The 245,477-nt window shown below is 42.7% G+C and overlaps 6 protein-coding genes across 9 annotated transcripts; 3 read left to right on the forward strand and 3 right to left on the reverse strand.

The window, feature by feature from the left end:
• Positions 1 to 4,718: 4,718 nt before the first annotated feature.
• LOC105016701 (leucine-rich repeat-containing protein 3) lies at positions 4,719 to 16,563 on the forward strand. Its single transcript, XM_034287489.1, has 3 exons — positions 4,719 to 4,973; positions 13,689 to 14,129; positions 15,371 to 16,563. Exons 2-3 carry the CDS (start codon positions 13,750 to 13,752, stop codon positions 15,939 to 15,941), a joined length of 951 nt encoding a protein of 316 aa, XP_034143380.1. The 5' UTR covers positions 4,719 to 4,973; positions 13,689 to 13,749; the 3' UTR covers positions 15,942 to 16,563.
• A 2,588-nt stretch (positions 16,564 to 19,151) lies between these two features.
• On the reverse strand, positions 19,152 to 75,921 carry LOC105016702 (collagen alpha-1(II) chain). 2 transcript variants are annotated; one of them, XM_029114061.2, is made up of 51 exons: positions 75,584 to 75,921; positions 71,409 to 71,624; positions 69,651 to 69,667; positions 69,117 to 69,149; positions 67,707 to 67,739; positions 67,394 to 67,447; positions 62,093 to 62,194; positions 60,661 to 60,738; positions 56,283 to 56,327; positions 54,618 to 54,671; positions 53,439 to 53,492; positions 52,335 to 52,388; positions 51,714 to 51,767; positions 51,442 to 51,495; positions 51,212 to 51,256; positions 49,916 to 49,969; positions 49,567 to 49,611; positions 49,221 to 49,274; positions 45,823 to 45,921; positions 44,680 to 44,724; positions 43,420 to 43,518; positions 43,119 to 43,172; positions 42,157 to 42,264; positions 40,591 to 40,644; positions 39,348 to 39,446; positions 38,602 to 38,655; positions 37,999 to 38,097; positions 37,673 to 37,726; positions 37,291 to 37,344; positions 36,396 to 36,449; positions 35,242 to 35,340; positions 35,049 to 35,147; positions 32,634 to 32,741; positions 31,947 to 32,000; positions 31,667 to 31,720; positions 31,382 to 31,435; positions 31,009 to 31,062; positions 29,377 to 29,484; positions 29,111 to 29,164; positions 28,910 to 28,963; positions 27,814 to 27,975; positions 26,002 to 26,109; positions 25,023 to 25,130; positions 24,732 to 24,893; positions 24,111 to 24,272; positions 23,602 to 23,655; positions 22,593 to 22,700; positions 22,199 to 22,487; positions 21,808 to 21,995; positions 21,294 to 21,536; positions 19,152 to 20,783 (listed from the first exon to the last, which is right to left on the reverse strand). In XM_029114061.2, the coding sequence occupies exons 1-51, from the start codon at positions 75,672 to 75,674 to the stop codon at positions 20,637 to 20,639; spliced, it is 4,479 nt and encodes a 1,492-aa protein (XP_028969894.1). In that variant the 5' UTR covers positions 75,675 to 75,921; the 3' UTR covers positions 19,152 to 20,636. The 2 variants fall into 2 exon arrangements, with proteins under 2 accessions (XP_028969894.1, XP_028969895.1); XM_029114062.2 differs by lacking the exon at positions 71,409 to 71,624.
• Positions 75,922 to 99,613: 23,692 nt separating this feature from the next.
• On the reverse strand, positions 99,614 to 127,866 carry LOC109616768 (vasodilator-stimulated phosphoprotein-like). Its single transcript, XM_020055295.3, has 3 exons — positions 127,817 to 127,866; positions 100,799 to 100,961; positions 99,614 to 99,783 (listed from the first exon to the last, which is right to left on the reverse strand). The coding sequence occupies exons 1-3, from the start codon at positions 127,820 to 127,822 to the stop codon at positions 99,629 to 99,631; spliced, it is 324 nt and encodes a 107-aa protein (XP_019910854.2). The 5' UTR covers positions 127,823 to 127,866; the 3' UTR covers positions 99,614 to 99,628.
• Positions 127,867 to 134,056: 6,190 nt separating this feature from the next.
• nckap1l (NCK associated protein 1 like) lies at positions 134,057 to 167,805 on the forward strand. 2 transcript variants are annotated; one of them, XM_034287293.1, is made up of 31 exons: positions 134,057 to 134,256; positions 134,877 to 134,987; positions 135,441 to 135,536; positions 136,089 to 136,145; positions 137,168 to 137,310; positions 139,413 to 139,503; positions 140,403 to 140,540; positions 141,703 to 141,751; positions 141,849 to 142,005; positions 142,372 to 142,428; positions 142,780 to 142,876; positions 143,508 to 143,617; positions 143,961 to 144,093; positions 144,290 to 144,371; positions 144,707 to 144,765; positions 146,175 to 146,320; positions 146,852 to 146,984; positions 147,263 to 147,382; positions 149,612 to 149,748; positions 152,304 to 152,435; positions 154,308 to 154,526; positions 155,082 to 155,212; positions 159,451 to 159,548; positions 159,956 to 160,049; positions 160,633 to 160,715; positions 161,170 to 161,250; positions 162,519 to 162,612; positions 163,006 to 163,122; positions 165,598 to 165,707; positions 166,028 to 166,120; positions 167,175 to 167,805. In XM_034287293.1, exons 1-31 carry the CDS (start codon positions 134,161 to 134,163, stop codon positions 167,289 to 167,291), a joined length of 3,381 nt encoding a protein of 1,126 aa, XP_034143184.1. In that variant the 5' UTR covers positions 134,057 to 134,160; the 3' UTR covers positions 167,292 to 167,805. The 2 variants fall into 2 exon arrangements, with proteins under 2 accessions (XP_034143184.1, XP_028969815.1); XM_029113982.2 differs by having other exon boundaries at positions 135,444 to 135,536.
• A 4,925-nt stretch (positions 167,806 to 172,730) lies between these two features.
• Positions 172,731 to 201,194, forward strand: LOC105016691 (calcium/calmodulin-dependent 3',5'-cyclic nucleotide phosphodiesterase 1B). The gene is made up of 14 exons (XM_013138067.4): positions 172,731 to 173,116; positions 181,708 to 181,821; positions 184,338 to 184,520; positions 187,268 to 187,334; positions 187,805 to 187,921; positions 188,185 to 188,325; positions 188,871 to 188,971; positions 192,141 to 192,266; positions 193,709 to 193,810; positions 194,872 to 194,992; positions 195,141 to 195,222; positions 196,865 to 196,982; positions 197,218 to 197,354; positions 201,068 to 201,194. The coding sequence occupies exons 1-14, from the start codon at positions 173,064 to 173,066 to the stop codon at positions 201,142 to 201,144; spliced, it is 1,539 nt and encodes a 512-aa protein (XP_012993521.1). The 5' UTR covers positions 172,731 to 173,063; the 3' UTR covers positions 201,145 to 201,194.
• Positions 201,195 to 206,254: 5,060 nt separating this feature from the next.
• LOC105016692 (protein phosphatase 1 regulatory subunit 1A) lies at positions 206,255 to 243,568 on the reverse strand. 2 transcript variants are annotated; one of them, XM_020055374.2, is made up of 8 exons: positions 243,082 to 243,568; positions 221,760 to 221,820; positions 214,195 to 214,232; positions 213,785 to 213,848; positions 209,542 to 209,592; positions 208,581 to 208,742; positions 207,748 to 207,834; positions 206,255 to 207,322 (listed from the first exon to the last, which is right to left on the reverse strand). In XM_020055374.2, the coding sequence occupies exons 1-8, from the start codon at positions 243,160 to 243,162 to the stop codon at positions 207,258 to 207,260; spliced, it is 609 nt and encodes a 202-aa protein (XP_019910933.2). In that variant the 5' UTR covers positions 243,163 to 243,568; the 3' UTR covers positions 206,255 to 207,257. The 2 variants fall into 2 exon arrangements, with proteins under 2 accessions (XP_019910933.2, XP_010879006.2); XM_010880704.4 differs by having other exon boundaries at positions 207,748 to 207,837.
• Between the last annotated feature and the right edge of the window lie 1,909 nt (positions 243,569 to 245,477).

Genomic DNA, 245,477 nt, shown 5'->3' on the forward strand with positions numbered 1-245,477 from the left:
TTTATTATGCTACAACATGAAATCAAAATGGATTAGTTTAGCTTTTACCACAGATTAAAAAAAAAAAAAGTCCATAATGTCTAAGTGAGAAAATACATATATAAATTGTTCTGAACTATATTACAAATAGAATACAAAGAACTACTTATTGTCAAACTGACAGGTATTCTGCCCCATTAGTCAATATTTGGTAGATGCCCCTGTAGCTGGAATTAAAGGCATGTCTGTTTGGAAAAGCTCCACCAGCTTTGCACATCCAGACACAGCAGTTTTGGTTCATTCTACTTTACAAAATTGCTCAAGCTCTGTCAAGTTGGATGGAGACCTTAGGATAACTATTTTCCTGACCTGGGAAACAAACCGTTATTGTGTTAATTAAGTAAATTAACATTATCATTAACGATCTAACATTTAAGTTAACTGTGAAAATAATTATTGGACTAATTAACTTTGGTTATATTTAACTTCTGTTAACTCAAGTCTGCTAACCCAAAATTTTAATAAATTAACTTTTCAAACCCACTAGAGTCTTAGTAAATGTTTTGCTTCAGTCTGGATTGGGGAATGAGAAGAAATACAATGCTAGCTTTGCTGAATATTTATAGTAGATTTTATTTTCAAAGTAATTTTTTTCCCTCTGCAGCAAGATTGCACTGATTGGCTTCAGTGAAAAGAACACTTGGAAACCCTCATATTTCTTGCAAGCAGCTAGTTGTGTGTTGCAAACATCATCTGTGATTGGCCAACAAAGAATGACTCTCCAGTATCTGTGAAATGGATTGGCTTTTCATTGTTATGCTGTGGCGAGACTTTCCAAAAATTAAGTACCTTCAACAATACTTTACGTTGCCTGAAAAAGTTTACCTGCCTGAACGACTACAGTCCTGTAACACTGACCTCCATCATCATGATGTGAATGACTACCACCCTGTAACACTGACCTCCACCATCATGTAGTGAATGACTACCACCCTGTAACACTGACCTCCACCATCATGAAGTGAATGACTACCACCCTGTAACACTGACCTCCACCATCATGAAGTGAATGACTACCACCCTGTAACACTGACCTCCATCATCATGTAGTGAATGACTACCACCCTGTAACACTGACCTCCACCATCATGTAGTGAATGACTACCACCCTGTAACACTGACCTCCACCATCATGAAGTGAATGACTACCACCCTGTAACACTGACCTCCACCATCATGAAGTGAATGACTACCACCCTGTAACACTGACCTCCACCATCATGAAGTGAATGACTACCACCCTGTAACACTGACCTCCACCATCATGTAGTGAATGACTACCACCCTGTAACACTGACCTCCACCATCATGAAGTGAATGACTACCACCCTGTAACACTGACCTCCACCATCATGAAGTGAATGACTACCACCCTGTAACACTGACCTCCACCATCATGAAGTGAATGACTACCACCCTGTAACACTGACCTCCACCATCATGAAGTGAATGACTACCACCCTGTAACACTGACCTCCACCATCATGAAGTGAATGACTACCACCCTGTAACACTGACCTCCATCATCATGAAGTGAATGACTACCACCCTGTAACACTGACCTCCACCATCATGATGTGAATGACTACCACCCTGTAACACTGACCTCCACCATCATGAAGTGAATGACTACCACCCTATAACACTGACCTCCACCATCATGATGTGAATGACTACCACCCTGTAACACTGACCTCCACCATCATGAAGTGAATGACTACAGTCCTGTAGCACTGACCTCCACCATCATGTAGTGAATGACTACCACCCTGTAACACTGACCTCCACCATCATGAATGACCACCACCCTGTAACACTGACCTCCACCATCATGAAGTGAATGACTACCACCCTGTAACACTGACCTCCATCATCATGAAGTGAATGACTACCACCCTGTAACACTGACCTCCACCATCATGAAGTGAATGACTACCACCCTGTAACACTGACCTCCACCATCATGAAGTGAATGACTACCACCCTGTAACACTGACCTCCACCATCATGAAGTGAATGACTACCACCCTGTAACACTGACCTCCACCATCATGAAGTGAATGACTACAGTCCTGTAACACTGACCTCCACCATCATGAAGTGAATGACTACCACCCTGTAACACTGACCACCACCATCATGAAGTGAATGACTACCACCCTGTAACACTGACCTCCACCATCATGATGTGAATGACTACCACCCTGTAACACTGACCTCCACCATCATGAAGTGAATGACTACCACCCTGTAACACTGACCTCCACCATCATGAAGTGAATGACTACCACCCTGTAACACTGACCTCCATCATCATGAAGTGAATGACTACCACCCTGTAACACTGACCTCCACCATCATGAAGTGAATGACTACCACCCTGTAACACTGACCTCCACCATCATGTAATGAATGACTACCACCCTGTAGCACTGACCTCCACCATCATGAAGTGAATGACTACCACCCTGTAACACTGACCTCCACCATCATGAAGTGAATGACTACCTCCCTGTAGCACTGACCTCCACCATCATGAAGTGCTTTGAGCGGCTGGTCAGAACTCACATCTGCTCCACCCTTCCTGACACCTTGGACCCCTTTCAATTTGCATAACGCCCCAATAGATCTACGGACGATGCCATCGTCCTGACGACACACACCGCCCTCTCCCACATGGAAAAAGACAACACATGCTTAAGGATGCCATGTGGACTACAGCTCTGCATTCAACACTATTGTGCCCGTCAAGCCTGTTCCTAAGATAAGATTAGATTAAAAAAGAAAGGCCAATGTCCTGGAGTGGCCAAGTCTAAGCTCGGGCCTGAATTCAATTGAAAAAAATTTAAAAATAGTCTAGTTGTTAATCAACAGTTAATCAAAACGTGAACTTTGTTAACCGTTAATCCATTAACCAAAAAGTTAGCTTTGATAACTGTTGATCTGTTAAATCCTTAAAAATATAATGGATGTTATCGATAAAAGTTAACGTTAAAATGTAATAATGAAAAAAATTATGTTTGCTCTAAAATGTGTACATAACACTGTACACTAGCAGTAGTTTTACAAGAAATCAGGCAAGCCTAGTTCAGCTGGCCTGCAATAGAAAGAGTTGCCATATCGAGATTCGAACCCGGGTCGCCCACGTGAAAGTCTGTGTTGTTAAACACTACATCAATGAACTGTACATTTGCTGGATGTCAGTATCGCCTCATGTCTCTATCCTGAACAAATCCTCTTTTGCCACTGGCCGTTTTAAAAGTAAATTGGCCATTCGTGAATGACATTGATACAGTTAAAATAAGTTTCTTACTAAGTTTACTTCCACCACATATAGCATCCATGTATGGCGTTTGTCACTGACCGTTTTAACAGTGTATTAGCCAGTAATAATTAGCCAGTAATAAGCTTTACCGGTATTTACTAACTTACTGGGATAGTCATAAGAATTGAGCAATTGCTAGCGAGTCTGACAAAGTTATTTCATTTCACTGAGTAAGAACTTATTTTTTTCTTTCATGGCAAAACAACAAACTTTTTTTCTTTCATTCGTGAATGACATGCGCTCTTCTTGGCCAGCTCCAGCAAAAACGTATTAATGGCCTAATTCCATTTCAAACCCCAAACATGCCCTAATTCCTTTCCAAACATCCGTAACGTAGCACTTATAAAGCACTTTATAAAGAGCCAAGTACGTGAGGGTTTGGGAAACAGACGTTAGTAACAAAGTACACCTTAAGGCTACGTGCCTCGTTAAACCGTCGTCGGGAAACCAGGGCCCTGGGCCATTGTTCCAAAACGTGGTGTTTCCTACCTGTTGTTCCTCGGAAGTTGCCATAGGGTTCTTAGTGGCCTTTCTGACTAGTACACTACTCGCCTGCATAGTACATTTTTAGGGCACTAGTAAAATCAGTGAAATTAAAAACAGCAATTATAATGGCTGTACTTAGGATAAGGACTTCAATGGACAAAAGTCGAAGTTGTTTTAGATGTATTTGGGATTGTCATCAACTAAAAAGTACCTGTAAAATATTTTAGGCAAGCTAATTTGTTTTTATTATATTTTATTTACTTTTATTTGTACTAGGAAAATATTAAACCTTTTTAAATTGCATAGGTGAAGAAATAATCTGCCATTGTACTTTTAAGATGGTCCCTTAGCCTCAACCACTAATATTCCCCCATTGAAAATAACGTAAAATCGATTTTAGAAAACGAAATGGACCATGCAAATGGTCTCCTGCTCTCTCCCTTAATCTGATTCTATATACATTACTGTGAGTCTTTATAAGACGTTTGGTGACAGTGATATTTACAAGCAAACTTCGAATATCGAACGTAAAACTAAATTTACTATAACGTTATTTTAATTTTTTGATTTATAATATTAGAGTTTCCACGTTTCTTTGAATAATAATGGTTAGTCAGGCATTAAAGCAAAATCAAATTAGAACTCAAAACTATTTACTAAGTTGGGTTTGTTGTGTTCAACAATTATTGTAATCTTTATTACTTTGTAAGAAACATAATGGGTGCGGTTGAACATTCATTTTTATAAAAGAAAATGTAATACTGTACGCAGTCAACTGGATGAGACAATGACGCAACTTGCCCTTTAAGACCGAGAAAGTGTGTTTGTGTGTGTGTGTGTGCGTGTCAGATAGGAGAGAGAAAAAATTGGTGCGCGAAAGAGATAGTTGAGATTTTCATTTTATTTTGAAGTAGCTTCGTAGTCACTTTAACAACAGTGATCAATTTGGCACTATGAGGAGTGGACACGGCTTTACTATCTCGAAAAAAATCTCTCTTCTGTCTACTATAATTACAACTGGACTCTCTGACATGTTGTCATACGAATAACCACGCTATAAAACAAATCTCTATCCGTGGCATCTTTGCGAACCCGCAGCGTCGAATCAATTTAAATGTTACGGGTAGGTAATTACGTAATAATTTTTGTTTTCATTATTGTTATTATTATTTTATCAATACATCCACTGTGGGATAAAGTTATTTAGGTTTTATATGACAAAACATATTTTCATATCGTATATTTTTTCGAGATGTTTAGACTTATTCCTGAGTTATTATATTCGTAGATTACTATGCCTTTATATCAGTTAGTCCTAAATTATTTTAAACTACTCAAAACATTAAATTATTTCGTTTGCTACTTAATTGGAATACTATAGCCTGTATTTCTACTATACGCGCACTTAATATAGCTTTCACCCTCTCGGCTTTTCTGGCTATCACCTGCCCTGAGGAAATGGGATTTGATAACACCATCGGGCTGTCATCACATTCTCCTCTATCTCTCTTCCTTCCCCTTTCTCTATATCTTCTCGGTCTCACTCTCTGGCTTTAACTATTATTCTTGTGGAGTGAAAGACACCAGTTTATTGTTTTCAAGTGTGTTAATTGGTGCGGTCAGTTTCCCGGAATATCTGCTCTATTTAGTGGGTTGATGGGTTTGTGAAAATGCTCTCTGTGTCCGCCAGAGAGACGGACACCACAAGCATTCTGTGGACGTTGTTGTTGCGAAAAGCGTGGCTGGAGCATCGTTTGACAAATAAACAATAAAACAAAAATAGATAGCATGAAATCAATAAAAAACAAGTAATAACAAAAGTATACAGTAATGTCGATAGGTTATTCACCTATCATGTGGACATTTCAAACTTCAGAAGCCCCTTTCACAACAGGTTTTTGGGTTTCTGGTGTGGGTTAAACTACCAGGTGGACATTCTAATGCCTGGCAGTCTCCTGCGCTTCGAGGACACAGCAGCTGTCACACCAAGGGAGAACTGGTGTCAGTCAGCTACATGTGACTGAGATATAGGTCACAGTCATCTGAAAACAATGAAAGCACTCCCTTATCTTTTGGTAGTCCATCTGAATGTGTGGAGAAGTGACATTAAATTACACACATAGGATGCTATTACTTGTGTATTTGTATGAACAGTAGACAGGGCACAGTTAAATGACACGCCACTGAAATTGCAGCCGAGATTCTACCAAAAGCCAAAAGAGAAGAACAATTATGACTTAGTCAATGGAAAACCGTTTGGATTAGTCCTGGGCTACTTTTTCTGACCAAGGTAAACATTCCTTCTTCGGTTCTTTCCTTCATTTAACAGACAGATGAAACAGATGGAAGCGTCATATTCTGACTGAAGTTTGCCTCTCCTTGTTAAGCCAGCATGTGCAAATATCCCAGGCTGGTTCAAATCATGAGATTAAGGGCTTCATTCAACCCGCAGTGCCGTAGATCCATGCTGATGTGTTGCATGGTTTAAATTCAATTTAATTTAAAATACAATCTATAAAAAACAACACCTATCTACACATTATACAAAGGCACTGTAATCGTGTCCTTCATAAATAATGCAGCCAGTGTCATTTTGTAAATGCCAGATTTTTATATCGAGTCGATCAAATAGATTTTTTTAAAGCCCTTTTTACATCACCAACTGTCACAGAGTGCATATGCCGATGCCAGGCTTGACACCCAAAAGAGCAGCAACAGCAAGAAGCCCAGTCCTCTTTTGGCCATGCCTGGGTGAAGATTACAAGAGTTCATCACCTTTCTGCACAACAACAACATTTTGCATTGTTCCGCTGACCAGCGGATCAATAAATATAGATGGACTGTGTCCAGAGGCACGTAAAAAAAAAGCTTGTAAACTGGTTAACCAAAACCTAAAGGCAAACTTCTGTGAGTGGTTTAACCTGCGCCAGTGGTTGCTGTAATTCAGTTCCACGAGTCAGACAGGGTGAGGGGTGTGACCATGCCCAGTTTATAGTTTTAATCGCTTGTTAGTGCCCCTATTAGCGTAATGTCATCAGTGACCCACAATTTGAAAATTTGGCCGGTGGCCACATTCGTCCGAGATTGGGGGGATTTATAATAGAGTATTATTGTGGTGGCTTGAATGCCTTGAAGTTTAATTGAGGTGACAGGCTGGAGAGTGTGTTTCCTCTGGCGTGTACGGTTTCAAAACTACAGGTGCTGGACATATAATTTGAATATCATCAAAAAGTTGATTTATTTCAGTAATTCCATTCAAAAAGGGAAACGTGTATAATGTATACATTCATTCCACTCAGACTGATATATTTCGAGTGTTTATTTTTTTAAATGTTGATGATTATAACTGACAACTAATGAAAACCCCAAATTCAGTATCTCAGAAAATTAGAATATTGTGAATTGGTTCAATATTGAAGACACCTGGTGCCACACTCTAATCAGCTAATTAACTCAAAACACCTGCAAAGGCCTTTAAATGGTCTCTCAGTCTAGTTTTGTAGGCAACACAATCATGGGGAAGACTACTGACTTGACAGCTGTCCAAAAGACGACCATTGACACCTTGCACAAGGAGGGCAAGACACAAAAGGTCATAGCTAAAGAGGCTGGCTGTTCACAGAGCTCTGTGTCCAAACACATTAATAGAGAGGCGAAGGGAAGGAAAAGATGTGGTAGAAAAAAGTGTATAAGCAATAGGGATTACCACAAAGAGTGGACTGCAGCTGGAGTCAGTTCTTCAAGAACCACCACGCACAGACGTATGCAAGACATGGGTTTCAGCTGTTGCATTCCTCGTGTCAAGCCACTCTTGAAGACACAGCGTCAGAAGCGTCTCGCCTGGGCTAAAGACAAAAAGGACTGGACTGCTGCTGAGTGATCCAAAGTTATGTTCTCTGATGAAAGTATATTTTGCATTTCCTTTGGAAATCAAGGTCCCAGAGTCTGGAGGAAGAGAGGAGAGGCACAGAATCCATGTTGCTTGAAGTCCAGTGTAAAGTTTCCACAGTCAGTGATGGTTTGGGGTGCCATGTCAATTGCTGGTGTTGGTCCACTGTGTTTTCTGAGGTCCAAGGTCAACGCAGCCGTCAAACAGGAAGTTTTAGAGCACTTCATGCTTCCTGCTGCTGACCAACTTTATGGAGATGCAGATTTCATTTTCCAACAGGACTTGGCACCTGCACACAGTGCCTAAGCTACCAGTACCTGGTTTAAGGACCGTGGTATCCCTGTTCTTAATTGGTCAGCAAACTCGCCTGACCTTAAGCCTATAGAAAATCTATGGGGTATTGTGAAGAGGAAGATGCGATACGCCAGACCCAACAATGCAGAAGAGCTGAAGGCCACTATCAGAGCAACCTGGGCTCTCATAACACCTGAGCAGTGCCACAGACTGATCGACTCCATGCCACGCCGCATCGCTGCAGTAATTCAGGCAAAAGGAGCCCCAACTAAGTATTGAGTGCTGTACATGCTCATACTTTTCATGTTCATTTTTCATACTTTGGCCAACATTTCTAAAAATCTTTTTTTTTGTATTGGTCTTAAGTAATATTCAAATTTTTGGAGATACTGAATTTGGGATTTTCATTAGTTGTCAGTTATAATCATCCCAATTTAAAGAAATAAACATTTGAAATATATCAGTCTGTGTGTAATGAATGAATGAATGTAATATACAAGTTTCACTTTTTGAATGGAATTACTGACATAAATCAACTTTCTGAGGATATTCTAATTATATGACCAGCACCTGTATATAGCATCTAAAGTAGAAAACATGTGAATTCCTCTTTTCTCCAGACTAAAGATTCCGAATGTTATATTGACGTCCGGAGTAAATGTGCATGTTTATTTACCTCTACTATTGCAGACGTTCTATAATTAACTTCCCTAAAATATATTTGACCAGTGAAACCAGTTTTGACTGCTCAAAATAATAGATCAAGTAAATATCTCTAAAACTCCAGAACATGGAATTATACCTGTCTACCAGGGGTTTCAAACCTTTTCCACCACTATTTTACGTTAGATACATTTCAACTGAAAGCTACAGTGAGTATAATGAGTGTTTACTTTAATGAGCTAACTTCCACATCTTGGGACTAAGTTAAGCATGTCTCCTTGAAGTTTACATTGTAAGGGAGGTTTTATGCAATTACTTATGACACTTTCTTTGAAATAGGTAAACCAGAATGTATATATATACCTTTTTCTACACCTCAATTCAGGTAACGCCCAGAGACTTAGGGAATTTGTGTACATATTGGTTTCACCATTTTGAAATGACAACACTTCAGTGCCTTCAGTGTCTGTTTTAAAGCATGCGTGGAATGTTGATTAGCAGAGATAGATACAACAAACCCTATGAGATGATTGTTCCAGCAATGAACACTGGGGGATATGCCCGACCCAGCCCAGTAGGGGTAGATTGGTCGAAGACCCATAGGGATGGATCGATCAATGCCCAGAAGGGATAGATCCAACAAAGCACAGTAGAGATTTTGAACAGGGCCCGGAAAACGTTTTCACTGGAAGGCTCCATTGGGATTTAAAAAATCCAGACGAGAAATTTGAGGGACAGAAAAAGAGCAGTTCTTTTAAAACTTCCATTATAGTCAGGACCTACTTTCTACCTATCTACATGTATGTAACCTCTTCCTAAGCAATGATTTATTTCTCATCCTTTAATACAATGTTGTAAGCACTTAGGTTTTCCAGGCTTGGCTGGCTGATAAACTCAAACCCTGCCAGAGTGTCTTTAATGTAATAACAGGCTTTATGCTTCGGCCCAGACTCCAACGTGACTGTGTTCCAAATCTAATTAACTATGAAGTGCACTACTTTGGACACGGACCCTACTTTAGACCGAGGGGGGGGCAACTGCAGTACAAATACCACATAATGTAGACATTCTGACCAGCTGCCCAACAGAGTCCTAGTGGACTCTGCCTAGTTAACAATAGTTAACACTCAGACAGGCCCGCTTCGTCAAGTCCGCTGTGACAGGTTTGCTTCGACAGGTCCCATTGGACCGTTCCATGCCAGCCGATGCAGTGTCACTGTCTCGTCCTGCCATGGGCTGGTCTAACTGTCATGCTGGACTGACCCCCCTGCCCCTGGTAGAGCAATAGTGGTTCTCAGCCATCGAATCCGCCGGGGCTGATGTGGTGGGTGGACTCAATTAACCCTGGTCCCTTCTTAGTGCACTGGAGTAGGATGCTGGTCCCTTCTTAGTGCACTGGAGTAGGATGCTGGTCCCTTCTTAGTGCACTGGAGTAGGATGCTGGTCCCTTCTTAGTGCACTGGAGTAGGATGCTGGTCCCTTCTTAGTGCACTGGAGTAGGATGCTGTTCCCTTCTTAGTGCACTGGAGTAGGATGCTGGTCCCTTCTTAGTGCACTGGAGTAGGATGCTGGTCCCTTCTTAGTGCACTGGAGTAGGATGCTGGTCCCTTCTTAGTGCACTGGAGTAGGATGCCGGTCCCTTCTTAGTGCACTGGAGTTGGATGCTATTCCCTTCTTAGTGCCCTGGAGTAGGATGCTGTTCCCTTCTTAGTGCACTGGAGTAGGATGCTGTTCCCTTCTTAGTGCACTGGAGTAGGATGCTGGTCCCTTCTTAGTGCACTGGAGTAGGATGCTGTTCCCTTCTTAGTGCACTGGAGTAGGATGCTGGTCCCTTCTTTGTGCACTGGAGTAGGATGCTGTTCCCTTCTTAGTGCCCTGGAGTAGGATGCTGGTCCCTTCTTAGTGCACTGGAGTAGGATGCCGGTCCCTTCTTAGTGCACTGGAGTAGGATGCTGGTCCCTTCTTAGTGCACTGGAGTAGGATGCTGTTCCCTTCTTAGTGCACTGGAGTAGGATGCTGGTCCCTTCTTTGTGCACTGGAGTAGGATGCTGGTCCCTTCTTAGTGCACTGGAGTAGGATGCTGGTCCCTTCTTAGTGCACTGGAGTAGGATGCTGTTCCCTTCTTAGTGCACTGGAGTAGGATGCTGGTCCCTTCTTAGTGCACTGGAGTAGGATGCTGGTCCCTTCTTAGTGCACTGGAGTAGGATGCTGTTCCCTTCATAGTGCACTGGAGTAGGATGCTGGTCCCTTCTTAGTGCACTGGAGTAGGATGCTGTTCCCTTCTTAGTGCACTGGAGTAGGATGCTGTTCCCTTCTTAGTGCACTGGAGTAGGATGCTGGTCCCTTCTTAGTGCACTGGAGTAGGATGCTGTTCCCTTCTTAGTGCACTGGAGTAGGATGCTGTTCCCTTCTTAGTGCACTGGAGTAGGATGCTGGTCCCTTCTTAGTGCACTGGAGTAGGATGCTGTTCCCTTCTTAGTGCACTGGAAAAGGAGACTGTTGAGGGGGCAGAGTCCTAATGTGCCCATAAACCTACAGATCGATCCTTAGTGGAACATGATTAAGGGGACATAAATACAATAGTAAACGAATGAGTGTAAATAATGTCCTGCTTGTCAGATGTGTGGGAGGGAGGTTGTGTGCGTGTGTGTGCGTGTGCGTGTGTGTGCGTGTGTGCGTGTGTGTGTGTGTGCGTGTGATTGAGGGTGTAGGAATAACATACTGGCAATATCAGTTACCACGACGAAGAGGCTTTTTCTAGGGATGCCGCATCCTGGGGCAATATACCACAAACCCTGGAGATGTCTTGTTGGTGCTGTTACTAACTGATAACCAATGCAATTACAGTGGTGGAAAGGGATGTCATGTCATAACCATGGCTTACAGTGTGTACAGAATGTCACCGCCCACTTTTTATCTACTCACAAGTTAAAGTGAAAAGATTTTTTTTAAATGTACGAAAAAACTATATTGTGGCCTGTGTGTAACTAAAGGTGGAAAAAGTCTGATTTAACATTTCAGGCTGTAAGGCAACAAAACATTTTGAAAGCGGCGGTGACTTTCTGTACCCACTGTACATTACCTTTAAAAGTGTAAAACAGGATGTGATGTCACACCCACAGGCATGCAGACCCGGCACATTAATCAGCCCACATCTCTGTTCTGGGTTGTGTGGATGTGCCACCTAGCAATCTTAACATGAATGCACTCTAAGTGTTTGTGGGTAGAATTAAAGAGTAAATATATTAAAAAGTTAAAAAGATCAAATTAAAGATGATGCAAGATTTATGTGTGATGGCCGTATACTACACCTTCTCATGAAGTATTGCTTACATTTTTTTCAAGCTTTAATCTCAACAATGAGGCACAACCAGTGATTTTTCACTCTCTCGATGTGGCAGGTCGTCAAGCGTGATGTCAAGAGTTTTCAGATGAATGGCTTTAATCTGCTTTACGTTTTCATTCCCTCCGTTATGCAGTGACCTTTATGTTTCTCAACCATAGCTTCCTGTCTGTCATCCTGTACTTCTCTATCTCTTTCCCTCTTATTTACTTTCTGTTTCTCCACTCTGGTTTTTCCTCTCTCTTTAGCTCCCTTGCTCTCTCACTTGTGCTCTCACTAGCCCCTCCCTCTCAACTCTCTCGTGCATCTCTGGTTATCGCTTCTGTCTCTTCAATTTCTCTCCCATTCTCCCCTCCCTCTCTCTTTCTTGCATCTCTCTCTCGCTCTCCTGCTGTCTGTTCCCTCGCTCTCTCCCTCTCTCCATCTTTCATTCTTTATCACTGACTGTGTCTTTAACCAGGAAGAGACGCAGACAAACCTACACCCCACATCGTTGTGTACCTAGTCTCTAGTGTGATTTTGATGAGGATATTTTAACCTTCCGGTCGTTATCTTCTAAGTCTTTTGGGTTAAATCATTGCCATTACAGAACAAGCTGTTATTTCCCAGGTGAACAATTATAGAACATTGATATTGGGCTCTGGGCTCAAAGCCACTGAAAGTTTGTTTTCTGTGTTCTTCAGTAAATTACCCACAATGCTTACTCTCCTTCACCCTGTGAGGTTCCTTCTGTCTTTCTCTGCAACACCATGGGATGTTCCTTCTGTCTTTCTCTACAACACCATGGGATGTTCCTTCTGTCTTTCTCTGCAACACCATGGGATGTTCCTTCTGTCTTTCTCTACAACACTTTGGGATGTTCCTTCTGTCTTTCACTACAACACCATGGGATGTTCCTTCTGTCTTTCACTACAACACCATGGGATGTTCCTTCTGTCTTTCTCTGCAACACCATGGGATGTTCCTTCTGTCTTTCTCTACAACACCATGGGATGTTCCTTCTGTCTTTCTCTGCAACACTTTGGGATGTTCCTTCTGTCTTTCACTACAACACTTTGGGATGTTCCTTCTGTCTTTCACTACAACACCATGGGATGTTCCTTCTGTCTTTCTCTGCAACACCATGGGATGTTCCTTCTGTCTTTCTCTACAACACCATGGGATGTTCCTTCTGTCTTTCTCTGCAACACCATGGGATGTTCCTTCTGTCTTTCTCTACAACACTTTGGGATGTTCCTTCTGTCTTTCACTACAACACCATGGGATGTTCCTTCTGTCTTTCTCTACAACACTTTGGGATGTTCCTTCTGTCTTTCTCTACAACACCATGGGATGTTCCTTCTGTCTTTCTCCACAACACCATGGGATGTTCCTCCTGTCTTTCTCTACAACACCATGGGATGTTCCTTCTGTCTTTCTCTACAACACTTTGGGATGTTCCTTCTGTCTTTGTCTACAACACTTTGGGATGTTCCTTCTGTCTTTCTCTACAACACTTTGGGATGTTCCTTCTGTCTTTCTCTGCAACACCAGCGGATGTTCCTTCTGTCTTTTACAACACCATTAAATATGGGTGTTCTGTGTGAACTTCTGTACATTGTGGAGGTTCTGTGTTCATGTTCACCCTGTTTTCTCTGGTGTTTCCCCAGGCTCAGCTGGCCCTGGCGTGTCCCTCTAAACCTGGGCTGTGTCTGGGGTTATGGTGAAGCCATGTGTCCCAGTGGGTGGACTAGATGTCACAAAGGAGATGAAAAGGAGCCAGGGAGAGGACTGGGGAGAGGGTTGGGGAAATTGAGAGGGAAGGAGAGAGGACTGGAGCACTGGATGGGGACTGGGACCCAGAAGGACCTGGGTGTCGGGACGAGCCTGGCTGGAGGCCTGGCAGGCTGGCTCGTCGCCCTGCTCCTCCTCCCCTTCCTCCCTCTAGTGGCCTCCCAGTGCCCGGACAGCTGCCACTGTGTGTGGGAGAGCAGCCTGGTGCAGTGTGCAGACGCTGGGCTCCGGGAGTTCCCCCAGGGCATCCCTCCGGACACAGTCACCCTCCACCTGGAGAGAAACTACATCCACTCGCTCCCCGAGGGCGCCTTCAGGCAAGGAAGAGTTTTTACAGTGTCATAATTGGATTGTTATTCACCCTGCTCCTTTTATGTAATTAGATATTTTTTCCTTTGTTCATATATGCATGACAATACCATAAAAATATAGTTCCCGATTTGACTTTCGTTCCCGATTTAAATGTTTTTATTTCACAACAAATTTTATTTTATAGAAATAATTAAGCAGTACAGAAAAGCAGTACCCATAGGGGAGAACAAAACAAACAAACAACCTAAACTTGCATTCCAACTGACTTTATTTCAAACAACAATAAAACAGAAAGAATCTTACATTTTATTATGTATGTATGCAAGAGCCTTGAACCAGCTAGATATGCTCTCAAATGCAGCTCCATTTATTCTGGCAGTTGATCACTCTGATGTACAGATACCATTGAGCATTACTTTGAAGAATTGATTTCTCACGCGCCGTTGAAGCTGCCAACATTATTCAGGTTTCTTTGTAATACTTGTTAATAATTGGGGTTGTCACCAACATTATTCATGAGCATAATAGAAAGAACATACTGACACTTTTTCCTAATACAACTAAATATGCTCGCCGTCGCCAGTGCTGGAGTCAGGGCAGGCATCACGGTCCAGAAAGCTTTAGTAGTTGCTCAATACCCAAAAATATGCATGAAAAATGAGGAGCATTCATTACGTTGATCAATATCTAAAAGCTTTAATTAAAATCTTCCCATATGAGTAAAATACTTTTCATCAGAATTAATTAATTTATTAAGTTCATGTTCGAGTTCATACAATACAAAGTTCATACAATAAAGCAATTATTTCATATCATGGCCTGATCCTATGCTATACCAACGCTCTCCAGATTATTATTTCATATCATGGCCTGATCCTATGCTATACCAACGCTCTCCAGATTATTATTTCATATCATGGCCTGATCCTATGCTATACCAACGCTCTCCAGATTATTATTTCATATCATGGCCTGATCCTATGCTATACCAACGCTCTCCAGATTATTATTTCATATCATGGCCTGATCCTATGCTATACCAACGCTCTCCAGATTATTATTTCATATCATGGCCTGATCCTATGCTATACCAACGCTCTCCAGATTTGCCTCGCCTTTGTCATAGGGATTACATTAACATTATGTGAGGTTGGGCAAGGATATGATAGCAAATTAGAAAACCCAAAATGGCCACGAGGCAGATTACGTAGTTATCGTTCTTCCTCTTATCGTCCTCTTCCTCCAGGGAACTCACCCAGCTGCGAGACCTCTACCTCTCCCACAACCGCATCGACTCGCTGTCCTCCGGCGCCCTGCGGCACTTGACCCCGGAGCTCCGCCTCCTCGACCTCAGCCACAATCAGCTACGCATGGTGAGCCGGCACGACTTCGGCTACACGCGGGCAGTGACTCGCCTCTACCACAACCCATGGCACTGCGACTGTGCCCTCCAGGAGCTGATGAGGACGTTGCATCTCGAGCCGGAGACGATCAACGGGATCTTGTGCGAGAGCTCGACGAGGGGCCCCGGGGAGGGGAGTCGCTGGGAGGACCCGGGAGGGACCTCGGAGCACTCTGGTCAACCCTTGGTTAAGCTGCTCGACTCCGGGGTGAACTTCTGTAGCCTCCACAGGAAAACCACGGACGTGGCCATGCTAGTGACCATGTTTGTCTGGTTCTTCATGGTGATTGTCTATGTGGTCTATTACGTTCGGCAGAACCAGGCTGAGACCAGAAGACATTTGGAGTACCTGAAGAGTTTGCCCAGTCCGAAGAAAACACAGACAGAACCAGACACCTTAAGCACTGGTTTTTGATTGGTTTGTTTATTGCCTTTCTTTTGTTTTTACCCGCTTTTTCTTCCTTTGCCATTTTTGCCATATCCACTTGTATCTACCGCTGGGTCTCAAATGGATTCAGAAAAGGTGAAGATTGTGGCATCTGCGCTTTGTTCCGCACTGCTCCTCCCAACCCAGAACTTATCTGGTTGAGTAGTGTGAGGTCAAAGACAATTAGCTTTGCAAACTGGAGCGCAATGAGACCAGACACCTCCACTCGCCAGGATGATGACGTGCGTTGCCCACAGGGTCAGCAACTCGCCAGCAAGCAGCGCTATCAAGCTTCAAAACTTGACCGCGGTGACCAGCTTGGTGCTAAGGAAGTTGGAGCCTTGCTGGAGCTATGTACGAATATTGCAGTTTTTTTTTTTTTATGGTAAGTTACAAAACATGTCTCCTCATATAAAACATCTCCTCATATCTCCTCATACAAAACATGTCTCCTCAACGGCCCACAATAAGGACTTGAACCAAAGGACTCCCAGAAGTAATTCCGCTGAAACCAATAAACATTTCTATTTAATTTAACTTTTTTAGGCTAATTGATTCTGCTCCTCTGTAATATCTCTGGCTTGAAATGTTTACAATATTTTCTTTTTGCTACAACTTAATGGTCTTTTTCTTAATAATAATTACTTTTTATCTTTAATAGTTTCACATTTTTTAAATATATTTGTATTTGTTGTATTTTACTAATGTATTTTGTATTGATTGGAGCATATGACTTTAATAGTGTACAAAAATAATAACTGAAATGACAATTTTTACTCAGAGCCAAATTATGTGATTGCTGGCAAGTCTGTTGCAAGAGTCTCAAAGACATTTAACCTAACTTCCGTCTTACCACCATCAAAACTGTTGGCTATTATCTTCATCATGGCTGGTTCTCAGTGACCTTGGCTTCTTTTGTTAGAACAGAAAAGACATTGGAAGCCTGATCAGTGTGTCTGTACTGAACCAACAAGGTTCATATGGGATGTAGCATGTTGCACAGTCTGGTCCAGCCCTTGAACCTCTGACCCTACAATGTCACTGAGTCAGAAATATCCAATCATCATCGGAGAATCCTCGATCCTCACAATATACATTCCTTCCTGCTATTCAGAATGTAGCCCGACTCTGAGACTGGATCAGTATTTCAGGCACACAATGGCCCCGCAGTTACTGCAAGCAATCATCACTAAAAGTGGCAGAATATAGAAGAAACCAGAGCATGACGGCGCGGTAATCAGTTGTCTCGACAGCAGACAGATTTAATTAAGAAAATGATTAATTATTAACATTATCTTTGTTAATGATGATCAGATGAATGAAAGGTTTCTTCATGAACGGCTTGTTTCCATGAATCCTAATTCATCCTTTGAAGGTGTCTTTTTTTAAGCCAGGCGTTCTCACCTTCCATCTGTGTGGTTAATGCATTAAAAATTATATTGTCCTCCTAGGCTTTCCAGATGTTACGTGAGTTTAAAAGGCAGATATTTTCATTAACGCCCTGAACTAAAGAATTGTGAGCCTGTGACATGAAATTGATTACATGTCCAGCCTCCCCACAGTTGGACATGCCTATTCGGTGTCGTCGTTAAACCAAGACAATCGCATGTTAAGTAGCTGTAATATGTTTCTGTCAGTAATGGTGTCAAAAGTCAAGATGTTTCCGTGTGAAATCTGTCTCAAACATTCATTAACAACACGTGTGTTGTGAAACCCTAGGTCAGTAATTCAATATGATGTGTATTGTCAGAGAACCGTTCCAGTAGGATGTTGTATTGTACAGGGTCAAAGCGAATGTGGCTAGAAGAACTAAGAATATGTTGATTTTTATATTTTCATAAACAAATTTAGACCCTTTAGATAAAAGCACTGCTTGTTTGAAGGTAGACTCAGTGAAATGACATTGCCAAGATGAGCACCGTGGAGATTCAGATGAGCGATACGCAACACTTGTGCACAGGTCCTCTTCACATTACAGAGGCCTGGTTCTGCATGTCAGCTCTACACTTTCTCCATCTACGTCTTTTGTCAGAGTGTACCTTTAATTGACCAGCCTGGTCTTTTAATTGTTAGAACAGTCCCTTTAAATGATATCCTTTAATTGACACTTCTAGTGATTTAATTGATAGAACAGTCCCTTTAAATGATATCTTTTAATTGACACTTCTAGTGATTTAATTGATAGCAGTGTCCCTTTAAATTATATCCTTTCACCTTTAGTTGACAGGTCTGTGCTGTCAGTGATTATTGCATAGCCGTTTTGTGTCATAGATTTCAGTTAATCTGTACTTCAATTTGAGAGACAGAAAAACTATTCTGTGGAAATACCAATGAGCCAAACGCAAAAAGAACCAAGCAGGCCTCCTTTTGTGTAATTTTTCATAACTTTTTTTATTTGTGATGTATTTTGTCTTGTTGAGTTGTATTCTCTCCTTGTGTCAATAGTTATTCTGACAAAGATTACATCAAAGATTTGGAAACTAATACATTAAATATTAAATGAACTTTAAAACCAAGTTTAGGAAAAAACAAAATATATAAAAAAAATTAAACAAACGTGGCTCTGTTTTGTTTAGAGAAATGCTTCTACCTTTTATTGCTGTGGTGAAAGGTGAAAAGTCAGGAAAGAAAATGGAAGAAAAAGCACAGGATGACAATGAATTCATACAGTCACTAATGATTGCGATTGGCAATATTTCCCATTTCTACTCTATCTACCATGCTTAGAAACTATATGAAAATATTGAAAGACTATCTTACATATACAAAGTAGAACATCACATGAACCTTCCACATCCTCACTTAAAATGTTTGCAACTCTCTCCCAAAAAAAAGACAAAAAGAAAATGGTGGTCCACCATGATACAACCTGTCTTTCATTGTGTGTTGGGAGAAGGCATCCTGCCCCTAGATACGCATTTAGCCCCAACACACACACACACACAGGTCGCATTCAAGGTACACGTTTCTATGGGAACTCGATACCAACATGAAGAAAAAAGGGAAATCACACTTTCGGGGTACAGAAGAAAACAGCTCCCCAGTTATTTCATACACACTTGTCGGAAGCACCAATGGAAACAAACAACCAAAAAAATAAAATAAAATAAAATGAAAAGGGACTACAATCTGTTACTTGTTTTTTCTTTTATTTCCAATTTACATTAATCAAAACTGTAACAAAAACAAAATCATGGTCATCATATTTAATAATAATGCCATTATTATTAACAATAATAATAATATTATTATTAATAATAAAAAAAATATACACACCCTCACAAATGAACGCACGCCCTGCCCCTGTCATATAGTCAGGACCCCCCTGTGTTCAAGGAGTGATGGATGGTCTAATAGTGACATCACTCTCTCGGGTCTGCCTGTGAGAAGGAATTCAACCAAGTCTAACAGCCCCGCTCCATTCCTCCTGAGGGACATGTCCTGTTCATAGGGCACACAACCTGAGCAGGGGTACTTCCTGCCAGGGCAGAGGGCACTTCCTGTGTGAGGGGACAGTTGGGCTTATGGGAGGAAGTGGAGTGGGATAGGTAAGGGTCAAAGGGCACCTTGGGGGGGGTTACAGGTCATTACTTGCTGTTTCTTTTTTTTGTTGCTTGAGGTAGCTTAAAATATTATAATAAAAACAAAAGAAAACAAAAACAAACCAAAAAAACTTTAAAGCTGGGATTGATTCCAAATTGAACATGTCTCTTAAAAACAATGAACATGCTTTTCTGTTTCCTTGGACATCGAAGAAGGACGTTTGGATTTGGGGAGATACGGGGCAGCGACATTTACCACTCTGAAATATAATTTCAGTGTGAAATGCCATCTCTGACAACTGTATATAAATATATATATATATGTATACACACACATACATATACATTATATACATCACCAACATAGCATTTTCTGGTCATTAAAAAACACAGACTTGTTTTACAACAATAGCACCATTTGACTTTATTATAATACACAGAAACCTTCTGAAACACGCTGGTTTGGTGGCAGAAGTAGGAACACCTGGACTTATTAAACAGCTAGACATTTGGTTTCGATTTCATACAACGTTTGGGATGGGCTTGGGGTGACAGTAGGTATGGAATGGAGGAAACAGGGGAGGGGGGAACTGATATAATGTATGTTGTTGTGCGTGGGGCCTTTTAGCAAGGTAACACACACAGTCCTTACACACCTGGGACCCACACCGTAACAATAAATAAATAACACCAACTCCGCCATCTTTCTTTCATGCTCTGGCCTGCCACCTCCTCCTCTCCTCCCTCCTCCTCTCCTTCCTCCTCCTCTTCCCTCGTGTCTTCTTGTTAGCGGGGAGGTTCTCTCAGGGTGGGGGTGGAAGAAACAGGGGGGGGTGGGGGGGGTGGAGGGAGGGAGGGAGGGCTCCGTGTCAGGAGGGTCTGATGGAGGGAGACTGGAAGGCGATGAGATCACAGATGAGATCACAGATGATTGTTGCCGGTGTCATTCAGTGCAGACATCCTAGGAGTACGACTTAGTTGGAAAAATCACTTTTTACTTAGAAAAAAGTCCAGTTATTTTTTTTTTTTTTAAAAAGTGTCTTGATCTTTCTCTCTTTCATTTTTTTTGATAGAAGTGTGTGTTTCTCTCATCTATATTTTTATTTTTACTCCGCTTTCCTTCTTTTTCATCCCCCTTTGTTTACAAGAAGCAGACTGGGCCAACATCGACTCCAAACTCCTGGTCTGCTCCTCCAATATCCATGGGGGCAATGTCTACAACGGGCAGGCGGCTGGTCTTCTGTGACCGGTACTCGATCACCGTCTTGCCCCAGTCTCCTGTGTGTTTCTGTGAAAGGGGGACAAACGCACATTACCAACATTGTTCTGAAAAACATCTGAGTTATTTACCCAGAGCTACCTACTGAAGCAATTGGGGTGAAGTGCTCAACGGCCCACTAAATGTTTCATCTCGTCTGCTTAGCAACTCAAACTGGACCCTATATGGTTACTGGCCCAACACTGTAGCCACCATGATCTGATGACAGAGAAAATACAGACCGGCCAAGTCACAGCATTCGCTGACAGAAAGACTTAGATGTCATTCAATCCTCTTCATAGCGAGATTGACAACTACATGCAATGTTCAAGCGGTCATGGAGACAGGCTTTTTATTTTGCTGATGCCCTCATCCAGAGCGACTTAGAGTAGCGAGTGCATACATTTCCGATTAGGTCCCCTATGGGGAATCGAACCCACAACCTCTGGCATTGCAGGCACCACACTCTACCAACAGAGCTACCTTTAAAAGTAAAGTTTGCGTGTGTGTGTGTGTGTGCTCGTTGTGTATTCCTCTCACCGTGCAGCCGTCCTCAACGACGCTGTAGGTGAAGCGGCTGTTGCCCTCGGCTCTGATCTCCACGTCGTTGGAGCCCTGGAGGAGCAGGGCCTTCTTCAGGTTGCCGGTGGCAGCGTCCATGTAGGCCACGCTGTTCTTGCAGTGGTAGGTGAGGCTCTGGCTGGCCTCGGTGGACAGGAGGCGCAGGAAGGTCATCTGGATGCTGGCCGTGTTGGCAGCCAGGCTGTCATCTCCGTAGCTGAACTACACGGCAGAGAGACCGGAGGACCAGGAGGTTAGAGCGGGTGTGTGGGGGGAAACACCTTCTGGGTTTGGTTTCAACGGCATCGAGCGAAAAGACAACGGAAGATGCCGTGTGAACTACGATCTCTGCTTTAAAAAAAACACTGCCGGCTAAAATTTTAGGATGGGATTCGAAAGAGAGCTACTGCATGGAACCTGTGACAGGGTCTGAGTGAATACAGTGCCCAGTCTGTGGTTATAGGGGGATTCATAGTCAGGAATCAGGACTCACGTGGAAGCCTCCGCTCATGGTCTCTCCGAACCAGACGTGTTTGGCGGCCTTGCTCTTGCTGGACCACCAGCTCTTCTTGGGGATGCTGGCGGGCTTGGGATGGACACAGGACTCGCCGGTCTCCATGTTGCAGTACACCTTGATGGCATCAATGCTGCATCCCTGGTTAGGGTCGATCCAGTACTCTCCTGGAGAAGGACCAAGACCAGGGTCAGCTCCAGAAACTCTTCCTATTCACTACAACTACACATGGTCATATCACTTTCTGCTCAGAACACAGAACATTCCAGCCCCCCCCCCCCCCCCCCTTGAGGTCCCTGAGTTTCCCGGGTCAAGCCATGCTGGCCGGGTTCAACTCAGAACTGGACTCCATTGCTACCCAGTCCCTCACCGCTCTTCCAGTCGGGGTGGCACAGCTTCAGGTCCCTGCAGGTACGCGCAGGGTTCTTCTTGGAACCCTCGGGGGAGCGGATGTTCTCGATCTGGCTGTTGAGGGACTTGAGGGTGGCGTCCACCTCCGCATCATGTGTCCTGAGGTTTCCAGAGGCCTGGTCGGCCCTCATGTACCTCAGGGGATCGGGGGACTTCTCGATCTGGGTCATGCCAGAGAACGCAGACATGTCGATCCCAGGGCCAGGAGGACCAGGGGGGCCGGGGGGTCCAGAGTTTCCAGGGGGACCCTAAAACACATACCCGGAATATATCACTCATGGAAGAATGTGGAAACCTTTGTGTTCTTTAAAAGAAATATTAGTTGAGAGACTGAAGGGGACAGTTATACTGACAGCGGGACCAGTCTCTCCAGAGCGTCCTCGAGGTCCGGGGGGTCCAATGGGGCCGGGCATACCGTTAGAACCGTCTTTTCCGGATGGACCGACGGGTCCGGGTGGTCCCTACACAGAACAAACACAAGATTCAGACGGAAACCACCTTCATAGCGCTGTGTCCCCTTCAATGAGGTATGAGTGTCATTGAGGGAGATGTAGTGGGTCTGGTTGGTGAGGTATGAGTGTCACTGAAGGAGATGTAGTGGGTCTGGTTGGTGAGGTATGAGTGTCATTGAGGGAGATGTAGTGGATCTGGTTGGTGAGGTATGAGTGTCATTGAGGGAGATGTAGTGGGTCTGGTTGGTGAGGTATGAGTGTCATTGAGGGAGATGTAGTGGGACTGGTTGGTGAGGTATAAATGTAATTGAGGGAGATGTAGTGGGTACAGTTGGTGGGGTATGAGTGTCATTGAGGATTACTGTTGTAGAGACCAGTAGAGGGGTTCAGGGTGTTATACTGTAGTAGAGACCAGTAGAGGGGTTCAGGGTATTATACTGTTGTAGAGACCAGTAGAGGGGTTCAGGGTGTTATACTGTAGTAGAGACCAGTAGAGGGGTTCAGGGTGTTATACTGTTGTAGAGACCAGTAGAGGGGTTCAGGGTGTTATACTGTTGTAGAGACCAGTAGAGGGGTTCAGGGTGTTATACTGTTGTAGAGACCAGTAGAGGGGTTCAGGGTGTTATACTGTTGTAGAGACCAGTAGAGGGGTTCAGGGTGTTATACTGTAGTAGAGACCAGTAGAGGGGTTCAGGGTGTTATACTGTTGTAGAGACCAGTAGAGGGGTTCAGGGTGTTATACTGTTGTAGAGACCAGTAGAGGGGTTCAGGGTGTTATACTGTAGTAGAGACCAGTAGAGGGGTTCAGGGTGTTATACTGTTGTAGAGACCAGTAGAGGGGTTCAGGGTGTTATACTGTAGTAGAGACCAGTAGAGGGGTTCAGGGTGTTACACATTTGACTAAACTCACTCTTGATCCACTTGGTCCAGCAGGTCCAGATGCACCCTGGTCCCCAGCTTGACCCTGTAGGGAGAGACAACGTGAGACAAGGTGAGACAATGTGAGACAGTGTTTATCTAATGGCAATGTCTGCCTTTTAAAAAATGTTGAGGCACAGGGAGATTTGGCCAAACAGAGAGCTTTGGAAGTACAGGGAGATTTGTAGGGACAGGGCGATTTGGAGGGACAGGGTGATTTAGAGGGACAGGGAGATTTGTAGGGACAGGGCGATTTGGAGGGACAGGGCGATTTGGAAGGACATGGCGATTTGTAGGGACAGGGCGATTTGGAGGGACAGGACGATTTGGAGGGACAGGACGATTTGGAGGGACAGGGTGATTTGGAGGGACAGGGCGATTTGGAGGGACAGGGCGATATGGAGGGACAGGGTGATTTGGAGGGACAGGGTGATTTGGAGGGACAGGGCGATTTGGAGGGACAGGGCGATTTGGAGGGACAGGGTGATTTGTGGTACTTACAGGAGGTCCAGGCAGACCCTGCAGACCAGTGAATCCTCTGTGTCCTTTCTGTCCTCTCTCTCCGGCCTCCCCGGTCTCACCCTTGTCTCCACGGGGTCCCTGGGGTCCAGCCATTCCTCTGGCTCCAGCAGGCCCGGCAGGCCCCGCAGGTCCTTGGGCACCCTAGAGTACCCAGGAAGACACAAACAAGGTGACAAAGGGCAACTACAACACAATAGAATATAACTAGTTTTGGGTCAGATTAAGATGGTAAAAACATGAACTGGAGTGACTGATAAGAATGCATTCAAAGTCTAAGTACAAGATAAACATGAGTGTACAAAATCAATAAGCACTGTACTATATAAGACAACCATGAATCACAAATCAATTTCAATTTAAAAGCCTCACTGATGCCGTTACAAGACATCTAATGGCCCTCCTGGTTCTGAGACAGACAACAAGACAACAGTATCTCAGTGAGCTTGTGTCCATCTGGGGGAAATATGAAATCGACAGACAGTAGCAAGACAACGAGGCCAAGATAGCGTGCACCCATGGTGTCACAGAGACGTTTTGGGGGGGGGGGGGGGGGGGGGGTCCAGGTGTTTTGGGGGTCTCAGGGGGGGGTGGCGTACTCACAGACTCTCCCCTGTCTCCCTGCTTGCCGGTGGGGCCGACGGGACCTGGCGCGCCTGTAGTACCGGGGGCGCCGGGAGCTCCGACAGGACCGGTGTTACCGCGGTCGCCCTTGACTCCGGTTGCTCCATCTCTACCCGGAGGTCCATCGGAACCGGCGTTGCCCTGGGAGGACACCAACAAATTGTTTTATGTCAGAAGCAACACCTGGGTAGTTTGTCATCCGCCTGATCGCGACGTTCCCTGAACGGTAGAGGTTCAAACGGAGCGCTGTGTGGCGTAGCAGACACTGACCTCTCTACCAGGCTCCCCAGCAGGTCCTGTCAGGCCTGGAGGTCCGACGGGGCCGGGAGGTCCACGGTCTCCGCTCCCACCTGGGGCTCCTTGCTTTCCGGGCTCACCCTGGTGGAGACAGACTGGTTAACTGGATGCCCGCCGGTAGGAGGAGGTGTTGATGCACTCTGTGAGTACAAGCCTACAAGGCTGCAATGCTATTCAGTCACATGCTAATTCGCTAGCTAATCACATTTTATATTAATTAATTAAAGATGCCCTTTTGGATCTTAAGCACAACAAATGTTTAAATTATAGTATGATTCCTTAAATATATCTAAATTCAGGCTGATGTACTGCCCAAAAACATGGGACCTGTCTTGGCTTGTGAGCATCACTTTCAAAACTACAGGCTGAAATGATGTGTTATAATTTTGGCAGACACTCCTATCAAGAGAGACTTACAGGAGCAATTATGGTGAAGTGCCTTGCTCAAGGAGACAACAATGTTTCGTTTCCCACTGTTTTAGATTTCAACCAGCAACCTTTCAGTTACTGGCCTGATGCAATATCCACTGGGTGATCTGCTTCCCCTACACTTTAGATCCACTGGGTGATCTGCTTCCCCTACACTTTAGATCCACTGGGTGATCTGCTTCCCCTACACTTTAGATCCACTGGGTGATCTGCTTCCCATACACTTTAGATCCACTGGGTGATTTGCTTCCCCTACACTTTAGATCCACTGGGTGATCTGCTTCCCCTACACTTTAGATCCACTGGGTGATCTGTTTCCCCTACACTTTAGATCCACTGGGTGATCTGCTTCCCCTACACTTTAGATCCACTGGGTGATCTGATTTCCCTACACTTTAGATCCACTGGGTGATCTGCTTCCCTTGCACTTTAGATCCACTGGGTGATCTGCTTTCCCTACACTTTAGATCTAGTGGATCATTAACAGTCTATAAAGGAATGGGTGGTAATGTATGTGACTTACAGAGGGTCCAGGCAGGCCAGGGAAACCTCTTTCTCCACGCTGCCCAGGGAGACCCACAATGCCACGCTGCCCAGCCAAACCTGAAGGACCAGGGGGGCCGCCAGGACCCTGGGACACAGAAGAGAGGAAGAGATACAGGGATAGAAGAAAAGGAGAGGAGGAGGAGAGAGGGACACAAAGAGAAGGAGAGAAAGGAGGAGAGAGGGACACAAAGAGAAGGAGAGAAAGGAGGAGAGAGTACTTTGCGTTATAACAAATGATCACAGAACAGTGACTGCCACCATTTCAACCTGCAGTCAGTTCATTGATTTGTGGGGGGCGGGGGGGGGGAGGGGGTGTCTTGCCCAAAGTGTTAAAATGAGTGGACAGTAAAATGAGTGGACAGTAAAATGGGTGGACAGTAAAATGGGTGGACAGTAAAATGGGTGGACAGTAAAATGAGTGGACAGTAAAATGGGTGGACAGTAAAATGAGTGGACAGTAAAATGGGTGGACAGTAAAATGGGTGGACAGTAAAATGGGTCGCCAGTAAAATATTCTGGGGAATACAAGTGCAATATAAAAGCACAGGCCTTTTGAGCATCCCGGCATCTTTCCAAGACTTGTGTGCAGATGCTTCATGGTCTGGTAGACAGCAATGTATTGGGTCTGATTATTGGGAATAGTGATGGGGAGTGAGGGGTCGTGTTTCTGTCCATTACGGACAACAGTTTCCTTGCTTCCTTCGCCAGCCTTGACTAATGACTAATGGCGGGTAAAACGTAAACCCAAGAGAGACTCTTTGGAAATAAAGCCAGTAGCTTTATTTATATCTGCCAAAACCCTGACGCATTTCAGCGTTAACTAAGTGGCGGGCTTGTGTGGGAGAGTTGTCTGCTGTGCCAGAACATCAGAGCACTTTTCAATGTTGAATGAAGCATGAAGCCGGTTGAACCTGTTTCCCTAACGTTGTTGTTATAGAAGGTGGACATGGTGACAGCTAATCCAGCATTTTACATGTTATTTTGCTTATTGGAGTGCAGGGCTAAATGGTTCTCTAGCCCAAACAGCGTAAAAGGCAGCTTTGATGTTGGTAATGTATGGTTCTCTGAGGGTGGTAACACATGGTTCTCCGGGGGCGGTAATGCATGGTTCCCTGAGGGTGGTAATGTATGGTTCTCTAAGGGTGGTAATGCATGGTTCTTCGGGGGTGGTAATGCATGGTTCCCTTAGGGTGGTAATGTATGGTTCTCTAAGGGTGGTAATGCATGGTTCTTCGGGGGTGGTAATGCATGGTTCTTCGGGGGTGGTAAAGCATGGTTCTCTGAGGGTGTTAATGCTTGTTTCTTCAGGGGTGGTAATGCATGGTTCTCTGAGGGTGGTAATGCTTGTTTCTTTGGGGGTGGTAATGCATGGTTCTCTGAGGGTGTTAATGCATGTTTCTTCAGGGGTGGTAATGCATGGTTCTCTGAGGGTGGTAATGCTTTTTTCTTTGGGGGTGGTAATGCATGGTTCTCTGAGGGTGGTAATGCTTTTTTCTTTGGGGGTGGTAATGCATGGTTCTCTGAGGGTGGTAATGTATTGTTATCTAAGGGTGGTAATGCATGGTTCTCTGAGGGTGGTAATGTATTGTTATCTAAGGGTGGTAATGCATGGGTAATTTATGGTTTTCTTAGGGTGGTAGCGAATGGTTCTCTGAAGGTGATAATGAATGGTCGTGTGAGGACAATAATATATGCTTCTCTCTCTGAGGGTGATAATGCACATTTCTATGAGGGCGATAATGTATGTTTCTCTGAGGGCAATAATGTACACTTAAACAGATGAACTTACAGGGGGACCATCCTCTCCAGCATCTCCCTTCTCGCCAGGTGCTCCCGCGGATCCACGAAGCCCAGCGTCTCCCTGTCTGCCTGGAGGTCCACCGTCTCCACGGACTCCCTTAGGACCGTCTTTCCCAGCAGGCCCGGCGGGTCCAGCAGCACCAGGGTTACCCTGAGAGACAATCAATACATCTATCAATCAGCCAATCAGTCCTCATTAAATCAACTACTCAGTCGATCAATTGATTGATCGCCAACGGTTTTACTACAAATGGTTGGAAACTACACAGAGCCAGACAGACAGACAGACAGACAGACTGACAGATAGACATACAGACAGACTGACAGACAGACAGGTAGAAGGAGGTCAATACATTGGAATACAAGAGCGTCTGAGCCAACCCTCATACACTAAATAATACAGAGCAAAATAATGAAAACAGTAAATATTTCAAAAGTTGACGTCATACACATCCAATGTTATTCACTACAGGTTTAAGCCAGAAAGTACTCTAGTGGTAGACAGGAAATACTGCACTGGATCCTGAACAGAAGGTCCTGCTGCTGTGAAAAATGGAATCCATTTTTGTTGAAGTGTCTAAGCTAGACAACATCTTGAATTTTAACAAAGTGACGATTAGCGTGACTCAAAAAACATGCATCACCTAAAAATATAAACTTGGAATTACATAAAGAGCTTATTCATTTTGGAAAATTATTATCAACACTGTTACACCCACACAAAACAAAGCCTTTTCCATTCCAGACATATTCAACTCAACACTTGAGATTAAAATGGACTATTCTACTTTGTTAACATAATAAATCAATGTCTACTAGCCATGGCAGCCCAATTCTGACTTTCCCCACCACTAACTGGTCATTTATCCAATCATACCAGGACATTTCAGTTAAGATTACCGCAAAGCTGTTTTATATTGTTTATAATCTGATTTGAACAAAATACCCAAAAAGTGATAGAAACCTGGTTCAGACTAAATCCTGTGTAAATTCAGTCTTAGGCTTGAATAGGTTGACAAGATGTTTTCTGAGGCGGTGTTTCAGAGTGTTTCTGAGGCGGATGTTTATGACAGGTAACTACTTACATTGGGACCTGGGGGCCCCACTCTACCAGCAGCACCAGGGAAACCAGTAGCACCCTGTCGAAGAGAGATCATGAGACACATCAAAAGCTGAAGCAAAACACTGATTTAAGGTACACTCATGCTTGGTTCAAGTCAAGCCTGAATGTGAGTACCTTTGTCCAGACAGGATAAATACACAAAATGCTATTTTTCTATACTCACAGGGGGTCCCTGAGCACCGCGAGCACCTTTAGGTCCGGAAACACCCGTCGGTCCCTAAAATGAAGGCAATCATGATGAGTTCTGTGAAAAACCTGAAGTGGTATCTTCAGTGTCTCTCATGTCTTCACTGGAGTAAAGTGTGATAAAAGCCATCTGCCATGTTTCCCACAGCAAACACAGACTATACATTCACGTAAGGTCTATTCGCCTGCTCAAAATAGACACTGTGGCGTCAAAATCACAAAAGACAAGTTGAGGCAACGTACAGAAGGTCCAGGGGCTCCAGAGGGTCCCTGGGGTCCGGGGGCACCGGCGTCTCCTTTCTGTCCTCCTTCTCCTTGCTCTCCCTTGGCTCCAGGCTGACCATCAGCACCCTGAGGAGGGACAGTGGGGAAAACACACCTCAGCCATCAGCTCGATTCCACATGAACACACAACCAGCCTTCTCATTTACATCTGTTGTTTAGCCAAGACTGGTGTCCAGGGTGACTCCGGTGTGGTGTTTTGTTCCGGGGCCAAGGCTGAGGGCAGATGCTGCTGGGTTTGGCCTGTTTAGCGATTCACAGACTAACAGAGCCATTGTCACAGGGTGTAGGGAGAACAGCTGTTTCTTTATTAGTGATGAGAGCTGCCTTTTCCACCTTTGCCATTACAGCAGATGAAGACTCAGCTCTAATGGGAAGACGGGTGAAGTCCATGGTAAATAAATAGTGGGGGTACCCTGCTGTAAATCAGCGGCGCCTCAAAACAGGTCAAACTAATTAAACTAAATAAACATCTTCATCTTTAATGTAAGATTCTGCAAGAATAAAACAGGTGTCTATTGCAGTGACTGTTGTGCATGTTACAGGGTCTTACTGTTGATGGTACAGGGGCTTATTTTCGATATTACAGGGGCTTATTGTTGATGTTACAGGGGCTTACTGTTGATGGTTACAGGGGCTTATTGTTGATGTTACAGGGGCTTACTTTTGATGGTTACAGGGGCTTATTGTCGATGTTACAGGGGCTTACTGTTGATGGTACAGGGGCTAATTGTCAATGTTACAGGGGCTTACTGTTGATGTTACAGGGGCTTATTGTCGATGTTATAGGGGCTTATTGTTGATGGTAACAGGAGTTTATTGTTGATGGTAACAGGGGTATATTGTTGATGGTTACAGGGGCTTATTGTCAATGTTACAGGGGCTTATTGTCGATGTTACAGGGGCTTACTGTTGATGGTTACAGGGGCTAATTGTCAATGTTACAGGGGCTTACTGTTGATGTTACAGGGGCTTATTGTCGATGTTATAGGGGCTTATTGTTGATGGTAACAGGAGTTTATTGTTGATGGTAACAGGGGTATATTGTTGATGGTTACAGGGGCTTATTGTCAATGTTACAGGGGCTTACTGTTGATGGTACAGGGGCTTATTGTTGATGGTAACAGGGGTTTATTGTTGATGATAACTGGAGTTTATTGTTGATGGTAACAGGAGTTTATTGTTGATGGTAACAGGGATTATTGTTGATGGTAACAGGAGTTTTTTGTTGATGGTAACAGGGGTTTATTGTTGACGGTACAGGGACTTATTGTTGATTGTCTGTTGAGGTAGAACTAGTGTAGTGTCAGACGTGCTGGTTAAACAGGGTTGAGGTAGAGAAGACAGTGTCAGACTTGTTGGTCAATCAGTGATGAGGTAGAACTAGTGTAGTGTCAGACTTGCAGGTCAAACAGTATTGAGGTAGAACTAGTGTAGTGTCAGACTTACTGGTCAATCAATGTTGAGATAGAACTACTGTAGTGTCAGAGATGCTAGTCAATCAGAGTAGAGGTGGAGACAGTATAGGATCAGACATGCTGGTCAATCAGTGTTGAGGTAGAACTAGTGTGGTGTTGTGGTCTTCATACTTACTGGAGGCCCAGCGAAGCCAGCAGGTCCAGGAGGTCCAGTCTCACCCCTGTCACCCTATTAGGAGAAAAGAGGACAAAGAGGTCAGAGTGTTCAAGTTAAGCAGCATTTACATCTTTTGACATGTCCTTGGTCCAATGAGCAACCGGCAGCATCTCCTGTAGCATGTTATGTTTCCATTTCCTTGCTGACTGAGAGGTAAAGAGATCAATGGGAACCTGGAGTCTGGGTGAAAGTTATTCTCGACTCAATACGATCAATACGGTACCCTAGGCAGTTGATTGCTAAGGAAGAGAAAAACATAGCCTTAACTTACTGTAGGTTTTATCATATCCAGGTGTGTGTGTGTGTGTGTGTGTGTGTGTAAGGTACTTACAGGAGCACCACGGGCACCGGCAGCACCAGAAGGTCCAGAGGGACCAGATTCACCCTATTGGAGGATGCACAGAGTTCAGAGGTCAATCACAGGTCAAACATAGGAAAAGCTACTGTGCTGTATATCATACTAAACACGTAACTCTCTTTATCGTAGCTAGGAGATACAACAACCTCATGCGATAACGGGTGATATTGTTTTGATTGATCTAATCCAATCACAACATGAACCGATTGACCAATGACTGTGATTAGCTCCTTAACCAGTTTAAAGAGAAAATCTCACCTTCTCTCCATTGGGACCAGCTGGGCCAGGAGGACCAATTGGACCAGTCAAACCCTAAGAGACCAAGAGAGAGTGAGAGAGAGAGATAGAGAGGAAATGGAAGAGAAAAGACTAGAAACCTTAGCGTAGCTCTTTCGGCTGTTAATGTCCATTAACTAGGAAGCAATTCAACAAAGCTAAGAGGACGGATGTAAGGTGCATTCCAATATCTTGAATATTAAATGAGAATTAATGGATTCATCAGATTCTACACAGCTGGAGGGTGTTGATGGGGACTCACTCTCGATCCGTCTTTGCCAGAAGCCCCCTCGGGTCCTTTCTCACCGTTGTCACCCTGCGGCACACAAGATGCATTATCAGAACATCAGTCCAGCAACATGCAGTACTTCAACACGCGTTGAAAATGTGATACATTATCTGTTGCAACTCCACATCATCACTGGCCATGACTATGACAAGCTCTACATTATCGCAAGCTCTGTTGACGATAACAAAGTAAACAGTCATTACCACAGATCTTCTCTGCCAGTCTAACATGCAGCGAAGGTGTTTTCCAGCATATTACTCTAGTCATTCCAGTCATTCAGACGCCACAGCCTCATTCCAGTCATTCAGACGACACATCCTCATTCCAGTCATCAGACGCCACAGCCTCATTCCAGTCATTCAGACGCTACAGCCTCATTCCAGTCATTCAGACGCCACAGCCTCATTCCAGTCATTCAGCGAATACAGCCTCATTCCAGTCATTCAGACGCTACAGCCTCATTCCAGTCATTCAGACGGTACAGCCTCATTCCAGTCATTCAGACGACACAGTCTCATTCCAATCATTCAGACGCCACAGCCTCATTCCAGTCATTCAGACGCACAACCTCATTCCAGTCATTCTGATGCCACAGCCTCATTCCAGTCATTCAGACGCACAACCTCATTCCAGTCATTCTGACGCCACAGCCTCACTCACTCTGTCTCCCTTAGGTCCAGGGATCCCTGAGGCTCCTCTCTCTCCGGGCATACCCTGCAGACCAGGGGGTCCCTGGGCACCTGTAGCACCACCAGGTCCGATCGCTCCCTGGAAAACAAAACAGATCAGACACAGGAAATTTACACAGCTACATGTGGGAGGGGTAACAGGGTGGTCAGAGGGGTAACAGGATGGTTAAAGGGTTAACAGGATGGTCAGAGAGGTAAGAGGATGGTCAGAGGGGTAACGGTGTGGTCAGAGGGGTAACAGGATGGTCAGAGGGGTAACAGGGTGGTCAGAGAGGTAAGAGGATGGTCAGAGGGGTAACTGTGTGGTCAGAGGGGTAACAGGATGGTTAAAGGGGTAACAGGAAGGCTAAAGGATAAACAGGATGATCAGAGGAGTAACAAATAGTTAAAGGGGTAATACGATGGTCAAAGGGGTAACAGGATGGTCAGAGGGGTAACAGCATTGCTAAAGGGGTAACAGTATGGTTAAAGGGGCATAACACAATGGTCAGAGGGGTAACATGATGGTCAAAGGGGTTACAGTATGGTTAAAGGGGTATTACACAATGGTCAGAGGGGTAACATGATGGTCAGAGGGGTTACAGTATGGTTAAAGGGGTATAACACAATGGTCAGAGGGGTGACATAATGGTCAAAGGGGTTACAGTATGGTTCAAGGGGTATAACACAATGGTCAGAGGGGTAACATGATGGTCAAAGGGGTTACAGTATGGTTAAAGGGGTATAACACAATGGTCAGAGGGGTGACATAATGGTCAAAGGGGTTACAGTATGGTTAAAGGGGTATAACACAATGGTCAGAGGGGTAACATGATGGTCAAAGGGGTTACAGTATGGTTAAAGGGGTATAACACAATGGTCAGAGGGGTGACATAATGGTCAAAGGGGTTACAGTATGGTTAAAGGGGTATAACACAATGGTCAGAGGGGTAACATGATGGTCAAAGGGGTTACAGTATGGTTAAAGGGGTATAACACAATGGTCAGAGGGGTGACATAATGGTCAAAGGGGTTACAGTATGGTTAAAGGGGTATAACACAATGGTCAGAGGGGTGACATAATGGTCAAAGGGGTTACAGTATGGTTAAAGGGGTATAACACAATGGTCAGAGGGGTAACATGATGGTCAAAGGGGAGATAGATTGTTGGAAGGGTAACAAGACGATCAGAGTCATAACAGATTGTCGAACTGGTAATAGAATGCAAAATGTTATTTTGTTGTGTACTTCTTCTGTCTTTTGTCTTATTATATGACCAATTACAATTGGAGATGAACATGGCTGATTGCATTGAATTGAATTGATGGAATATAAAATAACAATTATTCTTCCCACTAGAGTTGGTGTGATTACAAATACAGTTATAGTTCCAACAATTCCTCTTTCTAAAAATGTGCCCAAAACATAAAAAAAAAATACTCTGGTCTGGAAGTATTGTAAAATCATGTAATCATTTAGAAATAATAATAACCCCCATTAAGTTTTTTAAAGTTATTGAGTTAGGCTACAACTTAATGTGGGTTGTGGCCAATTCCAATCTTTGATTTAATTCATGCATCTTAAATTGACCCCAACTCTGCCTACCACATGGAAATAGCTGGAACAGTAACAAAATACGAAGAGAATTAAACTATCCAATAAGCTACATTGGTAAAAAAATATAATGACCTTATTTCAACTTGTTAGGCCCTGCGTTACCTCCTCGGTATTGGATATTTGTTACACATGAATATTCATTCTATATTGTTCTTGTCATTTATTTTCTTCACAGTGACTTTGCTTTACTCTCCTTCCGCCTGTTCTTTCAGTCTAGTCATGTACTGTATTCCCAGTTTTTTCCCACCTAAACCTTCGCCATGCTTGTTATCTGCCAATTTTGCTAAACATTCCCTGCTGTGTTTGTTCACCCCTGCTGGCATCGCCACCTCTTTGAACAACCCACTGCACAGATCTGACTGTTCATCCTTCCTCCCCCGTCCTTCTCTGCCCTATCTGCTCTGTCTTCCTGGGCCACCTGAAGGGAACTGACCTACAAGCTAGACAAGCAGACAGGCCTGACAAACAGACAGGCTCCCCAAAAAAAGATAACAAACCTCCCCCAAGCCTCTGCCATTAATTACCAGAATTCACTCGGAAAGTTTACCTGGATATGCGGGTTGTCAAGGAAAACCTCAGCAGGACTATGCAGGATAAAGACAGGAATAACAGTTGTCCAACTCACACATCACTAAGGTTCCTCTGTAATTTAACAGTAGCAGTACAAGCCAGTACGTGTTTCAGCCAGGCTGGCCGTCTGAGCTAACACTCAGCATCATGCTAGCCACGCGTCCGGCATCCGCGCGGGCGAGACGCACGCAGACTAACTTCCCTTCAGCGTTGATCTTACCTTGGGTCCGTCTGTTCCGGGGGTCCCGGGCAGTCCACGGGGTCCCTGCAGACCCTGAGGCCCAGCGCCTCCTCTCTCCCCGGGGAAGCCGCGCTCGCCCTGCACAGACACACAGACACGGCAGCGCTCGGTAAGTTTTGCCCAACTTGGCTTGGCGTTGGAGAGGATCGTCCGAGGCGATCGTTAAACTCACTCTTGGCCCAGTGGCGCCAGCGGCTCCACCCTCTCCGGGAACTCCCATGTCACCAGGCTTTCCCCCCTCGCCAGGGGGGCCGGGAGGTCCTGGCAGACCCTTCACGCCGGGAGAAAAGTAGAGGGACAGTGTTTAAACACCGCAGTATAATAGGTATCAACGCATTGATAGTAAGACTCTATAGGCGTAGGGCTGGCAGGGTTCGGACATTTTAGTTGATGATTAATTGTCACACAGATAACTGTGATTAACGATTTGATTGTGTATTTTGTAAATGTTATGCCACTATTACAGTGTAAGGCTGATCATATTGTTATAATACACCTGGTGACTCTGAGATGGGTCTCGGGCACCTTTCTGGAAAAAATCTGACAAATCGGATACTCCAATTATTGGCTTTGTTTGGCTTAAAACCAAAATGCACCCAGAGCGGTGCAGTTGTATTCGGCTTGGGAACTACCAGTAAATCCATGTTGTTAACGCTTGCTCTACCCAAAATGCACCAACTGCAAAGCAATTACAGTTTCACCTATTGCTCTGCTGTACATATTATTATAGGCTAGTTATTTGAAATAGCTCATTCTAAAACTGTTATGTAGGCCTTCCCAACGTAGCAAAACATGTTCGAACGCTCAGTTGATTAATTCTGTTACACATGTACAAGGAGGATTTGCCCTAAATATGCAATGGGGCAAAATACATTTCTAAATATGCATTTTAATGTGTATTATCCAGTAATAAAAATATGGATGGAAATCGCAAAATTCGACCAGATTGTTAAACATATTTTACACACGCTGGTGTATGGTTTTCTTTTGTCGATGTGAGTTGATACGACAAATAGGCGACTGAAACGCATTTGCCTCAAATCTTTTGCAGAGCTGTCAAACATTCTGCTGCACCCCTGGGCTAGACGTCCTACCGGATTGAGACGGACATAATTCGCATCGGAATTCATTGAGACGTTTCTAACATCGGCGTAAAAGATTGGGAACATACGATTTTGGAATCTTAATATTGTGCAAAAAGATCGCTGCTGATAACAGGTAATGTGTCACGAAGCGGAGGTGTTAAGCTGCGCTGAAGTGATCAGCACAGAGAGGTGTTCTGCTGTGCATCATGGGTAAAGGTGTTCGGGTTGTTCAGATACTGACCTGGAAGCCAGAGGGTCCAGGTTGTCCCTGCTCACCTCTCTCTCCAGCTGGGCCCTGTGACGAAGAAAGGGCGTGTGAGCAACCACGCTTCATTCTTGTTGCAGACCGTAATATTCAAATCCCTTTTGGTTTTCTAATACGCTCTCAGAAACACTGACGCAAACAGCAAACAACACCAGACAAGTGACAACGTTTTGTTTTTAACTTGAGTCCCTGATTACGATGTGATGGCGGTTGTACTATCTCCCGCTACGATCGCCAAGCTGTGACAGAAACATTGCCTGACATATATGTGCCCAAGAAACTTTGAATATTTGAGTCTTATAAGATGATCGGAGCACACTGACTAATGAGTAAACAATTAAAAAGCTAATTACTGTAGCTCTCATTTGGTCAAACTGTCAACCGAACATAGTAGTATGAAATCCACAATATACGAGAAATAACTGTGGAAATAAAAACACTCAAGGGCCAATAAATCTGATTTGACACATGGTTTTGATGTATATGTTTTAGTTAACCTGACTTGACCAATTTCTACAATATTTGTTTTTCTGTCTAACACACAAATCGTTGGGATTTGAGAAGCCTGTTGGCTTTCTTATCCATGAAAAAAAATCCATAAAGATAAGTATCCATGAAATGAAAATCTATGTCAAATTCGTTCTGGATGGACGACGGAAATCATCTCACAACCTGAGTGCAACCAGTTCAGTAAGACATGAAATTACCACGATAACCAACAACTGAATCGATCCTTCAGCTGCGAAAGGCAGAGGCCACGGGAGAGTTTCAGGGGCCATTTTAGTAAATTGAGAAAGGAGGATAAGATCAGTGAGACGGGCATGACAGCAGCAGAATGGGATTGTGGGTCAGGGGAGATAGAAATACTCACAGCAGGGCCGGGAGGACCAGCTGCTCCAGTCTCACCATCCTTTCCTGGAAGACCCTATAGAGAGATGGACAGGATAGAGAAGACAGCGGTAAGGCAGAGAGACACAGAGAGTTAGAGGCTGTATGCAACAGAAGCCAGTTGAATACTGATAATAGTAATTGGCCAGGATAAACTACTGATAAAAAACAGAAGAAGGGAGGAGGCAGTTTATTATGTGTGGCTGTATAATATATGGTTTAATCTTAATCGATTTGCCTCCAAGCATTTAGCATTTCTAATCCTTTCTAGGAGGGCATTTGGCAATATTTACCCTGGCACATGGCTCTAGCGATAAGGCTGTCTGTCTCGCTATAAATATGAAAATGAATAAATAATGACTTACTCTCAGACCTGGGGCACCAAGGAGTCCCTTCTCTCCTCCTTTCCCAGGCTCACCCTGGTCAGAAAGATACACATTAGTCAGTCTCAGAAGATTAGAAAATCAACAAATCACACAGTAAGTAAATAATAACAAAAATCTATAAAAACCCTCTGAACAACCAGTGAATGACTCTATAAATCAATTGTTCATTTGCGATTTGTTAATTAATTCATGAATTAATTTATTCAGCGGCGTGTCCAGCTAGATTACGAATCAACGACGCTGCTACTTATCCAATCAGTTAAACGTACAACAAATCAATTGTTCTGTTAAGTAGCGACACTCACATTGGCTCCCTTGGGCCCCGGGAATCCCATGACACCGGGCTGACCACGGGCTCCCATTGGCCCAGGGGGTCCGGGACGACCGTCCTCACCAGCAGCACCCTGCAGAGAAACAGAGCAGGGTCAGTCAACCAATCACAGCAGGATCAACCAACCAATCACAGCAAGGTCAACCGACCAACCACAGCAGGGTCAACCAACCAATCACAGCAAGGTCAACCGACCAACCACAGCAGGGTCAACCAACAAATAACAGCAAGGTCAACCAACCAATCACAGCAAGGTCAACCGACCAACCACAGCAGGGTCAACCAACCAATCACAGCAAGGTCAACCCACCAACCAACAAATCATACAGAAACATGTATTCAGTGAAGCTTTTGTTGAACAGAAGTTCAAAAATCAATGTCTGCTTGAGGTTTGCATTGATATTTGACTAAACTTCATGCAAATTAAATGAGAAAGAGCGGGGGGGGGGGGGTCTACATAGACAGAGTCCTGTGAACATGCTGATCAATCCAGTGACATTCAACTTGGTTTTGTTTTATGATGAAAATTATAACTGTTTTGCAATAATTTAAATAAAAAGACACCAAGTGTACTTACACCAGGTCCAACTTTGCCTTGAGGACCTGCATCCCCTGGGCGACCAGTGAGACCCTGCAGAGAGAGGACACATGAGAAATCAAACCTCCTAAAGCCTGAACCACCTCTGTGGAGAGTGACGGGCCTTTTGTGGCGCTACAGGTTCTGTCCCGGTACGGCTGGTGTAAGAGACAGTCAGAAAATCAGTCAGAGTTGATCAGAGACAGTCGGGCAGAGTCATTCAGAGTCAGTCAGTCAGAGTCAGTCACTAAGGGTCAGTCAGTCAGAGTCAAACAGAGTCAGCCAGTCAGTCAGAGTCAGTCATTAAGGGTCAGTTAGTCAGAGTCAATCAGAGTCAGCCAGTCAGTCAGAGTCAGTCATTAAGAGTCAGTCATTAAGAGTCAATTAAGTCAGAGTCTTTAAGAGTCAGTAAGTCAGACATTTTAAATACATAAATACAAGTAATATAGATAGTGAGGTTTAGGATGCCTTTTATAAAAACAAATAAATATTAAGACAGAGAAATCAATCACCTTGGAATATTCTGTACTTAACAAGAACTTAAACAATGTTCACAGCTTGCTTCTGTAACAACCACCACGAGAACATTTCAACCAGGGTTCTTATTAGGCTGTGTACCACGTTTGACATCACAGAAAGACGCCATATGATGTCACTACTGAAAAACACACCACAACTTGGAGAATCTCACCAGTGTTTTGATACATGCTGCTCTTACAGACGGTAGAAAGACCAGTGGGACTTACTCTGGCTCCAGGAAGACCGGGCTCGCCAGGCCGCCCAGGATCTCCGCCAGCTCCCTTAGGGCCAGACACACCTCCAACCCCACGCTCGCCAGGGGCTCCCTGGATTAGAAGGAAAAACATATTTTGTAGAACAGTAATCAACCCAGCAACCACTCTCTCAGTCATTCATAATCCCTGGACTATAAGGACAAATAATTATTTATGTCAGCATAGACCAGTGTTTCCCAGTCCTGGTCCTCGGGACCCAAAGGAGTGCATGTTTTCGTTTTTGCCCAGACACTCACACACCTGATTGAAATTAAAGACATGATGATTGGTTGATTATGTCAATGAAGTGTGTAACTGGTAGGGCAACATTTGAATCAGGTGTGTGAGTGCTAGGGCTAAAACAAAAACATGCACGGTTTTTGGTCCCCAGGACCGGGTTTGGGAAACACTTGTGTAGATGATGAATTAATAAATACACAAACAAATAACAAGATGTAATATATCTGTCCAATATATCTATCTCCACAGTCACTTCGTCTGAACCTTTAGACAGGCAGCTTAATTCAATGATTTATTTCTCCCTAATCTGTCTTTTGGACAATCAGATTAGCACTGAAAAAGATCTGATTGGAAAAGATCTGATGTGACTCGTCGAAAGACAAATTACAGAAAAACTGAAAACACAGCCATTTGAATTTAAATGGAGCTAATAACTCCCACTACACGGAGCAGATAACGTATGAAGACTTCAGGAATCACCTGAGGGGGTGAAATGAAAACCTAATTCACATACCGTACTGTGGTACAGTATGTACGGCTGGTAGGTGAGGATATGGTAAATGGCTGAAATAGTGGGACTCGAGTGGTGGAATTGTGGAATTACAGATGAAGCCCCCATAGACAATAGGATCTGTCAGTGTTTCTCATCATTTCCATTGGGATATTTGTCTCTTTTGATTTCTATGTACGCTCACCTAACTGGATATTCTGTCGGATTAGACAGAAATGACTTCAGTACTACGCCGGCACAGAACGTTACATCACCACAGGCCTTTTCTGGGAACCCAGAACCAATCTGGCATCACACAAGAGACTACTGCTTACACAGTTGTTACATAAAGCATCCTATCTTCCTGGTCTTACTGTAATATATTATTCAGCTGATTGGATTCCGTTCATTTCCTGTTTCACAAAGGTTCCACTCCCATGGTGATAGGCCCCTCCCCTGGGACCACACTGTCATGGTGACACTCACCTTGGGACCGGCCAGACCATCCTGACCTGGAAAACCACGGTTGCCAGGGGCGCCCTACAGAAAAACAATAACAAGGTGAAGAGTTTGAGCAGGGAGCAATACGCTGTATCTAATAAAAACAGTAATGACATATACAGCTCTATGTGGGTCTAATTAATTAAGTTATGTCATAGACCGCTCTATATGTGCTGAATAAATACAGTAATGAAATAGACAGCTCTATGTGGGTCTAATAAATACAGTAATGACATAGACAGCTCTATGTGGGTCTAATAAATACAGTAATTACATAGAGAGCTCTATGTGGGTCTAATAAATACAGTAATGACATAGACAGCTCTATGTGGGTCTAATAAATACAGTAATGACATAGACAGCTCTATGTGGGTCTAATAAATACAATAATGACATAGACAGCTCTATGTGGGTCTAATAAATACAGTAATGACATAGGCAGCTCTATGTGGGTCTAATAAATACAGTAATGACATAGACAGCTCTATGTGGGTCTAATAAATACAATAATGGCATAGACAGCTCTATGTGGGTCTAATAAATACAGTAATGACATAGACATCTCTATGTGGGCCTAATAAATACAGTAATGACATAGACAGCTCTATGTGGGTCTAAAAAACACAGTAATGACATAGAGAGCTCTATGTGGGTCTAATAAATACAGCAATGACATAGACAGCTCTATGTGGGTCTAATAAATACAGTAATGACATAAACATCTCTATGTGGGTCTAATAAATACAGTAATGACATAGACAGCTCTATGTGGGTCTAATAAATACAGTAATGTCATAGACAGCTCTATGTGGGTCTAATAAATACAGTAATGACATGGACATCTCTATGTGGGTCGAATACATACAATAATGACATAGACATCTCTATGTGGGTCTAATAAATACAGTAATGACATAGACAGCTCTATGTTGGTCTAATAAATACAGTAATGACATAGACAGCTCTATGTGGGTCTAATAAATACAGTAATGTCATAGACAGCTCTATGTGGGTCTAATAAATACAGTAATGACATGGACATCTCTATGTGGGTCTAATAAATACAGTAATGACATAGACATCTCTATGTGGGTCTAATAAATACAGTAATGACATATACATCTCTATGTGGGTCTAATAAATACAGTAATGACATAGACAGCTCTATGTGGGTCTAATAAATACAGTAATGACATATACATCTCTATGTGGGTCTAATAAATACAGTAATGACATAGACAGCTCTATGTGGGTCTAATAAATACAGTAATGACATAGACATCTCTATGTGGGTCTAATAAATACAGTAATGACATAGACAGCTCTATGTGGGTCTAATAAATACAGTAATGACATAGACATCTCTATGTGGGTCTAATAAATACAGTAATGTCATAGACATCTCTATGTGGGTCTAATAAATACAGTAATGACATAGACAGCTCTATGTGGGTCTAATAAATACAGTAATGACATAGACAGCTCTATGTGGGTCTAATAAATACAGTAATGACATAGACAGCTCTATGTGGGTCTAATAAATAAACTCACTCTCTCTCCGGGTGGTCCAAGAGGTCCAGCAGCACCGGGCTCTCCTCTAGGTCCCCTCTTTCCCTCCTCTCCTGCAGGGCCAAGAGCTCCCTGGGGCCCAGCAGGCCCCTAAACAGACACATCCACATGTCAGTCATCCAATCTCACATCCATCACCTCTAAAAACAACACGTCTAATGGTCGGAAGATGTGCTATAGGCGCTCTATAGCAAAGCTACAGTTTCTTTATTATAAATTACATTGTTGTTAATATTTCTATCAATATGCTAACTGTTCCTTTTAGTAGAAGTTTGTTGGGAACTCGGAGACGGCTGTGATGTTATCATTAAGTAACATGTCTGTGGCTTGGTTTATGGAAGCAAGGTTGGCTCTTATTTTGTTATGATGAACTCTGCTTAAATGCAATCATAACATGCTTTTCTGTTGCTTACATGGTCCTTAGGAGGCATAATGCAGGATTGCTGATAGCGAACTAACAAACAGTGCCCTCTTGTGGACAGTTGCTATCCCTATTATGTTTTTTTGTTACTGGCATCGTCCTATGTAGGATGGATGCCTCTAGTGGTCAAAAGGCTGTATTAGCAGGGACATCATTACTGTAATGGAGTCAACATGTGGGGATTTTAAAAATTCCATCCCACTGGTCATCTATATTAACATGTTGGACTCTGGGTCTCACTGATTCACACACTGAATGCGTCCTTCATTGTTCACTATGGTGTGGTCCTCAAAAGGCCTAGTGATGAATGGCTAAGAGGTGATAAATAGTGCACCAAAGGGGTGAGTTTCACGAGGTATTATATAAACTCTGACATCCTCCAGTATTTTGACATGGGACAAATGGTGAGGAGGGAGACCTGTAGACAGCCAGAAATCCCGGCGAGATAGACAGACATAAGGTAAGAGGTCAAGTGAAAGCATAGTGGTAGAAGCAGCAGCTTCACATTACTAATAATACTTACAATCTCTCCCTTGGGTCCAGCCTCACCCTTGAACCCTGGGATACCAGGGTCACCCTGTTGAAAAACACAAAAGACAGGGTCATTATTCCACATCTGCAGATTATAAACTTATAAAATGCCTCTGTCAATGAAGTAACTCATGTAATCTTTGATACATTCAGTAACAAAAAGCACGTAGAATTACTTTACCGAAGCAATGGAGAGCTAGCTTTACCCGCCCACCCACCCACCCAGTCAAATACATTCAAATTGAACGACAGAAGACTGCCGCCATTGACAGGAAAAGCGGATGCATACGTACAGATGTTCCCTTGGGTCCTAGAGGTCCAGTGGCTCCCTGAGGTCCGGGAGGGCCACGGGGTCCGGGGAAACCAGGGGCGCCAGCAATACCAGGGGCACCCTGGGGTAGGGCAAACGAGAAGACAACTGTCAACATCAACCATGTGTCGACCAGTGATTTCGAGGACAGGCCCATTAATGGCTCAACTCCTGGAGATGTAAAGATGCCTCATGTATGTAGTCTGGTTCCTCTCTAGGTTTCTTTTAAAGTTCCAACCTACTAGGGAGTTTTTCCTAGCCACTGTGCATCAACTCAGTTGTTGCTTGCTCATTGGGGTTTCAGGCTGGGTATATGTAAAAGCACTTTGCGTCAACTGCAGATGTAAAAAGGGCTTTATAAAATAAATTTGAACCATAGATGTGTTCGGGCCAATAGTGTCTGTTTAACCGTGGGCTATGCCATGCTGACCTGGTTGGAGTTGTGATCACATGACTAATCGAGGTCAGTGACCCACCCGTTCATCAGGAGGAATAAGCCAATTAATACTGGAGATGTGAGAAATGGGCATTAACGGACTGTGTCGACCCTAGGTTGCGGATCCTCAAGGAAGAAATCAATACTTGTGGAGGCATTTGGACTGGGCTCAGTGGGTGGAAAAGTGGGGGAGGCCAGGAAGTTAAAGATTAGCCAAAATACCGCAGATTGCTCTTCTTCACCCAAAGGCCACGGACCAGATGCAATCTAGGATTGTATATGTGTGTGAATGTGTCTACTAAGCAAAAAAGTTATATAAAAATATATTTTGGAAAGATTATGAAAAACCCAGAACGTTTAGGGCAGGTGAAAGGGGGAACACCAGGTCCGACTAATGACTCCACCCAAAATGTGTCCTCTGGTTGGACCAGAAGACTTGACTAGCCTTCACATTTAGTTTGGAGAGGATTTACATAGCGCTTTTAGCCTGCAAATATTACGCTTTTATTATAGTGTCAGTTCAGATTATAAAGTCAGTTTATATACTACCCAAAATCACTAGGCAAGTGGAAAGCCTGAAGACGTTCTGGTACTTAAAATACATTAATCCTCCATACTAACAAAAGAAAAGCTGATGTATGAAGGAATGGCTTCATTTATTACGCCAAGACTCTGCCCTAACTAAAAAGGTCTTTAGTCATGTTGATTTGATCAGAGACAAAATGGAGCGGAGATATGGAGGGAGGGGGTGTGGTGGGGGGGTCCGATGTGAGGGGATGAAGGAGAGGGTTCATCCAGTACACTCACAGCTGATCCTTTAGCTCCACCAATGCCATCAGTACCAGGATTACCCTGTAAAGAAGCACAGATTGCTTAATATGATATCACAGTACAATGCACAGAGTCTGTATTTCAACATGTGTTGGCAACTCATAGTTTTTGTACAAACATTAGGTTTCTTTGAATACCCAAAATGAGTGATTTATTTAGAGACTGAGACAAGCAACCAGCTCATGTCCCATTATCAGGAACAACTCTGTGAACACTGTTTTACAGAGACTATTTAATAGGGACACTGTTTTACAGAGACTATTTAGTAGGGACACTGTTTTACAGAGACTATTTAGTAGGGACACTGTTTTACAGAGACTATTTAGTAGGGACACTGTTTTACAGAGACTATTTAATAGGGACACTGTTTTACAGAGACTATTTAGTAGGGACACTGTATTACAGTGACACTGTTTCATAACAACACTGTTTTACAGTGACACTGTTTTACAGTGACACTGTTTCATAACAACACTGTTTTACAGTGACACAGTTTCATAACAACACTGTTTTACAGTGACACTGTTTCGTAACAACACTGTTTTACAGGGACATTGTTTCATAAGGAAGTGGTTTAACAGGGACATTGTTTCATAACAACACTGTTTAACAGGGACACTGTTTCATAAGGACGTAGTTTATCAGTGACACTGTTTCATAACAACACTGTTTTACAGGGACATTGTTTCATAAGGACGTAATTTATCAGGGACACTGTTTTATAACAACACTGTTTTACAGGGACATTGTTTCATAAGGACGTAGTTTATCAGGGACACTGTTTCATAACAACACTGTTTAACAGGGACATTGTTTCGTAAGGACATAGTTTATCAGGGACATTGTTTCATAACAACACTGTTTTACAGGGACATTGTTTCATAAGGACGTAGTTTATCAGGGACACTGTTTCATAACAACACTGTTTAACAGGGACATTGTTTCATAAGGACGTAGTTTATCAGGGACATTGTTTCATAACAACACTGTTTTACAGGGACATTGTTTCATAAGGACGTAGTTTATCAGGGACACTGTTTCATAACAACACTGTTTTTCAGGGACACTGTTTCATAACAACACTGTTTTACAGGGACACTGTTTCTGGAGAACACTTACAGATGCGCCAGCAGGTCCAGGAGATCCGGGGGTTCCTGACTCTCCGCGGGGTCCTTGTGCGCCCTCAGGTCCGCGAGCACCAGTAGGGCCAGCTTCTCCCTGGAGAGATAATCAATAAATATAAATCTACCAGTCAATCAATCCACAAATCCATCAACCAATCAATCTGTTAGTATGCCTAGGTATGCTTGTGAACCAAGGATTACTCTTTCTAACTATCCTGGTGTCCTGTTTGACCTTAGGAGGACATGAGCCCTTGTACCACACCTCAGCACTACAAGGACCAAATGGAGCTGCCCCTGTCAGAAGTCCTCCTGGATGTGTTGCCACTGTCCACAGATCACCTGATTATCCCTTTACTTATCTACCTGGTTATGCAGTGGACTTGGATTCTGGTTTAGGACTCTGCTCACAGCCCAATAGCATTTATTTCCCTGCTTGTCTTCTGATCATGACCCAAATTCTCATGTGCTCTTATACTCTTCACACAGCACAACTAGAAGGGGACTGGTCACCACTCAGAGTCTAGTTCCTCTCTAGGTTTCTTTAAAATTTTGGAACATACCAGGGAGTTTTTCTTAGCCACTGTGCATAACTCTTGTTGCTTGCTCTTTGGGGTTTAAGGCTGGGTATCTGTAAAAGCACTTTGTGACAACTGCTGATGTAAATGGGGCTTTATAAAATACATTTGATAGATAGATTGATTAATCAATCTATCATAAGTCAATCAACCAACCAATCATTCAAACAAACTATCCATCAATCAATTTGCCAATCAATATATAAATTAACAAATCAATTTTTCCAATCATTCAATTTATTCAATAAATCTGTCAATCAATCAATTAATCAATCAATTAATTACAAAAACAATAATTCAAAACATTCTATCATACCATTAACCAATAAATCAATGAATAAATGAGACAATCAATTAATCAAACCAACATATGAAAAATCTATATAAACCCAAAGAACCAATCAAAACGTCTTCAAGTGTTATTATTTTAAAGAGCCCCAAAAAAACAAAAGAAACGTGCATAAAGATCATTTTAATGGTAAAACATTTGTTATAAAATAAACGCCTCCACAGGAGTTAGTGTTCAAATCAAGTCACAAGTGTATTCTTAATTGAATTTACTAAAAGGCCTAAAAGGCAAATGGCATATAAAGAATTTTCACACTAGAAGTGTTTTTATTGGCAGTCACACTACACTAACTGCAAAATGTGTACAAAAGAATTGGCTGCATTTGAAAAAAAGTCCACACTTTTGGCACACTTAAGTTGAGATAAAAGGGGTTTTATTAGAATCTGTGTGAAATGTGGAGTAGCCATATTCAAGTTTGTACCGGTTCCCAGGCCTGCTTGTCTAGTAAAAATGAGGCGATTTATCCTGACTGTTCCGGCCCGTTTTACACAATCAGCCAATCATTCCACTGCACACATCGAGGCTTCGGGAAAGTGAATGAATTAAACAAATGACATTTGTAACGTTTTTTGACAATGGCGTACGCATGATATATGCTGCATTTGTTTTTAAGACTTTGGGGAGGGAAGTTCCTGGCATGGGTATATTGTCAGAACGTCACATTCTCTTTCTGCAAGCCCAGTTTACATGGGCTATATTTGGAGGCACGGGGAAAGTTAAGTAGGTCTTTCCTTAAAATTATACTTCTACTTCACCTCCATCTGTGTAATTAAAAGCAATAATATGATTTAAAACAAATTGCTGGAGCTCCAGTGAAGTTTGGAAACAAACATGGGTTCAAATGTTATTTGACATTTTAATTTAAGCGTTTGCTTGTGTGTCCCCAGAGCACCTGGCCATGGCAGATGCTTAACAAGATGACTTGTTAATGACACAGCTTAGGGCCAGGTCTCATAGCAACAAAACAGGCAGGTGTAACTTCTGAACATCACTGTCAGGAATACCTGAAAATTACTATCAGGAATAAGCAGGTCAAACAACTGAACATCGCTGTCAGGAATAACCAGGCAACACAACAGAACATCACTGTCAGGAATCACCAGGTTGAACAACAAAACATCATTATCAGGAATACCGGAACATCACTATCAGGAATAACCAGGTAGAACAAATTAATCTCACTGTCAGGAATAACCGGGTAGAACACCTGAACATCACTGTCAAGAAGAACCAGGTAGAACACCTAAAAATCACCTACAGGAATAGCCAGGTAGAACACTTGAACATCACTGTTGGGAATAACCAGGTAGAACACTTGAACATCATTGTCAACAATAACCAGGTAGAACAACTGAACATCACTGTCAGGAATACCTGAACATCACTATCAGGAATAACCAAGTAGAAGAACTGAACATCACTGTGAGGAGTAACCATGTAGAACACTCGAACATCATTGTCAATAATAACCAGGTAGAAACAACTGAAAATCACTGTTAGGAATAACCAGGTAAAACACCTGAATGTCACTTTTAGGAATAACCAGGTGGAACACCAGAACATCACTGTCAGGAATAACTAGGTAGAACAACTGAACATCACTGTAAGGAATAACCAGGTAGAAGACATGAACCTAGCCGTGTCTGGGAAATGAAATGGTCGAGCACAAATGAAGACCAGGGTCAAGTTACACGTGGGCTTCACTGTTTCATTGGCTGATTTTAATCACACACATACAGACACACACAGACACACACGCACACACACAGTAGGCACAGACACACAGAAAGGATGATTTGGCGTCAACCTCATGAAGCAAATAGTAGGTGCTCTCAAAGGGGCTGGCTTTAGTAACTATGGCCAGGAAGAGAATAGCAGTGGAATAGCTAAATTGTTCCCTGTCCTGGCAGACTGAGAGGGATGACAGAGGAAGATGAAACCAGCAGTGGAGCATGGGGCCTTCAGGCTTCAGACACACAAACACACACACACACACTCACCCTGGTCTCTGTTCACCGTTCAAAAGGAATAAATCAGTACCCAGAGGAGAGAGAGAAAAAACTACCCACCTCCCAAACTCTGAACCCCCTTCCTCTTATTTTCCACCAAGGTCACGGAAAAAAGGTTTTCGTTTTAAAAGCACTTTCAGAGGTGCCTTCTCCGATTTCACCCCTCTATTCAGCTCTACTCAGTTCAAAACGCTCTTCTTCTGAGCATTAATAATTTAAGAGTTTATCCTGCTCTTTGTGCTCCACTAATAAAATTGTTGATTTTGCTGAGGATTTGTCTCTCGACATACTCTTGGATTTCAAGAGAACAACAGAGAGAGAAAGAGTAAGTGAGAGGTATAGAAGGATAGAGAGAAAGAGTGAGGGAGAAAGAGAGGTACAGAAGGATAGAGAGAAAGAGCGAGGGAGAAAGAGAGAGGTACAGAAGGATAGAGAGAAAGGGAGGAGATCAGTGACATACCTTGGAACCTGGAGAGCCGGGGAAGCCTGGAGCACCAGCAGGGCCAACCGGGCCCTGAGGAGAGAGAGAGAGAGAGGAGAGAGGAGAGAGGGGAGGGGGTCCCAACGCAGGAAGCGAGGGGGAGGGGTAGGAGGAAAGGGGGAGAAAGGAGGGGCAAACGGAGTGAATCAACAGAAACTGCTGCCTCCACGAGGGCGGCCAGATATGTTGCAGACACTGTCCATTTTATGAAGGGGGGGGGGCGTTGTCCCAGACACAGATGAGGGTGTCTTTTAGTACAGGACTCACACATTTAATCTGTGTCTGGGAAACAGACAAAGGTGATTTCAACCACGATGCTACTTACAGGAGGTCCGGCAGGTCCAGGCAAACCATCGTTACCGCGGGCACCCTGGTCGAGAGGAACACAGGACAACCACAGTGAAGCAGAGACACAGGCTGACACACAATGACCATGGTAATACCATTAATCTTTTCTTGACTTGACGCAATCTGATTAGAAAATAGACACGCTGCAACAAAAGGTTAGACACTCCGGGTCACAAGGTCAGACACTCTGGGTCACAAATAAAGATACTCCGGGTCACAAAATATGTCCATAATTATACTCTTCTGACTATAGCTGGATGACACTGAGATAGGGAATTAAAGAAAGGTCCGAGGTGGGGGGTTCTGGACCGGAGGAAGGTACTTACAGCAGCACCAGAGGGCCCAGGACGACCTCTCTCACCGGGCAGGCCACGAGGTCCCTTTATTAAAGAAGAGGGAGAGTGAAGAGGAGAGGCTGCCGTCAGTCAACAGTTTACAGTAAGGCATCTAAAGGTCTATGTGTCACATCTGTCTGGAGTGGTTGTCCGTCTCAAAGTAACAACAGTTTACAGTAAGGCATCTCCTGTCTATCTGTCACATCTGTCTGGAGTGGTTGTCCGTCTCAAAGTAACAACAGTTTACAGTAAGGCATCTCCTGTCTATCTGTCACATCTGTCTGGAGTGGTTGTCCGTCTCAAAGTAACAACAGTTTACAGTAAGGCATCTCCTGTCTATCTGTCACATCTGTTTGGAGTGGCTATCAGTCTCAAAGTAACAACAGTTTACAGTAAGGCATCTCCTGTCTATCTGTCACATCTGTCTGGAGTGGGTGTCCGTCTCAAAGTAACAACAGTTTACAGTAAGGCATCTCCTGTCTATCTGTCACATCTGTCTGAAGTGGCTATCAGTCTCAAAGTAACAACAGTTTACAGTAAGGCATCTCCTGTCTATCTGTCACATCTGTCTGGAGTGGTTGTCCGTCTCAAAGTAACAACAGTTTACAGTAAGGCATCTCCTGTCTATCTGTCACATCTGTTTGGAGTGGCTATCAGTCTCAAAGTAACAACAGTTTACAGCAAGGCATCTCCTGTTTATGTGTCACATCTGTCTGGAGTGGGTGTCCGTCTCAAAGTAACAACAGTTTACAGTAAGGCATCTCCTGTCTATCTGTCACATCTGTCTGGAGTGGTTGTCCGTCTCAAAGTAACAACAGTTTACAGTAAGGCATCTCCTGTCTATGTGTCACATCTGTCTGGAGTGGGTGTCCGTCTCAAAGTAACAACAGTTTACAGTAAGGCATCTCCTGTCTATCTGTCACATCTGTCTGAAGTGGCTATCAGTCTCAAAGTAACAACAGTTTACAGTAAGGCATCTCCTGTCTATCTGTCACATCTGTCTGGAGTGGTTGTCCGTCTCAAAGTAACAACAGTTTACAGTAAGGCATCTCCTGTCTATCTGTCACATCTGTTTGGAGTGGCTATCAGTCTCAAAGTAACAACAGTTTACAGCAAGGCATCTCCTGTTTATGTGTCACATCTGTCTGGAGTGGGTGTCCGTCTCAAAGTAACAACAGTTTACAGTAAGGCATCTCCTGTCTATGTGTCACATCTGTCTGGAGTGGCAGTCAGTGTCAAAGTAACACTTCAGCAGGAAACTGTGAGTCTGTTTCTGTCTGTACTCACCATTGGTCCAGGAGCGCCATTCTCCCCGGGAGCGCCAGACTCTCCCTAGAACCGGGAACATTAAAGAGAACGTTATTAAAACAGAACATAACAGATAGAGAGATAATTTTACAGAGACAGAACACTAAAGAAACACAACAGAAAATGGGATGTTTGTACAGGTCCAGATTGCAACAGTCTTCACAACATGACAAAAGGTCAACCAGGTCAGAATGCCGCTCCGGTCCTACCTTAGCACCAGCTGCCCCGCCCTCCCCCTTGGATCCATCCAGACCTGGATACCCCTGGAAACAGAACATCAACACAACGTCATGAGAACAGTACTGGGGAGGGTTACGGTTCAGAGGCAGAACCATTTTACTGTCCTATTACAGGGCGATGTGCTTGGTGTTGTGCCATAAAAACAACAGGTACATAAGTATAGCAAACAAACAACAACAAGACAGTTAACAGAAAACAGGAATAGTAGATATTATCATATTTTGAAGACTATTGTACTGACTCTGTGTCCCTTGATTCCGGGCAGACCAGGAGTTCCTGGGAATCCACGAGCCCCCTGTGTTCCAGAGAGACAGACAGGAGAGACAGACAGGAACAACAGACAGGAGAGACAAACAGGAGAGACACAGATTGAAATGACTTGTGAATGAGAGACATGTTTTTATACAGTCGTTGTCAAGATCTTTCCTGCTGTGACGTCTAGGGCCAGAAATATGATGGACAAGGCATGACATAGGATGGACAAGGCATGACATAGGATGGACAAGGCATGACATATGATGGACAAGGCATGACATAGGATGGACAAGGCATGACATAGGATGGACAAGGCATGACATAGGATGGACAAGGCACGACATAGGATGGACAGGGCATGACATAAAATGGACAAGGCATGACATAAGATGGACAAGGCAATACGACAATGTGATGAGCTAGGGCCAGATATGCGACAGACAGGCAAAGACACATGATGGTGTAGGGACATAAATCAATGAAAAGTGAAATTTTAAAGTAAATGAACAGATGAATGAATGGAAAATGGTACAGAAAAAACTAAGACATCAACACTATAAAATAAATGAACAGATTATCAAATACATTAATATAAACGACAACACACCTGGGGGCCAGCAGGTCCACGCTCACCAGATTTTCCGGGTTTGCCAGCCTCACCCTAAAGCAAAAAGAAGAAGAAAAATTTAAAATAAAATAAAATTCAAGAAATAATGAAAATAGTATATATTTAATGCTATCTTGTTGACCCCAGTCATGTGTGAATTAGTATTTATGAATAGATTATACATTAGTAAACCACACCTCCTGGTGGACAGACAAATAATTGACTACTGGTTCAGTCTGCTGCCACCCAGTGGCAGAAAAGGGGCATATAAGTTCCAATATATTATTTTCCATTATTGTACAAGCATCGGCCTCACTATTTACAAGAGGTCCAGACTATTCCCCTCTCTAATATCTATGCTTGATCATTACAATCAGTGAAAATACACATAATACAGCCCTTAACAAGCATCCTTGAAGATGGATGCAGAGACCTTTTTCGGGTGATTTCTTTATAAATTTGGTAGAATATGATCCATCCTGCCAAAAGGAGTGTGCAGGTGCTCGGATTGGCTCACACAAAAATTAACAAGAGGAGTGATTGGCTAGATGAAGTGCAGTCAAACTAGTAGGTGCTTTTCACTTCATCTGGATTTACTGGGGTTTGACGGGATTGGCTGAGGTTTGGCTGGGGTTTGACGGGATTGGCTGAGGTTTGGCTGGGGTTTGACGGGATTGGCTGAGGTTTGGCTGGGGTTTGACGGGATTGGCTGAGGTTTGGCTGGGGTTTGACTGATGTTTTCCATTCCAAACTGATGTTTGACTGAGGCCTGACTATGGATTGACTGGTGTTTCACTGGGATTTTACCTGAATTTACCCAGGGTTTGACTGGGATATGACTGGGTTATGCCTGTGGTTCACCTGGGATTTAGTAGGGATTTGACTGGGATTAGATTGGGGTTTTTACTGGGGTTTGACATTAGTTCAACTTAAGTTTAACTGGGGTAGACATTTGTGCACAATGTACTAATATAACAGTATAGACAAGCACTCAACAGCTGGTGGTCTCAGCGGATCAGACAATGCTAACAGTGAGTGGGTCCTTTAAGCGTCAGCTGTGTGGGACCGCAGTGTCCCTGATAGTGATAGTCTGGTGGTACTCACATCATCTCCAGGTTTGCCAGAGGGTCCAGGGGGGCCGCGGGGACCCAGGGGGCCCTGTCAGGACACGGGAGACAGACAGTTACCAAACACCGCCATTAGAGGGCGGCGCTGTACTCTACAGCCACAGGAGAAACACTGTGTGTTTGTGTATTTGTGTTAGCGAGTATGTTAGCGTGGTGGGTGTGCTCATTTGGCAAAGAACAAGCTCCCCTGGCAGAGAATGTTAGAAAGAGAGATGCCAAGTGAGATTAAAACATGACCACAGACAACATCAATTACGACTTGGGAAATAGAGGAGATGTTGTTCTACCAACACATACAGACTTACAGACAAGCATAATGAGGTCCCCCCCCAACGCTCAAGTGAATCAGTGAGTCATTCATCAAGCTGGGAAGGGTCATATTGACTCGAGGTCCAGTTTGGCTCAGATGCTAGAGCACGACACTTGCCAACCCAAGGTTATGTCTTTGATTCCTACTGGAGACTGTTACGGAATGTATTTGCTACCGAAAGTTGCTGCTTTTAAAGGACTTCTCCCAGGTCTGCATTGGTCAGGGGATAAGAGTGATATAACTATTGGATGGTAATGTTTAACCGGCATCCCAGGTAAGTCCGGTCCTCAAGGAACAAATGCTTCAATTCGCAACAGAGTTTACTGGCCAGGATGTAACAGGTCACCGCCTTGGAACAGCGTCTTGTGTGCATGTTTGGGAACGGCCGAGGTGGCTCCGGTTCTGCCAACAAAACAGCCAGAGATTTGATTGTAATTGCAGGTAATGATGTTTTCACCCTGTTGACCGGTGGACCAGGAGGCTGGAGGTTAACTTGGAAGGCCCCTCTAATGCTCCCATCTGCACACATTGAGATCACACTGCGCTGCTGGCTCTCATTAACTCCTAGTAGCAGCCTTGTCGGTCTACAGTGTGTGTGTGTGTCCTTGCAGGACGCTGATCTGCCCACCACAGGAGGCGATTAACAGGGCAGTGTTCACAATGCCACCGCTACCTGGTGTGTTCACTCGTATTATTTCAGCTTTACAGTCTGACCGGTCAACGTCTCAGCCGATGTGGTCATCTAGAGCAGCTTCCCAGCCAGCGCATTGAGACCATCGGCTATACATCCCGGTGATGGCACAATGGTCTGGTATCCCAGCGTGGAAGACATTATGGGATACTTACAGCTGATCCGGGCTCCCCAGCCTCTCCAGGGTTGCCTTGGAAACCTTGTGGACCCTGGGATGGAAGAGAGAGAAGTCTGTCAGGTGAATCGGATGACCTAAGATGACCATGATGGTCTTCTGGGCCTGTTTGATTACTCAGCTCACATGGCTTGAAGGAAACACTACAGGATAAAATAAACATATTAACTTAGACACAAACTGCTCTAAGGTTTAACATTCCTCTATGTGAGCTGAGTAAGTTAGGTAGAAAGGATGACATGCTCAACGATGTCTAAACCATATTTTTCTACATAATACTTTAAACATAATACTTAAGTCACCCCACTTCCAGGTCAGGGTCTATTCCTATTTCTTTTGGGAGTCTCTGTCTCCCAGGAGACAAAGGATTAGAGTGGATAAAAGGACCGTGTGGACAAAAGGACCGCGTGGATAAAAAGACTGTGTGGATTGACTGAAGGACTGTGTGGATAAAAAGACTGTGTGGATAGACATAAGGACCGTGTGGACATAAGGACCGTGTGGACAGAAGGACCGTGTGGACAGAAGAACCGTGTGGACAGAAGGACCATGTGGACAGAAGGACCGTGTGGACAGAAGGACCGTGTGGACAGAAGGACCATGTGGACAGAAGGACCGTGTGGACAGAAGGACTGTGTAGATAGACATGCTGGGTATCCTCAACACCCTGGTTCTTTGTGATTGAAGCCTCATGCTCTGACATGCCTGCTGACTGGCTGGCAGCACCTCATAAACAGTAGTTAGTTGAGAGGGGAAGTAGGGCAGGAACTGAGCGGGGGCATTGGGTGGAAAGGAAGATTCATGGTTTCAAATGGTGTTTATATCTTTTAAATACTTCAGCCGGGCTCAGCAGAGATCACAAAAATGGATTCCACAGAATAGTCTGACGTTTTTGAACACTATTTGGGATTTTGAAAATAGCATTTTGAATACTACTTAAACCCAGGTCTGGGGGGGATTGTCTGTCTGTCTGTTGGTCTATCTTTGTGAGTATGTCTGCAAAGTGAAAGAGCAGTGAGGAAAACACCTGCAGATTGTAACTGGGGACATGCCAATATTCTGTCATCTTCCTTCTCCATGCCAGTTAGCACAAGATGAAGCTGACTATGTAATGTGCATGGGACCATCCATAATGGGTAGTCTTCTGGTTTCCTTCAGAGGGACAGTTTAAACACAAGGTCCATCCTAGACTCAACCCAAACCCTCTAAATTGGAGATACACGGAGCTGCCACAGTGAGCAGCCACGGTAAACTGCCTTGCTCAGGGACAGAACAGTGGAGTTCTCATATTGCTAGCTTGGCGACTCGACCTGGCAAACTTTCGGTTTCTGATCTGATGATCTGACCTCTAGGCAACTTGTTACTTGCCCTTTGTTTTGAGTGCCTCAAAACTTTGATGCAGACCTTTGTTGTCTACAAATGTACAGGGGAAACACACTAGTGATAAATACGTCAACAGATGACCACAACCCGACCTACATCTTTAATACTAACTCTTATTATTACTCCTGTAATATAGCGATAACTAAGGCTTTACGGCTTTAAAGGAGACTAAGAGAAACTACCTATGGTTATAATAACAAGCTGTGGCTTGTTGCCAGGAGTGTGTATGTGTGTGTGTGTGGGTGTGTGTGCAAGTACTTACAGGAGCTCCAGAGGGGCCAGGGGGTCCACGAGGACCCATGGGTCCCTGGGGGCGAAAGAGATTGAAAGACAAAAGTTTAGATCATAATTACATAATCACAACCCTCTTGAAAACATAACTTCAACCAAACCTAACCAACAACTAACCACACATGAAAGACGTTGGTTTCTAATTGTCATGATTAACTTTCACATAATTCAGAATGTGGGTGTCAAAGGTAGAGAAAGCCAGTTGGTTGGATGGTAATGGAATCCTTTCAACTGCAACACGGTGACGTCATGGTTAATGTTTATATATATTTTTGTTGTTAGTTTAGGTGAGAAAATAATCAGCCACTCGTTGACGTGAGCCTTTGTTTTCACACGTTTCTGGCTTTTTTTGCTCCTCAGCGATACAAACTCAGTAGCTTGCCTGTCAAAAGCATAAATCGTTTTGGAATTCCATGGTTCAGAGACTTGTTCCCTCCTTCCCTTTTCTCTGCATCTTTCCCTCCCTTTATCTCTTCACCAGTCTCTCAATCTCTCTTAATCCCTCTCTTCCTCTCTCTCTTCATCTAGCTCTTCCTCAGTCTCTCTTTCCATCCCTCTCTCTGTCTTTTTCACTGTCTCCCTTTCTCTCTATCTCTCTGTCTGTCTCTCTCTCTCCCTCTATATATCTCTCCCTCTCTCACTTTATATTTGTTGCTTTCTCCACTTTTCTCTTTGTTACCTTCTCCCTTTATCTCTCTGGTTTCCTTGTTTGTCAGAACTTCAGAGGTTCAGAGGTCGCCACCAAAAGTGTTAGATTCTGAAGTGGGAGGCTTGAACTCTCCTTGACTTCTGTTCAAATGTTTGTTTGAACTTCAGCATGAATCCACAGAAAAAGCAACAGCTGTGTTGTTACAGAGCGAAATATACAACTAAAACATCAGACAGGAAGAGTAGAAGATCTTCAACATGTCTCTTTGACATATACACTTAAATACAGACCTTTCCATTATATGCTATGGTAACTTCCGAGAATAAACTATGATAAAGGATTTAGTGTAGTTTTTCCATCAAAGTTTTTTTATCACGTTTATTAATACGTTGTTAAAAGCATAAAAGTGGGTGAGAAACTCAACTAAACTGCTCGTTGATCAAAGATTATTAAGGACCGGTTGATTAAAGGGATTCATGTTCCCCACCAACAGACCTGAACCTCATCACTCAGCGCTCCGAGACAGAGAGGAGGTCCACAATACACACAGAGCCAAATCGCTTAAAGACATGAAGTCATTACATAAGAAGATATGATGAACTGAGCTAATGTGGAGTTTAGGAAGAACGTCAAGGCCTGAGTTTGAAATGACACCCTGTGAATCCCAATTCCCTAATTATGAATCCCTATTCCATATAATGAATCCCAATTCCCTAATAATGAATCCCTATTCCATATAATGAATCCCAATTCCATAATAATGAATCCCTATTCCATATAATTAATCCTTTTCCCTATAATAAATCCCTGTTCGCCATAATGAATCCTTATTCCCTAAAAATGAATCCCTATTCCCTAATAACGAATCCCTATGTTCTATAATTAATCTCTAGTTCCTAATAACAGTAAATAGGGTAACAGTAGATAGGGTAACAGTAGATGAGGTAACAGTAGATAGGGTAACAGTAGATGAGGTAACAGTAGATAGGGTAACAGTAGATATTGTAACAGTAAATAGGGTAACAGTAGATGGGGTAACAGTAGATGAGGTAACAGTAGATGGGGTAACAGTAGATAATGTAACAGTAGATGGGGTAACAGTAGATAATGTAACAGTAGATAGGGTAACAGCCAGTGCACTATATAAGAAATAGGGTGGCATTTCTGTTGAGCCTAGCATCCCTCCATTAATTGAGTTGCTTCAATGTCTCCTATCCTTTCCACTCCAAAGGGCTGTTGGACTACAAAGTAACTGTCTGTGTACATGTGTATTTAAAGCCTGTTGTCCTCCAACCATCTGTGTCCATAATGTGTGTGTGTGTATGGGCTGCCGTCATGTTGATAACACAGCTTTCATGGTGTTTAGGCAGATTCAAGTGGAGAGATGCAGGATAGCAGCCAAAATGTCCCTGAGGCAGCACATAGATGTTACTCACTGGAAGGGAATGGGAATGAAAGTAATCTTTTCAGCAGGGTGCTCCGAGGACCAACCCACGCTAGCCACCACCAGTTAAGGGTTTAACAATGGAGCTCTATGTTTGTGCCGTTTGTGTGTGTGTGTGTGTGTGTGTGTGTGTGCATTTGTCTTTTGGGTGGTGTGTGTGTTTGTGTGTGTGTGTATGTGTGGCTGTATGTACGCTATATAGCCAAAAGCATGTGGACACCCGTACTAATTACTGAGTTCAGGTGTCTTAGACACACCCATTGCTCACAGGTGTATAAGATCCAGCACATAGCTGTGAAATCTCCATAGACACACACTGGCAGTACAGTGGGTCAAACAGAAGAACTCAATGACCTCAAACCTGGCACTGTCACAGGAAACCTCCTTTGCCACTAGTCAGTTAGAGATATTTCTGCCCTACCTGATCTGCCCCCCCGGTCAACTGTTAGTGTAAAAATGTTGAAGTGGAATCACCTAGGAACAACAACAGCCCAGCCATGAAGTGGTAGGCCGCACAAACTCACAGAGAGCGGGTGAACCTGTCATCTGTTGCATCACTCCCCACAGGTCCAAGACCTGTGAGCTTCACAAAATAGATTTCCATGGCAGAGCAGCTGTGTGCAAGCCTCACAGAGCTAGCTGGAGTGGGGTAAATCAAGCCGCCACTCGAAACTGGAGCAGTGGAAATGTGTTCTCTGGACTGATGAATCCCGCTCCACTATCTGGCAGTGTGATGGACAAATCTGGGTGTGGCGGACGCCAGGAGAACCCTACCTACTGGAATGCGTAGTGCCCACTGTAAAGTGTGGTGGAGGAGGGATAGTGGTCTGGGGCTGAGTTTCAGGTTTTTAGGCAAGGCCCCTTAGTTCCAGTGAAGGGTCATCTTCATGTAACAGGATGCAAAGACACTTTAGATAATTGGGTGCTTCCAGATCTGTGGCAAGACCCTTTCCTGCTTCAGCATGACTGTGCCCTTGTGCATAAAATGGGTCAGAAAAGACATAGTTTGAAGAGGTTGGTATGGTGGAACTTCAGCGGTCTGCACAGAAGCCTGTCCTCAACCCCACTGAACACCTGTGGGATTAATTGGAATGGCAGTTGCGAGCCAAGCCTTCCCATCCAACATCAGTGCCTGACCTCAAAATGCCCTTTTGACTGAATGGGCACAAATTCCCACAGAGACACTCCAAAGTCTTGTGAAAAGCCTTCCCAGAAGAGTGGTGCTATTGTAGCTGCAAAGGGGGGTCCAACTCCATATAAATGCCCATATTTTTGGAATGGGATGTCCAACAAACTCATGTAGGTGTGATGGTCGGGTGTCCACATACTTGTGGCCATATAGTGTATGTATGTGTTTTGTTTTTAGTTTTGACTGTGTGTTTGGACAGTGTGTTTGTCTGATGTGGTGTGTGCTTTGACAGTGTGTGTGTCTGATGGGGTGTGTGTTTAGACAGTGTGTGTATCTGATGCGGTATATTTTCTGACAGTGTGTGTCTGGTATGTGTTTTGACAGGGTGCGTATCTGATGTGGTGTGTGTTTTGACAGGGTGTGTATCTGATGTGGTGTGTGCTTAGTCTGTGGTCTGCTGCCCCTCTGTGAAGGAACAGGGATACAGACATAATGTGTTGACTCTTGGACCGGGGCATCAGTTTTTGTCCTTTCCTTCGCATTCCTCAAGCCAGGTTCTGTTAAACCCACTGGGCCCAGCTTTGAAGGTATGGAGGATTAATGAGAAAGACAGACAGACTTCTTCTCCTTGAGGTCTGGCTCCAAATCCTCAGCTGGTCTCAGTCATGTGGCGCGCCGCTGCTCCTCTCCATACTCTGCTCCTCTCTAATAGTGTTAAATCCACTGTGGTAACTGCCGGCTGGGTCTCAGACTTCCTCACCAGACAACCAGCATTCCAGTCAGCCAACCAGCCAGCCAAAAGGAAGCAAGCTTTTCTCTTCACTCTGGCTGAGTAATAAAGGCAAGATGCCATGCCAACTGCTAGCTCCTTGGAGTTCTCGGTCAACTCAAAAAAAGTACTAATGAAGCTCCAAACAGCCCCGATAAGCTCCACGGGGGTCAGTCTCTAAATCCTTATGGGAAGTGGCTAGGACATGGTGTGCAGTTCCCACTCCAGACAACAGGGGGCAGTGATCACTCACAGACACGTTCTACCAGGCTACTTAGAGCATACGCTGTGGTCTGGTAAACACACCTACTCCAATGCTGATAGGGTGATCGATGATGTAACTCATGCGCTCTCTCACCATTGGTCCTTGCATCACGCCCATCTGTGCACCGCCAGACTTTTCGTCGAATCCTCCCGCCATCTGAGCAGCAAAGTTCTGTGGGAAGACAAGATGGCCTCCATCAGATCTCTGTAGTATGACACAAATATAGTAAATACAAGCACATGAAGATCAGGCTTCATATCTTTTGTAGCAGTCTACTGTTCAGACAGAACAACACAATCCCTGTGTCTCTGACAGTCTGTATATTCAACTGGCTGTTTGTCTTTCGGTCTGTGTCTATGCTAGTTTGTCCATCTCTGTGTCTGTCTGACTGTTTGTATGTCTGTCTCTGTGTCTGTCTGACTGTTTGTATGTCTGTCTCTGTGTGTGTCTGTCTGTCTGTTTGTTTGACTTTGTCTACCTGTCACTGTCTGTCTGTCTGTCTTTGTCTGTCAGTCTTTGCCTGTTTGTCTGTCTTTGTCGGTCTATCTTTGTATGTCTGTCTGTCTGTTTGCCTGTCTCTCGGCCTGTCTGTATGTCTGTCTGTCATTGTCTGTCTGTCTGTCTCTCTGCCTGTCCGTCAATTTATGTCTGTATGTCTGTCTGTCATTGCCTGGCTGTATGTCTGTCTGTCATTGCCTGTCTGTATGTCTGTCTGTCATTGCCTGTCTGTATGTCTGTCTGTCATTGTCTGTCTGATTGTCTGTGTGTCCAAGGTAACAGCTAATGGCATAGGGATTGGTAACCACAGCAACAACCAGGAAGACAGACTATTTTCATCTCTTTGACAAAGGATCCCCTTGTGTTCAGCTCAAAGCTCTCCTCCCCAAACATCTAGCATGCTCTCTCTGGTATGTGCACCTCTCGAATATTCAGAGCAGTTTACCCAATCAACTGCAGGTTAAGACCCGTGATCAATAACAGATGTTTCAGCTCATCGGCTCGGGGATTCGATTTTGGCGCTTCAAGGAGCAGGCAGACCGTGGCCGATGGGCCAGTTTTAGTGAAAACTATATATTTTAAAATAACTGCTCTTCTCTGTTTGTTTGGCAAACATTTATTTTGCCAAACAAAGCACACAGAACTAAAAATATCTGCTGCTCTCCGTTGAAGAAAATCTGATATGATCCCCGAGTCAAAAGGTTTGCCCATCCCCTGATCTAACCAACAGTCCATACCTCTCCCACATCATTCTCTCCCTCACCAAGAATGAGAGCATTCCACCCCTGTCGCTCTACCATTATATTCTATACCCTAATAAAACGCCTATGCCATACTCTCCCATACCGTCATTTTGCAAAGCATCCCACCCTATAACGCAGTTCCACTACTCTCTTTTGACTTGTTACGCCCCTTTTTCTAACCTTTTATTCCACGTCTGCTTCTTCCATGACACACTGAACTTTGATGACACTATGGCACCATAAAACCCACACATTTCAGATTTTTTTCCGGTGAAGATACTTACTCCTCCAAGGCCGGGGGGCCCATTGGGTCCTGGGGGTCCTGGGGGTCCGGGGTTACCGGGGGTACCGGGCTCGCCATCCCTGCCTCGGGGTCCGGGGCTGCCCTGTGAATGGAAGACAGGACATGGAGTTAGATGAAGGAGGCCTGAAGTTCACATATCAACTACATCGACTAGAAATATTAAGTAATAAAAACACAGTATCTCACTAGAAATCCGTGAAATGTATTTCATTCATATTTGATCCCAAACAATAACATTATCACGCTATCAAACATCAGTGAATCAATATCCTTGGCAGTCACAGTTGAACAAGGTTCATTCACGAGAGGCAGTTAAAATCTAATAAAAATCAAGGTCTAAAGGAAATTTATAAAATGTGGTCTGAGGCTGTAATTCTAATGAAGATGTCAAGTCAGGCTCATGAAACTGCCCATCAGCAGGGTAATGACAGTCCAGATAGCCAGTTCTTTCAGAGAGCTCGGTGCCATTTTGCTTTGGAATGATTAGGCTCCTTTCTAGAGACACTGATGCAGCTTCTTTTGCTTATTTACCGTATCTCCCACTCACTACAAGTAATTATGTAGTGGTTGAAGAGACAACATCAAGGTGCCTTAAAAACATCTGAATGAACACTGATTCAGTGGGTCTGATTCTGATCACTCAGTACACCTTCAGTAGATACTAAGGTGACTGATCTGCAAATCTCACTTGAACCCCTGGATACCAGTTTGTTCACTTATAATTTGTATTAAATGTTTATCTTGGCAGGGGTATTACTGAAACCAATGGTTACTGAAACCGAAAGTAACATTTGTTACAGCAACCTAAAACCAACTGAATCCATAATAAAACATTCGTTACAGCAACCTAATACCAACTGAATCCACTATAAAACATTTGTTACACCAACCTAATACCAACTGAATCCATTATAAAACATTTGTTACACCAACCTAATACCAACTGAATCCGTTATAAAACATTTGTTACACCAACCTAATACCAACTGAATCCACTATAAAACATTTGTTACAGAAACCTAATACCAACTGAATCCATCACAAAAACATTTGTTACAGCAACTTAATACCAAACTGAATCCGTTATAAAACATTTGTTACAGCAACCTAATACCAACTGAATCCGCTATAAACAAATGCTTTTTGTAAAGCAGCCAAATGCCAATTGACTGAGTACTTTCCAAACACTGCCTGATGATGACTGATGATGAAAACCCACCATTAGCTGTTTCCCTCAGCTTTGACAAGTAACTTCACACAGTTCACATCTCCGTGTACACAGAGCACTTGGACAATGTCCAACGTACAGAGCACAATATTAAACTTAATCAGAGAGATCTTGATTAGCAATAACATACATTATCATGGATATGTAGTTCATTCAACAGCCAGACAAAGAAGTATTCAGTGAAAAATACTTAAAGCATGTCTGGGGAGACCTGCATTCCACAATGCATGCTCAGACAAATTATCCAGTAAGGAATGTTCACTGCGCTGCATTCATGCCCACTTCATTTTGGTGTAAACAAATATTAGAAGTTTCTAAACGCACAGTTCAATTTCAATATAAAAATGCCGATCTAGGGAGGAAAATTGTAAAATATATTTTTTTTAAAAACCAGATATGGTTTCCTGAACACCACCAAAGACCAAAACATGCTGTAAAAGACCTACGGACAAAATCTTCCAGTGTTTTAACCAGGGTTGGGATCAATGTGATTCGACACAAATTCCAACATAGATGTTACTAACTGAAAAGTGGAAAAGGAACATAAATGTCACTATCTGCAGAACTGACATACACCAATCTGACAGGAACTAATCAGAAAGGTTGTGCTTGAGAGCTGGTCTGTCAGGTATTCAGTCTTTACAATTAATCCAATAACTCTTGGTCTTACAGAATCAGAATTTTTATCTAAACATAACCCAAAATGCATGGATCCTTTAGCGTATTCTGTTGTTTGTGTTTTATCAATGTTTTTTTGTGTTTCACGAGTACCCTAAATTTGCCTTAGTGTGATGTTTTGATTCACAACCAACAACATTGTCAAAACACATGCAGAAATCCCAGGCACGCGAATGCACGTTCGCAATCGTGAACACCCGCACAAAAATACGTTCTACCCACGTGAACGTAACCTGCGATTATTAGGGCCACCAACGATGGATTTAAAAAATGCAAATTACAGAAATAAACTGTGATTATACACCTGCACTCTTAACTTAAAGTCATTGTCGAAGCAGCAAATGATCGCACATTTCTGAGATCCAGAGCAGGCAGAATCACATTGCCTACCTGATGGAGTTGAGGTGGCTGCATCAAATGCAAATTATTTGTCCTTTGTCTTTCTCCAATATCATGATGAATTGCATATAATGTTTTACCTTGAAGGCAGCGCCGTGTTACAGCTATCTAACAAATAGTTGCCTAATCTTCTAAACAAGTCCTATCTTAAAAGGATAAAACACCAGGTATGTCTATCATTGTTCTGAGAAAGATGAGTCGATAGTAGATTACTCAATCACATTTTATATGGGTCGGCTAAAATTATCGTAGGCATACTCTGTTTTTACCAGCCAAAACCAGAGAAAATGTAACACTTTGGTCACTAACCTGGTTATGTGCCACCACCTTTGTGCACATGATGATCACAGAACACAACAACTGATATTTGGGTTCAAATAACGATTCCCTTAGAATATTCAATCAATATAAAAAATATTTTTGCGGGTAATGTAATGAATTGCAGTTACTGATTTTGTAATCGGTTACATGTAACGGATTACTTGTATTCCATTACTCCCCAACTCTGATTATACCCATGGCCAACTACCTGTCACCTGAGTGCCTCCTAGGCCTTGACCTTTCATAACCTCTGTTGAAGTAAGTATGGTGAGAATCCCTCATAAATGCCTGGGTGTGAAGGATGATGTACCCAGGCCAAACACTCATGAGCAATGTTTCAAATGGACAAGTGCATTGGTTTGCACGAAAAGCCTTTCCTCTGGGACCCTGAGACACTACACCCTTTTGTCATAGCATTGAACTAATATACCTGACTCACTGATCAAGGGATCTATGAAAAGTTAAAAAAAATATATAGCTCTGGAATAATTTCCATACTTGGAATGGCTGCTCGGGGATCTCTGCTCCCCGAGCAGAGGTCAACCAACAAACTAGAGCTCAGTAAAGAACACCATAACAAACAATATATTCGGTAAGAACACCATAACAACCAATGACCTTAAGCTCAGTAAAAAAACATAATTAAAACCAAACACCCAGAGATCATTATGGAAAACCATAACAACCAGTGAGTGACCTAGAGCTCAGTAAAAACCACCACAACAACCAATGACCTAGAACTCAGGTAAGAACACCATGACAACCACTGACCCAGAGCTCGGTAAAGAACACCATAACAACCACTAACCTACAGCTCAGTAGAGAACAACATAACCAAAAATGCCAAACATCTTAAACCACAGACCATACAGGTTAACAAAAGTCTTGTCTGTCGTGATGGACAGTTGGCTTTAGGTAGTAGAGGTATGATATCCCCAACAATCTCAGGCTAACGTGCTACTGGTCTGTTTCATGTCCACCATTGACAAAACTGGGACCAATCTAAGATCTATTCAACACCTTCCAAATAAATAGAAAACAATATTGTATGAAATAATCTATACTATCCAGGATAAACAATGTCCAAGTCTGACAGAGCTGTCTCCAAAATCACCAAAAAGTTATTTCAAGCTTTCTTTACAACAAAGACGAAACAGACCAACTTTCAATCACAAAACATCTCAAAAGCATTTGCATTAATGTGGAACCTGGTAAAACAGCTTCCAAAGGGACAAGATTGGTATTGATGATCTACAATCCTTAGTGATACATTACTGTTTGTATACCTTGATTCATTCTGAAGTAATATCATTATAAATGCCTCCTTAGTTCAACTGTTCATATTAGTTTTGTTGATGTAAATGTAAACAATGAACTTTATTGCAATACATGTATGAACTTTAAATATCGTTGATGGTAACCCACTAATCTGTTTGCTCATTTGAGAGAGTTTATACTTCCTGCAAACCAATGGTCATTGTCGAAATTGAGGATTTATATTGCTGTAAAACTCTCTTCTCATCAAAGGACAAAGCCTGAAGAAACAACCCCTAAGAATCAGTATATTGCCTGCTGTATAATGGCATCCTTCTAGAAAACCTGAGAAAAAATTCACAACCTGTGTACAGCCAAAACCGTATGCTCAAACACTGATGTTCACAGCAGCCAAGCTTAACCCAGGGCAATGTTAATATTCATGGGACCAAGATGTAAACATCTCAGTGTTGTTCACACAGATTAAAACTCTGATTCACAGCCTCGCAGCCCTCTCCGCGCTAACAAGAATGATTTATCACACATATGATCGGCTCAACAGTGTGGCCTATTCACAGCTTCTCACAACACACCCTCACACACGTACACACACACACACACACACACACACACACACCCTCACACACGTACACACACACACACACGCAGATGTGCCTGCAATCGCCAAAGCAGAATTGCAGCCAGGCGCTCCATTGCAGAGAGGCACATACACACGCACAGAACTCTTTTGCTTTTTCTCACACATCTGCTAAATCCTCCAGCCTCTCAATCAACGTCTAAAGCAAACCACACACGGTTGCTTGTGGGGCTGGAGCTAGCCAGGGCCTCGGTGAAACACAGCTGCCTCACAACTTAGAGCAGACCTGAGACATCACTGTAAATAGGAACGCGTTGTTATCACATTCACCTGGTAAAATAATGGTGAAGACAGGAAACACTGATGGGGTTTAGATCCTGACTGATTTTCTTATTTTTTTTTACAGTCTCAGCGAAGTGCGAGAGAGAGAGATATGGAGAGGGGAAGAGTGAGAAGAAGAGCAACAGGAATAGAGGGAGAGATAAGGGAGAGAGAGAGAGTGACGAGGCAGAGAGTGAGGCTAAGAGAGTGAGAAGGGGTAATGCTGTGAGAAGGGGTAATGGAGTGAGAAGGGGTAATGCAGTGAGAAGGGGTAATGCAGTGAGAAGGGGTAATGGAGTGAGAAGGGGTAATGGAGTGAGAAGGGGTAAAGCAGTGAGAAGGGGTAATGCAGTGAGAAGGGGTAATGTAGTGAGAAGGGGTAATGGAGTGAGAAGGGGTAATGGAGTGAGAAGGGGTAATGGAGTGAGAAGGGGTAATGGAGTGAGGGAGAGAGGTAAGGAATGTCATGAAAAGTATCTCACCTTGTCTCCTTTATCTCCTCTGGGCCCGCGTGGTCCCTGCTCTCCTGGGGGGCCCTGAGGAGGGAGGGTACAGAGAGTGAGTATCAGGGTACATCTGAACACCATGCCTGCGTCTAAAATTGCACCCCATTAAGTATTTTAGTATAGCACTGTAAAGATGAGGCCCCTAAATTAAAAGTAACCAAGGCCAGCAAATGCAAAGAATCTGTCTCTATGTATGTAGATGAGATATTCATTCGGATGAGTGATTCAGGTGAGATATTCATTCGGATGAGTGATTCAGATGAGATATTCATTCAGATGAGTGACATACCATGGGGCCTCCTGGTCCTCTTGGTCCAACAACCTTGGTAGGCAGAAAGAGAAAGAGTGTCAACACTGTCATGTTCATTAAAGGTTCACTGCATGTCTCAACATCTACAATCCTACAGGGTCAATAAGTGTTATTATCTCAGGTTCTGGAAAGTCGTCAGATGGTTCTCACACAATTTATCACACACTGTGAATCACGGAGCATGTAATGCTGTCAATGATTCTTTATCAAGCACTTTGGGCTGCTGTGTTGTGTTAAAGAGAGGATAAACAGGCATTTTATTCTGATGAGTGGACTGAACAGCCATAACCACCAGAACCAGAACTACACAGTAATGATACCATACAGGTTAACGATCAGTACTAATACTACACAGTAATGATACCATACAGGTTAACGATCAGTACTAATACTACACAGTAATGATACCATACAGATTAACGATCAGTACTAATACTACACAGTAATGGTAACATACAGGTTAACGATCAGTACTAATACTACACAGTAATGATACCATACAGGTTAACGATCAGTACTAATACTACACAGTATTGGTACCATACCAGGTCAACCATCAGTACTAATACTACACAGTAATGATACCATACAGGTTAACGATCAGTACTAATACTACACAGTAATGGTACCATACAGGTCAACCATCAGTACTAATACTACACAGTAATGATACCATACAGGTTAACGATCAGTACTAATACTACACAGTAATGGTACCATACCAGGTCAACCATCAGTACTAATACTACACAGTAATGATACCATACAGGTTAACGATCAGTACTAATACCACACAGTAATGATACCATACAGGTTAACGATCAGTACTAATACTACACAGTAATGGTACCATACAGGTCAACCATCAGTACTAATACTACACAGTAATGATACCATACAGGTTAACGATCAGTACTAATACTACACAGTAATGGTACCATACAGGTCAACCATCAGTACTAATACTACTCAGTAATGGCTTTTCTCATCATGTTGGTAACCAGTTTCTAATAGCAACATGTTACCTCAGAAGTTTGTGCTATAACGCCACGTATTTCCTGATCTCTAAGAACACCCATTAGCCGTGTCAGATTAGCTATATAACACCACGCCATCTCAGGCCTTGTGTATCTGCAGCACACGGCGTGGCTAATCCTGCCTCTAACAAACGCAAACAAAATGGCTGTGCTGTTTGTTCCAAACGCCATTCATCCAATGTAGGGTTAGCTACAGTAGCACAGGGATTTCTCAAGCCCTGTATAGGTGGAGCAAACTCCTCTGTCCAGAACATGAACCTGAAGAATGGGCTGTGAATCAGCCAGAGGTGGACAGTGTCTGGAAAGTCTGTGGCTCGAGTGCAACGCGGACTGTTTGTGAAAGCTCACTCACATCTGTGATGTCTCCTGGTTCACCTTTCTGACCCTGTCGGGGAACAAAGACAATCAAACAAATCAGTTATTTCTCAGGGAGAATAAAGTAACACCTGGTTTTATTATCTTCGGTCACTTCTGCAATAGTCTAGCCTGTCAGAAGAACTAAACATTGTTCAGAACTACAGGCAAGTTGCTCCGGAGGTAGATGTTGATAACATCTCCAAAGAAGTGCTGGACATGAGTTCAACATTTCACCTAGAAAACAGCTCTGCCAAATGTCACCTCACTACATCGTTTTCGTTGTTGAATGAATCAACAATGAAAAAGAGTTTAAAGAAGAAATGATTAAATATTCAGGATTTTGTTTAGTCACAGGAGATGCACATCTGCGTCTGTGCTAGAGGCCAGAGAGAACCTTTGTTATTGACTGTCTGCTCACATCAAAGTAGCACCCTAATCTGTCAAAACACAGAGATCAGTTCAGGTTCAGAGGTAATTTCAACCTTCTGATAGACGGGACACACAAAGACCAAAACCAGCCACGTCTTACCTTAGCTCCAGGTGACCCTGTAGTTATGATGTCACAGAAGGATGAAAGGAGAAAGAGAGACATGTTAGAACACACGTGGTGGTGAAATAATCCACCCGCCTTCCTCACACCCGTGTCAGCCGGTCCGAGGCGGGCCGACACTCCTTCAAAACACCAGCTTCTACTTTCTGATTCCATATCTCAAATGGCACCCTCCTGCAAATGAACAGTCACCTACAAAGGCCCATGGGCCTCTGGTCACAAGCAGTGCCCTAGAGAATACGGTTCCATTTAGAATGCAGAACCTAAAGCACCAGAACAGAGCAGACCACCACACAAACTGATTTTTTGGTAACCAAGAAGGACCCATGAGGATTTGGACAGAGTGTTGGTTGAGGCACCATCTCAGGGACAGAAGCCAAGCGGGGGGGTTATGTAGAGAAGTGGTTGGGACCCAGAGCACTTCTGGCTTTCATTTTAGACCACCAATCAGAGACTGATTTAGAACTGGGACAACAGATCTATACAGTTAACTCCCAGGTAGAATAGAAAATTAGCGGTACTCTGGGTCCCCAAGCTTGTAGATGAGAACATGGAGACGCTTTAAAAGAAATGTTATAAAGAATGTAAGTAAACAAAGCATACATCATTATATGTCATGTATAAAGCACAGCATAGCATGTATAAATTAGCATTGATTTATTAAGAAAATGGCACTTCTGATTTCAAAGGTGCTCTTCCACAACGTGGGCAATTTAGTGACAAAACGCTGAATGCTCAATTCTGACCTAAAGACCTGAGCTGACAAATAACATATGGCTTTGGAAAACCAGATTTCTGTCTCACCATAGGCCTCTTATTGTTTGCTGTGTAACTCAGGACGTGGCCTTTGCCTGTCTGTAGTCACAGACAAAGCTATCGGTTTCCCAGAGGGTTTTATTCCCGCTCTAAATATTCTCTCCACCTTCCACAGACCCTCTGGCCCCCTCTCTAATTCACTCTTTCTCTGTGTGTGTGTGTGTGTGTGTGTGTGTGTCATTCTGTACCACTTTCACTATGTGACACTGTTCCTCTATTTAGAGTGCTTTTAATAAGTATAACAGTAATAATCCATGTGACTTAAATAGGGGTTTTAAGGGGCACTAAAGTTTTAGAAGTCTTCCTCTATCTTCCCCAGACCTCTTTCCCCTCCCTCTCTCTCTCTCTCTCTCCTTCTCTCTCTCTCTCTCTCTCCCTCTCTCTCTCCCTCTCTCTCTCTCCCTTGTCTCTGAAATCAGATTTCTTCAGATTCCATAGAGAAGGAGAGAGATTGTGCAGTAGCTGTTAGTATGCTGGGCCATGTCTGCTAAAGTGAGGTATTTCCATAATGACTCCCACATGTGTTCATGATAGAAGGCACTGCACGGTGTAAAATCCAAACAAGATGGGGGCCCAAGGTGAACTGAACTGGCTACGGAAAAATAAAGTGGAAGCAGCGTTGCTTTGAAATAGACAACACAGAAGTGTCATTTCACATTTTGTTATGTTATTCTGTTGGCTTCATATGTGTTTTTTGTGGGGGGTGAAACAACAGGCTTTATCAGCATCAAATGAGGACATTGTACAGACGTAATGGGAAGTACAACAGCTGAAGTTACAGTATCGTGGTCGGCGCACAGTAAAAGTCACTCTTTGATGATTTAACTGATTCAAGTGTTTTTTTCCTCCCCAAAAAGAACAATATGAATTCCACAGACAGTAATTTATTTATGTGTGATGAATAAATAAATAAATTACAACCGCTTGAGGGAGCTTCCCCTTCTCGCACGCAGATGGGGCAACACTCTCCGAAAGGGATTTCTGGTTTGGGGCAGTCTTTAAGCTCCTCGCAGATTATTTCGTCGCACAGGACAGTTCCTGTGTCGCACACGCAAATGCGGCACGGCTCTGGTTTCCACACGTCCTTGTCGCTATAGCTCTGTCCGTCCTGAATACAGCTGCCTACATCCTCTGACACTGTGAGTGGGTGAGAGTGAGTGTGTGTGACCAGATGGGTTAGCACAAACCGACCAGAGTGTGTGTGTTGGGGGGAAGAAAGAGAGACATCAATAAATCAGTCATCAATAAATCACTCATCAATTAATCATTTGACTAAGGATACAATGCGCCTCAGTGGTTAGACATTAGACAATACGCAATAGCATATTCAGCAAAAAAATTTAAAAAAAATAAGTTCACAAAAAGATAAATATATTAACACTAAACGGCACAGGACTGAAAAGTAAATATCATTACCCACACCTCTCGTTCTAACTGAAACAGAACCAGAGTTAAAAACTCCAGCTGATTTTGGAGGCACGGAAGCAGCTTGCGACTCCAGCAGCAACTGCCTACAGTTTCACAGTCAACCACTGGGTGGCAGTGCAACCTCACAAAACAGCAGTAGCCCTCTGTGGCCCTGCTGGCTATGAGATCTCCAAAAGGGTCCTGGGATCTCTCCATCACATTGGACCAGTGGCCCATGCATTGTGTCATTCAAGGCAAATATAGATTTCAGCTGCCCACACAAAATAAGGCAGCATTATACAGTCAACATGTATGATATTCTTTCCACCAATTAGTCTTCGTACCGATTAAATCAGTTTTTAAGATTGCTGACCCCCCCCCCCCCCCCCAAAAACAAACACTCAATTGCGCTCCTTGTGGAACAGCAGCCTAAGATGCCCAACATACAGGTTTGCTTGCGCATGGTATTACCCAATTATCCAACTCAATTATCCTGCATAGAAGTTTCCACTGTCTTCAGTGAAACATTGTGCTCCCCTGTACAGACGCAGTGTTTTAAAAACCTGTTCAAGCATTCATCAAAGAACCAATCAGTGTGATCATCAGTCCCTCCCAGGAGGCCAGGTGGTAACACCACCAACTAGAAAGCTGAGTAGAACCATTGACCAAATGTCAGACGCTCTGAAGCTAAAGTGGGCGGGGCGAGGGTGATTCCGGCTGGCCAATCAGGGCCATTCCATTAGGAACGCAACGTGAAATGTGGAAAGAATGCAGGCGGTAAGTAGATATATTTACCTTTAGACGCCCGGGGAATGGTCAAGACCAGGCAACCTAACGGACCGCAGTGGGCCATGAATGAGGCCCTTTCTTAAAGGGACAGAGCGGGTAATTCACAAGCTACTGCCTTGTACAAACACAGGGCACTTTTAACCCCCACCCCCCCGGAAGTCACGGCAGAGTCGTCTCATGCCAGTTCAAACATGTCCAAGAATGGAGAATGAACAGCTTTCATGCACATACTTCTGGGCCCAAAGTGGATTTTAGTTTTGGTCGCTTTTTTACGTGTTTAACTGCTCAGCTCAGCGTACGTGATCTTGGTTTCCAAGGGGTGAATGACTATTCATTTTATATTTACATGTAGCTATCAGAAGGGCCATTGCCGGGACTACATACGATGCCTTGTTTACTCGGATGTAAGGCCTACAGAAATCCAGATTAAAGCAAGGCGATTAATTTTGGTCGAGGAAAAATGTATTGTAATTGACCTGTTCCAATGTCTTCTGCCCCCTGAGTGAACGGAAAATGTGACAGTTAAACAAATGTGATCTTTATTCCAAACAGATAGACCTCATCTGTGCTGCAGTTAGGTTGTTGGCTGCAGCCTAACGTTTTCCTCCGTCCGGGAACGAGGGACAGGGAAGAAGCACATAAAACTGAATGCAGGTGTGAGAGACCAGGGAGTCGGAATGAAAGCAGATTCCAGCAGACTGCCTCTTTAAAATACGCTTCCCAGCTCAATACATTGGAACTTGCTGGGGGGCAGTGAAGAATAACTATGCAGGCCCGGTGTGTTTGGCCCCCTCCAGCACAGAGGGCGCCGATGAGTGTGGGATGGCCCGCACCAGGGAAAATGGAAGGGTATTGAGCGAACGGAAATGATGTGGCTTTGATGCGTTAAGACAGCATCACATTTACTCCGCTCCAGCTGTTACCCCGGGGCCCGTCCACAGTGCCCGGGACGACACGGGCCATCTGGGTTCTCCGGGACCCCGTCAGGGCCAATGAAATGTAGCCTGGTCCAATACCAACGAATCACACATGCCAGTCAAAATTAAAGTAGGGCGCTTTTTCAGACGATGCTATTGAAAACCTGGCTCAGTTCACTCCACAGAGACCAAGAGCGGTCCATGGAGAGGCATAGGTAGAGTTAGAGGTAGAGTTAGAGCTTTGCGGTGACTTGTTGCCGACCAACCAGGGGCTGGAGATCTTGCTCCCCTTTGAGCCTGCTAGCCTTGTTAGGCTTAGCTGCTCTGGCCTCTTTAGGACTAGTTAGCAGGTCTCTGAAATATGTCCTGTAATAGCTCTCTCTCTCTTTCTTAGGAAAAGAACAACCTGCATTATGCCCAGGGCCTTAGCCCTATCCAAGAGGGTAACCTGAGACTGTCTGAAATTCTGTGTGTTTTTTGGGGCCAACACAACTCAAATTTTCTCTTTCCCACAAGTTCTAAAAAGCACCTCCCTGTCTTCTCTGCTACTTCATTTTGGGGTCTTAGTCTCCAAGCTTTTATGCAGAAAAGAATGTGCCTTAGCTGGATTACAATAATACCCCCCCCCCCCTCCTCTCTCTTTCATAACATGTTTCCAGTAGTCCTGATGCCAGACAATATTTCCTTCTCCCTCTCCATTGCCTGTCACTGTCGCTGGGGCTGGCCTAATCTAGGATCCAGATGGAAACACTAAAATCATATGGATGGAACATTATCCCTGGTCTTGCCTCCAACAGGATCTACCTATCATTCTCCACAAAGGCCTCCATACAAAGCCTGTACATTACTGAGGAATGTAATGTTTCAATGCATACATGTTTAATTTATCTCACCCCATGTCGGAATAAAGATAATTCTATTTGTCCACTGGGTCGTAAATATATGGGTAGGGAAAGATCGGTGTGACGTCGAATCGGGAAATTGGGATAACAAGATCATGTGTGGGCTAGGTATCTTTCGTGTTGGGGCAGTACAAGGTATCCCATCTTATATTCCACAACTCCCCTACATCATTGCTGGATTCGCCTCCGCGCCCTCTGACAGCAAAATACATGTTATCGCTTTACAACCAACCACAAGCTGAACCGCAAACCTTTCCTCGTTCGTTTGCTCTGCACTGTCTCAAATCGAACGAAGCTGGTCAAAAGGTTTAAAAAGGAGCTCTGTCAAAGCGCGCCCGGAATGTCTCCAAAGTACCCGCAGGTGTCCGGCCCAGCGGCAGCGCAACTTCTGAGAGGAGAGGGGGTGGGGTCGAGGGCAGCTTTAATAGCTTGCGGAGAGCTGCAAGACCACGCAGCTCCAGAAGCGTCAGAGTATGAGCTACATAGTAGTACTTACATACCAGTTTTCTGCCATAGCTCGCCAAAATAACACGGCGATTCAGAACGTAAAGTCTGCGAGATGTTTCACAATCTCCATCAACCCAGAATCTTCGAACAGTGCATCCTTTAATTTGTATGTCGAATCACCTTGTTGCATTTGGATCGACCGTAGTGAAACTGTAGGCGCTTCGAAGATGAGCGAATCCATCCCTTTACGCACATTATTTACATTCCGTTGATCTCAAGTATGGTACTTTGGTAATAACGTATGATATTCACAGCTTTGTAATAAAAAATGCACTTATAATCAGGGTACCAGGACACCTTTACCGTAATAACCGCTCATATCCAACGCGTAACGGTGAATACACATACTACATTGCCTCAAGCAGAAAAACAATTTACAATTAATACATCAATTATAATGTTCACAATGATATCCCAAATGTCTTGTTATTTATTGCCAGTTATTTACGAAACTTTCCTCAGTACAGTCCTACATGTATTTGCTATTCGACTTCAGTTAATTTAGCACTTTAACTGAACTACTTTCATTCACTATTTTTAACAAAATATTTGAAGAGAAAAAACGGCCACTTACGGTCTTCGTCCTGACATTTAACAACGGCTAATAGAACGCATTGTGTTGCTACAAGTAGCAATACAGTCCTCGAATCCACCAAGCTGAACATGTCTAAATGTTAGACATGCAGGGCTTTTGGGGGAGAAAAAGAAGGGACGAAGAGAACGGACGGCGGCTTCTCTCTTCTTAGTTTATGTGTTCCCAGTTACAGAGTCGAACCATACATTCAACCACCTTCCCAAAGAAATCCAGACCCAGACCCCTGCAGAAACTTAGTACCGGCCTGCGTCGGGTCAGGCACTGCAGTTTTATGTGTCCGTTGCCTTCAATGAATCTTCGTATATTCCCAAATATCAGCCCGGCCCCTTACCCCCTGTCAAGATGAAATCCGAGCCCTGTTTCCCTCCCATTTTGTCTGTCCTGGAGTTCTATTCTCCCACCGGCTCAGACCCCTCCTCCCAAGAGCTACTGAAAAGGGGTACCCAAAAAGTGAAACTTTTTTCGCTCCAACGTGTCTGGCTACCCTCCCCCTCTCACCGTTCGGCTAGACTCGTAGGGTGTAACGACACAGAATACCCACTTTCTCCCGTTGCAATAGAGCACTCAATTATTTTCCAACATTAACTCTGACATCTTCTGAAATACTTTATCTGTGTTATTGCAGCAGAACATCGCGTCGCAGTGCAAAGTTAGTTGAGAGAAATGATTGTTGGACTAGTGTGCAGTGAGCACCATGACTGTCCGAGTCTTTTTTGAAATGAGACGGCTTTAATAATGGAACATAGTTCACTTTGTCCAAGTCAACCTAATGTAATTAGCAGCTCCTTACTCCTGTTGTTAAGCAATTCTTTTCCCCCTACGACTAAACTGTGACGTGACAGTGACAGGTGTAGTTAACTCCGTTGACATCCGCATAATCAGACTTTAAAACGTGACAAATTACGCATTAATTAAGCAGCCCATGCTTGTGGGCTATTTATCAGCCACATTAAATTCCAACCACAACTCCATCTTCCAACATCAGTTAATAGTTTGGATGGTTGAACGTAAAGGCATCCCCTGATTGGCTTACGCAGCCAGGAAGTAATTAGGGGACAGAGCCAGGTTGGCTCACCTGGTTAGTCTAGTGGGCTGTCACTCTGGACACGAGTAGGGCGGTGGAGGGGGGGACAGTCTCTTTAAAATCTGTGAGAATGTGATGTGTGACTCTGGGACCTGAGAGGAGTGGATCACGGCCGGGCACAGGACCCGAGGCCCAGGACCAGTGTAGGAGTGGTGGGAGGAGAGCGGTGCGTTGGGTGGGTTAAGGAGCTCCAGGCCTGGGAACTTGGAAGATGGAAGAGGTGAGGAACCGGAGGCTAAGGGGGGCCTTCACACACACAAAGACTGGAATCTGACACCAGGGTATGGCCCTCGTTCTAGAAGATGAAGGAAGAGGTGGTTACGTTAACGTGACAGTTGGCTCAAACATGGCATTACTTTTGCCCTCAAACCAACATTTTGTCGGCATTTGTATAATTCAAAATGACTGATAGAATCTTATACAGATACAATATATATAATGTATATACAGCTCCGGAAAGAATGAAGAGACCACTGCACCTTTCTCTTCCCTTTCCAAAAAAGTTGAAAAGGAAAGTTTTGAGGGAGGAACAGAAGCGTTCAATTTGCAGTGGTCTCTTAATTTTAACCCTTCTGTTCCTCACTCAAAACTTTCCTTTTTGACTTTTTTGGAAAGGAAAGAAAAAAGTGCAGTGATCTTTAAATTTTTCCGGAGATATATATATACATATATATATATATATATATATATATATATATATATATATATATATATATATATATATATATATATATATATATCAAGATAGAGAGAGTAGAGAGAGATAGAGGAAGCTAAGGATGATCTCAGTTTACACAGATGAAAGAAATTGTCCTAATGATGTCATAGTTGCCTACTGTAAAATTAGCTGGATAAAAAAAAAAAAAAAAACATTATTGAAAAATCATTGGCCATGCTGTGAAACTGAAGGAAAATGAAGACCAAATAACAGTCTACAGAAGTTAGAGATAAAGTAATACAAATGCATACAATAGGAAAAGGGTAAAAAATAATATTCAAGTGTTGAGTTATCCTAGTCAGGACAGTTGGATCATTAATAAGAAGGTGGAAGGCTGTCCCTCAGCATTCAAATCAGAAAGAGTCTTGTGAGAGAATCCACTAAGAATCACTTAAAGGTAGCTACAGAATATAGTGGATAGCAGTGGAGTTATGGTGCACCAGTCAACCATATCAGGAGCTCTGTATGGCAGGAGGAAAGAAGCTGTTACTCAAAAAGCATAGACTGAAAGCATGAGTTTGACCCAGCTGCAATGTGGGGAAAGGATTTGCGGTCAGATGAGAACAAGATATAATTTCTTTGTCCAAAATTCAACACCATCATCCTTTTCGTCGTACGCTGATGGCAGTGCGTTGACGGCAGCATCATGTTGTGGGGATTCAGGCACTGGGAATCTTGCTTACATTAAAGGAAGAATGGGAGAAAAATATATAAAAATAAGAGAACCTGCTTCAGTCTGCTAAAAACCTTAAGCTTGGGAGGAAATTCACATTTCAGCAGGACAATAATCCCAAGCACAAGACCAAAGCAACATTGGAGTGGCTCAGTAATGAAAAGGTAAATGTCCTACAGTGGTTTAACTAAATTCCTTTGAAAATCTATGGAACTATATGAATATTTCAGTCAAGGTCTGGGTAGATGGTAAGTGAACAATCAGTTTTTGTAGTCAATGTGTTGGATGCAGGAGAAATGAGCCGGAGTAAAGACCTGAGCTACTTTGACGAGGGTAACATTTATATTACCCAGCCAGACGACTGTGTCAGAGAATCTCTGAAATGACAAGGCTTGGGGGGGGCTCCCTGTCAGCAGTGGTGAGTAGCTACTGACAGTGGTCAGAGGAGTGACCAACCACAAACCAGTGACAGGGTGTTGGGCGTTCAAGGCTCGTCAATGCGCGAGGGCAACAACAATCATCCTGCCTGGTCCAAACTGACAGAAGGTTACTGTGGCACAAGTCACAGAAAACGTTAATCACGGTTACGGGAGGAATGTGTCACACATCGCACCCTGCTGTGTATGGGACTGCGCAGCCACAGAGTGGTCAGAGTGCCCATAAAGACCCCTGTCAATAGAGCCTACAATGGGCATGTGAGCATCAGGAATTGGACCTTGGAGCAGTGGAAGAAGGTGGCATGTTTAAGTGTGTCTTGGATGGCTGTGTACGTGTGGGCCGTTTACCTGGGGAAGTGATGGCCCCAAGATGCACACTGGGAAGATGACAAGCATTGTGGGAAGATAGTGGTGCTCTGGGCAATTCTCTGTTGGGGAAACCCTGGGTCTGGGAATTCATGTGGATGTCAATTTGCCACCTACTTAACATTGTTGCAGACCAGGTATACCCCCTCGTGGCAATGGTATCCTGTGATAGCAGTGGCCTCTTACAACAGGGTTTTGCGCCTTTGCCAAACTGCACACATTGTTTAAAAATGGTTTGAGGAAAATGATAAAGAGTTCAAGGTGTTGCCCTGGCCTCCAAATTCCCCAGATCCCAATCCAATCTGTGGGATGTGCTGGACGAACAAGTCCGATCCATGGAGGCCCCACCTCGCAACTTACAGGATTGTAAGGATCTGCAGCTAAAGTCTTGGTGCCAGATACCACAGGACACCTTCAAAAGTCTAGTGGAATCCATGCCTCAACGGGTCAGGGCTGTCTTGGCAGCACGTGGAGGACCAATTGCATATTAGGCAGGTGGTCATAATGTTTTGGCTCATCAGCGTATACAGAAAACCTAAATTTCCTCAGTAAAACTCGGTGGCCAAATAGAATCACCTGATGGGCCTGACTTTGGCTGGTGTTCTGCCCACTGAGGACAGATATCCTGCAAGACACAAAAACCGTATCAAATATTTATGTCAGTTCATTCTCAATCACTCACTACACAGACAGAATTATGTACAGCATTACAACTGTGTGGTTTTACTCTTTTTATGAATTATTACACTGTAATTTTGTTTTGCTGGTTGAAAATGTGAGGCAGAAGAGTCGATTGAAGAATGTAGAGAAAAACAGAAATAGTTCATATAAAACATTTTTTTTTATAATTGACATGGACACACACAGACACACACACACACGCACACACTAACCCCAGAATAGAACCAAAAGACACCACAACTACCATAGTGCACAACCTTACAATCCGTGGTAGTCTGATGTGGCTCCAGTCGAACCTAGAAAAGACTGCAGCACACGTAGATCAGCTAGCTAACTGGTTAGCTCTCATAGATGCATGATGCCAATTCGAACCCTTGTTGCATGTTGTGGACCACAAATAGCCACTGAGGGAATATGTTCGGTCATAACCCACTAGTCAGGGCCTTTGACCCTGTGCTCAGGGTCCTGACCCGTGACCTTTAAACCTAACCTTCCACATCTTTATTGGCAACAGGAGCAGCTGCAGCCTGCTCCTGTTGCCAATTGCATTGGATTAGCATGGAGAGGCTATTATTTACTCAGGTTACAACTACTGTACATTTGCCAAATGTAGGATGTTTGCCAAATGTAGGATGTTTTTTGGTAAAATTCTTTATAATAAAATGTTATTTTATTGAAAGCACTCTCCCCCTCCCCAGAAAAGTGAGACAGGACTGTGAAGACTGGAAGGTCATATAATAAGTGGAAGTTTCGAGGGCCAGATTCTAACCTACATTGACTCTGTCTTGTACTGAATGCATCTTAAGTAACTAACTAAAGAACTAGACAACCTTACCCTAGACTAACTAACTACATAAATAAATAAATATACCAACTACAACACTGAATAAATAACTAAATAGACTAAATACTAAGAGTAATTACCTAGATTTTGCTCCACAGCTGTTTCTTATCTGTTTAATGTGTTTGGTTGCATTGATTGTGTGTGCACAAGAGAGATGGGAATGTCTGGTTTTGATTCTACACTTTGCATTTGTTGTATGAAAAGACCAAAGAAGCGTTAATACAAATACAGACCTCAGATAAAGCTGGCCATTGTGAGGCAGATAAATCCAATAATATCGACCAGAGACAGGCAAAGTATTATGGATGACAAAACCATCATCCAGAACAGTCTCCAGGAGTCAGACGTGGGTGTGTTAGCCACTACCATATACAGAGGATGTCACATGACAAACTACAGAGGCTGCATTGCGTGGTGCAGAAACCCAGGGAGGTGTGTGGAAAAGAGGACTGGCCTCCATGAGCTATTATGTATGAAATAGGATGGTGGGTTTGTTGTGTTTTGGACATCATCGTTGCCACCGGAACTGGCTCACTTGTCTTCATTGATGATGTCACTGATGACAGCAGTAGCAGGATAAGTTCTGAAGTGTACAGAAACGGGTAGCCTGCTCAGATACGTCCAAATGCCTCTAAATTCATTTCTGAAATACATTGACCCCAAACACACTGTCAATGTGTTTTCAGGAGCATGACTAGAATGTTCTTGACTGGCCAGGTATATCACCCTGTCTGAATTCAATCTGGCACGGCTTTAACATGCTGAAGACAAGACTGCAGACCCGAGCAGCAGGTAGAGACTTGAGGTCTGTATGTATTTATATGTATTACTCATCTGAAATTTTAAGCCACAATGCAGACATTTATTTCAATACCCAATCATTTTCTGGTTGACAATTTAAATATTTTACTTCTGAGCAAAGAGCAAATTCTCAAGAAAGGATTTAGATAGGACTGGTCTAAGGTCGGTGAGGAAAATGTAGAACTGGTTTAGTGACATACATGTGCTCAATTCACAGAACGTCTGAGGAAGTATATTACATAAATATTATTTCCAGACATTCTTGAAGTTCAGTTTGTAACATTCCTCTCTGACAAATAGTATTATCAATTATGTGTTCATGGAATTTATAAAAACTGTCAGCCAATGAACAAGAGCTTCAACACCTACAAGCAATGCCCATTACTAATCATTAACAATTCCTGATGCTGCAGGTATATATTCCCACTATAATAAAAGTCAAATTGTGATACAGAATCTGTATAATTTGAATGGATCATATCCAATGCAGTGGTGTTGAGTGCCAGCAGTAAAAACAGTAATGTTATACTACATCTTTTCCCAGAAAACTGACCTCAGTTAACTCACAACGACACCATAAAAGATCTAGGAATAACCGTGCAAGTTTGTTTTGGTATTTCACTGCTTTGTGATTTGAATCACGTTGTAATTTGACTTTCTCTTTGCCTGTAAGGAGTAGAGGAACCCATAACTAATTGCCTCTCTGCTTTGACATGTTGTGATGTTCTTAAATCCTATTAAATCCAGGAACCCAACGTCCTGGTCTACAGTATTATAAACTGTACCCATACGGACAGAACAAAACAAATACGTACAAATACTTCAGGGATGTATTTTACATCACTTATAAATATATGTTCCTCATGCATTTTGAAATGTATTTTTAATGCATAACTTATACCTTTGGAACAAATATTTATTTAGAAAGACATTTATTAGTATTATTATTATTATTATTATTAATGCACTGTGTTCCAACGTTGTTTGATGATATGAAATTAAACTGCTGGTTTCTTATTGAGTTGTTCCTGTGGGTGTGTGTCTACATGAGTGTGTGTGTCTATCTGGGTGTCTATGTGAGGGTGCGTGTGTGTGTAGATGTGTGTGTGTCTATGTGAGTGTGTGTGTAGATGTGTGTGTCTATGTGAGGGTGCGTGTGTGTGTAGATGTGTGTGTGTCTATGTGAGTGTGTGTGTAGATGTGTGTGTCTATGTGACTGTGCGTGTGTGTGTAAATGTATGTGTGTCTATGAGAGTGTGAGTGGGTGTGTAGATGTATGTGTGTCTATGAGAGTGTGAGTGTAGATGTATGTGTGTCTGTGGGAGTGTGCGTGTGTGTGTAGATGTATGTGTGTCTGTGGGAGTGTGCGTGTGTGTGTAGATGTGTGTGTGTATGGGAGTGTGCATGTGTGTGTAGATGTATGTGTGTATGGGAGTGTGCATGTAGATGTGTGTGTGTCTATGTGACTGTGTGTATGTGTGTAGATGTATGTGTGTCTGTGGGAGTGTGCGTGTGTGTGTAGATGTGTGTGTGTCTGTGGGAGTGTGCATGTGTGTGTAGATGTGTGTGTATACATATCTAGTTTGTTGGCAGTCCGTGCAGGGAGGGACAGTAGGAAATCTTTAAAAAGACATAAACCTGTCACAGTCCCAGAAATGTGTCAGAAGTCTGTGTGTGTCTGTGTCTGAGTGGGTGTGTGTCTGTGTGTGTCTGTGTTTATGTGTGTGTATGTGTGTGTGTCTGTGTGAGTGTGTGTCTGTGTGTTTGTGTGTCTGGGTGTGTGTGTGTGTGTGTGTGTGTTTGTGTGTCTGGGTGTGTGTGTGTGCATTAGTTGTCTTTCAGTGCTTACAGTCAGTATGGAGAGCATAAATCCTACAAAATACAGGTACAACTGTATTTACAGTTCTAGTATATGCAGTGCAATCTAGATGCAGGCATGTACATGTACAACTGTATTTACAGTGCCAGTATATGCAGTGCAATCTAGATGCAGGCATGTACAGGTACAACTGTATTTACAGTTTTAGTATATGCAGTGCACTCTAGATGCAGGCATGTACAGGTACAACTGTATTTACAGTTTTAGTATATGCAGTGCACTCTAGATGCAGGCATGTACAGGTACAACTGTATTTACAGTTTTAGTATATGCAGTGCACTCTAGATGCAGGCATGTACAGGTACAACTGTATTTACAGTTCTAGTATATGCAGTGCACTCTAGATGCAGGCATGTACAGGTACAACTGTATTTACAGTTCTAGTATATGCAGTGCACTCTAGATGCAGGCATGTACAGGTACAACTGTATTTACAGTTCTAGTATATGCAGTGCACTCTAGATGCAGGCATGTACAGGTACAACTGTATTTACAGTTCTAGTATATGCAGTGCACTCAGTGTTGACTGGGAGGCATTTTGTCTTTTCAGTCAATCAGCTGGTAGTGCCGTGACCTGTGCCGTGACCTGTTCTTGAATTCTTTGATGTCCCGGTTTCCCTCGAAGTGACAGACTTCTGATATCTGAGGTCTGTATGTTTTTAAATCTCTGACCACTCATACCAAAATGTATGAGAGGGGACTGATGTGTGTGTGTGTGTGTGTGTCAGAACCAGCACTTTCTATTCAGGCTATCGGGAAAACAAACATGATTGGCTAGGGACTGACTTCCAGTCCTTACATTACTAGATGCCAGAGAGCCTGGCTCATACTGTACCTGGGAGCAAGATGGAGAGCATCCTCTGATGGAAAATGGATTTGAGTTTATTTGTGTGTGTGTAACATGCAGACATTTTTCCTTCCTTCAGGTTGACTGGTAAAGGGTCAAGGATGAAAGGGTCCCTTACAGTTTCAAACTAGTTGATGACAATAAATCCCCTTATTCCTAGGTGTCAGAAGTGTGTCATTTCAGTAGACCTTGCCCTATGAGTTCTGTCAGACTTATGCAAGTAGAGAATAATAACCTCATTGTTTTGATTTTACTTTGGAGCAGCAAGCAGGTTTATAGGGTTGGTTTGTGCATTTAGTTTAATCAGTAAGGGTCTTTGGAGAGCAAGATTGTGGTCATTCTGGTCATAAGGATTTACTTGTACTTTAAAACATGAACTGAGAGCAAGGAAATCTTTATGTTCATTCTCCATAAGTGTCTCTTAAACACACTTTTCATTTTCAACCTATTTTAGAACAAATTAACCATGAGGAAGATTTGAGGAATTGGACAATGAATCTAGTTTGAGTTGTTCTGGAGTAAAGTTTGTCTGGAGAGGTATTTAGAAATGTTGAGAGTGAAGGAGAGAAGGAAAAGGGAGAGAGGAGTATGTAGAGAGTAGAGGGAGAGAGGAGTATGTAGAGAGTAGAGGGAGAGAGGAGTATGAAGAGAGTAGAGGGAGAGAGGAGTATGTAGAGAGTAGAGGGAGAGAGGAGTATGTAGAGAGTAGAGGGAGAGAGGAGTATGTAGAGAGTAGAGGGAGAGAGGAGTATATAGAGAGTAAAGGGAGAGAGGAGTATGTAGAGAGTAGAGGGAGAGAGGAGTATGTAGAGAGTAGAGGGAGAGAGGAGTATGTAGAGAGTAGAGGGAGAGAGGAGTATGTAGAGAGTAGAGGGAGAGAGGAGTATGAAGAGAGTAGAGGGAGAGAGGAGTATGTAGAGAGTAGAGGGAGAGAGGAGTATGTAGAGAGTAGAGGGAGAGAGGAGTATGAAGAGAGTAGAGGGAGAGAGGAGTATGTAGAGAGTAGAGGGAGAGAGGAGTATGTAGAGAGTAGAGGGAGAGAGGAGTATGTAGAGAGTAGAGGGAGAGAGGTGAGGTGGGAAAATGTCATACGGTGAAGAAGAAGAATGCAAGGGGGAGGGAGGGAGGGCCTAACTGAAAATAAAGGAGAGGTTTGGAACCTTCTAATGTAGGTAAGGGAGAAAGGGAAAGCGAGACAAAGTGAGAGAGTGAAGAGACCGAGAAAAAAGAGAGAGAGACAGCAAGAGACAGTGCAAGAGAGAGTGCAGTGGACACAGGAGAAAAGGCCCAAACTCATGCCATATGGAATTGACAGAGCAATAACAAAAGCCCATGACATCAGCCATTGGGTTAGGCTGGAGAGAGGTGGTGTTGAAAATCTGATGGATGGTTTACCTCTGATCCAAAAAACACTACTTCACAGCTTCAATTTTCCAACAACTGGCCCTGGATTCAGGACTGCTTCAGAACTGTACCTAGAAAAGGAGTAGGATCAGCACTAAGGCAGAACACAATCAATCACGACCAAAGGACACTAAAATGAGATGATGTCTTAGTTGCAATACATTATTTTCTTTGAGCTCGATTTTGAAAATACATATTTGTGGTTGAAAATACATCTTTTTTTTTTTTTTTTTTTTCTCTTCCCTCAGTAAGCTTCAAAGAGGTCTGTCTGGGGGTGATGTGAGGGACTTATCTCCAGTTTGGCAACAAAGAAGCGTCGGTCAAACCGACCAGTGTTGTGCCTGTAATTGAATTAATTGACGTTTGCTCTAATACATAAGGACACTTTCGAAAATGGCCCGCGTGAGTGTAACTCTGTGTGTCTGTTTTTGCGCGCGCGTGTGTTTCTCTCATGGAGCTCATCAGTCAACAGCGAACCTGTATCTTGTTTGCGTTGGCCGATAGCTGTCCGGTACAGTCAGAAGAGGACATTCAGGAGCTATGCTTTTAATGCACGTTTGTTCTGTTCTTTCTATTTAATTCAAGTCACCGACACTTTGAAAAAAAGGATTTCCAAAGGGTTTTCTGGCTAAACAAATTTTGGGTTCCATATAGAACCCTCTAGAGTTCTAACTGGAGGAGCCACCAAAGAACCCTTTTTGAATCCCTTGTTTTATCTGAGAGTCAAATGTTGCTTCAGCTTTGAACTGAAATGAGCGAAGAGTGTTGAGAACTGATTGCAAAGGTGATGAAATGAGGTGATTTTGTCAACTAGAAAGTTTTAGATATTGAGAGGAAAATAGAAGAATGTGATGTGCTCCAAAGTTGCTGGACTCCTCCTTCATGGAAATATCTCACAGAGACGAGGTTGCAGAGCATTATTTCCCCCCTTCCTCTCTTGTTTCTTGTCTCTCTGTGACTCTCTCTCTCTCTTCAAAGATGTCTGGAACAGTTTGGTTTTACTGGTCCAGGCACGTGTCACAGAATCTTTCAGACATCTCAGGGGAGTGAGCGGGAAAGGGAGAGGAAGAGAGGAAGAAATGGAGAGAGTGTGTGAGAAGGAGGGAATGAGGGGAATAATTAATGTACATTGTTGTTTTATTGGTGTTTTAATGCTGACATATAGTTTTAAACTGTCACATTATTAGTGTAAATTATTGTGGCAAAAAACACACCACTCCTCGACATCATAGCACACAAGAATGACCTCAGCAACTGTCCACATCAATGCCACTCGCCAGCCAACTTTAGGGCAGCATAACATTAAAGTCTCTCAGGGAGGACGGTCACCAAGCAAGACTTATGGTTTGAAGACCATTGGTGAGACACTATAACATTCCACCCACTACCTGGTAATGCAGGATGAGACACTATAACATTCCACCCACCACCTGGTAATGCAGGATGAGACACTATAACCTTCCACCCACCACCTGGTAATGCAGGGTGAGACACTATAACCTTTCACCCACCACCTGGTAATGCAGGATGAGACACTATAACCTTCCACCCACCACCTGGTAACGCAGGATGAGACACTATAACCTTCCACCCACCACCTGGTAATGCAGGGTGAGACACTATAACCTTCCACCCACCACCTGGTAACGCAGGATGAGACACTATAACCTTCCACCCACCACCTGGTAATGCAGGGTGAGACACTCTAACCTTTCACCCACCACCTGGTAATGCAGGGTGAGACACTATAACCTTCCACCCACCACCTGGTAACGCAGGGTGAGACATACAGTGGCAGAGTATTCGGATCCCTTCACTTCCTACACATTTTTACTACACACCCTAAATTCACTACTTTGTAGGAAAACTTTGGCTGCAATGCCTCTAGCACAGACCTGGGCAAGATCCGGCCCGTTAAGTCATTTTATCCGGCCCGCGATACATCCAAAACTTTTAAAATAATACAAAATAAAAAATACCTGACGAGGTCCACAGGTTACGTTACTTTATCTACTGTTGCATATTTATTTATTTTTCTAATTAAAAGTCCCGCGGCACTCCCAGTAATAAGTACAGCAGTATCATAATGTCTGTTTAAAATACCTTTAAGTTGAAACAAGGTATTTGCGTTGCTATGATACGTAGGGACCAGCGACACAATCCACGCGCGGAAGTTATCATTTGTACGTACTATACGCAGTTGATGACTAGCGACCTCTGGAAATGAGCTTAACCAAAGTTGGTAACGAAAGCAGGGTATTTAAAAAATATTTATTTGAAGATATCGCAGGTAACTTGCTTAATATGTTAAGTGGTGTGTTTTTTGCCACAACGTCACAGTATTTAAAGAGATCAATTTGCAGAGGCACATCCAGAGCAAGCATTCAGCGAAATACAAAAATTGTCACCCGATACTACAATTCAACAAGTCCAAGCGCAGATGCAGCCTCACTGAAAAACATATTGCAGCAGTACCGCACACTGCTTCAACAGAACCGCACACTGCTTCAACAGAACCGCACACTGCTTCAACATATATGACTCCTGACTTCACCTCACTTGTCAACGCCCATACGAGGCTCTCCTGTTCATATTGAGTGAGTAGCCCTAAAAGTTTATTTCTTGGGTCTTGGCTTCTGGAATCGCTGTCGTTAAAAGCACGTAGTACAAAAAATCTACTGTATGAAGTTAGATGACGGCAATTATACCACCATTAGCTTTGAGTGAAAATCTTCAGAAGTGATTTCAAAGACTTATGTCTGCCCTAATAACTATTATACCTATATAACTGTTATACACTATACCTTATGTAATGTAGCTTACTCTGTTGAGTTGAAAGTTAAGTTTTAAGGCAAATATGTGTTGCACAATTTCTGTTGATTAATAACCATAAAAAGGTATTTTTTTTAATAACCATAATAACAGTTGTTAACAGAAAAAAACAAAAAACATTGTTAAAGTAAATTAAATTCAATTATGGAAATGGCGTTGCAATGAAAATAAATATGCATAAATATAATTTGCAAGTTAACGGAGTTAGCTATGTTGTGTGATTTTTAGGCATGTTGGTTAAAAAATAAATCTGGCCCACGATGCTCTCTGGCATTTTCAGTGTGGCCCCCCAGTGAAAGATATTGCCCACCCCTGCTCTGAGAGCTTAGATTTGGGCATTTCTCTCGTTCTTCCTTCTCCCATTTTTCCCCATCCTCTTTTCACCCATCAAAGCTTTCAGACATGATGGGTGAACTTCATTTTGCTCCATTCATCCTTCCCTTAACCCTGACCAGTCCCCCAGTTAGCATGCTGCTTCCACCAGCGTGGATGACCTTGTTTTCACCAGAGGTAGCGCTTGGCGTTCAGGCCTGTCACAACCTCAGCTCAAAAGCCATGACAAAATGGGCGTCCACATGTTGAATAGGAAGTAATCAAATAATTTATTAACTACACCAAAAAGAATAAGCCAATGAGGTCTGATAGTCAGTATATCAGTAATGTAGTGGGTTGGTGTGTGGAATGACTGGGTGAAATGATGTGTTGTGTGGAGAAGAGCAGATCATAACAAACAAACAAACAAACAAACAAAGGAGTATCAAAAATAAGGTGTGCCAAATGGAGAGGAGGAACAGCCTTCCCAGGAGAATCTCAGCCAAAAGGCTCTCCAGTCTCTCTCTAATGACTGGGAAAGCAGCCCTTTTAAACACCAGAGACCAGAGAATCTTTTTCCCAATGCTCCTAGAGTCCATCACACGGCATCTCATATGATTTACCGAGGAGTGGCTTCTGTCTAGCAACACCACTATAAAGGCTTGATTTGTTGCTGCAGCCATGTTTGTCCTTCTGGCACGTTCTCCCATCTATGGAGAGAAACTCTGAAGCTCTGTTAGAGCTTAGAATGGCCATTGGGTTCTTGGTCACCTCCCTTCTTGCCCAGTTAGTTTGGCTGGACGGCCAGCTCTAGGAAGAGTCTCTGTGGTTCCAAACCTCTTCCATTTCACAATGACTGAGCCAGTTGTGCTCCCGGGAACTTTAAATGCTTTGGCTATTTTTTATAACCTTCCCCAGATATATCCCTTTCTTGTAAGTCCACAGAAAGTTCCTTGGACTTCATGTCTTGACGTTTGCTCTGACAAACACTGTGAAGTGTGGGATCTCATATTGACAAGTGTGTGCCTTTCTAAGTCCTATCCAATCATTTGAATCTGCCACAGTTGGACTATAATCAGGTCCTATAGATGCATATATGCTCAGCTTTTGAGTGTCCTGACAACCGGTCTTAATACTTATGTACATGAGATATCAGTTCTTCATTTTCAGTAAAACTGGCATTTCTAAAATGTCTAAAAATTCATATCATTATGGGATATTATTTGCAGATTGATGACAAAATAGTATGTCAATCAGTGCATCAATCTGCACTGGGTTAAATGGGCCTGGATTGGCCTGGGTTAAATGGGCCTGGATTGGCCTGGGTTAAATGGGCCTGGATTGGCTCACATTAAACTGGCTTACCAGGCCATTAAAGAGAAAGGAATGTGTTTTTTTTTCAGGAGGGTCTGGGTGGGGTCAGGGGTTTGTGGGGTTAGACCAGGGGTGGACTATTGTAACAGCGCTGGCCTTTATTGATACAGCTGGGGTCAGCCAGCTGACATGCCAGAGAGCAGTGCTGAGGACAGGTCAGAGACAGGGGAGAGAATGGGTCCACTTCCATATGATTGACTACCAGCCAAGCTCCCTCTTGTTCAAATAGCTGGTGTACATGGCAGAGTGGGGCATAGATGTGACATTCTCCAAGCCCAGTCACTGTTTCTCAGTGTCATTTGTGTGTTTCTCTGTGTGTGTATCCTGACCTCACTTAGAGCAAACGGAAAAAGGCTATAGACATTTTCTTTGATTGCCATTGGTTGTGTTTCACCTTGTTGTCCTCTAGTCAATGGGCCTTTCAGTTCTTTGTTTTCATCTACTGTGACCTTTGAGGACTCCTCAGGGTTTTATCAGGGCCTGACCCGAAACACACCTCAAACTAAACATGGCTGACCATAAACAGAAATGTTTCGATTTTAGAACATAGGAAGATCATTTTGGAATCTGGAAAGTTGCCAACGTGCTGAGTGGAGAGGATTCTACAAAAGGGTTCTAGAGTGTTGAAGTAGACCAGTCATCTCAGAATGATTCCAGATGGAACTCCAGATGAGTGTTTGATTTCCCTCTCTCCCCACTCCGAGAAGAACTACGGGCCCTTCATCCCAGATTAAATAACTATTGTTTAATGTGTGTGTGTGTGTGTGTGTGTTTGCCAGCATGCACGTGAAAGGACATCACATGACGTACTCAGCCAGAACACCTGCTTCCTGATTCCATGACCAGACTTCTGCTTTGCAAACCCACGTGACTGTCCGTCTCCGAGTGTCTAAACGGTTCGTGCCACGTACCGTGGTAGATGGTAGATGGCTACCATAGCAACAAAAGCCTGAGGAGTGTCACACAGCTCAATGATGAATTATTTGTAATTTATTTTTAACCCTCCATTCCCCCAAAACTATAGTGAATACACACTCTTTCCCTCCCTGGTTCCTCTCTCTCACTCTCTCTCCCTCCTTTCCTGTCTCCCTCCCCCTTTTGGTCAGCTTCTCTTCTGAGCTGCCACCAATCATGTACCAGTTCACCCCATATAGGCAGGCATTGTTGAGCACAGTGCTCAGTTTACCTGGAGTATGTAGAGGTTTTTTAAAGCACACATTGCATTTTGCAGCGTTTGCCTCTGTGTCACTGCATTTCTGAAAGAGACATCCTTCAATCCTCTCCCAGAGTATATTTCTCTGTCCCTCATTTATGGGTGGAACTCATCCTGTACATCTACAACGATGCTTTAAATCCCCATCTTCTCTATCAAATACTCTCCATCTTTACCAAGTTTGAAGTTTCCATTTTTGTTTTTGATCTGAATCAGAATACAAAGTTACTTTCAAGAGAGAGTTTAATCACTCAATTCTCTCTGTCTTTGATTATCCTCAAAAATGTCTAAGAAAACTTTGAGTATAAAATCATCCTCTGCATTTTTGGGGGGTAAAATTGACAAATAATTGAATAATCTCAGTAAGTACATATATTATAAATCAGTTTTCTTCAATTCACCCCAAACTATTTCGTAACACTGTGGCTCTGTGGTTGAGTGAATGAAATTCCAATATGCACGCACACACGCACACAGACACACACACACACAGACACACTGCTTGTGGTTCTGGCTGCTCAGAGGTGAAAATGTTACATACAAGCGGAACATTCCGGAGCATTCCACCAATCAGAAGGAGTAGTACACTGCCTTCCATGGGTGATGTCAGTTCTGTTCATCACACACATTTTTGATTAAATACTCTGCCAACTAGGACAACTGAATGGCTTTCTCTAGATAAACACATATGACACAGCCATATCGGACTTATTTTGTATAAGATATCAAAACCATTTCTACAGGACAGCTAGAGTTCTTCATTTTTGTGTAAATGTCTTTATTGAAGGATGAAGGATCAATGTTAATTAGGTTATAATTTGCAGCAGTTCAATCGCTAAACCTATCCTCTCCATGGATTTGAATGGGACTGTCCTTTATTGCCCCATGACTGAAGGCTTTGGTAGTGATTTAAGAATTACTGATTGTTGTTGTCATTTTCTCTGCTTGGATTGCAGTGACTCAGAGAAGTTGTTTGATTTTTGACTTTGTGATGTATACATGTCATTAAGAGAAGTTTGAACAACAAGCCCAAAATAAGTTTAGCATTAGGCCAGCACAAACCTCCTACTTACAGTAGCTGAATGCTGATTAGTTGAACAGCATGCAGCCACTGGTTGAAGACACACCCCAGTACAGAGTAACTGAATGTCGGTCATCTGTTACACTGGCAGGCTACAAGCCCACCCTTTAAAACAGCTCTGTCCACCATTTAAACAGCTCCACTTGAGGGTCGATGGAGCATCTGGCATTCACTATGTTGACCTTACTACCCAACTGTATACTGGCTTCATTCAGTAAGCTCAAGTGAGCTCGGCCAATGACATTACGTTTTATTCATATTGCCTCAGATTGTGAATACGTGGTGTTGAAGAGCGTTTCATGTGTGGAGTAGTTTAAACTTTAAACATTATGTGGGCTTCACTAAAGGTTCAGTCATTAAAGTATTTGGCCAGCCTTATAATCACTACCAAATGTAGGTGTGGTATCTTAAAGCCGGCAGTGCCCTTTGACGTTTGCCTATCTTTTCATGAGTAAGTATCGGGTACTAAAAGTCTCTCTTTGATTCTAGTTTCCATCAGGCTAATTGGTAGTTACTCTGAGGATGTACTCCTGCCACAGACATGCAACAAAAGAGTGGCACTAATACCACAAGTCAGATCTGGGCAAGAGTGTGATGGTACATTATAAAGTATCTTTCTCCAAGAGAGGGAAAGGAAAAGAGAGAGAGGGACTGAGAATCAAATGGAGTGAGAAAATAGGTAGAAAGACCCAGACAGTGCCAGAGCAAGTGGAAAAGGACAAGGCAATAATATTTCCCTCTTAATACTGTTACCCCCTTCCTCACCAATAGGGGCACTAGACCCAATGCACGCCACGTACAAGCATACAGGAGCTCTTACTTTGTCATCTCTAGAAAGGATGTCAATGTTATGTCCGAAGTAAATTGCTATTTTTTGTGCATTTGAGCTAACCCCTAACCTTTTTCTCAACTTTGACCGAATGCTTCTAATTCTACTGGTTCTCCTAACCACCTACATCCTGCTATGTAGAGGCAGTGAAGGATGGAGGGTGGAGACAGGATGTCCAGGGTAGAGGTCAGAGGTAGGACGGTGGATGTGGTTGGAGCTGGAGGCTGAAGGGTGGGTGTTGGAGGTGGTTGGAGCTGGAGGCTGAAGGGTGGGCGTTGGAGGTGGTTGGAGCTGGAGGCTGAAGGGTGGGCGTTGGAGGTGGTTGGAGCTGGAGGCTGAAGGGTGGGCGTTGGAGGTGGTTGGAGCTGGAGGCTGAAGGGTGGGTGTTGGAGGTGGTTGGAGCTGGAGGCTGAAGGGTGGGCGTTGGAGGTGGTTGGAGCTGGAGGCTGAAGGGTGGGCGTTGGATGTGGTTGGAGCTGGAGGCTGAAGGGTGGGTGTTGGATGTGGTTGGAGCTGGAGGCTGAAGGGTGGGCGTTGGAGGTGGTTGGAGCTGGAGGCTGAAGGGTGGGCGTTGGAGGTGGTTGGAGCTGGAGGCTGAAGGGTGGGTGTTGGATGTGGTTGGAGCTGGAGGCTGAAGGGTGGGTGTTGGATGTGGTTGGAGCTGGAGGCTGAAGGGTGGGCGTTGGAGGTGGTTGGAGCTGGAGGCTGAAGGGTGGGCGTTGGATGTGGTTGGAGCTGGAGGCTGAAGGGTGGGTGTTGGAGGTGGTTGGAGCTGGAGGCTGAAGGGTGGGCGTTGGAGGTGGCTGAAGCTGGAGGGTGGAGATAGGATGTCCAGGGTAGAGGTAGGACGGTGGATGTGGTTGGAGCTGGTGGCTGAAGGGTGGGCGTTGGAGGTGGTTGTAGCTGGAGGCTGAAGGGTGGGCGTTGGAGGTGGCTGAAGCTGGAGGGTGGAGATAGGATGTCCAGGGTAGAGGTAGGACGGTGGATGTGGTTGGAGCTGGTGGCTGAAGGGTGGGCGTTGGAGGTGGCTGAAGCTGGAGGGTGGAGATTGGATTCAGCGGATGTGGTGAAATCCTACCCGCCCAGCACCGTAGGCCCTTCTGAAGGCCCAAAAGGAGAGGACAGGGTAAAGCAAAGTCTCACTGTCGATCTCCGCTGGTCTCTGGATAATACCGCAGCTCTCCCTGCACTGAGAGATCTGTGTCTGGCCAAGTCTTCACCTCATTGTGTGTCTTTGTGTGTGTGTGTGTCCCCTCCAGCTCAACTCCATAAAGCCCCCTATTCATACCTTCATTAGGATCTTCCTACAGTGGGAAATGAACTCAATCCCTCCCGGGCCGCAGAGGCACTGCAAAGTAAAACACAGCTCCTTTCTTACTAATGTCCTGAACCACCATCAATTATCTGTCAGTGTACCTACGAAGCCTCAGGTATAAAGTAGGTCCTGTGGATGTCAGTCGGTAGAGCATGGCAGTTGCAACACCAGAGGTTGTGGGTTCGATTCCCAGGGGAGAACTAGTTTGGAAATGAATGCACTCAGTACCACTGTAAGTCGCTCGGTATAAGGATGTCAGCTGGACAAGGTGAATGTATTATGTCTCCTAACTTGCCCAAGTTTTTCTAGGCACAGCTTCTGATATCCACATGGTGAAACCGTGTGGACATACTGCCAATGAAATAAATGTAGTCATATAAGCACTGTCTGAAGTGTGGACTAATAACACTGCTTTGACTGTTTTAATGGTACGTAGGCATCCAGAAGGAGACCACATTTGATTTCAGTTATTCACTTTCACATTGAAGTGGGGAGTCTAAACACAGGCTAAAAAGGCAATGACAGATTTCTACTTTGACATTAATCTATTATTTTCACTTTCTGATTAAAAACATTCAGTTAAACAAATAATCCCTCCAGTGTGTCTTTAAATCTAATCCAGCCCAAGCAATGGACTGGATTACTAACAGATGACAATTATAGCTATCACAATAAAAACCAGTTGCTCATCATGCTCTGTCCTGCCTCTCATCCCCTCTCTTACTCTGTAGTTCCCTCTTTTACCTCTCAGTTTAACTTGAACTAAATAAGTTCAAAGGGATTTTTTGTCATGGGAAAGTGTTACACAGATAAACAGCCAGGGACAACAAATTAAGACATAGGCTGTTTGTGCTCCACACATCCTGCTGCCGTCTTTGGACATTGTGTAGTTCATTGTGAGATTGTGTAGTTTATCTTCATCCGTGTAAATCGGTGTTTGGTTGGGTCGAATTGCTTTTGCTGTGCCAGGGCTTTGTGCTGGGGCTCTGTGTTTGGGCTCTGTACTGGGACTCTGTGCTGGGGCTCTGTGTTTGGGCTCTGTGCTGGGACACTGTGCTGGGACACTGTCCTGGGGCTCTGTCCTGGGGCTCTGTGCTGGGGCTCTGTGATGGGGTTCTGTGCTGCTGCTCTTTGCTGTGGTTCTGTACTGGGGCTCTGTGCTGTTGCTCTTTCCTGGGGCTCTGTACTGGGACTTTGTGTTGGGGCTCTGTGCTGGGGCTCAGTGCTGCTGCTCTTTGCTGTGGCTTGCTGAGGGCTTGTTATAAAAAAAAATCACTTTCCTTCTGGATATGATAATTTACACCTCTTTTCTTGGTCTGCTTATGAGTGGGTGTAGTATGTTTCAGCTCAACAGGCATTCTTTGGGGGTTTCTGCATTGTACTCTGGGGATACTTTGGCAGAATTCTTCATGCAGAGGCAAAAATTGCTGTCTGACAAATTTGATGAATTCTTGGTTGGTAAGTGGACCCCGGACCTTACTACCAGAGACGATGGGTTCTATAACTGATCACAGGATTTTTAAGCCAGATCCTGATTGAGATGTTTTTTTCTATGGCGTAGAACTGCCTCTCAGTTTACAGTTAACAAGAGGTTGATGTTTAGGCTGTTGAAGTGTTGTCCCTTTGTTTACTCCAGGGCGACGAAATCTAGGTAGACATTATGTTTGTGTTACTGGCATCTGAACCTTACAACACTGTTATTTTTTGTCTTGATTCACTGTCAGGGATAATAATATATGCTGCTGTATGCCTTCCTGTTGGGAACACAAGGCAGTATTAAGTCATTTCCAAGTCTAGTATATGTGATTTCATGCACTGAAGACTTTTCAATTGGCCATGCAAATTCATTGATGCAGAAATTGAAAAGAGAGGGGCTGCATCCTTGTCTCATCCTTGTCTGACCCTGACAGAAGAAATATGTGCTTTTAATAAAGCTTCTCATTAATTTGTTAAACACATCCACAAAGCATGAGAAGACTTTAACTTTGACATCAATGAAGGTGTATATGGGCTGTCCTACTCAATTTCGGTAAGAAACCTGGTGAAATGCTTCTTTCTTTCTCTCCTCCACTTCTCTGTCTCTTCCACTCTTCTTTTGTCTATCCTCTGTGCTTTGATCATATGTTTGTTTGACATCTCTAGATGGGGATTCTGCATTCAACAGTTGTCGGCCATCATTGTCTTGTAAACCTGTGTCCATGTGAGGAAAGCGTGTTTGTGTGTGTGGCTAGAGAACCCAAAGGACTTCAACACAAAAAGCCCTGTGTTGTGAAGGGATATCCATCTGTACACTGAGTTTAACCCCTGGCAGGGAAACCTATTCACGGCTGCTAGCTCCTTGAGGAAAATATGTCACGCTAAGGAAAGTTTCAAATAGAATTGGCTATCTACGCCTGGTCTTTGTTTTAGTGGCATTTGCCACTCACCTGGTTAGAGAGTGGTTACAGAGTGGTTACAGAGTGGTTACAGAGTTGCAGGTTTTAATCCTGGGACCAAACATATTGTATCTATACAGGAAATGTACACTTGACTATTGGTCTGATAAGTAGACTACATCATGATCCAACAAATAAATGTAAAATCGAGATCTGTATGACCAGTTAATTGTCTATTATTTTCCCAGTAGTTTACAGCACAGCTACATACCTCAGAGGCAGACTTGACAATGCTATTGGAGATGCTAAAAAGCCATGAACAGCAGATGTGCCATGTTGGAAGGAACAGGGCAGCGATGAGAGCCAGGACCTTCATGGACAGATTCATAAGAAACTAGTATTTTCTCTCTCACTTCCTGTCTCCTGTATCAGATTCTGTCTCTCCTACTGACATATACACAGACACATACAGTTTCATTTAGTTTACAATGTGAGGTCAGTAATTGGTCATTTAAAATGATTACATTTTACTGTTAACTTACATTTTTCTTTTGGGGGGGGCGGTATTTTCTCCTTTTAAAGTCATACCATCAGGTACACTTGTAAATGAGAACATGTTCTCTATGTGTTTCCCCTGAATAAATGTAAATAATAACAGAAGGAATATTCATCACGGTTTTGTGATCTGGTTAATCAACCAACCTCTTTAGCAAAAACACTACAGCAGAAGTTTAGCGATGAACAAAATGTGTGTCTCTATTTAGTACTGACCTGAAAAGCAAGCCTGTAAATGGTGACCCCAAGGGCTTGGCCACGCACTCTGATAGCGGGGCTTCAGGCCTTTCGACCATAACAAATGTTTCTTCTCTTTTGCGGCTTCCCCGCCTCCTTATTGTCAAAATCACCAGCCCAATCCGTATTGAAACATGTTTCTGTGTCTGTTTTTGAGTTAATGTCCTGAAATAGCACCTCTCATCATACTCAAAGAACCTATGACACTACACCCAAAATACAAGCTAACTCAGGCTCAAATCTCAATACTCCTGGTTCTGTACTGCCAACAGGGTTGTCCTGTCTTCACATTCTTCTTCTTCTTCTTCTTATTATTATTGTAAAATGAAATTGGATACCACTCTTTGTCTTGGTCCACCATAACCCTGCTAAATAGTTCAAGCTGCAAAATAAAAATCACAACAAACCAAAGCAACATGACTTACAATAAGCCATTCCCCAATACCTTGATATGCGTTGTCAAAATGGAACTGGAATTTGAGATGCGCTGGGCCAATTCTCCGGCAACAAAATTTGTCAGAATGCCCTTTTCTAATCAGAACACCGGAATTGTCAAATTCACTCACACAAACTTCATCAAACCTCTCTGGACATATTTTAGCAAAAAGTTAACAGTCTGTTCTTTAAATCCATTGTCGCGGTATCATTTGAAATCCAAGGTGCTGGAGTGCAGAAAAAACAAGTGTGTTGAAATGTGTTTAAAACATAGAGAGGAACCAATTGCTGTATTGAGCAGATTTATAGCGGGGCAAACAGATTTTATGTCAGGATGCTTTGAGCACATTTAATTAGAGCATAAATGTTGATGAGAGAATTATGAAATCAGTGGCAGCGGTCGCCATAGTTCGTGGAGTGATCTGAAATTAAAAGAAGCAGAAGAAAGATCTGGTAATTTGTGAAACACATTCATATCTCCCTCCCCCTCCACACTGTGGCGTTGTCGACTGTGATGGAGCAACTCCGTCTTGTCAAGGTTTAGCTTGAGGTCATTTAGCTTAGTAGAAATAAGAGCGTCCACTAAATGACAACAGCAAAACGTACCTTTGGGAAAATCTGGGTAGGAATAAGTAATCTGTTGCCATATCTGGTGAGGACATGCCACTTTATTGCCTGCACTTTCATTCCTTTCACGCACAGTCTATAAGCTCCCAAGGAATGCCAAACTCTACTTACCTCGAGAGGAGAATGTGAGAGGTTTCAGAAAGAGGAAAAAGAGTGATGAAGACAGCCAGAGAGGGAAAAAAATTAATTAAAAAAAAAAATCCCACCAATACTGGCCACCTTAGCAAAATAGGTTGATTCTAATTAAAACCGTTGTATGCATTGGTGTTTTTTTTAACTAATGAGAGAGCAAAACATATACTGTGTGTGTGTGTGCGTGCATGCGTATTAATTTGCGCGTGTGTGTGTGTGATCATGTGATGCTATTTGTTGTTGATGAAGTATGCAGCATGGCGGAGACCCTCTTGACCTCCAGTGCTGTAGAGTGAGAGCTTTCACACTATAAGTCACGTTAAACCTGCTTAGTGTGCCTGTGTGTCCTACAGGAGCACACCAAGAGAAACAGCAAGTGCTGGGCAGTTTGCAGGCCATTCTCTTCCGAATACTGTCATTTTACTGTTACGGTTTCAGCAATTCCTCCACTTACACACGCAAAGGTGACTCTGTATATATATTCAGTAGCAAGTCACTGAGTGTCAGTATGTTAAAAGTCACAACCTGTTTGAGGATCCCGGGACAGCCTGATAGAGGTAAATCCCAGGTGTGAGAGGAGTTGTGCTAGGCCCGAGCCTTGATCCTGAAACACCCCCTCGCTCTCTCTACTCTCTTTCCCCCTCCCCTACTACCATCAGGCTGTTTTGGCTTCAGTGTGTTATCTGAAGACCACCCGTGTGAGTTTAACCTGTAGATACCTCCAAGGGCATGGCCCTGGAAATATACCCACCTCTTTGTCCACCCCCATCCTCCATCCGCTCCTCCGTCAGCCGATAACCTTGCCCATACCTCTGGTCCTCATCGATGTCCCTCCACAGGAACATGGGGGTGAACGAAGAGGACCATGGCTCGTTGACAGTGGCCGGCCTCCAACAGTGGTGGAAGTGTGAGTGGAGCAGGTGGGGGCGTGGGAGGGGGGGGCCTGCCCTGCCCTGCTTCCATTTGTAGCATCCTAGGGTGACTCCAGCAGAGTTTCCTGGGTTGGTGAATGTGACTGCCTCCACTGTGCGCTGGCCACCTTGCAAGCCCACTCACACAATGGATCTCTGTGCGGCCCGGTGGGGAATGCCGAGACATGGCTCGGCATCGCAGAGGGGAGGGAGGGAACTGCAGAATTGGGATAGGGAACAAGGAACGCTGGTTGATGGGGGGTAAGGTGGGATAAGGACGACAGAGGAGGGGGAAGGGGAGCAGTGGAGGGAGGGAGGGAGGGAGGGGTGAGGTAAGAGGGCAGGTGACCGGGGGACTTGGGTGGGTTGGTGTATTGAGAGACGGGGGGGAGGGGGTATGTAGTGTATGGACACTGGGTGGAAGAACACTGGGGCAAGTTGGGGTGTGTCGCTATGACTACAGGGAAGGGTGGGAGGGAGATGGACGGGGACAGGGAGGGAGGGCTGGGGGGAGGTATAGAGTTAGGGAGGTAGGTAGAAAGGGGGAGAGTGGGGAGGGTGGATGGGGAGGAATGAGGAAGAGGAGGCGGGAGGGGGCGAGAGGCGTTTCACCGACTCCAGTGTGAGAGGTTAGGAGGCTCCCATGGTCTGGAGGGTGACTGGGTCTCTGTGAGGCCGTCCGTCCAAACAGGAGAGACCAGAGGAGAGGGAAGCTTTAGGGAGGGTGGCCATCGCAGGCTGCCAAGGACATGGCAGCACGGAGGCCAAACATGGAGGTGTTGTAAAACATGGAGACGTTACAAAACATGCAGGTGTGGTTTGTAAAAGGGTTGTTGTGGTCTGCTGAAAGACTGAAAGAAAACATGCTGGCCAGGTTGTGGATCTGATCATGCTTAGGTCAGTGGGACTCCTCTCTCCAAGTGTTACCGGCTGGGGTAAAAAGTCTGTATGTGGTCAAAGTCATCGACAGCAGAAAACCACATTTGGATAACTACCATGTATTTATAGTATGGGACAAGTTAGTACTATGTAAATCAGCAGGGCTGGGACAAAAGCCTGCATGCTATGTAGTTACCTTATCTGACTTTTGACCCTTGTTGCTCAGTGTGACTCTCCCTATGCCACACACAGAAGGCTACAGGACTACAACTTCTGGATTGGGGGACTATCAGAAGAATCTGGATCAGGGGGGCTTCCAGACGTACCTGGATCAGGGGGACTTCCAGACGTACCTGGATCAGGGGGACATCCAGATGAATCTGGATCAGGGAGAATTCCAGACGAATCTGGTTCACTGGGACTTCCAGATGAATCTGGATCAGCGGGGCTTCCAGACGTACCTGGATCAGGGGGACTTCCAGACGAATCTGGACCAGGGGGACTTCCTGACAATTTCTAGAACACAAACACAACTGTGTTGGGACAGAACCAGAGCATACCATTCAACGTGGGCTTCGATACTATGGTTGTGTAGAGATGATCCGATTACTTTATTTTGCACAACCTCCCTCATTACGAGGACGCCAGAAAATACTAAGACTGAAGTAAATGTCGCAAATGACAAAGCTGCAGGCGGATTCGGCTTCAGCCGCCAGGAGAGAGCCGATGACGTCGACACTTCCAGTAGTTAAGCTGTTGGCTCCAGGCTGCACAGTAAGACCATCATACTCAGAGCCCCACTGAGATAGGAAGCCAGGTCACTGGGTGAGCAGGGAGTTAGCAGGTAGACACGGACAAAAGAGCAGTGCTCAAAAGGGTCCAGGAGAACTCAAACAGGATCCAATTATTTTCCTGACATACAGAAACTGTGTTTACCTACCAAAAGAAAAAAAAAAGGTTTATTGGTTCTGATCAATATATTGTGAAAGTGCAGAAGGAAAGAAGTGTGTGTGTCTGTGCATACATGCCAGAATGCATTCGCGTGACACGCTCATGAGTGTGTGATTGTGAGATTTGCATCAGATGCCTCTGTGTCTTTATAGCATCGCCTCCTTGTGGAAGGAATGCACAAGTGCACCACAGGCTCTACTCTCCCCAACAAAGCGCCACACAACCCAGTCAGCAAAAACAGCCCAAATCCTCTAAAGCGCCTTAACAATGGACAATTACACCAAATGAAAGAGGAATTAAGGACATTGTGGACATTAAGGACGCACTGTGCTTCTATTATTCTGCAGGACCTTCGGACACAAAGAGAGCGGCTTAAAGTGGGTCTCTCAGCCCTCACAGAATGTGACAGAAACAACATACAAACACCTTCTTACTTCTGAACGGTCTGCTGTGTGCGTTTGTGTGACCAAGTCTTAGAAAGGAAGTGTGAATATGAAACGATTCCTCTGCATAAAGTAAACTTGCCGTGTATATTTCTGAGAGGAAAGTCAAACATATACAGGAGACTACCTTTCAAACTGGCTTTTCAAAGGGTTGTTTGTGGAGTCGCTTACCTTACCAGTAAATACTTGACATCTCTGAGGCATGAGAGGGCGATGGTGGAGTGAGAGGACTACTGTATTACACACTGTGCACTTGTCCAGGGCATACTGTATACACTGCACGCTCCCCAAAACAAATACGACGTCCCATTTCAAGCAGATTTAGGATGCATTTAAGTTTGAGCAGCAGGTAGTGAAACACCTGATAATGAATGCAGCCTTCCAGTTGGATTGTCGGACAGCCAGTCGGTTTGTCTTTCATTTAGCCAATGGGTTTGTCAGTCAGCCAGTCAATGAGAAAGTAACCTGGTCCACTTCTTAGTCTTAGTTAGTTCACTGTTCTCCTGGGAAGTTTCAGTTCTTTAGTAGAATGTGTTTTTTTTATCCTTTACCAGATGTATGCCTTTTCTATATCTTTCCCAGTATATTCAATGTGTCATCGGTGGAATCCAGTCAGGCTGTAGAGACATCAAAGAAGATAAAAGGAAACAGGATGAACCTGAGTTCAGCTTGTGATGTCATGGGCAAATGGTCTGAATGTCTAAAAACATGTCGTCTCTTTGTGTCACTATGGGTGAGTGTGTGCAGATTGATAGCAAAAATTTAATCGGTTACAAATCAATTTAACAAAACAACAAAGTGTGAAGGAAGTGAAACGGTCTGGATACTTTCCCGAAGTCACTGAATAATGAGAAAGACCATTCCAAACTGGCGCACGTGCGTGTCTATGAACTGTCCAGGTAAATATACCAGGGTAAAGAGCCGTGCCAGTCAGAACATGAATGCTAAGCAGCCACACACGGGAACTTGCACCGAAGAGACCCACTGTATTACTCGAGATCTCAATTGTTATCTAGATATTGATCACCACGTAGTGAAAATATGACTGGAAGATAAATAGGACCTCTGGGGCAAGAAAATCCTTGCCTTGAACCAAAATGCCAGATGGTCTGTCCAAACCCACGAGGAACCATACGTTTTTCACGTGACCCAGTAATAACACACCATTCTGAACTATAATTATAAACAACCAACAGTGGGAACAATGGCAGATTTGTCTCCGTCTATGAACAGAGGAAGCCAGGGAAGGTGCTTCTCCATGGCTGAGGTCTAAAAACCCCGGCCAAACATTTGCTGTACTGGATTCAACTGTTGGCGGAGCAAACACGGCATCTATTGCACACAAACCGCCGAGCCTCGTCCCACACAGTCAGCCAGTCACATCCAGGGCACCTGGCCATTTTGGAGAGAAGGAGCTTGTCTTGTCTGACACTTCCGGCCTCCTGAAGACAGAGGACACCTGTGGGAGCAGAGCCCATATATGTACTTGGGCCTCAAGTGGAACTTTGCCTGATACCTTTTGTGCCTTAAAAAATAAGCAATAAAAAGATATTGAATACCCAGCACCAGAAAAAAAGACCAACAAAAGAACCCTATCATTCAGTCATCTCGCTGGTCTGAGATGGAGGAAAGAACAAATTGTGACACACAGATGGAGGAAAGAGAAAATCAGGACACAGATGGAGGAAAGAGAAAATCAGGACACAGATGGAGGAAAGAGAAAATCGTGACACAGATGGAGGAAAGAGAAAATCGTGACACACAGGTGGAGGAAATAGAAAATCGTGACACACAGATGGAGAAAATAGAAAATCGTGACACAGATGGAGGAAAGAGAAAATTGTGACACAGATGGAGGAAAGACAAAATCGTGACACAGATGGAGGAAAGAGAAAATCGTGACACAGATGGAGGAAAGAGAAGATCATGACACACAGATGGAGGAAAGAGAAGATTGTGACACACAGATGGAGGGAAGAGAAGATCGAGACATACAGATGGAGGGAAGAGAAGATCATGACACACAGATGGAGGAAAGAGAAGATCGAGACACACAGATGGAGGAAAGAGAAGATCGAGACACACAGATGGAGGAAAGAGAAGATTGTGACACACAGATGGAGAAAAGAGAAGATTGTGACACACAGATGGAGGAAAGAGAAGATCGAGACACACAGATAGAGAAAAGACAAGATTGTGACACACAGATGGAGGAAAGAGAAAATTGTGACACACAGATGGAGGAAAGAGAAGATCGGCTGATCCGTCTTCCGTGTCGGCCGGGAGGCAGGATGTGGTGCCCAGCCTACTATACCAGCTGTACTGCCTCTGACTCACACACACACACACACACACACACACACACACACACACACACACACACACACACACACACACGTACATGTAGTGCTTCCTGGACTGTCTGAGGTCTGTGTGTTAAATTAGGAGCTCTGGTGAGAAAGACCTGTTTACTTACTGGCTGCTCTGCTCTGTTAGGCAGACACACGCGCACACTCACAGACACACACACACACACACACACACACACACACACACACACACATATTGGCTAAACTATGACTACTGATACAATGTATCACTAAACTTGGTAATTATAACTAATACTAACCTACAAAGCATAATGCTGATTACAAGAAATGAAAACAGTTGTGCAACCATTACCAGGCAAAATCTCTGGATCCTGATTGAATGCCACTGTGAGAGTCCCACCTAGTCTCAGGGAAGGTCCGATCCTACCAAGTCAGTGGGGGGACTCAACAACAGGGGCCCAACAGTTATCAAATACATACTGATCTAGATTTCACAGATCTGATCAAATCCATAGAGCCTGCAGGATCAGCCGTGTTCACGTTCAGGGTCTGTTTGCCATGGAAGCTCTTGGTGATTACGGCATTGCGCTTTGTGAAGTGCGACAAATGTGAAGGGCAGAATGACAGCTTGAGGAGAGAAAAGTAGGTATCAAGAACTATTAGAAATACCGATGCCGTTTCTTAATTTGAGCCAGTTCACACTGTGGGAAAATAATCCTAGAGAAACACAACACTTTCATATGGATAGGAATTCATTAACAGCCTCTGTACAAAATTGAACAGTATAGTTTGTTTAGTTATAGTTAAAAATATTGCAGTAAAGTTTGTTTAGTTATAGTTAAAAATATTGCAGGATAGTTTTAGTTATAGTTAAAAATATTGCAGTATAGTTTATTTAGTTATAGTTTTAAAATACCACAGTATAGTTTATTTAGTTATAGTTTTAAAATACCACAGTATAGTTTGCTTACTGGACTGGAGCAAGGACACAGTGTGAGTAAATATTTCCACAGTCAACAACCTTACAACAAAAAATGATCTAAGTGTAATCTGGTGAAACATCCTTACAGTAGGTTTCAGTACGCTTTTCAAAGTGATTATTTCCTAACACACCATTTGGGTGAATAATTAAGCAGCAAAATCCTAGGTTGGCATCCTATTTTCACACAATTGTGCCGACCCCAACCGAACTATACAAGCTCTGATATTTTTTTTCATGCTGAGCTTTCTAGCATTGTTCCAAAAACAGGCCATCTTATTACAGCGGGTTTGGCTCAGCTCGTTTCGGCATGAGATCCCCTACCGATGCCGTACCTTCATTTGAGCCAATTTGCCCCAGTAAGTAGGCAATAGTATTGCAGCAACTGGAAATAACTGTGATGTAAGCCCCAATATTATAAAGAAATTTTTGTAAGGAAAATTTTCACTGGAAATTAAAAATCCTTCTTCTGCATTTACAGAGCTCAATCCCAGATCCCTGGACTGTAGGAGGGTATCTTCCAGTTCTCATGGATCCAGTTCACAGTCAGTGAGTTCAGACAACTGTCTGTCTGCCTGCTGGTCTGCCTGTTTGTCAACCTGATTGTCTGTCTGCCTGTTTGACAGCCTGATTGTATTGGTGGCCACTACATGTTTTCTACAGTTAGTAGTTTGTTTCAGGTTTGGAATAAAAACACAATGGGAACCAGAGCAATCACTTCTCTTCACTTAGTTACTCTTCACTCTCTCACTTTTTGTCCTCTCACTCTCTCTGTCTCACTCCCTCCCTTTGTCTCTTTCTAATACTGTTACGGTCTATAGCATTGCTTTCATCTTCCTATTTGACTGTGCCCAGTAATCAGAAAGAGTTACACAAGCAAAGAAAAGTAAAAGAAAAGTCCTTCAACTCTCCTTCATAATTAGATGTGAGAGAGATGTGAGATTCTAGAACAAAGAGTGCAGTTGTTTTCAATCTTAGAGGTCACATGACCTGAGAGAAAATAAAGAAAATAAATCATGCTTTTTGTTTGGATCTACTGTATAGCTTTAGTCCTTAGCTTTTTCAAGTCAGCTAACAAAAACTCCTGGGCCTTTCTTTTTATCAAGCATCTCACAACCCAAGCAGTCAGTTAATATTCAAACATACTTACATGATATCATTGGAAACATTTTAATACATTATTTATTCAAATCCTTGTGATTATTACCATGCCATTGAATTTTTCTGATTTCGCTCTGATGTTTTTTTTTACTCATAATAGGTTAGCAAGCAACATGTGCAATTTGTATAGTTAAATAAATAATTTATTTCTGCATGGCTGGTCAGGTTGATCAGAGTAGGTGTGCTGTATCAGTTGAGCCATTTAGACATTCGTAAAGCACAGGTGAGTTCTGGTGAGACAGGTAATACTTAGCCAGGTCTCAGCACTTTGGTGAACAGAGTAATTCATCACAAAGCTAACAACAGTAACAATCCTAACAACAGTAACAACAGTAACAACCCTAACAACAATAACAACAGTAACAACCCTAACAACAGTAACACCCCTAACAACAGTAACAACAGTAACACCCGTAACAACAGTAACAACCCTAACAACAGTAACAACAGTAAGACCCCTAACAACAGTAACAACACCAACAACAGTAACAACACCAACAACAATAACAACCCTAACCACACCAACAACAGTAACAACACCAACAACAGTAACAACCCTAACAACTGTAACTACAGCAACAATCCTAACAGTAACAACACCAACAACAGTAACAACATTAACAACACTAACAACAGTAAGAACACCAACAACAGTAACAATCCTAACAAAACAAACAACAGTAACAACACTAAGAACACCAACAACAGTAACAACACTAAGAACACCAACAACAGTAACAACCCTAACAACACTAACAACAGTAGCAACAACAGTAACAACACTAACAACCCTAACAACAGTAACAACAGCAACTACAGTAACTACCCTAACACTAAGTAACAAAACCAACAACAGTAATTACAGTAACAACAGCATTGACCAACTGGCTCTGCCTGCCTGCCTGCCTTTCTTTCCCTCTCTTTCTGTCTGTCTCCTTTGATCGCCCCCTTTCAGCCTCCACCTTTGTCCCTGGGTGGCAGTTGGACAAGGTCTCATGTCTCCCGACAGCATTGTATCAAATAAGCTGTGAAACCCTTCCCACCATTTACACTGCAGTTACTCACTCTCTTGGTACGGCTCAAATGTCCAAACCTTTCTGACAATCCCAGTAATAATAGATGGTGGAGCTCAATTTGGGGAAAATAATTCTGATCAAATTAGGATACGACATCTGTATATACAGACATGCAAACTATGCAAACTGTATATACAGACATGCAGACAAATGGCAAACCAACCTGCTATAAATCTTGCCAGAAACATTAAGCCAACTGTAGATAAATCTAAAAGAAAATGAAACCTTAGTAAATTGGATACTTCACTAGCTGTGACTGATGCTTGCTGTGGCTGATGCTAGCTGTGGCTGATGCTTGCTGTGGCTGATGCTTGCTGTGGCTGATGCTTGCTGTGGCTGATGCTTGCTGTGGCTGATGCTTGCTGTGGCTGATGCTTGCTGTGGCTGATGCTAGCTGTGGCTGATGCTAGCTGTGGCTGATGCTAGCTGTGGCTGATGCTTGCTTTTGTGGTTGGCTGTTACAAGCGGTGGTAAGGAACAGATTAGAATGTCCACAACGGTAGCACACATTTAGAGGCTTGGGGGCAAGAGCCATAGGAAACTTCCAGACTGTGTCCTCTCAAAACGAGCTGTGCTCCATAAGACTCCAGAAATCAAATACGGATCCTCGGCAGAACCGAAGGCGACAGACTAAACACATACAGGGAAACTGAGAGAGGAAACCAATCCCCCCCCCGTGACTCTACATGATCCCTGTGTTGTTTTTGGATGGCTCCTAAAGGAGTCCAAACGGAAATGCCCAGGGGCGCTAGAAAGTGCTTATAAGAGGGGGTCACAGATCGGACAAGGCCTTGCTCCCACTGAAGTATCAGAGAGGACATACAGGGGGCAAGAGCAACCATGTACATGACCATTACGTCATCTGCTAAATTGGAATATAACTTTTGCCGCTGATGATATATGTTGGCCATCTACTAAAGACACTGATAAAACCCTCTACCCAAAGAAAATGATAAAACCCTCTACCGAAAGAAAATGATAAAACCCTCTACCGAAAGACACTGATAAAACCCTCTACCCAAAGACACTGATAAAACCCTCTACCCAAAGACACTGATAAAACCCTCTACCGAAAGACACTGATAAAACCCTCTACCCAAAGACACTGATAAAACCCTCTACCCAAAGACACTGATAAAACCCTCTACCCAAAGACACTGATTAAACCCTCTACCCAAAGACACTGATATAACCCTCTACCCAAAGACACTGATAAAACCCTCTACCCAAAGACACTGATAAAACCCTCTACCCAAAGACACTGATAAAACCCTCTACCCAAAGACACTGATAAAACCCTCTACCCAAAGACACTGATAAAACCCTCTACCCAAAGACACTGATAAAACCCTCTACCGAAAGACATTGATTAAACCCTCTACCCAAAGACACCGATAAAACCCTCTACCCAAAGACACTGATATAACCCTCTACCCAAAGACACTGATATAACCCTCTACCCAAAGACACTGATATAACCCTCTACCCAAAGACACTGATATAACCCTCTACCCAAAGACACTGATATAACCCTCTACTGAAAGACACTGATATAACCCTCTACTGAAAGACACAGATAAAACCTGAATGAAAAAAAAACTGGCCTTGCTCCCACTGAAGTATCAGAGAGGACATACAGGGGGCAAGAGCAACCATGTACATGACCATTACGTCATCTGCTATATTGGAATATAACTTTTGCCGCTGATGATATATGTTGGCCATCTACCAAAGACACAGATAAAACCCTCTACCCAAAGAAAATGATAAAGCCCTCTACCGAAAGAAAATGATAAAACCCTCTACCCAAAGACACTGATAAAACCCTCTACCCAAAGACACTGATAAAACCCTCTACCGAAAGACACTGATAAAACCCTCTACCCAAAGACACTGATAAAACCCTCTACCCAAAGACAGATAAAACCCTCTACCCAAAGACACTGATAAAACCCTCTACCCAAAGACACTGATAAAACCCTCTACCCAAAGAAAATGATAAAGCCCTCTAACGAAAGAAAATGATAAAACCCTCTACCCAAAGACACTGATAAAACCCTCTACCGAAAGACATTGATTAAACCCTCTACCCAAAGACACTGATAAAACCCTCTACCCAAAGACACTGATTAAACCCTCTACCCAAAGTCACTGATAAAACCCTCTACCGAAAGACATTGATTAAACCCTCTACCCAAAGACACTGATAAAACCCTCTACCCAAAGACACTGATTAAACCCTCTACCCAAAGACACTGATAAAACCCTCTACCCAAAGACACTGATAAAAACCTCTACCCAAAGACACTGATAAAACCCTCTACCGAAAGACACTGATAAAACCCTCTACCCAAAGACACTGATAAAACCCTCTACCCAAAGACACTGATAAAACCCTCTACCCAAAGACACTGATAAAACCCTCTACCCAAAGACACTGATAAAACCCTCTACCGAAAGACATTGATTAAACCCTCTACCCAAAGACACTGATAAAACCCTCTACCCAAAGACACTGATTAAACCCTCTACCCAAAGTCACTGATAAAACCCTCTACCGAAAGACATTGATTAAACCCTCTACCCAAAGACACTGATAAAACCCTCTACCCAAAGACACTGATTAAACCCTCTACCCAAAGACACTGATAAAACCCTCTACCCAAAGACACTGATAAAACCCTCTACCGAAAGACACTGATAAAACCCTCTACCCAAAGACACTGATAAAACCTGAATGAAAAAAAAACTGAATGCAAATACTTTTTCTAATGTTTTCTGTGTTTTATTTATTTCAGCAAATATCCTTTCATTCACTACATGGGAAAGTCTAAAAAGTTACTTGACAAAAAGGCTATTGACGTACGCGAGTAAACCAAGTATTAATTCTCTGGTCTCTGTTGCATAAGCATGGGGGAACAAAAGACAATAATGAAAACACACACAGGGTCTATGGCATAACAAAAGCAAACAACCGTGTTGGTGTTTAGGCACTAGCTGCATTAAGGCCCAGCTGTTTTCTGTTAGAGAAGCCTTGTGAAACTGCTTGCTATCTGTTTCACAGGAATCCCAAACAAACTGAGCTGTTCAGTGTTTGTGTCTCTGTCCTTGAGATGGTTGCAGTTGGTCCCAACATTAGCCACATGGATTCGAGAAACCCCTTCGACCAACAGACAACCCTGGAGACAAAGACCTCCCAGACACCCCATCTACGGGCCAGTTGTGTGTTTGCACACCTAAGCTTATGTGTGTGTTGTGTGCTTCCACAGTTGAGTGTGTAGGGTGCTCTTAACAGGAAAACTGATGCAGAGATCTTTACCGATTGTATGGTCCCCAGGACTCCACTGAAAACATGATGAACTGTTATAGAATGGACCAGCCCGGCTAAAAAAAATTAACATACTCATCCGATGAAAACAGCACCAGATGCCCGTAGCCTATGATGTAGTCACGGAGCTGAGGGAGGATCTCCGTCATCCACACAGATGGTCCCAGTAATGGAGCTCCGTCATCCACACAGAGGGTCCCAGTAATGGAGCTCCGTCATCCACACAGAGGGTCCCAGTAATGGAGCTCCGTCATCCACACAGAGGGTCCCAGTAATGGAGCTCCGTCATCCACACAGAGGGCCCTAGTAATGGAGCTCTGTCATCCACCCAGAGAGTCACAGTAATAGAGATCCGTCATCCACACATAGGGTCCCAGTAATGGAGCTCTGTCATCCACACATAGGGTCCCAGTAATGGAGCTCCGTCATCCACACAGAGGGTCCCAATAATGGAGCTCCGTCATCCACACAGAGGGCCCTAGTAATGGAGCTCTGTCATCCACCCAGAGAGTCACAGTAATAGAGATCCGTCATCCACACAGAGGGTACCAGTAATGAAGCTTCGTCATGCACACAGAGAGTCCCAGTAATGGTTGGACCATGACCTCTGATCCTTATCAGAGTTCCTGACTTCCCCTCGACTTCCCCAGTCCAAACCTTAACCACAAGGCCTGTGAATCATATCTGATCTGCTAGAGGGGGACAGAGAAATTGACCCCCTGTAGGAGTGCAATAAGGGTCTGGCTCTTTGCCTGTGGAGCTTAAAAAAAAAAGGAGCTTAAATAGTGTTAATGGGGGCAATGTTCACTGTTCACCACCCCACAGACTAACCTCCAATGTCCTCCTGGTGTTTCTACTAATCAAATGTAATAAAGACAATTGTGAGAAAAGCTGTACACCATACTCAAACCCTGCCTAGACTCTACGCTGGTTTCTTTGTCTTTGCCAGGCATGGATAGAGTTGTTGCCCCCCAGGAGGGTATTTGAGCAGTCTCTTACTCCCTCTATCCCAGGCAAGTTGATCCAAATATTGGGCTTCACCCCTGTTGATTCAGTGTCGCTCCCACTCCTTGGCTATTTTTTCAGGGCAGTAGGAGCAACAAACTTTTCCATTCCTGGTAGAGGATGAATGGCAGCTTTGTCCCACTTAGATCTAGACTTCCATATTGATTCCAAGACCTTTGAGGGACCCCCCCCACCAAAAAAAAAAAACACCCCCCATCCCTCTCTCACTCTGCCTGCATCAGAGACAGGAAAAGACACATACTGGGCCGACTCTGGGGAGCTTTGATCCAGATGGTTTTGGGGTGGGAGTCTGACCCAGGAGCCTTGGGGGCCAACAATGGATGCTCAGTCTTCCAGACATGACCGGCTATATTTGCTGCAGTGGCAGGAGGAGAGACGAGGGAGGAGGGCGGAGTGAGGAGAAAGGTCCCTCTCTGTTTCTCTTGATACCTGGCTTTCCACACTCCATTTCTGAACATATTTCAGTTTACTTAATTCACAATTGAAATAACTCTGTGGATTTTGAAGTCAGGCCCCCCTTGCTCCTTGACTTTTTCAAATAACTCTATTTAACACGTGTTTTGTTCGATTTCTTTTTTTATAAGCCACATTTTCATTTCCAGTTCAACCACTGATCTATTAGAAGCTCAGATGCATCCTGTTAAACCCTCGTTCATTAGGTGAGGCATGGACCTATCCTGGTGAACCATTACCTATTTGATTAGGCTTGGACGTGTCCTTAACACTGACTTATTAGATTAACCTTGGACCTATCCTGTTAAATCCTTACACACTGGATTAGGCTTGGATTTACGGTTGTGCTCAAAGGTTTGCATACCCTTGTAGAATTGGTAATATATGTACAATTCGTAAAGACAACACGAGTGAGCAGGCAAAACATGTCTTTTCTTTTCTAACTGTAGGTCATAACAGAACGGTACAATCATAAAACAAGATATGGCAACAAAGAAACAAATTAACTGACCCCTGTTCAAAAGACTGCATACTCTTAGTTCTTAATATTGTGTATTGCCCCCCTTAGCATCAATGGCAGTGTGCAGTGTTTTGTAATAGTTGTCTCTGAGGCCCCACATTTTAGCAGGCGGTATAGCTGCCCATTCATCTTGGTAAAATGCCTCCAGGTCATGCAAAGTCTTTGGTTGTCTTTCATGAACTGCACATTTGAGATCTCCCCAGAGTCGCTCGATGATATTAAGGTCAGGAGACTATAATGACCACTCCAGAACCTTCACCTTTTTCTGCTGTAACCACTGGAGGGTCAACTTGGCCTTGTGCTTAGGGTCATTGTCGTGCTGGAAAGTCCAAGAGCGTCCCATGCGCAGCTTTCATGCAGAAGAATGCAAATTGTCTGCCAGTATTTTCTGAAAACATGCTGCATTCATCTTGCCATACATTTTCACAAGATTCCCATGCCTTTAGAGCTCCCACAACCCCATAACATCAGTGAGCTACCACCACGCTTCACAGTGGGAATGGTATTCTGTTCACTGTAGGCCTTGTTGACCCCTCTCCAAACATAACGCTTATGGTTGTGACCATAAAGCTCTATTTTGGCCTCGTCACTCCAAATGACAGTGTGCTAGAAGCTGTGAGGCGTGTCAAGGTGTTGTCGGGCATATTTTAACCAGGCTATTTTGTGGCATTTGCGCTGTAAAGGCTTCTTTCTTGCAACTTGACCATGCAGCACATTTTTGTTCAAGTATTGTCGTATTGTGCTCCTTGAAACAAACACACCGTCTTTTTCCAGAGCAGCCTGTATTTCTACCTGTGGATTTTTCTTTGTATCACGAACAATTCTTCTGGCAGTTTTGGCTGAAATCTTTCTTGGTCTACCTGACCTTGGCTTGGTATCAGAGAGATCCCTGAATTTTTAATAAGTGATTGAACAATACTGAGTGGCATTTGCAAGGCTTTGGATATCTTTTTATATCCTTTTCCTTTTTAAAGTTCCATTACCTTGTTATGCAGGACTTTGGCCAGTTCTGCTCCCCATGGCTCAGTATCTAGCCTGCTCAGTGCATCCACGTGAGAGCTAACAAACTCATTGACTATTTATACATAGACACTAATTGCGGTGTAAAAAATCCACAGGTGTGGGAAATTCACCTTTAATTGCCATTTTCACCCGTGTGTGTCTGTAACAAGGGCAAACATTCAAGGGTATGTAAACTTTTGATCAGGGCCATTTGGGTGATTTCTGTTATCATTATGATTTAAAAAGGAGCCAAACTACTAATAATAAATGGCTTCATATGATCACTATCCTTAAATAAAAGACATAATGAGTCATATTTTCAAAATCAATGTAATAAAACTTCACAATTTCTGCCTTGGTATGTAAACTTATGAGCACAACTGTAGCCTGTTAAACCCTAACTTATTAGATTAGGCTTGTGCATATCATGTTGAACTCTGACGTAGGCTTGGATATTTCTTGTTAATCCCTGATTTATTAGATTAGGTTTGAAATTAGCCTGTTAAATTAGGACCTATTTTGTTAAAGCCTAACCTATCAGATATGGCCAGTTCAGCTGTTCAAGTAGGACTTTCCTGACATTTTCTTAGTTGCATCTCAGAGCAAAAGCCATGGTCCGAGAGCTTCCAAAGCATCAGAGGGATATCACTGTTGAAAGATATGAGTCAGGTGAAGGGTAATAAAGAATTTTGAAAGCATTAGATATACCATAGAACACAGTGAAGACAGTAATCATCAAGTGGAGAAAATATGGCACAACAGAGACATTACCAAGAACTGGACATCCCTCCAAAATCTATGAAAAGAAGAGATGAAAACTGATCAGAGAGGCTTCCAAGAGGCCTACAACAACATTAAAGGAACTGCAGGAATTTCTGGCAAGTACTGGCTGTGTGCTACATGTGACAACAATCTCCCGTATTCTTCATATGAATGGGCTATGGGGTAGGGTGGCAAGACGGAAGCCTTTTCTTACAAAGAAAAACATCCAAGCCTGGCTGAAGTTTGTAAAAACAAACATCAAGTCCCCCAAAAGCACATGGGAAAATGTGTTATGTTCTGATGAAACCAAGGTTGAACTTTCTGGCCATGATTCCAAAAGGTATGTTTGGCGCAAAAACAATACTGCACATCACCCAAAGAACACCATACCCACAGTGAAGCATGGTGGTGGCAGCATCATGCTTTGGGGCTGTTTTTCATCAGCTGGAACCGGGCCTTAGTCAGGATGGAGGGAATTATGAACAGTTCCAAATACCAGGCAATTTTGGCACAAAACCTTCAGGCGTCCGTTAGAAATATGAAGATGAAGTTCACCTTTCAGCACGACAACGACCCAAAGCACACATCCAAATCCACAAAAGCATGGCTTCACCAGAAGTAGATTAACATTTTGGAATGGCCCAGCCAGAGCCCAGACCTGAATCATATTGATAATCTGCGGAGTGATCTGAAGAGGGTTGTGCACAGGAGATGTCATCGCAATCTGACAGATTTGGAGCGCTTTTGCAAAAAAGAGTGGGCATGGCCACGTCATGATATGCCATACTAATAGACTCCTAGCCAAAACGACTGAGTGCTGTAATCAAATCAAAAGGTGCTTCTACAAAGTATTAGTTTAAGGGTGTGCACACTTATGCAACCAGGTTGTTGTGAGTTTTTTATGTTCAATTCTTTCCCCTGAAAATGTCAGTTTGTTTTTCAATTGAATTGTTCACGTTGTAGGTCACATTAAAGGTGGAAAAAGTTCTGACATGATTAATCTTTGTCTCATTCTTTTACATCACAAGAACCTGGCATTTTCACAGGGGTGTGTAGACTTTTTATATGCACTATACATAGAATATAATTATAAAACAATACACACTCAAAAATATAGGTGCGAAACTTTTGAAGAATGTCCCCTGAAAGGTACAGTGTTCATCTTTATGGGTACAGAAGAGCACCCTTTGACAGAAATGGTACAGAGTGAATTAAAACAAAAGAAAGATCAAATGTGTACCATTTCATCCCTGAGGGGAGGGGCAGGATTGGACCCTGCAGCATTGAAAATGTGTGTAGGTCATTCGCTGGTACATTTTGATACAAAAGGTACCAAAATGGACTGGCACTAAAGGTTGCCCAAATGTCTTTCAAAAAGGTACCCCCCCAGCGTACCCTTTAAAGTATACACCGTTACTGCTATTTCTGAGCATGTACTTTATAGTTAAAAGAACACGCTTCAATAGTATGGCAAACACAGTATTTTAATTACTAATTTGAGACCTCCTTCTAAACAAACCATTATGTAATCCTGTGTCTAATCTGTACTTCCCTCTAAACGACTTTCCCTGATAATACAATATGTGACCTAATTAGGCCCTCTGTGCTGTGTACTTTCATCTAGGAGCCAATTTCAACACACACACACACACACCCAATAATAAAACATCAACACAAATAACCAAGGCCTTCAAAGACTTTTAAACTGACAGACACGGACAAGAGGACAGAGAACTGAGAGTACCCTCTGCCTTACTTAGGACACAGGAAGTTCCATCTCCACTGGGCGGTCCTTGTCCAAGACAGCTTAATCTACATAAATAAATTAAATAAGCATTTTCCAATGCACAGAATATGCCCATCAGGAAGCTGGGAGAATGCGTTGGTTTGGCCAACCAAATCTCGGTTACAGCTTTGATGATTCCTCTGTTTTTTCTTTACTCGTTTTCAAAGCAAGCTACTCTGTGGAGGTTATTGGTGCCAGGAGGGTGGGTGGAGGGTGGAGGTTATGGGTGGATGTTATGGGTGGAGGGAGGGGGGAGTTATTACCTCAGGAATTACATGTGGAATAATAGAGCATGGTTCTAGTGAACTGACTGACTGAACTGGCAGACTGGCACGATGATTTACCTGCTGACTAAATGACTGGCTGACTGAATGCTTAAGTGCCTGGCTGACTGCTTTTCTGACATGTGATTTGCGGTTCTGGGTAAAAAAAAAAAAAGACTATGTTTTCAAAACTTTTAAAGACAATCTGAACAGTTACACATTAGACAAGTGAAATAAGTACATAGCAACTAAAGGTGACAGTGGTTATGATTCAAGACCAGATAAAGCATCTGACATGAAATCAAACAGAATTTGATCCTAGCTGTGACTGCTCGACTGAAATACTGACTGGCAGGCTGGCTGACTGGTTGGCTGAAAAACTGGTTGATATCAGCATACAAACCTTCATTTGGTGGTAATAAGAAAGAGCTTTCCGACAAAATTATGCTTCACATCACCCTGATGGACAGAATTTAGGAAGAGGTACATACTCTGTCATATACATTTGGCAAAGTGGCTTAAATATTATTTTGATAAAAACACTTCTGTGCTGTCCCAAACGAGCATTTTCAGATTTTTGTTTTTGAATAAAATACCCAATCTCTATCAGTAAACTTCATCATATGGATAGTAGAATAATGTCATATGGATTGAGATAGAGAAAGACAGAGAAGGAGAGTTTCAGACAGAGACTACGTTTATCTATGATTATATTCAATCAGGATTTCTCTTAATCCTTAAAGTGGTTCTCACTTAATTCCAGTATATTTTAGAAAGGAAAGTCCAGGAAATATTTAGGTCCAGGAAAAACTATTGAAACACCCTCAAGATATTAATATTGTTTTTGTCTTTGTTTCAGTTGTTTTTATTCCCCACGCCAGAAAAGCCCATCAAAATTAGAATTAGAATTCAGAGATAGACAGTTAGAGATGACTTGAGGAAGATAGAGAGGGAGAGGGAGAGAGAGAGAGAAGTGGTGGCATTGTAACTTAACTGATCCAGGGAAAAGGGCTCCAGACTGACCCAAAAATGCAGGGAGAGATGGAGAGAAAGAGAAAGGGAGCGGTGGAGGGAGAGATGCAGGAAGAGGTAGAGGGAGAGACAAAGGGAGAGATGCAGGAAGAATGGAGAGGAGAGATGCCCAGCCAAGGCTCCTCATTTATGGGCTGCTGAGTCAGAACACAGGGTCTCTGTGTGTGGAGGTGACGGCCACTGGGAGATGCTATCTTTACCATTCGATACAAAGGCCTCATAGACGGGGCTGGTCCGACCAGGACCACATCGACATAGAGTACAGCCACAGTCAGGAAGAGTGCGCCACCTGCTGGTAGGCAGATTCATTGACACATTTTCAACCACCAGTGGTAGTGGGAAGGACTGGCATGACCTACGGAAATTAGCCTATAGTCTTCAGGCAACAGTCAGATTGCAGTGGAAGTGTAGTTTTATTTTTTGTTGCTATTACTGCATCCAAAATATTAAACTTGCAGTTACTGCACCTTTACTGCAGTATTAAAACACATTCTCACAAGCACAGGTCAGAGCATAAGCTCACACATGAACAAGCAAGCACGTGCTTGCTAAATTATTTTATCTGTAAGGAGAAGAAAGTCATGAATTGTGATCTGTGGCATTTGTAGCACAGAAATAGAGTCTACCCATCTATCTATATGGTTTCGTGCACAGACATATTTTTTCTCTCCCTCAGTACTCTCATTCTATTTAAATGAATAGCTGCTACAGTGACAGTGTTTCCCTTGGCAAACCCCACGCCCTTTCTCATGATGAGACGTTTGGCAGACCAGATGGAAGGGAAGAGAGGAGAGAACATCTCACCGTACAAACAGCAAGAACAGAAACCAGGATGATGCAGAAACAATGTATAGTATTGTAACTGATCACTGAGTAATATGTGTATACTACTGTACCTGTTCCCCGAGTAATATGTGTATACTACTGTAACTGTTCCCTGAGTAATATTAATATACTACTGTAACTGTTCCCCGAGTAACATGTGTATACTACTGTACCTGTTCCCCGAGTAATATGTGTATACTACTGTACCTGTTCCCCGAGTAATATGTGTATACTACTGTAACTGTTCCCTGGGTAATATTAATATACTACTGTAACTGTTCCCCGAGTGTGTATACATGTGTATACTACTGTACCTGTTCCCCGAGTAATATGTGTATATTACTGTAACTGTTCCCTGAGTAATAAGTGTATACTACTGTAACTGTTCCCTGAGTAATATGTGTATAGTACTGTTACTATTCACTGAGTAATATGTATACAGTATTGTAACTGTTCCTTGAGTAATATGTGTATACTACTGTAACTGTTCACTGAGTAATATGTGTATACTACTGTAACTGTTCCCTGGGTAATATTAATATACTACTCTAACTGTTCCCCGAGTAACATGTGTATACTACTGGACCTGTTCCCCGAGTAATATGTGTATATTACTGTAACTGTTCCCTGAGTAATAAGTGTATACTACTGTAACTGTTCCCTGAGTAATATGTGTATAGTACTGTTACTATTCACTGAGTAATATGTATACAGTATTGTAACTGTTCCTTGAGTAATATGTGTATACTACTGTAACTGTTCCCTGAGTAATATGTGTATATTACTGTAACTATTCATTGAGTAATATGTATAGAGTATTGTAACTGTTCCCTGAGTAACATGTGTATACTGATGTTCCTGTTCCCCGAGTAACTTGTGTATACTACTGTAACTGTTCCCTGAGTAATATGTGTATAATACTGTAACTGTTCCCCGAGTAATATGTATATAGTATTGTAACTGTTCCCCGAGTAATATGTGTATACTACTGTACCTGTTCCCTGAGTAATATGTGTATAGTAGTGTAACTGTTCCCTGAGTAATATGTGTATAATACTGTAACTGTTCCCGGAGTAATATTTGTAGAGTAGTGTAACTGTTCCCTGAGTAAAATGTGTATAATACTGTAATTGTTCCCTGAGTAATATGTGTAGAGTAGTGTAACTGTTCCCTGAGTAATAATATGTGTAGAGTAGTGTAACTGTTCCCTGCGTAATATGTGTAGAGTAGTGTAACTGTTCCCCGAGTAATATGTGTAGAGTAGTGTAACTGTTCCCTGAGTAATATGTGTATAATACTGTAACTGTTCCCTGAGTAATATGTGTATAGTAGTGTAACTGTTCCCTGAGTAATATGACTGACCTGAATGCTTCCCAAGTTTAGAGCAACTCAAGATTTCATCATGAAGAAAACTCAGGATCTGAAGAGGAATTTCTTCCCCTCTTTCTCTCCTCCACCCTGTCCTCCCCCTTACCTTCCCTCCTCTCTCTTGTTTCTCTCTGACTTTCTCTGTTCTCCCCCTCATTCAAACTACCTCTCCCTCTGCTCTGACTTCCTCTCCCCCATACTCACTCCTCCGCCATTCACTCCCACCTAATCTCCCCCAAGTATTCAAAAATGTTCCCTCACATCTCCTCCACATTACTCTCACCTTCCTCCTCTTTCTTCTTCGTCTCTCGCTCTCTCTCTCCCCTTCTCTCCCTCTTTTCCTCCTCCTCTCTCCCTCCAAACTCATATTATGAAACATGTCACTCATCAACTGATGCTGACAAAGCAATTACTTTTTCAGAATTCCAGTTTCGCCTTAAAAATAGATATTCACACATCTGATTAGACCACCATACTATTTTACCGCATTATATAAATCACGGACCTAAAGTATAGGCACAGAGGATTCTAGACTCCAGCCCTGAAATGCTATAATAACAGGAACACAAGTTGGTTAAGACGGTCAAATGAGCACAGTGTGGTATTAGAACTAACCCCCAAGCCTTATGCCACCACTGACCCAGAGAAACCACCAGCCACTAACAACAGCAGACCTGTAGGAATCACATAACACACCAGACTAGTGCAGACAGCCAGACAGACAGGCAGGCAGGCAGTCTGAAAGACTGGCACAGGGCAGACTGCCAGTTAGACAGTCAGGCAGTAACCCAGTGAGCAAAATCATTTTCGGCGTCTTTTCCACGTCCTTTCAAACAGAAATGCATCTTTTCAGTATATTTTCAACATCCTTTTCTCGGTGGGAAGGCAGCCAGGCATCACACATCAACTATTTCACGTCCAGTCCTCAAACATATTCGACTTAGAATCATGTTACCCAGGGTTTTGTGCCAGCAGACCTGGGTTCACATAATACTCCAAATCTCACATACTATACTATTTAGCAGTTGCTTTAGCCAGACTATAGTTGTAGATAGGGCAAGGTTTGCCACTTGCACCATTGGGCCGGAAAGCTGAAACAAGCATGGCTGCAATATTTTGAATAATCCTAAATTGTGGTTGAACCCAGGTCTGGCAAGAAGCAGGCGTAGTTGTCATTATAGTGGCCACAGCAAGAAAATAATTGGAAATAATGGGAAGGAAGATTTGCAAATAAGACACTGGCCGAGTCCATAGGGACTATTATCTATTTAGTGCACTACTTTTGATCCGGGATCGTAGTGAACTAGGAAATATTTGACATTTTAAACAACCAGCTATGAGGCTGGCACAGGGGTGATCTGAACCTAGTGTGGGGCATCCAGTGTCACAGTTCATGGAGGGTCGGAGACAAATGCAGGGTCAAAGAAAAACCAAACAATGACATGACAAACCAAGAATAAACAGAAAACACAGACCAGAACAGTCCCATCCAGCCAGGATCGTTACCTCCTGTTCCTGTGAAAAAAAAATCTAATTATTTTTACATTGGTATTCCCTTCCTAGCCAGTTTGTTAATTGAATGAAAAGATAGAACACGCTTATACTTTATTTTAAGAGTCCCAATTTACATCTGTAGATGTTCTGTTGATAAACAACTGCTTGCTGAGGTTAAGGTTAGGTTTAGGGTTAGGGTTACGGTTAGGATAAAGGTTAAGGTTAGGATAAAGTTTAAGGTTAGGATTAGTACATCCCCTTTTCCAGAAAAGCTGGGACGCTGCGTAAAATGCAAATAAAAATAGAATGCAATGATGTGAAATCATTCATCCCTATATGTAATTGAAAATAGTACAAAGACAACATATCAAATGTTGGGTACTGAGGAGACCAATTACTGTAGTTTTGAAAGTGAAATGTATACCCATTCTTCCTTGACAGATGATTTCAACTGCTCAAGAGTTTGGGGTCTCCTTTGTCATATTTTTTGTTTCATAATGCACCAAATGTTTTGCATGGGTGACAGGTCTGGACTGCAGGCATGCCAGTTTAGCACTCGCACTCTTTTACCATGGAGCCATTCTGTTGTAATGCGTGTAGAATGTGGTTTGGCATTGTCTTGCTGAAATATGCAAGGCCTCCCTGAAAAAGACATCATCTGGATGGCAGCATATGTTGCTCCAAAACCTATATATATTGTTCAGCATTAATGGTGCTTTCACAGTGCAAGTCACCCATGCCATATGCACTAATGCACCCCCATACCATCACAGATGCTGGCTTTTGAACTGTGCGCTGATAACATGATGGATGGTCATGTTAAAAAAATATACAATTTGATTTGTCAGTGTTCCACTTCATGTCAGTCCAGCTTCAATGAGCTCAGGCCCAAAGAAGGTGGTGGTGGTTCTGGATGTTGTTTATATACAGTCTCTTCTTTGCATGGTAGAGTTTTAACTTGCATTTGTGGATGCAGCAACATACTGTGTTCACAGACAATGGTTTTCAGAAGTGTTCCTGAGTCCATGCAGTGATTTCCACTTCAGAATCGTGTCTGTTTTTAATACAGTGCAAACTAGTGCAGACAACCAGACAGACAGGCAGGCAGTCAGAAAGACAGGCACAGGGCAGACTGCCAGTTAGACAGTCAGGCAGTAACCCAGTGAGCAAAATCATTTTCAACATCCTTTCAAACAGAAATGCATCTTTTCAGTGTTTTCATGCCTGAGGGTCCGAAGATGTTGGCCATCCAATATTGGTTTTTTGGCCATATCCCTTGCGTACAGAGATTTCTCAGGATTCTCTGAATCTTTTAATTATATTACGTAGATGATGAGATCCCGAAACTCTTTGCAATTTTAAGTTAAGACATTTTTATCTAAAATTGTTGCACTATTTGCCTTCGCAAGTGATGAAACCCTCCCCATCTTCACTTCTGGGCATCTATTTTTCAAGGAACAATAAAAAGTCTCAGTTTCAACATTTGATATGTTGTCTTTGTACAATTTTCTGTTGTATATGGGGTTGAAATGAGTTGCACATCATTCCATTCGGTTTTTATTCACATTTTACACAGCATCCCAATTTTTTTGGAAACTGGGTTGTAAATAGTTAAAAAGTTACTGATAGTCAGTAGATCTGTAGAGCATTTACAGAAATACTTTTTAGACCCGTAAAATAAAGCGTAACAGAAAATGCTTCTGCTTCAAAGATGACAAACGATTGACATACAGTGGCTCTCAAAAGTATTCACCCCCTTAGACTTTTCCACATTTTGTGTTGCAAGATTGAATCAAAATTGAATTAACAATGATTTAATAACATCTAAAAACTGATTTAAATTGATCCAAAAACAAAACAAAAAATAACTGATTGCATAAGTGATTCACAACTTTAGTCTTTATTTGGTAGAGTCACCTTTGGCAGCAATTACAGCCATGAGTCTATTTGAATAAGTCTCTATCAGCTTGGCACATCTGTCCATTATTCTTTGAAAATTGCTGAAGGTTTGTGAAGTTGAATGGGGACCTTGGTGAACAGCAATTTTCAACTCTTTCCACAAATTCACAATTGGATTGAGGTTTGGGCTTTGACTGGGCCACACCAAGACATTGACTACACATTGACCACCCTGTCTCAGCCCCAAGGTCTTACGCTGCTATATTATTGTGCTGGGGGAGTAGGGTCAGTTCTCCTTCTCCACTATATATCCTTGTAGATATAAGGAATGCATATTTTTTAATTTTCCCTGTCTCCTGACGTTTTAAACTTAGGAGGACATGAGGTCCTGGCCCACACCTGAGGAGTACCTGGCTTGAAAGACCCGTTGCTGTCCCTGTCAAAAGTCCTCCTGGTTGTGTTGCAGATCAAGACGGCCCCTTACGATTTCAGCTGCCACTGTGCTGACACCTCCCCCTCCCCCGTGTTGTCCCTGTCCTTGTCCGTCATGCTTCCGACTTGGACTAAGTTTAAATAGACTCTGGACTTACATGCATTTATTAATTATTACAATTTTTACTTTTAATATGTTCACCCGGCACAGCCAGAAAAGGACTGTTCACCCCTCTGAGCCTGCGTCCTCTCTAGGTTTCTTCCTAAATTTCAGCCTTCTTAGGGAGTTTTTCCTAGCCACTGAAATTCAACACTACTGTTGTTTGCTCCTTGGGGTTGAAGGCCGGGTGTTTTGTAAAAGCACTTTGTGACAACTGCTGATGTAAAAAGGGCTTTATAAATACAAACCCGATTCCAAAAAAGTTGGGACACTGTACAAATTGTGAGTAAAAAAGGAATGGAATAATTTACAAATCTCATAAACCTATATTTTATTCACAATAAAATATAAGTTAATAAAATATAAGTTTATGAGATTTGTAAATTATTCCATTCCTTTTTTACTCGCAATTTGTAGTGTCCCAACTTTTTTGGAATCGGGTTTGTACATATGATTGATTGATTGACTACACCCGAATGTGGCTTTGGCTGTGTGTTTGACCTGCTGAAAGATGAATATTCTCCTTAGTCCTTTATCCCTAATCCTTATAAGATTTCAGAAGGTTTTTTTCCAGGATTCCTTTGTACATTGCTGCATCTACTTTACCCTCTATCTTCATAAGACTTCCAGACCATGACTCAGAGAAGTGTCCCCATAGCTTGATGCTGCCACCACCATGCTTCACGGTAGGGATGGTGTTCTCAGGATGACATACAATGTTTGGCTTGTGCTGAACATAGCGCTTAGCATTGTGTCAAAAAAGCTCTATTTACACATAGGGGCCATACACACTACTGATTCACATTATGAGTTGCCATGATGAAAATCACGCAAGTTGGAACAGCCTGTGATTCCAATTGTTTATTTAAATTTTCGGTGTGAGTTTCAAACCAGCCCTCAATTGGTTGGTGATTTTGGTTTCCATTGACCGTTGTTATGTCATTTTGTTCTAAACGGATTTAAGAGTTCCTTAAATTTTTTAGAGCAGGGTAGCTTCGAGAAAATATAGGACCCATTCTGGAGTGTGTTAGCGGTTATAAAATACTGTAATAGGTGGAGTTTGTGCTTCTCTTATTTCCGCAGACACTCGACTGAATATACTTGGCAGTGAACAACAAGGCTGAGGAAGAGAATAGAGAACAGAGAAGAAGCAAATGGAAGAGGAAAATGATTTTGTGTAGTGATGTTAGTGTAGAGGGAGTGGGAGAGAGCATCAAATAACGTGTGAGATAGAGAGATAGAGAGAATGAGAGGAGCAGTTTGATGGCTACAAAATATCTATTAATCTAATGACCTATTAATGCCGCACCAGTTCATCATAAAAATGGAAGTCTGAGTCTGACTGTTCCGGGCAGTCTGGGCCACACCCTGGGAAGTCAGCTCTGAATGTTCTGGAGATCCGGACTCAGCATGCTACGCGAAGTTAAGTCTGACAGGTCTCGAGAACCGGACTCATTACCAGGTTGGCATATAGTTACTCCCTTGGGCTTGGCAGTTTATCATGAGCAAGATATGGAAAAGGAAAACTTGCTACTACACTGTACTGACCTGTCAGAGCAACAGCAGGCCAGAAATAGTTCCTAGACACAAGCTGAACACTGAAGCAGGATTAAATAGAACCCTGGACCCGGTAACAAAATTAAACCGTCTGCCCTCCGACCTCTGCCTGTTGTTAACCCACCCACTCTCCACATTTCACCGCAGCCCTGTGATGCTCTGCCAGCCTGGCACATTTGCAGCTCCCTGCCACCCTGCCTTGTCAGGGGGATGGTTGGCCTTGGGCCCACCGGACGTTGTGCTGGGTAAAGGGGATCGGCCCTCCTTGTTAAAGTGAAGTGAATTACAAAGGCAGAACGCTTCGTTCAAACAGCATGTCATCCTCTCCTGCTCCAAATTGCACAGGCTCACTTTTTTCTTTCTTTTTTTTGCCACTGGTTTTAAACAGCTGTACAAAAAAAATAACTCTCTAGGAGACTGTCATTATCACCTCACAGCCAATGGCCGTATCTAACACTCCATAAATACTGAGGTCATAAGGCTCCACCCAGAAATGTTAGCCAGAGGAACACAGCTTCTGTTCTTTGCACATTTGAATTATTTAAAACAATTCTCAAGATAAACACTGAAAGGTTAATCACAATAAATAGAGATTCAATTTGGGATTTATCTATTGTAAAGTCAAAAACATAGGCTATACCCTCTGTGCCAAGTGCCTGGCCCTTTCTTTGTCTCCTCTCTCGACACTACTGCCTGAATTTTACAAAATTATGAAAACATTTTATTACATATGAAATTGTAAATCTTTTTAAAATGAGAAAGGTGTCAGGAAGATAATTTGGTATTAGGATTTTTATAAAAATGCCAGTATTCTCAAAATGCCAGGCACTTGGCAAAGAGGGTATAGCCTATGTTTTTATACAGTGGATAAAAAAAGTCTACACACCCCTGTTAAAATGCCAGGTTCTTGTGATGTAAAGAACGAGACAAAGATAAATCATGTCAGAACTTTTCCCACCTTTAATGTGACCTATAACCTGAACAATTCAATTGGAAAAACAAACTGAAATCTTTCAAGGGTAAAAAAATTAAATAAAAAAACTCACAATAACCTGGTTGCATAAGTGTGCACACCCTTAAACTAATACTTTGTTGAAGCGCCTTTTGATTTTATTACAGCACTCTTTTTGGGTAGGAGTCTATTAGCATGGCACATCACGTGGCAATATTTGCCAACTCTTCTTTGCAAAAGCCCTCCAAATCTTTCAGAATGCGAGGACATCTCACCCCACAGATGTTCAATTGGATTCAATTTTGGGCACTGGCTGGGCCATTCCAAAATGTTAATCTACTTCTGGTGAATCCATGCTTTTGTGGACTTGGATGTGTGCTTTGGGTCGTTGTCGTGCTGAAAGGTGAACTTCATCTTCATCTTTCTAACGGATGCCTGAAGGTTTTGTGCCAAAATTGCCTGGTATTTGGAACTGTTCATAATTCCCTCCACTCTGACTAAGGTCCCGATTCCAGCTGAAGAAAAACAGCCCCAAAGCATGATGCTGCCACCACCATGCTTCCCTGTGGGTATGGTGTTCTTTGGGTGATGTGCAGTGTTGTTTTTGCGCCAAACATTCCCTTTGGAATCTTGGCCAAAAAGTTCAACCTTGGTTTCATCAGAACATAACACATTTTCCCACATGCTTTTGGGGGACTTGATGTTTGTTTTTGCTAACTTCAGCCGGGCTTGGATGTTTTTCTTTGTAAGAAAAGGCTTCTAACTTGCCACCCTACCTTATATCCCATTCATATGAAGAATATGAGAGATTGTTGTCACATGTAGCATACTGTCAGTACTTGCCAGAAATTCCTGCAGTTCCTTTAATGTTGCTGTAGGCCTCTTGGAAGCCTCCCTGATCAGTTTTCTTCTTGTCTTTTCATCAGTTTTGGAGGGATGTCCAGTTCTTGGTAATGTCTCTGTTGTGCCATATTTTCTCAACTTGATGATGACTGTCTTTACTGTGTTCCATATATCTAATGCTTTGGAAATTATTTTGTACACTTCACCTGACTGATATATTTCAACAGTGAGATCCCTCTGATGCTTTGGAAGCTCTCTGCGGACCATTGGCATTTGTTCTGAGATGCAACTAAAAGAATGTCAGGAAAATCCTACAAGAACAGCTGAACTTTATTTGTGATTAATCAGGGTCACTTTAAATGATGGCAGGTGTGTAATGACTTCTATTTCACATGAGTTTGAATGTGATTGGTTAATTCTGAACACAGCCACATCCCCAGTTATAAGAGTGTGTGCACACCAGGTTATTGTACGTTTTTTTTATTGGCATTCTAACAGGGGTGTGTGGACTTTTTATATCCACTGTAAATTAACTGAACACAGAAGTATACTGATATTTCACACCTACCGCACACTTTGTCTATGAAGCCCTTTTCCTCAACTTCCGACACTATCCAATCTCTTTAACATATAAAAGTTTGTACCAAACCAGATATTTTTACTGGCTAAATCAAATGGTTCCTTCAATTTCCACAGACCTTCCTTGACAATATCTGCTATTTCTCTCACCTCCATCACCACACCTTTTCTCTTTTTCCACGTCCCTCCTGGTTTTTGCTTTCAAAAAGTGTGGGTGTATTTTTCCATTTTCGTCTGTGTAAGTCAAGAAAGGAAACTCCGGGTCAATCACTGTATTGACATAAAGAAAAGTTTTAAAAAATATCTCAATCTACACTTATTATTTACTTGCTTACAGTCAAAGGCATATCAGGAGCAGGGGTGGACATGTTACCAAAATGTTAGAAGCAGATAAATTGGTCCCCAAATAATAACAGCAATTTGCAAGAAATATAAAATGCCAAACGCATGCTGAGTGTCGGTATACTTCTGCATTGTTAAACTAATTAATCGAAACTCCATGGTTCTCTAAACTAGTTCCCTACATTAGCCAACATTCAAACCAACAACAGGTATAACGGGATTGCTGCTTGTAGCCAGCAAAGTTTTAGCCTGGCTGTACAGTACTCATAATGAAAACAATGACTCCGATCAATCCATGGCTGGTTTGTTTCTTTAGAAAACAATGACAGTTGAATAGCCAACCACTAAACTATGTCAACCACTATGTAAAGCAATGGCTAAATCTCACTTCGTGAATAATGGTGAAGTATGTAGTAATTTGTATATAGGAAGCTAGTATGCTAATATTGGGGCCGATTGGGACATACTACCTCGTCATAAAATTGCGTCTTGACATTGGATCATTTTGTAACGCATTAACATCACGCCAAGTTTGAATATTTAGTTAGACACCCTTAAGCATTGTGTTAAACTGACTAATGTTTTACATTAAGTTTACTTCAACCACAAATAGCGTAAATGAAATGTATGGCTTTTGCCACTGGCCGTAATAGGCTTACTAGTATCTACTAGTATCTTACTACTTGGAATAGTCATAAGAATTGAGCAATTGCTAGCGAGACTGAAGGTGAACGTTACACTGCCAAAGCTATTTAATTTCATGGCACAACAACGTTTGTTTTTCTTTCATTCATGATGTTACGGAGGGAGCCGCAAGGGGGTCCAAGCGCACGACGCCAGACACAAAAGGGAAACGAAAGGGGTGTTGTCAAGGAAGGACCGAGGCCAGGCCGGAGGGGTGGGGGCTGGGCAAGTAGGTATGGCGAGGTAGACAGGACAGTGGGTAGGCAGAGCAGGTGGCTGGCAGGCGGGCAGGGCAGGTGGAGGTTTTTGGAGGCTGGGTAAGGTGGAATCTTGGGAACGAAGATAGAGGTAGGCAGGAAGGAACAACTACAATGAATACTGAAAATGTGGTTTGGAGCGGCCGTGAACGTTACTACGTAGTAGAGAATAACAACGATCTAGCGCCGGACAGATGGAAACCAGGGTATATATAGGCAGGCTGATGAGGGAATGAATAGCAGGTGTGGAGACTTGAGGGGCAGTGGGGGAAAGCCCCACATACATGGACAGACAGGAGAGAGAGAAAGCCTGGCCCAGACTAAGGAGGTGGATGAGGAGGGCGTGATACATGAATAACATTTATACAATGACTATCAATATAGCGAGAGAATGATGGAAACCCCTCCTCTTTTACTGGTTGCATTGTATATTACCCCCCAAAAAACATGCATGGACTTACTTTGAAAATCCACCAGAAATAGTAGCAATATAACCATGAACAGTTTTACTTTAGGCTTACTATAACATAGCTAATGAAGCTTGTAGCCAGTGAAGTTTTAGTTGATCCTGAACAAATCCTAATGTCTACTTTTTTTGGTCCATGGTGAAGATCAAACACTGGTTGACCATGTCTCTAACCACTACACTATTTAACAATGGGTAGTCAGTCAGTCAGTCACTCAGTAAGAGACATTCACTCTTGGCCAGGTCCCCTTACGTGGTCCGGCAAAAATATTACCATTGTTTAGATGATATCTAGAGATAAATAACATTCAGCTGGTTACAGAACAAGTTCTGTCAAATAACTGAACACCTTAGATTTTTATAGCTACATATCATGCTTGTTTTTCTTTATTGGCCATCTTTGGCTAAGTTCACACAACTTCTGCAGAACTACTGCTACGATTCTTCATAGCCAGCAACACTGGCAAAGAAGGCCAAGTGTGGGAACATCTTTGCGAAAGGAAAGATTTTAAGAAACCTAGTTCACTTCATGTTGGTCTGGCTTTAGGTCTCAACACTCAGTCATCACGATGGCAATCATGCAGACGGGTGGATCTTGAATTCTACAAAATCTTTGCGTTAGAATTATTTCTCAGTTCACTACTTTTATTCCTTGTGTAAAAAAACATTGAAAGACAATACTGAGGACTGGACCTCGGCTCGGTATTAACTGGACTGTTCAGTTCATTCATTAATTTTTCAGTTATTTACTTTCTGCTTATCACTCTTTCCTGTTTGTTTTTATTTCCCTGTCAATTTCAATTCAAGGCTTTATTGTCACTAGAAACATTTCTTTACTTTGCCAAAGTACATGGATAATAACCTAAGTGTAATCAATCGCATATTTTGCTCTTTAGCTCTAACTCTCTCTCTCCCCTACATTAATTGCTCCGTTCTGTTGTCAGCATACCTTTGGAAATATACATTCTTTATTTTATTAATGCGTGCCAATATGCTACAAACCGGTTTTATTATCTCTCATCTTTCTGTTGGTTCAAAATGTTTTTCCTTGTCCAGCGAGCAGGCACACTCCTTGTCTTTTTAGCAACACATGGTAGTTGTTGGATCTTTTGAATTTTGTACAAATGCCACAAGAAACCGCTCTCATGTGCGAAAGAAAACACAATCCCCCAAGAGCAGAAAAAGGAATTAGACAGCCCTCCCCCATTTTAATTTCATCCCCTCTGCTCAAGCCTCATGTTGTGGATTGTCTGTTATTTTAACTCTGGTTTGGTTCTTAGCCTCGTTTCAACGTGCCAAAGGGAATGTGCTTGCTTTCATCTCTTTATCCATATGCATAAACAGTTAAATCCATGATAACGACACATTCCAACAAGTAAAACAATGTTATGGCCAAGGGGCTACACTCTGAGAGAAAAGAATGGGGAGATCCCAGATACATAATTGTTATTATGCAGTCAGTCAGACCTCAGAACAGAGGGTTTAAAGATGGATAGGAGGACTGAAAAGAGGATAAGAGATGAGACAGAGACTGATGCGTAGGGCAGTGAGCTGAACCATTTCAGGATCCCATGCAACTTCCTGTACCGAGGCACAAATCATGCTGTCACTCCTCTAAAGCTGACCATTCAAAGACTTTATGTTTCCTACAGAACACAGAAGTCCCACAATTCCTAGGAAATGTTAATGAATTGTCTGTGCCCTTACTGATGGTGACATATGGGGGTGGAAGGTAGGGTTAAGGCGGAGCTTTAGAGGTACCGCCCCTTCTCAACATGGCTCAGACCTGTGACAGTGCAGCTGGGTGCAAAACACCTCCTGTCCCCATCACCAACCCATACCCTAACACCTCCTCTAACCCAACACCACCCCATAACCCAACACCTCCTCTCCCCATCACCACCCCATACCCCAACACCTCCTCTCCCCATCACCACCCCATACCCCAACACTTCCTCTAACCCAACACCATCCCATACCCCAACACCTCCTCTATCCCAACACCTTCTCTAACCCAACACCATCCCATATCATTTTGTCATACCGTGGATTTTTCCCCCAGCTTCAGACCTTTATTCAGACACATCCCCAGCCCCACCCACAACCTCAGCCCCACCCACAACCCCACCCACAACCACACCTCCAGCCCCACCCACATCCCCAGCTCCACCCACAACCATATCCCCAGCCGCACCCACAACCACATCCCTATCCCCAGCCCCACCCACAACCCCATCCCCAGCCCTACCCACAACCCCATCCCTATCCCCAGCCCCACCCACCTCTCTCCTAACCACACAACCACACATTTCCCCCCCTCCTCCCCCTCATCTCCTGTCTGGCTCCCCCAAGGCCTTGGAAACATTTCTAGCACCCCAAGACTCAGTGTGAACATCGACCCACATTCCAGCCTACTTAGCTTGATTCTAATCAACGTCAGTCATTGTGTTGGTCTGCTCACTGGGGTTGTGGCTTCATTCCTAACAGGAACTTAAAAAAGTGAAAGGCTGCTCATGCAGACATTTAAAAAACACCTAAAAAACAAATAGTTTCACAAAGCTTCCTGTCTTCCTAAAGGTCTTATTCATCTGAGTATTTAATAAATAAAGAAATAATAAGTATTTGTTGTATTACTATTTCATGTATTATTTATGCTTATAGTATGTATATTTTTATATATATATTGTATGTGTATATATATATGTATGTGTATATATATATATATATATATATATATGTGTGTGTATATATGTGTGTGTGTATATATATATATATATATATATATATATATATATATATATATATATATATATATATATATATATATATATACATGTATGTGTGTACTATTGATTATTTAACATTCAATTAAAATACATGTTGTATGTTGTCCTGTCTATGACTATTTTGTACACTGTTATATGTTTAATGTTTTATGTGATCCCAAGCAAGAGAAGCTGCTGAACCCACACTAAATCCACCTGAACCCAAACTAAATCCACCTGAACCCACACTAAATCCACCTGAACCCAAACTAAATCCACCTGAACCCACACTAAATCCACCTGAACCCACACTAAATCCACCTGAACCCAAACTAAATCCACCCTCCTTCGGTCTGTGCAGGCGGACCGAATCCAAACTGAACATATTTTGAAGAAGTATTTCAAAGATTCCAAATTCTGTGAACCTCTCCGCTCAGAGACTTCTGTCCCAGGGATCTGGTTCTGAAAAAACAGCAAATGACACATGGTTGCCGAATAGCTGGTGACTTTTCTAGTGTGCTTGGATAGCTCTTTAGTGAGCCCATATGTCTAAACCCTAAACAGCTGTGTTTGCAATGTATCTCAGAGCTGCTCGGCAGGTTAATGGAGATTGTGAGGTTAGAGTTAGAAGGAAAATTCTGCCACAAACTGGAAACACATTTTCTACTGTTGTTCATTCCATAACTTTCTTGGTTGTACAGTGTCAATATCCAGGAAAATATCTGAAATGCATGCAATGAAAATGAAAGAATTTGTAAAAGTGTTAAGTGTAGTTTGTGAATGTGTTAGGCACACATACAGAAAAAAAAGTGTTTATAGGTTACAGTAAAAAGGTAATGTATTGAAGATTTGGACTGCCTTAATGGTACAGAGGATTTTAAATGAAGATGACTAGTTCTGACTGGTCCTGGTTCCAAATGTGGTTGTGCTTCTTGCCAACTCCATGAGACAGTGACCGTAGGAGGTGTCAAGACAAGAAGACAGTGCTGTAACAGGGTCAGGCAAATCCTACATATTCCTGTACAGAAAGCTACTTTCAGTGTAGATTGTCCATTGGGTCCGCTTCTTGAAGTAAGTTAGGTAGGTTTCCTAAGTCCTGCAACATACCACACATGAACTGGAATGGCTGCCAGACCAACCACAAATAGATATAGAGTGACATCTAGTGGAGAGGGAGGGAACTGTCTACACTCAGAAAAAAAAAATCTGCAGGATTTTTTAGGTGCTCTTTAAATTCAATTAATAATGTGGTCTTCAAAGGAACCCTTTGAAGACCACTTCCTGCAGGAACCTTTTCCTTTTGAACGGAACAGCTCATTCCATGGGTATACACGCCAGAATGGCTTGAAGACAAAAAGGGCAATGTCTGGCAGTGGCCCAGTCAAATCCGTAACCTCAGTCCAATTGAGAATATGCGGAAGGATTTCACATCTGTTGTCCACTAAAAGTCCCCATCCAACTTGACAGCACTTGAGCCACTTTGCGAAGAGGACGGGGCAAAACCTGCTGAGTGCAGAACTGGCGGGGACTTATTCAAATAGACTCACTGATATAACTGCTGCCAAAGGTGCCTCTACCAAATATTGACTAAGATCAAGTTTCAGTTGTTGTCATAAGAACTGGATACACAATGAACAGACGATTCTGCGAAGTGCTAACATACCGGCATCACAATAGCACACCAGCAATTGAATCATAGAGCAAATAATTACCTTTAAACATGACAAAACAGAAATACAGCAGTGACATTTTGACACATTGTCAGAAGTCACAGAAGCTGCGAGCCTGGAGACGAGCACTGATCGGTTGTTTTAACTGACACTGACAGGAAACTGGAAACACTAGTTCCGCTATGAAGCATATCCTCCCAGCTCTTGTGACAGCTGGGTGCACTTGTCGTCGAGGCTGTCTATCACCAGCCATTTCCGCACACAGAGGACGCCCAAGGCACCAGCAGCCGGGGAACAGGAGCAGGGCATCATGACCATGGCCTACCAGCAGAAGCTGGCTGAGAAACTGACCATCCTCAATGACAGGGGCGTAGGTGTGCTACTCCGCATGAACTACATCAAGAAGGTGAGAGAGAGAGGAGTCGGTCCTCTGCGGGGAATGGCGAACATAAAAAAAAGGAACCAAACAAGGAACTTGAGAGTTCTAAGTTTTGTCTTCCTGATAATTTCAGCGCTTGTATGCTATTTTCAGTGGGGGGATGGTTGTTTGTTTGTTCTTTACTAAATACACTGTACACTTACTGAACAATGGTTTATGATACACTTGCAAAGCATTTTTAAGGATGATGTATGATGTGCCATCATGTGAGTAGCTAAATATACATGTGAGTGTCAGATTGGATATGTAAAAAGGAAGTGAACTCAGGAAGTCAGTTTGATATGACGGCCCTCAAACACTATGCTGCTGTTGTTGTTTCTGCAGCTGAGCCACTCTCACTGAACCTCATTTAGAGCAATTTCTTTACTGGGCCAAATACTAGTCCCAACGACGGTCCATTAACAGCAATGATTGGGGTCAGGACCTAACTATTCAACTCTATAATTTCAAAAGACTAAATCAATTCCAATGTGGGGGTAGTGCCATGAAAACCAAAACATTCAGTTATTAATTCTTGAACGTGAATTTCTGTTTGCTCCCTGAATTGAAGTAATTAAAATGTAGTTGAACCCTACATTTTGTTCCAGACATGTTCGGATTCTAAACTTCGACCCCAATTCCTTATGGAAAAGACTATGGAAGCTTCGGTCAAGTACATCAACAAGAAATTTCCCAACATTGACTTCAGAGGCAACAGTGTAAGTACAGTCCAGACATTTCTGTTACAAGCTAACACGAGCTCCCAACACCACCAAATCAGTTTCCAATCTCCTTTGTTGTCAACCTTGGCCTAGCTTGTTTTTAGAATTTTTTCAATCATGATTCTCTTTTAGGAATATCTTTTGTCCAGGACTGTGTTTGTTCTAGGTGGACAGAAAGTGTAGTGTTTAGAGTGCTGGGCCACTATTTGAAGGGTTTCTGGTTTGAATCCCCTGAGCCAACTAGGTGAAACATGTGCCCTTGAGCAAGGCACTTTACCCTACAGTAATTGCTTCTGTAAGTGTTTCTCATTAAGGGTATTGAATAACTGGTTTGTCTGGGGAACCAGACCATCTCTAAACGTCTTCAAGCCAACCTAATGTTCAGTAAATCAGTGAAAGTTGAACATCTTTTAAATGTCTTTAATCTGAAAACATTTAAATTAATGAAAGCAGCAGCATCTGACCAGCATCCAGAGACAGAAGTCGGAGGTGATGATGGCCATGGCTAGTTACTACGATTCCTTTTTAGATGTTATGGAGTTCAGGGTGAGCACACTTTCTTTTTTATTCCTTATCCTTTATTCAACCTGGAAAGTCACTTTGAGATTTACCTCCTTTTTCAAAGGGAGCTCTTTCAATGTCCAAGAAAGTAACGTTTTCTCTCATTATAATTTTGCACTCAAAACACAAAACTACACTTCTCAATTTTCTCTCTGTGTGAATTTACATATAGAGTGTATTTTATTCCTGAAACAATATACATTTCAAGGAGAGTCAAATACAATTTGGTCATTGTAAAGAGGAAAATGTTTGCTGTGCCTCAGGCATATTCGTTCAATGCGATGAAGGTCATAACATCAGGAATCCACTGTCAGTCGTGAAATAACAACATGATTATTAAGATGATAATATCCATAAAACAATACACATCAGTCCATCGCCTGATTTTAGAATATAAAACTGAAAGACATATGATGAGGATTACTTCATCCACATTCACCTCATTTTTAATGGAAATTTCAAATAATGAGATGACATCAACTCTAAAGCTTTTTGATAGACTGCTGACATCTACGTATCTGATCAACTCTTCCTCAGGATCATGTTTATGAACTGCTGAACACCATAGACGCCTGTCAGTGCTTCTTCAATATTGTGAGTATTTAACTCTGAGGCCATCGTTCTTGTTTAATAAAGACATCATATTTATATAAGGCATTGTATGCTTTATTTGAATTACAGTGGGCAAAGACAGAGTACAGATGTTCGCTGAAAGAGTTTGTAGAGTTTTTGCTCTTTCAGCAAAAATGTTACTCTATTTTTCACCCCATTCCTGTCCAATGACAGGTGTTGTGTATCACTTTCTGGGCATCATAATAGGACCATAAACACCTTCTTTTGCAGACACTCTACAGGACAACATAAATCAAAACATATGTGTTATTATTTTATAGCTAAAACTGTTAAGTTGTCATGGAATTACTGTGTTAAGTGAATCTAATGATGGGGATTTTCCCTTTTCAACATATTTTGCTCAGCTTACATTTTCTTGTGTTGGCCCCTTTTGTTGTGGGGTCAAAATCAAACAAATCTGAGGGTTCTGAAGACTCCTGATTCAATCAAGGCATCAACCATCACAGTCAGGGCGATTCTTTTTGCGGCAGGACACCCGCCACTAATGACACCAGGTTAATTTTTCTGGTAATTTTTATTGGTCAAATGGCTAACGGTGACCACCAGCGTGTTCCCCCGGCTCCTCCTTTCCATTGATGTAGACCACTCCCTTGTAGCAGAAACGGTTCAACCTGTACTGATATTTTTGAATTTTTCTGTCTCTTATGGCACTCAAAAATAAATGAAAGACTGCAAAAGATTGCACAATAGCAGGGCAACAGATCAACGGCTCACATTGGCACACTCAAAAAATACTGCTGCTCCAAGGAAAACAAAAGATGATGCAGCTAGCACAAACACACAGGGAATTATGGACCTCTTTAAACAGCAACTCACGTTTGCAAGCCCCTACAGTGTCTATATAATATTAAAGCTCATACAAATTGAGTCTGAGTGAATTTCTATTTACTCTAACATAGACACCACACGTCTTGGCATCATGAACTCAGTTGTCAAGTGATAAAGTCATCTTTTTCTGCTCCCCTGATCAATCATTCATTTAGGCGGTGAACTTTGACTTCACCAAGAACTACCTGGAGCTGATAGTCACCTACACGTCCGTCATCATAATGTTGTCCCGCATCGATGACAAGAAGGTCCTCGTGGGCATGTACAACTGTGCCCACGAGATGTCCAACGGCAGCAGGTAATGCTTGTTAAATGTGTGTGTGTGGAGGGGGGCAGACAGGCTTTTCCCATGCAGTCAATAGCATTTAAATATAACTCTAACATACAAAAAGTTATGTATTTTAGTCGATAAGCAGACGCTCCTATGCAGGGTTCAATTTGTAGATTTAGAGGTCCGAAGTGAATTTGTAAATTTAGATTACCAAGTGAATGTGAATCCTGTAAATCTCTGGAAGGGACAAGGGGCCGGATCGAACGATCTACAACAGGAGCGCGGTCCTGAAATAACTGAGTAAAAGCCTCGCGAATGTGCTGGTACATATGTAGAATATATAAATGTAATGAACACTAATGCTTTAATACATCCATAACTGCCATCACTTCCAAAACTGGCCTGTGCCAGTATTTAAATATATTTCAAGCATTGCACCCAATCTATAGATAAGCTAAGCTAACTACACCATAACATCAACATTATGGATCATAGTCATTATCACAACCGCACACATTCTAGAAATTCTTATTCTTTCCTTTCTGTTTAATGGTCAGAAACACTCCACATAACAGCCATGGAGCTCTCCTCTCTGGGCTGTTTAGGTGGCGACTGGCCTGCTGGTTTAAAAAAAAAGAAAAGAAATCTGATTGTCTTTGAGACATTATTTCTAACGTTAGCTCACTATCATTATTCCACTACGGTTGCTAAACACATGCCTGTTTGACACGATTATGTGACTAGGCAACAGGCAATGTTGTTTTTTCATTCAATTTATTTTACTTATTTTTTACCACTTTGTTGGTCAAATGGTCATGTTTTCTACTTATACAGAGAGGAAACCTTATCTTATGTGCAGGTCCCAAAAGGTACCGGATAAGAGTGGTCAAGTCCCGGATGTGCATTTGACTAAATAAAGTAAAAAACAGCTAAGTCAAAGCTTCAAAAAAGGATAGCATTATTTTCAGTAAGGCAAATCCCCTTACCCATCAAAATACTGTAGACAAGCATCTCAATGATTACCCACCATAAATAGTCCTATAAATGTTTAATTGGCCTTGCCAACCTTTCCCAGGAAGTCTAGCAGCACTCTGACATTTTGAGTCTTTCATTTCTCTCCATATTTATTTAAACCGTCAAAATGTCAACATCAATAATATCAAAGTTTTGCGGAAGGACACACAAGCAGGGAACAAAGACATATAATGTCATTGCAATTTTCAACCAGGGACTTTATAATTAGCATCAGTGACTTGGAAACTGAGACGGCTTCTCCTCTGTTTTCTGAGGGAATTTAGAAGGAGAGGTGGAGAATTACAGATGCGGAGAGGGTTTCTCCATCTTCTGATGGAGTTCTGAAGGAGGTGCAGAACTCAATTTTAAACAGGGCATCTCCTTGTTCTTCTCTTCAAAAACTTTGAAAAGGAAAGGCTCATGAACAAACAATGAATCTGTTTTCCTTTTTGTGCTGCTGAAAATATCCTCCACTGTGGAATACTACCACATGATGCTGTTTATCTGAATCAGTAGTTAGTGTATTTATCAACACCACAATATCGGACCTTTTTAAGCAGAACAACCAGGGTCTTGGATGGAAACGAGCACCCTTCGCATCCACGGATCATACTCCAGAATGTTATGAGTTACAGTCCCCTGCGTGTGACAAACGGGTCACGTGTCAGAACGCATGAAGGTGCCACTGATTGATGTAGTGATGCATTGTAAAATGATTGATGTAGTGATGCATTATAAACTGATTGACGTAGTGATGCATTATAAACTGATTGACGTAGTGATGCATTATAAACAGATTGACGTAGTGATGAATTATAAAATGATTGACGTAGTGATGCATTATAAACTGATTGACGTAGTGATGCATTATAAACTGATTGACGTAGTGATGCATTATAAACAGATTGATGTAGTGATGAATTATAAAATGATTGACGTAGTGATGCATTATAAACTGATTGACATAGTGATGCATTATAAACTGATTGACATAGTGATGCATTATAAACTGATTGACGTAGTGATGCATTATAAACTGATTGACGTAGTGATGCATTATAAACTGATTAACGTAGTGATGCATTATAAAATGATTGATTGTTTTGATCCTCTAGTGACCCCGCCTATCCTCGCCTGGCTCAGATGTTGATGGAGTATGAACAGCCCATGAAGAAACTCACTGAGGAGTTTGGCCCACACACCAAGGTAATAGCACTGTTTGTCACATTTCACTGACCCCTTTTTAACACACAACTGCTACATTTTCAACAGCGTTTTGCATATCCAATCCTAAGGAAGGAATTACCTTTGAATAGGGTTTAAAAAATCTGGTAACTGAATCATCTCAGATTGGAAGACTGCTGGCATGAGAAAAGTAGGAAATCCAATTTCAGAAAACAATGGAAAGTGTTGAAATCAATCAATTACATTTTTTATATAGCCCTTTGTACGTCAGCAGTTGTCACAATGTGCTTTTACAAAACACCTAGCCTGAAACCCCAAGGAGCAAACAACAACAGGGTTGATGTACAGTGGCTAGGAAAAACTCCCTAAAACTGGCCGAAATTTAGGAAGAAACCTAGAGAGGAACAAGGCTCGGAGGAGTGGCCAGTCCTCTTCTGGCTGTGCTGGGTGAACATTTTAAGAATAAGTTGTAATTTATAAATACATGTGGGAAGTGTCCAGAGTCTATAATACCTAATACAGGTCAGAAGCATGACCAAATGGACAAGGACATGGACAATCCATGTCAGTGTAGTGGCATCTGGAATCATCAGGTATCATCTTGATCTGCAACATAACCAGGAGGACTTTGGACAGGGACATTTGGGCCTGGTAGTCCTGAGTTGTGGTCCAAGACATCATGTCTTCCTAAGTTTAAACAGAGCAGGACCCAAGGAATATGTAGAGTGCATGTTCCTTAACTTTACAAACGGACAAAAACTGTCCCTACCTCCCTGAAAATAGTATAGTAGCATTAAGCCCTTGGGCTGAGACAGAAGGGCCCTGTGACAGAGCACTGGGAATTGTGCACCAGTACCTCTTAAGAAGACCACTCCATGCAGATCAATGCAGTTATGACCCTCTCGTCTTCCTCTCTTCAGGCCGTGACAGAGGCCCTCCTGTCGCTCCAGATGTTGTACCCCAGGAGGAACCTCCCCGCAGAACAATGGCGCAGTGCTCAGCTCCTTAGTCTCCTCAGCGCACCGGCGGCCATGTTGGATCCTACACCCTGTGACACTGTGAGACTACCCTTTACCAACTCTATTATTGTCTGTGAGACTACCCTTTACCAACTCTATTATTGTATGTGAGACTACCCTTTACCAACTCTATTATTGTCTGTGAGACTACCCTTTACCAACTCTATTATTGTCTGTGAGACTACCCTTTACCAACTCTATTATTTTCTGTGAGACTACCCTTTACCAACTCTATTATTTTCTGTGAGACTACCCTTTACCAACTCTATTATTGTCTGTGAGACTACCCTTTACCAACTCTATTCTTTACTGTGAGACTACCCTTTACCAACTCTATTATTTTCTGTGAGACTACCCTTTACCAACTCTATTATTTTCTGTGAGACTACCCTTTACCAACTCTATTATTTTCTGTGAGACTACCCTTTACTAACTCTATTCTTTACTGTGAGACTACACTTTACCAACTCTATTCTTTACTGTGAGACTACAATTTACCAACTCTATTATTTTCTGTGAGACTACAATTTACCAACTCTATTCTTTTCTGTGAGACTACAATTTACCAACTCTATTCATTTCTGTGAGACTACAATTTACCAACTCTATTCTTTTCTGTGAGACTACACTTTACCAACTCTATTCTTTACTGTGAGACTACCCTTTACCAACTCTATTCTTTACTGTGAGACTACCCTTTACCAAATCTCTTTCCTTGTTATCTTCTACCAACCCACCCGTGTCCTGTCTGCTGATTTCTACATTCTTTGAAGTAACGTCATGCTTTCTGTTTACTCTTTTAAGGACCAAAAACAGAGAATCCTCCATGTAACATTTGCAATCTTCCTGTTTTTGGATAAATGTATATGTATGTAAAATTAAGAGACCAATGCACCTTTTTCTTTCCTTTACAAAAAAGTCGAAAGGAAGGTTTTGAGTGAGGAACAGAAGTGTTCAATTTGCAGTGGTCTCTTCTGTTCCTCACTCAAAACCTTCCTTTTCAACTTTTTTGGAAAGGAAAGAAAAAGGGGTAGTAGTCTCTTAATTTTTTCCGGAGCTGTATGTATACAGTACCTGCAAAACAAAACCTGCTTAGAGACGATGCTCAGGCTTTTGTCTCTGTTGTCGTGCATTGAACTACATCTGGAAACGATCATACGGTTGTGAACAGTTGTCTTACTAACCTGTGGGTTCCCTACAGACGGCCTGTGAGTACCTGTCTGTAGAGGTCATGGAGCGCTGGATCCTCTGTGAGTACCAGGCCTCTTACTTCATCTCAGCGACATGTCTTCATTGGCTACGTTTTGAGTTGCCACCTTCTCACTGAGCCTCTCGTCTCTGCTCCAGTTGGCTTCCTGCTCTGTCACAGCAGCCTGAACAGCAACCAGTCATCCCAGGAGCTGTGGAAGATGGCTCTCCGCAGCGGCTTGTACCTCACCGTCGTCAGGGACGAGACAATCAACATCCACAAGGTCACCGAGGACTACTTCGACAGCCTGAAAGGGTACATGACCTGGTTGGGGTTTTTTTGTTTGGAAAAAAAAAAGCAGTTTTTGAGTCTGGAGGTATGTGCCCCGATGCTCCGGTAGCGTCTGCCAGACGGCCGCGGTGTGAATAGACCAAAGCCTGGGTGGCTGTGATCTGTGATGGTTGTCATTGTGGAGGCAGACAGCCCAAAGCAAAGAGCATCTGACCTGTAATCTGACCAGTAACCTGACCGGTAATCCTGCTCTAAACCAGTCGGTCATTCTTTCATTGAGCAAAAGGGTCAAAATATAGTCATGCTCAGAATTACTCACAAAAAAATATAATGGCATTTAAAATGTGTTCATACTTTATGACTGATCACTCTTCGGTCTGCTTGTCTCAGGTACAGTAAGCGTGTTGCTGACATCAAAGAATGCAGGGAGCACGCAATAGCCAACTGGTGAGTTGAGGTGGTCAAAACATTTAGCCACTAACCAAATGGTTGCTGGATCAAAACCCTGCACAAGGAAGGTGCAGAAAAATCCGTTGTTCGGTCCTAAATAATGTTCTCTATTTGAGAACCTTCCACTCATTGCCCCAGTGTTATTCACATAATACCAAAAAGCACCAGACAGGAATGGCCTCTGCATCTCACACACTGTCACTCTTTGACACGGCCATTTCAGACAAATTCATACCAGAGACTGAGGAAAACATTTTTACGGTTAAAATCAAGTATGGACACTATGTCCAGCTCGCAATGAGAACTGTAAACAGAGCCATGGGCGTTGTTGTCTTGTGTGTGTGGTAGCGGAGTGATGCACAGAGAGAGGAGAAGCTTTCTAAGACATGCCCTGAAGGAACTGGTCAAAATACTGGAGGATGAACCTGGATTGCTGGGACCCAAGGTACTGTACTATAACACAGTCAGACAGACAGTTCCCATAGGATCTGTACTATAACACAGTCAGACAGACAGTTCCCATAGGATCTGTACTATAACACACTCAGACAGACAGTTCCCGTAGGATCTGTACTATAACACAGTCAGACAGACAGTTCCCATAGGATCTGTACTATAACACACTCAGACAGGCAGTTCCCATAGGATCTGTACTATAGCACAGTCAGACAGGCAGTTCCCGTAGGATCTGTACTATAGCACAGACAGACAGTTCCTGTAGGGTGTGTCCTATAACACAGTCAGACAGACAGTTCCTGTGGGATCTGTACTATAACACAGTCAGACAGACAGTTCCCGTGGGATCTGTACTATAACACAGTCAGACAGGGAGCTCCTATCATGTAGTACCTGTGCCAAACAGTTTGTATCCATTAAACAGGACTAATTCAGATTTGAGGCTGACTTAAAAGAAACATAGGTCCATGTCACATTACCAAGGAAAGTCTGCTTATGTCACGTCAGAATTGGGCACATGATCAGCGGAAACATCACAGGGTTCGTTGCTAAACATTCTCATTCCTCTGCGTCTCTTTTTCCTCCCAACCTTCCCTCCCTCTCTCCAACCAATCCCCAAGGCGCTGTTTGTCTTCATGGCTCTGTCGTTTTCCCGTGACGAGGTTCTATGGCTTGTCAGACATTCTGAGAATATCCCCAAGACCAAGACGCCTGAAGACTACGTAGACTCGTACGTTTGTCAACACAAACCGGGCCAGCCTCCGACCACATTTAACAAACTCTCACGTCACGCCATTTTCCACACAATCTCCCACATCAGCTAAATATACACAGGTCCAGGTCCAGAGCACACAATGTTATGCACGGAAAAGGAGCAAATGTCAAAACATGCCCAACACACCTTTTCAAACATGCCCAACACACTTCATCCAGCCTTGGCGGCCTGGCTGAATATCCAGGGCTTTAAGATATTGCAGGGTGGGAGCAAACACCTGCATACAGAGTCGGTCTCAGTGGGACGGCTTGGCCAATCCCTGTAATGTTTGACCTGTTTGTTGATTTGTGGGACACAGGCAGATGGCTGAACTCCTGTTCTACATGGAGAGGCTGCGTACACTGATGACTAAGTACGACCGGGTGGTACAACGCTACCACATCCTATACCTGGCTAAGTTCGACACCCTGCTCCTCAACGATACTATACAGGTGTGTGTGGGCGTGTCCAACACTTCATGGTCAAAGCAGGGGGAAGGCCGCGCCCTAAAGAACTGCTAAAAGGCTGCGAATTATCATCCTGCTGTGTTTTTATTCTAAACGCGAATGTTTTTGTTGCAAATGATAACGTTGGCGATGTTTAGGGAACGATGCTCCTTGCAATGCTCTAACGGATGATTTCTTCCAGAATATGTATGTCTGTCCAGAAGAAGAGTCAATCCTGATGACTTCTTTTGTCTCCACCCTGTCCGAACTTACTGTCAATCAAGGTAAAGAACACCTATCTGACATTTAGGGTGTCCAAATATTTATTGTAATATACATTTGTAAGACATTATATGTCATACATTACATAGAACCTGTGTTGAGAGGCAAAGGAACGCATCCTGCCACAATACATCGCCCTGGAATACTCAGTCCCCCTTGGCAACAGCAGATTCCACTTCTATGTTCAGATAGTGTTTTATGGACACGATTAATACAAGGCTTTGTGGTCAGGGCTAGCACCTTTTATAATGATTGTGAACTGTACAGTACCTGTGACCAAATACATCTGATTGGATTCTGCAATGCTATGCTAACTACATACTATGTCCCTCATCAGTGAAGAATGGGGAGGAGTTTGATCTGAGGGCCATTAGACTGGACTGGTTAAGATTACAGGTAACATAATGCGTTATATATATTTTTAAGTATTAAAACAATACTGAATGACTTTACATGTACAGTACAAATCTAGTCATAATTATTATACTATACAGTACTGTGGAGGACTTAGGCACATGAAAGTTGAACTATGACCATTTATTTGAGTAGTGTTTTAATAAAAAGAAAACATACAGTGGATATAAAAAGTCTACCCACCCCTGTTAAAATGGCAGGTTATTGTGATGTAAAAGAATAAGACAAAGATAAATCAGGTCAGAACTTTTTCCACCTTTAATGTGACCTATAACTTGAAACAATTCAATTGAAAAACAAACTGAAATCTTTGAGGGGGAAAAATAAAAAATAAAAAACTCACAATAACCTGGTTGCATAAGTGTGCACAGCCTCTTATAACTGGGGATGTGGTTGTGTTCAGAATGGAATATCTACATAGGCATACAGAGGCCCATTATCAACATCCATCACTCCTGTATTCCAGTGGCACGTTGTGTTTGTTAATCCAAGTTTATCATTATAAAAGGCTAACTGATCATTAGAAAACCCTTTTGCGAATTATGTTAGCACAGCTGAAAACTTGTGAACAGACTCAAACGTCAGCAGTGAAGTGATTAATGTCGAGACATTAGAGTGTCTAGTTTGAGAAACTAATGCTTCACAGGTCCTCAACTGGCAGCTTTATTAAATAGGCTGGCCTTCTAAGCAGAGTTGCAAAGAAAAAGCCATATATCAGACTGGCCCATAAAAAGAAAAGAATAAGAACACAGACATTGGAGAGAGGAAGAACTCTGCCTAGAAGGCCAGCATCCTGGAATCCTCTCTTCACTGTTGACGTTAACAAACTCATTGAATATTTATACACAATTTAATTGCAATGTAAAAAGCCACAGTCATGGGAAACTCACCTTTAATTGCCATTTTCACCTGTGTGTGTCACCTTGTGTGTCTGTAACAAGGCCAAACATTCAAGGTTATGTAAACTTCTGATCAGGGCCATTTGGGTGATTTCTGTTAACATTATGATTTAAAAAGGAGCCAAAAAACGATGTGATAATAAATGGCTTCATATGATCACTATCCTTAAATAAAATTTTTTTTTTTTGCATGATCAGTCATATTTAAAAGATCTATGCCAAAATGTCACTATTTCTGTCAGGGTATGCAAACTTACAACTGTGTATATATATATATATATATATATATATATATATACGTAAATATATATATATAGCTAGCCTGCTCTGGAGAAAATTGAGAGAACACTGCCCCTTTTCAATTTGACTTTTCCCCATTTCCCCACTTTTCCCCATGTTCAATCAAGACTTTTCCCCATTTCTGTTTATTATTAAACAGGGCTGTGGCCCACATGTTCATGTCTTGATGGGTTTTGCTGTGACATTTTATAGGCCTATACCAGTGTGTCAAAAGCCCCTCTCATGCTGAAAGACTACCCGGACCTGGCTAAGATTATGAACATGACCCAGTTCCACACAAAGATGGTGGACAATATTCAGGAGATGCTTCACGAAACCTCAGATCTGTCTATACTTTGGTGAGTGCTAGTTATGTCAAATATAGTCAAGGTATTCCCACAGTTTTATGTGTGACCCCATCGCAAATGTATTTCTAACTAAATTACAAATGGTACATAATGATTTTGTATGCTACATTTAACACTTAATGATTGTGGGGTCACATTGGTTTTAGTTTGGAATATATTTTTAAGAACAGAAAAAAAATGTACTGCTACAAGCTCAGTGTTTTACTTTCTTTTTTGTGAGAGAAACAATTAGTTTAAGCTCATGACGATTTTCGACATGCAATTAGAAGGACCAGCTAACAGCTTTTCTCCAACATGTCAGCCTTTGAGGAAAAAATGACAAAACAATATGGCAGATATTGGGCTGGATCTATGTTTATTTGTGGATAATCTATAAGCAGAATCACTATCATACCACAGCCATGAAGTTTAAATGTGAATGGTTTTGAATAAATCGCGCATATATATCGACATGACATGGCACTCGATTGGTGCCATGTTACGCGCTGAGACATAATGTAGCACCGTTGTGTTTCTATACAGCTTCTACCCACGTGTGTTTGAGAAGATGTTCAGCCTGAGCAGTGAGGAGGTTTCAATGCAGCGGTACCTCATGTCCTTCCCTCTGGCCTGCTCCCGCTTCAGTCAGTGTGCACACCCACTCTGTCCAGAAGAGGTCAGTAAAGAACCATCAACCTTGTTTCTGTCCGGCCTCAAGTCTCTGTATGCTGGAATAAAAGGGCATTTAGACTGGTCTTGCGAGATGTAAAGATGATCAGGCATTTTTCATGACCACAATAACCTCAACAAAACCTTCTTGGTATGACATGTTTTCGATGATAGTTGGACTACTGAAAAGTAGTGAATGGTTCTTAAAAGTGGAACGTGTCAACAAATAGGACAGGGTGTCCTGTGTCTTTCGCTTTCTTCCTGGTCTTGTCTGTTGGTGTCTAGACGGAGTCAGTTGAGAAGAGATGTCTGCGTCTGTGTGTGACCTTCCTGGAGGAGATCGCCAGACAGACCAGCTCAATCATCCTGGACATCTGTGCCGAACAGTCCAACCTTAATGATCAGGTGTGTCTGTGTGTGTCTGTAATGATGTCCCTAACAGTCCAACCTTAATGATCAGTTGTGTCTGTGTGTGTTTGTAATGATGTCCCTAACAGTCCAACCTTAATGATCAGGTGTGTCTGTGTGTGTTTGTAATGACATGTCCCTAACAGTCCAACCTTAATGATCAGGTGTGTCTGTGTGTGTTTGTAATGACATGTCCCTAACAGTCCAACCTTAATGATCAGGTGTGTCTGTGTGTGTTTGTAATGACATGTCCCTAACAGTCCAACCTTAATGATCAGGTGTGTCTGTGTGTGTTTGTAATGACATGTCCCTAACAGTCCAACCTTAATGATCAGGTGTGTCTGTGTGTGTTTGTAATGACATGTCCCTAACAGTCCAACCTTAATGATCTGGTGTGTCTGTGTGTGTTTGTAATGATGTCCCTAACAGTCCAACCTTAATGATCTGGTGTGTCTGTGTGTGTTTGTAATGATGTCCCTAACAGTCCAACCTTAATGATCAGGTGTGTCTGTGTGTGTTTGTAATGATGTCCCTAACAGTCCAACCTTAATGATCTGGTGTGTCTGTGTGTGTTTGTAATGATGTCCCTAACAGTCCAACCTTAATGATCTGGTGTGTCTGTGTGTGTTTGTAATGATGTCCCTAACAGTCCAACCTTAATGATCTGGTGTGTCTGTGTGTGTTTGTAATGATGTCCCTAACAGTCCAACCTTAATGATCAGGTGTGTCTGTGTGTGTTTGTAATGACATGTCCCTAACAGTCCAACCTTAATGATCAGGTGTGTCTGTGTGTGTTTGTAATGACATGTCCCTAACAGTCCAACCTTAATGATCAGGTGTGTCTGTGTGTGTTTGTAATGACATGTCCCTAACAGTCCAACCTTAATGATCAGGTGTGTCTGTGTGTGTTTGTAATGATGTCCCTAACAGTCCAACCTTAATGATCAGGTGTGTCTGTGTGTGTTTGTAATGACATGTTCCTAACAGTCCAACCTTAATGATCAGGTGTGTCTGTGTGTGTTTGTAATGACATGTTCCTAACAGTCCAACCTTAATGATCAGGTGTGTCTGTGTGTGTTTGTAATGATGTCCCTAACAGTCCAACCTTAATGATCAGGTGTGTCTGTGTGTGTTTGTAATGACATGTCCCTAACAGTCCAACCTTAATGATCAGGTGTGTCTGTGTGTGTTTGTAATGATGTCCCTAACAGTCCAACCTTAATGATCAGGTGTGTCTGTGTGTGTTTGTAATGACATGTCCCTAACAGTCCAACCTTAATGATCTGGTGTGTCTGTGTGTGTTTGTAATGACATGTCCCTAACAGTCCAACCTTAATGATCTGGTGTGTCTGTGTGTGTTTGTAATGATGTCCCTAACAGTCCAACCTTAATGATCAGGTGTGTCTGTGTGTGTTTGTAATGATGTCCCTAACAGTCCAACCTTAATGATCTGGTGTGTCTGTGTGTGTTTGTAATGATGTCCCTAACAGTCCAACCTTAATGATCAGGTGTGTCTGTGTGTGTTTGTAATGATGTCCCTAACAGTCCAACCTTAATGATCAGGTGTGTCTGTGTGTGTTTGTAATGATGTCCCTAACAGTCCAACCTTAATGATCAGGTGTGTCTGTGTGTGTTTGTAATGATGTCCCTAACAGTCCAACCTTAATGATCAGGTGTGTCTGTGTGTGTTTGTAATGATGTCCCTAACAGTCCAACCTTAATGGCCACGTCAATCTGTTTCAAGCCTCCAAGGCCACGCAACTAATTAAAGTTGCAACTGATGATGCCAACTGACAGTATTTCCAATTATATTTTCTAATACCTCTGCGGTCACCATGGAAACGATCTGGCTCCTGTGAATCTTTTCTGTGGTCATTTAAATTGTAAATATTTACCTGCCGACAAAATGAATCCCACGTTGTAGCTCAGACCGAGCTGTGTCAGTGGGAAGCCTTCAAAGTAAGAGTGGTCCTGTGCAGAGGCAATGTGAACATCATGAGGGTGTTCATTTTGGCTTCAGTAAAATAACTTGTATTTGTTTTATTTTTCATTAAAAACCGCAGCTCAATTAAATAATGCATTTTACACACTTTGTCTTCCGTCCTCCTCCTACCACTATTATGTTGGCAAGGCAGCCAGCATATGAAACACCTTACAAATACATAGAATAAATCAAACAGTTGTGTAACCATGTTTCTATCCTGTCTGAATCATGTTCCCTATCAGCTGTTGCCTAAACATTGTGGCCAAACAATCAGTGCTGCCCGGAATAAAAAGCAGAAGAAGCAGACTCCAAAGAAAGAAGTGCAGAAAGCGAAGCCTGGAACAGAGAGCCAGAGGAAGGACAGGGCAATCGTCACCAAGTCAGTGTCTTTTCATCCCTGCGTTTTGACCCAAACCGTCATCAGTCTTTTGTCCATCCATCTGTGCATCCTTATCATTTATCCAACCTATCTAAACCTATCAACCTATCATCTAGACAGTGGGAAGAACAAGTATTTGATACATTGCCGATTTTGCAGGTTTTCCTACTGTTACGTCCTGTGTTTGTATGTGTTTGTATGTGTTTTTTCAAAACATGTAGAAGTCTGTCATTTTTATCATAGGTACACTTCAACTGTGAAAACCCAGAAAATCACATTGTATGATTTTTTAATAATTAATTTGCATTTTATTGCATGACATAAGTATTTGATCACCTACCAACCAGTAAGAATTACGGCTCTCACAGACCTGTTAGTTCTTCTTTAAGAAGCCCTCCTGTTCTCCACTCATTACCTGTATTAACTGCACCTGTTTGAACTCATTACCTGTAAGACACCTGTCCACACACTCAATCAAACAGACTCCAACCTCTCCAGAATGGCCAAGACCAGAGAGCTGTGTAAGGACATCAGGGATACAATTGTAGACCTGCACAAGGCTGGGATGGACTACAGTAGGCAAGCAGCTTGGTGAGAAGGCAACAACTGTTGGCGCAATTATTAGAAAATGGAAGAAGTTCAAGATGATGGTCAATCTCCCTCGGTCTGGGGCTCCATGCAAGATCTCACCTCTTGGGGCATCAATGATCATGAGTAAGGTGAGGGATCAGCCCAGAACTACATGGCAGGACCTGGTCAATGACCTGAATAGAGCTGGGACCACAGTCTCAAAGAAAACCATTAGTAACACACTACGCCGTCATGGATTAAAACCCTGCAGCGCACGCAAGGTCCCACTGCTCAAGCCAGCGCATGTCCAGGCCTGTCTGAAGTTTGCCAATGAGCATCTGGATGATCCAGAGGAGGAATGGGAGAAGGTCATGTGGTCTGATGAGACAAAAATTATTTGGGGATGCTTTTCTGCAAAGGGGACAGGACGACTGCACCGTATTGAGGAGAGGATGGATGGGGCCATGTATCACGAGATCTTCCCTCAGTGAGAGCATTGAAGATGGGTCGTGGCTAGGTCTTCCAGCATGACAACGACCCGAAACACACAGCCAGGGGAACTACTGAGTGGCTCTGTAAGAAGCATCTCAAGGTCCTGGAGTGGCCTAGCCAGTCTCCAGACCTGAACCCAATAGAAAATCTTTGGAGGGAGCTGAAAGTCTGTATTGCCCAGCGACAGCCCGAAACTTGAAGGATCTGGAGAGTGGGCCAAAATCCTTGCTGCAGTGTGTGCAAACCTGGTCAAGAACTACAGGAAACGTATGACCTCTGTAATTGCAAACAAAGGTTTCTGTACCAAATATTACGTTCTGTTTTTCTGATGTATCAAATACTTATGTCATACAATAAAATGCAAATGAATTACTTAAAAATCATACAATGTGATTTTCTGGATTTTTAAATCACTCACAGTTGAAGAGTACCTATGATAAACATTACAGACTTTTACGTGCTTTGTAAGTGGGAAAACCTGGAAAATCGGCAGTGTGTCAAATACTTGTTCTCCCCACTGTACGTCTGTCTGTTTAATACATTGATCATCTATCTACAACCCCACTTCCAAGCAAGTTGGGACGCTGCAAAAGATAAATAAAACCTGTCACCCATTGAAAACATTTGGCGCATTATGAAACGGAAAATACTATGGAGACCCTGAGCAGTTGAGCAGCTGAAATCCTATATCAAGCAAAAACGGGAAAACATTTCACTTTCTAAACTACAGCAGTTGGTCTCCTCAGTTCCCGAACGCTTACAGAGTATTGTTAGAAGAAGAGGAGATGCAACACAGTGGTAAACATGCCCCTGACCCAACTTATTTGAAATGTGTTGCTGGCATCAAATTCAGAAGGGGCATTTATTTTTCAATAAACAATAACATTTCTAAGTTTCAACATTGGATATGCTGTCTGTGTACTATTTTCTTTTGGAAATCATTGCATTCTGTTTTTGTTTAAATTTTTCACAGCGTTCCAACCTTTTTGGAAACGGGGTTGTAGTTAGAAGCAGTTACTGTAGAAGGTCAAAGCTGCATGCTGGAAACACGTGCTTGAGTTTGGGTGTATCAGACATTGTGCTTGTTATCAATATTTCTATTGAATATCGGGTTTAAATGATTTGCACATCATTGCACTCTGTTTTTATTCACAATTTACGCAGCGTCCCGACTGTATTAGAAACAGGGTTGTATCTATTCCTCCCTTTCTTCACCCTGGCAGTCCTCCATCCTTCCATCCCTCCATTCATCTGTCTGTCCTCCTTCCTTCATATTAAATAACCTTCAGTGAAGTCACTCATCTGACCTTTCCTCCATCTCAGTCAGACCTTACAGATGCAGTTTTAACTTGTCGTGCATTTTGAGTGTCTTGACAATGTTGACGGCTAACATGTCTCATTTTGAAGGAGAGCAGAGCAGCTTTGTTAAAGTGTTTCCTATTTTCTCTATCTACCCGCCCCCGCAACCCCCCACCCCCACACCCTCCTTCCAGTATGGACAAGATGCATCTGACTCTGACCGAGCTGTGCTCCTGTTTCAGTCAGACCAGTGAGTTTATAGTGTTCAACCACATCGTCACGCCGACAGAGTTCCTCATATCACAGCTGGAGGTTCGCCTCACCAAGTAGGTCTACCGCGCCTTTCACCTCAGTCTACATGTTATCCCTGTCTACCACACCTTTCACCTCAGTCTACATGTTATCCCTGTCTACCACACCTTTCACCTTAGTCTACATGTTATCCCTGTCTACCACACCTTTCACCTCAGTCTACATGTTATCCCTGTCTACCACACCTTTCACCTCAGTCTACATGTTATCCCTGTCTACCACACCTTTCACCTCAGTCTACATGTTATCCCTGTCTACCACACCTTTCACCTCAGTCTACATGTTATCCCTGTCTACCACACCTTTCACCTCAGTCTACATGTTATCCCTGTCTACCACACCTTTCACCTCAGTCTACATGTTATCCCTGTCTACCACACCTTTCACCTCAGTCTACATGTTATCCCTGTCTACCACACCTTTCACCTCAGTCTACATGTTATCCCTGTCTACCACACCTTTCACCTCAGTCTACATGTTATCCCTGTCTACCACACCTTTCACCTCAGTCTACATGTTATCCCTGTCTACCACACCTTTCACCTCAGTCTACATGTTATCCCTGTCTACCACACCTTTCACCTCAGTCTACATGTTATCCCTGTCTACCACACCTTTCACCTCAGTCTACATGTTATCCCTGTCTACCACACCTTTCACCTCAGTCTACATGTTATCCCTGTCTACCACACATTTTACCTCAGTCTACATGTTATCCCTGTCTACCACACCTTTCACCTCAGTCTACATGTCCCATGTTATCCCTGTCGTTCTCTGGTTCACTTTAGCTGACATAAAAGAACTATCGTGTCCATTCAGTTTGCCATCTCTATGCTAATTCCTAATCTCATAAGATGCCTACTTCGTGCTGATGCCTACTTCTGTGCTTTAGAACGACTTGTACCACACAACCTAGAACACCTTATCAGAACTGCATGTAAAGTAAACTCTATCTATTACAGACCAGAACAGAACAGTATTGCTCTCCTGCTGTCTTCTCTATTCAAAATGGGGTCATACTGATCACAGGTTAGGTCATTGTTATTGTAGGTTATTTTCCTCTATTCCTTTAGTCAGGTTCAAATGTTGGATTAATTATGATTGTAACAAACTTATTTGATATAGTGTAACAAAGAGAGTCACATTCCCACGGCAGGGCTTCACTCAGCGATGGACTTCCACAGCTGTGAGTGTTCGTTGTGGTGAAAGCTGAGTGTTGAGACGGTGACATTAGAGGGCGGAGGGAATGTTGATGGTACAGGGAGGAAGAGCTGTCAGTTGGATAGGCAGGACCGGAGCTCCTCTTCATCGGGCACCTTCGTTTATCCTCCTCCCAGACCGTTTGCTAAGCTCTGCCGGCGCTCTGTTGGCGTAGCAGCCGGGGTCCAAGCGCTTGTTCTGCTTCTTCTCCAACTCCATACTGGGGGATTATCTTTACATCACCGTGCACCTAAAATTAGACCCGCAGAGTGACAGCTTAACCCATTGTTATTGTTTCTACCAGAGGCACTTTTACAAACCGGGGTGGTTGGGGGGGGGGGGGGCTGGAGAGGAACAGTTCAGGGGTTCAGAGAGAAAAAAAGAGAGGGAAAAAAAGACACAGCGTTGAAGTAGCGAGAGAGAGAGAGAAAGAGAGAGGGAGAGAACGAGGGCTGAAAGTGAGAGCCTGAAAGTGAGAGTCTGAGTAACACGGGGGGGGGGACTGTGGGAGTAAAATACAGAAAATAGATAGAAAGTCCCTGGAGCAACCTTCCTACCAAACTCGTGTAGCATCATAATTACAACACAGTTCACTGAGCATGCCTGTTGTTCATTCGAACTGCAGCGCCGCTCCTGTCTGATGTCCGTGACGTTGGTGGTGTGCGTGTGTGTGTGTGACGTCGCAGGGTCATTGTGAAAATGGTTCATTACAATCAGACCACCCAGGAGATCAGCCGTCCGTCGGACCTGCTGGCTGGGGTCCGGGCCTACACAGCCAGTCTACACACCCTGTCACGCTACCTCAGCCTGGACGTCACCCGGCTGGTGAAGAACGTCCTGCTGCAGCAGACACAGCCGCTCGACTCATACGGTGGACAGACCATCACCACGCTGTACACAAACTGGTAATGACTGGCACTGATGCAAAAACACACACACAAAAATAACACCAGCAGTGACACACTCAGAAAATAACACCGGCAGTGACACACTCAGAAAATAACACCGGCAGTGACACACTCAGAAAATAAAACCGGCAGTGACACACTCAGAAAATAACACCGGCAGTGACACACTCAGAAAATAACACCGGCAGTGACACACTCAGAAAATAACACTGGCACCAATCCTCTAACTGCCTGTTCACTTCCACTTCCCCTACTACGTCTGCCTGACCTGGGATTTTAACTGGCTAACCTTGCCCGCCCTCTTGCCCACAATCAGCATTTCAGTCCCTATAAACTGTTAACTCAGTCACTGCAAGGCCTGAGGATATGACTGCCCTGTTTATAATGCTTCGTTAATGTGGTTATAGATTTTTAGGAGATGACCTCTCTGTAATGTGATGTTTCTGTAGTCTGGGATGTTTGGAAGATTTTCGGCTCATATCCCAATATTATTGTGATAGAGGTTCATGAGTTTTTGAATATCTACGTCTGAAAGACTCTGTATCTCCAAAGGTACCTGGAGAGCCTTCTTCGTCAGGCCAGCAGTGCCCTGATCATCCACTGCCCCACAATGCACTGCTTTGTGAACCAGACCAGCGAGAATGAACAGAGCTTCAAAGCAGAGGAATATTCTGACATCGTAGGTGGGTTTCACCATGTCCTCTGGCTCTGGTTGGTGCACTAAAGGATGCCGGTAAAATTCGGAGTAACCCTGTTGAGATATCAGTATGGTGCACAAGGGTTGCAGAACCAGGAAGGACAGAGTTGATGGTAAAAAAAAAAAAAAACTCCTCTTTCATTGAATCAACTGACAAATTAAACAAAGTACATTGATGCTCCCAATGAAAATAAAAATAAATTGGAAGTACCTTTAGGGGTTCTTCACAATTTAACTGTGGGGGAACATATGTTCTTTAAGAACTGTTTAAAGATCCATTTGAAGAACCTTCTGTGGTAAATCTTTGAGCAGGTAGGTTGTTCAAATGAAAAGTGAGGTAAGTGAAAGGTGCTCCACGAAGCCTTTCTTTTTCACATGTTCAGTCACGGTTGGTCCTGAGGAATACCAGGTAAAAGCACCATGTTGCACAAACACGGTAAATGAGTACAATATTATTCAAAGAAAACTATTAAAATGTGTGTTCCTGAGGATTAAACATGTTAACCACACCCATGGTATCGCAAGCTCCACAGTTCACCAACTAAACTACAGGATCAATATTTCAAACAAAATGTCCAATCCGTAACAATGCTTTTTCAACTAGCAAAAACAAACTGCTTAAAAATACTGTTAAAACAATGATGAAAAGGCCTAATGATGTAAAGTGGATATAAAAAGTCTACACACCCCTGTTAAAATGGCAGGTTCTTGTGATGTAAAAGAATGAGACAAAGATAAATCATGTCAGAACTTTTTCCACCTTTTAATGTGACCTATAACGTGAACAATTCAATTGAAAAACAAACTAAAAAAATAACTAAAAATACCCTGGTTGCTTAAGTGTGCACACCCTTAAATTAATACTTTGTTGAAGCACCTTTTGATTTTATTACAGGACTTTTTGGGTAGGTGTCTAATAGCATGGCACATCTTGACGTGGCAATATTTGCCCACTCTTCTTTGCAAAAGCGCTCCAAATATGTCAAATTGCGTGGACATCTCCTGTGCACAGCCCTCTTCAGATCACCCCACAGATGTTCAATTGGATTCAGGTCTAGGCTCTGGCTGGGCCATTCCAAAACATTTCTCTTCTTCTGGTGAAGTCATGCTTTTGTGGATTTGGATATGTGCTTTGGGTTGTTGTCGTGCTGAAAGGTGAACTTCCTCTCCACCTTTCTAACAGACACCTCAAAGTTTTGCGCCAAAATTGCCAGGTATTTGGAACTGTTCATAATTCTCTCCACCCTGAATAAGACCCCGGTTCCAGCTGAAGAAAAACAGCCCCAAAGCATGATGCTGCCACCACCATGCTTCTCTGTGGGTATGGTGTTCTTTGGGTGATGTTTGCGCCAAACATACCTTTTGGAATCATGGCCAAAATTTCAACCTTGGTTTCATCAGACCATAACACATTTTCCCACATGCTTTTGAGGGACAAACAGTTTTTGCAAACTTCAGCCAGGCTTGGATGTTTTTCTTTGTAAGAAAAGACTTCCGTCTTGCCACCCTACCCCATAGCCCATTCAAATGAAAAATACAGGAGATTGTTTTCACATGTAGCACACAGCCAGTGCTTGCCAGAAATTCCTGCAGTTCCTTTAATGTTGCTGTTGGCCTCTTGGAAGCCTCCCTGACCAATTTTCTTCTCGTCTTTTCATAAATTTTGGGAGGAAGTCCAGTTCTTGGTAATATCTCTGTTGTGCCATATTTTCTCCACTTGATGATGACTGTCTTCACTGTGTTCCATGGTAAATCTAATGCTTTAGAAATTATTTTGTACCCTTCTCCTGACTGATATCTTTCAACAATGAGATCCCTCTGATGCTTTGGATTATTTTTCATCACAAAAACCTGCCATTTTCACATGGGTGTGTGGACTTTTTATATCCACTGTATGTTGAGAATACCCTAAAAATCTGTAGCCTTCGTTAAATAGCATAGATTAAAGGATCTTTGAGATGATTATTGCAACATTATCCATATGATGTTACAGGTTGCCGTTTTTTTTTTTTTTTTAAAGCTGATAGATAACTACTTTAATTAGTCTTCGTTACTTAGCCACATAATGTCAGGCTTTCTGGAATAGAGTCAAACGTATCTTAATTGGAGTCTGGTACAGTAGGAGAAGAATCCAGCAGCAGCAGGAAATTTTATTGTGGGTTTTAATTAAGGGCCATTTTGTTCAGGGATTGATACATTATTCGCCAGGGCAAATCAAGCCTGATTTGTTTCATTGAAATGATGAAGGAAAGAAACCTTTTCACCCCTCAAACACACCATAATTATGTTTTGCTCTTCAGGAAAATGTATGCAACAACAGGATGATCAAACAACAGCGGTTTAGGAAAACTCATGTAACTTGTGAGGTGAATTACAGTGAGGAAAAAAATTATTTGATCCCCTGCTGATTTTGTACATTTGCCTACTGACAAAGAAATGATCAGTCTATAATTTTAATGGTAAGTTTATTTGAACAGTGAGAGACAGAATAACAACAAACAAATCCCCCAAAATGCAAAAGAATGTTATAAACTGATTTGCATTTTAATGAGTGAAATAAGTATTTGATCCCCTCTCAATCTGAAAGATTTCTGACTCCCAGGTGTGTTTTATACAGGTAACGAGCTGAGATTAGGAGCACACTCTTAAAGGGAGTGCTCCTAATCTCAGCTTGTTACCTGTATAAAAGACACCTGTCCACAGAAGCAATCAATCAATCAGATTCCAAACTCTCCACCATGGCCAAGACCAAAGTTGTAGACCTACGCAAGGCTGGAATGGGCTTCAAGACCATCATCAAGCAGCTAGGTGAGAAGGTGACAACAGTTGGTGCGATTATTATCAAATAGAAGAAACACAAAAGAACAGTCAATCTCCCTCAGTCTGGGGCTCCATGCAAGATCTCACCTCGTGAAGTTGCAATGATCATGAGAACGGTGAGGAATCAGCCCAAAACTACAGGGGAGGATATTGTCAATGATCTCAAGAGAGCTGGGACCATAGTCACCAAGAAAACAATTGGCAACACACTACACCATGAAGGACTGAAATCCTGCAGCGCCTGCAAGGTCCCCCTGCACAAGAAAGCACATGTACAGGCCCATCTGAAATTTGCCAATAAATATCTGAATGATTCAGAGGAGAAACATGGAGGTGGAAACATTATGCTTTGAAGGTGTTTTTCTGCTAAGGGGACAGGACAACTTCACTGCATCAAAGGGACAATGGACGGGGCCATGTACTGTGAAATCTTGGGTGAGAACCTCCTTCCCTCAGCCAGGGCATTGAAAATGGATGGGTATTCCAGCATGACAATGACCCAAAACACACGGCCAAGGCAACAATAGAGTGGCTCAAGAAGAAGCACATTAAGGTGTGGCCTAGCCAGTCACCAGATCTTAATCCCATAGAAAATCTGTGGAGGAAGCTGAAGGTTCCAGTTGCCAAAAGTCAGCCTCAAAACCTTAATGACTTGGAGAAGATTTGCAAAGAGGAGTAGGACAAAATCCCTCCTGAGATGTGTGCAAACCTGGTGGCCAACTACAAGAAACGTCTGACCTCTGTGACTGCCAACAAGGGTTTTGCCACCAAGTACTAAGTCATGTTTAGCAGAGGGGTCGAATACTTATTTCACTAATTAAAATGCAAATCAATTTATAAAATTTTTGATATACCTTTTTCTGGATTTTTTTTTGTTATTCTGTCTCTCACTGTTCAAATACACCTACCATTAAAATTATAGACTGATCATTTCTTTGTCAGTGGGCAAACGTAAAAAATCAGCAGGGGATCAAATAATTTTTTCCCTTGCTGTAGGTAAAGATAAAAAAAAATAAGATTTAATTATGGAGATTAGTTATTGGAGAAAAACATTCTAAATTATACATTAATATGACGTCTAATGTTTCCAGTCCAGAACCAACATGACATGCATGCTAAAGGCTATAAGTGTTTCGTTTCTAATTTCCACTTGGAGGCTAGTAAAATGGAGTGGTTCCAAGAAAGTGTTAGCAAGATCCGATTGGGTATTACTGACACATTCTGGTATGTTTCTGTTAGGAAACAATTACCCTATTCACACTGTACTACCAAACAACACCAAGAAAATGCTTTGCCAAAGGGTAACGTGTAAAATGCAGTTTTCTCTGTCCATTTTTTGGATTAGAAAATGCTTAAGTGAACACACAAATGTCTTCCTCTTCCCTTCATTGGTAATGTGCCCAGAGATGCAGGCCCTGGCGGAACTGATTGGTCCATACGGTCTCAAATTCCTCAGCGAGAACCTGATGTGGCACATCACTTCACAGGTCGGAGAACTCAAGGTAAGCTTTAAGAGGACAACTCAGGCATGATATCAGGCTAGCCTTGACAACAGTGCTGAACTGGGTCTCAGTTATTTTGGGTCATCAAATGAATGTCTTAATTTTTATTATGTTATGTGCTGCAAACCATATTAAAAAGGAGCATTCACAGATTTGTGGTCACTGGCTGTAAAAGGAAAGGCTGGAATCCTAAGCGACTTGCCTGGAAATATAGTTAAAAGACTCGTCTCTAGGTCAAAGCTGTATGTAGAAGGTCAAACCATGGAAAAAACGTGGTTGAGCATGGGTGCATTAGACATTGTGGTGCCTGTTATATATTTTTTAGTTTTTTCTTGGTTTTAGACCACTAATTTTCACTTAATTTTCATTGGAATCCACTCATCTTCTGTCCTATCCTGTTCTGTCAGAAACTGGTAATAGAAAACATGGATGTGCTGGTTCAGATGAGGGCTAACTTTGATAAGCCAGAAGCTATGGTCAACCTGCAGAAGAGACTGCCAGGTAATATTCCTTTACATGTCTTTGTAGCTTGTAACTAGACATGCTGTTCTGGCCATTCACATCAGTGCAGGGTGTAGCTGAAACTAAGATGAACTGAACTCTCAATGATGTTCCTAATCTATTGATAATAATAGGATACTGACATTCTATTTTAATATAGTTTTGAGAATGACATTTCTTGAAATGCATCTTGTTTTAAAGAATTTCCTAATAGCAAATAAACACCAATAAACAACACAGAGAACACAGAATTGACAACTGACAAATACGTCAAATAATAACACATCTATCTAATACATAAACAAATAACACATCTGTCTAATACATAAACGAATAACACATCTATCCAATACATAAACGAATATAACATGTGTCTAATACGTAAACGAATAGAACATATGTCTAATAAGTTATATATAGGTTATATAACATCTGTTAAATATTAAAAAGACAACTATCTAGTATAACAACTGTCCAACACAACAACTTTTTAAATATGACAATATGTCCGATATAGCTGTCCAAATAAAAATTGTGTAATAATGTTGAATTGAGTTCATAGTTCCCATATCTTCCTCTTTAGCTGGTGACAATGTCCTGAAGAGGATGACCATCATTGGAGTGATCCTGTCCTTCAGGGCCATGGCCCAGGACACACTGGAGGACGTAAGACACACAAAAGAGACTGCATGAACTGCCTCTGAGCCCTGTTCTTGGCGGAGGGCTTTTTCGTGTAGTGTTCCTCTCATGAACCGCCTATGAGCCCTTTTCTTGGCGGAGGGCTTTTTCGTGTAGTGTTCCTCTCATGGCAGCGAAACATCCACTGACATAAGGTGAAACTGAAGTGACTGTTTGGAACATCTGTTATGTCATGTTATGACAGTGTTGCATTACCCTCATGACTGAGGGTGAAACTAAAGTGCTACCAACTCTTTCTCTCCGCCAGAAAAGGCTTAAGGTTTACATTTTAGACATTCAGCAGACGCGCTTAGCCAGAGCATGTTACTCGACTGCAGTAGGTGCATACAACCTCATACTTTATCCTGGTGGTCCCCAGTGGGAATCGAACCCACAACCACGATGTTGCAAGCATCATTAACATTCTGTTGTCTGTTTTCAGATAATGAACCAGCATTGTCCCTACCTGATGGGCCCCATTGAGAGCCTCAGGGACCTGGTCTCTCCTGATACAGACATCAAGGTACAAACCTGTTTAATCTTTAATTTTCATATTTTATTTGATGCTTTATTTAGGAGAGAAAGTGGAAAAGCAGAGAAGAAACAGCTGGGCATTGGATTGGAGCCTACAGTCCTATACTGTGTGTTCCGCAACATAGACTGCAAGACCGCCCCGTACATTTTCACATAATACCTGTAATATCATTTCAAATAAATAAGTCACTTAGCAGACGCACTTAGCCAACATTTTCACACCTTTGGCCACAGATAGAGACACCTTTCATCTCTAGGAAGTGTGCTACACCTCGCAGCTTCTAAAACAACATCCTCTTACGTATGGAGAAGCGTACGCCTGCTGATACCTACATGCATGTGTTGCTCAGGTTTGGAAAACTGTGAATCTCCTTATGATCAACAAGGGTGAATTGGGACAAAAGCCCAGCCATGGCAGTTAGTGCTACCATTTGACTCCTGCAAGCCAGTCAATTATGAATTTCCAGCAAAAAAATACATAAATAATGAACCAGACCGTCTTTTTTGCCAGTCCACCTCAAGTATTTAATGATAAATAATGATTGATTAGGAAACTACACCTTTTGCAATATTAACATTTTCACGTTAGTTTTTCTCTAATGTGTGTGGAGCTGTAGTCTGACTGTGGAAAGCCCCCTGGCTTAGTCATGTCTCCCCAGAGAATGACAGACAGACCGCCACACCAGAATCTGGCTTCAACAGTATTTGAATTCATATCAAAATAGCTGAGCTGTGCCAGATTGAACATAGAAAATGTCTGACACAAAGAAAAATACTGGTAACATTCCAAAAGGTCAAAAAGCTCATGCATTTCAAAAAGCTTTGAACAAGAAAACACTCAATGTATTTGAAAGATTTCAAATGGCATTTGAACCCAGGCCTGTAGAACAAAATAGAACATACCACAGTCTGGTTGAGAATAACCCCTAATGACGCACCATCAGCCAGCACCAGGAAGAGACAGACGGACCTACGTGACAGATGTTCCTGCATCATGTTTATCCTCTCCACAACCTCGCCTCAGATAAAATAAACCCCTCAACGGAAACATTCTGCCCCCACAAAAACCCCACCTCTACCCTGGGCTGTAGACAGAGGGGCACATGGCTAGCCAATTATTTATCTCAGTTTGGGAAAACAAATGCGTAGTAGAGGGGCCTGCCGCCCTGACCGCCAAGTTGTCAAGCTGGTAAACGATGGCATCAGTGAGACATTTTGGCAAGGCCATCTAATGGTTGTGGTGTTTAAATCCTACAGGTGACCCTGTCGGTATTTGAACTGGCGTCTGCAGCCGGTCTGAAGTGTGACATTGACCCTGCTCTGGTGGCAGCCATTGCTAACATGCGTACAGGTAAGGACAGCAGGGCCTTCTGGGATCTGAATATAACACTGGTCATGTTCCAAGACCAGTCTCTGCGTCTGGCTCGACGGACCACTGTGCTCTGTACAAAACAGCTTCATGACAAGATGTAGAAATTACAGTGACCAACCTTTTCCCTTTCACAGGTAAACTCAGCAGCATCAGGTTAATTCCAGCACCTCACAAAAATCTGTCAAACTTAAAAACTTTAGAAATGTATTTAAAAAAAAAAGGTTTGACCTTAAAAGAAGAAAGAAAAACGTCTGACCTAAAAGTGCTAAGCAAATATTGTAATTATAAAAAAAAATGTGGTGTGCCATGCTATGGTTTAATAAGTGGGTATGGTGAAATGTCAGGGGCTATAATTGGAGATTTCCTCTGCAGACAACACGTCGATCGAAGAGGAGTACAAGCTGACCTGTCTCCTGCTGGTCTACATTGCAGTGTCATTGCCCATGTTGGCCCTGGACCCCAGCTCGTGCTACAGCAGAGAGTACGGCGGTAAGGACTGACAGTGACACATGCATTTACCTACGCCACCCTGCTTCCTGTGGGGGTGAAAGGTCACTGCACGTATGCACAGTAACCAGCAAGCCTACTATAGCGATACGCGTACGCCCCTAACCCATTTGAACTGCAACGTTGTGTTCATTGTTATCATTGGTCCAATTTCACCGAGATTATTTCCTTGGCAATGTTTTTTTTACATTTTACGTTTTTTTATGTGCATTTTCTGCAATTTTATACATTTTGCTATGGGGCAGAGTATGTTTTTTGTATTTCTTGAAATTCTTTCGTGGGGCCTGGAGAAACTTTAACAAACTTTTTTCAATGCTTCTAATTTCCCATGGGGCATAGAGTAGAAATAACTGATTTGATTCTACACATTTTGCTGTGTCTTAAAGTATGCTATGTTAATATGAAATCTTAGACAAATTCAAGCAATTTTAGCAAAGACACTTGACAATGTTGAAATTATCGTAGCTGCTTTAACTTTGTCAGTCATGTTTTCCATTGTGTTGAGTGTTCACAACGCAAAAATAACTGTTTGCATTAGTGGTTTGGGGAAAACATTTAAATAACGTCACTGCAAGTTTTTTTGTTTTTACCTGGTACAACACAATTACAACAACAGAAACCTTTATTAGTTTTTACATTCTTGTATTTACTGTAAAGTGGTGTACTAAATATATACAGTTAACCACAATACCTATGTGATCGCTGAAGTTTACTGGGTTTACAAATATATAATATCGCTGAAGTTTACAAATATATAATATGATGATATGTCACTTTAAAAAATAATGTGACAGGAAATACATTCTGCACATGTCAGTCTAGATAAATCCCATGGGACTGCATCACATCCACCAGAGAAAAAGAAGACACAAAATAACTTCTACTAAAAACGGATGTCATGTAAAGACTTCTGTCATATTTCTTCAAAACAAAACACTTATTTATATGTATATATATACAATAAAAGATATACAATGAAATATATATACAATAATATACATGTCTATATATTACTGTGTATATATATATATATATATATATATATATATATATATATATATATATATATATAGACCAAAATTTGATGGCTAAAAGCTGGTCTTAAAACACATGGTAGAGTTCCTGAATATTTTATAAATGTATTCAGGGGAAACTAATTGAAGACATGTTCTCATGAATACATGTGAATATTTGTGGTAAATACTGAGACATGGAGGACATACAGTTTAATATTGTAACATGGAGAACATATACCATAAACCCCAAGATGCTTTGTAACTATAAAATAAAAAAATAAAAAAATAATGTGAAGACTGAAATCAAGAAAATTATTTTGAATTAGACCTTGCAACCAACAATAGTTACGTGAAAGAAAAATAATCCAATAAAATGTAATTGCCTTTGGACCAACTTAAGCTGCTTAATCAAAGACCTGTCTGATGTATCACCAACAATTAATATGACAACTGGGTGATATAAAAATAATTTTATAATGGAAATAGGGCAGGGCACATGTGTTATAAAACCCTTCTGATATAATCATCTTCTAATATGACTAACAATATGATACTTAATGGGGCTAATGTGCGCTATAACAACAGTTTAATGGGATCACAAGTGTTTTAGATTCAAAAGACTACCTCTGTTTATAATACACCCAGTTGAATCTGAGAATATACAAATTTTACTGGGATTTTTGGTGGTGGTAAAACATTTTACTCAAAATGTCTGCAACCCAAATGACACATTACCCCCCACAGACTAGTCATTATTTACCCATAAGTCTTTGGTGAAAGGAAATGCACAATGTTGTTCTTGGCAAACATCCTGCTGACCTACATGACTTGACACAGAGCCTGAATAAAAACTCTAAGAGCATCCAAAAGTGAAGGTGGCTTCAGAGATTGCTTTCATTTTCAGGTTGATTCCTCTGCTGGCTTTTCAACATGACCTAGATGGATTGAAAGGATTTTGAAATTTTACTTAAGTCCAGTTGCTGTTCTAGCATTGTTTTTAGTTACTGCAACAACATGCTGCTATAATTTTTCAATGGAAATGCCTTCTGACTAGCAAATTATCTCTTTCTGCTAAAGTGTCTCATTTCATTTGAATTGGTTTATCTGTCTGGTTCCTGCTTTGACAGGTAACAACGTTCAATGTGGAGCCAGGGCTGTCAGCAAGCTGATTGGTTGACTGGTTGATTGATTGATTACAGGTTACCATGACAACATCTAATGTCTGGCCACACCAATCCACCAGCTGATTGCTTTGCTTGATCAACTGAATGGTGCCAGATGTGTTGGCAGATCTGATTGGTGCCAGATTTGTACCAAACTGATTTGTTGACAGATTGATTACTGGTAAACAACAACTGTCTGGCCGTTGCTGTCAATAAGCTGATTAGTTGATTAATTGATTGATTACTTATTGGTTAATTGATGTAATTGTTGTTTGCAGGTCACAGCAACAACATCCACTGTCTGGCTACAGCAGTCAACCAGCTGTCTGCAGCCATGTTCACCGTCCAGAACAAGAACATCGAGCAGCACCTCAAAGAGTTTCTCCTGGTACCAGATTACCCTGAAACACCTAGATCTGAAACACCTAGATTTGAAACACCTAGATCTGATACAGTTCTTTTTGACACAGAAGGGCTTTTGCTCTAATAAACAGTTGCCATGCAGCCATGTTCAGAAAGCCACTGGTAAGGCCACTGGTTTTGGCTACTAGAGCGGGACTGTGACACCACTTTCTGGTTCTTTCTATAAGTTAAAGATGCAGTCTGGGACATAATAACGAATTACTTTTCAAAACCTCCCACAGACATTCGGTATTGCATCTGTAACTAGTTATGGGCTCAACCCGCTAACACCTGTCTCTTCTCCAGGTGGCGTCCTCCACACTGCTCCAGCTGGGTCAGAATGTTGAGAACAGGGTGGACAGCAAGAACAGAGACTCCATTTACCTCCTTCTGCACATGGTACGCTTCAGAACAAATACTATGTATTTACAGTAAAGTGATATACTCCTCAGTTCTAAACACACTATGGCCAGACTAATGTGTATTTCCTTTCATTCAAAGTAGGCCCCAGTTATTTTCCTGCATGTCACTGACTCATGTACTGTAGATGTTCCTAACTTTAATGCTGTTGCTTCTTATGCTGGCACTGTATTTGTATTGTCTTTCATTGGCTAATGTCATGTCCCTGAAACGGATGTTGCCGCTGTCATGTCCCTGAAACGGATGTTCCCGCTCTCATGTCCCTGAAACTGACGTTGTCGCTGTCATGTCCCTGAAACTGATGTTGCTGTTGTCTTGTCCCTGAAACTGATGTTCCCGTTGTCATGTCCCTGAAACTGATGTTCCCGTTGTCATGTCCTTGAAACTGATGTTGCTGTTGTCATGTCCCTGAAACTGATGTTGCCGCTCTCATGTCCCTGAAACTGATGTTGCCGATCTCATGTCCCTGAAACTGATGTTCCCATTGTCATGTCCATGAAACTGATGTTGCTGTTGTCATGTCCCTGAAACTGATGTTGTCGCTGTCATGTCCCTGAAACTGATGTTGCTGTTGTCTTGTCCCTGAAACTGATGTTCCCGTTGTCATGTCCCTGAAACTGATGTTCCCGTTGTCATGTCCCTGAAACTGATGTTGCCGCTCTCATGTCCCTGAAACTGATGTTGCCGATCTCATGTCCCTGAAACTGATGTTGCTGTTGTCATGTCCCTGAAACTGATGTTGCTGTTGTCATATCCCTGAAACTGATGTTGCTGTTGTCATGTCCCTGAAACTGATGTTGCTGTTGTCATGTCCCTGAAACTGATGTTGCCGCTCTCATGTCCCTGAAACGGATGTGTTCATGATGTCGCTGTCTTGGTCCAAGCCTCTCTTGAATTTCTTAAATGTTTATTTAATCGTGTTAATATTTAATAATCATATTCATATTTCTCTTCAACACAACAACACTAACCTGGTTACAATGAAAGATAAATAAATTAACTGACTTGTCCCGACTCCCCGTCTGCTCTGTAGATTGTGGAGGCGTCTCCGTTCCTGAGCCAGGACATGTTGGAGAGCTGTTTTCCATATGTTCTGCTGAGGAACGCCTACAGGGAGGTCTACAAGGCCGTCATCGTTACATTGGGGTGATACACACAGAGACATTACATCTGTCTATGTAGAGGGTGACCCCGAATTTCAATCAAACCCTAATCTCAACCCTAACCCTGAAACTAACCCTGACCTTAACCCAACAGAATATTTTCCCCAATATAGCTTTTTTTTTTTTTTACAAGATACCATACAGATTTTGTTTGTATTAGAATTATCTTTCCATATTAGTCAGGCGGTACTTACATAGCAGTTCAACAGGTTAAAAGTTTAGGGTTAGCAGATAAGCAAATCTTTTTTTTATGTCAATTTACATAAGCTGTATTCGTCATGATATATTTCCTCTGCACCAGTGCTGCCTTGCTGTTTGGGTCTCAGCTGTGTACGTGTAAAAGCACTTTGGGATAACTGAAAAAATAACTATAAGGGATTATAAATAACATTGATGGATTGATGTTATACGATTCATAGCTAACAAGATCTGTAAACCTCCAGAACGTGTGTTTGGTTTTTTTAACGTTACGTGTTCGAACAATAAAAATGACTGACATTACATGGATTGTGAGTTTAATAAAGGTGTGTGTGTTTGTTCCCCAGGACCTTGGTCGCTGGTAGATGTTCTTGTTGAGGCATTTTCAAAGTACCCTTCATTGTAGTGCCCTGACAGCCTGTCTGGGGGATCCGCTTTGATATTTGGAAGAATACCCCCACCTCCCCTGACTGGGCAAACCCAAAAGGTCACAACACTGTTATTGCTACCTACAGAAAGATTTAAATGCTGCGATACCTGTAGTTAACAAGTTAACCAGAGAATTAAGCTGTCTGCCTATTCACTCTGATAACAATACCAATACCAAAGTCCACAGAAGAACACATCTTTCCCAGAGTACCTCTCTTCTGCCATTTCCTCATGCAACACATCTCTCTATTCCACTATGGAGGCAGGGGACCTGAAATTCCCCATCTGCAAAGCTTATGCTCTAATTGCTCCAAAAATAAACGTATTACCCAAGAGCACTAGGATATTTCGTATTGACTGACCGTGGTCCCTCAAATCCCCTGACAGACCTGTCAACAGGTCCAAACGTACTCTGATATTAGACTCTATACTATGATATTTAACCTTTTCCCAGTGTTTTTCAGATTCTGATTAAGACCACATTGGAATCAATGATTAAAAAAGAGATTGTGATGGGGCTGTGTTCATATGTTCGGGAAGCAGTCTGATCAGAGGCCACCAGGAAGCCAATGGCAACTTTGAAGGAGCTTCAGACCATTATGGCCAAGACTGGTCAATGTGCGCATGTGACCACAACATCACAAGCAATCCACAAATATGACCTCATTGGGTGGGTGGCAAGAAATAAAACACGCCTTACAAAAGGCATTATCAAGTTTAGTTTGAGCTTTGCCAAAAAGGACAATGTAGATTCCGAGGCCAAGTGGCAAAGGTTGCTGTGGTCAGATGGGAGCAAAATTTTACTTTTTGTCCTGAACTCCAAACGATATGTCTGGCAAAGCCACAACACACCTTTCCACCCAATGAACACCATACCTACAGTAAAACACGGCAGTGGAAGCATACTGTTGTGGGGGTGTTTCTTTTCAGCAGGGACTGGAGCACCTGTCTGGATAGAAGGGAAAGTGAAAAATACCAGCAGATTCTTGAGGAGAACCTGTAGATGGTTCACATTTCAACATGACAATGACCCTAAGCACACCACCAAAGCAAACATACAGTGGCTGAAGTTGAATGTCCTTGAGTGGCCCAGTGAGAAATCCCATTGAGGATCTGTGGAGTGACTTGAAGAGTGCAGTCCATAACTGGTTTCCATGCAATTAGACTGAGCTTGAACAATTCTGTGAGGAAGTATGGCCAAATATGGCACAGTCTAGGTGTGCAAAGTTAATAGACTTATTCAGAGAGACTAAAGGCTGTAATTCAAGCAAAAGGTGGTTCCACCAATCAATTAACTCAGGGGGTGTTCACTTATCTTAATAAGGCATTTTAATGTTTTAATTTTTCATTTGTGTGTTGTGGTTTACTGTGTGTAAATAAAGCAGTAAAAAGTTTGATTTTGGGTTTATGTGTTAGTATTTCAGAAAATAAAATAAAAATAACATATTCACTGTACTTAAAACCTTAATCAGACAGTGAGTGAATCATGTTGATCAGATCACGGAAATCACATGTTAGCACAAGGTGTTAACAAGTCATTTGATCAGTTGGAGACTGATCTTGCTTAAACCTTCTCATCACTTTGTATCCTTCCTGTGAGGTCTTATCCCTAGTTACCTGCGTGCTGCTCAGATGCCATACCTTAATCTGAATCAGGCTCTCGTTGCAGTTACTTTCTTGTCACAGGAAATTTCTTGAACTGCTGGAAATGCAAAGCTGTACTTTGAACAATTTTAAAAGATCCCAGGGTGGATTTTACACTTCAAAACTTCAAGCTTGGTTCAACCGGGGGAAAAAATAAGTAATTCATTATAATCCACATACCATAATTGCACTTAACGTTTCCTGTTGCTGCAGTGGCAGTGTGGCTCAAATTAAGGCGCGGCACCTGCAGGTTTTGCTCAGGAAACATGGTCCTGCTGTGCCGCTCCACGGTGGGAACACGGCTGTTTCCCAGGACACGGATGACGGCCTCTGGTGGAAAACAAAAACCCTGCTTACATGAAGGACCAAACAAATAGGACCACAGCTTAAATAGTGTTGCTGACACGGTTGGTTCCAGCTAAAGACTGGGGAAGGGCAGACCTCTATGCTTGACCTCTGACACACACACACACACACACACATGTTATGCGCACACGCTGATTGACCGACAGCAGCACACACACACACAAACACACACACACACACACACGTATGCATGCACACACATAAATTCCCACTTCTCGTACACACTCTGTCACACACACTCTCAGCTATACACTGACACACAGGCCTGCGTGGAGCAAGACTAATGAATCCCAGGACATCCAACCCAAAGGACGGACTAAAGCCGTGGAGGAACACCTTCGAACAGTAAGAACCCAACACCAGAACTTTGATGGTGCAGGCAACTGCCTGGCTGAATGTAGCTGAATGTCGGAGTAAAACATTAAATTAATTGTGAGGGTTACAAGGGACACTTGAGCTGCACATCACCTGTAGAACGAGGCTGCGGTTGGTGGTTATTGTGACTGATGCGAAATCACAGGGTCGGAAGCAGAGCTTAGTTGCAATGACGGTGGCATGTGACTGGATGGCAAACTGGTCACATGGTTAAAACCAAAAAAAAAAAAAAAATGGAAAAACTGGAATGGGTATGAAAACCTGCAGCAATGTTTTACTTGTTAATATTAACTGAATTTTAAAGACAGGTTGATAAGGAATCCTATGTGAATGGGCCGTGTGGCTCACAGGGCAAAGTCGGCTTTGTACAGGGTTTGCCTGGTGTTGTCCTGCCCTATACAACTGCAGGCCTAATTATACAAAAACATCAGCTATTGTGTTTGTTAATTAACTCCAGCTATTCCTTTTCAGGCTTGGTCCAGACTAGCAAGTCTAAAAGGTATTAAAAAATGCATTTCTCTGTTAACCGGCACTTGTCGTTAATGATGCACAAGACAAATAACATTTCATTTAATTTCAAATGACAGCAGACGTTTCTGGTTTACTACTACCAAATGGACTTGGTGTACAGCAGGCTAGCAGGCTTAAATAGTGGTTGCTGTTTTGTATTTTATTACATACAGCCTGTCGGAAAGCCCTGGTCTATCAATGTTCAGGTTTTGGCCGCAACATCAAGGACTGTGCTGTTCTCGCTTATGGATGTCATCAAGATGGCCTACAAATAAGGCTACTGGAGAAGGAGAGTGTGCTTTTAGAGTTTTGCGTTTGAGTGCGACTTCTGAGAAAGCGATTGGTCAAAATGCGCATGTAGCTCGCCCTCAGATGGAAATTGCAGGCGAGGTGACAAATTGTGACTCAAATCTTACTAAAACCTTTTACTTTCTGAGTCTGTGTATTTTGTTTGGCAAAAAAGAGAAATGTTCCCTCACACGTTTTCCTGTAGCTTTGTTACGGTGGAAAATTATAAGTGAATGTTCAGTATTTAGTTCCTGACCTGTCATTGTTAAATATAAAATTAAAGATGAATATGTGCACAAATATCAACATCTTCCGACTGCTCTTGATAATGCAAACTCAGTTGTTTTCATACAGGGACGATGTTTCCCATGACTCTCTGATTTATAGACACTGAAGTCAAGTCTCTCTCCAGTAAAAGTAACAGTCAGTGAATTACATCTGGTCTAGGGTCAGCTCTTGGTCAGATATAGACTAGAGGTGGTAGTTGACATTAAGAGGGGGAGAGAGAGGGGGGGAGACAGAGAGGGGAGAGAGAAAGAGGAAGAGTACCAGCAGATAGTCTAGGGAAAAGACAAGCAGAATGGGCCACTGACAAACATGTTGAAATTATACCTGATGAAGAGGATGTCAGGAATCCATTATGAAACATTGAATAAACAACACTTAATTCCACATTCTAATGACAAAAGAAGCTTTTAAAGTGACTGACTTGAGGAAACCATACCAAATTAGAGACTGATCCGTCAGAATAAAAAGCAGCGGTGATGCTCTCTGAATTAAAGAGGCATGTCAAAGAGCATGGGAGCATACTCTGACCCAGCCACCAAGCAAGACGACCCTCCAGAAGAACTCCTGCGACTCTGCAGTCCACGGGCAGGGCATTTCCCCAATGACGCGGCCAGACTGCTCTCACAGACTCACTGCTATTAAAAGAGTCTTAATGAATTGAATGTGTACTTGCCTTGTAGGTATGACCAGCCAGTACCTCAGCGTTTACTCAGTATCATCTGATCCTGTTAGTCACATGGTTTTTTTTTATCATTTGAAAGCTCAGGAAACTGTGGTAGGAGCCCAGACTAAAACATTGCACTACGAGACAATAGTTTCAGGCTCCACATTGGCCATGCAGCTCTTGAGAAATATGCAGTACTCAAACAAACTGCCTCACTGTGTTGTGTTGTAATGGGATGCAGATGTGTTGGAGGAAATACTCACCTCGGGTTTTAATTGTGTTTTCATAGCACGTAGCCTGCACAGTTGCTGTTTTAGGGGGAGTTCAGTTGTCAGCCGGTTGATAGTGGTCGCGACTTTCAGCAACAGGTTTTATAGGTTTATTTTGATTTGGTTATTCTGTCACACAGGCGGTGTAGTGAAAAGAGCTTTGGTGCTTAACCAGTGCCATGGAAAGTTCTCAGTGGGGTTTAGTGTATACACACACTGCCTTAAAAACATTTCAGTCAACACCCAATCAGTGAGCCTGGCTCGACCCACTCTTTTATTCTCTCTTTCTCTGTCTCCAGCTTTCCTTAACCCTCCCTCTCTCTCTCTCTCTCTCTCTCTCTCTCTCTCACTCTCGCTCTCTCTCTCCCTCCAGACTAGTCCTGGAGCCTTTCAGAGCACTGACAGAACTGACACACTTTGGCTGGACCAATCACAGTTTAGCTACGACAGTTCTCCCCAGTAGTGAGTGCAGGCTTGGCAGGCTGTTGCAGAAGTGTAGTTTGGGACGGATAACTTTGGCTGATACCGTGGTGCAGAGGGCCGGATGATCAAGACAACTTCTCTGCTTTCTAGTATTCTCTTCTGCAAGTTCACTTTCTCATTTGGTTTTCAGTTTCACTGGATCTGCGTGTTGTGCTTTGAGCTCTAGTGCACAGCATCTCTGGCATTACAGTCTCTGTCAGACTGTGGTCTGAAAGGGTTTTGCCTTGCTGTGACTGTGGGCTGGGATGGCTGACTTGGTGAGAGTGAGGAGGAAGCAGCTGCAGACGCCCATCTCCAGGTAATACAAGGGAATTCTGGGATATGGGAACAGGAGTGGAGGTTTTTTTCATATTTGAAGAGGTTCAGGGTAGGGGTCAATTCTGTTGATGCTTAAATTAATTCAAGATATGAACCAAAATTCCAATTCAAAGACTCTTAAATGCTTTTCAATTAAAACAATTGTTTTATTTCTGAAATTTACGCCAATGCTGGAAGTTATACTGTACAATTATGCAAAAAGCCCTGATACGTTTAGGTATCTGGCCAATACATCACGTCTAAAGGCTGTTCTTGTGCACGACACAACACAGAGTGCCTGGATTCAACACTGACCTGTGGTAGATTGCCTACACACCAGAGACATACCAGAGACCCCCAAGGTGCCTTATTGCTATTATAAATTGGTTACCAAATTAATTACGATAAACTGATGTACCAGTCTGTGTCTGTGGACTGCCCTCATCCAGTACTGACGAGGTTGTGTCTGTGGACTGCCCTCATCCAGTACTGACGAGGCTGTGTCTGTGGACTGCCCTCATCCAGTACTGACGAGGCTGTGTCTGTGGACTGCCCTCATCCAGTACTGACGAGGCTGTGTCTGTGGACTGCCCTCATCCAGTACTGACAAGACTGTGTCTGTGGACTGCCATCATCCAGTATGGATGAGTCTGTGGCTGTGGAGTGCCATCATCCAGTACTGAACGTGGATGTGTCTGTGGACTGCCATCATCCAGTACTGACGTGTCTGTGGAGTGCCATCATCCAGTACTGACAAGACTGTGTCTGTGGAGTCCCATCATCCAGTACTGACGAGGCTGTGTGTGTGGACTGCTATTATCCAATATGAATGAGGCTGTGTCTGTAGAGTGCCATCATACAAAGCTGACAGCCATGTGAGCATCAGTTCTTTAAGTCTTGATGTTGGCTTTCACACTTGTGTAAGTCATGACAGCACCATGCACATGCAATTGTAGTGTATGTGTGTGTGTGTGTATGTCCAACTGTGGAACTGTGCACGCATATATGTGTGTGTGTGAGGGGGGCATGTTTTGCTTCCAATAAGAGTTAGGGTTTGGAATTTGGGCAAGGTTAAATTTAGGGCTAGGGGTTCAATCATCAATCAATCAAATGTATTTATAAAGCCCTTTTTACAACAGCAGTTGTCACAAAGTGCTTTACAGAGACACCCCAGGGTTGGGGGTTAACGGTTAGGGTTAGGATTAGGGCTAGTTGGTTAGGTTTAGAGGTTAGGGTTAAGGGGTTAGGATTAGATTTAGGAATAAGATTAAGGTTACGGAGTTAGTGATAGTGGTTAGGAGGGCTCTAGGTTCAGCACTGCATAGCCTGAGAAGGGTGAGGTGTGAGCCAATGACAATGGGGTCATCTGCTGTTTTTTAGGTACACCATGCCTTTAATTCACTGGTGTACACCATGCCTTTAATTCACTGGTGTACACCATGCCTTTAATTATCTGATGTACACCATGCCTTTAATTATCTGATGTACACCATGCCTTTAATACATTGGTGTACTGTAGGACATTACTTTATATACACTATATACACTGTTGTAATTGTGTTTGAATAAATTTGGCTGGTTTTGTTTACCGTATACATACTGTATGTAGGCCAAAGCACCTCTAGTTTGTTAAGTAAACCCTCATAATGCTGAATAGCTTAAAATTATTAAGTGACTACAATAACTGCCCAGCCCCCCGTTGCAAAGAAGACCTTGTAGCATCTTATCTCCAGCAATGTAGAATTGCTGATCATTTCTTCACTGAGGAGGATGTACTTACAACTACTGCGTAGTGTGGTTGTCCACCTATCTAAATTAAAACGTCGGCACTGACGGTAATCCTCTAATTTACCAAAACGTAAACTAAAAAAAAATCGATTTATACGGCAAGCTCAATCGTAAAGCGCAATCACAACGATGTGACTGAAGCATAACGTTGGTTTATGCAAGCAAGTTTATTTATATATTTATACAATTCAATGTGCTTTACAAAGGGAAACAAATTACAATAGCATAAAAACAAATACTGAAAATGTTGCTTTACTCCACGGCTGCAAGACACCTGCTACATGATTCATTAAACGCATCCTTGACCTTGAAAGTGTTCTTATAAACACATCAGTTATGAAATAGATTAGGCTACACAATAAAAGGCGAATTCACACCAAAGCGTGTAGCCCGTCGGCTGGGGCATTCCCGACGCACGCATCTTTCCACGATTCAACCGCTTTCAGGGCAACCCCGGCCAAGACGAACAAATCGAAATCAGGGAGCGCCTCCTGTCACTTGCACCGCATTGGCAACCTGTTTCATTGTTAGCAAACAGTGCAACTGTGGATGGAAATGAAAGGATTGTGCCAACAATTACAGCGACTCCCCTCTTTATAATCTGCATTGCCTTCTAAGTACATGTGCGTGAGCATGGCCACAGGCGTTTTAGCTCAGCTTGAGCTGTGCTTTAAAATAGGGAGTAGGTGTTAAAACCATCAAAAGTCACTTGCAAGCCCTTGGTAGAGATCATTAATTAAAGCTTTTAATATATGGATTTTTGGCAACTTGCATAAAGTAAGCCTGTTCGGAGCAGGCAGCTCAGTTGTTAAATCTTGTTTTATGAGAAAATGGATAAGCATTGTCCAGGGAACCTATGATGTTTGTGGGATATTTCATATTGGCACAGGGCAATAACTGGGGAGTTAGCAGTGCAGATTTCCCTAATTCATTTCCTGTGAAAGGCCCAGGGGAGTGTGGTATGATGTAGCGTGTTGTGAGTATCTGAAATGTGTGGCCTTCATTGCCCTCTATTTGTAATTTTGACTCAGCTAACATATGGTGGTTGTAAAATGGTCATACTACAAATAATTTAGCACTTTTGGGGGTTCAGGCCTATGTGTATAAAATGTTCTTATATTTTCTATAATTGGAAACTAAAGTGAAATTACCTGTACTACAACCCTGTTTCCAAAAAAGTTGTGACTCTTGGTGAAATTTGAAGAAAAACAAATCATTTCAACCATGTCTTTAATAGAGAATAGAACCACAACCACAAATCAAATGGTGAATGGTGACTGTTTCTTAGAAAATACATCCTCACTTTGAATTTGATGCCAGCAACACTTTTCAAAAAAGTTGGGACTAAGGCAACAAAAGAGTTGTGTAATGCTGAAAACCTAAACCTAGTGCAATATCACACAACTAATTAGGTCAATTGGCAACATGATTGGGTATTGAAAGATCATTCCAGAGAGGATGGGCCTGTCAGAAGTGAGGATGGGGAGGGGTTCACCACTCTGTGAAAGACACCACAGGCAAAGGCCACAATTGAAGAATAATATATCACAAAGTAAAATTGCAAAGAGTTTTGGGGTCTCAACATCTACGGTACAACATATCTTTAAAAGATTCAGATAATATGAAATGATCTCTGTACACAAGGGACAAGGGCAAAAACCAATATTGGATGGCAGTGATCTTTGGAAACTCAGGGATCTTTAGTGCTAAAACCACTGCATTAAAAACACAATTCTACATTGGCTCATGAACACTTCCTGGAAACCATTGTCTGTGAATGCAAGTTAAAACTCTAACATGCAAAGAGGAAACCATACATAAACAATATCCAGGAACAAATATCTCTTGGCCTAAGCTCATTTAAGATGGACTGAGACAAAGTGGAAAACTGTCCTGTGGTCTGATTTACCAAAATCAGAGATTATTTTAGTGAATCATGGGTGCCGCGTCCTCCGGGCTGAAGAGGAGAGGGACCATCCATCTTGTTTTCAGCGCACAGTTCAAAAGCCAGGATCCATGATGGTATGGGGGTGCATTAGTGCACATGGCATGGGTGACTTGCACATCTGTAAAGGCACCATTAATGCTGAACAATATATACAGGTTTTGGAGCAACATATGCTTTCAGGGAAGGACTTGCTTATTTCAGCAAGACAATGCCAAACCACATTCTGCATGTATTACAACAGCATGGCTCCATAGTAAAAAAAAAAAAGTCAGTGTCTGCCTGCAGTCCAGACCTGTCACCCAATTGAAAAATACAACAAAGGAGACCTTGAACTGTCGAGCACCAGAAATCCTATATCAAGCAAGAATGGTCAAACATTTCACTTTCAAAACTACAGCAGTTGGTCTTCTAACTTCCCAAACGCTTACAGAGTCTTGTTAAAAGAAGAGGTGATGCAACACACATCTGCACATCATTGCATTCTGTTTTGGAAGTGTCCCAACGTTTTTGGAAACAGTGTTGTACTTAGAGGAACCAAGTCTCTAGGGCACTGTGGTGGGGCAATTTTGCATGAAAACGCAGACTGAAACTACTGTAGTTAGGACACTTGGCATCTCTGACTCACAGACAACAGAAGCTATATGACCGATAGCAATATGCTGTATTTTGAACAGGCCTTAGTCAAGGCAAGTTAGTCCACTCACCAAGTGCTGTATTCACAAAACATCTTAAGGCATGAAGTAGCTCCCAAATGGCCGATTTAGGAGAAACTCTTAAAAACAATGGGTATGTCAGTCTTTATTCTAGGACACCTACATTTTTGGACTAAGAGTATCCTGCAAAAGCATTTTAGTGCTAAAACCATCTCCTAAATTAATGAAAAGTAAGGAGTAGTCATGTCGCTAAGATCAAATCACACACAATTCTAAAAGGGCTGCTGCCGGCAATCCGCCTCATAATCAGGTCGACGTTTTAGAAACATATAATGATAATGAGCTTTTAAAAAGGTATCGTGAGGGTATTATGATCATAGTAGAGCTAGTCAGGGATGCAGTCACTTCACCAACAAACAGAAACAACCCAATAACATCGGAGATCAAGGCTGTGACAACTCTACGCTACTTGGCCACAGGGGAAATACACATCGTACGACAAATCATTCGATTTCCTCTTGATGTTCATCAACTACAAAGAAACAAAGCCGACTTCATGGCCATAGCTGGAACACTCTGTGTACTTGGTGCTAAAGCTGGGGTTACGTATTTGTAAATACTATTTGTAAATATTACGTATTTGTTTATGAGTTGGTTTCATGTTTAATCAGTGACATTTTCCCTATTTTGATTTCAACATGGCCACACGACAGATCCTTCTACAGTAGTGCTATGATGATTTTACTGACAGAGACCCCTCCCCTATCAGCCAATCACTGTGGGCATAGTAAGTATGCTTGTTCGTGGAACAAGACACCATCCATAGCAACTTAGTAAAATTTGGTCTTAGCAGCTTTGTGAGTAGGTTTTAAGAGGAAACTCTTAGCTAGGAACTTTCAGTGCTGTTTAGGAGTCACCCTAGTGGTAAGATGAAATGTGTTGTGAATACGGCCCCTGAAATGTAGTGCAGCAATGGTCGTGTCAAGAGAGCTAAGCATCGACTGGTAACACAGCAACTGGTAAGACAACCGCTGGTAAGACAACAACTGGTCACACACCAGAGACACTTATCTCGTATGTTCAAGGGGAAAAGCAAGGGGGGAAATTGCTCTGAAGCACGCTTCCAGAACATTCCATCTGTATTCCACCAGGGTTCTATCAGCACCCAATCAGCAGATTGAACTCTTTGAAGTACTGCAGTTAATTCTGCATGCATTCCATTTTAAGATAACTTGGGGGGCGTAGAGCCCAATGGTGGGAAGACTGGGCAGTTTTTCTCTGTCATGGAAAATTTGGGCCTAATGATGCCCTTCTGGTCCTATCCACACGTCACGCTAAGGTATTTAAAATGCTTTCAAACGATGGACTTATCAGCCTCTCCCTCTTTGTCCTTTCTCTGTCTTACACTGCCTCCCTATCTAATTTCTTCCCACTCTGACCCAGCTCTGTTTTACTCTCTCTCACACTGCCTTCCCCCAGGTCTCTACTCTCTGTTTTAGACTCTCTCTCACACTGCCTTCCCCCAGGTCTCTACTCTCTGTTTTACACTCTCTCACACTGCCTTCCCCCAGGTCTCTCCTCTCTGTTTTACACTCTCTCTCACACTGCCTTCCCCCAGGTCTCTCCTCTCTGTTTTACACTCTCTCTCACACTGCCTTCCCCCAGGTCTCTCCTCTCTGTTTTACACTCTCTCACACTGCCTTCCCCCAGGTCTCTCCTCTCTGTTTTAGACTCTCTCTCACAATGCCTTCCCCCAGGTCTCTCCTCTCTGTTTTACACTCTCTCACACTGCCTTCCCCCAGGTCTCTCCTCTCTGTTTTACACTCTCTCTCACACTGCCTTCCCCCAGGTCTCTCCTCTCTGTTTTACACTCTCTCTCACACTGCCTTCCCCCAGGTCTCTCCTCTCTGTTTTACACTCTCTCTCACACTGCCTTCCCCCAGGTCTCTCCTCTCTGTTTTACACTCTCTTTTGGACTCTTTTTCCTTTCTCTATCTCACAATGTCCCTCTCCAACTCACTTTTTCTCTCACCCCATTGACCCTCGGTCTCTTTCAGTCTCTCCCAGCTTCCCAGACTTTTCAAACTGTTGCCAAAGTAATTTTTGGACGTCTGTGATTGCACTGCCAGCTCATAACATCGAATCATAACATTATAAAGCTTTTTCTGGAAATTGTTTATTGCAGCTGTCACCCAACTTACTGTGTTTTGACCACATTGCTGTTTTGCAACAGATCCAGTTGTGTTATGACAGGAAGAAAGGTTATATATCACCACAATGACTTCCTCCTGTCACACGTAAAACATAACCTTCTTAGCTTTAAAGAACCTTCTTAGCTTTACAGATAATGGCCCTGAGGCTGATACTAGGCATGTACAGTGTGCAGGAGTTTATTTTCTTTTAAAGCTTATTATTAATAGCACATCCATAAATTCTTTATATGGCCCACTTTTTGTGTAATGTACTCATGAAAACGATGAACATTGAAGACTCTATGAAACCTTTAGAAAGCGGTTTGTTAAAACTGGGAGGTTTTTGCTCCAGGATGAGGTGGCTAATTAAAATCATATTATGTTAATTTATATTGCAATATCACCTAAAACTTTTATTAACACAACCAAAGTAATTTTCTTCTTATACCATCTTGGACGTGTTTTAAAATAGATTCTACAAATTTAGAACTTCGTCCCCCCAAAACACTTATAAATAAAAATATAATTCTATAAATACAGTTAAGTCCAGAAATATTTAGAGAGTGACACAATTTTCATATTTTTGGCTCTGTACGCCACCACAATGGGTTTGAAATGAAACAACCCAGAAGCAGTTGAACTGCAGACGTTCAGCTTTAATTAAAGTGTTTTAACAAAAATACCTCATGAAACTTTTAGGAATTGCAACCATTTTCATACACAGTCCCCTTATTTCAGGGGCTTAAATGTAATTGGACAAATTAACACAATCATAAATAAAATGTTTTTATACTTTGTCAAGAGTCCTGGAACACATGGACAACACCAAACGTTGGGTTTGCCAGGCCTTTACTGGAGCTGTCTTCCGTTGTTGTTTGTTCATGGGTCTTTCAGTCTTAAATTTTGTTTTCAATAAGTGAAATGCATGCTTGATCGGATTGAGATCAGGTACTTGACTCGGCCATTGCAGAATATTCCACATCTTTGTCTTAAAAAATTCCTGGGTTGCTTTCACAGTATGTTTTGGGTCATTATCCATCTGTAAAGAGAAGCACCGTCCAACTTCACAGAATTTGGCAGAATCTGCGCACACAATATATCCCTATAAACATCAGAATTAATCTGGCTGCTGCTGTCTTCTGTCACATCATCAATAAACACTAGTGACCCAGTACCATTGAAAGCCATGCATGTCCATGCCATCACATTGCCTCCAACGTGTTTTACAGATGATGTAGTACGCTTTTTCCCATCATTCTGGTACAGGTTTTTTGTCAAATCTATACTTTCTATTCTTGAGGCTTATGAATGGTTTGCACCTTGTGGTGAACACTCCTGGAGTGTTCTTAACTTGGCTGGATGTTATGAAGGGGTTTTTCTTTACCAAGGAAAGGATCCTACGATCATCCACCACTGTTGTCTTCCATGGACATCCAGGCCTTTTTGTGTTGCAGAGTTCAGCAGTGTATTCTATTTTTCTCAGAATGTACCAAACTGTTGATTTGGCCACTCCTAATGTTCCTAATGATTCTTTTTGCAGCCTAAGGATGGCCTGTTTCACTTGCATTGAGAGCTCATTTGACCACATGAAGTGGGTTCACAGCAACAGCTTCCACATGTAAATGCCACACCTGGAATCAACTTCAGACCTTTTACCTGCTTAATTGATGAATAAATAATGAAAGAATAGCCGACAGCTGTCCATGAAATAGCTTTTGAGTCAATTGTTCAATCACTTTTGGGCCCTTGAAAAAGAGGGGCTACATATTAAAGAGCTGTAATTCTTAAGCCCTTCCCCTTAATTTGGATGTGAATACCCTCAAATTAAAGTGGAGAGACTGCAATTTAAGCCCATATTCATTATTTAACTGTAACTTGAATATATTTTGGTAAACAGACAAAATAACAAAACATGCGTCTAACTGTGTATATTAATACATGTGATCTGTGATGAAAGGGGGTGTGTTGAGGCTTCCTGATGATTTAACGTGAAACATGTTTCGCTTTCCAGGCTAAGGTGTATGATCAAGCAACTGGAGGAGAAAGATGTGGACTTTGAAGAACTGAAAAAAAACTTGGAGTACACAGCATCATTACTAGAGGCTGTTTACATTGACGGGACCAGGTACTGTACAGAACTGGACATCACTGTAGTGTTATTAAACTCTATCATTCTGTGTTATACTGACGATCCCTGCTGCCTGACCAGAAACACACACACGCATGCAGAAACACAAAGACACACCACAGCAGACACACAGAAACATACAAGCCCCTGCTGCCTGACCAGAAACACACACACGCATGCAGAAACACGAAGACACACCACAGCAGACACACAGAAACATACAAGCCCCTGCTGCCTGACCAGAAACACACACACGCATGCATGCAGAAACACAAAGACACACCACAGCAGACACACAGAAACATACAAGCCCCTGCTGCCTGACCAGAAACACACGCATGCAGAAACACGAAGACACACCACAGCAGACACACAGAAACATACAAGCCCCTGCTGCCTGACCAGAAACACACACACACATGCAGAAACACAAAGACACACCACTGCAGACACACAGAAACATACAAGCCACCTTAATAAGGACAGATACACACTCGCATTGACACACACACATACACACACACACATCCATGCACACACATTCTCTGCCTTTTTACTACGCCTGAATTTACACACAAACACACACGGACACACTCGCACACAGCCTTGTTGGTTATTCTTTAGCACCCAGCAGGTTTGGCTTTAAAGCTACGCTGGCTTGGTTCTGGGGGTTCCTGCTGCAGGTGGCAGTAGAGTGCCAGTAGGGGGCACACTTTCCTCTGGTCAGAATGTTTTTTTTCGATGCGGATGTCCCAGGGCAGTGAAGGGAAAACTGCTCCATGTAGTGTACCATCTTTTGGGTGGGAAATAAAGCAGATTTCCTGACTACCCGTGGACCCCTGGCACTGATGTAAATAATAATACCTATACAAAAATATTGATTTCCAGGTCCCTTTATACCCTGCTCATTGCACTATTGTCTCATCAGTCTTACTATGTTATTGTTTTGGTTTATTATGTGTATTTATGTGTACTGTATATTGCAGTCGGTGACTCTTATTGAGTGTCCTTTGTTTACGTTTTTTTTTATGAGTAAGCACAACAAAGCTGTCTGAACAGCTAACAATTTAGACATTAACTCCAACTGGTTTTGGTTAGAGATATGATTTAAGATAAAAAAATTCAAAATACATTATTTTAAATCAAGTATGCCATCGTCTTTTTCTGGATTTGTCAAAAGCGGTGGCTGAGTGGAGCAAAACGGCTGCCTTTTGGTCGGTCACTGACCGGATCCCACTCCCTGAGGGGGAGTCTTCATTTTTTTTCACACACACACACTCACACACACTCACACATAGCCAGAACACAGTGCTTGTCATTATTGGACATATTGACTGGCCTATCCACTCTCCCATGTTGTTTTTTCTGGTGTATGTATGTAATTGATATTGACTGTTAATCTGAACTGTAAGGTTTTCAAAGGCAAGTCACACTCTGATAAAATGACCTCTAGGCACCCTGAAGAAGCTCTAAAGCCAAGATATATTTTATCAATTAAAATGTTTTATCAAATACAATAGTGTCTATACAGAACTTCATTCACAAACCAAGCAACAGTAAGTTTGTCCCTCAGTAATGTTTCATTGCCCCCCTTTGGCCAATTTAGATATAGCATGTGACTAACTATTTGGGCTGCAAACTTGGCGCCAACCTGTGTGATTTAGTAAGGGCTTTATTTCTCGTTTAATACTGGTGAAAAGGACCACATTTGTCTGAGAAATTGAGAGGGTTAAATAGACTATTACTCCTGAACGTGTGCCAAATTTCATAACTTTGAGTTGAGTCAAAAGATGTGAACATGTACTCGTTATAGTGACACCATGTGGTTGTATATGTCGCGTCACTACAGTGTTTTCAGTATGTGTACCAAACTTTCACTTATAAAGATCCATAACTGAGTTATGAGTTATACAGATTCATGTGCCCCACCACACCCATGTGAATGTTTATGTTTCGCTGTTGTGTTAAGCAATATAAAAAATTAAAAAAACAGATGCCTCAAGTTTCATGCAGATAGGTTTTTCTTTTCCGGAGGAGTTGCATTTTAGGTTGTTTTGCATGAATTATAAATGGCAGAACATCTATCGTGGCTTGCTTCACAGGAACAGATAAAACAGTAATTGTTCCCTGAGTTGTGAACGACCTGTGAACAAGATTTCATAGATTTAGGTCAAAAAGGGTATAGGTTGTCAAGTGAGTGTGCTTGCTATAATCACTGTCCTTGGCAGGCAGTGCCAAGCAGATTCATGTGGTTTATGCCAGATCTCAATGAAAAGACAGATAATTTATCAACAATTTATCCAAATTTTGTCAAAATTAGGCCAGTGAAGTCTAAGTTAATAATAATAATAACAATAATAAACACATGTACAAGGGGTATTATCCCCTTTTGTTTGTTGCTTATCCCAGGCTCCCTGAGACAGCCAGGAGACAGATCACAGATCCATCATCAGAAACACGTTGGGAAAGGCTCTGATCTGCTTTACTTTCTTTCTCTCTCTCTGCCCGTTCAGGCAGGGTTTAGATGCGGAGGACGACCTGCAGAAGCTCCACTCGGATGGCGTTCCCACAGAGGTTACCGATTGGCTGGCTTCGACATTCACTCAGAAGGCCCGCCGACCCGCACGTCGCTCCGACGACAAGCCAAAGTTCCGCAGCATTGTACATGCAGTGCAGGCTGGGATATTTGTTGAAAGGTAAATGGAGAACTAAAGATTATATTGTTAGTGAATGAAAAATGGCCGCTGGTTCTAAAAGTGGCACTACTGAGCCAAGGGGTCCTGGGAAATTGCTTACTATGTCATGGATCTGTCGTTTCATGTCCCACGTTATCAAAACCACCCGCTTTCAACCTTGGAATTACATTTCTAACTGAGATATGATAATGACTCTACTTACAGATTATGCACATATAAACCACAAATAACACAAAATGGGAAGTAAAAAAAAATGTGTCAATCAAAAAAACTCTTTTACTGCTTGTTTAAGTTGGACAAATTTAAAGCATGGTTTTCCATTGCAATAAGATTTAGTTTCTTTATTTACGTGTTGCTAAATCAAGGTTAATGTAAGTCCCAGGATATCTACAAAACGTTAAATAATTTTTTTATTCCCAATATTTTAATGGGCCCTCAGGCTGGCCTAGTGTTTGAAGCATTGGACCAGTACCGAAAGGTTATTGAATCAAATCCCAGAGGCAACAAGGTGAAACCAATTCTGAGGTTCATTGACCGATTGACCGAATTCTGAGGTTCAAATGCACCTCCAATGCAAAAAAACTGATACAAAGGAATTTAAATGAATGGTGTGGGTACAAAAAGTCTTTGCTCAGTGGGAAATTCATTAAATAATTAACATCCAAGTTTTTGAGAGAGACTGTGCAATACTACCTCACTATAAATTACACTGTGTCCTAAATTACACAAGTAAAACTGCTCACTCTCTAACAACTTTTGTGTAAAATGTGAGACACAGAACAAATTATTTTATTTGTTAGTGTAAAGGCGGATGTCCATGCCCACCACTGGGGGTCGCTAACTGTGCTCTATTGAAGTTAGTACACCCATGAACTTTCCCTCTGAGGTTGTTTTTGATTTGGTTATTGCATTCACCTGTGTTTCATTGCTAATTTAAGTTATTGATTTTCTCTTTTCCTCACTGGGTGTCTTACTATTTAAGTTGGTTTATCATTTACATTAATTTATCGGTGCTTAGTCTTAGTTTTTATGCCACTGATTAATGGCATGTTGTTTGTGTCCTAGAAAAGAAAGTTTGTTTTTTTTTTATTCAAGAAGGGACTGCCTAATTTCTGCTCTTGGGTCTACCTACATAAACCATCACAGTTAGTCTCAGCTTTCTGTGCTTATCTTTTAAACCTTAATGTGATGGTGGTGTGAGAATAAAATTTAAGTCTGAATCATCAACAGAGGTGGAAATATTTACAACTGAACTGTCAAACTTTGGGATTTGCCCTGTCTGGTGTGCCTGAGTGCCTCATATATACAGGCAGGTTTCCCAGACACAGACTAGTCCTTTACTAAAAAATCAAGCCAAAAGGAAAGTAATACGCCAAATAATTTATGGAACAATTACTCTCGATTGACAGGGGGACACAGATTTTGGGGGTGGATAACAGGAACCATGTCCCCAGTTTCACCGAATGAAAATCTAACTCATATATTTCTGGGGAAATCACTATTGACTGTGTAGCTCAGTTTAAAGAGCAGCATCCTCTAATACCTGAGGTTGTTGGTTTCAATCCCACAGAGGTCATTTTAAGTTTAGTTATGTTTGGAAAAGTCCCTTGTGATTAGTAGGAGGGGACAGATTTCGCCAGTGGCTGACAGAAATGGTCTCCCCTTTTTTATTTAAATAAACTCCACTCCTATTTAATTAAATTCCATTTTATTTAATTAACTTCCACAGGTGTCCCTTTTATTTGGAATTGAACTCTACTCTAAAATGAACCTGTACAATATGTCTGTGAGGGAGAGACACAAAACATTTTTTGGAAAAATCACTGTTGATTGACGAGGGACACAGATTTCGGCGGTCGGTGGTTGGCCCTCTACCATGCCCTCTAGTTAATTAAAGGAAAATCTACTCCAGAATGAAATCAACCGGTACAATGTGAGAGAGAGACACAATATCTGTGGAATATTTATAGTCTTTGGGACAATTCCCCTCAATTGACAGGGGGACACAGACTTTGGCGGTGGATGACAGAACCCTTGTCCCCAGTTTAATGGAATGAAAATCTACTCCACATATTTTCTGGTCAATCACTATTGACTGTGTAGCTTAGTTTATCGAGCAGTATTCTTCTAAATCCAGATGTTGTTTGTTTGAATCCCACAGTGATCAGTTTTAGTTTTGTTTTTGGAAAAATCACTTTCAATTAATAGGAGGGCACAGATTTTGCCAGTGGTTGACAGAAATGGTCTCCCCTTTTATTAAACTCCACTCTGGAATTAAATGAAACTTGAATGTGTTGGTGAGGTGGAGACAAAACAGTATACGCTAATTCATTTTATTTTTTTATAGTTGTTGTTTAACGGAGGGCGCAGATTTCACAGGTGGCTGGCAAAGTTTGCTTTTTCAAAACTCTCAATAGTTACTATAAATTAAGTTATTTTGTGGAAAATCCCTTGATTCATAAAAGAGTACAGATTTTGCCAGTGGCTGACAGAAATTGTCACCTATTCTGTTAAATTAAAAGGTTTTGAAGTGATGCTGGGACTCGAGCGTTCTTGAGTGTTTGACTTCCACTCCTTTCACTATCTTTTAGCCTCGCCCAATGAAAAATATATCTACCCCCTGAAAACAAATGAGTTTCATGTAACACTGGATGTCGGCATCCATATGTTCTGCATGGGTTGTGTTTTGAAAAGTACATAATTGACAGTTTGAGAATGTAAAACGTTGACGTGTGGTGTTTTTCCAGGATGTTCAGAAGGGCCTACACAGCTGCTATGCCTAACCAACCTGCAGAAGTGGTTAACTGTCTCCGGGTAAGGACATGCCCTGACCACAATGCATTGCATGCCCGTAACTATCGGGGGTGGGGAGGGGGCTGGAAGGACATCTCGCACCCCGACCCGGGGTCACCACGATACACCAGTGATACATTGTGTTTATTACCATTTGTTTTTGTGTTTATTACCATTTGTTTTTGTGTTTATTACCATTTGTTTTTACGTTAGAAATGTGCGCCTTTAACTTGATTCACAGCACTGGGAGATTTTACTTGAAAAGGGAAAAAGAAAATTATCGATGATGGCTTATTTAACATGTAAACCAGAAGGAGAGTTTTTCCTGGTCTGGTCAACATATAATGAATCCCTTGAAAAACTGTTCACTCAAATATAATTTTTTTCCAGGATGATCATTTAAGGGTTCTACGAATTGAAATGTAAAGGAACAGCTTTAAAGCCGTACAATAAATCAAACTCTATCATTTTATTATTGCCTTCACCCTCAGGACATTGACACGTGGAACTTCGATGTGTTCTCCCTAACCACGGCCAGTGACAACCATCCCCTGCAGACTCTCTTTTTCGAGTTGGTTACCCGTTACGAACTCAACAGCAAATTCAAGGTCTACACTTTGCCATCAATATTTTAATACAACTCTCTCCGTTTACGTACAGTTTTAATTCTAAATTCCAATTTCTGTCAGCCACTTGAATGTCTGCCTATTCAAGCGTACACATTGTATTTCTCGCAAGATATATTGCCATTTTTGTAAAGCACTTTTTACAAGTAGAAATCCCAAGTGGCTCACGCGTGCCATGGCCTTTCAAAGAGCCATATTCCACTGACCGAGCCAGAATACCTTGTTGTGCCCTGTGGTAATTCCAGATCCCCATCTCCTGTCTGACATGGTTTCTGGAGAAGCTGGAGAGGGGCTACGCCAAACACAACAACCCATACCACAGCAGCATCCACGCCGCTGACGTCACCCAGACCCTGCACTGTCTCCTGCTTCGGACAGGCCTGGTGGTAAGTACTCCCCTCTCCGCTGGCCCAGTTTCAGTGTTTATTACTGGTTGACCAAATGCCATTAAATTACTATGACTTGGTGTTTACAGCAGGGTAAAGAAGCCAGTGTAAATGACTGTAGTTTATAACAGGGTATAGAACCCAGTGTAAATGACTGTAGTTCGTAACAGGGTAAAGAAACAAGTGTAAATGACTGTAGTTTATAATAGGGTAAAGTCACCAGTGGGAATTACTGTAGTTTAGAACATGGCATAGAAGCCAGTGTAAATTACTGTAGTTTAGAACAGGGTATAGAAGGAAGTGTAAATTACTGTAGTTTAGAACAGGCTAAAGAAACTAGTGGGAATTACTGTAGTTTAGAACATGGCATAGAAGCCAGTGTAAATTTCTGTAGTTTACAACAGTGTAAAGAAACAAGTGTAAATTACTGTAATGTAGAACAGGGCATAGAAGCCAGTGTAAATTACTGTAGTCTAGAACATGTAATAGAGCCAGTATAAATGAATGTAAATGAATTACAGGTCTTGTGTTGGTCTCCTGTGTAGCATTGGCTGACTGAACTGGAGGTGTTGGCGTCTCTGTTTGCCGCGGCAATCCATGACTACGAACATACTGGAACTACCAACAACTTCCTCATTCACACCAAGTAAGATGCATAACTCACTGCTATCACCACCACGCAGAGGTGGTACCGTGACATTTCTTTGCACAGCCAACTTACGTCAATGGCTACACAATGATGTAGCCATCCACGACTGTGACCTAATTTGGAATTAACAATATCTTTCAAGCTCAATGCATTGTATTTGAGTGACTGCTCAAAAAAATTAAGGGAACACGTAATCATCACAATATAACACCAAGTCAATCAAACTTCAGGGATATCAATCTGTCCAGTTAGGAAGCATAAGCGATTGTGAATCAATGTCACCTGTTTTGGTGCAAATGAAAGTGACAACAGGTGCACTGGAGAGGCAACGGCAAGACAACCTGCGAAAAGGGAATGGTTTTGCAGGTGGTGGCCACAGACAATTGCCCTCTCTTTATCCTTCCCGACTGATTCCTGACTGTAGTTTGGCATTTTGCTAGTGTCCTACTGGTTGCATGAAGCGGTGCCTGCTTCCCATTTAGGTTGCATGAGGAGAGCTGGACAGGGCCGTGAAGGGCGTCAACCCAGAAGCAGGACTGGTATCTGCTCCTTTGTGCAAGGAGGAACAGGAGGAGCATTGGTAGAGCCCTACATGAGGGCCTGACGTCCTCTAGGTGAACATTATGCTGCCTGCAACATCATCCAGCATGAGCGGTTTGGCGGTGGGTCAGTGATGGTCTGGGGAGGCATATCCTTGGATGGTCACACAGACCTCCACGTGCTAGCCAACAGTACCCTGACTGCTGTTAGGTACCAGGATGAAATCCTCAGACCATCGTCAGACCTTACGCTGGTGCAATGAGCCCTGGGTTCCTCCAGGTGCAGGACAATGCCCAGGCTCATGTGACCAGAGTGTGTAGGCAGTTCCTGGATGATGAAGGCATTGATGCCATTGACTGGCCCCAGACCCGAATCCAATTGAGAACCACTGGGAAGTTATGTATGGGTGCATCCAACGTCGCCAAGTAGCGCCACAGAATGTCCAAGTTTTTGGTTTCCGTTGACCGCTGTAACGTCATTTTGTTCTCAATGAATTACACAATGTACAGTAAAGACTTCGATCTTTAATATATTTAGTTCGAGACATGTGTGATTTGTGTTCCCTTCATTTCTTTGCACAGTGTAGTTACATCAAACCCACATTCACACCAAGACAAAACCCTTCAATTGTGACCCTGCCAAACACAACTGGATATCGCTCGATTATGTTTTGTTTTATGCTTTGTTCTATGATTCCATTGGATGACAGAGGCGTTCAAAAATGCCCCATGTTAGAGTGGGATAGAGTAAGATACATTGAGATAGGGGAAAGAGCAAAAAAACAGCAAGAAAGGGGAAAAAACAGAGCAAGAAAGAGAGAAAGCAAATTAGTTTGAGTTCTTTCTAGAGCTGCCCTACGGATTCCAGCCCCAGCCTACTCTTCCTTAAGCAAACATATCTTATGGACAGAGGACAGTATTTTTAGCCATGGATTTTCCACATGGACATAGAGGGACTTAAGAAATCGGTCTCCTGGCACATAGCTCAACTCTTTATTTAGGGAAAGACAACATGAGTGCTTGCTGACATCAGCAAGATATCTTGATCCTTTCTAATATGTCACAAGCATATGGGTTTCTCCTATTAAATGATGCATCATAACCAAAAAAGTATATATTATAACCATCAAATGATACATAATAAAGCCAAAATGAAGCATTGTAACCACAAAATGATGTATAATAATGACAAAATTATGCATTATAACCACAAAGTTATGCACCATAACTGCTTATGTTCTATGTGTGATCTGTCCATTGATTTCAGTTATTCTAAGTGAACTGAAATGAAACACCCAAACCAAGTAGACCTTGCATCTCAGGTAAGAAGTCTGGTGCTCAAGAATAGTGCCAAGATAAATTAACTTCATAATGTCACAGTGTGGAGGCAGGACCCAAGGCGCAGAGCAGTAGTGGACAAACATTCCTTTAATTGTGTACTTACAAAAACAACAAATGTGGCTCAGCAACCACAAACCAAAACACATAGAGCACAAACAATGATCCTCAATTGGAGTACGAACAGGGCAACTTAAATAGGATCCCCAATTAGAGACAACACAGTGCAGCTGCCTCTAATTGGGGACCAGCAAAACTAAACATGCAGATGCCTTGAGGGCATCCCTGCAGTCAGGCCCTGACAGTACCTCCAGACCAGCATGGAGATGCCTAGAGGGCATCCCTGCAGTCAGGCCCTGACAGTACCTCCAGACCAGCATGGAGATGCCTAGAGGGCATCCCTGCAGTCAGGCCCTGACAGTACCTCCAGACCAGCATGGAGATGCCTAGAGGTCATCCCTGCAGTCAGGCCCTGACAGTACCTCCAGACCAGCATGGAGATGCCTAGAGGGCATCCCTGCAGTCAGGCCCTGACAGTACCTCCAGACCAGCATGGAGATGCCTAGAGGGCATCCCTGCAGTCAGGCCCTGACAGTACCTCCAAACCAGCATGGAGATGCCTAGAGGACATCCCTGCAGTCAGGCCCTGACAGTACCTCCAGACCAGCATGGAGATGCCTAGAGGGCATCCCAACCGCCCTGACACATAAAATAAAACAAGAAAGGCCAGTTAAATCAAACTGTGGTCCTTTGAAAGGGTCTTTTCAGTTTACATTGGTGATAAATAAACATTTGACTTGTTCTGATGGGACAACTAGCCAGCTGATGTGAGGTTTTAGGTGGTTGTATTGTTCAACCTACTAGAACCAAAAAGGAATGTGCAATGCTTTGTCAACCACAAATGTGCCTGCATTTGTTCATATGATTTGTAACCAATACATTTGTCAAAACTAACAGAATTGCACAAATGGCATAGTATGAAACGGGGTGTTGTTAACAGGCGATAATGAACCCTAATGTTAACCACACGGCCACCCTGATGCATAAACCTAATGAACAAAATGTTTTATTTAGTTCTTGTGATTTATTTACTACTAAGCCAATTTCAGTTATGTGTCTGTGGAATGGACAGTAGCCCCATGTGAACTCAACCCAATCACTACACCTGGATCACGAGCTAGTCTCTAATGGGTCTGCCTAAAGAGTCTGTCTAGCCATTCTTAGTAGTACTTAAGGATTGTTTTCTGTGTGTGCGTGCGTGTGTGTGTGTTGTGTTGTATGTTCTCTAGGTCAGACTTTGCCATGATCTACAATGACAGGTCAGTCCAAGAGAGCCACCACATCAGTGCAACATTTCGCCTTCTTCAAGAAGACCAGTCTAATATTTTTGTCAACCTCTCCAGAGAAGAGTGGATGTAAGAATGCTATATTTTGTATTGATAAAAAATCATATTACCTACATATGCAATATTTATGAGTACCTTGAGTGTACATATGCAGTATTTATGAGTAACTGTATCCTATATACAGTATTTAGTATGAGTAAATGTGTCCTGGATACAGTATTTAGTATGAGTAAATGTGTCCTGGATACAGTATTTAGTATGAGTAACTGTATCCTAGGTACATGTATTTAGTATTAGTAACTTTTCCTTAGATACAGTATTTAGTATGAGTAAATGTGTCCTAGGCATAGTATTTAGTATGAGTAACTGTGTCCTAGGCATAGTATTTAGTATGAGTAACTGTGTCCTAGGCATAGTATTTAGTATGAGTAACTGTGTCTTAGATACAGTATTTAGTATGGGTAACCTTTCCTTAGATACAGTATTTAGTATGAGTAACTGTGTCCTTGGCATAGTATTTAGTATGAGTAACTGTGTCCTAGGCATAGTATTTAGTATAAGTAACTGTGTTCTAGATACAGTATTTAGTATGGGTAACTTTTCCTTAGATACAGTATTTAGTATGAGTAACTGTGTCCTAGGCATAGTATTTAGTATGAGTAACTGTGTCTTAGATACAGTATTTAGTATGGGTAACCTTTCCTTAGATACAGTATTTAGTATGAGTAACTGTGTCCTTGGCATAGTATTTAGTATGAGTAACTGTGTCCTAGGCATAGTATTTAGTATGAGTAACTGTGTCCTAGGCATAGTATTTAGTATAAGTAACTGTGTTCTAGATACAGTATTTAGTATGGGTAACTTTTCCTTAGATACAGTATTTAGTATGAGTAACTGTGTCCTAGGCATAGTATTTAGTATGAGTAACTGTGTCTTAGATACAGTATTTAGTATGGGTAACCTTTCCTTAGATACAGTATTTAGTATGAATAACTGTGTCCTTGGCATAGTATTTAGTATGAGTAACTGTGTCCTAGGCATAGTATTTAGTTTGAGTAACTGTGTCCTAGGCATAGTATTTAGTATGAGTAACTGTGTCCTAGGCATATTATTTAGTATGAGTAACTGTGTCTTAGATACAGTATTTAGTAGGAGCAACTGGGTCCTAGATACTGTACATAGACACATAGAGACAGACTGACAGACAGACAGGATTACACATCTACAGCATGTTACCATAGGAACAGGAATAAGGTCAGTCTGAAAAGGTCACTGCCTCTGGGGTTGTCTTCGGGATTATAACCAGTTGAATATGATTCCATCTCCAATGCTATTCCCAATTAAGTACACTGGAGGCTCTGGTCACCCATAGGTTGTTTGTGGAAAGTAGTGCACTTTAAAGGGTATATGTTGGGAGACAACCTAGTGTCTCTCTCTCCTGCCTACTCTGTTCCTCCTCTGACCATAGCGTTTGTGTGTGTTATGTGTGTGTTTGTGTGAATCAATTTCAGGGAACTGAGGGCGCTGGTGATTGAGATGGTGCTGGCTACAGACATGTCGTCTCATCTTGTCCAGGTCAAAGCAATGAAGGCTTGTCTGCAGCAGACTGATGGGTACGTTCTGCTACACACCTCACCCAGATGATTTTATCAGAAATGATCCACACTTCACCCAGATTACATAATCAGAGATGATCCACACTTCACCCAGATTACATAATCAGAGATGATCCACACTTCACCCAGATTACATAATCAGAGATGATCCACACTTCACCCAGATTACATAATCAGAGATGATCCACACTTCACCCAGATTATATAATCAGAGATGATCCACACCTCACTCAGATGACTGTCAGAGATGATCTAAACCTCACCCAGGTGGCATTATCAGAGATGAACCACACCTCACCTAGATGACATTATCAGAAATGATCCACACTTCACCCAGGTGACATTATCAGAGATGATGGACACTTCACACTGGTAACATTATCAGAGATGATCCACAATTCACCCAGGTAACAATATCAGAGATAATCCACACCTCTCCCAGGTGTCATTATCAAAGATGATCCACACTTCATCCAGATTATATTATCAGAGATGATCCACCTTTCATCCAGGTAACATTATCAGAGAGGATCCACACTTCACCCAGGTGGCATTATCAGAGATGATCCACACTTCACCTAGATGACATTATCAGAGATGATCCACACTTCACCCAGGTAACATTATCAGAGATAATCCACAATTCACCCATCTGACATTATCAGAGATGATCCGCACTTCACCCAGGTGAAATTATCAAAGATGATCCACACTTCACCCAGATGACATTATCAGAGATGATCCACACTTCAACCAGGTGAAATCATCAAAGATGATCCACACTTCGCCCAGATGACATTATCAGAGATGATCCATACTTCACCCAGGTGACATTATCAGAGATGATCCATACTTCACCCAGGTGACATTATCAGAAATGCTCCTCATTTTACCCAGAGGTGTGGCTCATCTCTGACATGGTAGATAGCAAGCCTCTTAGATAGATGCTATTCTTGCGCCAGATAGAAACACCAAGATGTTGTCTCAGCTTGGCATCTGTCATTCAAACAGGGTTTATATGTTATTTGTGATTAATTTTTTTAACCTGTGATTAACAGCATAGAGAAGCCCAAAGCACTGTCCCTTCTCCTGCACACAGCAGACATCAGCCACCCCTCCAAGCCCTGGGCTCTACACTCTCGCTGGACCAAAGCCCTCATGGATGAGTTCTTCAGACAGGTAAGACCCGTGGAGGAGCTTACAACTCTGGAGTTTTCTTATGTACTATGTCAGTCTCTGGTCATTACCTTCTGGATTACCCAGCTCAGTGTTGTCAATTGTCCGTGGTAGAAGATTTTAAGATCTGTCTCCTTCTTGTGTTCCTGAGGGTGACCGAGAGGCAGAGCTTGGTCTTCCCTTCTCTCCGCTGTGTGATCGGAACAGCACCCTAGTTGCAGAGTCACAGATTGGTAAGACTTTATCTCCACCCATAGTCATTATGAGTGTCCAGAGGGAAAACATTACACACTTGACATACAGTGGATATAAAAAGTCTACACACCCCTGTTAAAATGCCAGGTTCTTGTGATGTAAAAGAATGAGACAAAGAAAGATCATATCAGAACTTTTTCCAGCTTTAATGTGACCTATAACGTGAACAATCCAATTGAAAAACAAACTGAAATCTTTGAGAAAAAAAAAACCTCACAATAACCTGGTTGCATAAGTGTGCACACCCTTAAACTAATACTTTGTTGAAACACCTTTTGATTTGATTACAGCATTCAGTCTTTTGGGGAAGGAGTCTAATAGCATGGCATTTCTTGACGTGGCAATATTTGTCCACTCTTCTTTGCAAAACGGCTCCAAATCTGTCAGATTGCGAGGACATCTCCTGTGCACTGCCCTCTTCAGATCACCCCACATATATTCAGTTGGATTCAGGTCTGGGCTCGGGCTGGGCCATTCCAAAACGTTATTCTTCCAGTTCCAGCTGAAGAAAAACAGCCCCAACACATGATGCTGCCACCACCATGCTTCACTGTGGGTATGGTGTTCTTTGGGTGATGTGCAGTGTTGTTTTTGCGCCAAACATACCTTTTGGAATCATGGCCAGAAAGTTCAACTTTGGTTTCATCAGACCATAACACATTTTCCCATATGCTTTTGAAGGACTTGATGTTTGTTTTTGCAAACTTCAGCCTGGCTTGGATGTTTTTCTTTGTAAGAAAAGGCTTCCATCTTGCCACCCTACCCCATAGCCCATTCAAATGAAGAATACGGGAGATTGTTGTCACATGTAGCACACAGCCAGTACTTGCCAGAAATTCCTGCAGTTCCTTTAATGTTGCTGTAGGCCTCTTGGAAGCCTCCCTGGCCATTTTTTTTCTCGTCTTTTCATCAATTTTGGAGTGATGTCCAGCTCTTGTTAATGTCTCTGTTGTGCCATATTGTCTCTACTTGATGATGACTGTCTTCACTTTGTTCCATGGTATATCTAAAGCTTTGGGATTTATTTTGTACCCTTCTCCTGACTGATATCTTTCAACAATGAGATCCCTCTGATGCTTTGGAAGCTCTCTGCGGACCATGGCTTTTGCTCTGAGATACAACTAGGAAAATCCTACTATAACAGCTGAACTTGATTTGTGATTAATCAGACTCACTTTAAATGATGGCAGGTGTTTAATGACATCTATTTAACATGAGTTTGAATGTGATTAATTCTGAAAACAGCCACATCCCCAGTTATGCAACCAGTTTATTGTAAGGTTTTTATTTTTCCCCTTCAAAGATTTCAGTTTGTTTGTCAATTGAATTGTTCACATTGTAGGTCACATTAAAAGTGGAAAAGGTTCTGACATGATTTATATTTGTTTCATTCTTTTACATCACAAAAACCTGGCATTTTCACAGGGGTGTGTAGACTTCTTATATTCACTGTACATCTCCACACAAAACCAACCTTTTCTAATCGACACAGAATGTGTGTGAAAATGTGGTCCTCTGAGTGAATGTGTTGGATACTGGTAGTCTTGTATGAATGCGAGTCCATGAATGAAGTTTACATTTCAGGTATTTATCATTTTGCTCTCATCCGCAATCTTGCAGGCTTCATAGACTTCATAGTGGAGCCCACGTTCTCTCTGTTGACCGACATGGCAGAGAAGATAGTAATTCCACTGGTTGAAGAAAACCCAGGTCCACCAGACCCCTGCAATCGGCATAGGTGACTTACTGTAGACTTTTAATATTCAACAAAACATAGCTGACATACTGCAGCCTTTTAACACGTTACAGCGCACGCACATACATGCCTCTGTAGAGATATGGCAGCTTAATCCAAACAGCTATTTGTTTGGGGTGTGGATTGTTCCAAGATAACACGTGTCAGACATTATAAAGGGGTGAAATATGCTGACGACATGTCTTATAAAGCATTATATCTTTTTTCGTCCTACCAGTAATTTGTGGAAGGAGAGTTCCAGGGGTTTACAGTGGAGCCTGGCGCACATCACCTCGGAGCTGGTCAGCTTCCGATCCACATGGACGCGGCACACAGAAGACAACAAGTTCAAATGGAGGGAAAGCAACTCCAATGGTACAATCCATTTTGACTATTGAAACCTCACTCTGCGTCAGGGCCTGGACAATCTTACCATGGCTACAAAAGATAGCCTGGGGGTTAGGGTTCTGGTCAAGCATTTGAAAGGGTTCTGGCCAGAATCTGAAAGGTCGCAGGTTAAAATCCCTGAGCCAATAGGGGGAAAATAACCCATATACAGTGGGGAGAACAAGGATTTGATTCACTGCCAATTTTGCAGGTTTTCCTACTTACAAAGCATGGAGAGGTCTGTAATTTTTTATCATAGGTCCTCTTCAACTGTGAGAGACGGAATCTAAAATCCAGAAAATCACATTGTATGGTTTTTAAATAATTCATTTTCATTTTATTGCATGACATAAGTATTTGATCACCTACCAACCAATAAGAATTCTGGTTCTCACAGACCTGTTAGTTTTTCTTTAAGAAGCCCTCCTGTTCTACAGTCATTACCTGTATTAACTGCACCTGTTTGAACTCATTACCTGTATAAAAGACACCTGTCCACACACTCAGTCAAACAGACTCCAACCTCTCCACAATGTCCCAAGACCAGAGAGCTGTGTAAGGACATCAGGGATACAATTGTAGACCTGCACAAGGCTGGGATGGACTACAGGACAATAGGCAAGCAGCTTGGTGAGTAGGCAACAACTGTTGGCACAATTATTAGAAAATGGAAGAAGTTCAAGATGACGGTCAATCTCCCTCTGGGGCTCCATGCAAGATCTCACCTCGTTGGGCATCAATGATCATGAGGAAGGTCAGGGATCAGCCCAGAACTACACGGCAGGACCTGGTCAATGACCTGAAGAGAGCTGGGACCACAGTCTCAAAGAAAACCATTAGTAACACACTACGCCGTCATGGATTAAAATCCTGCAGCGCACGCAAGGTCCCCCTGCTCAAGCCAGCGCATGTCCAGGCCCATCTGAAGTTTGCCAATGACCATCTGGAAGATCCAGAGGAGGAATGGGAAAAGTTAATGTGGTCCGATTAGACAAAAATAGAGCTTTTTGGTCTAAACTCCACTCGCCGTGTTTGGAGGAATAAGAAGGATGAGTACAACCCCAAGAACACCATCCCAACCGTGAAGCATGGAGGTGGAAACATAATTATTTCTCTTAAACTCAAGGAAAACATAAATGCTAGTTTTAGGACCCAAGAAACAAATAGCGTTGTTAGCAGATCTCACTGTGAACCTCGACGGCTGCATGGTCGTATCCAAAAAAACCTTGGCGTTACCCTTGACCCTGACCTCTCCTTTGAAGAACATATAAAATATGTCTCAAGAGTTGCTTATATTCATCTTCGAAACATTAGAAACTTTCTATCAAAAAATTTATCCATGCTTTCGTTACTTCTAGACTAGATTACTGCAATGCTCTTCTCTCTGGTTATCCAGACAAACTAATAAATAAACTTCAATTAGTGCTGCACACGGCTGCTAGAATCCTAACTAGAACAAAAAAATTTGAACACATTACTCCTGTACTAGTGTCCTTACACTGGCTGCCTGTTAGGGTTAGGGCTGATTTTAAGGTTTTACTCTTAACCTATAAATCAATACATGGACTTGCTCCTACTTACCTTGCTGAAATGATCCAGCCATACATACCTACACGTAACCTTAGATCGCAAGATGCAGGCCTTTTAATTATACCTAGAATTTCTAAACAAACAGCCGGAGGCAGGGCCTTTTCTCATAGAGCTCCACTACTGTAGAATGATCTGCCAATTAAGGTTAGAAATGCAAACTCAGTGCAAACTTTCAAGTGTCTACTAAAAACTAATCTCTACAGCACGGTTTATAATTAGGTGTAGCCTGGCCCGGGGGCGTGAAGGTGACCAGTAGGCTTGATACTGTCCACCCTTGCTGTCTTGCCAGGTGGGCTCTCGTCACCACTGGGATGCCCTCCCTCCAATACCTTTCGGGGGAAGAATCACTGGCTTGTCATTGTCTCTCTGTTGCGCACTTGTGCAATTGGGCTGTACGCTGCTGGCAATACTCTGCCCTCTTTCAGGGGGGTTGCGGTTGGTGGGTGTCCCTTTGATTGATGCCTGGCAATGTGGGTGGATTGATTTCCTGCCTGTTGGGCCCTGTCCGGGGCCTCCCCCGGGTAGGGCCAAAGTGTCGCCGGACATCCCCGTCTCAGTTCCAAGGTGTTACGCTGCTAAACTATTGTGCTGGGGGATATGAGGAATGCACTTTCTAACTTTTCTCAGTCTCCTCCAGTTTTTAATTTTAGGAAGAGATGAGGTCCTGGTCCACACCTGCGGAGTACCTGGTTTGGGGGGCCCGTTGCTGTCCCTGTCCTTGTCCACCTGGTCATATTTTTGACCTAGTCTAGAATCAAATAGACTCTGGATTTAGCCCAGAGACATTTATTTATTATTCTAATTGGACTCTTAAGCCAAAAGAGGACTGGTCACCCCTCTGATCCTGGGTCCTCTCTAGGTTTCTTCCTAAAATTCGGCCTTCTTAGGGAGTTTTTCCTAGCCACTGAAATCCAACACTACTCTTGTTTGCTCCTTGGGGTTTAAGGCCGGGTGTCTCTGTAAAGCACTTTGTGACAACTGCTGTTGTAAAAAGGGCTTTATAAATACATTTGATTGATTTGATTGAATTCTTTGTGGATGCTTTTCTGCAACATATTGAGGGGAGGATGGATGGGGCCATGTATCGCGAGATCTTGGCCAACAACCTCCTTCCCTCAGTAAGAGTATTGAAGATGGGTCGTGGCTGGGTCTTCCAGCATGACAACGACCCGAAACACACAGCCAGGGCAACTAAGGAGTGGCTCCGTAAGAAGCATCTCAAGGTCCTGGAGTGGCCTAGCCAATCTCCAGACCTGAACCCAATAGAAAATCTTTGGAGGGAGCTGAAATCCTTATTGCCCAGCAACAGCCACGAAACCTGAAGGATCGGAAGAAGATCTGTATGGAGGAGTGGGCCAAAATCCCTGTGTGTGCAAACCTGGTCAAGAACTACAGGAAACGTATGATCTCTGTAATTGCAAACAAAGGTTTCTGTACCAAATATTAAGTTCTGCTTTTCTGATGTATCAAATAGGTATGTCATGCAATAAAATGCTAATTAATTACTTAAAAATCATACAATGTGATTTTCTAGATTTTTGTTTTAGATTCCTTCACTCACAGTTGAAGAGTACCTATGATAAATATTACAGACTTTTACATGCTTTGTAAGTGGGAAAACCTGCAAATTTGGCAGTGTATCAAATACTTGTTCACATCCCCACTGGATGTGGGTTTGAGCAAAGCTCTCGTTAAGCACTAATTGCATCTGTGAGTTACTCTGGATCAAAATGCCGGTTGAATGGCCCGAGACCAGTTCGGCTGAGTGACTGGTCAGGGTAAAGTATTGCTTCTTGGCAAGTACACAGCCCTCATAGAGCACGGTTGGCCTCTCGCTAATTCAGCCAGTTGATCAACAATTTATTATCAATCCAGGGTTGGTTAGATTTTTTATTTGTCTCAGTGATTAATGTCTCTCTTTGACTTTCAACAAGCAGAAATGTATTCACGTTTTCCTCCAACCTACAACGGCTCAGTCCTCACCATTTAAATCATTTTACCAATCAATAGGACTATTTCCTTTAGGGTTTCTTTGTGGAAGAAGTGTGAATGCCTGACTCCAGTATGGGTGTCTATGTAGAATAAATCAATGGTACTTTTTCTCTTTTCAGGGTTCTTGGATCAGATAATGAAGAAGCATTCATTGGCTGATGAAAAGGATGAGCATTCTGGTGATACTACAGAGTAGTAAAACACCAGGAAATAATAGTCAATAAATGTTTTTATTTAATATTGCAACAACGTGCAGGTCATGTTATCTGCAAATTACAATATATACTGTGTGTGCCTTGCTTGTAATTCACACATTGGTTAACCAGGTAGGAAAATATTTGTTAAGAACACTGTATATACCACACCAAATATACCATGTAGAATATGATCAAGTTGGAGCAGTTAAAAAGGCAGGCCTTTGGGATGGGGTGTGATTGAAAGATCAGTGAATCATATGTATTTAGTGGACGGCAACAAGACAAAGGTTGTCAAACCTGCATTAGCAATGTTATCACAATGTCATCATGTACAATATTCATCCCGAGACCACACAATAATGTAAAAAAATATAAATAATTCGGTATTTGTGAATTCGGTATTCGGTCAACCTTGTAGTAGTTCTGAGTCTTTGTGGAGTAAAAATAAATCTCTAAACCCTCTGCTAGTTCACCATTGGAAAAAGCTACCCCATAAATAATGCAGTGCAGGTTTGATTTAATTGAGACCAGTTTCCAGTTTTATATTCTACCGCTGAGAAGATGCTTATTGTTCCATTAATAAATACTCACAAAAATTCGAACACACATATTTTATTGGATCTATCCAATCTTTTAACTTTCTATTTAACTAATAATAATTTTATTAATTAAATGAACACACTATCCTTCAATACTATTGGTCACAGGCATGTATGTGTTTCTGTCAAACTCTAAAGTCACATTGGACTTCACCAGCATTGTTAAAAGGTGAGTTTAGGTGACATTGGGTGTGTTTAGGTGAGGTTGGGTGAGTTTGTCTTATCTGAATCCTGTTCACTGTCGATCCAATGGGATGACAAAAAACTGTTTGGAGGTAAAACTGTTTGTTCAGTAGGATGTAAACAGTTTTTCCAGTAGGAAGAAGTAAACTGTTCTTCCAGTTGGAGGTAAACTGTTTTTCCTGTAGGTGGTAAAATGTTTTTCTAGTAGGAAGTAAAACTGTTTGTCCAGTAGGAGGTAAAACTGTTTGTCCAGTAGGAAGTAAAACTGTTTGTCCAGTAGGAAGTAAAACTGTTTGTCCAGTAGGAGGTAAGCTGTTTGTCCAGTAGGAGGTAAACAGTTTTTTCAGTAGGAAGAAGTAAACTGTTCTTCCAGTAGGAGGTAAACTGTTTTTCTAGTAGGAGGTAAGCTGTTTTTACAGTAGGAGGAGGTAAGCTGTTTGTCCATTAGGGGGAGGTAAACTGTTTGTCCAGTAGGAGGAGGTAAGCTGTTTGTCCAGTAGGAGGAGGTAAGCTGTTTGTCCAGTAGGAGGAGGTAAAATGTTTGTCCAGTAGGAGGAGGTAAACTGTTTTTCTAGTAGGAGGTAAGCTGTTTTTACAGTAGGAGGAGGTAAGCTGTTTGTCCATTAGGGGGAGGTAAACTGTTTGTCCAGTAGGAGGAGGTAAGCTGTTTGTCCAGTAGGAGGAGGTAAGCTGTTTGTCCAGTAGGAGGAGGTAAAATGTTTGTCCAGTAGGAGGAGGTAAGCTGTTTGTCCAGTAGAGGGAGGTAAACTGTTTGTCCAGTAGGAGGTAAACTGTTTGTCCAGTAGGAGGAGGTAAACTGTCCAGTAGGAGGAGGTAAAACTGCAGGAATGAAAGACTGAAAAGAGCCCTAGTGGTATTTAAAAATACACTGGTAAAAAATTGTCACATGCTTATGAAATATTTATGTTTGTTCTAGTTGTGGACCTACATCAACTGAATTATTGATTATCAGACTGGTTATCTATTTTTGGGTTTAAACTCACCACTGTAGGTCAGTGATTCAAACCTGAACGCAGTGCTATTGTTGTTCGTGGTTAGTGGTACACCACAGAAGGCATTATGAATGTTATAGCATTAGCTTGGATTAGGATTGTGTCTTTGCAGGAAGTAAAACAAACGTCGCTTTTCAATTTCAACACTTTATTGTATCAAACAAACTTAGATTGCATGTAATCATTATGAAGTGAAACAAAGTTTAACCGATATTCTTCTAAATTTTTTTGGTGCCACTTAAACTGAAGTACAATTTGTACTTCGAAAAACTGAAGTACAATAATTCGTACTTTGAAAAACCTGGTCGTTGATATCCTGAATGCTATTTCTTTTTACCGTTCTAATTGTGTTGCTCATTGGTTTTGAATAGCAACCAGGCACCTGAGGGGTTTGTGGTATAAAGGCTTATACACCACAGCTAAAGTCTGTATTCAGGAACTGTGTTTCTCCGTGCTTACGAACAGCTCTTAGCTGTAGTACAGTATAATGACCATATACAACAGCCCCTCTTGCTTTAAAGTATAACATTAATATATGAAAAGTCATCATTAGCACAACATACATTAAAGTCATCTTTAAGTCCGTGCCGTGCTCATTAGGGTATTAACACACTGTACATAATGTGTTATGTCATATTTGGCTATTCAAGCTACAGTGTAACCGATTATGTCACCCTGAATTCGACATTTATAAACCAATGATTGTTATGTAAAGCATTTTTATGTCGTGCTTGTAAAGCCTTTATGTGTGCTATATATAGTTGTTATAACTTGTACTTCATTTGATGTGGGACTGATTGTTGTTTTTACAAGGGAATGTTTAAAGGCCAAGTGAAATTACAAACAAAATATAAAGCCCCAGTGAAGTCTGTTTTCCCTGCTACACAGGACAATCTACACAGGACATTAGCATTCCAAGGTGACATCACCATGTAATGCACCGGTTAAAAACAGAGTTCCAAACCTGTTGGCCAATGAGTTTGTTTTCAGTTTTTTCCCCATTCCTGTTCAGACCACTCACAGACATTACTACCTTAACTCATGTTTGAGAAAATGTTATCCCGTTTTCTTATAAACTGTTGTTTTTAAAAATGGAAATCTATTACAGTAAGGTACATAATTCCTACCCAGTAATTATTAAAATTTTATTTCACAACAACAGAATTGAGCCTTTAAAGAAATATTTTTCATTTCGCTGTTGAACATTAAATTACTTGCAAACCAAACCCTCTGAAACCCAAATGTATTTCAGACGACATCTTTCATTTCAATTTCATTTTTTACTTAATTTAAGGTCACAAGAACATGAAGACAAAGTGTCCTCCCTGCCACGTTTTAGGAAAAACTGGAGTGACAGTGAAGAAATGCAAGTAGAGGACTGACTGAGCATAACTGGTATCCACACTATAGTTTATGTTTTGAGGATGTAGGTCTTTGTTAAGAAGTGCTTTGTTTACAAACAACATACACTCACCTAAAGGATTATTAGGAACACCTGTTCAATTTCTCATTAATGCAATTATCTAATCAACCAATCACATGGCAGTTGCTTCAATGCATTTAGGAGTGTGGTCCTGGTCAAGACAATCTCCTGAACTCCAAACTGAATGTCAGAATGGGAAAATGGCAATTTTGAGCATGGCATGGTTGTTGGTGCCAGACGGGCTGGTCTGAGTATTTCACAATCTGCTCAGTTACTGGGATTTTCACGCACAACCATTTCAAGGGTTTACAAAGAATGGTGTGAAAAGGGAAAAACATCCAGTATGCGGCAGTCCTGTGGGCGAAAATGCCTTGTTGATGCTAGAGGTCAGAGGAGAATGGGCCGACTGATTCAAGCTGATAGAAGAGCAACTTTGACTGAAATAACCACTCGTTACAATCGAGGTATGCAGCAAAGCCTTTGTGAAGCCACAAAATGCACAACCTTGAGGCGGATGGGCTACAACAGCAGAAGACCCCACCGGGTACCACTCATCTCCACTACAAATAGGAAAAAGAGGATACAATTTGCACAAGCTCACCAAAACTGGACAGTTGAAGACTGGAAGAATGTTGCCTGGTCTGATGAGTCTCGATTTCTGTTGAGACATTTAGATGGTAGAGTCAGAATTTGGCGTAAACAGAATGAGAACATGGATCCATCATGCCTTGTTACCACTGTGCAGGCTGGTGGTGGTGGTGTGGACCATGTTTTCTTGGCACGCTTTAGGCCCCTTAGTGCCAATTGGGCATCGTTTAAATGCCACAGCCTACCTGAGCATTGTTTCTGACCATGTCCATTCCTTTATGACCACCATGTACCCATCCTCTGATGGCTACTTCCAGCAGGATAATGCACCATGTCACACTGCTGGAATCATTTCAAATTGGTTTCTTGAACATGACAATGAGTTCATTGTACTGAAATGGCCCCCACAGTCACCAGATCTCAATCCAATAGAGCATCTTTGGGATGTGGTGGAACGGGAGTTTCGTGCCCTGGATGTGCATCCCACAAATCTCCATCAACTGCAAGATGCCATCCTATCAATATGGGCCAACATTTCTAAAGAATGCTTTCAGCACCTTGTTGAATCAATGCCAGGTAGAATTAAGGCAGTTCTGAAGGCGAAAGGGGGTCAAACAAAGTATTAGTATGGTGTTCTTAATAATCTTTTAGCTGAGTGTATTTTCGGTTCAGGTGGGTGGAACAGTTGAAATAAGCTTTAGAGACATTTTTAAGTTATCCTTCCTCCAGAATCAAAGGGTACACATCGTTCATCTACAAGTCCAAAAATGGATGTGGCAAAAGCAGATCGTGGAAACAGTGACAGACAGATTGGATTCGATGCCTTGGAAAATACATTCAACTTTCTGAAGATAAAATAACACACATTTCTGGATGTTGTTTTGGTACAAAAAACTATTTGATGTAAGTACCGAAATCCAAACTGTGGTTCGAAAGATGCAGGGTTATGGACGGAGGGGAATGTGAATGAGTTATTATGTCAGTAGAAACATAGTTCATGTTGTTTTCTGTCAGACAAAAGGTTCCTTAATCTGATCTGTCATGGAGACCAGGGAAACTCAAATGGTCGGAGACTCAGAGAGAATGACCTCAGCAACTGACTGGATAACGAATCCAATGGCTCAAAAGCCACCCCTAACCCTGTATAGTGGACTTCTATGCCCACTATCCAATAGGCCCTGGTCCGCCCACACAATACTTATGTCATGCAATAAAAGGCTAATTAATTATTTAAAAATCATACAATGTGATTTTCTGAATTTCTGTTTTAGACTGATAAAAATTACAGACCTCTACATGCTTTGTAAGTAGGAAAACCTGCAAAATCGGCAGTGAATCAAATACTTGTTCTCCCCATTGTATATGAATAGGAAACATATAATTAACTTAATATAAATTATATTTCATTCCATTACAGAGGATTTTGGCCCAAATGAGAGGAGAGGCCTTGTCATAATTTCACATCGATTGTATCTGGCCTGGCTGAACAGAACCCTGATCTGGCTATACAGACACCTTATCTTGATTTGAGGCAATTTGCTAAAACAGGAATGTATTCTTCTAGGAACAGGAAATGTAAATTCAAAAGAGTTGGTTTATTTCTGGCAGAAACAAAAATAACATTTGCTGTGAGTACCATAAATAAGCCAAGAGCAAGGTGAGTACTGGGGAAGCCATGTTTGTGTTCACTGCCTTGCTCAGGGACAGAACAGAGCCAGAAACCTTTCTTCTACTGATATAATGACTTGACCACTAGGCTACCTATGGGATGTGCTAGCTATTCTTCTCTAGGTAACAATGTGAATCACTAACTATTTTTGCTTAACACTCTTTATGAAGTGTATTTATTTAAGAGGGCTTTTCCCATCCATTTAGAAATGTGAATTGTTAGGTGAATTGTAATTAAGCGAGAATTATTTTGGGGAGTTACATTGTTCAATGAGGGAAATCATTTTCTGATTTTAGAAGCCTTTTCAAACATTGAATAAATGCTGGCATTTCTGGCGGTGCAGTACAATTTCCGCAAAAACACAATGATCAAATTAAGACACGGTATCTATTTTACAGTATCTGCCCATCAAAGCCATGGTCAGTTGTCGGTCAATGCTTTCTGAACGTTAGGGCTGCTTCCTCACTCTGTGCCTTTTCCCATTCAACTCCTCTGCTGTGAACTAGAGCCCTGCGAGCCCAAATCACACACTCTTTCCATTGGGCCCTGGTCAAAGTAGTGCACTACAAAAGATTACATTTGGGACAAAAGTGGCAACACAGGTTTGTGTGACGGTGTGTCTATGGTCCTGTTCAACTTATTTCTCCAGGCTGGTCGTCTTCTCCTCTGCAAGTGGACTCGCTGAGTAGGCAGCCTCGGGGTCTGTTGATAGAAATATTGGAGGGTTTATAGGCAGCGATAGAAAGATCACAGAGATCTAGATGCAATTACAGTAGAAACCCAATTTGTGGTCTTTAAACCGTGTTTCTTTGAACTGTGCATGCTTTAAAATAAATGTAAAAGATTGGTCTATCTTAACAGAGCCGTCAGAATGTGGCCCCTGTTCAGAAATATTGCCAATGGCACCTGTTGAAAATTTCACAGAATGTTGCTGTGCTCTGAAGCTATGTGATCAAAGAGCCATCACAGATGCTGGTTTCATTATAATGCAAAACGAAGCCAAATAGATAAATAGTTAAACAGCTGACAACAAAAAGTACCTGTCTGAAATCTAAAGCCTCTCATTGGGAGATGATATTAAAGAACGATTCAGACGGAGGGTGTGACCGCTGTCATATTCATATCACCTGCTTCAGTGTGTTGTTGTTCGGGATGTTTTCGTTGTGGTTGTTGTTTTTCCCCAGCAGTTTCTGATGGACTGTCCCTCGAAAACTCTGCTGGAAATACAAAACAGGTCTCCATCATTAAATTGACCACGGAAACATGTTCTATTCCAAAGATTTTGGGGGAAATGTTACGACGGCGTAGTTTCACTTCAATTATTGTTTTTACCTGAACTGTTTTCTCTCATCAGCCGATTAATCTTGACATTTAGCTGCATGGTGTTGCTTTTGCTGACTGAGTTTTAATGACTGATCTTTACAAAAGTCCTGTTCGCTGACCACAAGTGAATGGAATAACAAATGGACTATTGTAATTTGCTAAATTTGGGGATCAGGTTTCCCACTCTGTTTTTCACTGGGGCATAACAACTTTTCATGTGTCCAAAACATCTTGATCCTTTGTTCTGATAAACTATGGAGCAAATAAAGTTTGAGAGGAAAATGTCATTAATCAACTACTATTAGGCTAATGTTGTGAGCCAGTCAGCCTGTCTCCATCCGGCCATGAGCACCGCTCGAGGGTTGATTCTGGGGTTGATACAACCAGTCAATATGAAGAAGACAGCAAATTCTATCATTTATTACAGAAAGCACCTTTCTCCTACGCCGCCCCCCTTCTGTAGCTCCTTCTCCTCCCTCTTCTCTTTCTTTCTCTCTATCTCTCTTCCTCCATCAGCCTCTCTGTTTCTCCGAAAGCTTCTATCCCCTTTCCATCTCTCTCTTTCCTTATCTCCCTCTCAAATCGGTTTCTCTGCCTATCCTCCCAAACTCCTCTTCTTTCACCCCTCCATTCTTACCCTCCATCTGACAGCGGAGCTTCTCAAAGGCCTCCGCAGTGACCTTGTCCCCGCTCCCCCAAGCCTCGTCATCCGCCGGCAGCTCCTGGTCATCCTCCCCACCAGGGAGAGCGTCTGGACTGGGTCTGTCAGAGAGACAGCTCTCTGAGGAACACTCATCACCTGGAAGGATATCATAATGCATGAATGTTGGCATGGCCCTAACTGATGTACATCTGATGTTTCAGAGCTGATGGAAAAATGACTGTGTGCAATCAATCAATAACTAATTCAAATTTACTTCATGAAGTCGTTTACTAAGTGATTACCGCTTATCCAGCCTTAAACCCAAAGAGCAAGAGGGAAAGAAACACCCCTAAAACGTCCAAAAGGAAACACCCCTGAAACACCCCCTAGGAAACACCCTCAAGGAAACACCCCTGAAACACCCTCTAGGAAACACCCCCTAGGAAACACCCCCTAGGAAACACCCTCTAGGAAACACCCCCTAGGAAACACCCCCTAGGAAACACCCTCTAGGAAACACCCCTGAAACACCCACTAGGAAACACCCCTGAAACACCCACTAGGAAACACCCCTGAAACACCCTCTAGGAAACACCCCCTAGGAAACACCCCCTAGGAAACACCCTCTAGGAAACACCCCCTAGGAAACACCCCCTAGGAAACACCCCTGAAACACTCCCTAGGAAACACCCCTGAAACACTCCCTATGAAACACCCCTGAAACACCCACTAGGAAACACCCACTAGGAAACACCCCTGAAACACCCCCTAGGAAACACCCCCTAGGAAACACCCCCTAGGAAACACCCCTGAAACACTCCCTAGGAAACACCCCTGAAACACCCTCTAGGAAACACCCCTGAAACACCCCCTAGGAAACACCCCTGAAACACCCCCTAGGAAACACCCCTGAAACACCCCTAAAACACCCCCTAGGAAACAGACAGTTCCTCACCTCCTCCCTGCTGTTGACGATACAGATGGTGTTCCACCATGAACTGTAACTCTGCAGGTAGGGAAGGAGAGAGGGATGGAGAAGGAGGTAGGGAGGGATGGAGGGAGGGAGAAGCAGAGATAGAGAGGGATGGGGAAGGAGAGGAAGGGAGGGATGGAGAAGGAGAAGTAGAGAAAATGATGGAGGGATGGGGTAGGAGAGGGAGGGATGATGAGGGAGGGATGGGGAAGGAGAGGTAGAGATGATGAGGGAGGGATGGGGAAGGAGAGGTAGAGAAGATGATGGAGGGAGGGATGGGGAAGGAGAGGAAGAGAAAATGATGAAGGGATGGGGAAGGAGAGGTAGAGATGATGAGGGAGGGATGGGGAAGGAGAGGTAGAGATGATGAGGGAGGGATGGGGAAGGAGAGGAAGAGAAAATGATGGAGGGATGGGGAAGGAGGGGTAGAGAAGATGATGGAGGGAGGGATGGGGAAGGAGAGGAAGAGAAAATGATGAAGGGATGGGGAAGGAGAGGTAGAGATGATGAGGGAGGGATGGGGAAGGAGAGGTAGAGATGATGAGGGAGGGATGGGGAAGGAGAGGTAGAGATGATGAGGGAGGGATGGGGAAGGAGAGGTAGAGATGATGAGGGAGGGATGGGGAAGGAGAGGTAGAGATGATGAGGGAGGGATGGGGAAGGAGAGGTAGAGATGATGAGGGAGGGATGGGGAAGGAGAGGAAGAGAAAATGATGGAGGGATGGGGAAGGAGGGGTAGAGAAGATGAGGGAGGGATGGGTGCTGTTGAGCTTTAGTTGCAGTTATCATCCATCCATTAATAAAATCACAGCAAAGACGGTTTAACATGAAAGTGCTTCTCCAATATACACTCACCTAAAGAATTATTAGGAACACCTGTTCAATGTATTCATTAATGTAATTATCTAATCAACCAATCACATGGCAGTTGCTTCAATGCATTTAGGGGTGTGGTCCTGGTCAAGACAATCTCCTGAACTCCAAACTGAATGTCAGAATGGGAAAGAAAGGTGATTTAAGCAATTTTGAGTGTGGCATGGTTGTTGGTGCCAGACGGGCCGGTCTGAGTATTTCACAATCTGCTCAGTTACTGGGATTTTCACGCACAACCATTTCAAGGGTTTACAAAGAATGGTGTGAAAAGGGAAAAACATCCAGTATGCGGCAGTCCTGTGGGCGAAAATGCCTTGTTGATGCTAGAGGTCAGAGGAGAATGGGCCGACTGATTCAAGCTGATAGAAGAGCAACTTTGACTGAAATAACCACTCGTTACAACCGAGGTATGCAGCAAAGCATTTGTGAAGCCACAACACGCACAACCTTGAGGTGGATGGGCTACAACAGTAGAAGACCCCACCGGGTACCACTCATCTCCACTACAAATAGGAAAAAGAGGCTACAATTTGCACGAGCTCACCAAAATTGGACAGTTGAAGACTGAAAGAATGTTGCCTGGTCTGATGAGTCTCGATTTCTGTTGAGACATTCAGATGGTAGAGTCAGAATTTGGCATAAACCGAATGAGAACATGGATCTATCATGCCTTGTTACCACTGTGCATGCTGGTGGTGGTGGTGTAATGGTGTGGGGGATGTTTTCTTGGCACACTTTAGGCCCCTTAGTGCCAATTGAGCATCGTTAAATGCCACGGCCTACCTGAGCATTGTTTCTGACCATGTCCATCCCTTTATGACCACCATGTACCCATCCTCTGATGGCTACTTCCAGCAGAATAATGCACCATGTCACAAAGCTCGAATCATTTCAAATTGGTTTCTTGAAGATGACAATGAGTTCATTGTACTGAAATGGCCCCCACAGTCACCAGATCTCAACCCAATAGAGCATCTTTGGGATGTGGTGGAACGGGAGCTTCGAGCCCTGGATGTGCATCCCACAAATCTCCATCAACTGCAAGATGCAATCCTATCAATATGGGCCAACATTCCTAAAGAATGCTTTCAGCACCTTGTTGAATCAATGCCACGTAGAATTAAGGCAGTTCTGAAGGCGAAAGGGGGTCAAACACAGTATTAGTATGGTGTTCCTAATAATCCATTAGGTGAGTGTACATCCACTTGTAGGCGATGTCATGGCAACATTACCTAGCTAAGCCCATGTGCCAAAAGGTGCTTGTGATATAAAGATTCAGCGGCCAAGGACTCAAAGCTAACTGACAAACTATTTCAAACCGTTAAACACAACTCACTTTTACCTCTGCTTTTCCGCTGCAATACAAACAGCCGGGAAGAGCCCAACTGAGTGATCCAGCGCAACCACTTCGTTCCAACCGCCCCATGTGGTGGTTAAACCAGCAAACCTCTGAACACCAAGCCAACTGTCGCCCAGGAAGCGTCGTCACGATCGCCGTAAACGTCACACAAAAGCCACGGCCCAGGCTTAACAAGTGGATACTACTACTTCAATCAAATCAATCAATCAAATGTATTTATAAAGCCCTTTTTACAACAGCAGTTGTCACAAAGTGCTTTACAGAGATACTTCAAGGTCTTTGAGTGAGTGACGAAACTGACTGCAATGCTACATGTTCCAACTATTTCCAACTATACTATTTCACACCTGTTACACATACCAACACATATTACATCCAAATCTCATTAAAAATTATCAAAGGTTCCGAGGCAATCCTTAAATAAAACAGAAAGAAATCTTCCAATAACAGTTTGCATGTACATTTGACTCCAAACCTGGGTATCTGCTACAACCCACTCTGGACCAAAGAACGTGTTGTTTTAATAATGACAGCCTTCTGAGTTCCTGAACTTCACCATCCACCGAGTTGGCGTAGTCTAATGTGTTAAAGCCACGGCTACGCAAACATTAAGTCAGAGAACCAAAATAAACGTATTAGTTAGATGAAGAACCTAATCAGTGCTTTCATCCATCTCTTCATTAGCTGTAATCCACCAGCACAGCCGTGTTCAGCACATTTATTAGAGTTAAAGCTGCATGTAATGAATGACTCTCCCCATGGTAATCATCAATCATATCCGACCCCACAACAGAATAACTTTTTATAAAATGTATAAACATTTTGTATAGCTTACAGTTGAGCAGAGGCATTTTTAGGATTTTATCATGTTCCCCAAATGTTCTGCTTCGTTAAACACATTAGCTTAAATGCAATTACATATAGTTCACGGAAATCTATATCATATATGGTATTACAGAAGACATTAGCTGTATCTTATCAATTCCACATAAAGGAGCGAAGTGTGTAGCTGAACTCTGACAATAACACGCTGTTATATTGTAGATTGAAACAACCAGATATTGAAAGCAAACCACGGCAAATGAAAAGGCAGATATTGTGTAGTAACCAGAGTCTAATAGATTTTCCATTGCACATCACAAGATTTAATAAGTTTTGAAGGAAGAAACGAACTGCTGTTATGTCATTGTTGAAAACAAACGGATGTTCTGCAGACAAATGAGTCTTCCTATCAGCTAAGTACACACGTCTTATTCACAGCAGTGGCCTGGGAGCAATTGGGATAAACTGTCTCGCCAAGGGCCAGAACGACAGGGCTTTTCACATTGGCAGCTCAAGGACAAGAACCAGCAACTTTTCACTTTCCAAGCCCTACGCTCTAGATCAAAACGCTACCACGCCGACAAATAATTGCGCTCAGACCTGTATCCTGCACTTCACCTTGACTATATTTAGAAATGATTTAAAGACAAACTGACGACCTTACAATAGAAGCAGCTATCGATATGGTACCCATGAGTTCAATAGCAAAAACTATAGTTGAACACTTCTATGGATTGTAATGTATGTCTATGGTCACAACACAGCTAGCATGCTGTTCTATATTTGGCTTCTGGGTGGAGCGCTGCCCAGGTTGGGACCTGTAGGTGGATGTTTTATTCTGCCTTTCAGACCACTCACTGTCTTGGGCCCATGTGCTTCAGCCCGGTTAAACCACGCGATTAATCCTGGCCCACTGTGGGTTATGAATGTGTGGAAAATACAGTGGGGGGAGGGGGGGGGGGTCCACTGAGCTGTTTTGAAATAAGCCCTAACTGCCCAAATCGGAAAACAGGTGACAGGCAACGTAGCTTGTAACGCCGAAGCTCGGGGAGGCAACTATTCAAGAGATGAGCAAATTCAAGAAAATTAAACATCACATTTAAATCGAATACTGGAGCCTTTCTAAACTTACGTGTCGCTCGTCTATATTTTAAAGTTGTATGACCTCACCTTTCATGGTTGGCGTACCTCGCGCCCCTTTCCTCCTCTGCCTGGGGGAGTTCAGCAGGGCCGCCTGCGGCAAAAGAATCCAAAACACCGTTAACCGTTAGGTGCATTAACCCGTGGACAGAATGTGACGGGTGGTGACGGTGCGGGTAGTGGCAGTCAATAGAAATTATGGCACTGAATATCGCAATGACGTGCAATAGATGGTGAGAAAATGAATCAAGGTGATATGAGTATTGAATATATTATTGGGTTCACGGATGTACACATTTCAGTCGATGTACACATTTACAGTTTTAACATGTCATACAATTTCCACAGGTCGATCCGGACAGATATATTTAAATTTGCTATCCAGTTTCTGGTTCCTAATGATTTCTCCATTGATACATTCCATGTGAAGAACACATTACCTTGTACAACTGGTTGGGGAGACGGTCTTCGTCTATCTCTGCAGAGGGGAGAAGGAGGGACAGAAACTTTGAATTGACGTTGAACGCTACAAAATGCCATAGATGTCAGGGATACGATGGTACTCAATTAAACAGTAGAGATTACTCACACATACAGAAAAAAGCAGAACCGGAAACGCACACATATATAAACGTGACAGGACAGAGTGTACTTAAAGCTTTGCAAGCCTGCACACCCATCCACCCACAAACACTCTCATGCACATTATTTGTCAGGGCTGTGCAGACCTACGGAGATTCACTCTGGGATGAATACGAGACGCAAGGGCTGAATGATAAATCACACACTTCCTGCATTTGGACCCGAGTCCCAAAGCAGAGGGAGCGAAAATGAGTTGAATGTAAGGGTTAATTACACCACACGGTATAGTCTCTTTCACAGACCCGGCATGGACGGATTTTTCAGAATGCACATCGATATATTTGATATATTTATATTTATCACTTATTCGAAATAAGAGAGGCGTATTATTTAAGTCTGACATAGAGACGACATGTAAAGTACCTCCCAAACTAGATGTTTAACTGTACATAAATGTATTTGTTGTAAAACAATAATGTCAGAAACGTTAATGAATGCCCTCATCACTCTCTGGAAGTCATCTTCTGTACCGCGTCCACGGAGAGCATTACGAGCGAGAGGGTGGAGTTGGGGTTCACGGACTGTGAACGATTCGCCCAGATGGTTCAATTACGCCATATGTCAGCATGACACTGGACTGTCACGATGCTAAGATTAATGACTTTAACATGCACAAACAGATGTAGACATTCAAGTAATCAATGTGTGTTCTGGTCAGTACTGTACAGCTTGACACCATGTGAATTTATATTAAGAGGAAATCTGAAATGAAAAAAGACTGCACTGATTGCACTGACATACAGTGACACAATTAACCAGGAACAACAAGTATGCTGTGTGTGTGTGTTTGTGTGTGGCCGTCCCAACCAGAAAAAAACAAGATTTTAGGGTTAGGCATCAGGGATTGGTTAAGTTTAGGCATTAGAGGTTAGGGTTAGGGATCAGAGATAGGTAAAGTTTAGGCATTAGAGGTTAGGGTTAGGCATCAGAGATAGGTAAAGTTTAGGCATTAGAGGTTAGGGTTGGGTATCAGGGCTAGGTTAAGTTTAGGCATTAGAGGTTAGGGTTAGGCACCAGGGATTGGTTAAGTTTAGGCATTAGAGGTTAGGGTTAGGGATCTGAGATAGGTAAAGTTTAGGCATTAGAGGTTAGGGTTAGGCATCAGGGAAAACTAAAGTTTAGGCATTAGATGTTAGGGTTAGGCATCAGGGATAGGTAAAGTTTAGGCATTAGAGGTTAGGGTTAGGCATCAGGGATAAGTAAAGTTTAGGCATTAGAGGTTAGGGTTAGGGATCAGAGATAGGTAAAGTTTAGGCATTAGAGGTTAGGGATCAGGGATAGGTAAAGTTTAGGTATATAGTTTAGGTTATTGTGGTTAAGGTCAGTGTTAGGGTTAAGGTAAGTGTTGAGGTTAGGAAAAAAGACTGTTGATTGCACTGACATACAGTGACACCATTAACCAGGAACAACAAGTATGCTGTGTGTGTGTGGGTGTGAGGTTGTGTGTGTGTGTGTGTGTACAGGGGGGCAGGAAAAATATGGTTACTTCCCCAAATGCCCCAGAAAACACAGTTGGAACCCCGCCTTTGTCTGGCTGCCTGTGGCTCTGCCTTTAAACTTTTTCTAGGACACAGTCACTTTGTTGCCTAGCAACATAAACATCCCCAGACACTACATTTTGTAGTTCCATGTGTATGACTACTTCAGGTTTGCATGTGTGTCCGCATCTGCACGTGTGTGTGTTTGTGCGTGCATTTGTATTTGTGTGTTTGGATTTGAAACTGCTCTTCAACAAGTCTGTGAGATATGTGTATCTGTACCTTTCATACCGTCTCATCTATCCCATCCCAGTCTGACTGTCTGTCTGTCTGTGTCAGTCAGTCTGTCTGTCTGTCCCTCTGCCTGTCTGTCTGTCTGCCTGTTTGTCTGTCTGTCTGTCCCTCTGCCTGTCTGCCTGCATGTCTGTCTGTCTGTCTGTGTCAGTCAGTCTGTCTGCCTGCCTGTCTGTATGTCTGTCTGTCTGCCTGTTTATCCCTCTGCCTGTCTGCCCATCAGTCTGTCTGTCTGTCAGTTAGACACACAGAGGCACATGACACTAGCAGTTGAATGGGAGGTGTCAGCATTTGTGGAAATAGCAACCGATCGAAGCAATTCAACTAAATTTGCACAACAATTATGCTGAAAGGTCGTGGCACAACGGGTAGACCCCTTGTGAAATCAAGAAATTGTGTGTGGTAATAATTATGTGAATGACATAACTGTTTGATGCAGCTCAATCTGCTTGATCTCCTCCAGAGTTCCCACTATAGAGAGGCTAATGATCAGAGAAGAGTAGTGAGTTCTCTGGTTGTCGGTCTCCTGTTACACACTCTTACAGCTTGTTTACTCCACACTGCATTTTCTGAGACATATCAAAGAAAACTAGAGACATTTGATTATTTTATGTGTAAAGTTGCAGATATCAATAACATGAGACCCCACTCCGGGGGCCACATTTTCGATAGACCCCCCTCTCTCTCTCTATGTCTGTCTGTCTCTCTCTCTCTGTCTCTATGTCTGTCTGTCTGTCTCAATGCCTGTCTGTCTGTCTCAATGCCTGTCTGTCTGTCTCTCTGTCTGTCTGTCTGTCTCTCTCTATGTCTGTCTCTCTCTATGTCTGTCTGTCTGTCTCTCTCTCTGTCTCTATGTCTGTCAGTCTGTCTCTCTCTCTGTCTCTATGTCTGTCTCTCTGTCTGTCTGTCTGTCTCTCTGTCTGTCTGTCTCTCTCTCTCTATGTCTGTCTATCCCTCTCTCTGTCTGTCTCTCTCTCTCTATGTCTGTCTATCCCACTCTCTGTCTGTCTCTCTGTCTCTATGTCTGTCTCTCTCTCTGTCTCTATGTATGTCTGTCTCTCTCTCTCTATGTCTGTCTGTCTCTCTCTCTCTATGTCTGTCTGTCTCTCTCTCTGTCTCTATGTCTGTCTGTCTGTCTCTCTCTGTCTCTATGTCTGTCTGTCTCTCTCTCTGTCCCTATGTCTGTCTGTCTTTCTCTCTGTCTCTATGTCTGTATGTCTGTCTCTCTCTCTCTGTCTCTATGTCTGTCTGTCTGTCTGTCTGTCTCTCTTTCTGTCTCTATGTCTGTCTGTCTCTCTGTCTCTATGTCTGTCTGTCTGTCTCTCTTTCTGTCTCTATGTCTGTCTGTCTCTCTCTCTCTGTCTCTATGTCTGTCTGTCTGTCTCTCTTTCTGTCTCTATGTCTGTCTGTCTCTCTCTCTGTCTCTATGTCTGTCTGTCCATCCCTCTTGCCCTCTCTCTCAGTTTCTCTCAGACTCGGTAATACGAATGTCAGAAATGTGTGTGTGTGCATGTGAATATGAGTGTGCGTGTGAGTGAGTGCAGCTGCAGCGTATTCTACTACCCATCATTGTTCAGTCTGTGACAGCTTACAGTATATATAGGACCAAAATGGAAACCAGGTTTTGTTTTTATTTTTTAAATTGGCAATAGTTTGTTGTGTGTGTTGCCAGGGTTACTATTATTCATGTATTTTGAATGGGAGAGATGGGTTACCTGGAAAAGACGGGAACCCCCACACCCCCTCCCTTTCTCATCATGACCCACACTTCTGCTGCACCATCCTCTCCCACTCCCCTCCCACCCACTGTTTATACCCCCCCCCCACCAACCCCCTCATCATGACTCTCACTACAGATGCACCCCCCCCCCTCATCATGACCCACACTACTGCTGCACCATCCTCTCCCACTCCCCTCCCACCCACTGTTTCTACCCCCCCCCACCAACCCCCTCATCATGACTCTCACTACAGATGCACCCCCCCCCCTCATCATGACTCTCACTACAGATGCACCATCCTCCCCCCTCCCCTCCCCCCACCAACCCCCCTCATCATGACTCTCACTACAGATGCACCATCCTCCCCCCTCCCCTCCCCCCACCAACCCCCCTCATCATGACTCTCACTACAGATGCACCATCCTCCCCCCCCCCCCCCCCCACCAACCCCCTCATCATGATTCTCACTACAGATGCACCATCCTCCCCCCTCCCCTCCCCCCACCAACCCCCCCATCATGACTCTCACTACAGATGCACCATCCTCCCCCCCAAACCCCCCCATCATGACTCTCACTACAGATGCACCATCTCTTCTTCAGTCTCTTTCCCAATCCAAAGTCTCTCATCGTGTCTCTCTATTTGTCTATTTCTGTCTTTATTGCTTCTCAACCCCCATCTATCATTTTCCTCTCTTTCCTTCTCTCTGGTTTTTATGCGCCTCATTGCCCTGCCTCTCTGCCCACGTTCAGTTCCTCGGATTCCTCTCCTTTTACCATACCCCCCCCCCCCCCGCTCTCTGGATCTTCTTCTCTCCTCTTTTCACACATCTCACTCCCTCTCTTGATCTCCTCGTCTCCTCATTCACCCTAACCCTCTCCTTATTCTAATTATTTTCCGACTGCCTCGTTCATTTCTCTACACACCGATCTCTCTTTCTCCCTTTTGTTCCTCCTCCCTTCTCTGGTCTGTGACACTCTGAGGAGGACACAGGGGTGTTGGGTGAGGGGGACGGAGGGGAAGACTGGGCAACAGGAGTTGGGGGGGAGGGTGAGAATGTACAAAGATCAAGTACTTATTATTTTCTTCCCCCTGAGATGAAGAGTGATGACAGCCTCCAGCTCCGTGGTGCCCCTGCCACTGCCACTGTCACATCCACACCGCTATGGAAGGAATATAACCAGCTCATCCCACATTCGCCCTTTGCTCACACACACACACACACATATTGTACACACTGATCGTACGTACACACAATGTCGAGGACAACCAGCCATACTCGCAAAAAAAAAACGCCAGTAAGTTGGTCACTCAATGAGTCATGGCCACTATAACAATTTGTAGATCCTAGAGACCACACTGAAGGTCTAGAGACAGCTGTTCATACCGTACACTACATTCACACAATTCCCACACACATTTGAAATGTGTTTTTTGATGAACACATTAAACAAGCAGAACGTCTGTAGAAGTCCCAGTGTGATGCATTAAACATTTCTATTATTCATGAATATGCCGAGCCAAAGAGAGAGAGAGAGAGATGATGCTGGAAACAGAGATGGAGAGGGACAGAGAAAGATGTAGAAAGGGAAGGAGAAAGAGAGAGAATGTAAAAAAGAGATGGCGAGAGAGACAGACAGGGGGAGAGACCACAGACAGATGAAGGGAGAGGGGAGAGAAGACCGTTAATCAGGCAAGCCTAGTTCAGCCGCCCTGCAATAGAAAGTGTTGCCACCTCGAGAATCAAACCCGGGTCGGCCACGTGAGAGGTTGTGTCCTTAACCACTACACCACAGTGTTGTATATTTGCTGGATGTCAGTATAGCCTCTTGTCTGTACCCTGAACAAATCCTCTTTTGCCACTGGCTGTTTTGATAGTAAATTGGCCATTCGTGAATTACATTTATACAGTTAAACTGATTAACGTTTCTTACTAAGTTTACCTCCACCACAAATAGCGTCTGTACTGCATTTGCCACTGGCCATTTTTACAGCTTATTAGCCAGTAATAGGCTTACTAGTATAGTAACTTCCTAGGAATAATCATAAGAATTGAGCAATTGCTAGCAAGACTATACAGTTTAAGTTAAGGCTTACTATAACGTAACTAATGTATGTTGTAGCCAGCAAGTGTGTTTGTCTATCCTGACCCAAAACGCATGCACGGATGCTTTTCAAAAATCCACCAGAAACAGCCGCAATATAACCGTGAACTGTTTTAATTCAGGCTTATGATAATGTAGATACTGAAGGTTTTAGCCAGCGAAGTTATTGTCTATACAGGATAATTCATAATGCATACTTCGTTCACAGGTCTGCTTCTCTAACCACTACGCTATTTAAAAAGGTATACTCAGTCAGTCATTCACTCACTTAGTAAGAGAGGGAGAGAGAAATATATCTTACAGGGAGAAGGGAGAGTGAGAAAGTAGGGAAAGGGGAATTACCAAAACTTGACTCATACACAGTGTGGAGTCTCAAGAGTCTCTGTGATTAAACATCCTTAAAACTACTAGATCATATAGTCTGTAAGAACCAAAAGACAACCTGTAACTTAAAGTCAGTAAGAACAGAAAGATAGTTTAGCTCTTATAGTCAGTAAGAGAAGAAAGACTGTATAGTCAATAAGAACAGAAAGGCAGCTTAAGTCCTACAGACATTTTCACAGATTATTCTTATTAATTATGAATCATGTGTCCTACTCATGTTGCATGGGTCTTTTTATTCTGATTGCATTGGGAGTTGTCAACAAGTTGGGGTTGGCTCTTCTTTTCCTGTTCCCCTAAGGTGTAATTTACCATAGGACCTGTAAAGAACCCAGCTATGTCTAAAAGTCTTGCCCCTGTCTAGGTTCCCAGTCTCTGCTGATGAAAAGCATACCCACAGCATAATGCTGCCACCACAATGCTGCCACCACCATGCTTCACTGTAGGGATGTTTGTCTCGCTGGATGGTTATCCCATCATACACGAACTCGTATGGTCAACAATCAATTTAATTTTCCACAGGTGGACACCAATGAAGTTATAGAAACAACTCAAGGATGATCAGTGGAAACAGGATTCACCTGTGCTCAATTTCAAATGTCTTAGCAAAGGGACTGAATACTATGTAAATGTGATTTTTCTATGGGCTTTTTTATACATTTTAAAAATCTTCTGAAAACCTGTTTTCTGGTTTGTCATTACGTACATAGTAGATTCATGATAAAACTTATTTTTTTAATCTATTGTGTTTAATCTATTTTAGAATAACACTGTAATGTAGCTACATGTGGAAAAAGTGAAGTGGTCAGAATACTTTCAGAATAACCTGAATATGGGTGAAATTAATCTTGATTGGTTTGTCGCCAACTCTCCAATGGTAAAAAAAAACAACCCACTTCATTCTGTGACCTACACCTACATCTAACCTGCTTAATTACATCTAACCTGCTTAATTACACCTAACCTGCTTAATTACATCTTACCTGCTTAATTACGTACAGTGGACAGGTCATAACACGCCCAACTCATCGCAAACATTGTTTGTAGCCAGATGTAAAAATGGACTGCACTTTCTAATTTAGCTGATTCCTTTTTATAACATGTCTTCAATGTAGCCAGGAAGGACAGAGAGGGAGAGCCAAACAAGGCAGGGTACAGAAATGCTACGAATCAGATCCAACCTGGAAATGTGATCTTACTCAGCAGGAATGAAATGCTGGACAATCATCTACCTGGATTATGACTCCATCGTTATGTAGGTTGGCAAGCCACACATTGTTTAGTGGCCCCGTTGCTGGAAGGAAGGCTGAGGAGATTGGCAGGAGAACATCCAGTGGTACACAAAAAACAAACATTAAAAGTGAATAAGAGACTATTTAGTTACCTGGAGAAGACTGGTCACTGGACGCTACCAGAGTTGCCGGGGTTGGGCGCCGTCTTCTGATCTGCAGAGGTGGAGTCACACATCAGTCATCAGCAGTCAGTGTTAACCAAGGAAAGACAGGTGGTATGTGTTATTTGGGAGTTAGAGGAGCTCAAATGGACTGCAGCAACAGTATTGCTGGGATATGAATGCATATAGGAAACAAAGGTGCACGCACACATTTAGGGAATTTTATGAACGGGTACACAAAGAATCAAAATCCTTTTCTTCCCATCCCCTTACCCAAAACCTAACCCTATAACTCAACCCTATAAACCAAACCCTATAAACTCAACCCTATAAACCAAACCCTATAAACTCAACCCTATAAACCAAACCCTATAAACTCAACCCTATAAACCTAACCCTATAAACTCAACCCTATAAACCTAACCCTATAAACTCAACCCTATAAACTGAACCCTATAAACTCAACCCTATAAACTCAACCCTATAAACTCAACCCTAATGTTACATGGTCACATTTTACTATTGTTTGTCCCCACTTGGATAGAAAAATGTGAACACTAACACACACATCACTGACCTCTTCCTGAACTTGCTTTATTGTGGGCACACACACAGACATGGACACACACACACACACACTCACACACACACACAGACATGGACACACACTCACACACTCACACACACACAGACATACACTTCACACGGCAGCAGTTGTGGGCTCAGAGTTGGACGTCTTGCTGAGTAAGGCTGAAAGTCATGTGAAGTTCAATCCTACTGTCATTTAATTTAGGAATCTGCAACTCTGCATTCTGCAGCCAGTACCCCACACAGTAATATTTATACGTATGTACTAGGTAGTTTGGGTCCAAGATGCTGATTGGCCAAAAGCAATGCTATGTTAAACCATACACAACGGCTATGACACATCTTTTTTCACTGTTCATTGATAACTGTTTTAATAGCAATTAGGGCACTTCTGAGATTAATGGTGAATATGTCTTTGAGTAAGTCAGTGTGCAGGCCAAAGAACTGCCCCTGGGTGTGGTATATTGGCCATATATCACACTCCATCTGGACTCATTTCAGTAGTATAGAAGGCAGACATTATTAGTGAATTAATGTCACGAAGGCAGTTATACTGCCATGACACTGATAAAAGGTGCCACGACTGGTTTCATAAGTGTGTCATTACTGCCGTGATGGGTTTGCTTGGGGTCCCCTATTTCCTTGGAATCCCACATGAATCGTTGGCTCCCCATGGAGTATACTGTAATCGCTGTCCACCTGCATTCTCCGAGCTGTAGTCTCCCCCCAGCGCTCCCCGCCCAGTGCTCTCCGCCGATCCTTCATGACCAGCCACCACAAAGTAACAGGCCTCTCTTGGCTGACTTGAAAGGAGCAGCAATTTGCTCTTTGAGCATGTGTCAACTTGTTTTCTAGGAACGTTACAAGAGTTTACAGGACTTAATGGGCTTCTCACCGCTGAAACAGGTTGTCACAGTCAAATCTATCGGACTTCAGTAAAGTTTGTTGTGTGCACAGACGCCTGTGTCTTGAACAACGTCAATGCATTCCATCAAAGGGACCCTCTGCGATGTGGTTTGACATTTGGGCCTTTTCATTCTATTGATGAAATGCCCAGAAAAGCTAGCCTCCTGTTCTCCCTCTCTGTCTACCTGCCTGGTATTGAAACAGTTCTAATAAACTCCAGTCATTAACCCTATCATTGTCAAACATCTCACCGACTTGGCATCACATGCACAGAGGTTACAGTTCTGTTCTTAATACGGTCACGGTTTAACGGTTTAAATCTAGGCAGTTTCTCTGTTAACCCCTCTGTGATGCAGGTCCGAAGGCTCCTCTTCAAACTCTGAGCTGGCGGAATCGGCTTCTAAGTGTTTCACAAAGTATTTGAACTGTTGCTTGTAAAAATCCAAGCCACATCTCTCTCATTGTTGTTGTCTGTTATAGACCTCCTTCGGCTGCTGTCTGCTACAGACCTCCTTCGGCTGCTGTCTGCTATAGACCTCCTTCGGCTGCTGTCTGCTATAGACCTCCTTCAGCTGCTGTCTGCTACAGACCTCCTTCAGCTGCTGTCTGCTACAGTCCTCCTTCGGCTGCTGTCTGCTATAGACCTCCTTCGGCTGCTGTCTGCTATAGACCTTCGGCTGCTGTCTGCTACAGACCTCTTTTGGCTGCTGTCTGCTACAGACCTCCTTCAGCTGCTGTCTGCTATAGACCTCCTTCAGCTGTTGTCTGCTACAGACCTCCTTCGGCTGCTGTCTGCTATAGACCTCCTTCGGCTGCTGTCTGCTACAGACCTCCTTTGGCTGCTGTCTGCTACAGACCTCCTTTGGCTGCTGTCTGCTACAGACCTCCTTCAGCTGCTGTCTGCTACAGTCCTCCTTCGGCTGCTGTCTGCTATAGACCTCCTTCGGCTGCTGTCTGCTATAGACCTCCTTCGGCTGCTGTCTGCTACAGACCTCCTTTGGCTGCTGTCTGCTACAGACCTTCTTCAGCTGCTGTCTGCTATAGACCTCCTTCAGCTGTTGTCTGCTACAGACCTCCTTCGGCTGCTGTCTGCTACAGACCTCCTTCAGCTGCTGTCTGCTATAGACCTCCTTCGGCTGCTCTCTGCTATAGACCTCCTTCAGCTGCTGTCTGCTATAGACCTCCTTTGGCTGCTGTCTGTTATAGACCTCCTTCAGCTGCTGTCTGCTATAGACCTCCTTCGGCGGCCTTCTGCAGCAGACCTGATCCTATTTGTCTAGATCTCACTCTGCTCCTGTCTTGACCTCCTTCCGCTCCTTTGTTCTGTAGACTTCCTTCTCCTCCTGCCTACTATATACTCACTTCTGCTCCTGTCAACTTTAGATCGCATCTGCTCCAGTATATACCTCCTGTCTACTACAGACCTCTTGCTCTTTCTGCTATAGACCTCCAGTCTGCTATATACCTCCAGCTCCTGTCTATGTTCTGACTGCCCTCAGTGAACATATTGTTCCTCATTTTCCCTTGTAATTTGTGTTACTAGGCAACCTCAAATGGGATATGTTCAACCCAAGATAATCTATGCGGATCCACTTCGATGTTGTGAATCTTTCCCAAATTGTCCCCGAAGCCAAAACAAATCCCCTTTTTTTTGCATGAACCAACTCTCTCTTAATTCGAGCTAATATTCCTTTGTATTACATCATTGCGGACTTCTGTGAAGACATTAGTGATCACATTATTGTATGTGTCTGCTGTGACACACCACTCAAACGTCAGTTAACATATATTAAAGGAGCCAGCCTTCTTACATCACCTGCCAAGTTGCTCCGGTTTCAGCTTTACAGTATATAATTAGAAAATTAGTCAAAGCAAAGGAAGGATTTGACAAACATCAATTTGCTACCAGTGGTTCTCACATTCAAATATGAAAACAAAGACCCAATAATTGTCATGACAGGAATTTACTTTAAAGAACATTAACATAGTGCGTAAATATAATGTTATTTTCACACTAGCACGAGAAATTCTCTGACCTTTAAGTCGTATAAACTCATTGTTTGCCTTCTCTCTCCACCGAACAAGTCAAGTTGCTGGTGGCGATAAAACAATTATTTCGGGGCCAGTATGAGATGTTTTTAGTTGTGTCCCAATTATGAAATTATTTTTATATAATAGATGCCTGGGTACAAGATACCCGGGTTATAGATGTCTGGGTAAAAGATACCCGGGTAATATATGCCTGGGTAAACGATACCCAGATAATATATGCCTGGGTAAAAGATACCCGGGTAATATATGCCTGGGTAAACGATACCCAGATAATATATGCCTGGGTAAAAGATACCCGGGTAATAGATGCCTGGGTAAACGATATCCAGATAATAGATGCCTGGGTAAAAGATACCCAGATAATAGATGCCTGGTTGAAAAATGCCTGAGTAAAATATGCCTGGTTGAAAGATGCCTGGTTGAAAGATGCCTGGTTGAAAGATGCCTGGGTAAAAGATGCCTGGTTGAAAGATGCCTGGGTAAAATATACCTGGGTAAAAGATGCCTGGTTGAAAGATGTCTGGTTGAAAGATGCCTGGTTGAAAGATGCCTGGGTAAAAGATGCCTAGTTGAAAGATGCCTGGGTAAAATATACCTGGGTAAAAGATGCCTGGTTGAAAGATGCCTGGTTGAAAGATGCCTGGTTGAAAGATGCCTGGGTAAAAGATGCCTGGTTGAAAGATGCCTGGTTGAAAGATGCCTGGTTGAAAGATGCCTGGTTGAAAGATGCCTGGTTGAAAGATGCCTGGGTAACAGATGCCTGGTTGAAAGATTCCTGGGTAAAATATGCCTGGTTGAAAGATGCCTGGGTAAAATATACCCGGGTAATAGATGCCTGGGTAAAACCCTCTGTAATCTTTTAATTAATGAAATGCAGATGTCACGGTCGAATGAAAGCTTCCTAATGACTGTATACAATACATTTCCAAGTCTTGTTCAGCTTTCCCAGAGAAAGACACTTGATCATTTTTTTCATCAGTTGGGGCTCAGTGTTGTTCCCCTTGATGCCACACTACTAATTGGGTATTCATACTCTTTCCTTTCATACACAGCCAGAAAAAGATGGTTGCATCCGTCTCTTTTTTCCAAGAGAGAGTGGGAATTGGAGTGACTCGGGTTGTTGAGAAGCCACGTGTTATTATTGTTAAGTGGCCGTGTTGTTCTCACATGTACAAGAACCTTGCTGACAAGGTCGAGAATATTAAAAACGTTTCAGAGAAGGGCGCCTCTTCAGGGACTTGCCTAGAATAAAAGGTCTCTCTTTAGTGTTTTTGTGTCAATACCATTTCACGTTCATCCACCTCTCTGTTTGATATCCACAACACTGCTCTCCAATAAACGTCTGCCAACCCCCCCCCTCTTCAGCTCATTGATATTTACCAAGTGTGTGCATGTATGTGTAATTGTTTGCATGTGCCTATATGTGAGAGAGGGAGTTCATGTGCTGTCTATGGAAGTGGTCGTCAATTTTGATTAAGGGTCAAACATCCAGATCTGATAGATGTTACAGCTGTCAGGGGAAACTGAACAACATTTTAAATGAAATTGCATAAGCAAAAATGTACTGCCTAATAGCACATCAACCATTGCTTTAAAAGAACCAACAAATCTAAGCATTCCAGACATTTGTGATGATTTTCAGGTATTCAGGTAAAATACAGTACGCTTAATTATGTTTCTTTTAAATGATACACACATGCTAATGTTTTAAAACCACAAGCTTTCATAGGTATGTTTTGTTATCCTATTGGCTGAATAAAGTTGGGAGAAACAAACATTTACACACAGTACGGGTGTTAAGGATTACCAGGCAGGTAGGTGGTTTGGTTGCCAATTGCGGAGAGAGAAGTATTTTTATTAGAAGGAGCAGGCAAAAAGAGTGGTCAAAGACTAGAGGTGTCGCCATATACTGGTAATGACGATAACCGTGATAAAAAAATAAATGAAATATTGATATTGTGTTAATAATGCACATATGATAATATCAAATTCACTAGGCGAAACAGAAGTTGTATTTTTCCAAAATCCCTCTCGGTTTTTTCGATACCTTATTCATGTCACCTATAGACAAACGATGCCTGTGCCTAAACAAGGAGACTGGACCTATGCACTGGTGTTAAACAAGGAGACTGGACCTATGCACTGGTGTTAAACAAGGAGACTGGGCCTATGCACTGGTGTTAAACAAGGAGACTGGACCTATGTACTGGTGTTAAACAAGGAGACTGGACCTATGCACTGGTGTTAAACAAGGAGACTGGGCCTATGTACTGGTTTTAAACAAGGAGACTGGACCTATGCACTGGTGTTAAACAAGGAGACTGGACCTATGCACTGGTGTTAAACAAGGAGACTGGACCTATGCACTGGTGTTAAACAAGGAGACTGGACCTATGCACTGGTGTTAAACAAGGAGACTGGACCTATGCACTGGTGTTAAACAAGGAGACTGGACCTTTGTACTGGTGTTAAACAAGGAGACTGGACCTATGCACTGGTGTTAAACAAGGAGACTGGACCTATGCACTGGTGTTAAACAAGGAGACTGGACCTATGCACTGGTGTTAAACAAGGAGACTGGACCTATGCACTGGTGTTAAACAAGGAGACTGGACCTATGCACTGGTGTTAAACAAGGAGACTGGGCCTATGCACTGGTGTTAAACAAGGAGACTGGACCTATGCACTGGTGTTAAACAAGGAGACTGGGCCTATGCACTGGTGTTAAACAAGGAGACTGGACCTATGCACTGGTGTTAAACAAGGAGACTGGACCTATGCACTGGTGTTAAACAAGGAGACTGGACCTATGTACTGGTGTTAAACAAGGAGACTGGACCTATGCACTGGTGTTAAACAAGGAGACTGGACCTATGCACTGGTGTTAAACAAGGAGACTGGACCTATGCACTGGTGTTAAACAAGGAGACTGGGCCTATGCACTGGTGTTAAACAAGGAGACTGGACCTATGCACTGGTGTTAAACAAGGAGACTGGACCTATGCACTGGTGTTGAAATCATCTCGTTAGCCTCACTAGAAACCCTGGGCGAGATCTGCAGAATTGCACCGTTTTTATAGCCTATTTACATGGAAATTTTATTTTTCCAAAAACTCCTCAGGGTGTTAGGCCTCGTGGATCTTTTGTTTATCAGTTTATCTGGTTGCGTTTTCACTATCATCATCATCATCATCATCTTCCGCTTATCCGGGGCCGGGTCGCGGGGGCAGCAGTCTAAGCAGGGATGCCCAGACTTCCCTCTCCCCAGACACTTCCTCCAGCTCTTTCGGGGGGACACCGAGGCGTTCCCAGGCCAGCCAGGAGACATAGCAATGGTTGTATCCCAAAAAACTGTAAAAAACCTTGGCGTTACCCTTGACCCTGACCTCTCCTTTGAGGAACATATAAAATATGTCTCAAGAGTTTCTTATTTTCATCTTCGAAACATTGCAAAAATTATAAACTTTCTATCAAAAACTGATGCAGAAAAATTTATCCACGCTTTCGTTACTTCTAGATTAGATTACTGCAATGCTCTTCTCTCTGGTTATCCAGACAAATTAATAAATAAACTTCAATTAGTGCTGCACATGGCTGCTAGAATCCTAACTAGAACAAAAATATTTGAACACATTACTCCTGTCCTGGCATCCTTACATTGGCTGCCTGTTAGGGTTAGGGCTGATTTTAAGGTTTTACTCTTAACCTATAAATCAATACATGGACTTGCTCCTACTTACCTGGCTGAAATGATCCAGCCATACATACCTACACGTAACCTATGATCGCAAGATGCAGGCCTTTTAATTGTACCTAGAATTTCTAAACAAACAGTTGGCGGCAGGGCCTTTTCTCATAGAGCTCCACTCCTGTGGAATGATCTGCCAATTAAGGTTAGAAACGCAAACTCAGTGCAAACTTTCAAGTGTCTACTAAAAACTCATCTCTACAGCACGGTTTATAATTAGGTGTAGCCTGGCCCGGGGGCGTGAAGGTGACCAGTAGGCTTGATACTGTCCACCCTTGCTGTCTTGCCAGGTGGGCTCTCGTCGCCACTGGGATGCCCTCCCTCCAATGCCTTTCGGGGGAAGAGTCACTGGCTTGTTGTTGACTCTCTGTTGCGCACTTGTGCAATTGGGCTGTACGCCGCTAGCAATACTCGGCCCTCATTCAGGGGGGTTGCGGTTGGTGGGTGTCCCTTTGGTTGATGCCTGGCAATGTGGTTGGATTGATTTCCTGCCTGTTGGGCCCTGTCCGGGGCCTCCCCCGGGTAGGGCCACAGTGTCGCCGGACCCCCCCGTCTCAGTTCCAAGGTGTTACGCTGCTATATTATTGTGCTGGGGGATATGAGGGATGTACTACTAACTTTTCTCAGTTTCCTCCAGTTTTAAATTTTCGAAGGAGATGAGGTCCTGGTCCACACCTGCGGATTACCTGGTTTGGGGGGCCCGTTGCTGTCCCTGTCCTTGTCCACCTGGTCATACTTCTGACCTAGTCTAAATTCAAATAGACTCTGGATTTAGCCCAGAGAAATGTATTTATTATTCCATTTGGACTCTTAATATCTCACCCGGCACAGCCAGAAGAGGACTGGTCACCCCAGTTTTTCTTTTTTCTTTGTACAGTTATGGGTACAGACCAATCAATCAATCAAAATGTATTTATAAAGCGCTTTTTACAACAGCAGTTGTCACAAAGTGCTTTACAGAGACACCCGGCCTTAAACCCCAAGGAGCAAACAACAGCAGTGTTGAATTTCAGTGGCTAGGAAAAACTCCCTAAGAAGGTCGAATTTTAGGAAGAAACCTAGAGAGGACCCAGGCTCAGAGGGGTGACCAGTCCTCTTCTGGCTGTGCCGGGTGAGATATTAAGAGTCCAATTGGAATAATAAATAAATTTCTCTTGGCTAAATCCAGAGTATATTCGATTTTAGACTAGGTCAGAAGTATGACCAGGTGGACAAGGACAGGAACAGCAACGGTCCCCCCAAACCAGGTAATCCGCAGGTGTGGACCAGGACCTCATCTCCATCTAAAATTTAAAATTGGAGGAAACTGAGAAAAGTTAGTAGTACATCCCTCATGTCCCCCAGCACAATAATATAGCAGCGTAACACCTTGGAAACTGAGACGGGGGGGTCCGGTGACTCTCTCCACCTCCATACACTTGTATTGTGAATGTAATTAATTTGCTAAAAAAGACAAATATCAAACATGAAGTGTAAATTCTTGCTCATTATTGTCACCTAGAATAAAAAAAATTAAAAAAATACACGTAAATGTTTTTGTGCCAAAATAGCACCCACCTATCATTGTACAATTAACCAGTGCGCAGTCCATTCTTCCAATGGAAAACAACAACCAAACATTGCACAGTTATACAACATTTTGTGACTAGCGTCTATCAACTTTTATTTCCAGTGGATGATTTCCGACTTCATCCCCCCTTCCTATGGAGACTTGTTCATCTCAAAGTCCCAGGAGAAACCTGTGACGGAGCTCTTAGTTGCCAAACAGATCATTCTAAAAATACATCCAAATAATGGCAACAGTGGAATGTTGAATTGGGACTTGTTAGTCTATTGTATGTGTGTGTGTGTGTGTGTTTGTGCATGTGTTTGTGAGTGTGAATTTGTGTGTCTATGTGTGTGTGATGGATGGATTGATGGAGGGCCCTTTCCATGCTAGCCGGTCAGACAATGACCCTCTACAAGGACTGATTATGTCTTCACCACCTGCACTAAAGACCAGGATTTCTTCTCATACACACACACACACACACACACACACATACCACATCAGTGCCCCCCATTGTCTATGGATTCTCCATGACACACACACACACACGCGCGCGCGCCGCACTCACAAATGCACATTCCACTTCCCCCAAAGTCTAGCCTCTATCCATCAAAGTCTCCTTTCAACTCCCTTTCCTACTCATTCAACCTTGCATAACTCACGCAACGAGAAGGAAAAGATCCTGTCTCTGCAGACAAAACTGGAGAAAGTCATGGATTCTGTTTTGTCGCTTCCTTTGAAGAATTCCCCCATCCAATGTGCGGCAAAGCACATCCCTTCTCAAGGTTGATCAGGAGAAGAGATTCCGGGGATAAAACAGAGTCCATGACCCAATCCCAATTCCCGTGGAATTCTGGAATTCCACGCCTACATCCATCACATAAACCAGTCTTCATGAAAAGTTGGTCCTGAATCACTTTGAATCATCTGATGTTTTCATGGGGCTTTAAAGCACCGGGAGGCGGTCACTGGGAGGTGGTCACTGGGAGGCGGTCACTGGGAGGCGGTCACTGGGAGGCGGTCACTGGGAGGCGGTCACTGGGAGGTGGTCACTGGGAGGCATTCACTGGGTGGCGGTCACTGGGAGGCGGTCACTGGGAGGCAGTCACTGGGAGGCATTCACTGGGTGGCGGTCACTGGGAGGCATTCACTGGGAGGCGGTCACTGGGAGGCAGTCATCGGGAGGCAGTCACTGGGAGGCATTCACTGGGAGGCGGTCATCGGGAGGCAGTCACTGGGAGGCGGTCACTGGGAGGCGGTCATCGGGAGGCGGTCACTGGGAGGCGGTCATCGGGAGGCGGTCACTGGGAGGCGGTCACTGGGAGGCGGTCACTGGGAGGCGGTCACTGGGAGGCGGTCACTGGGAGGCGGTCACTGGGAGGCGGTCATCGGGAGGCGGTCACTGGGAGGCGGTCACTGGGAGGCGGTCACTGGGAGGCAGTCACTGGGAGGCTCCCGAATGATAATCCAGTCCTTTCTGTGGGTACTAGTATTGACCAGACCCCTATAGGCCGTTATACCTGCATGGGCCCTAAGGACACAGGGCAGTGTACTATAAAGGGAATAGGGTGCCGTTTTGGACAGAGAAGTCAGAGACTTTCTCCCGCCTCCATCTCTATTTCTACCATGACATCAGTCCTAATCCTTCTCTGTGAGGCTCAGCTTAGTTGTGTTGTTGTGGCTGTCACAGTAATGGATCCACCGTGGCCAACAATCAAATCTGGTGCTCGTATGGCTACTGTTCAAACTCATAAGATAATTTCAAGAGAAGCCGCAGGAGGATACACTGAATTGTTGTAAGCTACAGACAGCCAACAGTAGCCTAGATCTATTTAGCAGAGGACTAAAAGCAGGATGTAATTAAATCACACAGTGGCATGGATGTTCAAACTCAAATCCAATTCTGGGTGAATCTGAAGGGAGGTTTGTCAGAGGACGAGGCTTGTCAATTAGTTTACAAGGCTGTATCACACCAGCAGTGTCACTACAATAGTTTGGCTTTACCTAACTAGACTACATTGTCTGCATCCTTAAAGTGACTATACTTTACTGGGCCTGAGAGATCTGATGTGATTAAGTCATAGGAGACACTGTGTGGTGAACATGTAGTATTAGTTTTAACTAATGATGTTGTTAAATGCACTTGTGACTTCTCAGTAATGGCGTAGCTAAGCATGGGCATGGAGTAGGTTTTGTAGTGTTTCAGTAATAGCGTACCTAAGCACAGGTATAGAGTAGGTATATAATTTTTCAGTAATGGCGTAGCTAAGCACGGGCATAGAGTAGGTATGTAATGTTTCAGTAATGGCATAGCTAAGCACGGGCATGTAGTAGGTTTGTAATGTTTCAGTAATGGCGTTGCTAAGCACAGGCATAGAGTAGGAATGTAATGTTTCAATAATGGCGTAGCTAAGCACAGGCATAGAGTAAGTTTGTAATGTTTCACTCACAGTACTGTCTGAAACCGTGTGGACGCATTAACAGTTTTGCCTTTTTAAATCAACGACAAATTGGTGACGTGACTGCTAATTCTTGACTGATGTTTCCGAAGCTGCACCAGGTGGAATTAATAGGGATTTACTTGGTGAGGAATGAAAATCTGTCTAGACATTTGCTTATTAAAAAAGATACGGGAGGATGTTTACTCAAGCCGACCAAAGTCCCTGATTTATATTTAGCATTTTAATAATTTAGCTGACACTCTTTTACAGAGTGACTTACACACATTAGTGATTCCATACATTTAGTACTTACATAACTTCACAATCTGCCAGGGAAATGAAACCATGGCATGGATGGCTGTCATGCCTTCTCAATACGTTGCTTACATTAGATGACTTGTCCACCCATTTGCCTTTGAATGCATTCACAGTACTGCACCGACTCAACCTTGCTTTTGTGAAGTGTTACCGACATATTTAACCAATGGTGTTTCTTATGTAAAACATTTTTATATAAGTAAATGCGTACAATTCAATTCTTCCTCTAGAAAATGTTGTTTGGACAGTAGCTAGTTATTTGCTGTTGTTTTTCTGTCATGTCATGTGGAATGACAAAAATGTAATTATTCAGCCAGGCTATCCTTTTAACTAGAGACAAGGTTTTCATTAGGCAGGTTGCATCTGCAGCTTCTCTCTGAAGCACTGTGGTGATCAGACTTCAGTGACGAGGATTAGGTCACTTTAAACTTTTATTTTTTTATATATAAATCTAAGTTGTAAGCTCATTAAAAGTTTAAAGTTTAAAAAGTCGAATCAAAGGTATTGAGACAAATGGCTTCACAGCTGTTTGTTATTAGGTATGTTGTTAGCATAATTAGTGCACAAATGAACAGTCAATGACATGTCTTGATTTTAGGCTTTGCATTTGCATTTGGAGTTAGTTATTTGTGTCTGACAACACAAGGATCAAAGAAGTGTCAAAGTAGGTCAAGCTGGCCATTATAATGCAGAAGAAATCTGAATAAATAAATTGGTGACATAGCCAAAACATTAACCATCCTCTCCAGGAGGTAGGTGAAAATGTATTAGCCACTGTCATTTGTAGAAAACATCACCAGCCAAACTAGTGAGGTTGGACTCCAAAGTTCAAAACATTATTTAGACTAAAATAGACTGCAGAGTTCTGAGAAAAAAAGGTTTTGTGGAAAGATGAAACATATAAGCTTGTGTCAGAGTGATGCTAAAGTAGGAAACATGGGACTGGCATACTAACATCTTTGAACTGTTTCAGTTCTGTTTCAGAAATGTATGGCTGCTACTGGAACCGGCTCACTTGTCTGTATTGATGATGTTACTGCTGAAGGCAACAGTGGGACTAATTCAGTCATTGGTTCATTTTCAATTCAGTGTGCTCAAGTACAGAACCAAGATATCACAACCAGTGTCACTTTCCAAATACACATGGACTGGATTGTATATTTCAACAACATATCATCATCCTTCAGCTGAATGTTTATATCATCATCCTTCAGCAGTATGTTCATCTCATCATCCTTCAGCTGTATGTTTATATTGTCATCCCTCAGCTGAATGTTTATATCATCATCCTTCAGCTGAATGTTTATATCATCATCCATCAGCAGTATGTTCATCTCATCATCCTTCAGCTGTATGTTTATATTGTCATCCCTCAGCTGAATGTTTATATCATCTTCCTTCAGCAGTATGTTGATCTAATCATCCTTCAGCTGAATGTTTATATTATCATCCTTCAACTGAATGTTTATATCATCAATTCCTTTCAGCAGTAGGTTTATCTCATCATCCTTCAGGTGTATGTTTATATTGTCATTCTTCAACTCTAAGTTTATGTAGTCATCCTTCAGCAGTATGTTGATCTAATCATCCTTCAGCTGAATGTTTATATTATCATCATTCAGCTGAATGTTTATATCATCAATTCCTTTCAGCAGTATATTTATCTCATCATCCTTCAGGTGTATGTTTTCATTGTCATCCTTCAGCTGTATGTTTATAAAGTCATCCTTTAACTGTATGTTTACATTGTCTTTCTTCAACATTAAGTTTATGTAGTCATCCTTCAGCAGTATGTTCATCTCATCATCCTTCAGCTGAATGTTTATATCATTATCCTTGTGCTGAATGTTTATATATTCATCCTTCAGCTGAATGTTTATGTCATCATCATTCAGTTGAATGTTTATATCATCATCCTTCTGTTGTATATTTATATCATCATCCTTCAGCTGAATGTTTATATCATCATCCTTCAGCTGAATGTTTATGTCATCATCATTCAGTTGAATGTTTATATCATCATCCTTCAGTTGTATATTTATATCATCATCCTTCAGCTGAATGTTTATATCATCATCCTTCAGCTGAATGTTTATATCATCATCCATCAGCAGTATGTTCATCTCATCATCCTTCAGCTGTATGTTTATATTGTCATCCCTCAGCTGAATGTTTATATCATCTTCCTTCAGCAGTATGTTGATCTAATCATCCTTCAGCTGAATGTTTTATATTATCATCCTTCAACTGAATGTTTATATCATCAATTCCTTTCAGCAGTAGGTTTATCTCATCATCCTTCAGGTGTATGTTTATATTGTCATTCTTCAACTCTAAGTTTATGTAGTCATCCTTCAGCAGTATGTTGATCTAATCATCCTTCAGCTGAATGTTTATATTATCATCATTCAGCTGAATGTTTATATCATCAATTCCTTTCAGCAGTATATTTATCTCATCATCCTTCAGGTGTATGTTTTCATTGTCATCCTTCAGCTGTATGTTTATATAGTCATCCTTTAACTGTATGTTTATATTGTCTTTCTTCAACATTAAGTTTATGTAGTCATCCTTCAGCAGTATGTTCATCTCATCATCCTTCAGCTGAATGTTTATATCATTATCCTTGTGCTGAATGTTTATATATTCATCCTTCAGCTGAATGTTTATGTCATCATCATTCAGTTGAATGTTTATATCATCATCCTTCAGTTGTATATTTATATCATCATCCTTCAGCTGAATGTTTATATCATCATCCTTCAGCTGTATGTTTATATCATCATCCTTCAGCTGAATGTTTATATCATCATCCTTCAGCTGAATGTTTATATCACCATCCTTCAGCTGTATGTTTATATCATCATCCTTCAGCTGAATGTTTATATCACCATCCTTCAGTTGTATATTTATATCATCATCCTTCAGCTGAATGTTTATATCATCATCCTTCAGCTGAATGTTTATATCATCATCCATCAGCAGTATGTTCATCTCATCATCCTTCAGCTGTATGTTTATATTGTCATCCCTCAGCTGAATGTTTATATCATCTTCCTTCAGCAGTATGTTGATCTAATCATCCTTCAGCTGAATGTTTATATTATCATCCTTCAACTGAATGTTTATATCATCAATTCCTTTCAGCAGTAGGTTTATCTCATCATCCTTCAGGTGTATGTTTATATTGTCATTCTTCAACTCTAAGTTTATGTAGTCATCCTTCAGCAGTATGTTGATCTAATCATCCTTCAGCTGAATGTTTATATTATCATCATTCAGCTGAATGTTTATATCATCAATTCCTTTCAGCAGTATATTTATCTCATCATCCTTCAGGTGTATGTTTTCATTGTCATCCTTCAGCTGTATGTTTATATAGTCATCCTTTAACTGTATGTTTATATTGTCTTTCTTCAACATTAAGTTTATGTAGTCATCCTTCAGCAGTATGTTCATCTCATCATCCTTCAGCTGAATGTTTATATCATTATCCTTGTGCTGAATGTTTATATATTCATCCTTCAGCTGAATGTTTATGTCATCATCATTCAGTTGAATGTTTATATCATCATCCTTCAGTTGTATATTTATATCATCATCCTTCAGCTGAATGTTTATATCATCATCCTTCAGCTGTATGTTTATATCATCATCCTTCAGCTGAATGTTTATATCATCATCCTTCAGCTGAATGTTTATATCACCATCCTTCAGCTGTATGTTTATATCATCATCCTTCAGCTGAATGTTTATATCACCATCCTTCAGCTGTATGTTTATATCATCATCCTTCAGCTGAATGTTTATATCATCCTTCAGCTGTATATCATCATCCTTCAGCTGAATGTTTAGATCATCCTTCAGCTGTATATCATCATCCTTCAGCTGAATGTTTAGATCATCATCCTTCAGCTGAATGTTCATCATGAAGGACATGACATGTGTTTGAGCACTCTGTGATCCCTAATACAAGGGCCCATTGAGCGTTACCATATTACAGGGTTTCCTGAGCGGGGAGGTGGTCCACTCCAACTCCCCAGAGTGGTAGTGTGATGGACAGTCACAGAGTCTTGGTGCTCTCTGGAGCCTGACCTACAGTGGCATGTTGTGAAGAGCCCAGTTAGAACCATGACGCTTACTGAGGCATGGAGGACAGCCTTTGATGCAATCAGATACAGACAGACTGGGATGCCATGTTCGTCCTAAAAGACAAAAACACTGGAAACACCGTAAAAAAAAACATGAAACACTGACACAATGTAAACACTGAAACACTCCAAAGTAAACACCACTGAAACTCGGAAAACAATAAAACATGGAAGTGATGAAGAAGTGAAAAACACATTTAAGGTTGTGTGCGTAACTTTGCATACTCTGGCAGAAATTGTGACATTTTGGCGTTGATGGTGAAAATATGACTGATCATGCCAAAAAAATATATATTTACGGATAGTGATCATATGAAGCCAGTTATTATCACATAGTTGTTTGCCTACTTTTTGAGTCATTATGATAACAAAAATCAACCGAATGGCCCTGAACAAAAGTTTACATACCTTTGAATGTTTGGCCTTGTTACAGACACACAAGGTGACACACACAGGTTAAAATGGCACATCTGTGGCTTTTTAAATTGCAATTAGTGTCTGTGTATACAGTGGGGCAAAAAAGTATTTAGTCAGCCACCAATTGATCAAGTTCTCCTACTTAAAAAGATGGAAGAGGCCTGTAATTTTCATCATAGGTACACTTCAACTATTAGAGACAAAATGAGGAAAAAAAATCCAGAAAATCACATTGTAGGATTTACAAGACCACTGATAATCTCCCTCGATCTGGGGCTCCACGCAAGATCTCAAGGTCAGATGAAACCAAAATATAACTTTTTGGTAATAACTCAACTCGTCGTGTTTGGAGGAGAAAGAATGCTGGGTTGCATCCAAAGAACAACATACCTACTGTGAAGCATGGGGTTGGAAACATCATGCTTTGGGACTGTTTTTCTGCTAAGGGACCAGGACGACTGATCCGTGTAAAGGAAAGAATGAATGGGACCATGTATCGTGAGATTTTAAGTGAAAACCTCCTTCCATCAGCAAGGGCATTGAAGATGAAACGTGGGTGGGTCATTCAGCATGACAATGATCCCAAACACACAGCCCGGGCAACGAAGGAGTGGCTTCGTGAGAAGCATTTCAAGGTCCTGGAGTGGAGTAGCCAGTCACCAGATCTCAACCCCATAGAAAATCTTTGGAGGGAGTTGAAAGTCTGTGTTGCCCAGCGACAGCCCCAAAACATCACTGCTCTAGAGGAGATCTGCATGGAGGAATGGGCCAAAATACCAGCAACAGTGTGTGAAAACCTTGTGAAGACTTACAGAAAACGGTTGACCTCTGTCATTGCCAACAAAGGATATATAACAAATTATTGAGATTAACTTTTTTTATTGACCAAATACTTATTTTCCACCATAATTTACCCATAAATTCAATTGATTTTCTGGATTTTTTTTCTCATTTTGTCTCTCATAGTTGAAGTGTACCTATGATGAAAATTACAGGCCTCTCTCATCTTTTTGAGTGGGAGAACTTGATCAATTGGTGGCTGACTAAATACTTTTTTGCCCCACTGTAAATAGTCAATGAGTTTATTAGCTCTCACGTGGATGCACTGAGCAGGCTAGATGCCAGTCAGTACTGTTCAATCACTTATTAAGAAGTGGAAAATTCAGGGATTTCTTGATACCAAGCCAAGGTCAGGTAGACCAAGAAAGATTTCAGCCAAAACAGCCAGAAGAATTGTTCGGGATACAAAGAAAAATCCACAGGTAACCTCAGGAGAAATACAGGCCGCCCTGGAAATAGACAGTGTGGTTGTTTCAAGGAGCACAATACAACGATACTTTCTGACAAAAATGAGCTGCATGGTCGAGTTACCAGAGCCTTTACTTATAATATGCCCAAATACACTTTGACACGCCTCACAGCTTTTGGCACACTGTAATTTGGAGTGACGAGACCAAAACAAGGCTCTATGGTCACAACCATAAGCACCATGTTTGAAGAGAATTCAACAAGGCCTTTAGTGAATCATAGCGTGCTCCGTGCTTGGTCACACCGCGCTCCATGGTCGGTCACACCGCGCTCCGTGGTCGGTCACACCGCGCTCCGTGGTCGGTCATACCGCGCTCCGTGGTCGGTCACACCGCGCTCCGTGGTCGGTCATTCCGTGGTCGGGGGCACCGCGCTCTGTGGTCGGTCATACCGCGCTCTGTGGTCGGTCACACCGCAGTCCATGCTCGGTCACACCGCGCTCCGTGGTCGGTCATACCGTGCTCCGTGGTCGGGGACACTGCGCTCCGTGGTTGGTCACACCACGCTCCGTGGTCGGTCACACCATGGTCGGTCACACTGCGCTCGGTCACACTGCGCTCCGTGGTCGGTCAAACTGCGGTCCATGGTTGGTCACACCGCGCTCCGTGCTCGGTCACACCGCGCTCCGTGCTCGGTCACACCACGCTCCGTGGTCGGTCATACCGCGCTCCGTGGTCAGTCACACCGCACTCCATGCTCGGTCATACCGAGCTTATACCGTGCTCGGTCACACCACGCTCCGTGCTCGGTCACACCACGCTCCGTGGTCGGTCATACCACGCTCCGTGGTCGGTCACACCGCACTCCATGCTCGGTCATACCACGCTCCGTGGTCGGTCACACCGCACTCCATGCTCGGTCATACCGAGCTCATACCGTGGTCGGTCACACGCGCTCCGTGGTCGGGGACACCGTGCTCCGTGGTCGGTCACACCGTGGTCGGTCACACTGCACTCGGTCACACCGCGCTCCGTGGTCGGTCAAACTGCGCTCCGTGGTCGGTCATACCGCGCTCCGTGGTCGGTAATACCGCGCTCCGTGCTCGGTCACACCACACTCCGTGCTCGGTCACACCAAGCTCTGTGGTCGGTCACACCGCTCTCCGTGCTCGGTCACACCAAGCTCCGTGCTTGGTCACACCAAGCTCCGTGGTCGGTCACACCAAGCTCCGTGGTCGGTCACACCGCGCAGTGTCACACACCGAGAGGGAGGGATCGATTTCCACAATGTACCTGCAACAAGGGTGAATCTGGGAGAGTACAACAAGCCATTCTACTCTGTGTGTGTGTGTGTGTGTGTAGCTTGCGGTAACACACATCGACTGAGTTTCTCCTGAGATATCTTCACAAGAAAACAGTGTGAGTCATGGCTGACTGCCTCCGCAGTAATTCAATCTCAATAGTGATTCATTACCAGTTACGTTAACGATGTTATTAGCTAGAACAGAGAGCTGACCACGCTCTCAGTCCATCAGGCGCAGAGCTTAAAGGCTGACCACGCTATGTGGCCCTGAGAACACCAGCTTTCTCTCACGCACACACATTGTCTCACACACACACACACACACACACTGTCACACACACTGTCACAAACACTGTCACAGAAGGAACACACACAGGCAGACAGAAACACACACAAATGTGTCCACTCAAAACACACTTGATTAAACACTTGAGTTGAAAGCCCAATATTAGACTATTTAATGAATTCCAGAAACAATAGCCAAACCCTACAACTTCAATAAAACATATTCTGACCCTGTAATCTCACAACGCTAATAAAACATCCTGACCCCCCGACCCTGAGCCATCGGCACCCCCCCACCCCGAGCCATCGGCACCCCCCCACCCCGAGCCATCGGCACCCCCTGATGAATACATCCATACATCCTCCCACAGCTGTGACTTTACTCTGCAAACCCACTTTACTAACGTAACCTACTCTGACCCTGTTAGCGATGTTTTAATATACTGTAACCTGTTCTGACGGATGGATCCTATTTCTATGTCAAAACATGTCAATTAATGTATCCCGGCGCTGTACTGAATATACTGAACGTAGAAAAATGTGTTTGTTCTTTTGTTAGTATTTATTTAAACCTCAATAAATCAGGTTAGTTAGTTAGTTAAATGCTGACCTGGGCAAATGCATTCAGTTTGCAGGGGACTGGATGTTTGACAGTAAAGGTTCAGCTGGTAAGTCTCAGGGCATCGTGTTGAGGAGTAGAGTCGCTCTGACTCATACATCTATTCTTGTTGTGCCTTTTATTTTCTCATTCATAATGAATACACTCTTTCAATCTCTCTCGCTCTCTTTCGCTTTTCCTCTCAATCCTTTTCTCTATCAATCCACCTCTTCCTCTTATTTCTCTCCTACTCTTGATTTGTCTCAATCATATTTTTTCCTTCTCTTCCCTATCTTTTTTAGTCTTATGTAAAATTTATCACAAGGAGAGAATGGGGATTTCTCCTTCAGTAGATTTTAGGTTCTCTAGACAGCTGTGTAACCCCTGCACTTAAAGCTCAATATAGATGAATACATGGTCTCTAGTGGTCATCGTTTTTAATAATCTAATATATTACTTTACATTAATCTGTTAATATGATATTACTCTAGCTCTGTCGTCTTCCACTAACATGAATGACCGGCAACACATTTCTAGTTAGATTAGATTTGTTTTTATAATCAGTCATTTACAGTGTTATTATTGTTCCTCATTGCCATTGTCCTTTCACCTTTGACCCTTTACCCTTGGCACTAATAAGTACAATCCAAATACTCTATAGAATCTTGCCTTTCCCCAGTGTTCATCCAGTCATATCCCCTAAGCAAAGGGTGCCGGGAAGGTGTGGAAAAGACGTCTTTCAAACCGTTCTGCTGAGTGGGATTACATTACGTGAACGGCCTGAGGCGAGATCAGAATAATTAGATTAAGTGGTCATTGTTTTGTCAGAAAGGTATCAATTTGTTTGTCATTTTTCCTCTTTATAATAACCATCACAATTATCCCTTCTGCCAACACACACAATCAGTGGAATTACTGCTGTTTTTCTGTGTCTGTGCGTCTTACCTGCAGCCTCTACAGCCATGACAACACATAGCCCAGCGGGACAGTTAAACAAGGCAGTTGTCATTGTGTGTGTGTGTGTGTGTGTGCGCCTACCTAAAATACATTTAGACAGGAAAAACAATGGCAAAATGGAAGGGTATTCATTGGATATTCCCAAAACATATCCATACCTCGTTGCTGATGCAATAACAATAAACCTCCCCTTCCTTGCTTTTTATAATGCAGGTCTTTGCAATAATTATAATAACATAAAACAAGCTGATTATAAAACGCTTAGAAACGGCCCCTGGCCAGAACAGTGACTATTAACACTCACACACACACTTCTCCACAGCCAGCTGCAGGGGCATGTGGGGTTAAATGCCTTGCATAAGGGCACAGCAACAGATTATTGACTTTCCAGCTTGGGAATTCAAACCTTTCCGTACCTGGTCCAAAACTGACCGCTAAGCTATTTGACGTGGCTACGCTGTCAATCTGCAGTAACACCGTGGAATGCACATGGATCCCAGAACACAGGACGTCTCTAGCCCTCTACAGATTGAGAGGCTGTAGGTTCTGTTCCATCAGTGGCTGTGAGCCGGACACATCCACCTGCCCAGAATGCACCGGGACACATCGCAATTCAGCTCTGACCGAAACAGCACCGGTAATACGGCACAACGGTGATTCCAAAAGGAACACTCAGCTCCTCCTACCTCATCCCCTACCTCGTCCCCTAACTCTCCTCCGGTCTGCCCTTCCACCATCCTCCCATCCCCATACCTGTTCGGCTGCCTCTGGGTCCAGGTGTGAGTCCAGGAGGGGCATGGTGAACTGGATCTTCCTGGGACTTCCTGTCTCCATGGTCCTGCTGCAGGCGGAAGACTGGTACTAGACAGGGCAGAGTGGAGCAGATGAGCGAGATGGGAGAGCTTGGCGTGGGTTTGCTGCGGAGACAGGAGGTGGAGATCTTGCTGGGGTGGCTGCAGGTGGAGGCAGTGACGGAGGTGCTGCTGTAGACAGAAAACTGTCACGCTATGTCTCTCTATCTTTCTTACACATCCCTTCTTTTACAACCTTCCTCTCTCTCTCTCTCTCTCCTTGTCCTTTCTGTGCCTTATTCTATCTCTTCCAGCTGAACAATTCCTCTGCTCTTGTGTTCCTCTGCCTGGTCTTTTATGAATTCTGTGATGTAGAGGGAGGCAAGGGCATATGGTCTGTCCCTCTCTCTCTCTCTCCCTCTCTCTGACTCTCTCTCGTTCTTTCTCTCTCTGTTTTGCACACTGCTACTCCCTTGCTCTTTCTCTGTCTCTCTCTCCCTCACTCTCTCTCTCTGAGACTTCCCCCCTATGGCTCGGCCCCGCCCCTCTGCCCTCTTTCTTTCTTCCTATTGGCTACTCATGCTCAGGGACTTATCTGCAGAGCCCAACGAAGCCAGAGCCGGGGGCGCCCCTGATTCCTACAAGCAGCTGAATATATCACACCACTCTGGCTGATGATAATTTAAGGATGGGATTGTCTTTCACTACACCTGCATAGTACACAACATGAGCTAACTTTCCCCAAAACTGGAAAGCACTTAGGGATTAGGTAAACAGGCACTGTATATATGTGTCTTAATGCATTTTTACCTAATCTTTTATATATATATATATATACACCGTATACAGTACACAATACATAAATACATTTTTATAAACTATTATTATCAGTATTATTATGAACACAGAAAGTGAACACACTCACTAAATTATGCAACATTCACATTCATTAGACCCAGACGTTTCACGATGTGATAAGACGACAAGACAAATCCTGTGATAAGCTTGTGATAACATCGTGACAAGTCAGTCGGAGCTGTGATAGAAGCTGTGCTTTATTCTCACAGATCCCTGTTAGCAGTACCTCCCTCCATCAGCCTGGATTGTCATGAGCTGTCCGTAACTCCAGACTCCCTCCTCGTTCAGATGTCCAGCACCTCACGCAACACACAGACTTGTTCATCGTAGCTGAAGGGTTTTCGTTCAGAGCAACTTACAGTAGCAAATTAAAAGGGGGTTTGGTGGGGACGCTACGTGTCACAGAGTTAAAGTCAATTCCTCGTAGCTCAACATCCCAGTATTGCTCGGAGGTTCGTCAGAGCACTCCGCACATGTCCACCGGCTCAGGGTTTATGGGGATGTAGGGCACGGCTGCCTTTCCTGCTTTAGCGACTCCTTGTGGCAAGTCTGGCACCTGCGAGCTGAATCGTGAATGTTTGCTGGAGAATGTGCATGACAAACTGAATAGTGTAAGCATTGGGGCAGGGGGTGAACGTCTAATTCTAATAAAAAGCCTTGCTTAAGGGCATCATTAAAGATTTCTTTCACATTGTCAGATTGGGGAAACTAGCAACCTTTAGGTTACCAGCTCAACACTCCAACCGCTGGGAGACTTGACATCTTGAATATTATGTCTTTGTCTTTACGTTCTGACAGTCTGCACCCGGATGAATGTATGAGGATGTCAGTGTACTTGGCAAATCTACAGCACAGAGCTTTCATTTTCAATATACACACATACAGTGGGGAGAACAAGTATTTGATACACTGCCGATATTCCAGGTTTTCCCACTTACGAAGCATGTAGAAGTCTCTGGTTTTTATCATAAGTATTCTTCAACTGTGAGTGACAAAAATCCAGAAAATCACAATGTATCATTGTTAAGTAATTAATATGCATTTTATTGCATGACAGAAAAGCAGAACTTAATATTTGGTACAGAAAACTTTGTTTGCAATTACAGAGGTCATATGTTTCCTGTAGTTCTTGACCAGGTTTGCACACACTGCAGCAGGGATTTTGGCCCACTCCTCCATGCAGACCTTCTCCAGATCCTTCAGGTTTTGGGGCTGTCGCTGGGCAATATGGACTTTCAGCTCCCTCCAAAGATTTTCTATTGGGTTCAGGTCTGGAGACTGGCTAGGCCACTCCAGGACCTTGAGATGCTTCTTACGGAGCCACTCCTTAGTTGCCCTGGCTGTGTGTTTCGGGTCGTTGTCATGCTGGAAGACCCAGCCATCTTCAATGCTCTCACTGAGGGAAGGGGGTTGTTGGCCAAGATCTCGCGATACATGGCCCCATCCATCCTCCCCTCAATACAGTGCAGTTGTCTTGTCCCCTTTGCAAAAAAGCTTCCC

Source organism: Esox lucius, chromosome 17 (genome assembly GCF_011004845.1).
Source record: "Esox lucius isolate fEsoLuc1 chromosome 17, fEsoLuc1.pri, whole genome shotgun sequence".
NCBI lineage: Eukaryota > Metazoa > Chordata > Actinopteri > Esociformes > Esocidae > Esox > Esox lucius.

Bases quoted from the DNA above. Each gene is read 5' to 3' on its own strand.
- LOC105016702 (XM_029114061.2), bottom strand. From the start codon at position 75,674: ATGTTCAGCTTGGTGGATTCGAGGACTGTATTGCTACTTGTAGCAACA. The intron at 38,098-38,601 runs GTAAGTACACTT...GTTTCTCTGCAG, and splicing joins AAGGCAAAGTTGGACCTGGT to GGTGCTGCTGGTGAGGACGG. The intron at 28,964-29,110 runs GTGAGTATAGAA...TCTCTTCGACAG, and splicing joins GCGGTGCTCAGGGACCCCCT to GGTGCTACTGGTTTCCCTGG.
- LOC105016692 (XM_010880704.4), bottom strand. From the start codon at position 243,162: ATGGAGACAGGAAGTCCCAGGAAGATCCAGTTCACCATGCCCCTCCTG. The intron at 221,821-243,081 runs GTATGGGGATGG...CCACCTCTGCAG, and splicing joins ACCCAGAGGCAGCCGAACAG to ATCAGAAGACGGCGCCCAAC. The intron at 207,323-207,747 runs GTGATATGAATA...TTCTATCAACAG, and splicing joins ACAACAACACACTGAAGCAG to ACCCCGAGGCTGCCTACTCA.
- LOC105016701 (XM_034287489.1), top strand. From the start codon at position 13,750: ATGTGTCCCAGTGGGTGGACTAGATGTCACAAAGGAGATGAAAAGGAG. The intron at 14,130-15,370 runs GCAAGGAAGAGT...CTCTTCCTCCAG, and splicing joins CTCCCCGAGGGCGCCTTCAG to GGAACTCACCCAGCTGCGAG.
- nckap1l (XM_034287293.1), top strand. From the start codon at position 134,161: ATGACCATGGCCTACCAGCAGAAGCTGGCTGAGAAACTGACCATCCTC. The intron at 144,094-144,289 runs GTGTGTGTGGGC...GATTTCTTCCAG, and splicing joins TCCTCAACGATACTATACAG to AATATGTATGTCTGTCCAGA. The intron at 160,716-161,169 runs GTAAGACACACA...GTCTGTTTTCAG, and splicing joins CCCAGGACACACTGGAGGAC to ATAATGAACCAGCATTGTCC.
- LOC109616768 (XM_020055295.3), bottom strand. The intron at 99,784-100,798 runs GTACGTCTGGAA...CCAATTCTGCAG, and splicing joins TGGATGTCCCCCTGATCCAG to TTCCCTCCCTCCCCTCTGCG.
- LOC105016691 (XM_013138067.4), top strand. From the start codon at position 173,064: ATGGCTGACTTGGTGAGAGTGAGGAGGAAGCAGCTGCAGACGCCCATC. The intron at 184,521-187,267 runs GTAAATGGAGAA...GTGTTTTTCCAG, and splicing joins GCTGGGATATTTGTTGAAAG to GATGTTCAGAAGGGCCTACA. The intron at 197,355-201,067 runs GTACAATCCATT...TTCTCTTTTCAG, and splicing joins GAGGGAAAGCAACTCCAATG to GGTTCTTGGATCAGATAATG.